Source organism: Lagenorhynchus albirostris, chromosome 9, assembly GCF_949774975.1.
Source record: "Lagenorhynchus albirostris chromosome 9, mLagAlb1.1, whole genome shotgun sequence".
Taxonomy (NCBI): domain Eukaryota; kingdom Metazoa; phylum Chordata; class Mammalia; order Artiodactyla; family Delphinidae; genus Lagenorhynchus; species Lagenorhynchus albirostris.
In genome coordinates, this window is record NC_083103.1 from 12,267,688 (window position 1) to 12,556,045 (window position 288,358).

Consider the following 288,358-nt stretch of genomic DNA (forward strand, 5'->3'; position numbering starts at 1 on the left):
AGTTCTGGATCGGCTGTGACACTAATGCTAGATTGTAAGCTCCATGAAGGGAGAAGTCATGTCTGTCTCGCTCATTTTTATGTCCCCACTCAACACAGAATCAGACACAGAGTGTCCATTCCAAAAACATTTGTTGAAGAAATGAATTTCTGAAAATTGATTAGGGAATGTCAAGTCAGATTGAAAGTTGAGTTGGGATGATTAAGTAAGATTTCTGTAATATAGTCATAGACATGAGTTGAAAAGGAATGTTAAAAATCAGAGGTGCAACGAGCTGTAGTGGAAAGAAAATAGAATAATACAAAAACCCCTAAATGTCCATCTTTGCTTGAGTTTTCCTGACTGAGGGATTTGGAAAGCCGTTTGACTAACCTAAGAATCATTTTCTTCAACAACACAGGGTGAATTCATAGAGTTGCTGTGAGGGTCAGACAAGATGGTGTATGTAAAATCCTTTGCACAGTTTTGGACACTGTACATATCTCTGGTGCAGAAATTAGGGAAAGGAAATGGTAATTCTAATGTGAGTTGAAGGAGAGCATTTGACGTGGAAACTAGCCAAGTAGAGGGCCCTTCCCTGATCAGCCGACTCTAATTTATTGGGAAATCTTAAGGTCTTATCTGGTACATTCACCAGTTGATGTCACAGGATCTTCTATATTGATGATAAGAGTTTTAAGGGGCATTGGTGGTAGGGGGTGCTTATAAAAAGCTTCTGGAACTATCTGGGTGTGTGTGGGGGAAAGGGGCCCTGGAAAAAGAGGAAGCTTACAAATTCCATTTCTGAAGTCTTAGTTTAATCTTAAAAAAGTAATTCTCAAGCTCTGGAGACTAAATAGGGGTGCTGTAAAAGATTTCAGTGACTCATAAAGGACAGAGGACATGACGGATGTTTCTGGAGTTTTATATAATTTTGAACTTCTGTGACACAGGGATAGATATGGGCTGCAGCATAGTTTAGTTGATAAGATCTAAACTTTGGAGTCTAACATACTCCTGTATTAGATTCAAATACAGCTTACATCTCTGTCAGTGCAATCCTAGGTGTCTCTGAAGATCAGTTTTTTCATCTGTAAAATGGGCATGTATATTAGCTTTTGGTTATTAAACACATACCATGTGCCAGGATTTGTGGGAGGCTCTTTACATACATATCAGATTTAACCGAAAGTATCAACTTATACAGTGGTACTGAGATCAAGTAAAACCATGCACATAAAGTACATATTCCAGGCACGTAGTAACTATTCAGTAAATGGTTGTTATAATTATCATCATTATTGGTTATTATTACACAATTTTAGATTTCAGGTTTGGTGTTATTGTAGGTTGTGGTTAAGCTTGAAACTGAACTTTTTATAATAACAATCTCTTACCTTCTTAAAATCCTCGTTATGCTTGTCAGACCCCTGAGAATGTATTGGGGCTCAGTTCTCTGAGTCTTCAGTCTGGATTTGTTAATCAGAGCCCACTTCTTTCTGAAGGACATGAGAGGCATCCTGGCCAGGAGAAGATGCAATTCCAATAATCTGGAATGTCATGACAGGTCCAATTGCCACACAGAGACTCATCTACCAAAAAAGGAAGAGGGAATAAAGGATTAATCTGGATTTGCTTTAGACTAGATGTTTATAAGATTCTCAGTGTCCTGAAGAGTTGAGCAGCCTTGCCTCTAGATGATGCTATGGGTTGAATTATGTTCCCCCTCAGACTTCATGTGTTGAAGTCCTAACCCCCAGTACATCAGAATGTGACCTGATTTGGAGATAAGGTCTTCAAAGAGACTTTAATCAAATTAAAATGAGGTCATTAAGGTGGGTCCTAATTCAATATGATTGGTGTTCTTATAAAAAGGGGAGATTTGGAGACAGACACATACACAGAGAAAACACCATGTGAACATGAGGACAGCCATATTTGAGGCAAGGAGAGAAGCCTGGGACAAATCTTTCTCTCACAACTTAGAAGGAACCAATCCTGCCAACATCTTGATTTCAGACTCTAGCCTCCAGAACTGTGAGACAATAAATTTCTGTTGTTTAAGCTACTCAATTTATGATAGTTGTTACAGCAACCCTATCAAACGAATACAGTTAGGAATATATTGGCTCTTTGATGGTCATTGGTAGTATCCTGATGGGGTGAAATGGTCAGGGAAAGGTGATGCATAGGTACGACCAGACATTCTTGAAAAAGAAGTGGATCACACCTGGAATTCACTTCCACTCTTTGGGTAAACATAAGCTGGGATTCCAGAAAGTGTTTACAAGGTTCACTTCCCTTAGGCGAGGGAGAAAGCTGACTCATATTATGGTAGTAAATAATGACAGTAATGCGTGTTTTCAAGGACCAGGAATTCACCAAAATAAGTAGATTCTGTGAAACAGCCAGCCTGAATCATCGGATACTTTTTAAAGAAATAAAGACATTTAGCACCCACAATAACTGGAGCAGGGTAGATAGCATGCTTCCTAGTAGAATCCGTTAAATCACTTGTGTTTATTTTTTTTTTACATCTTTACTGGAGTATAATTGCTTTACAATGATGTGTTAGTTTCTGCTGAATAACAAAATGAATCAGCTATACATATAAATATATCCCCATATATCCTCCCTCTTGCATCTCCCTCTCACCCCTCTAGGTAATCACAAAGCACCGAGCTGATCTCTGAGTGCTATGTGGCTGCTTCCCACTAGCTATCTATTTTACATTTGGTAGTATATATATATGTCCCTGCCAATCTCTCAATTAGTCCCAGTTTACCCTTCCCCCTCCCCATGTCCTCAAGTCCATTCTCTACGTCTGTGTCTTTACTCCTGTCCTGCCCCTAGGTTCTTCAGAACCTTTGGGGTTTTTTTTAGATTCCATATATATCTGTTAGCATACGGTATTTGTTTTTCGCTTTCTTACTTACTTCACTCTGTATAACAGACTCTAGGTCCATCCACCTCACTACAAATAACTCAATTTCCTATCTTTTTATGGTTGAGTAATATTCCATTGTATATATGTGCCACATCTTCTTTATCCATTCATCTGTCAATGGACATTTAGGTTGCTTCCATGTCCTGGTTATTGTAAATAGTGCTGCAATAAACATTGTGGTACACGTCTCTTTTTGAATTATAGTTTTCTCAGGGTATATGCCCAGTAGTGGGATTGCTGGGTTGTATGGTAGTTCTACTTGTAGATTTTTAAGGAACCTCCATACTGTTCTCCATAGTGGTTGTAACAATTTACATTCCCACCAACAGTGCAAGAGGGTTCCCTTTTCTCCACACCCTCTCCAGCATTTATTGTTTGTAGATTTTTTTGATGATGGCCATTCTGACTGGTGTGAGGTGATACCTCATTGTAGTTTTGATTTGCATTTCTCTAATGATTAGTGATGTTGAGCATCCTTTCATGTGTTTGTTGGCAATCTGTATATCTTCTATGGAGAAATGTCTATTTAGGTGTTCTGCCCATTTTTGGATTGGGTTGTTTGTTTTTTTGTTATTGAGCTGCATGAGCTGCTTGTAAATTTTGGAGATTAATCCTTTGTCAGTTGCTTCATTTGCAAATATTTTCTTCCATTCTGAGGGTTGTCTTTTGGTCTTGTTTATGGTTCCCTTTGCTGTGCAAAAGATTTGAAGTTTCATTAGGTCCCATTTGTTTATTTTTGTTTTTATTTCCATTTCTCTAGGAGGTGGGTCAAAAAGGATCTTGCTGTGATTTATGTCATAGAGTGTTCTGCTTATGTTTTCCTCTAAGAGTTTGATCGTTTCTGGCCTTACATTTAGGTCTTTAATCCATTTTGAGCTTATTTTTGTGTATGGTATTAGGGGTGATCTAATCTCATACTTTTACATGTACCTGTCCAGTTTTCCCAGCACCACTTATTGAAGAGGCTGTCCTTTCTCCACTGTACATTCCTGTCTCCTTTATCAAAGATAAGGTGACCATATGTGCGTGGGTTTACCTCTGGGCTTTCTATCCTGTTCCATTGATCTATATTTCTGTTTTTGTGCCAGTACCATATTGTCTTATTACTGTAGCTTTGTAGTATAGTCTGAAGTCAGGGAGCCTGATTCCTCCAGCTCCATTTTTCATTCTCAAGATTGCTTTGGCTATTTGGGCTCTTTTGTGTTTCCGTACATGGGTTCGTGCCACAGTGCGGGAAGATCCTGCATGCCGCAGAGCAGCTGGGCCTGTGAGCCATGGCCGCTGGGCCTGCACATCCGGAGCCTGTGCTCCACAACGGGAGAGGCCACAACAGTGTGAGGCCCGCGTACTGCAAAAAAAAAGGAAAAAAAAAAGACAGTAGGCCACAGTTGGTTTGCAGGTCACAGTTTGTCAAACCATGCAGTAGAATGTATTTCTTGATTGTTCAAGGTCCAAAAATATCTCTAGAGCAGTAGGCAGGTGTCCTCTGAATGGTGGTGCAGGGACCTAGCCTTCTTCCAAATTGTGCCTTATAATAATGTGATTATTCTCATGTAATTATAATGTAGTGGGAGAAATAATAATTTGCTTTAAGCAATACTGCACTTTTCTGCATTGTCACTGTGCATAACATTTTTTGTTTTGTTTATTTATTTTTCTTTAAGCTTTTTTCAAGTGTATTAAGAGTGCTCTTCACATGTTGAGATACTTGAATAACAACCAAGATATTTCCTGGTTAACAAAATCACAATAGGATTTTGAACTTTTAGTTGAACTATAATGTTAAGTTAGAATTGAAGGGATAAGAAAGAAAACCAAAAGACATTTTAAGCAGAGAAGACATTCTGAGCCAAGGTAAGAATTTGAATGTTCAAGTTTTTATCAGTTAGAAGTAGAGTTTATGCAGGTACCGGTACAGGATAAGATCGGAGGACAAGAGGATCCAAACTGTGTAAAGAATGCAATTAGGTTTAGTGCTGGTTGTTGACCTTGTAATAGAGCTCCATGACAACAGGACAAGTATGTAATAATAAAGAGGTTATGGTTGTAAAAAGTTGTAGACATTAGGAATGAAACTGATTCGGTTTTAATATTATACTCATGGCATTCAATTAGGTTCCATTAGTAGCTGATGTAAACAGAAAGAAGTAACTTCCATTTTCATTTTAGTTCAGAAGCGAGCATTATGTTCTTGACAGCATCTCACTGCAGGTAAATCAATGATTCCCAGTAACTATTAATAATTGTATAGGCACCTGCAATGTGAAGTAATTAACAGTGAGATGTATATATGGGAACTAGAGCATCTAATAAACCAATCAAGGATGTGAAGATTTCTGGAATACAGAAGAAAAACAAAAGGAGACTCTTACCAGTGTTTTCAAATATCTAAAGGCTAAAATGTGAAAGAAACACTGGCCTCTTTTCTGTATCTTCAAGAGAGAAATTTAACTTTAAATGAATTAATTTACAAACCACAGGAAAACCAGTTTCAGAACAACAACCACCAAAAAGGACTTTCTCTCCGGAGTGTCCAGAAACAGAATAGTATGAATGACTCAGAGTCTCTGGGTTGTTTAGTTTCACTAAAAGGATGTAAGAAGGGGCTATAGAGATATAAACTTTAATGTAAATGAAGGGAAGGGGGTGGTTCTTCAGGAAGAATGCAGACAAAAAATAAAACTTTACAATGTCTCTCTGCATTTCCCATATTCTGTGTCTAGTTGTTACATTTGTCTAAAGATTTCACTAAGATCACTTTATGTTTGGTGTTCTCAAAATACTCTATTGTTTTTAAATTATAGGTACAATTCTCAAAACCCATAATTTATACATATCTAACATGTTGGTTTAACTGCCCATCTAATAAAATACCTATTACAGTAATTAAATAGTATACTCTAACCATCTTAACAAATAAGGATTCAGTTCAATGCAAGCTTTATGAATCCTTGCCTATAATTGAGGAGACCATTCCTGTAAGCATATGTAAATACAGCATACTTTAAAAAAATAAGAAATTCAATTCAAAATAGCCTCTCAAATCCAGTATTATGCATAAATACATAGTTATAGATAGATACGGGTATTTAGATATAGATACTTCTGAGAATGGAAAGTATGAAGTGTAGCCCATTATTAGGACTCTGGTTTCTAGGATAACTCAGTGTGATTACAGGCAATTTTCTTTATCTTTCTTTGATCTAATCTGGGTCTCCAGTCTGACACATATTTCAGAAAAGATTAAAGAGTTAAGGTAAATATGCTAATGAGTCTCTTAAATCTATGTCCAGTATTATTTCCTATTACGCAAGAAGCAATTTCTTTCTTTTTTTTCCTTAAGTTTATCCTAGCTTGACATAATGAGAAAGAAATGTTGGTTTTCCCCCAACATTCCCAATCTGACTCTCTGTTGTCTATTTTTGATCTCATTCTCAGCAAAAGTACATAGTAATTGGTAGAATTTTTTTCACAGGGTCTAGTAGTATAAAATCCCTCTGCAAATGTAGCAGAGTATGAACCTGTCTTTCCCTTACAAGTGATAAAATAGAATATCCACTAGATGGCAGGGTGATACCATAATTTAAATCAAGGCACGAATAATGTACATTAATTGCTTTAGAGAGAGTAACAGAAACAAACAGAAAACAAGATGTTCATGGTTTAAATACAACGTTGAATATTTTTTCTTCTGTGAAGGAAAAACGTTACCTGTCATATCAACAAACAAAGGATGCTGAGGCCATCAAGCCATCAGCCACTATCCGGGCACCCCTACCTCCCACCCGGGACAGGGGAGCTCTGAAGGAACTCAGGCTGGAGACAAACGTTGCACCCTGAGGGGACTCAGGATGGAAAAGTACAGGATACTGGCTCCAGTTAAGGCGCATATCAAAGGAATGATTTCAAGGAGCCCAGACTCTTGCGTCTTCCCATACACAGAAAAGCGTTAAATTCATTAACTTGAGCTATCTGGTTTTCTATAATTAATGGTAATCTTCTGATGCTCCAACTACCTGGTTTTTGTTGCAAAATGCATATATATCCTGGCTTCTCCCTGCGTCTGCAGAGCAGTCTCTTAGAACTATCTGACAGGCTGTCTTCCAGGTTGAAGTCCATAGAATAAAAAATAATTCTCAACTTTTAGGTTGTGCTTTTTTTTTTTTTTTTTAGTTGACAATTTCATCTCTCAGGAATAAGGAAACACATGCTCAAAGATGGGAAATCCCTCGACCACATTCAAGCATCAACTCACCTTTGATTTTTATCTTTGTTTTTCTAATTTTCAGTTCTGAACTAGGAGTGATGTGTTGGCTTTTGGTCACTTACACAATCACACAGTTCGAGTAATAAATAGTATTAGCAGTTCTTTTCAATTCATTTTATAATAAGTAAAAACACAAATAAAAAGGTGATTAATAACATGTACAGATATTAGTATAAATATTAAAATCCTTACAGAAATGCAAACCTTCCTAAAAGTAAAGAGCAAACAAAACAAAATGGTGACAAGATATTTATCTATTAATGCACACACACATATATACATATGTATGAATGTATATGATGTAAAATATCATGTATATGACATAAAATATTACAGAACTGAACCAGAACATATTGATTATATTAATAGATTTAATGACAAAGTTAAACCCAACACTATCCTATATACATGAGAAACTCATAGACAAAGAGATTCAGTAAAATTAAAACTAAAGAATGAGTTAGCAATTCCTAAATTAATTTCATTTTCGTGAACAGAAACTATTCTGAATGATTTGAGTCCTTTGAATTTGCTGTGGCTTGCTTTATGATCCAGCAGATAATCAAATGTGGTATATTTCTAATGTGCAGTGAAAAACACATATATGCTACGTTTGTTGGTAGTCATATTCTATCAATATTAACTAGGTTAAATATGTTAATTACGTCATTTAAAACTTCTACAACCTTAGACGTTGTATTGCTTGTTTACTCATCAATTGAAAACATAGGTTACATACGGTCTCCTATGATGATACAGGACTTGTCTATTTCTTTTGTATCTCTGGGATTTTTCCTTACGTATTCTGAAGATCCAAATGTGCATTGACATTTGAATTGTAACCTCTTCTTAGAAGGTGAACATGTATGTCATTATGAAATTATCTTCAGTAATTTTATTTTATTTTAAACCTATAATGTCTCATATTGTTATAGATGCACGGGCTTTCATTAGAAAGACTTTGTAATATATTTTTATTTTTACAATGTCTAAAGTAGATGAGCACATGCCTAACTTACTACTGAGAAATTTTACCCAGGTCTATACCTCACAGAAACATTTATTTACATTCACCAAAATATAACAAGAGTCTTCAAAATGCCGCTATTCATAATTTTTACTGAAAAGTAAAAAAATAAATAAACAAAAAGAAACTTAGAAAACCATCAACATTTTATGTATAAAATTTGGGGTATATTGATACAGTGAAACTATACAGCAAAGAAATTTACAAGCAACAAGATGAATAAATGTTATACATATGATGATCAAAAGAAGCCAGATACCAAAAAAATGCTATGTATAGTTTTATTCATATAAAGTTACAAACAGGTAAAACATTAGCATTACAAGTTTAAATAGTGTCAACAAAAAATTAATCAGTGGATCTAAGAATTGGAAAATTTTATGTGAGCCAAATTTGAGGATTATAACCCAGGAAGAGCATCTCAGAAAGCTCTGAGAACTGTTCCACCAGTTAGAAATCAAGGCACAGTTATGTAAGTTTTTTAAGACAGATTGCTGTACATCAAATAACGTATTATTTACAGTTTACATAATCTAGATCTAAGCATCATCATGGTGGGTCATGTGACCCCTTACAAGCTCAAGAAAGAATGCTGTCTTTTAAGGAGTTGTTTTGCTGATGCTGGGAGAATGTTTCTCTTTATGGTTGAGCATGTATTCCTGCTGATAGGGGGAGGTTTAATCGATGCATAATGCAGATACACAATGCACAGTGGGGAAGAGAGAAGGCCAAAGGCCAGAGAAGGATTTTCTTATGTTTAAATTTTTCTTGTCTTGCCATAAGATATGAATTTCATTTCATAATAGTAATCTCTTGGTCTCCAAGCTCATTAAAAGGTGTGCTTACTTTGTGAAAACTTGCGGTGCTGTTCATGCACTTTCCTGTATGCATATTAAAGCATATATATAGTTTGCATATTAAAACATATATACATATATATAAAGATACATATATACCTTTATCATATATATGCTGAAATCATGACATGTTATAAAGGAGAATGAAGACCATAGAGCTTTAAATGTATTAAAAGAAACAAATACTATATTACAAAAAAACAGGAATCCATAATGAAGTTATAAGTTATTAATATGCATATATCCAATGACAAAGCAACAATATCCATAAGCCATATACTATAGGAGATGAGAGGAGAAAAAACAAAGACTCTCAATTCAAAGTAAAAAGCAACAACAACAAACATTTAGTAATTAAAGCTGTAATCCCAAATATCACAATCGCATGTATATCCCAGAACTCTACTAGTAAGGAATAGAATTTGTTTCAATTGTTCCTAAGCAGTTTTAAAAATTGACTATATTTTAACCCATGAGTAAAACACAACAAATTTATCAATAATAAAAATAATAAAAACGTAAATATCATCTATTGGTCACTAATAAATATAAGTATAAATAAGGCAGTCCATTTAAAAATGTAAAAGCATGCCATTAAAATATTACAAAGGAATAATATAGCCCACAATAGCAGAATTACTATATGAGATATACTCTAGGTGATTGTCAAAATAAATTATATGGTATTGCATATTGATATCAATAAAATGAAAATAGATAAAACATTCCACTTGAAAGATCTAGAAAAAGGCCTTTATATAGTGATAGCACCTAAAATTTTATCTTCCCACCCAACTTCCCTGAAACTTTTCAGACCAGGGAAATCAAATGAATAGCCCACACTTTTTGCATCACTGTGAAAAAGACAACCCCTTGAAGTGAAATTTGCCTGTAAGTAGATAAATATTCACCAGAAGGAAAAAGGACTATCTCTGGGCCTCAAATTACCATAATTCTATGTTTGTATAGTGAAGAAATCTGAAGAAACAGTTTAGAAAAGAGAAAAGAAACTTTTTATTTTCAGGATTCTTCAGAATTATTTGCACAGTGAGACTTATTACTACATATTCATTGAATTTACTGGTTAATTCTAAGTATGGTACTGTGGAACATTACATGTACCTTAGATTTAAGCCAAATATCTGGTGAGTTGGACACGAGTTTTCTTTAATTAACCCACAATTAATCACTGTCCTTAGGTCAATAAGAAATATATTTTTAGAATTTATTATTAAAATATTAATTTAATGACCATTTCCCCCTTGGCTAATGTTTGTTAGAAAACTTTAACCATATTTTATATACAGTCAGCATTTGAAACTATCTACTTGGTAATATAGAGCATCTTTTGTGGCTACATATGTTTTATAGAATTCATATATGATAACTTACACTTTCTATGCCAATTGTATAAAATAATTAAAAACATGACAATGATGAATATTTTTCATAACTTGGGGAATGTTAAGGGGAAACAAAGCAGAAAGTTAGTGATTTATATTCAGTGAAGGATATAGAAAATCTGAAAAGGAAAAACTCCAGAAGTACAGAGTATGTCAAATCACTCTATTCCTACTTCCTATCAATTGTCTGAATGTGTCATATTTATAGTTGGAGTTTCTCATTCCTGTATTTAAACACCACTTATTCTATTACAATTCAACCAAAACTGAGCTGTTTATTAAAATAGGAAGTTAATGAAGATGATCTAAATAATCCCTCAGAATGAGTGAAAGGGTGGAGAATAAAGCCTAGTCAGGTTTAGTTCTGTACATCTTGGAGACCATCCAGGTTGGAGACCACCACGGTTTTAGGGAAAGTGACCGAGTTTTAACATAAAAGCCTGCTCTCAAGAGTCTAGTCTCCAAGTACACCAGGGGAGTAAGAAATGCGGGAAGGTTACAGGGATGGGTTTATGTGACCTCCAAATGATTTTTGCTAACAGGATACTAGTCAAAATTAGAAGAACCATTCTAAGCGGATCTTTCTGTGTCTCTATCATTCTGAAGTAAATTTGATTATAAACATCTCTTAAATACATGACAAAACAATTATAATGATAACGACATATAATTAAAATGAATTTCCATTTCATTCTATCAAACATTTAAATTACATTTATTCATTAATTTGGCAAATACATACTGAATACTTAAAACAATCAACGTATAAGGTGGGGATATAATGAGGAAAGGAATAGAATTAATAATTTAATTCATGATGAGACAAAGTGCCGTCTGATTGATTAAATTATGAATGCATCATCTAATTCATTGAATCTTTCATAATTCATCATTTCATTATCCAGTCACAATCTTACTACGGGAGAACTCGGTAACTATCTCACTAAATGAGAATTTCAGTAAAGCCTACCTTGGTAATTTTAGTCTTTCTCCCACCTAGCACAATTTCTGGCACATAGTAATTAATAATTTAGAACTTTCCCCACATCAACAGGAGATGAGTTTTATTTTCCTTTCTTTAAAGATTAAACAAGTGAGGTGGCTAAAAAGTTCACATAATCTGTCCCAGAGTCAGGCATCCACTATTCTACATAGATCTGAATGGCATAAATTTTAATTTTTTTTTTTATTATGTCCAGGTCAGGGAGAAAATGAGGCACTGGCCCTAACTCTCACCAAGATAAGATTTCCTTAGAGAGATAAGCTAAAGCATTTAACAGTATCTGGCAATAATTAGAAAAAAAATATGAAGCAAGGTAGATAGTTCTAAGAACCAAAAGACTTAGAATATTTGAGTATTCATTGCTTGGTGGGCTATAGTGAAATCTACCCGGAAGTAGTAGGAGTTTAAGACACTCTGATAGGATTGAACAAGGATTGATTGGGAACAAGTCCGGCTCCACTGCTGCAGGGAATCTTGAGGAATTCCAGGAAAGGATATGTAAGTTTGAACTACAGATGCTGGAGATTTCTATATACCTGGATTGCACAAAGGGAATTTAAAATAGCAGGCTATAAACGATCCAAAGAAAGGGATAGCTCCAGGAGTTTCTGCTTCTTTCTGGGGAAAAGACCAACTTTGTTGTGATTCTGAGACTGGATCAGATAATCTTAAAGGAGATAACAGAGACAATAATCTGAAGGTGAGTTGTAAATTTATTTTGACGTGTTTAGAAAATAAGTAAATAGTTATCAACACCCAGCTGCTAACACCTCCTAATTTGTGTCAGAACCATGGACAGTTCAGGTCCAGAGGCGGTCCTTAAAGATCTAGTTTAACTCCCACAGCTAGCTTACTTATGGTTAAACTGAAGTATAAAAAAGGGATGCAGCAATATGATAAATCAAAGTTAGGAAATAGTACAACAAGATGAAGGAGACAATATTTTGTTTCGTTTTCCAAATAGTCCAGTATTTTAAAGAATATCTTCTAAGTTGATATTATTTATTTTTTAAAATATGAAAATATAAAATGATTCTTATAGATATATTAGTCATACTTTCTTATTTTCTATAGGAATAATTAAAAATAGGGAAATTACTTTCAAGTTATTCAGAAATATAGATTATAGTTTTTGAGTCATGCATTATATAGATTTTGTATTTTAAAAAGTAAATTAATTGATAGGTCTTTTCTCATATTTTCCCCTCTTTCTAATATACTAGACTGAGTGCATTTATATGATTACAATTTTTAAAAGAGTTTTGTGTTTTGTATGAAATATCCAAGTATTGGTAAACAAAATAATCTGCATTTTAAAATCCTTTGTTTATTTTCTTGATAATTCATAATCATTTCATTGATTTTCCACTTTCAGCCTGCAAACACACTTTTCTCAAAATGGCATTTACATTGTCTTTTTCAAATATGATTTGACCTGTTATCTGATAAAGAATCTCACAGAGGCAGGATTTTGGAAAACCTGTGAGGGAAAAAAAGGCTGAGAAAAGTTAATTGATCAGTTCATGCAGCAAGTGTGAAATAAAGAATAAGCTGTGGCTGAATATTTAATTTACAATGCTTCCCACCAAATCAGAAGAATATAATTTAAGGGAGGAGTTAGAGTAGAGCACTGCATTCTTTTAAATGATTGGGAATAATTTTAAAAGCCTAAAATGTAAATGTTAGTTGAATGAGATGGCTTATTTGACCACTACGAATATCCCCTCTTCATTATTCAGTATGAAGCATATCAAAATGTCATTTTGTGGTCATTGATGATACACAATCTCATACACTAGATTGATTTATGGTTTTTTCTCTTCAAAATCCTACTTTATGTACACAAATTTGAATGGTAATTACACTGAAAGGAAAAAAAGGAGGGAAGTGTTACAGCTTTGAAAATAAATTGTGAATATATTGGCTCTGAAGTTATGAGTAAACAAAATAAAATAATTTAAATACTAAGGTCCAGTGTTTTATATAGCTGAAGTAGAGAATTTATGGTGTGATTTAGTGGAATGATTGTATCTCAGTAGTTCTTCCTTAGCCTATGATTCTTGAACTTCTACCAGTAGAAAAGTTTTGATTATCCTAAGGTATAATAGTTATTAACACATTATTAGAGCTGGTCTTACTTTACAGCAATGTGTGGAGGAGGAGAAGGTAGAAATAACAGGAATGAAAGTAAGAAAAGCCAGCCTGAAATACTAAGATGGATGATGTAGGGACAGAAAGGAGCATGCATTTTCAGGATGGCTGATTATTAAGATGAGTTGAAGAGTTTGTGTACATCAATTAGAAAGAAGCCAATTTATGCAAGTGAGTAAGCCATCGTATGAGACTAAAATTCAAACAAAACTTTTTATTATCCTTGAATGCCTTGCTGAATGTCAAAAACAAATATTTTAAAAGTCTGAGATGATAAATGTTTTCAAAAATAGAGATCATTATACTTTGCTTGTTATCCTTTTGGTTGACTATAAAATATAATATTTTATTTGTAAATTAAGCATATTTGTAAATTAAGCACAAGAGAAATATAGTTGATTTTGGCCATGTGTATATGCCTCATGATTCCAAATTTGCTGATTTTTTTCTATTTATCCCCTTTCCACCTAGGAGAGAGAGCAGGAAATTTCTCACATATAACGTTATCCACATAATATACTTCATATATTTGCACTATTTGTATTTTCACTCGATATTTCATTTCTGTGTGTATTTTCTAATAATAAACAGTGAGAACAGGAAAGAGATATCTGATTTTTTTTTCTACAGTACTATTTCTTGAATTCTACCAGGGCATGATATCCAGTTATGTTTGATAATACATGCCAATAGAATGGTTACGTAAATATACTTCATTCTACAACGTTAGCCTTCATCTCAGGTACCTAAGATTTTAACCAGTAATTAACGTCTTCAAGAAAGGGAAAAAAAGAACTCCAGGAAAGACTTCCTAAATAAAAATCAAATCATTTTCTTCAACTTTTGAACCCTTTCCATTATGATCTGCCCCATGATATGCATCACTATATTTAAATATTTATAAGAATTGATAATTATCTAATTTCAGCTGGCTACAAACTGCTCTGAGTCATGGAAAATAATAATAACATCACAGAATTTATTCTCTTAGGACTTTCTCAGAAAAAGGAAATTGAAGTCCTCTTTTTTTTACTGTTCTTGCTTTGTTACATTGCAATTTTGATCGGAAACCTACTTGTCATGATTTCTATCACCTGCAGTCAACTTATTAACCAGCCTCTGTATTTCTTCCTGAGTTACCTCTCTCTCTCAGACCTTTGCTATACCTCCACTGTGACCCCCCAAGTTGATCACTGACTTGCTGGCAGTAAAGAAGACCATTTCCTACAATGGCTGCATGACACAGCTCTTTACCATGCACTTCTTTGGGGGGATCGAGGTCTTCATCCTCACAGGGATGGCCTATGACCGCTATGTGGCCATCTGCAAGCCCCTGCATTACACTGTCACCATGACCAGACAGAAGTGTGATGCCATGATCGCTGCTTCCTGTGCTGGGGGATTCCTGCATTCCTTTGGTCAGTTTCTCCTGGCCATCTCTTTACCCTACTGTGGCCCCAAAGAAATAGATCATTACTTCTGTGATGTGTATCCTTTGCTGAAACTGGCCTGCACTGACACCAGCAGAATCGGTCTCCTGGTCATTGCCAATTCGGGCCTGATGAGCCTGGTGATTTTTGTGGTCTTGTTGATATCTTACGCTCTGATCTTATATACTGTCAGGTCCTACTCTGTAAAGAATCTCCGCAAAGCTCTCTCCACCTGCAGTTCCCACATCACTGTGGTGGCCCTCTTTTTTGCTCCTTTATTCTTTATTTATATTCGACCAGCAACTACTTTACCAGAAGACAAAGTGTTCGCTCTTTTTTATACTAGCATTGCTCCCATGCTCAACCCTCAAATCTACACACTGAGAAACATGGAGATGAAGAAAAGCCATAAAGAAACTATGGTGCCATGTTACAGGAAGAAAGGAAACGAACTGAAAGATATCCCTGATTTTCACCACTGAGCTTGTTGAATATAAGACTTCTCTACCCTGAAAACTTTAAAATGCATAATGTTTGTCTATGTATTTGTGTCTAGCAACATGTATAGGCTCAAATATGAGCGAAATTTACAATTCCGAGGATTTGTCCAGGCACTCTGCTATGTCTCTTCTAGCTTTATTATTTATATCTCTTTTGCCCCATTGATGGTTTGGCTGTGTAACCAGTTTGCATATTTAGCAGCAGACTATCAAAGCCACCATGCAATAAAATCAACACTGAGAGCCCATATAGCTCATTCTTATATGTGACCATATTCAAGGAAGCTAATTCCAGCCACCAAACAATGATTTAAAAGATAATTCCAGGGCTTCCCTGGTGGCGCAGTGGTTGGGAGTCCTCCTGCTGATGCAGGGGACGCGGGTTCGTGCCCCGGTCCGGGAAGATCCCACATGCCGCGGAGCGGCTGGGCCCGTGAGCCATGGCTGCTGAGCCTGCGCGTCCAGAGCCTGGGCTCCGCAACAGGAGAGGCCACAGCAGTGAGAGGCCCGCGTACAGCAAAAAAAAAAAAAAAAAAAAAAAAGATAATTCCAATCTTTCACTTGCATCACATAGAGAATCTTATAAAAGATCAAATTTATGACCTGCCACAATATTTCTTAAAAAAATCATCTTCTACTCTGATCATTTGTAGCCAGTGGCGACCTGGAACTTCTCACATGCCTAAGCCCCTCATTAAACTCTTTTCTTTTGTTCTAATGAGCTTTTTTTCCAGCTCTGTTCATGTACAAGCGAACTGCAGCTCTCTGATTCTAGCACCTTATAGTGTATTTGTTAAGGGCATGAGTTCTGGACTCAGAATTGCTTACTAATTATGAGGAGTGGGACATATAGCCAACAAAGCCTCTATTAATGATAATAATAGCCCAACAGTCACAGTCTTGTGACGATATGTGAAGGGCTGCAACACTGCCTGTCACACAGTAAGTGCTCAATAAGCATGAGCTATTTTTATTGCCCAACCCCGTTATGCATCAGAAAAGTAACCATTCTGACAATAAGTTTCCTCCGGAGCAGTGGGAGTATAAGCATGGGAAAAAGTTAAGGAACACATATTAATATCATGTTCCTGTTACTGGTGAAATTAAATTTTTCTTAGAGTGGGCAAGTAGAAAATATCAGTTAAACTCAATGGGTACATTTTTTTGGCACTGTACAAGTTAAAGGCAGCTTTTTCAGCAGGAATTGAAAGTCACCCAACATCAGAAATGGCTAGGAGCAAAATTAGGCCGGTGGACAATTGGTTAGGAATGGGGAGAATCTCAGAGGTCTTTAAAAACTTCACTGACATGGGGGCTTCCCTGGTGGTGCAGTGGTTGGGAGTCCGCCTGCCGATGCAGGGGACGCGGGTTCGTGTCCCGGTCCGGGAGGATCCCACGTGCCGCGGAGCGGCTAGGCCCGTGAGCCATGGCCGCTGAGCCTGCGCGTCCGGAGCCTGTGCTCCGCAACGGGAGAGGCCACAGCGGTGAGAGGCCCGCGTACCGCAAAAAAAAAAACCCAAAAACTTCACTGACATAACATACTTGCATGAGAATCTGTTTTCAAATTGTATAGAAAGCCATACTAAATAAAAATGAGTTACTGTTGTTAAGGGTTCCTAAAATGGGTGCATAATATAAAGAGAAAAATAGCATAGTTGTGTTACTCAGTTTAAAATGCCCAGCAAATAAACCTGAAAATATTATGTGCTAGAAATTCTACAGAAATATCGTAACATACTTCTGGTTGTTGTTGCTTTAAATCTAAGTCTTGACCGCTATCCCAAAACTCCTGAGTAGGGCTCACACAGTATACATGTCAGAGAATATATCAGAGCGGGAAAATGAAAGATCACTTTCTGGTGTGAAATTAGCAGGGTCTCTCATAAAAAGACCCGCCAAGCCTCGAAGTTCCCCTCTGTTTCAGAAGCCCTATCCTCCAGCCAACCAGACTTGTATTATTGAAAAGTAAAACTTCAAAAATTAATACAAATGTTTCTGTTTTATTTTTATCCTTGGAATAAAAGTTTTGAATAGGGATAATTAAAGCACTTGGAGCTTGCAGCAACATGGATGGACTGAGAGATTATCATACTAAGTGATGTAAGTCAGAAAGAGAAAGACATATACCATATGCTATCACTTACTTGTGGAATCTAAAAAAAAATGATACAAAGGACTTATTTACAAAACATATATATATATACACACATATACATATATGAACTGAGTCACATGGCTGTGTAACAGGGAAGAGCTAAATCGGACTCCATGTTCAATCTGTTTCTTTAACTTCAAAACCTTTGCTTTTCATTGCTTTTGTTATTATAATCACACATAATGGCCTGTCTTAGGGAACCCTGCCCCTCTGCTTGAATGTTAAACTAAAATGCCTCTGTTCAGCTTACAGGGAGGTATCTGACCCTGTTCACCTGTGGATGGCTGCAAGAAAGAAGAAATTAACACATCTTCTCACCAAGGCTGACCATTCCAGGGGATATTTACAAAACTTATGGCCTTTTGATTTTACTTCCTCATCTCCTTCCCCCCTCCCTGTGCTATAAAAGAAACTGGCATCCAAACCCCGATAAGATGGTTTTTCAGAGACACTAGTCTGCCATCTTCTTGGTCTGCCAGCTTTCTGAATATAGTCGTATTCCCTGCCTCAACACCTCGTCTCCGAGTCATTGGCCTGTCATGCGGCGAGCAGAACGAGCTTGGACTCGGTAAGAGCTGTACACCTGAAACTAACACAACATTGTAAATAAACTATACTTCAACAAATAAATAAATAAACAAACAAATACTTGGAGCAAAAAGACGTTGGTAATACCAATCATTAAGCAGGGAATTCTAATTTAATTCCTTCACTTTTGCCCTTCGATCTCCTCCCTTCTCAGCTTCTCAAGAACATCACTTCATTGATTCTCCCACCTTTCTCTGCATCAGCCATTTTTCTCTCTCCAGCTGGATCGTTAATATTGCATATAACTATAGGGAAAGCAGGATGAGATTCTTTGCAATTTAGTGACCTTACTAGCTCTTGCATTCAGTTCATCCACCTTTCATTACCTTTGGCTAAGTATTTTACAACTCAAAAATATAGAAGTTGACTCATAGAAAATAATAACAATGCCAACATCTCCTGGCCATAGAAATACAAATTTGTTCGGTGAAATGCAATTGATTATAGCCCTGTGGGTATTGGGCGAGTTTTGCATCCACTTATAAATTCATTTCAGCACTCCTTACTGACTATAAATGTGTGGTACACTGTTTTTGTCTGAAACAATGGTAACACCTTACTGGTTTCTGCATTAAATTCTAAGTTAAATAAACTTAAAACCAGTTTCTTACTGGTTTCTGCATTAAATTCTAAGTTAAATAAAATCTTTGACATGTTCATTCATTATTTGTATAAAAACCACTTTTACATCCTCTTTTAAAATTTATCCTTTGACAATGATAAACTTTAAAATATTGCTGAAATTAGAAAGAAGCTATAAAAATAGATCCATTCACAGATACCTGCTGTTTAAAAAAATTCAGTGATCAATGAAAGATCTGACAAGCCTTCAGACAAACAATAAAGACAAAGTAAATTTTTTAAAAGATGAATTCAATCATGTGATTTCAGCATTTGGACAAATATAGAGACTACATTTTCAGGTACAAAAAGGATGAGAAAATACAATTGTCCTACAGAATTATGTAAAGTAAAATTCAGGAGACAACCAAGTAATAAATATCTGTATAACATAAAAATGTCAAATATTTACAATTGAGTAAAGCTTCTGTAAATTAAAAAGACTAACAGCTTCCTAGTCTTTTCTTTAAAAAATACTATTGTAGTTATACATTTGTTTGTTTTCTTGTTTGTTTCATTGTCTGTCTCCTCCTTTGGTCTCCAGCCTCACTGAGGGCAAAGACTTCCTGGTTTGTCTGTCACTACAGTTATATGCATTCTCTATCCTGAGTTGGATCCAACTTAGACTTTTTAGAGATAGGTGACAGTAAATATTTTTATATGGATGAATTTATGAGACCATTTTGTGTTTTGCTATAGTTCTCTATACTTTTTTAGATTTTCTACAATATACGTATACGAAATTCAGTCAGAAAAAGCATACATTTTTAGAAAGGGGTTTGCCGTACAGAGATAAATCTAGAAGCTATCTGAGAACCTGGCAAGAGAACTCATGGGGGCATGTGGGGTTCCCAAAAGAACTGTTTTAAAGAATAGGAGCCTTTTCTAGGAATTAACTAGAAATTCCAATGCCCTAACAAGATTTTTTTTTTTTTCCTCAGAAAAAAAAATCATAAATCCTGGGTCTACTTGCTGTACTTTTAATTCTGGCCATAGTGTTCTCATGTATTTCCCGTTGCAGCTCACCTCAGCCTCCCTCAGCTACCTAATTCTGCCCTGTCCTGAAAAATGAGCATTACATACACATTTCTTCATAGTCCCCGTGTCCCGTGTCTAACCTCAGCGCTTTGGATCCTGATGCAATAGGAAAATATAATTATGAACTTTGGCATAACTATTTATTAGGGAGAAATTGAAGCTATGGTTTATATCTATGGCAAAGTATACTGATGGGAAATTTCTAAACCCTCAGAGATATTGAGACCTAGTCTACATATGTGATGTGAAGTTTAACTATAATGTTTGAAACCGAACTTTTCTCATGGCATTTTTCATTTCTGAATTCCTCAGTGTATAGATTAAGGGATTGAACATAGGAGCGATGATGGTGTAAGATAGTGCAAATATTTTATCCTCAGGGAAAGTGGTGGGTGGTCTAAGATAGGTAAATATTGAAGGACCAAAAAATAAAACTATATCACAGTGACATGAGACCCACAAGTAGAGAGGGCTTTGCGTTTTCCTTCAGCTGAGCGATTTCTTAAAGTGAATAATATAATTACATAAGAAAAAAATAAAATCACGAATGTCCTTAAGGTCACCATTCTTGAATTGACAAGCATAATGACACCAGTGATGTAGGTATCAGTACAGGCAACTTTTAGCAAAGGAAAAATGTCACAAAAATAGTGATCAATTTTATTAGCACCACAGAAGGGTAACTGGATTATCACAGAAAACTGAGGAAAGGAGTGAACTGCCCCACAAACCCAAGCAGCTAAGACTAGGAGGTTGTACCTTGTCCTGTTCGTGATAATCACGTAGTGGAGAAGCTTTCGGATGGCAACATAGTGATCAAAGGCCATGACTGTAAGAATTAAGACTTCAGTCATTCCAAACAAGTGCTTGGAAAAGACCTGTAACATGCAATTACCGTAGGAAGTGTTTTTTCTTTCCACTAGCAGCTCACCAATTATTTGGGTGTAATGCCGGAGGTATAGCAGATGTCCATGCAGGATAAGTGGCTGAGGAAATAGTACATTGGTTGGTGAAAAAGAGAACTGTGCCGAATGGAGATTAGGATCAGAAGGCTTCCTACCAACAAGGCAATATAACAGAATAAAAAGAGCACAAAGCAAAATGTTTTTATGTTCTGGTCATAAGAAAGCCCCAAAAGAATGAATTCTGAGACGTTGCTCTGGCTCTCCTTATACTTCAGATTGACATATATTATAAACAGATGGTTCAAATATCTGACAAGAAAAATCATGAATCTGTATTTTAAAATAGCAGCATAATAATAATATTAAATTTACCCAAAAATAACATCCCATATTAATTATTCCTTATAGATAGGTCACACCACAAGTTGTCAGGTGAAGCTACTTTCCAGGACCTTCTTGAACAGATAAGCAGAAATTATTGCATTTAGTTACAGAGAGTGAGGCGTTCAAGGAGAATAGATTATATTGGAGTTTCGAGGGGTAAAGAATCTCAGAACAACCTATTTACCTGTGATGTATTAGTTTTTATTCCTGGATTTGATTTACTAACGTTTTGTTAAAGATTTTTATGTTTATGTTCAGGAGACATAAGTCTTTAGTTTTCATTTCTTGCAGTTCTTTTGTCTGATTTTCGTACTGGGGTAATGCTGACCTCATAAAATGAGTTGGGAAATGTTCCTTTTACAATTAAAGAAAATGTATAGAATTAGCATTATTTTTAAATTATTTATTTATTTTTTCCTACGTCAGATCTTAGTTGCAGCACACAGGATCTTCGTCGAGGGACACGGGATATTTCGCTGTGGTGCATTGCAGCGTGCGGGCTTCTCTCTAGTTGTGGCATGTGGGTTTTCTCTCTCTAGTTGTGGCACATGGGCTCCAGGGAGCATGGTCTCTGTAGTTTGTGGCACACAGCCTCTCTAGTTGAGGTGTGTGAGCTCAGTAGTTGTGGTGCGTAGGCTTATTTGCCCCGCGGCATGTGGGGTCTTAGTTCCCTGACTAGGGATCGAATCAGCCTCCCCTGCATTGTAAGTCAGATTCTTTACCACTGGACCACCAGGGAAGTCCCAGAATTAGTATTATTGTTTGCTTAAATGTTTGGTAGAATTCAGCAGTGAAACTATCTGGCCAGGAGTTTTCTTTTTCACACTGTTTTAAATACAAATTCAATTTATTTGTTGGATATAAAGCTATTAGATTATACATTTCTTTTGTGAGTTCGGCACTATGTGTATTTCAAGGAATTTGTCTTTTATGGCATGAAGTTGTTTACAGTATCCCCTTATTATCCTTTTATGTCTTCAGGATGAGGGGTGACGTCCCCTCTCATTTGTGATGCTGGCAAAATGTGTCTTCTCTCTTTTATTCTTGGTTAGCCTGGATAGAGACTTATCGATTTTGTTGTTCTTTTCAAAGAACCAGCTTTTAATTTTTTTTTGATATTTTGTATTGCTTTTCTATTTACAGTTTACTTGATTTCCCTTCTATTTTCTTTTCTTCCTTTACCTTGATTTGGGTTTCACTTGTTCTTCTTACTCTAACTTCCTAAGATGGAAATGAAAATTATTGATTTTAGATTTTTTAATGTATATCTTCAGTACTTTAAATTTCCTAGAAGCATGGATTTAACTTACTCTCACTAATTTTAGTGTGATGTATTTTTCTTTACTTCTGATTTTTAAAATTTCCTACAGACTTCCACTTTGACCCATGGGTTACTTATAAATTTATTGTTTAAATATAGAGATTTTCCATAAAACTTTCTGTTGTTGATTTCTACTTTAATCCTAGTATAACTTCCATTAATTTAAATTTGTTAAGTAAGGATTGTTTTATGTCCCAGAATATAGTATATTTTGGTGAATGTTCCACGTACACTTAAGAAAAATGCATGTTCTGCTTTTTTTGGATGAAATGTTTTGTTTTTGTTTTTTTTTTTTGCTGTACGCGGGCCTCTCACTGTTGTGGCTTCTCCTGCTGTGGAGCACAGGCTCCGGACGCGCAGGCTCAGCGGCCATGGCTCACGGGCCCAGCGGCTCTGCGGCACGTGGGATCTTCGCGGACCGGGGCACGAACCCGTGTCCCCTGCATCGGCAGGCGGACTCTCAACCACTGCGCCGCCAGGGAAGCCCTAAAATGTTTTGGTGGATGTCAATTAGGTCAAATTGTTTAATAGTGCTGTTTTCAAGGACTCTCTAGCCTTAGTGATTTCCTGCCTACTTTCTAACAATTACTGAGGGAAGTGTGGTGAAATCTCCAACTGTAATTGTGTATTTCTCTATTGTTCTATAAGATCTATCAGTTTTGAAACTCTGTTTTTAGAAGAATACACGGTAGAATGGTTCTGTCTTCTCAGAAATTGGATCCCTTTATCATTAAGTAATGTTCCCCTTTACCCCTGCTTCTTTACTTTCTGGAAGTCTACTTTATCTGAAATTAGTATCTTTTTCAGCTTTCTTTTAATTCTTGCTTTCACTGTGTATCATTCTCCACCCTTACTTTAATGTTTTCTATATCTCTGTCTTTTAACTAACATTTTTATATCACTCTCTCATAAAATAATTTTTGATATATTTGAATTAAAGTCTACCATCTTGCTAGCTCTATTTGATGTATTTCTTCTTTGCCCCTTGTTTTCTCTTAACATGGTTTTTCTGGTTTTCAATGAGTACTTGTTTATAATTACTTTTTATTTTCCTTATTGAATCATTATACCTCTTCTGAAAACTTAGTGGTTTACATAGAGTTTACAATATACTTTTAAGTTATATAACTTCAGATCTATCCCTCCATCTTCAAATAATGTAATTTAGCTTCCAGTGTAGTAAAAGAACTTTTTAACAGAATATTCCCAGTTTCTCCCTCTAGTTGCTGTGTCCCTATGGTCATACCTTTTAGGTTTCCATACACTATAAACAGCTAATGCTTTATTGCTGTTATTGTTTCAGTCAGTTATCTTTACAGCAATTAAAAATTTTTTAATGTTTGGATAGTGTGTGGTAGAAATGATGGCTAGAAAGAACCCTGTGGTACCAGTTTTGACACAGAGATACACACAGATTTTAGTATAAATTAATTTTTTAGCTTAATACACATACATACACAGGTGGATAGTACAGACCAACTGTAGATATATGTGTACAAAAAGCTAATAGACATGCCAATATTACCTAGTTTTGCCTGCTGGGAGGCACAGACATAATGACATCCCAGGTGCAATAAGCATACGCAGCAAATCCACTGCCAGTATCTTGGTTTCTAAATATTATTCTCTAATAAAAAGGAAACAGGACTCAGGAAAAATGGCTGATTCTAGGTTTGAGGCAGAGAAAATAGAAGATAACTCTTGAGTATCTTTCAATGCTATAAAGTCAATAACTGTTCAAAGAAACAACAGAATATGGTCACGTCGAGGAGAAACATGGACAGAAATGAAAGTGCCCCCCAAGTGCAAAGATGGAATAAAGTGAACAAAATAAATAATGCAGCAGTGGATTAAAATCTAAAGCATAAAACAAATATAGATATGTCTAAAGTGGCATCAATAAATAAATGAATAAATAAATGCAAGAGCAGAAATAAATCTTTTTTACATAAAAAACTCCACATATGTGGAAATACTAACACCTTAGGAGGTGAAACTTTATTTCCTCACGTTTCCCTTGAGGGCAAACTAGATTTAGTATCTCACTTCCAAAGAATAGATTAGGAGAGGAAAAGATAGCAGTTTTACTATGGAGAAACATGGCAAACACTACCTTAAGCAAGTACTCCACAATTGACGCATAGGAAATACTTAGTCAATATTTCTGGACATTCAGTTTAAAATAGGATAATAAAATAATATGCTGAATATTTCAAAATCATGTTTAAAGTTTTAATTGTATAGTGAGGATTCAAGTTATACATTTGTTTCCAAATTATACAGTCCGTTCTAATAGAATTTTAATAGCAACAACAAAATAAATTACTAAGATAATATTGATAGCTTTGATTATTTTATGATGGCAAAGTAACATGCAGTCTAAAGGATTTAGTTTTACATTTTTCTTGAACTAAACTTATAATTGTGTTTCACCATCTAAACAATTTAATTTTTGTGCTTTGGATGTCAAAAACATTGCAAGGGGGAATGATTATTTTCATGAGTGTATGTGTGTGTGGTATGTGGGCATGTGAATGGTAACAGGAAGATGGCAGAAAGAAGCAACAGAGCAACAGTGTCAAAACTAATTATATATACATCTAAGCACTCAAAAGAAGAAGAAGCAATTTTATGTGAGATGCCAAATGTCCAGGATGATTCGATGTATACCACCGTGGACGTTGAAGCCAGAAAATGTGAACTTGAATACAAGATGTGACTTTGGGAAAGATACTTCTCTCACTGAGATTCAGATTCTTCACTTATAAATACGATAAGAATATATATTTATTTTATTATACATAAGTAATATGTATTTTCTATTATTGTTATTAGTATTATTGCTATTATTTTATTATTAGAAACTTCTGATGCAATTTCCAAAGAAATTAGTATAGGGAACTGGGAAATATTTAAAAGACAAAACATTCAGCTCACAATCTTAAGACTGAAGAAAATGATATATAAAGAGGAAACATGACAATAGCTCACTATGAAAAACTATGTGAAATTGAAATTTCAGTTCTCTGCTTGAGGCAGAGAATGAGATTTACATGCTCATGCCTGGAGACAATTTGTATAATGGAATTGATTATGTAAGATATTCGATGACAGGGACTTCCCTGGAGGCCCAGTGGAACATAAAATTTCCTGCCCTAGCTCCTGGGACTGTGAATATGATAATATATCACATCTATGTTAAATTACATGTCATAAGGGATTTCAAAAATTTAATTAAGTGTATTAATCAGTTGATTTTGAGTTCTATTTGAACTCTACGTAATCCCATAAACTGCTTAAAAACAAAGAATTTTTCCTGGCTGGTAACAGAAGAGGAAGTTACAAAAATTCAGAGTACACTCAGGAAGAATTAAATGCACCATTGCTGGCTTTGAAGACAGAGGGGCCACATGCAAGAAATTCTAGGAGCTCATGGGCTTCCCTGGTGGTGCAGTGGTTGAGAGTCCACCTGCCGATGCAGGGGACATGGGTTTGTGCCCCAGTCCGGGAAGATCCCACATGCCGCGGAGCGGCTGGGTCCGTGAGCCATGGCCGCTGAGCCTGCGTGTCCGGAGCCTGTGCTCTGCAACGGGAGAGGCCACAGCAGTGAGAGGCCCGCGTACCACAAAAAAAAAAAAAAAGAAATTCTAGGAGCTCAGAGTGACCCCCAGCTGACAGCAAGCAAGGAAATCAGGGCCTCAGTCCTCCAATCAGAGGAACTGAATTCTGCCAACCATCTGAATGAGCCTGGAAGCAATTCTTCCCCAGAACCTCCAGAAAAGAGCCCAGCCCAGTAGATCCTTGATGGTAACCTTATCAATGACAGAAACCAGCTTATTCAAACTCCTGACAAGAAGCACTGAGAGAGTAAATGGGTGTTGTTCCAGGCTATTGCTTTTGTGGTAGCTTGTTACACAGCCATAGAAATATAAAACAATCAGAACAATAGCTTAATTTCTAGCTTTATTATCTAGAAGTTTAGCTTAGTTTCTTATCTAAATTTAGTTTAGTTTAAACTTAGCGTCAAGAATTGTTATCAATATACCTTAACTGTAGCAAAGAATCCTAGGTTAAAGGTGATAGAAATTCCATTACAGTTTTCTTTAAAATAGCTGAAGGCTTTTAGAAGAAAAAAGATTTGTTTTTATATACAGTCTACACACAAACACACACACATAGATAAGCCAAGTGTATCAATGTAATATGCTGGTAAAAATATGATAAGTTCAACATTGAGCCTTGAATAAGCAACCTACATGTGTAAAAGACACAGTTGATGGTACTAAAATATAAAGCAAAACAGTGAGTCAAATGATGTAACAATAACAAGAAAAATTGTCAGTGACATTTATCAATAAGTTAAAACGTATTTGATAAGACATTGTCAGAATGGCAAGTAAATGTAGATTTTAAGATATACAAAGAGTGGATCAGAGACTATTAGAATTCTTGAAATGCCAGGACAGTTCTCTATATAAACTAGTGTGGGAAGGTTACATAACAAAATTCAGTTGTTTTATGTGTATTTCCCTCCCTCTCTTTTCTATCACTGGTAACTTGAATACGTTTTCTCCCTCTTTCAGCTCTTGCAAAAGAAAAAAAAATACTTTAAAGAAACTAACCTACATATCAGAGTATGATTCCCTGATGTCAGATTTTCCTTTCCTCCAGCTTAAATGAGACTGGGTCTATGGGAAAGGGAGACAGAGGGCTTAATGGAAGATGAAGAAGAAACATTATTGTAACAGGTGTGATAGAGAAGATCACTTGAAGTGAGAGCTTGTAAGGAGATTCTTAAACACTAGCACTAAGGAATGACACAGAAGAAAACTGAGGTGACACAGTCTCTTTTTATGCAGACTAGCCCACCTCCATTAACCTATCACATTTACTGAAATTTAACTGTTCTAAAATAGTGTAAGCCTTCCTATAGGAAGGGTTAAAAGAGACAAGTGTTTGTGAGGGTGTGAAGAAAAGGGAAGCCTTTTGCACTGTTGGTGGGAATGTAAATCAATGTAGCCACTATGGAAAATAGTATGGAGGTTCTTCAAAAAATTACAAATAGAACTACCATATAATTCAGCAATCCCACTTCTGGGTATATATCCAAGGAAAAGAAAACACTATCTTAAAAAGATATTTTTACCCCCATATGCATTACAGCATTGTTCACAACAGCCAAATATGGATACAACCTAAGTGCCTGTCAAAGGAAAAATGGATAAAGAAGATGTGGTGTTTATATGCAATGGAATATTATTAAGCAATATAAATGAAGGAAACTGTACCTTCTGCAACAACACGGCTGGAACTTGAGGGCATTATGCTAAGTGAAATAAGTCAGACAGCAAAAGACAAGCTGCATGTTCTCACTTACACGCAGAATCTGAAAGAGCTGAACTCATAGAAATAGTAGAATAGTGGTTTCCAGGGGCTGGGGTATAGGGGAAATGGGGAGGTATTAGTCAAAGAAAACAAACTCTCACCTAAAAAATGAATAAGTTCTGGGGATCTAACGTGTAACATGGTGACTGTAGTTAACATACTGTATGATATACTGGAAAGTTATTAAGAGAGTAGATCTTAACTATTATCACCACACATATACACACACAAAGTAATTATATTAGGGATGGAGACATTAAATAAGCTTATTGTGGTACTCATTTCCCAGTATACACTTGTATAGAATCATCACAAATCTTACATATGTTATATGTAAATAGTCTCTCAACAAAACTAGGGAAAAAAAAACCAAAAAGAAAATAAGTGAAATTTACCTAAAATGTCTGGGTAAATTTTTGATTAGATACTATATTTTCCTCATTTTTCTCATCGTGCTTGGCTAACAGTCCATATTATACAAATGTGATAAGTTGCCACATTTTTGTTCTCCGATTACCCTTTTCCCTCCTATCTCTAAATCATAGCAGACTGTACCAGGGATGACACCTGACTTGGGGAGTCACTCCATGGATTGGTCAGTGACCTGAGTTTAGTCTATTCAACTCAACTACAAAAATAAGTTTACTCAGATTTCCTCTCTGGAATTCTGAATAGGGAACCTGAAAGGCTGGAGGGAAATGGGAGACTATTTATTGTAAGATACATGGAGAAAGAATTTGTGTCTGAAAATATAGACCCAGAACTCCTGCTTGATCTTACCATAAGTAGAGAGAGACTGATAGAAAATAGAGAGAGCACAAAAGAAAGCCAAGACATCAGACAGAAGAGACCCATTCTTATAATGTTTTCAACTGTAGAATTCATCCATCTCTAAACAATTTTACCTTCTCTTATTTTATTTATTTTATATTATTGCTTTCTTACACTTATGTAAATAATAAAATGAATCCTAGTAAACTTACTACCAACTCAAGAACTAAAATATTACCAATAATTAAATTTTTTTAACCTCCTCCCTTTTCTGTCCCTTTCCTCACCCTAAAAGTAACGAATATTTTAATTTTATCCTAAAAATAGGGACTTCCCTGGCCATCCAGTTGTTAAGACTCTGCACTCCAAATGCAGTGGGCACAGGTTCAATCCCTGGTCAGGGAACTAAGATCCCTCATGCTGCACAGCGTGGCAAAGAAAAACAAAACAAACAAAAAAACCAGTACTATCCTAAAATATAAAATATTTTTATCTATATGTATTTTTTTCCTGGCTTTGAATTTTAGAGGACTTAGCATCCTATATGCAGACTTCTAAGAATTTCTTTTATTTTTTCATCCAACACTACTTAGTTTTATGTTGGTTGTTGAATATCGTTGTAGACTCATTTTCACTGCTATATCACACTCCATTGTGTGATCATTTTAAAATGTGTTTATTCATTTTCCAGCCAATGAATAGACTACTATGAACAGTAACTATGAACATTTTTAAATATGTCTCCTAGGAGTATAATCGATAGGTTGCAGGATGTGGCAATATTCAGCTTTACAAAATAATATCATAAATTTCCACAAGGGATGAGGAGATGCATTCTAGCTATGTGCCAAAAAAGAAGAAGAGAACTAGAATATTTGTGAACAGATCTAGTAACTTTCATACGATTAGCAAAGGATTACTTAGAAGAATGTTCTATTTTGTGGTTGTTGTTTTAAGTAAGAACATGGATAAAATTATCATCCTCAAAACAACCTGCGTTCATATTTTTCAATGTCAGTTTAAAAATGTCAATTCTTAGCCACTTTTATTGTCACTTGTAATACAGTTCTTTGAATAGTAAGATAAGCCAGTGTCCTGTGAAGGGAAGAGTGTTTCTTTGAGACAGAAAGACTTGCCTTTATTTATTACATATTGTTAAAATATGTGATCTATAAAGTTACAATTGAGGTGTATGTTTATACTTTTATTAATGAGAGACATATTTATTTTAAAAATTCCACCTACTCTTACATACCTACATTAATTAAAGAAGACATGCAGAGTTTAGGGGAGGTATCATAATGAAGGCTCTTAGTGTATTGCATGATATCACAGTTCCCTGTCCCCTAGAATATTGCCCGGATTCAAAAGCCTAGCCAAGTAGAATAATATCTTCTGTTGGTAAAATGATAACGAAAAGTATCAACTTTGCTCTCTCATTGACTTGTTAAAGAGCTCTATAAATAGATGAACTTCCAGGACCTTGAGTCCTAAGTAAACCTGGTACCTTCTAATGGCAAGCATATTCTGCAAGTACTTTAACCTATGACAAGTTCATTATATTGAGTGAAGCACTCAAGAAGATGGCCTAATTCAAGATAGATGTACCTTTATCTTATTTCATAATTTAAAAATTCAGTATGGGGCTTCCCTGGTGGCGCAGTGGTTGAGAGTCCACCTGCCGATGCAGGGGACACGGGTTCGTGCCCTGGTCCGGGAAGATCCCACATGCCACGGAGCGGCTGGGCCTGTGAGCCATGGCCGCTGGGCCTGCGCGTCCAGAGCAAAAATTCAGTATGAATTGGTAGGAGGAAGATGAATAGGTGAAGTACAGAGGATTTTTAGGGCAGTGAAAACACTCTGTGTGGTACTGTAATGATAGATGCACGCCATTATACATTTCTCCAAATTCATGGAATGTACAACATCAGGAGAGAACCCAAAGGTAGACTGTGCACTTTGGGTTATTATGTGCTAATATAAGTTCATCAACTGGAAAAAATGTATAGCTCTGGTAGCGGAGGCTGATAATGTGGGAGGCTCTGCCTGTGTAGGGGGCAGGGGTATGTGGGGCATCTCCGTACCTTCCTCTCAGTTTTACTGTGAACCTAAAGTTGCTCCTGAAAATTAAAGTCTTTAATAGAAATGAATCCAATTTATTTACTTGCTGATGTATAGACTTCTACATGTAAATGCCAAGTGTTTCTCTAGAGTGTAATGTCTTGGGTAATGTGGTACATTGAGGCAATGATTATGATGTATATTTTAGATCGGCCTTACTTAGAGATGGCTTGGAACTCCAGTCCCTGCCTTGGGCTCATGAAGCAGGGAAGGAAAAAGTGCATTCCCTGAGGTATATGGCAAACTTCAGTCACTGTCTCCTTCCAGTGCGGTCTCTTGGTCTCCAAGGCTGATGCAATGCTTTAATTATTCAGAACGTTTGGTGCCAAAACTACTTCCACACTAACAGGCACTTTTGTTTATCAAATCCCCAGCGATAACTTATTTTTGCAACCAATGGTTTCTTGGCAAGAAGCTTTGGAGCAGAATAATACTATTAAGGTACTGAAAATGGCTCCTACTAGCAGGCCCCAATTCCCCCAACATAATAAAAGATTCTCTGAAGACATTACAACAGCCACTTTGAACGGTGCCTCTGTCTCCAGTGCCCTGCCCAGTAAAGAACAGAGACGAAGGCCCCTTTCCTTTCTCCCCATCCGTGAATTCATGCCAACTCTCTGCTTTTACCCGGAACATCTTCCTAACATCACTCTTCTCCCCCTTCCTGTCACTCAGAGCATGGGCACAGTGCCATATTCACATTCAAGGCTGTGTGTCCCTTTGAAGTTCCATTTGTTTATATACATGACACCTATGCATACCTTTTAATTTTATTTTATTTTTATTTATTTATTTATTTTTTGCGGTACGCAGGCCTCTCACTGCTGTGGCCTCTCCCGTTGCGGAGCACAGGCTCCGGACGCGCAGGCTCAGCGGCCATGGCTCACGGGCCCAGCCGCTCCGCGGCATGTGGGATCTTCCCGGACCAGGGCACGAACCCATGTCCGCTGCATCGGCAGGCAGACTCTCAACCACTGCGCCACCAGGGAAGCCAATAATATTTTTTAATTTTAATAACTTTATTTTTTTATTCTATTTTTTGCCTTTCTTTCCTTCTTTTTTTTCCTCCCTTTTCTTCTAAGCCATGTGGCTGACAGGGTCTTGGTGTTCTGGCCAGGTGTCACGCCCAAGCCTCTGAGGTGAGAGAGCCAAGTTCAGGACATTAGACCACCAGAGACCTCCCGGCCCCATGTAATATAAATTGGCGAGAGTTCTCCCAGATATCTTTGTCTCAACGCTAAGACCCAGCTCCACTCAACAACCAGCAAGCTCCAGTGCTGGACACTCCATGGCAAACAACTAGAAAGACAGGAACACACCCCCACCCATTAGCAGACAGGTTGCCTAAAATCATACTAAGTTCACAGACACCCCAAAACACAATGCAGTCCTGCCCACCAGAAAGACAAGATCCAGCTTTATCCAACAGAACACAAGAACCTGTTCCCTCCACCAGGAAGCCTACACAACCCACTAAACCAACCACACCCACTGGGGGTAGACCCCAAAAACCACAGGAACTATGAACCTGCAGTCTGCGAAAAGGAGTCCCCAAACAGAGTAAGATAAGCAAAATAAGAAGACAGAGAAATACACAGCAGATAAAGGAGCAAAGTAAAGGCCCACCAGATCCAACAAATGAAGAGGAAATAGGCAGTCTACCTGAAAAAGAACTCAGAGTAATGATAGTAAAGATGATCCAAAATCTTAGAAATAGAATAGAGAAAATACAAGAAACGTTTAACAAAGACCTAGAAGAACTAAAGCGCAAACAAACAGTGATGAACAGCATAATAAATGAAAATAAAAATTCTCTAGAAGTAAATCAATAGCAAAATAACTGAGGCAGAAGAACGGATACGTGACATGGAAGATAAAATAGTGGAAATAACTACTGCAGAACAGAATAAAGAAAAAAAAGAATGAAGACAGTCTCAGAGACCTCTGGGACAACACTAAACACACCAAGATTCGAACTCTAGGGATCCCAGAAGAAGAAGAGGAAAAGAAAGGGACTGAGAAAATATTTGAAGAGATTATAGTTGAAAACTTCCCTATTATGGGAAAGGAAAGAGTCAATCAAGTCCAAGAAGCACAAAGGGTCCCATACAGGATAAATCCAAGGAGAAACACACCAAGACATATATTAATCAAACTATCAAAAATTAAATAGAAAAAAATATTGAAAGCAGCAAGGGAAAAGCAACAAATAACATACAAGGGAATCCCCATAAGGTTAACAGCTGAACTTTCAGCAGAAACTCTACAAGCCAGAAAGGAGTGGAAGGACATATTGAAAGGGATGAAAGGGGAAAACCTACAACCAAGATTACTCTACCCAGCAAGGATCTCATTCAGATTTGAAGGAGCATTTAAAACCTTTACAGACAAGCAAAAGCTAAGAGAATTCAGCACCACAAGACCAGCTTTACAACAAATTCCAAAGGAACTTCTCTAGGCAGGAAACACAAAAGAAGGAAAAGACCTACAATAACAAACCCAAAACAATTAAGAAAATGGTAATAAGAACATACATATTGATAATTACCTTAAATGTAAAAGGATTAATTGCTCCAACCAAAAGACATAGACTGGCTGAATGGATACAGAAACAAGACCTGTATATATGCTGTCTACAAGGAAATATACAGACTGAAAGTGAGGGATGGAAAAAGATATTCCATGCAAATGGAAATCAAAAGAAAGCTGAATTAGCAATTCTCATATCAGACAAAGTAGACATTAAAATAAAGACTATTACAAGAGACAAAGAAGGACACTACATAATGATCAATAGTTCAATCCAAGAAGAAGATATAACAATTGTAAATATTTATGCACCCAACATAGGAGCACCTCAATACATAAGGCAAATACTAACAGCCATAACAGGGGAAATCGACAGTAACACAATCATAGTAGGGGACTTTAACACCCCACTTTCACCAATGGAAAGATCATCCAAAATGAAAGTAAATAAGGAAACACAAACATTAAATGATACATTAAACAAGATGGACTTAACTGATATTTATACAACATTCCATCCAAAAACAACAGAATACACTTTCTTCTCAAGTGCACATGGAACATTCTCCAACATAGATCATATCCGGGGCCACAAATCAAGCCTTGGTAAATTTAAGAAAATTGAAGTCATATCAAGTATCTTTTCCAACCACAACGCTATGAGACTAGATATCAATTACAGGAAAAAAACTGTAAAATATAGAAACACATGGAGGCTAAACACTATGCTACTAAATAACCAAGAGATCAATGAAGAAATCAAAGAGGAAATCAAAAATTACCTAGAAACAAATGACAATGAAAACACGACAACCCAAAACCTATGGGATGTAGCAAAAGCAGTTCTAAGAGGGAAGTTTATAGTAATACAATCCTACCTCAAGAAACAAGAAACATCTCAAATAAACAGCCTAATCTTACACCTAAGGCAATTACAGAAAGAAGAACAAAAAACTCCCAAAGTTCGCAGAAGGAAAGAAATCATAAAGATCAGATCAGAAATAAATGAAAAAGAAATGAAGGAAACGATAGCAAAGATCAATAAAACTAAAAGCTGGTTCTTTGAGAAGATAAACAGAACTGATAAACCATTAGCCAGACTCATCAAGGAAAAAAGGGAGAAGACTCAGATCAATAGAATTAGAAATGAAAAAGGAGAAGTAACAACTGCAGAAATACAAAGGATCATGAGAGATTACTACAAGCAACTCTATGCCAATAAAATGGACAACGTGGAAGAAATGGATAAATTCTTAGAAAGGCACAATCTACTGAGCCTGAGCCAGGAAGAAATAGAAAATATAAACAGACCAATCACAAGCACTGAAATTGAGACTGTGATTAAATATCTTCCAACAAACAAAGCCCAGGACCAGATGGCTTCACAGGTGAATTCTTTCAAACATTTAGAGAAGAGCTTACACCTATCCTTCTCAAACTCTTCCAAAATATTGCAGAGGGAGGAACACTCCCAAACTCATTCTACGAGGCCACAACCACCCTGATACCAAAACCAGACAAAGATGCCACAAAAAAAGAAAACTACAGGCCAATATCACTGATTAACATAGATGCAAAAATCCTCAACATAAAACTAGCAAACAGAATCCAACAGCACATTAAAAGGATCATACACTATGATCAAGTGTGGTTTATCCCAGGAATGCAAGGATTCTTCAATATATGTAAATCAATCAATGTGATACACCACATTAACAAATTGAAGGAGAAAAACCATATGATCATCTCAATAGATGCAGAAAAAGCTTTTGACAAAATTCAACACCCATTTATGATAAAAACCCTCCAGAAAGTAGGCATAGAGGGAATTTACCTCAACATAATAACATATATGACATATGACATATATGACAAACCCACAGCCAACATCATTCTCAGTGGTGAAAAGCTGAAACCATTTCCACTAAGATCAGGAGCAAGACAAGGTTGCCCACTCTCACCACTATTATCAACATACTTTTGGAAGTTTTAGCTGCAGCAATCAGAGAAGAAAAAGAAATAAAAGGAATCCAAATCAGAAAAGAAGAAGTAAAGCTGTCACTGTTTGCAGATGACATGATACTATACATAGAGAATCCTAAAGATGCTACCAGAAAACTACTAGAGCTAATCAATGAATTGGTAAAGTAGCAGGATACAAAATTAATGCACAGAAATCTCTGGCATTCCTATACACTAATGATGAAAAATCTGAAAACGCTCCCATTTACCATTGCAACAAAAAGAATAAAATACCTAGGAATAAACCTACCTAAGGAGAAAAATGACCTGTATACAGAAAATTATAAGACATTGATGAAAGAAATTAAAGATGATACAAACAGATGGAGAGATATACCATGTTCTTGGATTGGAAGAATCAACATTGTGAAAATGACTATACTACCCAAAACAATCCACAGATTCAATGCAATCCCTATCAAACTACCAATGGCATTTTTCACAGAACTAGAACAATAAATCTCACAATTTGTATGGAAACACAAAAGACTCTGAATAGTCAAAGCAATCTTGAGAAAGAAAAACAGAGCTGGAGGAATCAGGCTCCCTGACTTCAGACTATACTACAAAGCTATAGTAATCAAGGCAGTATGATACTGGCACAAAAACAGAAATATAGATCAATGGAACAGCATAGAAAGCCCAGAGTTAAACCCACGCACATATGGACACCTTATCTTTGAAAAAGGAAGCAAGAATATACAGTGGAGAAAAGACAGCCTCTTCAATAATTGGTCCTGGGAAAATTGGACAGCTACATGTAAAAGAATGAAATTAGAACACTCCCTAACACCATACACAAAAATAAACTCAAATGGATTAAAGACCTAAATGTAAGGCCAGACACTATCAAACCCTTAGAGGAACACATAGGCAGAACACTCTATGACATAAATCACAGCAAGATCCTTTTTGACCCACCTCTTAGAGAAATGGAAAAAAAACAAAAATAAATAAATGGGACCTAATGAAACTTAAAAGTTTTTGCACAACGAAGGAAACCATAAACAAGAGGAAAAGACAACCCTCAGAATGGGAGAAAATATTTGCAAATGAAGAAACTGACAAAGGATTAATCTCCAAAATTTACAAGCAGCTTATGCAGCTCAGTATCAAAAAAACAAATAACCCAATCCAAAAATGGGCAGAAGACCTCAATAGACATTTCTCCCAAGAAGGTATACAGATTGCAAACAAACACGTGAAAGGATGCTCAACATCACTAATCATTAGAGAAATGCAAATCAAAACTACAGTGAGGTATCACCTCACACCAGTCAGAATGGCCATCATCAAAAAATCTACAAACAGGGCTTCCCTGGTGGCGCAGTGGTTGAGAGTCCGCCTGCCGATGCAGGGGACGTGGGTTCGTGCCCCGGTCTGGGAGGATCCCGCGTGCTGCGGAGCGGCTGGGCCCGTGAGCCATGGCCGTTGGGCCTGCGCGTCCGGAGCCTGTGCTCCGCAGCAGGAGAGGCCGCAGCAGTGAGAGACCCGCGTACCGAAAAAAAAAAAAATCTACAAACATTAAGTGCTGGAGAGGGTGTGGAGAAAAAGGAAGCCTCCTACACTGTTTGGGAATGTAAATTGATACAGCCACTATGGAGAACAGTATGGAGTTTCCTTAAAAAACTAAAACCAGAACTATCATGTGACTCAGCAATCCCACTACTGGGCATATACCCTGAGAAAACCATAATCCAAAAGAGTCATGTACCACAATGTTCATTGCAGCTCTATTTACAATAGCCAGGTCATGGAAGCAAACTAAGTGTCCATTGACAGATGAATGAATAAAGATGTGGCACATATATACAATGGAATATTACTCAGCCATAAAAAGATACAAAATTGAGTTATTTGTAGTGAGGTGGATGGACCTAGAGTCTGTCAATCAGAGTGAAGTAAGTCAGAAAGAGAAAAACAAATACCGTGTGCTAACACACATATATGGAAACTAAAGAAAAAAAAAAAGGTTCTGAAGAAACTAGGGGCAAGACAGGAGTAAAGACACAGACGTAGAGAATGGACTTAAGGACACAGGGAGGGGGAAGGGTAATTGGGACGAAGTGAGAGAGTGGCATTGACATATATACGCTACCAAATGTAAAATAGATAGCTAGTGGGAAGCAGCTGCATAGCACAGGGAGATCAGCTCGGTGCTTTGTGTCCACCTAGAGGGGTGGGATAGAGAGGGTGGGAGGCAGAAGCAAGAGGGAGGGGATATGGAAATATAAGTATACCTATAGCTGATTCACTTTGTTATATAGCAGCAGCTAACACAACAGTGTAAAGCAATTATACTCCAATAAAGATGTTAAAAAAATTTTTTTATGTTTGTTAGAGCCTCCAAGTTTGGGGCAAGATGAGATGTGAAGATGTCAGAAAATTCAAGAAAACTTCTATTTTGTAAAACTCAAAAGGATTTGATAAGAATATGAATTGTCAGTTTTGCTCATCTCTCAGTTCTAAAAATCTATACTCCAAAGCTTTCATGTCTGTCTTATCCCTCACTAGCATCAAACATAATAAAATCAAAATAAACTTCTGATAAAAATCAGGTTTCAAAATTTTTATAAAAGGGGGGGTGTGTACCCTGGAAGAACAACTGAGCAGGAGAGATGAAGCAAGATGGGGATCCCTTACTGGTGCAGGGAAATGGAAACAAGGAAGGCATCGAAAACAACCCAAAGAGGCTGTGAAATAGTCTGGTGGCCTAAAAGAAACTGAAGCATGTGGTTACCTGATGTTCACTGTTTTCACTGTCAACCCGACAACCAAAACAGCAGATACTGCTGTGCTGTATTCAGTGTCTACTGTGTGCTAAAAACATGTTATAGTCCTCTCCTCATTTAATTCTTCCTGTAACACTTTGAGGTAGTGAACTGATAGATGAGGAAACTGTGACTCAGAGAGGTTAAGTTACTTACCCAAAGAAACACAATTTGTGAGTGGTTGAGTCAAGACTGAAACTCAGGCCAATCTAGAAAGGGAGGAAGAGCCTCCCTCAACATGAGTATGGGCTGAGCCTGAGAAAGGAGAGCCAATAAGGAAAGAGCATAATACGTGAATGACATTTTTCTAGTGAAGATCAAAGTCCTACAGTACCCTCCCTCATGCGGCTCAGGAAAAACCTAGCCTTAGCTATTGGTTCAGTCTCTCGTGCCACAATATACTTATGAGTGCCTGACCCTTGGGTGAAGAGGTATGTCTATATTCCTCACAGTCCAGAATAGACATCAGAGTCTTGGTGTAGCGAACACTAAAACAGGACAAAGGTAGTCCAAAAAGGCATGGGTCTATTCCACTCCATTTTCTTCTGGTATTCAACAAAGTTGGAGGAAGAGATAGGAAGGCAATATCAACTCCTCAGGGGGAATTCCTGGAGCCTCCTATTCGTGGGCAATGGAATAAATAGTAAAGTAACTAACATCAAATGTCTTAATTGCCCCCAGAGGTAAAAAGCAACACCCAGGTTTCATACAGAGTGACGCAGTCCCATGTGCCTTGTATGTCTATTTACCTAGTCCAAGCTACCGCTATCTCATGGCTGGATTACTACAATATGTTCTTAACTGTTCTCCCTGCTCCCACTTTCTCTCCTCAAGTTTATTCTCCAGATAGCAGTCAGCAAGATCCTCTTAAAAGATCAGTCAGATTGTGTCTCACACTCACATCCTCAAAAAAGGAGAAAAAAAAAGAATCCCTACCAATGTCTTCCCTGGCTCCCACAGAAAAAAATAAAAAGCTGCAGAGTCCCTCCCATGGTCTATGTGATGTGGCCCTTGCTCTTTCCCTGGCCACTTATCCCACCTCTCTTCCATTGTCTTGGTGTTTCTCAGCTGCAGAATGTAGGACACTGTAGGGACCGTCAGGAATCATTCTAGGGTCCTGACCCACACGGCATAGGATAGAACTGTCAATAAACTACAGCTAAAAGTGATCAATTTCTTGTTAAAATGTTTGGCTTGATATGGACATAGAATCTATGCCATTATGATCTTTTACTGGAGGGAATAGTTTCAGGTTCATGGACCTCTGAAGAACTGAGGAAAACAAAATACTGTAAGGACACCTAGTTGAGCTGACTCACTCTCCTCCCAGATGGGTCTGGATTAGTGGTTATAAAAGCGAGCAGCGCAGTTAGCAGCCAGTTCTTAGCTCTGTCGCTACATATCATAGGTCCTTGGGAACAGGTTTTCTTATTTTCTTAGAATGGGGTAACAATTCATATTTGGCATAGTTGTTGCAACAGTTAGATACAAGATAAAATATATAAAGCACTTAACACGGTTCCCTGGCAAATAGGAAGCTCTCAAAAAATAGGAGCTATTATTATTAGCTCAGACTTCCTGGTATTTATTTACATTTCTCTCTTTCTCTTTCCCTCTTGCTCAAGAGAAACACAGTTAGTTGGTAACCTCTTCTTCCCTCTAGCACCTCTCCAAATAAAACCCTTACCATGGGATCAAGGATTACAAGATAATCCATGGGTTGCATGTAAAACCCTAGACAGGTAAATGATGGTCTAGACCTTAACTAGGTAGAATTTTCTCCTCTAACATAAAGCACCAATGAGAAAAATCTAACAAGGACATGAGAGTAAAATGATAGAGGGCCTGGAAGATATATTACTATGAGCTCAAATCACAACACGAGGGCCTCCTTCCCACAATTCACTTTGGACCCCCAACTGGTACTTCGTGGAATCCCTGAATGTGAATGCCAAAAAAAAAACTGTAGAAAACATCCTGTTTAGTCCTCTCCTTTTTTTTTTTTTTTTTTTTGCTGTACGCGGGCCTCTCACTGCCGTGGCCTCTCCCGTTGCGGAGCACAGGCTCCGGACGCGCAGGCTCAGAGGCCATGGCTCACGAGCCCAGCCGCTCCGCGGCGTGTGGGATCTTCCCGGACCGAGGCACGAACCCCTATCCCCTGCATCGGCAGGCGGACTCTCAACCACTGCACCACCAGGGAAGCCCTAGTCCTCTCCTTTTTATAGAAGGAGAAACTGAGGCTCAGGGAGGAAGAGTGACTCACGCTAGATCACACAGTGATTTGGAGCCTCTCACTCACACTCGGTCAACCTGTGAAAGTCTCTGGGTATGGCATTACCTACCTGGTTTGGGTATTGTTCAGTCTCAGAGCTTGAGCTTGAAGGTTTTTCTCCTTAGGCACAGGAAATATTTCTCCTTCTGTTGCAAGGACTCTTCACTCACACGGATGTCCTGGGCTGAGGAGACCGAAGGGGTGTATGCTGGAACGCAGAAGGGTCTCTTCACAACAAAACTCTTCCACTGGGCTTCTTCCTCTGCATCAGAGGCCCCCAGTAAGCTAAGCCACTTAATCTCAGCTAAGGTACCAGGTGAAACCAAAGAAACTTTAGAGCTGAAAAGAAATTTGTAGATGATTAATCCAATCTCCTTAGTTTACCCGTGAAGCAACTGAGATGAGAGCCAGAGAGTTTAACTGACGTCTCAGAGTCACACAGCTGCTTATTGGTCAGGTTGCTGAGGCACTGTTTCCGGGATTGTTTCTAGTGATTTTGATTTTGTGATTGTTGTTGCCAATTAACAGTGTCAATTTTGCTACCATACAACAAAACCCCATAGATCTTGTGATCTTTTAGAAAATGAACAGCCTATGTTGATGTGGATAAATTAGAAAGAGAGAGATTCAGGAAATCAGTCCATGGCCAACCTTTAGATCAACTATTCAGAAACAGAAAAATAGCTACAGAAAACAGCTAACCAGTAAGTTTTAGGTTCTGCTATTGGTTTAGGAAAGCTACTTGCTCTCTAGAAAACCAAAGGTTGTTTTTCAATATTGATATGCTTGAACTATTTAAAATAAATTGAACCCCATGCTGTGATCAAGGGACCAAATTCCTCATGGTTTTTTGTCTCTAGGGTGAAACTTTCCCAAGAAACAGACTTAGGAAAAAGTTCAAAATGTGTGCCAATTAATTTAGAGAACTTCTAGAAGTTAACAAACATCCAGTAATTATGCTCTGAAAGAGGGAAGATAAAAACATGACATTAAGAGGGTTTTTCACCCCAATTTCCTGAGTTACCATGAGAGTATGAGTCCGAAAGGAGAAGAGAAAAAAGGACTGGCCCAGGGGAAGGGGCTGCAAGCTGGATGACTTTAGGCAAGTTCCTTCATCTCTATGGTTTGCAGTTCTACAGACATAAGATGACCGAACCAGACTAGATTATCTTTCATGTCCCTTCTCACTCTCACAGTCTATGCTTCAAGGTCACTTAGACTTCAGTACCACACAAGCCATGATGGTGATCATGATCACAGTAATGATAATTGCCATTTATTGAGTACCTACCATGCGCCACGCACTATACCAGACATTTTGTAGCCATTGTCTCTAAGAGTCACAACAATCCTACAGGGCAAATTTTCTTTTTGAGCCTTTTTTGTTTCCTCCCCAGCATCTATTTTCCTCTAGTCATGTCAAAACTACCCAGATTTTGCTTTGGAGAAACCACACCACCCCCATCCCAGCCATGTAATTTCGATGATGTTGATCACCTAGAGGCAGGTTTTGATTGATTTAAGCAGATGTACATAAACCACCCCTTGACTACAATATTAGTTCGGGGGTGGAGGGGGGTCACAGGAAAGAAGTGTACTCTATCTTGGGCAGAACATATCAGAAGAGACAGAAACATTTGCCTTAAATAGTTTTGAGTGGGTGTGTTTGTGAGGTCTAGAACTGCAGCAGCAACTTTGTGACAAAGAGGCATCATGAGCTTTCATGGGTGGTAGTAATATCTGAGCCACTGTATCAAGACTCACTTGGAGCCTACCTTGCCTCTGGATGTTTTCAGTTACATGAGATAATGAATTCCATTACTTTTTTAAATACATGGAATAGGATTTTCTGTCGGTTGAATCATAAAGTGTTATAACTAGTACAATAGTATTATTTTCCTCTTACTGTTGGAATTCTGAGTCTGAGAGAAGCCTACTACTTATGTAAGGTTACCCAATGCTATCCTACCTATAAGTCCCCCCAGAAAATGTTGTGACAAAACTGAGGCCAGGGAAATGAAAATACCAAAGTCCAAAAGTGAAGATGTATTTAAACTCAATTAATATACTCATAAACAGTATTCCTGTTTATCTCTGTGAATTGTGTTATGTGTGTTTAGAATTCTTTATTATTGGTAGCTTCCAAATGTTTCTGAAATATCTATAATATTTATATGAAAAAATCTTTTTTAAAAATAAATTATTCCTAAGATTCAGGAAACTCTCTACAAAATCAAATAAAAACGGCTGTGGGAAAAAGGAAACAGAGAAATTTGTGACTCCCAGAGACATCGTAAATATAAACTCCAGATTTGAAGACTATACTGTGCAAACTCAGGAAGGAAACAGGTTAAAATCTCATAGGATTCTTCATTATAAGTTCACACGACTGACAGTTTCCTACTACCCATACCTGTTTCTGGTAATTGCAGACTGGTAATAATATCAACCCCAATAGTCTCATGAATTCTCTGAGCTGCATCATTCTCTAACTTTAATTACACATTGAAAAGTAGATGCCAGTTCTTGCAGAAATATTGCAGATGCCATATGGGATGCCTGCCATACCCATGAGGAAAGGAAACTTCTGGAAAAAATTAATAGCACTGAGACACTATATTGCCATGACTAAAAATAAGCTTCAAAACATGTTGAGTTTTAAAAGAAAACATAGCATAAGAAAAATTAAAAATAAAAGAAAACATAGAATAATGGAGAGACTGCATCAGGAAAAAGTAATCGTTTCAGATTCTATTTCTACCACTTAGTAGCTTTGTAACTTTAGACAACTTAGTTAACAGCTTTTTGTCTCAGTTTCTCATCTGTTGAATGGAGATAATACTACATACCTTCAAGATTGTTAGAATGTGGAATGGAATAACCTGTGTTAACATGTTTATCTAGGGGCTTCCCTGGTGGCACAGTGGTTGAGAGTCTGCCTGCCGATGCAGGGGACGTGGGTTCATGCCCCGGTCTGGGAGGATCCCACATGCCACAGAGCGGCTGGGTCCGTGAGCCATGGCCACTGGGCCTGCGCATCTGGAGCCTCTGCTCTGCAGCGGGAGAGGCCACAGCAATGAGAGGCCCACGTACCGCGCAAAAAAAAAAAATGTTTATCTAACACAATGCTTGATACATGGTAAGTGTCCCATTAATGTTAATTCGGATTTTTGAATTATGTAGTAGGACTATTACCCAGTTTAATGTATAGGTCTTTGTGTCAAATTTTATAGGGGGAGTAACACTAAATAAAAAATCAAATCATATGATCACTTATATGTGGAATCTAAAAAAAAATGGTACAAATGAACTTATTTACAAGACATAAATAGAGTCACAGATGTAGAAAACAAACTTATGGTTACCAGGGGGAAAAGGGAGGAGGGATAAATTGGGAGATTGGGACTGACATATACACACTACTCTATATAAAATAGATAACTAATAAGGACCTACTGTATAGCACAGGGAACTCTACTCAGTACTCTGACCTATATGGGAAAAGAATCTAAAAAAGAGTGGATATTTGTATATGTATAACTGATTCACTTTGCTGTACACCTGAAACTAACACGACATTGTAAATCAACTCCACTCCAATACAAATTATTTTAAAAAATCAAATCAGTAGCACCAAAAATAATTACAAATATTTCTTTTATGAAACAAAGTGATAAAAACATTTCTTCCTCCTTTTTGGTGACAGATACTCCTAATACTTTATTTCCTTTACTCCTTTCTAATCCTGCCCAGAGGAAAATAGTCACTTTCCCAGACTCCCTTGCAGCTAGACGTGGCCATATGATCCAAGTCTGGTCAATAAAATGTAAGCAAAGGTAACTTTTGGAAATTTCTTTAAAGAACTCAAACTCAATTGGTGAGCGCAATTAGCACCTCGCTCATCACCCTTTACTCTTCTCCCTTCCTTCTTTCTGCCTACAGTGTAAACATGCAACTAGAAGAGCAGGAGCTGTAACACTCTTGCAATCAACCCATGTCCACGGAATTAATAGGAATAGAAGAAAAAAACTATATCTAAACAAAAGTACCATAAGAAATCTGAAAATGTGAATCAAAGTACTTCTGCTGATGAAAATGCCAAAAATTCTCCATTAAGAGTGCAACCCCAGGGGCTTCCCTGGTGGCGCAGTGGTTGAGAGTCCGCCTGCCATTGCAGGGGACACGGGTTCGTGCCCCGGTCCGGGAAGATCCCACATGCCTCTGAGCGGCTGGGCCCGTGATCCGTGGCCGCTGAGCCTGCGCGTCCGGAGCCTGTGCTCCGCAAGGGGAGAGGCCACAACAGTGAGAGGCCCGTGAACCGCAAAAAAAAAAAAAAAAAAAAGTGCAACCCCAAAGTGAAAGATATCTGCAACATAGTACTCAAAGCCAAACTAAATATACTCAAACAGTTATGGGTATGAAAATAAAACACTGAATCAGAAATACAAAAACTAAGATCAGAAAAAGATTTTTTAAGTGAGTGGGTGTAATGAGAGTTGATTAAACTCAGGAAAAAAATAAAAGGACAAAATGTTGTCAGTAATGAAAATTAAAGTACAAAAAGTAGAATATTCAAATGAAAATAGAATAAAAGACATGAGAGTAAATCAGATAATCAACCAAAGGAAAAAAAAACAAGATTTAAAGAAGAAGAAAAAGTGTCAGAGAGGAGGTAGAAATAAAAGTTAGACCAAGAAAGAGGTAGAAATGGAAGTTAGACCAAGGAAGCCCAACATATATTATTGATGTCCCTAAATAAATAAGATTAAAACAATGGAATAGAACCAATATTTAAAACTATAATCCAGGGAATTCCCTGGTGGCCCAGTGATTAGGACTCTGCACTCTTACTGCCGAGGTCCCCAGTTCATTCCTTGGCTGGGGAACTAAGATCCCACAAGCCATGTGGCATGGCCCAAAAAACCCCTATAATCCAAAAATACTCCATAAGGGCTTAAGGTGGTTAAGGATCCGCCTGCCAATGCAGGGCACACAGGTTCGAGCCCTGGTCCAGAAAGGTCCCACATGCCACGGAGCAACTAAGCCCATGCGCCACAACTCCTGAGCCCACGTGCCACAACTACTGAAGCCCATGCGGCTAGAGCCCATGCCCCACAACAAGAGAAGCCACTGCACTGAGAAGCCCGTGCACTGCAACGAAGTGTAGCCCCCGCTCACCACAACTAGAGAAAGCCTGTGGGCAGCAACAAAGACCCAACACAGCCAAAATTAATTAATTAAATTAAAAAAAAATACTCCATAAGTTCTTAAAATACCTGAATGTACACATTAAAAGGATACACTGGATACCAGGAAAAAATGACATAGAACAATCAATCCCAAGTCATACTCTAGTAAAACTATGAGATATTAAAGATAAAGAAAGAAATTTTCAAGAATTCTAGGCAAAATGATGAAATAACTTACAAAAGCAGGAGAATTCCAGGGGTACTCAACTTCCCAAAAACAGCATGCAGAGCGAGGCAACGGTGTAGCAACATTTTAAAGAAAATCAAGAAAGTATAAACCAGAATCTTACACCCAGCCAAGTAGTTCTTCAATAAACAAAACTATAAAAACAGTTTTAATCATGCAATAACTCAGTAAATACTGTACATAAGTACCCTTTACGAGGAATCTACTACATGATAAGCTTCATCCAAACAAAAGATGACTGCACCAGGATGATGACAAGCCCCCGCAAGATCTATATTTTTTTTGTGGTACGCGGGCCTCTCACTGTTGCAACCTTTCCCGTTGCGGAGCACAGGCTCCGGACGCGCAGGCTCAGCGGCCATGGCTCACGAGCTCAGCTGCTCCGCGGCATGTGAGATTCTCCCAGACCGGGGCACGAACCCGCATCCCCCGCATCGGCAGGCGGACTCTCAAACACTGCGCCACCAGGGAAGCCCAAGATCTGGTTTTGAAGCCCAGTGGGGATTAATTTCAGGAGAGCCAGAGGGCTATAGGAAACAGAGACTTCACTTCTTAAAGGGTGAACACAAAATCTCACATGATCCAAGACCCAGGGCATAAGCAGTAATTTGGAAGAAGCCTGGATCAAAGCCACCTGCTGATCTTGGAGAACCTCCCAGAGGGGCAGAGGGAACTGGAGCTCACCCTGGGGAGACAGGCACTAGCAGCAGCCATGTCAGTGAGCCTGTTCTACCACGAGGACACTGGTGCTGGCAAGTGCCATTTTGGAATCCTTCCTCTAGCCCGCAGAGCAACTAAGCCCGTGTGCCACAACTACTGAGCCCGTGCGCCACAACTACTGAGCCCGTGTGCCACAACTACTGAGCCCGTGTGCCACAACTACTGAAACCCACGCCCCTAGAGCCCATGCTCCACAACAAGAGAAACCACCACAATGAGAAGCCCATGCACCACAATAAAGAGTAGCCCCTGCTCACCGCACCTAGAGAAAGTCTGAGCGCAGCAACGGAGACCCAACACAGCCAGAAATAAATAAAGAAATAAAGAAACTTATTTATTTATTTATTTATTTTAAAGGCAGCAAGAGAAAAACAACTTCTTATGTACAAGGGAGCCCCAATAAGACTATCAGCAGAGTTTTCAGCAGAAACTTTGCAGGCCTAAAGGAAACGACATCATATATTCAAAGTGCCAAAGGAAAAAAAATGCCACCCAAGAATACCCTACCCAGCAAAGTTGTCTTACACAACAGAAGGAGAGATGAAGAATTTTCCAGAAAAGCAAAAGTTGAAGGAATTTATCACCACTAGACCAGCCCTATAAGAAATGTTAAAGGGAATTCTTCAAGCTCAAGTGAAAGGACTCTAATTAGTACCAGCAAAGCATATGAAAATATAAATCTCACTGATAAAGGTAAATATATAGTTAAATTCAGAATACTCCAATGTTGTAACAGTAGTGAGTAAATCACTTATAACTCTAGTATGATGGCTCAAAAATAAAAGTATTAAAAATAACTATAACTACAATAATTTGTTAACAGACACACATGGTAAAAAGATGTAACTTGTGATATCAAAAACATAAATGGAGGGGAGTAGTAAAAATGTAGAGCTTTAGTATGCATTTGAACTTAAGTTGTTATCAGCTTAAAATAGACTATTATATATATATGTTTTATGTACGCTTCAAGGTAAACACAAAGCAAAAAGCTATAGTAGATATACAAAAGATAAAAAAGAATGGAATCTAGGCATACCACTACAGAAAATCATCAAATCACAAAGGAAGAGAGCAAGAGAAGAAGAAAGAAACAAAGGAATTATAAACAGCCAGAAAATAATTATCAAAATGGCAATAGTAAGTCCACACCAATTAATAATTACTTTAAATGTGAATGAATGAAATTCTCCAATCAAAGGACATAGAGTGGCTCAGTGAATTAAAAAAACAAGACCCAACTATATGCAACCTGTATTCTTCAAGTTTAAGGCATAGACTGAAAGTGAAGGGATGGAAATAGATATTCCAGGCAAATGGAAACCAAAAGAGGAGCAGGGGTTGCTATTCTTATATCAGAAAAAAATAGACTTTAAGTCAAAGAATGTAACAAGAGAAAAAACACATCATGATATAGGAATAAAGAGGTTAATATGTGGAATCTAAAATAAAAGGTCAGAAACAGTGTAGAAAAGCTGTTTCCAGGCATTGGAGGTGGGGAGGGGAATAGGGAGAGGTTGGTAAAAGGGTACAAACTTTTAGCTATACGATGAATAAGGTCCGAGGATTTAATGTATAGCATGGTGATTATTGTTGACAACATCGTATTGTATAATTGACATTCACTAAGAGAGTAGGACTTAAATGTTCTCACCAAAAAGAAAAAAAAAAAAAGATAAATATGTGAGTTTGCAGGGGGATGGATGTGTCAATTAACTAGATGGGGGAATCCTTTTATAATGTATATGTATGTCAAATCACCACCATGTACACTTTAATTATCTTACAATTTCATTTGTCAATCATATCTCAGTAAAGCTGAAATAAAAAATAAAATAAAAAACAGAAAATAAAGGGCTACCCTGGTGGCACAGTGGTTGAGAGTCCCGCCTGCCGATGTAGGGAACGCAGGTTCGTGCCCTGGTCCGGGAAGATCCCACATGCCACGGAGCGCCTGGGCCCGTGAGCCATGGCCGCTGAGCCTGCGCGTCCGGAGCCTGTGCTCCGCAACGGGAGAGGCCAAAACAGTGAGAGGCCCGCGTACCACAAAAAAAAAAAAGAGAAAAAATAGAATGGTGCTATGGACTGAATTTTGTCTGCCAAAATTTCATATGTTGAAGCCCTAATCCCTAATGTAATGGTATTTTGAGATGGAGCCTTTGGGAGGTAATTAGAGTTAGAGGAGGTCATAAGGGTAGAATCCTCATGATGGGATTAGCAGCTTTATAAGAAGAAAAATAGCGCGCTCTCTCTCTCTCTCTCTCTCTCTCTCTTTCAGAGAAGGAGAGAGAGAGAAACTCTCTCAGAGAGGTTGCCAGAAGGCAACCTCTGAAAGCCAGGAAAAGTGACCTCACCGGGGAACCAAATCCACCAGCACCTTGATCTTGGCCTTCTAGCCTCCAGAACTATGAGAAATAAATTCCTGTTGTTTAAGCCACCCACTCTGATATTTTGCTATGGCAACTAGACCTAACACAGATGAGTACATCTACCTACACTGATACTGAAAGAGCTCCAAAATATTTAATTTTTTTTAAAAGTTGAAAAACAGTATGTGTAATATAATAGCATAGATGTAAAAAAAAAAAAGTGTTGATCAAATTCATGTATTCTCAACTCTTTCCGCTAACGCTCCACAACTCCTATGCTGGCCTCTTCACATTTAATAGGAAAAGTTCTCTGCTGCTACAATGATCATCAAAGGAAGAAAAAGAGCCAATTATTTTTCTGTTCTTTGAGTTGGATGATCAGTCAGTCCTCCACTTTCTGGAGGCCACGCTCCAGCTTTATGGCACGATGACACCGCAGGTGACTAATTATGCCCTCAGGAGCTGAGGCAAAGAGTTAGGAAAAGTTTGCAAAGCAGCAAATTAGTGTCATCCCTTGAGGGTTCTTCAGAGCTAAGAATTTCTTTCACCTCGATTCCCCAGGAGCTTCAGGTAAGTAATTAAAGGCAGGACTGGATGCTACAAGAACACATCCCCACTCAATGCGCAAGTCGCTAATGAGCTCACAGTTCCCAACTCCTGTAACCATACTGTGGACCAAACCCAGGACACAGCATCTGTGGACACAGGTCCACAAAACCGTATATTTTAAAAGCAGCTGGGTCACCATGCCAATGCAGGAGGACAGAAGCCATTTCTTTCCCGTCTACCCCTTCCCCAGACAGGTGGCTCTGGAAGGAAGGAGGAGACCACCATTTATGGAATACCTACTAGGTGCCAGGCGCTGGGCTGAGCACTTTACCCATTGGTCAGACCAAGGTGGCACCGAACGCCAGTGCCCACCAAGATCCACAGCTCTCTTCTGCCAGGGTACACGGCCAAATGCTATTCCCCCACCAACGGAAGGTGGGTGAAAGTGGTATATGTCACTTACAAACCTGGCCTGCAGAAACCTCCCACCCACTGTCTTCCACTCTCTCTTCCTCGTCTGCTACCTGGCACTCTGGATGACCTTGACAGGCTTGGGTTAAAGGTGGTGAAGCCTGTGCTAGCCTAGGTCCTTGAAGTGTGGCAGCCACATTAAACTGTCATAGGTATTAAACCACTGAGATCTGGGAGTTGTTTGTTATAAGACCAGTTAGCTTACCCAACCCAGCCAATCTATTTCACCACCTGGAAAATACAAATTAAATCCTATCTTTTATTTTACCCAAAGAATGGCTCGAGGCTACCTCTGCCTTAATAGCAGAAGTCCTTTATCTCTCGCATAATGCTGGACCCCACCTCAAACCAAAGTGTCCAGGAACACTCAGGCCAAAGGACTCCTGCTTCCACAGGCCAGGCAGGGAGGAAGAACTAAAACTCTGACCAGGCGCTGTCTTTGGTAATAGCCATGTAACTGGTCCTGCATAATCTGATGGGTGTGTGCTGACTGCTGCATTGCGGCTGCAGGTCTGGAACCCCGCCATGCCATAGTGTGACTCCATCCTTCAGCTCCAAGGTCATAGTTATCTTTGCCCACTGCCACATACTCAGCTAGTACTCCCCAAAACACAATGGACTAGAATGGCTGGACCGAGAGGGGCTTCCAGCCCCAGGCACGTGCTGCACAAAACCAAGCCTGCTACCCAAACCCCAGTGCTGAACCTACTTCACCAACACAGGTCCCCCTTCCCCTCATGGTGGGCTCCCTCTCGGTGCTTTTAATATTCTTTTATGCTTACGGATTATGGTCAATGTCACCCCGAACGACCAAAACAGATTTCCTTAATTGCAAATCTCCGAGACCAAAAGTTGGGGGAGGGGCCAACCCTTTCCTTCCCAGAAAGCCCCTTGAGCAATTTGTATGAAAATTGTGCAAACCAAGGGGAGAAGCAGGTTTTGCTTTCCCTCAGGAAAAATGTAATAATAATAAGTGCCTATACACACTACATCTGCGTACTTAATCAGGGCACTCAATTAACTTAGAACAAAGACACCTACTCCAAGGAAACCTTCTGCCTCTGCCTACATAAAGAAGCAGCATGTTGAATTCTGCACTCATTATGTTACTTGAAGCTGTGAGTAAATACTACTCTTCTCATTTTACAGATGAAGAGGTTCAAAGATGTGGAGTGGCTTGTCTGCAGTATCACAACTAGTAGGTGGTCAGCTAGGACACAAATCAGGTCCATCTGACTCCAAAGCCTAAAACAGTGTCTCAGGATCAGGAAGCTGGGAGTGGCTTAGCTGGGTAGTTCTGGCTCAAGGTCTCCCAGGAGATTGCAGACAAGCTGTTGGCTTGGGGCTGCAGTCATCTGAGGACTGACTGTGGTTGGAGACTGCTTCCAAGATCACTCGGCTGCTGGCAGGAGGTTCAGTTCCTCACTACGTGGGCCTCTTGTAGGGTTGGTTGTTCATGAGAGACAGAGACGGACAGACAGACAGACAGACAGAGAAGCTGCAGAGTCTTTTACAACCTAATCTTGGAAGTAACATACCATCACTTCTGCCGAATTCTATTGATCACACAGACCACAATGTGGGAGAGGAAAACGGTGGGTTGGATACCAAGTGGCATTGGGGGCCATCTTGTTGGTGGGAAGACCACATGGGATTTTTTTTTCCTTCTTTTTTCATATCTAAATTTCCTAAATTTTTTTTACCATAAACATATATGCTAAATTATAAGGGAAAAAGCTACTGGCTGCTGGAAGGGGCACTTCCTTAGCCCTGCTGTTGAGTTTTAAGCATCTCCTATCAACCTCTGCGTTCCTTTTCTTTGTTTTTTATCATCATCCTCAGTAACTTTTATTTGTTTTTAAATTATGTCAGTTGACAAACTACATATTGGGGAAATCTACCTTTGGTCATGACTGAAAGATAAAGACCAAAAGATACTAGGAAATATCCAGTTAAACTATATCTTCTTTCCACCAAAGCTCCTCTTTGACATTGCCAAAATGACCTTTTCAACCAACTTTGTCACAAATTTCACAAGGATATATTAACAATAATTACAAGACTGTAAAGAAAGACCACCTGGAGGGGTGGGATAGGGACGGTGGGAGGGAGGGAGATGCAAGAGGGAAGAGATATGGGAACATATGTATATGTATAACTGATTCACTTTGTTATAAAGCAGAAACTAACACACCATTGTAAAGCAATTATACTCCAATAAAGATGTAAAAATAAATAAATAAATAAATAAAAATAAATTTAAAAAAAGAAAGATTGATATGGAGTTGGGTATGGGAAGTGATCAGGTCGGGACCCATGCCTTAGCAGGGGGACACAGAAGAGGAGGGGGATATCACAGTCTTGCAGACCCTCCCTGGGGAGTGAGGGTTCCACCCACATATTGGGCACAGAAGATGAGTGCCCTTAGCTGATTTTCTTTTTAACATCTTTATTGGAGTATAATTGCTTTACAATGGTGTGTTACTTTCTGCTGTATAGTAAAGTGAATCAGTTATACATATACATATGTTCCCATATCTCTTCCCTCTTGCGTCTCCCTCCCTCCCTCCCCCCCATCCCACCCCTCTAGGTGGTCACAAAGCACCGAGCTGATCTCCCTGTGCTATGCGGCTGCTTCCCGCTAGCCATCTGTTTTACGTTTGGTAGTGTATATATGTCCATGACACTCTCTCACTTTGTCCCAGTTTACCCTTCCCCCTCCCCATATCCTCAAGTCCATTCTCTAGTGGGTCTGAGTCTTTATTCCTGTCTTACCCCTAGGTTCTTCATGACATTTTTTTTTTCTTAGATTCCATATATATGTGTTAGGTGATTTTAAAACCAGTGGGACTTACAGGAGGGCTGTAGGAAACCGAGACTTCATTCGTAAAGAGCGTGCACAGATGCTTGCTTACTCCTGGGAACAGCACAGAGAAAGCAGACTGAAAACTGCCTGGGGCTCTGGCTGGTCTCTCACGACTGCTCCAGCATGCACCCCAACACGCATAGGAGGCCACTGTAGCCACTCTCGCTCCACGTGCTGTTTTTCACTAGGGTGGAAGTGCCACGGCCAAGGAGCGCGCGCTCACTTGGAATGGAACCAGCTCAGACCTGATCCTCAGGGTTTCTGCTCCAACCCCTTGGGCCCTACCAGCACCCCGGATAGAGCGCGACTGCCAGTGAGCACCCGACAACTCCTGCCTCACACCTGGCTCTGACTCTAGCTCCTCCACCTCCAGCCCAGCTTCCCACCAAGGTGGTAGCTGCTAGCACACCCTCGGGGACAACATGACCCATGCTCGCTTCAGATCCAGCTCTCTGATTTCCTTTTCTAATCTTCTTTTCCTCCATTGCCCTCTCACAGCCTGACCAAGGGTTGCTTTCTCCGCACAGTCCTCTGGCGCCATCTACTGGTGGCATTCAGAATCACTGCTGTCCGCTGACAGCCGCGAACGCGTGAGTCCAAAGGCCTCAGCTGCCTGCAGGAAAGCGAGATAGGACGTAACAATCGTTTTCGGGGGTAAAGCCTAGGGTCTCGTGTTTTTCTTCAGAGGGCCCAGGGATCCTCCACATTCATCCGCGAAGGGAGCTGTGGGATCCCAGAAGGGATGGAAGGGCTGTAAGAACTTTGAGGACCAGGGCTAATCCTCTTTTCTCCCTGCTTCCTCCTTTTGTTTCCCCAGATGCCGAGCAGGCCTTCCACCCTGGCAGAGCGACGCTCAGCCAGGAGCAACAAGGTAGGCCCCTGTTTCCTCCAGCTGAACGGCTCAGAATCTAATATCCAGAAACTTACTTTCACTTTTAACAAACTGCAGCTGAAAGGCACTCCAAAAAGCCTTGTGCTCATTTTAAAGAACTTTGTAAAGCTGAACAAATATATTTTGAAATATGTTGTAGCTTATTATTATTATTTTTTTTTGTAGCTTATTTTTTTGAGTCAAGAAGAAAAATGCTGAAGTTTTAATTAGTCTCAACAAGTACTCCATACTCATTGGGGAAAATTAGAAAGTTTAGGAAAGTGAAGATAAAAGCCACTCAGGACCCCACGGTTACGTTATTCTGGAGTTGTCGTTCTTGTCTTCTTATGTGCTTACCTAATTGTTTACTAGAATTGTTTTCTTATAGCTCTATAAATTGTTTTTCTCACTTCAGCTTTACATGTTATAACAGCCCAGGTGATTGCTTGATTTTTCCCCCCATTGTAGCTGAGCAGGACCCTATGGAGTCTTCCTAGGTCAGACCTCCCCCACTCCCCCCGCACCCACCCATGTCCTCTGCCTGCCTCTTGTCTGTAGAAGAACTTTACCCAAAGAATAAATTTAATCAGAAAAGTGAGAAAATGCAGAAGCAAAGAACAACAGCCAAACAAGACAAAATAATGATAGTTTAGCCATTAAACAAAGTCAAGGACATTTAGCTCCTCCTCAAGGGATGTAGAGAATATTCTGAGCCATATTCTTTGAGTTGTTTTGCAGATATTAAAACCCCCACCTGGTAAACGAAGTTAACTACATGATGCCCAGACTGTAGCCATGACATAAGAGCTCCATCTGCACAACCCTGAGAACTGGCCTCAAGGAAATGGAAACAAACCAGCCCTGGAACTGGAGATTAACTGTATTTAAAACAATCAAGATGACATTGATCAAACTGCCATATGACCAATGTCAAGACGATTGTCAGAGCTGACTGTGCTGTTCTGCACGTAGGCCCCCCATCCCCTGCCTATACACCCTGGAAACTCCCCCTTAAAAGCTCTTGCCCCCAGTCGGCAACAGGGAGTTGGTTCTTTGGGACACGAGTCCACCTTCTACCCAGCATTGCCAGCTTCCTCAATAAAACTGTCTTTCCTTTTACCCAGCACCTATTTCTCAGTATTGGATTCTTGAGGGATGAGCAGCTGAACCTGAGTTCAGTAACGCCATGATACCTCAGTTTCTAGGCTACACCTGGGTATTCTTTATCAAATTAAGTGCTAGAAGAAGGCAACACTTGAATGCTGGCCCGTTTTGCAGTTTAGCCTGGTTTTTGAACAGTATCCAGTTAACAACAGGCCACTGATAGAATGTGAAGGTTGCTTGTACCTTCCTGCCTGGACCAAACCAATAGTATATGCATAAAGTTCTGGGACAAGTTTGGCCTGAATTAAAGCATGAAGAATGTGGATTTGTTCCCCCAGCCCAGAAAGAAGCCTAGCAGAGGGCTTTCCCTGGTGGTACAGTGGTTAAGACTCCACGCTTCCACTGCAGGGGGCACGGGTTTGATCCCTGGTCAGGGAACTAAGATCCTGCGTGCCACGTGGTGTGGCCAAAAAAAAAAAAAAAAAAAGCCCAGCGTAACTAAATATAACATAATCTTTAGTGAAGACCTCTAGGATAGAGACGTAGGCAGATCCTTACTGTTTTCTCTCACATGTCAGATACCTCCAGGTTCTGTTCCTAATTGCCTGTGCTAAGAAACTGACTACATTTTAAACGAAATCATCTACTGTTGAAAGAGATGGCTAAGAACCAAACTTTGGAGTTGATTCAAATTCCAGTTCTGCCTATTACTAGTTATGGGGCTGTGTTTTAGTTAGTAATTGCCACAAAAATGCCACATAACAAATGACCCCAAAGTCATAGATTCTCATGGAATAAATTATCCTCATGGATCACTTAGGAGCCAGCTGACCTAGACAGGCCTAGGCCCTGTAGCTCTGCTCCAAGGTAGAGTCCTGGCGGGCTTGGCTGGGCAGCTCTATTCATTCTGGGGCCCAGGCTCGTGGAGCAGCTGCCCAGGGGAGGTCATTTTCATGGCAATGAAGAGGGAAAACAAAATCAAGCAAAATCTCATATGGACTAGATTTGGAATGAGTACTTCTGTTCACATCTATGGGCCAAAGCAAATTGCAGGGCGGCCTTGTCTTAAGTCCAAAACAAAGGAGAGGGAATGCATCAGGCCACCATCATCACATGTCTCAGATCCACCCATCTCTCCAAATTCACTGCCACTTCCCTCACAAGTGGCCATCAACTATTTCCAAAACCATCCCTAAGGCAGAGCCTCTAACAGGCTCCCCTGCTTCCAGGCTCCCCTCCTACAACCCGTTCTCCATGCAGTGACCGGCACATCAGCACACTCTATTGTGGAAACTCTGATGGCCTCCCACGGCTTGTAGGCTAACTTCCCATCTCCCAACGCGGCTCACGCAGCCCGACTCACTCCCGACTGACTCCGGCTTCATATTGTGCCCTTAGCTTCCTCACCAGCGAGGCCCTAAAGACCACAGCCTTCTCACTGCTCTTCAGAAGTGCAGCTTCATTCCTGCCTCAGGGTCTTGGCTGCCCCTCCTGCCCACTCCCTCCGGGGCTGGCCTCTCACTCCAGCCGCACCGTGACGATAGATACGGGTTTGATTCCTTCTTAATTTCCTGTCTCTCCCATAGGCCCTTAAATTCCACAAGGACAGGGATCATGCCTGTTTTGTTCACAAACGTACACACCGAGGGCCCACTGCCAGCCTGTAGGACATGATCAATACAAATTTAAGTCGATAAATAAATAGCTACACTTACTGGGTGTTTAATATATCCCAGGCAATACGTTGAGTGTCTCAGCATGTTACAGCATCAAAAGTATAACCACACTCCTACCTGCCATCTTCTTTCTTCCTGAACTTACCCTCAAGGCCCCTCTCTGCTGGGACATGAAGATGGGCCCTTCCCAGTTGAACTTGTAATGGTCAGATGACCATTCAAAACACTTGTGGGAAGATGCCCTCCTAAGAAACTGAGTCTCTTAAACTTCCTCAGCTTTAACTAGAAGACATCCACCAGCACCCAACTCCTCTCGGGCACTCAGGGCTGTGTATTCAACAAGCCACAGATGCTGCATTCCAGACACCTCGGGCAAACTTCAGCTCTCTGTCATCTACTGCTCATCATTTTTTTTGTTTTGTTCTTTTAAGAGAACGAACATATGGTGACCAGGGGGGAAGGGCGGGGGGGAAGATAGTTAGGGAGTTTGGGATTGACATGTACCCACTGCTATATTTTAAATGCATAACCAACAAGGACCTATTGTATAGCACAGGGAACTCTGCTCAATCCCTAAATGGGAAAAGAATTTGAAAAAGAATAGATACTTATATATGTAAAACTGAATCCCTTTGCTGTACACCTGAAACTAACACGACATTGTTAATCAACTATACTCCAATATAAAATAAAAAGTTTGTTTTTTAAAGATGCTTATCAAAAGTAGAAAAGTTCTGTGATTTCCACTGAGTCAGTTTGGGCAAGGGGAGAACTAAAGCTCAGGCCTCCAAGCTTCTGGACCCGAACCATCCTTCCTACCACCATAGATCTGGAGCATCTCTTTAAAAGCAAAATATTTTCTGTCCTCAATGAGGCAAGTAATCATGTCTGGAATAATTCCATTGTCGTATGCTCCAGATCTGTGCTTTTTGCCTAATCAGGAAAGTAATTACAGCAAGGGATCTCGGGCAGACCTGGACATACTATGGGAATCCATGCCTGGAAAACTGACCTGATTTCGCCCAGTATTTCAAATAAACAACTCAGGAATGTGCTGGAATTGTCAGTAGTTATTTTGACTTGGCAAGCAGGCCAGCATTTAGCTGTAGTCTCCAGATGGTTGGGACAGGCAAGGAGGATGAGAAATGAGGAAGAAAGGGAAGAGGTGGGGAAAGAGAGAAAGGGATTGAGAGGGTGCGATCAGCAAAAAGGGAAATGAAAGATCTGACAGGACCCCGTGTGCCCTGCCCGATGGCAATGACCACTGAGGACCTAGTGGGACCTGGAGGCCCGGGCAAACGTGTCTCCCACTGAACGTGCCACAGTGTGGCCTGTTCTGTGCAAGAAAGTATACCCTTTACTCCCACTAACCAGTCAAGGGTCTGGTGGTGTCCTTCCTTCCATCCTATTGTGGTCACTCACCCTTGCGACCACTGTGCAGTTTCCATGCAAAGAAAATAGAGAAGGCAAGATTGTGTGTATATATGTCTGTGTGTAAGTTTACTTACGTATACACACACACACACACACACACACACGTCTTAAAGGTGAGACGGTTTTAATCAACCACGCTTACAATCCTAGGGCTCTTCCCTGCCAGGGTCATCAGGCACAACCTCAGCTCACCTCACCTCACCCCTCCCTGCACGCCCTCATCCTGAAGCCCTCACCATCCTCCAAGAGGGCACATTCACCCCCTGCCTCCCCCCTTATATCCTCCAGCTAAAATCCTGCTTAAGACTTGCCTCACATGCCACTCCCCCTTATGCTCCTGGGACCCCTGTCACCTGTTCCTTTATCACCTCCAGTATTTCGTGGGGTTTGTTGTGCGTTTGCATCACACGTGCCCCTGGCCACTCCCTCTAGACTGTCCACTTCTTACGGGCAGGACTTGTGCTGCGTCCACCCTTTGTGTCCCTGATGGACCCGAGGAGTGGGCACTGCCGCCGACCAAACAGTAAGTCAGTCAGGGGTTGGGTGGAGAGCGTGTTGCGACACTTTCTCCTTGACACGATGTGGCTGTGCTGCCTTGTGTGTGAAAGCCAGTTGGTGCGTCTGGGTGTGAAATGCTATTTTTCTCCTTATTTTCATCATCTAACAAACTAAAGATTTTATTTACATATGTTGTTTGTCTGCCTCCTCTTATCAGGATGTAAGTTCCATGAGGGCAGAGATTTCTGTCCATTTTGTTCACAGTAGAACCCTCAGCCGCCAAGGTATAGTGGCGGGTGTGTAGCAGGTACTCAGTACATCACTGTCGAATAGATTAATTTGTTTCGGACAAGAGGAATAAGAGAGATCTTAGAATCATCTCCGTCTACTTAGAGTTTGCATCAGGCATAAGGGAGCGAGATGAAAGAAAACGTACCCAAACTGCCACAGTCTCCCAGCAATTCTGAGATTCCCCAAATCCATCAACCAGAAAACCCTCTAAAAGTTCCGGAGGCTTGCCTAAGGCATATGAGCCACCCCCGAGTGGGTGTGCGTCCACCTGCAGAGCCACATCCGACCCTCTGTGAGCACACACCTGAGCTGCACGCTCATTTCCCCCAGGTCTCCACTTCCTCACCCTCCATGTGTGTTTTGGGCTGAATTACGTGCCCCCAAAGTTCATATGTTAAAGTCCTAACACCCAGTGCCTCTGAATGCAACTGTATTTGGAGACAGACTCTTTCAAGAGGTAAGTAAGGTAAAATGAGGTCATTAGAGTGCGCTGTAATCTATTGTGACTGCTGTCCTTATAAGAAGAGATTAGGACACACAGAGGGACGACCATGTGAAGACAAAGGGGGAGATGGTCGTCCACCAGCCAAGGAGAGAGGCCTCGGAGGAAACCAACCTGCTGACACCTCGATCTCAGACTTCTAACCTCCAGAACTGTGAGATGATACATTTCTGTTGTTTAAGCCCCCCAGTCTGTTGTACTTTGTTACAGCAGCCCTGGCAAACGGAAACGATGTGGGAAAATCCCAAGGGAAACGTGTTTTTGTTAAGGATGCCCCAGCTGAATGCAGGAAACTAAACGGCTCGGTGAGTGAAATGATGTGGACATAAAGCAAGGAGGGGGAGAGTCAAACAGAGGCATGATGTGTTGACATTTTTTATATTTGGTAATTATGTCTTTTAAAAAAATTTTTTTTCAGGCCATTTTTTTCCTTAAAAAACAAACCAAAATAAAAGCAACCAACAGCAATACTCTGTACAAGTATAACAAACATTAGAAATATGCATCATTCCAAAATTGTTACAAGAAAATTACAGTTTTAGAGTCCACATCAACATCTCCTATTCATAGGTGTCCCCAAGGGAAAAAAAAGCTACAGTATGTTAAATACTCGACTGCTACACATAGTCTGAAAACTCAGAACTTGGACTTTGGAGGCAAATCGACATCAGTCACCAAGACTCGTTTATTCGCTCAGCAAGTGCAATCGAGCATTTCAAAAGAAAACCAGGCTTTTTCATCCCAGAATCATCTGCATGGCTGGCCCCAACCCCAGGAGCCTGTGACTTGGTGATGCCCGAATCCAGCGGAGTCAGTTATGCCAAAATCTAATGGTTGTTACATGGCCACAGGGAACAGACCCAAATGTCACTTCCTACTGGGGCCAATCATCATGAGGTTTAACTTTGCAGACAAAACGTCCTTGCTCTTGGGAGAAGATATCAATGGCCCAAAATCCCCCCAACTAACTCATCCCATCCTGGCTGGCTTTCTGTATGCAACTGTCAAATACTAAGCAAGGGCGATCACACCATCCCCACGATTCCACTGGACTCCTCAAAGTCTGGTTCATTGTTCACTGTTCCATTGCTCCTGGAAGGGCTGGGGGCAGGAACTCAAAAGTACTTTCTCTTTTCTGGGACCAACCCCCAGCCCGGGTGTCCTTTATATTTACACATGAATCTTCCCTTTTCACTGTGCTATAAATACCCTCACCAACCCCCCCCACCCTTGGCCCATCGCCAGGTCTCTTCAGGATGCAGAGAAGCGTCCTGACCTTCGTGTGACCTGCGCACTTGGAATCCAGGCCTCCCCACCACAAGCCTTCCTCCCAGGATTGGGAATGACGTCTGAGTGGCTGCTGCCCATTTCCCAAGATCATCCCAGGCGGAAGGCAGGAAGATTTCCGGGTTTTGCATTTTGACGCAATATGATTATGATTATTGTTGCTTTCATCTGTTAAAGGAACTTTTCGAGTTAAGTCCTTCCCTCCGACTTCTCCACGGCAGCGGCGGTGATGTGGGCAGGGCGCACGCCCACATGGGATTTGGTACACTGGCACCCATCACCGTGGTCTCCTGACAAATTGGAGTGGGAAGGGGTGTGACCCACAGAACTGCTGCCTGAACAGGGACCACTGAAGAAGTTACGGAACCCTCCAAGATCTGCGTGCAAGGGGCAGCCTTCCAAGTGTGAAGGCTTGGAAGCAATCGCCCAAACCCAGCTTTACTCAACACCCCGGGACAGCACGGCTTCCCTGATGCAGACCTTCAGAGCCGAAGAGGAGGACCCAGCCTGGCCTGGCCTGGCCTGGCCAGCCCACTCCTCAAAGGGCCTGATACTGAACAAACTGCTTTCTACCAAAGAGAGCAAACGATTCAGCAAAAAGTGCAATTTCCATTTGGGAAGTAAGGTTCCCCCAAAACACGACACCATTACCACTTCTCCTTTATTTCTTTCAGTACCTCAAAGGGAGAGGGAGACAAAAGACGTGCAGCACCCGACCTCTGAACCGAATCAAGGGCTTTCTGTACACGGTGGTTCCCCCTTCGTGACCCTAAGATACCCAACTGTCCAGTCAGTGATCAAAGTGCCGGTGAGTTAAGGAGCATGGCAGGGTCAGGAGACAGGATCCCACAGATCCACGGTGACCAGGGCACGCCGCTCCCATTTTCAATAGGACACATCGTCCTATGTTTACAGCAGGATTTATGACTGTGGGAAATGGCCACAGGACTCCAGGGACTTGGTCATTCCTTCATAAGACCTTGTACACTTCATTGCCTATTGGAGGAGAAACTCAACACATCTTCAAAATATAACCTGAGCCACAATATAAAATAAAAAGAAACAAACCCTTTCATGTTAATGCCTTGAGAAGTTTACAGATTATGTACCAATAAAATAAATCCACATAGATTCTGAAATTCTCGGTGGATACACATACCTGAAAGCCAAAAACAACAACAACAAAAATCAACCTACACTTTAAAAAAATCAAAGTAATTACAGCAGCAGTATAGTGAAAAGAAGTTTTAAAAATAATAATTACATCTTTGATACAAATTTGAACTTTGTACACCTCAGTTCCAAGGAATGACTGTTTTAAGAGTTTAGTATATATATATACAGCAGATACGGGTATGTGTCACTGCAGGTACAGACTAAAGCCAGTAGACTCTACGGAAGGAGGGATTCATCTGACACTGTTTTCACACGGAAGTGTTCGCAGATTGCCACGCTTTTAAAAACACACACACACATACACGGACACACAGAGACACATAAAATGCCAACCTGAGTAAAACGTTACTAAAAACCTAGAGCATCATGAATCACTAAGTCACATATTGCACCTTTAAATAATCCTTCTTACCACATACAGAAATGAGAAAAAAGATCAAATGGGGACAATAAAAGATTATTGTGTCACTGAAGGGTCCCTCTGCTTCCCCCCGACCTTCCCCCACCCCGAAATTCTCACGGTGATAATTTAGTTTCCACTCTTGCCCAACCAATGGGCAGAAAATGTGGCCATCAGAAGTGTCTTTGGGGAAAAAGAGGAGGGGAAAAGGGAAGAAAGAATAGAGCACAAAACGGGGGATGGAGGAAGTTGGGGAGGATCTCCTCTAATCAAATGAGAACAGGAATGTTACTAAGAAGGCTGAACCTCTGATACTAAACTACTGTTTAAATATTCCACATAGTCCAATTATGAGATTCAATACAAAAATAGAGATCTACTGAGTTTTACCTGTGGAAGCATAATTCAGAAAAGGCACATGTTCAAATAGAAAACCCAGGCAGGAGAGGTACCACGTAGCCCTCCCTACATGATAATCATCCACTATTATGTATTTTCCATCAGCTAGATTCCAAGATACAGTAGGTAAAAATAGACCTCTGATACTTAAAATATATTCAACCTAACACAATCCTGGCTTTAGCATGTGAATCATATAAAATAGTCTTTTTAAAAAAGAACGTCTTGTAAAAGAAAAAAAAATCATAGCTCACTTTTCCTGGTGTTCTGTAATTCTCAAGAAAAAAAAAAAGGGAACTCATCCCACTGATCATCAGAAACATAGTTGATTTGCTCACTACCCATCCACAGCCCCTGACAGCCCCAACTTCTCACTTGTCATGTTTCACATGTGCAGCTTCACACTCTCAAATTAGTTCTAACAAAACGGAACAAAGAATTAGGATACTAGACATATAAAAACATGTCAACATCGGGGCATTTTCCTCTGCTGTGGGTGTGACGGTCTGGTTAACTCCAGAAAGGTTTTCCTTTGGAATTTAGGCAATGTAACCATTTGTCTTTCCGAACGCGGTCACTGGTGCAAGGTTTTCGTAGATTGTCATTGCAGTTGTGTTCTGGTAGATGAGATCTACTTTCGAGTCCTTCTGGGATCTGATAATATCCAAAACACACTGATTGAGGAAAACATACTGGTCCTGTTAGAAAAAGAAAGAGAGAAAACAAATGAGCACAGGTCCTGAAGGTGCGCACCCAAGGTTTTTTTCAAACAGATTACCGCCCTCCAACCCCACCCACCCCACAGTGAACACTCCAAGTTCACGTAGGTCAAGGGGTAATAACATAGTGGTGAAATCTGAAACCACGGACAGCAAGGTTCTCATCATTAATGGGTCTCAATGAGAGTGGCACACTCCCCGCACCTCCCTGCACCAAGGAAAAGTACCAGAATCTTGGGGAAGGGCAAAGAAAGAACGTGGAGGAAATAATGCACTAAAAAGTCCAGCAGGGTTTTCTTGGCTAGGGGGGATGTGGAGAATGAATAAGCTGTGATTCTCAACAGAGGGGGTGGGTTAAAGGGGGATGATCAGGACCGAGTTGGGGGTCCCCATCCTGAAGGGGGTGTAGAGACAGGGGTAGTGATTGGGGTAGACCTGAAGGTCCCCATGCTTCAGGCAAGCACATCAGAATCTGCAGGTAGCCATTAAAAAGAGGAAGAAAGGCCCTGGTGGTGCAGTGGTTGAGAGTCCGCCTGCCGATGTAGGAAACGTGGGTTCGTGCCCCGGTCCGGGAAGATCCCACATGGCGCAGAGCGGCTGGGCCCGTGAGCCATGGCCGCTGAGGCTGCGCATCTGGAGCCTGTGCTCCGCAACGGGAGAGGCCGCAACAGTGAGAGGCCCACGTACCGCAAAAAAAAAAAGAGGAAGAAAGGGTATATGCTGAAAGATATCCATAATGCTGTTAGAGGAGAAAAACATCACAGGGCAGCATTACCTACAAAATAAGATCCAATTTTTAAAATATGCTCTGTGTGTGTGTGTGTGTGTGTGTGTATATTTTTTTTTAACAGAGGTACATAAAGAAGCCTGTAAAGATACATGCAAGCTGTAAACACTAGCTACCTCTAGGGAGTGGAACTGGGGAAGAAAAAGTAAAAGAGAAAAACGTCCTCTGTATAATCCTGTACTGTTAAATTTTTTTGATATGAACAAATTTATATTATTTTCAAAATATTTTAAAAAGGGATGAGAACATTTGTAAGCAGGTATAAGATTTCTGTGTTTCTCAGAAGCGGATAAAAGATTGATAACTACGACTCTATATATTAATTACAGCAGAAAACAGGAGATCTCTGTCCCCACCAACGCAGGAGGTGACTTCCGCTCTTCCCACCACAGCCACGCTGCGCCACCCCAAAGCACACAACGCACCCAGGCCTCCAGAACATTTCCTGCTGGACTCAGAAACACAACACATACTCATAGAGTTCTGAATTGGTTCAGGGTGACGGCCTGACACAAGGTTAATATTCTGCTCTATCCTGGCCGGGAGCATTCATCCCGACAGCTTTGAGGAAGGCTATTTCCCAATACACGTGTTGAGAACATGCCTTGAACACATAGTTTATCAGGAACATTTCAGGGAAAGCCAAACCCAACAGTTTTACATAAACGACACTGTAGATATTAAGCATGCATGTTCCCAATTGGTCACCATCCTCCCGCAGCCATGATGATTGATGTTCTTTAACATTTACAAGGCAGGGTGAGGATATATTGCTGTGTTAAAGCTTAAAGCGGCATTATCCTATTTCGTATCATTAATATTTGATGAGTCCATTTCATTAGCTTATTTTAAGAATGGTCAGATCTTCTTAGAAATCAAGAGTTGAAAAGACCAGTTTCATGAGTTTAAAACCCGGAAGCCAAAGTTCAGAGACTTGCTAAGATTATTTGGTGAGTCAGTGGCAGCAAGGTGAGGAATCCTGATACTGTCTCGGTTTGTAGCTCCATTGCTGCTATCAGGACAACTATGTCACTGCATCGGGTATCGTGGGGTAGTTCAATCCCACATCACTTTAAGGTCTTGAAAGAAATCCACCTCACAGCCAAGAGCCAGAAAGATCTGGAAGGGTGGAATATTTTAACACAAGTGTGTGACATGATGCCATCTTTTAAACACAGAAGGGAAGGGGGAATTGTCAGACACAGACATTGGGCTCACCTCTGTCTGCACCATTAAAGGCCTGTGCATTCGAAGGTCATACACAATCCCGTACACATCCACAGTGTTCTCGTCCTCCATCTGATAGATAAGACGATCGATGGCAATGAAAGTGCCCGTCCTTCCCACCCCAGCACTGAAAAAAAGGGGAAATGAGCATGTCAGCATGGGTTACCTCTACTGTAAAACTCTCCCATTTCCCCATTTATACATATATCTTACTCTCCTCCACTATCAGGCTTTGAGGGTCAAGCCCAGGACCATTACCAATTGGTTCAATTGAAACCTTTCAAGTCAGACTGTACTAGCTTAGAACTGGGGCCCAAGTCTTAAAGTGACTTTCATGTCAAATGCCACAAATAAAACACCTTGCTAGAGCATCTTGAATCTCAGTCCCATTGAAGTCGCCAATGTATCTAGGTTGGCAAGTTCCATCAATTTATTCCCCAGAGGGCAACAAAGTCCCTCCCTTCTTCTGTCCTAAAATCAATTCCTTCAGCTTCAAAGCTAATTTCCTATTGTTCTGGAGGAGAGGGTGGCAAACTTTTCCTGTTAAGGGCCAGAGAGTAAATATCTTCAGCTTCTCAGACTTTGCAAATCAACTCTTTCTGCCACTATAGCATAAAAGTAACTATAGACAATATGTAACCAAATGGACATGGCTGTGTTCCAATAATACTGTATTTACAAAAACAGACAGCCAAATAGACTGTGGTGATGGTTTCACAGGGGTATACTCATCTCCAAACTCATCACTGTTGTATTCATTATGTTGTATTCATTAATTTACATGCAGTTTTTACATGTGGAAAAAATATTTTTAAATAAATAAAATGAACCAGAGTTATGTGTTTCAACATTGTTAAATAGCAAACCAAAATGCTAAACAAAACAGGTTGCAGAATGATGTGTACATTATAAAATCTGGTAAAAGTTTAAAGTATATAAAACCATAGAGTTATGTACATATGTAATAAAATATAAAAGCACAGAAGGGAATGATACAGATCAACTTTAGGACCACATTCACCTATGTAAGAAGGCGAATGGGATAGGAGACTAGTAAGCAGAGACTTTAATTATATCTGTAATGTATTATTAACAAAAAGAAACATATATGGCATCATGTTGTGCCTGATTAAATTGTTATTATTCTCCATACTTTTGTAAGGTTGAAATATTTCAAAACAAAATATTATAAATAAGAAAGAAATTTAAATATGATTTTTTTTTTAAATACAGGCAGGTGACCAGATCTGACCCACAGGCTATAGTTTGCCAACCCCCATTCTAAAGTCGAAGGCTTAGGGAAAAAGCCCTAACTCCTTATTGGTCCCTTATCCAAACCTTTCTTGAATTTGTAAATACCTATTGCATTCCCTCTTAGGGTTTTTTTTTTTTTTCAAAAGTGTCCATATTTATAAGTACGTTTGAAATCTGTCACACATGGACAGCCATTTGCATACCTGCAGTGCACCAGAATCGGTGACTCAGGAGGACTCTGCTTCATGTAGTCACGAACAAGGTACCGGAAGTTGATGAGCAGGTCAGTGGTGTCGGGAACACCATGGTCAGGCCAGGAGGTGAAATGGAACTGACGCAGAGTGTGACTCTCACTTGTCTGGATCTAAAAGCCAAGAAAAGTTGTAAGATCCAGAGAGAAAGGCAAGCTAGATCAAGCAGTACCTGAAGACTGAACTGCATGGCTCAGCTGAAAGGCAGCTCAGCAGAAGTGGTTATGACCACAAATTAGAATGGTACATTGGTACAACAGCTGATAAAGTGTTCATCAAATCCTCATAACATGCCAAGCAGGAGGGTTTATGATCCCCCTTAAAAAAGGAGGAGGAAGGTTCCAAGAAGTGAAACAACTTCTCTTAACACTCAGCTCAGAGGCAGAAGTCTCTCATCCTTCGATTTTGAATTCAGAATCTTCCCCTTCCAATCCAGCCTCCTGCCAGTAATGTGCTCACATTCTTACACCTACACCTCCTTAGAGATTCATAAACCCCACCCCTTGAGCCCACCTGGAAATGTCACTGACCAAAAATAAATTTATACAAATACAACTACGATAGTCAGTGCCTTCGGGGCAAGAAATGCCTCATAATTCACGTCTTACAAAGAATTTAATAAAGTGATAGGCAACCGGCAAGCACCAAGTAAATACTTAGAGCTGTAGGGCTTTGAGAAAGGGCATCTATTTCGACTTCAGATAGACAATAGAAAGTGAAGCTTATTATAACAGAGTTAGTTATTATGCAGACTGGTTTCCTACATGGACCAAAGCACATACCTTTAATTATCAGAACTCCACCCAGGCTGGGCCATTCCCATTCCTGATTCAACTGTACTCATTATGCCTACACCTGGGCACTGGCCTCACCTGTGTGTAGCTATATCTGGACTGCTGGCATTTCCATCTTCTTTATGACAGCTACCCTTTGAAGCTTCTTTTGTTGTTGTTAATGTATATACATTATAAAAGCAGTACATTCACATTATTCAAAATGTGGAAGACAGTAAGAAAAAAGGGCAGTGAGGGAAGAGGGTACTGTGAAATCCCGTCACGCAGGAACATAACATTCACAGATTTAATTATAAGTACTCATCCAAAGAAAGAAACCAGCCATGAGAGAAAAGAGGGGAGAAGGAGAGAGCTGAGGGGAAGGTCAGACTTTCAGTATTATCTCCACAGAAGAGCAAAGAGGCTCAGGTTAGAGGTGGCAGGCAAAGGACACTTTCAGCCCTATCAGTTATGTTCCCACTTTTTAAAGGGAAAATATATTCATGCATTTTGTACAATTAAAAATAATATTTTATTAAATGCCATGTGGTATCCTAGATTGGATCCTGAACTGGAAAGGGCTTTAGTGGAAAACTATGAAATTAGAAGAAAGTCTGGAGTTTAGTTAATAAAAATAATAATAGTAGTAAATTTTTAATGATGTGGACAATTCTACCCACAATTCCCCTCCACAAGGGCAAACTCCAAGCAGTGAAAGCAACCAAGGATAAGCCAGTCTGTTTAAAATGGGTGAAATCTATAGAAATAAGTATGACATTTTAAGGGATTCTCAGCTATGGTGAACTGCATTATTTATGTGACCCATTCAATACATGATTAACTGCTTTGACGGCATCTCCAGGAGAGGAATTGAAATAAGTATTAATGGAGGCCAGAGCCTCTGAGACACGGCAATTAGCAAAGAGTTAATATACCACAACAGTGGAGCATGAAATGACTTATGAAATCTTCAAGGATAATTCTCATAAACTGGAAACCAGCCCACCAGCCCCTCATAAACGCAACTCTACTAAATCTACTGCCAGGTTTTTCTTTTAGGCACTATTCATAATGTGCATAAAATTTTGTCTCCTAGTATATTTCCCTTAATTACACTCTAACTTCTCCTCATGGTAATTATGCAGTTTCCATAGCCATCATTTCTAATAGCTGAATAATGATACAGTGACTAGATAACCTATAGTTTCATTACCTATACTCCAAAAGCTAGATATTTGCATGGTTTCCAAATTTTCCCCCCCATTATAAATAATACTCATATACATCTTTATGAATAATAAGCCTTCTCCTATATTTCAGATTATTTCTTTAGGGCAGATTCTCAAACTTGGAACCACCAGATCAAAGGGGGACAGACATTTTTATGCCTTTGATATAAACTGCAGAGGGTTATATTGATTTATGCAGCCATCAAAAGATATCAATGTTGCTCATGACACTGATTCTATTTTTAAACATCCTTTACAAAATTAAAAGGACACATAAACTGACCTCCTAGAATGCCTACACAATTTAACTGCATTTGTTTTCATAACATTTTGGGGGAAGGGAGGCCATGTGTATATGTCCTGGAATCCTATTATTGTAACTGTCATTATAAACTATTCCAACAGCAAATGGCCACTCCTGATGTCATACTTCCAACCAAATAATCCAAAACGGCCTTGATTTGTAACAAAAATTCTATGAGCAGGTCACGTGGAAGTGGAAGGAAAGGAGTACAGATACTGAGCCATGCTCTTAAGATTCACTTTATTTAAGAACAACTTAGGAAATTCTCTTCAAGAAAGCAAAGCCGAAGGGTTGCCTTAGAGTATATGCAGATATGGGTTGTTTTATTCTGTAAAGAAAAAAGCAAAAATATAATTCTGATGCATAAAAAAATTGGTTAATACCAACCTAAAAAGTATCAACCCAAGGTTTATATATGTTAATGTTATATGAGACTTGTCCTTCTTGACCTCTTACTTACATTTTGCACTGTGAAGTCTCTGATGGTCCATTCTGGTAGAACAATTTCTGACGTCATTGCCACCATTATGTCCCCGTAGTCCTGAGCCTGCTTGGAGGGCCAGTACTCCTCACATTTGGTCTAGAATAAAATGTGTTTTTATACAAAGACTCAGATCAAACCACCTACCATCACGAAAGCCTCACAAGGAGACCAGATATTGAAAACTAGCACCGCCCGGGGTCTGAATCCATCCCTTAGGTGGGTTCTGTCTGACCCTTGGAATTTTGGGTTTTTTTAAATTTACGATTCCTACCAACTTTTTTAAATTTGGGAGTTTTCCCATAAAAATCCAGATTTCTTGCTTCTCTTGAAAAATCAGAAGATCTAGCCAACACTGAGCCCCCATTTCTGCACAAAAACTGACTCAGAGCTAAGCAGCAGCTGTTCCTTCACAGGGGACACCATGCCCACCCAGCTCCCCCAGGCCTACAGCAGCCATTCCACTAACTGCTCCCTGAACTAAACTTCTCTGACTGACCTATAACCCTAAGCAGCAGAAGAAATGAGAACTTTCCCCAATACTTTTAGATACACACTAATTGCAATACAAATATGGACACCAATAAAGAGAATCAGATTAAATAATTTGGGGGTCTTTGATTTTTATAAAGTCAATGGGCAGATGTGAACAGAAATAAAAATCAGGAAACAACTGCTCTCTGAGACTACCTCAATCCCCATTTAGTAACTGACTGAAAACACACACACACACATATATACACACACTCTCTCTCTAAACTTTCCAAAGTGTGCTCTCCTGCAATGGTTTCTAACCCTGACTGATATCTGACTCACCTCGGAGGTTTGTTTTGCTTTAAAAACAGATGCCTGCTTCCCACCTCCAGAGATGCTGACTCTGACCCAGGGATCTGTATTTTTTAAAAGATCCCGGCTTCTGGACCACTGCTCCAAGAAAGAACACAGGACTGGGACACACACTGACATGGAGTTTTTGCCCAGGTTGCCTCTTACCCGCTGGATTTATGTTACTACCTTGTGGGCAAGTAAACTCTAAGCTTCAGTTTCCCCATCTATAAAATAATAACACCTCACAGGGTTGTTATAGGAAAAAATAACATATATGGAGAATCTAGTGCAGAAAATACACTGGCTCTCTTCCCCTGTCACCCAGGGTCAGTAACATCCACTTCTCTCCCGCCTGATGATGAACAAGGACCCGTTAAATTCATCTTCTTGTTCTTCGTTAATTTAACTATGTCGATTTCATTTATCTAACAGATATTTAGGAGAATGTCCCATGTGTGAGGCCCTGGGCTCAACAGCACCATAAAGTTTATTTGCATTCATAAGCAATGGCCTTTCGTTTGCATAATAACCTGTTCTAATGCGAGAAATGGGTGCAGAACCCAACCTTCTGTGTCACACATAATATGAAGGGAACCACCTCTTAACTGTTCTTTGTTACCTTTCCTTCCTCCAACCCCAGCCCCTAACACAGGACCTTACACATACTTGGGGCTGGATAAACATCTGCTAAATTAAAGTGAAAGAACAGAACATTAAAAGAAATGATGCCCAGGGACTTCCCTGGTGGCACAGTGGTTAAGAATCCATCTGCCAATGCAGGGGACATGGGTTCGAGCCCTGGTCCGGGAAGATCTCACATGCCACGGAGCAACTATGCCCGTGCGTCACAACTATTGAGCCTGGGCTCTAGAGCTCGCTCGCCACAACTAGAGAAAGCCTGAGTGCAGCAACGAAGACCCAAGGCAGCCAAAAATTAAATAAATAAATAAAAGCTCTACTATTAAAAAAAGAAAGAAGAAAAAAAAGAAATGATGCCTGACAGGTTGGCACTATCTCCGGGATAGTGTTACTCAAAGCACGCACCCTGGAGCGGCAGCAGCGGGAATTGTCAGAAATGCAACTCGGAGGTCCAGCACAGTCCCTCTGAATTAGAAACTCTGGAGGCGGAGCCACCCTGCAGGTGACTCTGATGCACGTTAAAGTTTCAGAACCACTGGCTTAGGGACTTGACTCCTTGGGACTTCCCTGGTGGTCCAGTGGTTAAGATTCTGCCCTTCCAATGCAGGGGGGCATGGGTTCGATCTCCTGGTTGGGGAACTAGCATGGCCCAAAAAGAAAAGGGACTTGACTCCTATCCTATTCTTTAAGTAACAAACCTACATGAAAAAATTCACAAAGCACATTAGGTCCTATTCCTCAGGCACAGACTTTCTGAATTTAGCCCATGTTTTTCAATTCTCCTTGGTCCACTTATGGAAAGATGGGATTTTATTACTAGAAGAAATCTTATCTTTGATGGAAGTGGCTGGGAGGATTCCAGGCCATCACAAGGGAGAGGGAACTGCTGAGACTTCTCTGGGGATACATCAGAAATTTTGCATAAAGAAAGGGCCCCAATGCTATAGACTAAGTTTGAAAATCACTGAGTTGGTCAAATTGGTCATGTCACAGGTAGAGCTGGTTGCTCGGAGGCAGGTCGGGCTTGCACTCATCCACAGAGCTGATGAACAACGGAGCTGCACATGACTTCTTCCGCCTCACTAACCCAACCCCTGCTGTTCATTAACGCCAGCAGCAGTGACTTAATGAATAGAAAACATTGCTCTCTGTCCACAAAGGAAGGTAATGATAACATAGAATTTTTTAACGTTTTTCTAAAACTTTTCTCTTAGAGGAGAAAAAGTCAGAAAACACACTTCTAAGAACAGAGGTGCTAATATTTGGGGGAGTGTTTTTTTAAAAAAAGACAAATCATTTTTAAGATACCCTCCCACCACAGTAAATATGAATGAATGAATTGAACTGAATAATAATAAAAATAAAAGATACTTACCCTTCCCTGCTCAACACATTTGGTCAACATGACAATGGCATAGACATTTTTCTCCCAAACCATACGCCAAAAATCTTTCAAAGTGTTGGGTAAAGGTCCTTGTGTGGCAATAAATTCTTTCTTGGAATGGTAGCCCTAAAAATGGAAAGCAGTACATATTCAACCTCAAAGAGACAGCAAAGGACAGCAGGAGGATCTCCTCCTAACCAGCCAGCACTATGGGCCCCACTCTCCACTTACAGGCATGTAGTTGGCATTGATGTAGTCGTCAGTTGAATGGGCATGGACTGAAAGTTTGACACGGGAAATATCGTCTGTCACATTCAAAGAAAAAAGTTCCATGTTAGAACAGAAGCAAAGGTGTGAGGTGAGTTGAATACAAGAGAAAAAACTGTCGATTTCATTTATCTAACAGATATTTAGGAGAATGTTCCATGTGTGAGGCCCTGGGCTCAACAGCACCATAAAGTTTATTTGCATTCATAAGCAATGGCCTTTCGTTTGCATCATAACCTGTTCTAATGCGAGAAATGGGTGCAGAGCCCAACCTTGTGTGTGGCAACCCAACCCTGTGTGGCAACGCAGGGGCTCCATCACACCTTGAAGCTGCATGGCTTGGCGTTTTACATCCACGACCTTATTTCATTCCCACAGTCACCAGATGTGACTGTGGCACAGACAAGTTACATGATCACCTGGGCAGAGCTAGTCAGTGGCAGAGCCACAGTTAGAACCCGGGCAGCCTGGCAACAGGTCCCAAGGTCTTAACCACTCCAGACCGCCTTCTCAGGCAAAACCAACTATTACCATTCTTGGGTGAGTGCCATGAGCCAGGGAAGGCCCTCAGCAATGTTATTTATCCCTTATAACCACACTACAAGCTTCTGCGCCCATTTTAAAGAGGAGGAAACTGAGGGTCAGAGAGATTAAGTGATTTTTCCAAGCACTTTCATCTGGTGAATGGCAGTCAGAATTCAAATCCAGTGCCCTTTCCAGTATAGCAGGGTAGATACTCAGTTAAGACTTTCACACTTTCTCTATTCTCATAAAAAAAAGTTGTTATAAAAAGTCCCAAATGCAAGAATAAACTGAATGTATAAGACTATTATAAGTGGTATATGTGGAATCTAAGATATGACACAAATGAACTTATTTACAAAACTGAAACAGACTCACAGGCATAGAAAACAAACATATAGTTATCAAAGGGGAAAGGGAGTGAGGGGATAAATTAGGAGTTTGGGATTAGCAGATTTAAACAGATAAACAACATGGTTCTGTATAACACAGTTATACTGAACTATATTCAATATCCTATAATAAACCATAATGGAAAAGAATATGAAAAAATGTGTATATATATATATATATATATAAAATGGAATCACTTTGCTGTACAGCAGAAATTAACACAACATTGTAAATCAACTATACTTCAATTTTTTAAAAAAAGACTACTATAAGTGGAAGGACGTAAAGCATAAAATTCTCATGTTTCCTATATACTGTCATCTCAAAAAACACACACGCAAAATTGTCCAACTCCAGAAATGAAATAATATCCTTAAAATCTCAACTATCAGCCTGAGCTATAAGCAGCAGCTCCTATGTTTCCCTGTCTTTGACTATCCACTATCTCACCCTCCCCTGAACAAAATAACAATTCTAAACCCAGTTACCAACATGAGTGTCAGCCTAAAATCTTCCCAATAAAAACAACAGCCAAACTCTGGATCTGAAAATCTCCACAGACATGCACAAGAACGGGCCAATAATCCTGTGTTAACCCTCAAAGCGCAGAGCTGAGGCAGATCCCGACAGCCTAGTTTTAAAAGCGTTTCTCTCAGCACACGCATGAGTCAATGTCTGCTGTCAATGTAAGTGCTGGAGGGGCGGCGAGGAATGAAGAGAACGAAGGGAGGAGCTAGAAAATCCTGAATCTAAACAGAAGTTAACATTTCAGGCCAGGAAAGAAAAACACAACTTCAAGTAAAACAGACAATTTAAAAAAACAACAAAAAAAGACAGGAATGAACCCAAATGTAATTCATATTTAGCCGTGGAATGTACTCAGCCAACCAGAGACGTGTCTGGACAAACAGAAAGCATTACTCCCTGCCTGCCCTCGCCCTGCTCCCTTTCATTCCAGGACTATACTAACTGAAATAAAAGAGCTGTGGGAATAAAGGGGTTCAAAGCACAGACTCTGGCCTTTTCCCTGAATGAATCTGACAGACTCGGTCCAAGTCTGGTCCCACCATGACTATCTGTGTGACTCTGGACAAATCACCTAGCCACTCTGTGCCTCATTTTCCTCATCTACTACCTATTTCATAAGGCTATTGTGAGGACTGAATTCAATGGCATATGCCTGAACACCATGCTCAGCACACAGAAGGTGACTAAGGAATGGCTATGGAAGTGGTTAGTTCGTATCTGGATTCTTCTCCCCTCTACTGTTAGAGATGTGATGCCAGTGATGGAAAAAAGGGAAAGGAATGTGGAAAAAACAACTTACAGGGTAGAACATTATTATAGCGATTCTTTCCTCTATTCTCAGCCAGTTCAGCTGCGTACTTAGGTAGACTAATTCCAACAAGCTTCAGATCCTAAAAACAGAACATATGAGTTGTTCATTTATTCAGTGTTCAAATGTTAGTTATACTACTCAGAGAGTACGACAGAACAAAGTGGGAATGCAGAGATGTTATGGGTAACATTGTGTCCCTCAAATAGATATGCAGAAGTTCTAACCTCTGGTACCTGTGAATGAAATCTGAGTTGAAAATACAGCTTTTGCAGATGTACTCAAGATAAGACGAGGTCATACTGCAGTAGGGCAGGGCCCTTAGTGCAATATCACTGGTGTCTTTATAAGAGGAGAAAAGACACTGAGATACAGACACACAAGGGAGACATGTGAAGATGGATGTTATATGGCCACAAGTCAAGAATGCTTGGGGCTTCCAGAAGCTGGATGAAACAAGGAAGGATCCTCCCCAAGAGGTTTCAGAGGTTTCCCCCAGGGGACATGCAAGAGCTTCTCTCTCCCCTCAAAGAGGGCTGCCTCTCACCCAAAGCTTCACCATAAAACGGAAACAGGCAGTTTTCCAACTTTCAGGAAAAACGTAGAGCAATTAAAAACACAACATCTACAGCCACATACTTCATATTCTTCTGCAAATCCACAGTTGGAGTCAGCTTGCTGTTTCTTAAAGTAGGCCTCAAAATTCTCCACTTTGATTAACTTGGATCTAGGAAAACAAAACAGGATTTTTTGCATTCAACCAAGTTCACACTCAAAATAGAAAAATACAAGTTATTTTTTTAAAAAGTGGAGAGTTTACTCACTTTTTAGGTCTTCATCATAGAAAAGGAAAGAAATAAAATAAGCAGTTAGAAAAAAATGACTCAACCATGACTCTGGAGATGATAGTAAACATCTTCCCAAAGAAAACCTGTAGTACAAGAGGCGGGCGGGCGGGCGGTGGCAGGTGGTGGCACTATAATGTTATTTACAAAACAATGAAATATGAATCAGGAAATCTGACTTCTAGACCCTGTTATAGAACTGATTGGTTTTGTGACTTTGAGCAAGTTCTCTCCTCCTAGATCTTCATAACCTTTTTTGAATCACAAAATATATATTTGTTGATAGACTATATGGCAAAAGTATGGTTCCCCTTGCCATTGTACAACACGGCAAGGAAGCTAGCTTCAGGAGACTAGGAAACATAGGTTCCGTGCAGAATAACAAGGCTAATAAGGACTTCCGGAGGATTAGGTCCAAACCTGTCGAAAAGTGGCAGCAGTTTCCATCAAAAAACAAACAAACAAACAAACAAAAACCTCAAAATAGGCACTGAACAGATTGAGGGGTTAAATGTATGAAGGTGCACAACTCTGGAGACTTACTTAATTTGAGAAAAGGACACGTCATTGTTCTTGGCATCTTTCCTGTTTTGAAAGAAAAAGAAAGACCCATTAGATCAAAACGGCTTAATTCTGTGCTTCGTCCCCTTTGTGTATCTACAAAATGCCTTTTCGCTGAGCATTAGTTCATACACAGCATTACTTCGTGCTCACAAATAACTAGACTTAACGGTCTAAGCAGCAAATGCTGAGTATAAGCCTGTGAAGTTACTCTCTCTTTTTTTTTTTTTTTTTGCGGTACGCGGGCCTCTCACCGCTGTGGCCTCTCCCGTTGCGGAGCACAGGCTCCCGACGCGCAGGCTCAGCGGCCATGGCTCACGGGCCCAGCCGCTCCGCGGCATGTGGGATCTTCCCAGACGGGGGCACGAACCCATGTCCCCTGCATCGGCAGGCGGACCCTCAACCATTGCGCCACCAGGGAAGCCCAAGTTACTCTCTTTTATACCATCTTAAAGTATTGAAGAATCTTACTGAAGCAATGTGTAGGAGTTCCTCTGGGTACATACCGGCAGCACCACCCTAGCGTAAAGCCACACTCGTTCTTTAGTGCTCTGGTTTTTGTTTTCTTGGTTTGTTATTCGTTTGGCTTTGGTTTTGGTTTTGGCGTTGAGAAAGCCTTTCTGATAAAGTTAATGTAATAAACCAGAAAATACACCCAGTGTCGGCAAGGTGGTCGGGCACCTGGCCCTCTTCTGTACTGCTGGCTAAACCCCATGCTGGCGTTAAAAGAAAAAAACTTTCTGGAAGGCAATTTCGCAGCATGTATCAAAATTGATAACATGCATACCCCCTGACCCAGCAATTTCCCAGCTTGGAATTTAGCCTAAGGGAGTAATCATGAATGTGCCCAGATTTACACACAAGGATAAGCAACTGTGGCAAACAAACAAACTAACAAAATACCTGAAAACATCAGGAATTTGGTGAATAATTTCTATACAGCTGAATACTCAACAACCACTTAAAATGAAGAAGATCTGAAGCCGTCCACAATGTCTTGTGAACAAAGCAGGCCAGAAAATGATATGTATAATATGATTCTGTTTGTGGGGATGTGTGTGTGTATTTGTGTGAGTTTTGTAATCACATCGATGTTGAGTAGTTTTGTATGGGTGTGATTATGGCTTATTTCTTTTCTTTGCCCTTCTTTTCTGTTTTTTAACTCTTTGCCGTAAATATGTAAAACTTTTCTTTTAATAAGAAACAATAAAGCTGTTTTTGACCCCTCCCTCGAAAAAAAAATCAGAATCTAATGCAAAAAGATGTAATACGGGCACTGCCTCTCAACCCACGAGAGCAAGGCGGTGGCAGAAGACCAGGTGTAGGATGCATTAGAAACCCTGGGCCAGGATGAAATCCCCTGGCTGGCAGCATCCGATAACAGTGACTAAATCCCAGCTGATACACAGGCTTCACACCCTGCATGGTCAGGCAGGAGGGTGTGCAATGAAAAGCAAAGACCAGGTCCAAGTCCATTTCCACACTTCCTACACTCAGCTTCTGCATCCTTGCAATGGGGCTTGGGAGACCTGCCTCATAGGGCCTCATGTATGAGAGAATTCATGAAAAGCACAAGTCCAGGCACACAGTAAGTGCTCAAGACAGAGTTGCTATTTTTACTATTTAACTACCCCAAAGAGTAACTGTACAGATAAAATAATAATAGCATAAGAGGTATAAGATACTGTCAAAGCACTTTTTTTAATTTAATGCTCCTAGGCGGCACGAGTTAGGCACTGTTATCATCCCTGTATCATACATTATCCAAGACCTTAAATCCAAGCTCCCTAACCACCAGTCAGAGACAGAGCGTGTGTTCAAACTTAGCTGACTCTAAAACGCCATCTCTTAACAGTCTGGTTTGTGAACTAGAATGCCTGTTTGAAAGCAGCCCCTTCTGTTGCAGTGTTTACCATGACCTAATGCTTTAAAACCCTCCAGCTCACAGGGACTTCCCAAGTGGTCCAGTGGTTAAGACTCTGAGCTCCCAATGCAGGGGGCCTGGGTTCAACTCCCGGTCAGGAAACTAGATCCCACATGCATGCCACAACTAAGGTGCCCTGAAGCCACAACTAAGGAGCCCGCCTGCCACAACTAAGACCCGGTGCAACCAAATAAATAAATATATTAAAAAAAATAATAAATGCTTAAAAAATTTTTTTTAATAAATAAATAAATAAAAGAAAACCCTCCAGCTCAGAGACTGAGATGAAATAAGACGGGCCGGACAGTGAAGACTCTGGATGATGGGGACCTGGGGGCTCACTATACTATCCCTTCCATCTGTGTGACTGTCTGGTTACCCACAATACAAAAGGTCCCTTTAAAAGTTGGATATTATTGGGCTTCCCTGGTGGCTCAGTGGTTGAGAGTCAGCCTGCCAATGCAGGGGACACGGGTTCATGCCCCGGTCCGGGAAGATCCCACATGCCACGGAGTGGCTGGGCCCGTGAACCATGGCCACTGAGACTGCGCGTCTGGAGCCTGTGCTCCGCAATGGGAGAGGCCACAACGGTGAGAGGCCCACGTACTGCAAAAAAAAAAAACAAAAAAAACAAAAACAAAACTAAAAAAAAAAAAGTAGGATATTATTGTTAACATAAGCAATAGTCACCTTTTCTTTCTCCAGAAGAGGAAGCCTCCTACAGCCACAATAACCAAGGCACCAAAGATACATCCAAACACTGCTCCACAGATGACACCTGGGAAAAGTCCAAATGGGAACCACTTCAAGAGGTGTTCACAGACAACTAGAGAAGATCATACTAAAGTGAAGTCAGTCAGAAAGAGGAAGACATGCCATATGATATCACTTTTATGTGGAATCGAAAATATGACAAAAATGAACCTATCTACGAAATAGAAACAGACTCACAGACTCAGAGAACAGACTTGTGGTTGCCAACGGGGAGGGAGGGTGGGGGAGGGAAGGACTGGGAGTTTGGGATTAGCAGATGAAAACTATTACATATAGGATGGATAAACAACAAGGTCCTACTGTAGAGCACAGGGAACTATATTCAATACCCTGTGATAAACCATAATGGAAAAGAATATGAAAAAGAATATATATGTGTATAACTGAATCACTTGGCTGTGTACCAGAAACTAACACAACATTGTAAATCAACTGTATTTCAATAAATTTTTTTTGAATTTTATTTTATTTATTTTTTTACACAGCAGGCTCTTATTAGTCATCAATTTTACACACATCAGTGTATACATGTCAATCCCAATCGCCCAATTCATCACACCACCACCACCACCATCCCCCCACCGCTTTCCCCGCTTGGTGTCCATACATTTGTTCTCTACATCTATGTCTCATTTTCTGCCCTGCAAACTGGTTCATCTGTACCATTTTTCTAGGTTCCACATATATGTGTTAATATACGATATTTGTTTTTCTCTTTTTGACTTACTTCACTCTGTATGACAGTCTCTAGATCCATCCACGTCTCAACAAATGACCCAATATCGTTCCTTTTTATGGCTGAGTAATATTCCATTGTATATATGTACCACATCTTCTTTATTCATTCGTCTGTCGGTGGACATTTAGGTTGCATCCATGACCTGGCTATTGTGAATAGTGCTGCAATGAACATTGGGGTGCATGTGTCATTTTCAATTATGGTTTTCTCTGGGTATATGCCCAATAGTGGGATTGCTGGGTCAAACGGTAATTCTATTTTTAGTTTTTAAAGGAACCTCCATACTGTTCTCCATAGTGGCTGTATCAATTTACATTCCCATCAACAGTGCAAGAGGGTTCCCTTTTCTCCACACCTTCTCCAGCATTTGCTGTTTGTAGATTTTCTGATGATGCCCATTCTAACTGGTGTGAGGTGATACCTCATTGTAGCTTTGATTTGCATTTCTCTAATTAGTGATGTTGAGCAGCTTTTCATGTGCTTCTTGCCCATCTGTATGTCTTCTTTGGTGAAATGTCTATTTAGTTCTTCTGCCCATTTTTGGATTGGGTTGTTTGTTTCTTTAATATTGAGCTGCTTGAGCTGTTTATATATTTTGGATTGGGTTGTTGGATTTTGGATTGGGTTGTTTGTTTCTTTAATATTGAGCTGCTTGAGCTGTTTATATATTTTGGAGATTAATCCTTTGTCCGTTGATTCATTTGCAAATATTTTCTCCCATTCTGAGGGTTGTCTTTCCGTCTTGTTTATGGTTTCCTTTGCTGTGCAAAAGCGTTTAAGTTTCATTAGGGCCCATTTGTTTATTTTTGTTTTTATTTCCATTACTCTAGGAGGTGGATCAAAAAAGATCTTGCTGTGATTCATGTCAAAGAGTGTTCTTCCTATGTTTTCCTCTAAGAGTTTTATAGTGTCCGGTCTTACATTTAGGTCTCTAATCCATTTTGAGTTTATTTTTGTGTATGGTGTTAGGAAGTGTTCTAATTTCATTCTTTTACACGTAGCTGTCCAGTTTTCCCAGCACCACTTATTGAAGAGACTGTCTTTTCTCCATTGTATATCCTCTTTTCTCCATTGTATATCCTTGCCTCCTTTGTCATAGATTAGTTGACCATAGGTGCGTGGGTTTACCTCTGGGCTTTCTATCTTGTTCCATTGATTTATGTTTCTGTTTTTGTGCCAGTACCATATTGTCTTGATTACTGTAGCTTTGTAGTATAGTCTGAAGTCAGGGAGTCTGATTCCTCCAGCTCCGTTTTTTTCCCTCAAGACTGCTTTGGCTATTCGGGGTCTTTTGTGTCTCCATACAAATTTAAAATTTTTTGTTCTAGTTCCATAAAAAATGCCATTGGTAATCTGATAGGGATTGCATTGAATCTGTAGATTGCTTTGGGTAGTATAGTAAAATCATTTTCACAATACTGATTCTTCCAATCCAAGAACATGGTATGTCTCTCCATCTGTTGGTATCATCTTTAATTTCTTTCATCAGTGTCTTATAGTTTCCTGCATACAGGTCTTTTGTCTCCCTAGGTAGGTTTATCCCTAGGTTATTTTATTCTTTTTGTTGCAATGGTAAATGGCAGTGTTTTCTTAATTTCACTTTCAGATTTTTCATCATTAGTGTATAGGAATGCAAGAGATTTCTGTGCATCAATTTTGTATCCTGCAACTTTACCAAATTCATTGATTAGATCTAGTAGTTTTCTGGTGGCATCTTTAGGATTCTTTATGTATAGTATCATGTCATCTGCAAACAGTGACAGTTTTACTTCTTTTCCAATTTGGATTCCTTTTATTTCTTTTTCTTCTCTGATTGCTGTGGCTAGGACTTCCAAAACTATGTTGAATAATAGTGGTGAGAGTGGACATCCCTTTCTTCTTCCTGATCTTAGAGGAAATGCTTTCAGTTTTTCACCATTGAGAACGATGTTTGCTGTGGGTTTGTCATATATGGCCTCTATTATGTTGAGGTAGGCTCCCTCTATGCCCACTTTCTGGAGAGGTTTTATCATAAATCGGTGTTGAATTTTGCCAAAAGCTTTCTCTGCATCTATTGAGATGATCATATGGTTTTTATTCTTCAATTTGTTGATATGGTGTATCACATTGCTTGATTTGCGTATACTGAAGAATCCTTGCATCCCTGGGATAAATCCCACTTCATCATGGTGTATGATCCTTTTAATGTGTTGTTGGATTCTGTTTGCTAGTATTTTGTTGAGGGTTTTTGCATCTATATTCATCAGTGATGTTGGTCTGTAATTTTCTTTTTTTGTAGTATCTTGGTCTCGTTTTGGTATCAGGGTGATGGTGGCCTCATAGAATGAGTTTAGGAGTGTTCCTTCCTCTGCAATATTTTGGAAGAGTTTGAGAAGGATGGGTGTTAGGTCTTCTCTAAATGTTTGATAGAATTCACCTGTGAAGCCATCTGGTCCTGGGCTTTTGTTTGTTGGAAGATTTTTAATCACAGTTTCAATTTCAGTGCTTGTGATTGGTCTGTCCATATTTTGTATTTCTTCCTGGTTCAGTCTTGGAAGTTTATACCTTTCTAAGAATTTGTCCATTTCTTCCAGGTTGTCCATTTTATTGGCATGGAGTTGCTTGTAGTAGTCTCTTAGGATGCTTTGTATTTCTACGGTGTCCGTTGTAACTTCTCCTTTTTCATTTCTAATTTTATTGATTTGAGTCCTCTCCCTCTTTTTCTTGATGAGTCTGGCTAATGGTTTATCAATTTTTTTATCTTCTCAAAGAAGCAGCTTTTAGTTTTACTGATCTTTGCTACTGTTTTCTTTGTTTCTATTTCATTTATTTCTGCTCTGATCTTTATGATTTCTTTCCTTCTGCTAACTTTGGGTTTTGTTTGTTCTTCTTTCTCTAGTTCCTTTAGGTGTAAGGTTAGATTGTTTATTTGAGATTTTTCTTGTTTCTTGAGGTAGGCTTGTATAGCTATAAACTTCTCTCTTAGAACTGCTTTTGCTGCATCCCATAGGTTTCGGATCGTCGTGTTCTCATTGTCATTTGTCTCTAGGTATTTTTTGATTTCCTCTTTGATTTCTTCAGTGATCTCTTGGTTATTTAGTAACGTATTGTTTAGCCTCCATGTGTTTGTGTTTTTTATGTTTTTTCCCTGTAATTCATTTCTAATCTCATAGCGTGTGGTCAGAAAAGATGCTTGATATGATTTCAATTTTTGTAAATTTACTGAGGCTTAATTTGTGACCCAAGATGTGATCTATCCTAGAGAATATTCCATGCACACTTGAGAAGAAAGTGTAATCTGCTGTTTTGGGATGGAATGTCCTATAAATATCAATTAAGTCTATCAGGTCTATTGTGTCATTTTAAGCTTCTGTTTCCTTATTTATTTTCATTTTGGATGATCTGTCTATTGGTGTTAAGTGAGGTGTTAAAGTCCCCCACTATTATTGTGTTACTGTCAATTTCCTCTTTTATAGCTGTTAGCAGTTGCCTTATGTATTGAGGTGTTCCTATGTTGGCTGCATATATATTTATAATTGTTATATCTTCTTCTTGGATTGATCCCTTGATCATTATGTAGTGTCCTTCCTTGTCTCTTGTAACATTCTTTATTTTAAAGTCTATTTTATCTGATATGAGTATTGCTACTCCAGCTTTCTTCTGATTTCCATTTGCATGGAATATCTTTTTCCATTCCCTCACTTTCAGTCTGAATGTGTCCCTAGGTCTGAAGTGGGTCTCTTGTAGACAGCATATATATGGGTCTTGTTTTTGTATCCATTCAGCAAGCCTGTGTCTTTTGGTTGGAGCATTTAACACATTCATGTTTAAGGTAATTATCAATATGAATGTTCCTATGACCATTTTCTCAATTGTTTTCGGTTTGTTTTTATAGGTCCTTTTCTTCTCTTCTGTCTCCCACTTAGAGAAGTTCCTTTAGCATTTGTTGTAGAGCTGGTCTTGTGGTGCTGAATTCTCTTAGCTTTTGCTTGTCTGTAAAGCTTTTGATTTCTCCATTGAATCTGAATGAGATCCTTACTGGGTAGAGTAATCTTGGTTGTAGGTTCTTCCCTTTCATCACTTTATCATGCCACACCCTTCTGGCTTGTAGAGTTTCTGCTGACAAATCAGCTGCTAACCTTATGGGAGTTCCCTTGTATGTTATTTGTCGTTTTTCCCTTGCTGCTTTCAATATTTTTCTTTGTCTTTAATTTTTGCCAATTTGATTACTATGTGTCTTGGCATGTTTCCCCTTGGGTTTATCCTGTATGGGACTCTGCGCTTCCTGGACTTGGGTGGCTATTTCCTTTCCCATGTTAGGGAAGTTTCCGACGATAATCTCTTCAAATATTTTCTCTGGTCCTTTTTCTCTCTCTTCTCCTTCTGGGACCCCTATAATGCGAATGTTGTTGCATTTAATGTTGTCCCAGAGGTCCCTTAGGCTGTCTTCATTTCTTTTCATTCTTTTTTCTTTATTCTGTTCTGCAGCAGTGAATTCCACCATTCTGTCTTCCAGGTCACTTATCTGTTCTTCTGCCTCAGTTATTCTGCTATTGATTCCTTCTAGTGTAGTTTTCATTTCAGTTATTGTATTGTTCATGTCTGTTTGTTTGTTCTTTAATTCTTCTAGGTCTTTGTTAAACATTTCTTGCATCTTCTCGATCTTTGCCTCCATTCTTTTTCCGAGGTCCTGGATCATCTTCACTATCATTATTCTGAGTTCTTTTTCTGGAAGGTTGCCTATCTCCACTTCATTTAGTTGTTTTTATGGGGTTTTATCTTGTTCCATCATCTGGTACATAGCCCTCTGCCTTTTCATCTTGTCTCTCTTTCTGTGAATGTGGTTTTTGTTCCACAGGCTGTGGGATTGTAGATCTTCTTGCTTCCGCTGTCTGCTCTCTCTCAATCAACTTTTTAAAAATAAAATAAAATAAAATGGGAGTTGGACAAGATGATTCCCATGGCTCCTTCTGATCCTAATATTCAAGGGTTCCATACCCTAAAAGTCACATGTGTGCCTGGTACATGGGCACACAAATGACTACACTGAGAAAAAAGGACCAAACAGTGTTTGCCGATTGGAAGTGTAACTGGATTTCAGAGAAGGGAGTGTGGTGGGCGAGGCCTGTGGGGACCTCAGAAGAGGAAGCTGAGCTGGGTCCTGATGGCCCAGTGACATCTCAGCTTCTGAGAGGACAGACCAGGCTCTCCTACCCTCCTGGGGGCCCCAGGGAGGTGTGTAGACCCCCATGCTCCTGTGGATACTGGAAGCAAAAAGTCAATGCATTGCTAAGATGCTCTTCTACCTGGATCCTGGGGCAAGAAAACAGCATCTGAGTAGCGACTGAAGGACACGTAGCTCTCAGCCCCATCTATGAGTCCATCACTGTGAGGGTTGAAGGTAATATTGGTGAAGCCAGCCACAGAAGCCCTGTGGGGTGACAAGAGGAAAGAGGGGTGGCTGAGAAGTGTCTGATGGCCCAGGCACATATAGTTTTGCACTCAGAGGCCCAGCCCCCAAAGGGCAAAAACCACAAGGCATTACCGATAGGAACCCAGAGGTTCCAGCTTCCCGTTGTAATAGCCGTGCGTGGTGGACTCATTCCCAACATTGATTTCGTATTTCAAGACTTCAGATAAGCCCTGAGAACAGCTCTTTTCTTCTGTTGTTATGAGGTATGTCACATAGGTATCCGAGGCCCCCTTTTTGAAATCTTCGTACGTATATCTCAATACATCTGCTGACGGATGAACAGCTAAGAAAGGCACACGGAAGGAAAGCCATAAGAAAGTGATTGCAGAGATTTAAGTCTCCCTCGTTTCTAAATAATGACCAGGGTGATGGTGGTGACAGCTGCCATCTCTCACGTATGCTCTCTCTGCCAGGTTTTCCTTATATTAAGTTCTAAGGGCTTTACTTACATTAACTCATTTAATCCCCACAATAATCTCATCGCATAGGCTTACCACCCCCACTTTACAGGTGGGAAAATGAGACACAGAAAGGTAAAAAGACCTGGGCCCCAAGCTGCACTGCCTACGTGGTAAAGTCGTATTTCTAACCCAGACCACCTGACGCGGAGGGTGTGATCTCATCCATCACAGGCTGGTACTGGTCAGGCTGGTCAGTGTGCAATATCATCTCCCCTGTTCAGCAAAGGTCTGAGCTTGGGATTTGCTGAATACCTTCACAGCAAAATGACTAGGTGTTTGAAACAGATCCAAAACAAAAGATAGAAAGAGAGAGAGAGAGAGAGAGAGATCTCAATGTCTCTTTTTGAGATTTAGCTGCAGGTTTTCAACACCAGCAAATCCCTTGTCTTCCTGGATTCCCGCAGCCCTGACAGTGTGTTTGAGCTCTGTCTTCTTTGGGGAGATGAGGACAGCATCACAGGCTGTGAGACTGGGCAAGGGGGCACTGCATAATTCAGAGTTAAAGAATCACCAAGAACAGCAAAACTCTGCACTTTTTTATTGTTTTGGCCACACCGCACGGCTCGCGGGATCTTATTTCCCCGACCGGGGATTGAACCCGGGCCCCTAGTATTGAAAGCACCGAGTCCTAACCACTGGACTGCCAGGGAATTTCCAAAACTCACCGCTTTAAACCCAGACCTTGGGCAAAGCACCCACACACAGCTAACAAAGACACCCTCAAATCATTCCCGTCTTACTTCCAGGGAACGTAATGGAGTCCTTTAAGGAAAAGCAGCATTTAATCCACCTCCTCTCTCAGCTATGACAATGCTCTTTGCAAGTTCCCACTACAAATGCAAATCTTTTCCTTTTTTCTTCCAAGAGAAAGTCACCCTTTGAGGATGATTTGTGCGTGCGTGTTCATATGTGTGTGTGTGTGTGTGTGTGTGACAAACTGGGTTAAAACTAATATTCTGCCACCTAAAAGACCCTGTGCTGCAAAAGAGATGAAAAATGTAGATCAGAGGTAAGAAAGTCATGGCCATGGGCCAAATCCAGCCAGCCACCCCTTTTGGTAAATACTAGAACAGTCATACTGACTCTTTCTGTATCTTCTATGGCTGCTCTCACACTACAACGGCGAAGTTGAATAGCTGAGAAGGAGACTGTAGGAACTGCAAAACTTAGAATGTTTGCCATCTGGCCCTTTACACTAAGTCTGTCAACCTCTGACCTAGCTCATCAGGCAAATGGCTTACACCCACCCACCCCGGGGCGAGTGCCAAAGCGTGGGTCGCAGTATAAAACCAGACGTGTGTTTGTCTCATGAATGCGTTTCAGTGGGCACAAAAATGGTACCCAGTCACGCCATCACCCACTGGCTGTTTAACCCATAATGACCCCTCCTTACCGTCCCCAGTGGTGAGAATGAGCGCGTAGGCTTTGATGGGTCCGTGGCTGGCTTCAAACCCACTGAATTTGACCTTCACAGAATTGTGACTGACAGATGTAATATTAGGGGATCCATCTGGAGAAGGAGGGTCTGAAACAGAACAAAAGAAAACATGATCACCCAACATTTAAAACCACAGGAGCAACAAAATTATGAAGGAGAGGATTTGCTGCAGTGCCCCACTCAAGTTCTGCCCTTGCTCTGGAAGCTGTGTGCTGGGCTCATGCAAAGCAAATCTAGAAGCAAAGGGCAGGGATGGGAACTGGTGGGGAACAAAGATGGCAAGTCCTTGGGGAGCCTGCCTGGCTGACAATGACCCCTTCACTGGGTCCAGCCACATTGCCAGGGTGGCCTCCTGGCAGCCTTGTTTGTAGAAGATAACGTGCCTTTTCTATCTTCCCCCAGTCCCTCCTGACCCAGAGAGCCCAGATTCCTTATTTTGAGAATGGGGGCAGAAGCAGGAGAACAAGACAGAGACTGTGTGGGTAGAACTCCAAGGTGAGAACTTGGGAGCTGAAAGCAGACATCTGTCAGCACATGGACTTGGCCCCAGGACTGGCTGGTCAGAGAGCAATGATGAAGCAGACAGTTACCCAGAAGGAAGCAAAGATGACATGGAGAGAACATACTTTGTCCTGACACCTGGCTGCATGCCGGCTCTGCACCCTTCACACCAAAGTCCTTGATTTTTGCTGGGGTAGGTTTAAAACTCTGCCTAGAGAAATCCAACTGACCCTCTTCCCGGAAACCAGAAAAGCCCACACGGGAACATTCCGTGAGTGGCCTTCATGATCCTGTGCCTCGCCTTTCCCAAGCTAAGTTTGTGAAGCCACTCTCTAAATTAACACGAAAGGAAGGAAAAGGTGAATTCAAGATGATCTCTCTCCACACTCTCTCTACCTAAATTGGTCTCCTACATACAGTTTGAGTGTTTCTGTTATTATAACCAAGATGCAGGGAGACTGAGAAAACTGAACTCCAAAAAAAAAAAAAGACCATAACACAATTTTCCAAATGTACGCTGTCCAATATGGCAGCCACTAACCACATGTACCCACTGAGCGCTTGAAAGGTGACAGGCCCAAGGTTGGACATAAAGTATCTCATTAATAACTCACTTTATACAAATTACATTTTGGAATGATAACATTTTTAATATACTGAGTTAAATAAAATGTGATCAAAACTCAGATCAAAACTCATTTCAGCTCCTCCTTTTTTTTTTTCCTGGCCATGCCAGCCAGCTTATGGGATCTTAGTTCCCCGACCAGGGATCGAACCCGGGCCCCCAGAAGTGAAAGCAGAGTTCTAACCACTGAACCACCAGGGAATTTCCAGCTGCTCCTTTTTACAGTTTCTTAATGTGGCTCCTAGAAAAGTTTTTATTATACAGGAGGCTCACATGATTTTCTATTGGAAGGCACAGCTCTAAACCATCCTTCAGCAACCTCTCAAGTAACTGACCGCAGTGGCCACTTGGAGGCGCTGTCCATCGTCTAAGTGTCAGCTGCCTCAACAGACACTTCCTAGCACCAGCTCCCACCCCGTCCACAGCTCTATGCCTTTTAGCGGGCCAGCAAGGAGTCCCCAGCTCCCTGCCCCACGACAGCTCCACCCACCTCAAAGCCTGGAAATCCTTTCCTTCTCACTGCTTATCTCAGTCCTACACTAGAGGGACCTTGCCGGCCACGCTCACCATAGTGTCCCTTACCCAGGCACACAGTAAGCACTCAACAGGTGTTGGCTAAAAGACCATCGCTCCAACTCTCCCCGGTTTACCCATCCCACCAGCACTTCCTGCCTCTCTCAGAGAAAATGCAGCTCCACTTTTATGTTAAATAAAAAAGTATCAAAGTTGTACATTTAAAAAGCTTGCTAAATTTGTACACAAAAATTCATCTGAGGAACGGGAGCTACAGATTAAAAAGTGAGAGGATCACTGGACTAAATGCTGAGTGGTCATTATCTAACCCTACCACGCACTGCTCAGCTTCAGAAACAACTAACTCTAACAAGCTCCTTCCCTTCACTAGGTACTGTGCTCAGCCCTGGAGATACCGGATCAGATATGGTTTATGTTCCTCAGTGGCTTATACCCACTGAGATGACATCATAAAACAGAGAACTACAAAAAAGTACCCAACAAGGTTCACTGTTTCTATTACACTGTAGAGTGCTGCAGAAACACAAAGGATTGTGACCCAGGGCCATCCTATATAGCTGTGTACTACACAGCTCCAAGGAGTCCCACGCGCACAGTAGACTATATGAATGGTGTCCCATGGAACTATGCAGTGCACAACTTGACTAGCCATACATGGCAGCTCTGAAGTGATCTTCCACCTACACTACCTCATCTAATTTGTATTAACAGTCCTGGAAGGTAGGTATTATTTCCCCTTTTTTACAACTAAGAAAAACAAGGCTCAGAGAGGTTAAGCTTTTCTGAGATCACACAGCTGGTAAAAGGTAGACTTTACAATCAAACCCAGGTCTGCCTAAGTCCAAGGCTCTGTCAGTAGAATCCCTCAGCCATTTTCCAAGTCAGTGTCCCTGAAGTAAGAAGCCTTTTCTTCTTACTATTTCAACCACCAATTCTTTAGAAATTGTTTGGAAACATTCTGATACCCTAAAGGAAATAGTATATCCAGGATTCAAAAAGCACAAAGCAAAACCAACTCCACCAGGTTGACCTAAGACATAATTTTGGCAAAGACACAGGGAGCGAAAGACAGATAAAAATGAAACAAAGAATGAATATAACAAAACAGATACAGACTCATAGATAAAGAAAACAAACTGGTGGTTACCAGTGGGGAGAGGGGAGTGGGGAAGGGCAAGACAGGGGTAGGGGTTAAGAGGTACAAACTACTATGTATGAAATAAATAAGTGACGAAGATATACTGTACAGTACAGGGAATACAGCCAATATCGTATAAAAACTTTAAATGCAGTATATCTATAAAAATCATGAATCACTATGTTGTACACCTGAAACTAATATAATATTGTAAATCAACCATATCTCAATTAAAAAAAAAAAGGAAAGAAGTAATTTTTTCCAAGTTCAAAATAAAAGGTGGTCATGAAAAGATTAACTAGGGGGGTCTCTTGTGAATGATCCCATTTCCCAAAACAGCTGGGGAGCTTATTAATACAGATTCTAGGGAAATATGAATCTTGACTGAATATCTATCTGATAATAGTAAAAAAAAAAAAAAAAAAGAAAAAAAAAAGGATTGTTGGGAGTGCCCTGGTGGCCTAGTAGTTAGGATTCCGGGCTTTCAATCCTGTGGCCCAGGTTCAATCCCTGGTCAGGGAACTGAGATCTTGCAAGCCATGCAGCATGGCCAAAAAAAAAAAGTATTGTTAAATTTTTAAGGGTAATGTCAATAGTAATGTGGTTATGTTTGAAAGAAAGGGAAAAGGAGTCCCTGTCTTTCAGCAATACATACTGAAAAACTTACAAATAAAACTATAGAATAACCAGGACTGGTCTCAAAGAAGTCCAATAAGGGAGGAGGGGATATAAATGAAAAAGATTGGTCAAGTGCTCACAAATGTTCAACTGAGTGCTGATGGGTACGTGGATCCCACTATGCTGTCCTTTGCTTTTGTGTATATTTGAACATTTTAGGGGAACTTACTTAAAAGAAAAGGTGGCAACAAATTATTCTGTAAAACGAAGGAAACTTTTGGAATGTAAAATATTCCCTCTCACTAGATTTCTATAGATTATACAGATTCTATAGAATATATAGACTAGATTTCTGTAGAATTGGGTTAACAGTCCGTGCCAACAAAAACAAATATTTTTGGATAAATTTTTTTTAGAAACAGGTTTCTAGGCCACACTTGCAGAGCCTCTGGGTCAGCTTTCCAAGGTGACCACAATGTCACCTGGCCACCCTGCCCTCCCTGAAGCCCACCTGTGATGCCAGTGAGGCAGGTGTTTTGGGTGGGCGATGCCATCTTGTTACAGGACCGGGCAGTGATGGTGATGTTGTACAAGGTAGAAAAATTCAAATATGTGACTTCCGTCCTGTACTCAGAGCCGTTCTCCGAGGAGCAGCTCTCCAGGTTCGTCATATTCTCCCAGTCTCCGTGGCTGACCTCCAGCTCGAAGCCTGTGTTGATGCCAAAAGGGCAGGCCCACTTGAGGACCAAGGTTGGCTCTTTGGGGACCACTTCACAGTGGAAGGAGGTTACTGGTGCAGGGTCTGCAAGGCAAGAACAACACATCATGAGATTCTTGGACTTTTTTTTGTTTTTTTTGCTGTACGCGGGCCTCTCACTGTTGTGGTCTCTCCCATTGCAGAGCACAGGCTCCGGACGTGCAGGCTCAGCGGCCATGGCTCACAGGCCCAGGCGCTCCGCGGCATGTGGGATCTTCCCAGACCAGGGCACGAACCCGCGTCCCCTGCATCGGCAGGCGGACTCTCAACCGCTGCGCCACCAGGGAAGCCCAATTCTTGGACTTTTGCCTTTGCAAATACTGAAACTTGGGGAGCAGGAGGTTCCTGGCCCGTTGGTGATAAGGAGACAGCCATGGAGCATGACAGAAGAGGCAGAGGCTGACCTTGAATAGGGCCTTACTGAACTGTGTGACCTTGGGTCAGTCCCCCAACCGTTCTGAGCCTCAACTGCAGGGCTGTCTCAGGATTAAATGAAACAGTGGCTGTCAGGGTCCAGGCTGGAAGAGCACAGAGCTCCATGAGAGGTAGCGACAATACAGTGGAGGCGGTAGCAACTTCTTCGCCTGCGTCACCTCATCTTGGGGCCCACTTGATAATCCTTCTGGAAGAGGCAGGGTTAATATTGTCCTATTTTGCAGATGAATCAACTGAGGCTTAGAGAGATTAAGCAATTTGCTAAAGATGACATGGCTGGTCAGTGGCGAAGCCAAAACTGGATCTCAGGTTTTCTAAATCCAAGTCCAGCGTGTTTTCTACACATACAACAGGCTAAATAATCAATGGTAAACGGTATCGGTTTCTTCATCTCTAAAATGTGGTGTTTTTTGTCTCTACCTATCTGACGGCCAATAGCGTTTTATTGAGGGCCAACAAAAAACTGATGTAAATGGGAAACTCTGTATTTATGTACCGGGGGTGGGAGGAGTATTATCATGACTTTAATGTTGCAGTGTTTTAAAGCAGGAGAAGGTTGTAAAGAGTCCCCTAGTGCAACGCCCACATTCTCCACCTGAGGCCTGGAAAGGTAACCTGCCCAATGCATACCTACTCCCCCTGTTCCTGTTCCACCCAGCCCCACTCATAAAGGCTCATAGATATCCTTCTTTTGCTATAGGCTACAATAATTGTAGCTAAGATAAACATTAGCAATGGAAGCCACCCAAATACCAAAGATCAGAGTCTAGACCTGGTGAATGAAGCTTGAGTTAGCAGAAGGGACTCAAAGCTGCAGGGATCCCTTTAGCCACTCCATGTGAAAACTCAGAGGTCATCAAGGTTCCAGCTCCTACACTACCAGGGAGGCTGATCCGATGAGACCCCTGTTCCCCTTCCAAATCAGCTTAAACACATTTGAATGGCTTGGTCTAAGGAAGGGAGGAAGCAGGTGCAAAGAGGGTAGGGAGTAGGGTGCTACACAGACACAGAGGTGATAAAGGCCCCACGATCGGGCTTCCCTGGTGGTGCAGTGGTTGAGAGTCTGCCTGCGATGCAGGGGACACGGGTTCGTGCCCCGGTCCGGGAAGATCCCACGTGCTGCGGAGCGGCTGGGCCCGTGAGCCATGGCCGCTGAGCCTGCGCATCTGGAGCCTGTGCTCCGCAACGGGAGAGGCCACAACAGTGAGAGGCCCGCGTACCGCAAAAAACCACAAACAAACAAACAAAAAAAATAAAGGCCCCACGATCAAAACTGTCAGCAGAAGTACTCACAGTCGTCCACAAAACACTCCCCGGATTACTCTCTGAAAGTTCCCTCAGTTAAACACAGGGCTCTTCTTCCCTTTAAAAGATCACACCTTTTGCATCGAGACATTCAGGATCAAGAAAGGCAAAAAAGCTGGGCATCCATTTTAACAATATCCTTTCCGCCTTCTTCAGCGTAAAAGCCAAACTATGAGCTACAGGCCCGGACGTCATCCATGCCCTGGCCCATCACCTCTTGCATCTTGGGCCTCAACTCCTCCCCCTCCCCCTCTTGCTCCCATGGATCCACCTCTGCCACCCTGACCTCCTGCTCTTTCTTCACTACAGCAGGCGCGCTCCAGGCTCGGCACCCCAGCACTGGCTGCCCCTCTGCCTGTAATGCTCTACGTCCCAACATTCACATGGCCTGCTTTACACCCTTCAAGTCTTTGCTCAAAAGTCACCTTTTCAATGAAGCCTTCCCAAGATAAACATCTCATTTCCCCCGTCCTTGTTTATTCCCCCCTCCTTAGTAATCATCAACTGATAACCTATTTATCTTGTTTATTATGTCTTCCCTACCAGAATAAAAGTTCCAGAAAGGCAGGGACTTGTCTGTGTCCTTTAACAGTGCCTGGCGTATAGTAAATGCTCAATACATATCTGTTGAATGAATAAATGATGCGGGCAGCAAGATAGCACTAATAAGCTAATAGGATGCTCAGAGAGCTTGGGGTCTGTTATCACACACCACACAAAAGCTAATCAACTAGAGTTTATTTCAAGAACCTATGTGCAAGGCCAACATCACACAAGAAGGAGTCCAAGAGGCACGTGGGACTACTCACCTGTACAGAATGACTGCCAGCCAGGTGCCAGTGACTCGGTGACATTCCCCACCTGTGTGAAGATCTCTACGGTGTATGAGGAGCCAGGTGTCAACTCGGTGACTGTAGCGCAGGTGATGCCGACGCCTGTGACTATTTGTGTGGCCTTGCTGGCATTTCCATCCTGCTCCATAAGAAGGCGGTAGGTGTACCTGGAAGAGGCTTCATCAAAGTTCTGCCAGTTTAAGGTTGCTGCTGTGGTGTTGGTCCTTACTTCAATGTTGGACACATTGCTGGGCCCTTCGTTTTTTTTTAAAAAAAAAAAAAAAAAAGCACAGATTAGCTTGAACCATTTTATTATTTGCATGTAAAAATAGCCAGAAAATTAATTAAATTTAATTTAATAAAAATAGCCTGGCTCCTTTTGGGAAAGAATAAATTAAGCTAATGTTTGCTGGACTCGAAAGATGGAACGCTTCCCAAAAGAGACATTCAGAAAATAATTATACAGATTAAATCTCAAAAGAATGAAAGTTTTTCAGGCTTCTTTTAATAATTTATCTGAAATATATTTTCAAGATATAATTTCTATCTGTTTTTGAAATATGATTAACGAAAGAGAAAAACAGATGAAAAAGGCATTATGAACTACCATTTCTACCATATATTTAGGTCAAATATTACCAAAGTACTTCCCTCACTTTTGCATGCAAAGCGCCTCATTTGGGCTGCATCTTCCAATGCCAACATGACAGGGTGACCCTCCTCTAGTCTGTATTCCAGACTAGAGAATGAATAGTCATGTTTTCCATGCTTATGGGATCCCTTTCTGCTTCAGAAGACAATTCCAAGTTCACATGGCTCAGCGCCAAGTGCTCCAAGAGCACAGAAGAACATTTGCTGAGGCCGATGTTTTCAGCTTACACAGTTTCACATTCTACCTGGAGCCCAGAAACACAAGAGCCTCTTATTCCATCATTTAACCAATGCTTACTTCCCATCCTCCAAGTGAAAGGGAGAATACTCCCTTAGGAGGGTGTTCTAAGACACTTACGTGTGTACTGTGCAGTGGAGTTGGGGTTCCCCTGGGAATTGTTCATTTTTGGGAAGATTGTGATGTTATATAAGGTGCCCGGGATCAGGCCCCCGAGAGTGATTGCTTCATGAGAACTATTTGTCTGGTTAGAGCTGTGCTCAGACTGTATCACTACACAGTAGATGTACCCAGTAACATTGTCTGTATTCCGCCACTCCAACTGCATGTCGGTTGTGGTGACATTAACCACACGGATATCAAACACTGCACTGTCGTCTGGTCAGAGGAAAGGAAGAAAAAAGGAAGTCTATTAATGACCATCATAACGTCCAGCTTTATTCCAAAGAGTCTGACAAGAGAACTTGCTCTTTTGCCATCAAACCCTCAAATGAGTTCACACAGGGCAAACTCTAAAACTTAGATGAGGAACACACACACTCAGTTCTTTCCAGAATTTTGGCTCTTCTGTAACACAGATGAACTTACCAGCTTATCCTATCATTTTCTGGTCTTTTGCTTTTGTCATAGAGATGCCCCCTTCGGGGGTCTTCTGGGGTGGAAATCATGGCCAGTTTCTTGATCTGAGTGCTAGTGACCAGATGGGTGTTGTTTGTGAAGATTCATCAAACTACGCACTTAGGATGTGTGTGCTTTTCAGTATGTGTACTAGATCTCAATAAGTAGGGTTTTTTTAAATCACTCCCTCAAAAGCAAACATCTTTCTATAACATAGACAGGCATACTGAAGAGCAAAACTGAAACAGAGTTGCCACTAAGTGGGAGCATTTGAGGCTGGAGTGACGAAGGGAAAAAGCACACATGCCCTCCACGCTCAGAGCTGGGAGTCAGAAGTGATATCACCCAATGAGTCCTCTGGGTTCTGTACTCGGATCATCTCACCTCTACACACTGAACCAGCTGCAATATGAATGCACAGATCCCAGAAACAACTGGATAACAGGACCTCTTTTCTGCCCTTGCTTACAAAACTTTTCTCTCTTTACCCAGTAACCAAGGTCACCTCTGAAGAGGCCAGTTGAGTAGATAGGGGACAAAGGAGGGGAACATTTTCACTGTAAAACCCTTTGTACTTTTAAAATTTTTGTACCACATGCATGTACTATCTGCTCAAAAATTAATTTTTAAGTAGGTTCTCCTTAAAGGGAGGTAACTGAGAATCTTCTTTCCCTACCACTGGATTCCTGATGTTAAAGGGATTCCACAGACAGAAGGCCATGAAAGGCAGCAGTTTTCTATAAACATAAAAATAGTAGAAATAACCTAAATATTCCATAAAAAGGGAAGGGCTATATATACATTGTGATCTGGCTATAAAATGAAATAGTCTGCAGCCACTAAAAACATGAAAACCATAACAACTACAGGAGGGAAGTTATGATATATATGGAGTTAAAAGAAAAAGTTCAAATACAAAATAAAATAATTCATATAATAATTACAGTGATATAAACTAAATATATGACCATGGACACAGATAGAAAAGGAATTCAGTTGGGTTAGAAGAGTGGAGTTATTTTTGTTTCCCTGCCTTTTTGTGATAGTAAAATACACACAACATAATATTTATCATTTTAACCATTTGTAAGTGTACAACTCAGTAGCATTAAATACATTCACAATGTTGTGTCACCATCACCATCATCTGTACCCAAAACATTTCATCATCCCCAACACGAACTCTGTTCCCATGAAACAACAACCCTCATTCTTCCCTCCTCCCAGCCCCTCTCTTCTACCGTCTGTCTCTGTGAACATGCCTATTCTAGGCATCTCATATAAGTGGATTCATACGGTAGTTGTCCTTCTATGTCCAGCTTTCTTCACTTAGCAGAATGTTTTCAAGATTTATCCACACTCTAGCATGTCTCAGTACTTCGTTCCTTTTTATGGCTAAATAATATTCTATCATATGGATATACCACATCTTGTCTATCCATTCCTCTGTTGATGGACACTTGGTTGCCTCCACCTTTTAGCTATCGTGAATCGTGCTCCTATGAACATTGGTGTAGAGATAACTGTTCAAGGCCCTGCTTTCAATTCCTTTGGAAATATATATACATGTAGGAGTGGAATTGCTGGGTCATATGGTATTTGTTTCCCTTTTTCAAAATTGCCTTTAATGCTGTTACATTTATTCTCCCCAATAATAATGAACATTGGTCAAGAATAGAATGGTAATGCCCTAAGAGTCTAGTGCCTTATTACAACTCTTCTTGATTTCCATTCAACTGGACAATTACAGGCAATAGTACAAGAGATGCCTTCTCCTTATGAATAGGCTTAAATTACTTTTGCAGCTGCACCATATCGAAGTGCAGTCCACACTCTGGTTAAGACCTCAGTCTTCAAAGTCAGACAGAGGCCAGTTCACTACCTTGCCACCCTGGGCCAGTTACTTAAGTTCACAGAGTCCCCATTTCCTACTCTATAAAATAGAGATGATAATAGTCCCTACCTCATGGAGTTGTGTTCAAAATGTTTAAATACAGGATGACAGCCCAGCCATTTGTAGACCCCTAGTACATTATGTTATTATTACATTAAATTCTGGCCGTTGGCAAGTCATACAATATCAAAGGGACCCCACAATGGTGATGCCTTTACCATTAGCAACATTCTCAAAAAGAAAGAAAAAAATATATGTTGATACTACGACCCTACCTCAAAAGTCTAATCTGAAATTCAGACTTGAAAAGGAATTACTGCACTTCATCTGAGGGATGCATTTTAGCAGTCCCCATATTTTGGAAGTAGACCTTCCTAGTAGCTATCAGTGCCTAACCCAACCAACAGAGTTGAAGAAACCTACACAAGGAGAATCTCAAGAGTCCAAATGACTTCACACGTGGCTCAAGGAATATCAGTCTCATTTCTTTATTCCTCCCTTCTGTGGAAAATATTTCAATTCCCTGGCAATCAAAGATCAGGGAATACTGTATGTTTTCCAAGCTTTCCCAAAAATTTCATTTCAAATTTTAAAAACAATAATGAGCAATAGTTTTCACGAAATATTTTTATCAATATCAATAGGCCTCATAGAACTAACAAAACTACTGTATCACAATGTTGTTTATGAAAGACTATAAATAACCTACCTGTCCAACAATAGGGGAGTAGTTAAATATTTATAAACTTTAGGGTTTCAGGACCCCTTTATCTTCTTAAAACTTATTAAGGCTCTCAGAGAATTTTTATTTATTTAGGTTACATTTATGTATGCTGTAATAGAAAATTTTTAATGGGGAAAATATTTAAAACATAAGAATACACAAGCATGCATTCCATTAGCCAACAGAAAAATGATCTCATCCCATGTCATAGAGCATCTAGAAAACTCCACTGTACACTCATCATGAGAGAATGAGAGTGAAGAAGCCAAATAGCATTCCAATATTATTATGATAATAATACCTCACAGGGCTTCCCTGGCGGTTCAGTGGTTAAGAATCTGCCTCCCAGTGCAGGCGACACAGGTTCGAGCCCTGGTCCGGGAAGATCCCACATGCCACGGAGCAACTAAGCCCGTGTGCCACAACTACTGAGCCTGCGCTCTAGAGCCCGAGAGCCACAACTACTGAAGCCCATGTGCCTAGAGTCCGTGCTCCGCAACAAGAGAAGCCACTGCAATGAGAAGCCCGCACACCGCAACAAAGAGTAGCCCCTGCTCACCACAACTAGAGAAAGCCCGCAAGCAGCAACAGAGACCCCACGCAGCCAAAAATAAATAAATAAAATAAATAAATTCTTAAAAATAATAATACCTTACAGACCCCCTTGAAAGAATCTAGGGGACTCCCAGAGATCCCTGGACCACACTTTGAGAACCACTGATCTAACCAAGGGGTCAGCGAACTTTTTCCATATGGACCACAGAGTAAATATTTTAGGTTTTGCAGGCCATTTATTCTCTGTGGCAACTACTCATTTCTAGCACAAAAGAAGCCATAGACTTTATATAAAGAAATGAGCATGGTTGTGTTCCAATAAAACTTAATTCTCTATAAAAAAACAGGCAGTGGGCCAGATTTGGCCCATGGGCCATTTTTATCTGCTGACTCCTGATTTAGACAATGGAATGTCAGGCAGGTATTAAAATTATCCTGCAGAGAAGGAAAGAAATCATAAAGATCAAATCAGAAATAAATGAAAAAGAAATTAAGGAAACGATGGCAAAGATCAATAAAACTAAAAGCTGGTTCTTTGAGAAGATAAACAAAATTGATAAACCATTAGCCAGACTCATCAAGAAAAGAAGGGAGAAGACACAAATCAATAGAATTAGAAATGAAAAAGGAGAAGTAACAACTGACACTGCAGAAATACAAAGGATCATGAGAGATTACTACAAGCAGCTATATGCCAATAAAATGGACAACCTGGAAGAAATGGACAAATTCTTAGAAATGCACAACCTTCCGAGACTGAACCAGGAAGAAACAGAAAATATGAACAGACCAATCACAAGCACTGAAATTCAAACTGTGATTAAAAATCTTCCAACAAACAAAAGCCCAGGACCAGATGGCTTCACAGGCGAATGCCATTAAACATTTAGAGAAGAGCTAACACCTATCCTTCTCAAACTCTTCCAAAATATAGCAGAGGGAGGAACACTCCCAAACCCATTCTACGAGGCCACCATCACCCTGATACCAAAACCAGACAAGGATGTCACAAAGAAAGAAAACTACAGGCCAATATCCCTGATGAACATAGATGCAAAAATCCTCAACAAAATACTAGCAAAAGAGTCCAACAGCACATTAAAAGGATCATACAACATGTTCAAGTGGGGTTTATTCCAGGAATGCAAGGATTCTTCAATATACACAAATCAGTCAACGTGATACACCATAATAACAACTGAAGGAGAAAACCCATATGATCATCTCAATAGATGCAGAGAAAGCTTTCGACAAAATTCAACACCCATTTATGATAAAAACCCTGCAGAAAGTAGGCATAGAGGGAACCTTCCTCAACATAATAAAGGCGATATATGACAAACCCACAGCCAACATTGTCCTCAATGGTGAAAAACTGAAAGCATTTCCACTAAGATCAGGAACAAGACTAGGTTGCCCACTCTCACCACTCTTATTCAACATAGTTTTGGAAGTCCTAGCCACAGCAATCAGAGAAGAAAAAGAAATAAAAGGAATTCAAATCAGAAAAGAAGAAGTAAAGCTGTCACTGTCTGCAGATGACATGATACTATACATAGAGAATCCTAAAGATGCTACCAGAAAACTACTAGAGCTAATCAATGAATTGGTAAAGTAGCAGGATACAAAATTAATGCACAGAAATCTCTTGCATTCCTATGCACTAATGATGAAAAATCTGAAAGTGAAATTACAAATAGATGGAGAGATATACCATGTTCTTGGATTGGAAGAATCAACATTGTGAAAATGACTACTACCCAAAGCAATCTACAGATTCAACGCAATCCCTATCAAACTACCAATGGCATTTTTCACAGAACTAGAACAAAATATTTCACAATTTGTATGGAAATACAAAAGACCCCAAATAGCCAAAGCAATCTTGAGAAAGAAAAACGGAGCTGGAGGAATCAGGCTCCCTGACTTCAGACAAGGCAACAGTAATCAAGACAGTATGGTACTGGCACAAAAACAGAAACATAGATCAATGGAACAGGATAGAAAGCCCAGAGCTAAACCCACGCACATATGGTCGCCTTATCTTTGATAAAGGAGGCAAGAATATACAGTGGAGAAAAGACAGCCTCTTCAATAAGTGGTGCTGGGAAAACTGGACAGCTACATGTAAAAGAATGAAATTAGAACACTCCCTAACACCATACACAAAAATAAACTCAAAATGGATTAAAGACCTAAATGTAAGGCCAGACACTATCAAACTCTTAGAGGAAAACGTAGGCAGAACACTCTATGACACAAATCACAGCAAGATCCTTTTTGACCCACCTCTTAGAGAAATGGAAATAAAAACAAAAATAAATAAATGGGACCTAATGAAACTTAAAAGGTTTTACACAGACAAGGAAACCATAAACAAGGAGAGAAGACAACCCTCAGAATGGAAGAAAATATTTGCAAATGAAGCAACTGACAAAGGATTAATCTCCAAAAGTTACAAGCAGCTCATGCAGCTCAGTATCAAAAAAACACACAACCCAATCCAAAAATGGGCAGAAGACCTGAATAGACATTTCTCCAAAGAAGATATACAGATTGTCAACAAACACACGAAAGAATGCTCAACATCATTAATCTTTAGAGAAATGCAAATCAAAACTACAGTGAGATATCACCTCACACCAGTCAGAATGGCCATCATCAAAAAATCTACAGACAATAATTGCTGGAGAGGGTGTGGAGAAAAGGGAACCCTCTTGCACCGTTGCTGGGAATGTAAATTGATACAGCCACTATGGAGAACAGTATGTAGGTTCCTTAAAAAACTAAAAATGGAACTACCATATGATCCAGCAATCCCACTACTGGGCATGTACCCTGAGAAAACCATAATTCAAGAAGAGTCAGGTACCAAAATGTTCATTGCAGCTCTATGTACAATAGCCAGGACATGGAAGCAACCTAAGTGTCCATCAACAGATGAATGGATAAAGAAGATGTGGCACGTATATACAATGGAATATTACTCATCCATAAAAAGAAACAAAATTGAGTTATTTGTAGTGAGGTGGATAGACCTAGTGTCTGTCATACAGAGTGAAGTAAGTCAGAAAGAGAAAAACAAATACCGTATGCTAACACATATATATGAAATCTAAAAAAAAAAAAAAAAAATGGTCATGAAGAACCTAGGGGCAAGATGGGAACAACGACACAGACCTACAGAGAATGGACTTGAGGATACGGGGTGGGGGAAGGGTAACCTGGGACAAAGTGAGAGAGTGGCATGGACATATATACCCTACCAAATGTAAAACAGATAGCTAGTGGGAAACAGCCACATAGCACAGGGAGATCAGCTCGGTGCTTTGTGACCATCTAGAGGGGTGGGATAGGGAGGGTGGGAGGGAGGGAGACACAAGAGGGAAGAGATATGGGGACATATGTATAACTGATTCACTTTGTTATAAAGCAAAATTAACACACCATTGTAAAGCAATTATACTCCAATGAAGATGTTTAATAAAGAAAAAAAAAATTACCCTGCAGAAATATTCATGCTAATAGGGAAGAATAGTCATAATAAACTCGAAATGAAAAAAAGCAGATAACACATGTACAGGATTTTAATATTTGTTAAAATATATATACACATACACACCTTTCTATACCTTAAAATTCTAAAACATCACGCATCAAAAGCTATTAGTTATTATCTTTGGTTGTTGGTTTACATGTGATTTTTCTTTTTGCTTGTCTGTATTTTATATAATGAATATGCATTGCTGTCATTATAAACTTGTTAAAAAGTTTTTCTTAGATAATTAAAAGAAAAGCAATATTTGGAAAATTTGACATTTATAAATTATACTGATTTCCCTTAAGAAACATGACTGTTTCTCAGAAAATACAACCTATTTGCTTACCAGTTGTACCGTAAACTGTTTGGGAATCCCCTTTAGTCCCATCTGGTCCTTGTGGAAATATGTCAAAACGATACTTGGTTCCAGGGGATAAGCCATCAATGACAATACTTTGTTTGGTGGTTGTTTGAATTACTCCAACTTCATCCCGTGTGATATGTATCTCAAAGGAATTAGAGTCATTGCTATTCCATGCTAAGCCAATTTCCCTTGTGCTGACACTTGTCACTCGAAAGTCAGAAACTGGACAGGGGGCTGTGGGTAGAAAGTAAATGACTAGATTAAGAATCTATTTCTCCAGAAGACAAGGGTGACTGAACCTCACAAAATATTTACAATGAGATTAAACGTACACTTGGGACACCCAACCTCTCTTTTTCTCTTTTTTGTATTATCACCTACAACACAAGCCCCTCAGAAACTCATGTTTCTAACCAACAAGAGAACACTTGGCCACAGGAGTGCAGAAACTGGTGTTTAAGTTGTACAAAGTCATTCAAAGGAAATGAGAAGAGGCGTAAATTCTCATGGGTCAAGGGCTCAGGCACTGGAGGACCTTGGCCACTGCTGGCTGCCTATGTTGTATACATTACTTAGCCTTCCAGAGTCTCTGTTTAAGGAAGTGCAGCAGAGGCTGCTGTTGACCCCCAAAATCCATTCCCCCCTCCGTTTTCCTTAATCATACACCCCCAGATTCATAGCAGTGTACATGGCTATTGGAAAGAAAAACTACATTTCCCAGCCTCCTTTGCTACTAGGCTAAGTTCTGGCCAATGGGATGTGAGTATAAGGACCATATGGCTCCCAAGAAGCATCCTTAAAGGACGGAGCGTTACCTTTTATCCTTCCTCCTTCTTGTAGCTGGAATGTGGATGTGATGCCTGCAGCTCAGGCTGCCTGGCTATAGGACCAACAATGTGGCAGTGGCTGCAGCTTCCTGATGCCAGGATGGCAGCTCAGTACATTCCTGGAGCCAACAACTACAGCCAGGGCTGCTGACAGTGACACAGTTGGGGACTCCCTGGATGGGGAGTTCTGCACCCTTAGGCTGGGAGTCATTTCTGGATCCCAGCCTAGAGCTGCACCCCACATGTTATGAGTTGAATTGTGTCCCCCCAAAATTCATATGTTGAAGTCCTAACCATCAGTACCTCAGAATCTGACTATATTTGGAGGTAGGATTTTTAAAGAGGTGATTAAGGTAAAATGAGGCCATTAAGGTGGGCCCTAATCCAATCCATTATGACTAGTATCCTTATTAGATTAGAGGGAACTATATTCAATATCCTGTGATAAACCATAATGGAAAAGAATATGAAAAAGAATATATTTATGTATAACTAAATCACTTTGCTGTACAGCAGAAATTAAACACAACACTGTAAATCAACTATACTTCAATAAAATTTTAAAAAAAGAGAGATTAGGACACAGACATGCACAGACCAAAGGAGAATCATGTGAAGACACAGGGAGAAGCCGGCCATTACAAAGCCAGGAAGGGAGGTCTCAGAAGAAACCAAGCCTGAATCACCTGATCTCAGACTTCTTGCCTCCAGAACTGTGAGACAGTCGATTTCTATTGTTTAAGCCTCCCAATCTGCCGTACTTTTATGGCAGTCCTAGCAAACTAACACACCAGCACTTCCAATGATTCTATAAACGCTCAGTTCCCAAGGTAAGATCCTCTTCAGCTTAACATAGCTCATGGTTTCTGTTTCTTGCAACTGAGCGGTAGCTAACCATCCCATCCTACCTAGCATTGGGCTTCTTTTATAATGAGAGAGAAATAAACTCCTGTCTTGGATACTTGGGGAATTTGTTACTCACAATGAACCTGATCCTAACTAACAGAGAGATTAAACAGTAAAAAAAAAAGTAAAAGGTGAAGAAATGAAAAGCAGATTTCATTTACTCCAAAGACCCAGTCAGAAGACGTCTGTAAGAATGCCTAAGGTGTGCTTCTTGGAAAGCAACAGACACTCGAATAAAGTATTCCGGTGGGATGAGCCCTGGATCCAGAGCCAGGCACCCCTGGGTCCAAGTCCCTGCCCTGCTGCTTACCAGCTCTGTGGTCTTGGGCAAACACTTCAGCTGTGCTGAGCTATAGTCTTTTCATCTGTAAGACAGGGATCCTAACACCTACCGTGAAGACCACTACAATACATGTAAAGCTCGTGGCACAGTGCAATACCGATATTACTATATTATTACATCACGACTCTACTGACACATCATTATTGTTTTAATTATTGGACCGTCCTTGGAACAGAATGGTTTTTATCTGCTGCCTAACATCTTGTCTTTAAGAGACAGCTGGATCAGAAGAAAGAAAAGACAAGACATAGCTGTGTCCTATTTCCTTATAACGTCAGCATCCAAAGGACAAAGGGACATGAATAACCAGGTTCTTTTTGTCTCCATGTATCAACTTGCTCCCTGTCGCTAGCACACTAGAATGGCTGTCACCAGCACAGGCTGGAGCTGAGACAGCCCAGCTGTCTGATCCCACCTCTGACACTCACAAGGTTTGACACCTGTCCATAGCATCTCTCTTGGCCTTGGCTTCCTCATCCATAAAATGAGGCCAGTGCCATGTCACAGATTTGTGAACATTAAATGAGACCGTGCAAGGAAAGCCCGTCACGCGATGCTGGGCGTGTGGGCAGGGTCAATCAGTGGTCACCGTCATAAGATCACACATCCTGAAGGTGGTAAGAGTCCCTGTGGACCCACAAGGTGAGCTGTGCTTTCCTCAAGGGCAGGAACACAATTTGTCTTGTATCTGCGCCTGGTGCATAGCAGGCAGGCAAGAAAGGTTAGCAAAGCAATGAGTGGACTCACGGGTGTACACCTGGAGAAAGCCCGGTATGCCCGCAGAACCGTTGTCAGGGAAAGGCCACACTGTGATGTTGTATAACGTGCTCGAGTTGAGTGGGGTGATGACGGCACGAGTCTCATGGACAGTGAGATTGAAGGGATCTGTCTCGCCAGCAACTTGTATCTTGTAGGTATAGACAGAAGATGGCTCATTCTCATTGATTTTCCAGGTCAGGGTCAAGCTTGTGGCACTGATGTTCACAGCTTCGATGTCAAACACCTGACTGGAATCTGCAAAGACACAAGAGGAGTTAACAACCACCAGAATGGCCAAGGCAGACAGAAAGAGACAGAGAGAGGGAGAGATGCTGTCATCAAGGAACGTCATCTAATCTAAGAAACACTCTTGGCGATTCTTCCTTCCTACTCTACAGCATTTAACGCAACATACCTGAGTGTAGGGCGGTCCCAGCAAAAGTCAGGCAGCATCTTCAGTGAAGAAAACAACCTGGCCAATCGCAACTGCAGAGTTACTCTACACTCTTCTTGTGAGCTGACGCTTAGAGATGCGACAGACTCCTCAAACAACAACGTGGACTCTACACATGCCCCCCCTAGGTGCTGGGTGACCCCAAAAGGTCTCAAGGATGCACCCATCCAAGAATGAACACTATACTCTACATGATCAAGTAAAGATCACAGACTTTCACGTGAGGCAGGTCTGGGTTCCAAGGTCAGCTCTACTTGAATAGGCAGGTGGATCTTAGGAAAATCACCGAGCTCAGTTTCCTCATCTATAAAGTCAGGATAATAATCCTAACTCAACAAAAGGTAACACAAGAGTGCTAGTTATTCACCACTTGCCCACCCCACTGTCCCAATCCACCCTCTGTCCTTCTCCTGCCTGCTCTGTGCCCCGGGGAGGCTGAGCCCTGTACCTTGCGTCACTGGGGCACGGGTTGGGGGTAGAGACTCTGCCAGGTGGCCTGGGACCAGGTTCCACCAGTGAGCGATAGGGGCAGGCTACTGGGGGGCTGGAGGAGAAAGCAGCTGGGAGTCTTTCTCCTCACTGCCTCCTGCTCTGGGTCACCTGTTCTGACACAGCTGTGTCCTCCACTGCCCCAGCCCTCGCTCGGCTCCAGAAACACCATCTCCTCCCCCTTACTCTTCAGCTTTGGACGTAATTTCCTATCATGACTAGTCTCAGGCGTCTCAACATCCTCTGATGGTGCCCTTAACTCCATCTCACCTAATTAGTCACTTGAAAAGTGCCTGGTACCATACATGTGTGTGTATCTGTGTGTATGTGTGTGTGTGTGTACACATGAGTATACACACACATATACATACACACACAACATAGAGAGGGTTAAGGCTATAATATAATTATTATGGTAGTATATATTATATAATATTATTATTATTTATTAAGCACTAGGACAGTCAACACCAACCAGACTTTGTGTATATCCACATGACCAAAAGCCAAAAATGCAATCACTATTACTTTAATTCCACTCAAATCACTTTAAAAAGCAGGGAACCCCAGGTCCACACTAATCCACAGGCCGCTTTTAGCAGGATCAGGCAAAAAGGCCCTCCTCTGGATGGCTCTGCCCCGGGGTGTGTGGCTTGGTGAAAGACCCAGAGACTAGATCCCAGCCCCACTCACCTCCCTGTACAAGCATCTTGTATGTAGGACAGCCCGACCACTGTCAATGGCACCCCTGGAGGAGTCCCTTCCCCCCACTCCTCCCCCAGCCAAAAATTGCCCCCAGGTGTCCTATAGCACATCCTCCCAGCCCCTCCAAAAGAGAGAGCAGCTCTCAAAACACACATATACCATCTCTCTAGGAAATGAATCAACCCCTCCAGCATCATCAGAGTCCCTGAGATGTTACCTAGTCCCAGTGCCTCTCCACTTTTGTACCTCAGCGTCCATCATCTGCACTTTCACTCATGACGTTGCCTCAGCTGACACATCCTCCGCTTCCTCTCCATTTATCCAAATCCTATCCTCCCTTCAAAGAAAGTTCAGATCCTCCCTGTAGAAGAGGCCTTCCTTTGGGATTTAATATTAAAATCAGGCTCCAGCCTTCCCATGTCCACAGCACTTAGTGGGCAACTATAGTGCACAGTGACCGTGGGCTGCCTATGCAGCACCCAAGTCCCTCTTCCCCTTGTAGGGAGGAAGTGCCTATCACCCATGTGGAAGCTGGAGGGACAGCGGCTCCCTTCCCCAGCACAGCCATCTAGAAAGCAACAGGACACCCTCTCCACCCTAGGATCCTGTCACCAGCTCCAGCATGGACCAGCCCCCCAGAGTTCCCTGGATGCTCGACTGTTTTCTGTCCTTGGTCCTCCAGCCTCCATCCTTACTCCCTCCATTCTATGGATCTATGACAGCCTTTCAGAACAGATATATTTTGGGGGTTTGTTTGTTTGTTTGTTTTAATTTTTATTGGAGTATATCTGACTTACAAATATGATGGTGGTGTTAGCTTCTACTGTACAGAAAAGAGACTGTCATATATAGAATAGAGATATCGTTGGATAAGATAACCCGCGTCAGTCTGTGTTGCCTGCAAGCAAGCCCCCAACAGCTGCAAGGCTACAGCGTTTGTTCCTGAACCCACAGAGCCTGACCGTGTGCTTTCCCATATATGTTTGCCTTGATTCCCCATCTATACTGCAATTCCCTGAGGGCAGGAACCATTCTTTACCCCCTCATCAGCACCAAACCAAAAAGTCTCTAAAACTGTTCAATTTACAGAGTGGCAGTGCGGACAAATCATAGGTAGAAAGAAGCAACGTGCATGTCAACAAGTATCATAGGAAGGTCAGTATGCCTTCCAAGTTCAGGCCAAAAAAGGAAACTCATTTTCTTCTCTCAAGGGGAAAATACTTAACCAACATGGACAAAATGAATATCAAGTTACAAGAGAAAAACATCATGCCAGTTTGTCTCGTTGGCCAGTATGCAGAGCTATGAAAGAAAGAATGAGGTAGCCCCTGGCATCTGCACACGGTAGCTGTGCGAGGAAATGAGCAGCTACGCTGTAATGAGCTCAAGGAAAGAAGGGTCTTGGCCACAGAGTTAAGAAGAAACTCACTGGATCTGCTCTGTCCAAAACCTCTTCCAGAAAACTCTCTCCCGCAACAAAACTACTTATGAAGCAAGAGATAACTCGGAACCAGAATCACAGAAGACAAACATTGTGCTAGAAAACTCTGGCTGAAGCCACTCTACAAAATTCAACATACTTGTTTTAAACTCTGTGGCGCGGGGCTGTCCTTCGGCACCATTCGCTGCTCGAGGATAAACAGTGGCCTTGTACTGTGTGTCAGACTTTAACCCAAAAAGCAGGACTTCCGTGGTGTCTTGGGGCAGAGAAGGGTCAGAGAACGGGCGTGCAGGTTCAAGTCCGTATTTGTACCCAGGGGCAGTGGGGCTCCCGGGTGACTGCAGAAAGCGGTCTGTGTTGCTGGCATCTGTTTCAAACACAAAAGGCAAAGACATTACCTGCGACAGAAGTGCATCCCTGTCTTCCGTCAGCGCCAGTGCCCTCCCCACCGTAAGACGACACATCAGACAGTACCCACAGCTGGGACTCCACAAACACCTGTTGCCTTCCTCCCCCAGAGATACACATGCTCCTGAAAGGGCCCTGATTTGGGGGTTTGGTGAGGTTTTTTGCCTTTTCTTTTTTTTAATTGGGGTATCGTTGTTTTACAGTGTTGTGTTAGTTTCTGCTGTACTACAAAGTGAAACAGCTATATGTATACATGCATCCCCTCCCTCTTGGGCCTCCCTCCCACCCCCCCTCATCCCACCCATCTATGTCACCACAGAGCACGGAGCTGAGTCCTCTGCGCCAAACAGCAGGTTCCCACTAGCTATCTGTTTTACACATGGTAGTGTATATATGTCAATCCCAATCTCCCAATTCATCCCACCCCCTCTTCCCCTCCACCGTGTCCGCACGTTCGTTCTCTGTGAAAGGGTCCTGATTTGGGGCAGGTATTGCACTTTGCACTTTTAGCCCAGGTAGCACCGCAGATATCTGTGCTTCCCTCTCCAACTCAGCGATTTGCATCTCTTCCCAGCTTCCTTCAAGAAACCATCGTCTCCCACCCAACTCCAAACACGGATTTCCAGGACAACCTCATGATTCACACTTGGCTAAGCAGAGCCCACTCAAGGAATTCTTTCCCTGGTCCAGTCCCCTGCTGAGAGAGGGTGAAACAAGCAGAACCGCTGAAACCAGGGGAAAGCTGGTAAAAAGAAAGAAGCAGGAAAGAGAGACAAGAGTCATCTCCTCTCCTCCTTCAAGGCCTTGCTGCCCCTGGTGGGGAAATATACACGAGCCAAGCAGTTGCTCTTGTAGTCTAAGCTATTTCAAGTCTGATTCTGTCACCTGCCATCAAGAATTCTGACACCTACTCTGTACATCTGTTTCCTTATGTGTAAAATGGGGATTGAGTACTTGTTCTCAATTCACAGGGTTACCCCTGAAAATTCTATGAAGTCTGCAAATGACTACTCCACTGTCAATGCAGAAGAACCTGCTAGATCTGCCTGATAAGCAGCCCTTTTCTCAATGGATGCGGTTAAGTTCCTCCGGCGGGCCTACTTGGGTTAACACATCTGTTGTCTATCCAACCGAAAGTCTGTTTGTTTGTTTGTTTGTTTTTGCGGTACGCGGGCCTCTCACTGTCGTGGCCTCTCCCGTTGCGGAGCACAGGCTCTGGACGCGCAGGCTCAGCGGCCATGGCTCACGGGCCCAGCCGCTCTGTGGCATGTGGGATCTTCCCGGACCGGGGCACGAACCCGCGTCCCCTGCATCGGCAGGCGGACTCTCAGCCACTGCGCCACCAGGGAAACCCCCCCACCGAAAGTTTAAGAAGCTAAAGGGCCCAGCTACTTTCCTGGATGCCAGGCTCCAAAAAGTTTCAACACCCACTGTGCTGACCTGTAAAATAAGAACATTTTCCCCTCCTTCCTCACACACTCGTGGAGGTCAAACTAAAATGTGGAGAAGACCTCTATAAATTCTAAACTCCGTACAAATTATAAGAACAATTTTTCTTAACTATAAGTTACTGAAAGTCAAAACCAGCAAGGCAGATCAGAAGCCCACTTCCGTAACTCACCTAAGCTATTTTCTGTAACCAGAGGGTCACTCTGTGACTTATTTGAAAGATACAGGGTGACCTTTTTTTGAACCCCTGGCTTCAGGTCTGAAATATTGAGTGCTAAGTTTTGAGTCGACTCCTGGCTTCCTTCAAGGAACATCCGGCAGGTGTCAGTGATGTTATCATTCTTCCAGGCAAGAGCCACGTGCGTCACACCCACGAAGACAACACGAAGACCAGAAACTGGATGAGGCTCTATTTTAAAAACACACAGTGGGCACTGATGGAATAAGATACTTGTAGTCACCTTTCATTAAGAATGACTGGGGACATTGATGTTTCAATGTGACCCACTCAAAATACTTCCATTATATCAGAGTCCAGTGCAGCTCCATCATTTCACAGCAGGGAGAAAACTTATCATTATGCAGAAAAAAAAGGAGAAAAGCATAAACCTTAAGGCCATAATTTTTTAGGAGCTGAACTGTTCTCCATGACAGTTAATTCCAACAGTGATCTGATACTCTTTTAAATTGCCCTTTTAAACAGCAGCATTTAATATTTGTCTTAGGTATCAGGAATAAGCATCAAAAAAGTGATCATTTGCTACATCTAAAGGTCTCAATTCCAGATAATACAAATAATATTTCACAGTATCAAGACATTTCAACGAAGACCCTCTTCCCTGTATTCCAACCCCAAGGGAAATTTTCAGAACATTTCCAGTCTCTATTATCCCCCCTCCGTTCTTTCTATCACTTTATTTGACTGGTTGTGACATAAACCAAACCATTTTGGCCAAGATGACATCCACTCCCTTCAATCTTGAGATAAGAACATGGAGATTCAGAACAGCAGGGTGACTTGCTCAAGAATGCACACTACTTGTAGCATCAGGGAAACTAGAGCCCAGGGCTCCAGCTTTAAGCATATATTGATACAAGCACAGGCAGCACTGCAGACAGTTCCACAACCCTGCTTGAGGTGGCTGAACTCAAAGACACTGGCCTGGACGACTGCAAGGCACCATCCAGCTCTGAGGCGAGCTGGTCCATTCTGCAATTCTGTTCTTCACATCAAATGTTTCTGATGCAAAGATTTCTACATCGGGTCACACGTTTCTTTAAAAAAGACACGTGCAGGGGCTTCCCTGGTGGCGCAGTGGTTGAGAGTCCGCCGGCCGATGCAGGGGACACGGGTTCGTGCCCCGGTCCGGGAAGATCCCACATGCCGCGGAGCGGCTGGGCCCGTGAGCCATGGCCGCTGAGCCTGCACGTCCGGAGCCCGTGCTCCGCAACGGGAGAGGCCACAGCAGTGAGAGGCCCGCGTACCGCAAAAAAAAAAAAAAAAAAAAAAAAAACACGCGCAACACAAATAAAGCAGCCATCTCAATGATCTGGGTAACTGTTATGAACACCACTGTACCACAGCGCTCTGGAATCAGGCTGCTGGGTTCCCACTACATGATGGCTCAATAACTCTGGGAGCTCAGAAGAAACTTAACTTCTCAGCATTACCATTTCTTCCACTGTAGCCCTCAGGGTTACTGTGAGGACACCCTGATGTATTAAGGACAGCTAAGCACATGGTATGTGCTCAGTAAACAGTAGCTGATAAACACAGCCTTGACCTTGGGGGCTTTAAGGTGGAGTGAGGATCCTTGGTTCCTGGGCTGCGGGCTTCTGGCCACTGTCCACCTCCCCTTTCCTATAGTCACCAATTCTGTATCACATTGTCCCATCAGCATTTCTAAATTCTGTCTTCTTCTTCCTCCTTAATTCTCTTCTATCTCCTCTCTGCCCTCTCCTTCTTTTCCTCTCTCTCTCACAATACAGCAAATCTTTACTGTGGGTTTCTGTTTTCTCTAAAACTGTGCTGAGAACCTCCAGGAGGTTTTTGAAGGTACCTGTGACACTGCATCCCTGTAGCTCCTCTCTCTTCAGTTCTTTTTACTTACTGGGCATCTGGGCAAGATTTTATTTAAGGAAATAGTTTCCAGGCTTAAAAAAAAAAATGTTGAAAACCACTGGTTTAGCGCTGGCCTGCTCCATGTGCAGAAGGCGCTGTGCCAGGTGGTCACTTCACACCATGGGCTCAGGAGGTCAGCTTTCCACAGCCTTCACCAGCCAATGAGAGCACACCCGACACAGGGTGTGATCAGAAAACCAACACAGGACCTCTTTTTTAAATTGTGTATTCTTCTCAGCTTAAAAAGAGTGTCTCATCTGTTTTTTATATTTTTGGTTCTTTTCAGCTTAAAAAAAAAAAAGCTAAATTTGCAGCTGTAACAGGTGGCTCAGGGTACTGACATCTAAACTAAAGAAAAATCTAAGCTTAATAAGAGTCCCTGGACTCTTATTTCATTTGAAGCACATACTCCTCTATAAAGTATATCAAACTTTCATGCCCAACAGAAGCTCCCAGGAATATAAGTATAGCATCAACTTCCCTGGGGAGATTAAAAGAAGCCTAGTAATTACCAACACCATCAAGACACATTTCTTTTTCTTTTTTTTTCAATTAATTAATTAATTAATTAATGGCTGTGTTGGGTCTTCATTGCTGTGCGCAGGCTTTCTTTAGTTGCAGCAAGCGGGGGCTACTCTTCGTTGCGGTGTGCGAGCTTCAGTAGTTGTGGCGTGCGGGCTCTAGAGCACAGGCTCAGCAGTTGTGGCACACGGGCTTAGTTGCTCCGCGGCATGTGGGAACTTCCCAGACCAGGGCTCAAACCCGTGTCCCCTGCCTTCGCAGGCAGATTCTTAACCACCGCGCCACCGGGGAAGCCCAAGACACATTTCTAACAGGTCTCCGTTCCCAAGTCCTAGCAGAAAAGTAAGTATTAATCAATAATAATGAAAACAATTTTAAACCAAACAGTTGGAAGTAGCTAAAATATCCCAAAACACACAGGACCTTAATACTGAGTGATCCTGTCACCTGAACTCCTGGGCTGGAAACAATACAGAATCTTTTCTCGTCTTCCACAGTTAATGAAAATCAATCTCTTTCCAGCAGGCAACTTGAATGGGCAAGGCTCTAGGATACAGGACAAGAAGGATGGTTCATGATCGTTCCTGGGAGCTACTCATCTTACCTAATGTGGTATCTCCTGAAGTCCCATCACTTCCTGGACTTGAGTATGTGCTGTTACCACCTGTTTGATTTGCAAGACTCATCTGCCCATTTTCCATCGTACTCGTTACTCCAGCTGTGTCGTTTTTCCAGGTTAGGGTCACACTGGTTGGACTGATGGTAACGGCTTCTGTAGGACTGGGTTCTATTTTAATATTGTTTCCCAAAAAAAGGAAAGAAAAAAATTATATTTCGAAAAGAAATGTAAGAGTAGGGACTGCTCTGTATGTCTACTTTCCAGAAGTGAATTTTGCAACCGTAGAATTTCATTTCTCTTTATTTGCCTCCTGGACTTCCCTCCAACAAAATACATTTAGATTCCCATATATACATGTATGCATGTGTGTTAGTGAAACAGAAGGCTGTAAAACAAAGATAAAAATAACAGAGGGTGGCCTTGTTGGCCATGACTTGAACAGGGAGCTAAATCTGTACAGAAGCTGACATAAAAGAGACCTGTGACGCAAAATGAGTCTATCTCCTGATTCTCAGAAAACACTGCTTCTGGAGAGGCATATACAGAGCAGAAGCATATGATAACTTTTTTTCCAGACCCAGATATTAGGAGGAAGCTCCACAGTTCTCTGGCCTAAAGATGGCATAGGACAGAATGGCATAAAGAGAAAAGAGCTGGTCTTGGAATCCAGACCTGGATGTAAGGCACTGCTCTGCCCCTTAGCTGTGTGACCTGGAATTAGTCCCTTAAAACATCGCAGTCTCAGGTTCCTCTGCTGACAGCTCTTAAACACAAAGGATTATTATTAAGGCACCCTGAAATTGTAAACAAAGTCATTGGACTTGGACATTCACAAATCAGGGCTCAGAGTCCAATCCCGCTGGCCACTAGCATGTGATTGTACTCGAAGTCATCTCACTGCTCTGAACCTCACTTCATCATCTGTCAAATTGTAGATGTACAGGATCTTAACACAATGGAAGCCATGATGGTGATTAACAGTAACTAAAACTTCAAAATGGATGCATCCTAATTACAGTCTAGATGGACGAGTAACAACTAGAAACAGAAGTTACCCTTATTGCATAGGCAATAAGGCCCTTCTCAAGGACCCAGGGCCTTATCCCAGAAGAATAAAGGTGGTACAGGTAACACCACTTCAGCATGCATGTGGCCTTCAAATGACAGCATGGAGAGTGTGCCTGACCTGGAACCTGGGAGATGCAAACATTAACCCAATCAAAGAAGAAGGGCAGGAGAGGAAACAAGAGAAAAGAAAAGGGACCAGGCACAGAAGAATCTGGTGGCCCACAATTCAATAAACTTCATGCCAGAAAGCCCCTCAGACTTGAACCTCCTCTTTATAAAGTAACCGGTTCACAGTGTCAGAGTAGCATTTTGGCAGGTCATCATTGTGGTACCATTTGCAATCAGCAGTGATGATGGTGGTGAGGATAATGATAAAACAATAGGCACAGTCACAGCGTGAGGGCAGCAAGAAGCAGCAGCAGTCCTCTTCTGGGTGCTGGCTGGGTCCCAGGCACTGCGCCAGGCGCTGTGCACACATTTTCTCATTTATGCTTCACAATAACTTCCTGAAGAAGGCTATGGCGCCATTTTAAAGAAAGAGAAATACGTCAAGAACGAAATTTTGTTGATTCATACAGGGATTCTGTTTCTACAGGGAAAGATTTTTAAAAAGCAGGGGGTTTTTTGTTTGTTTTTGTGCGTACCACACGGCTTGCAGGACCTTAGTTCCCCAACCAGGGATTGAACCTGCACCCTCAGCAATGAAAGCGTGGAGTCCTAACCACTGGACCACCAGGGAATTCCCTAGAAAAGGAAGTTCTTAACTTTCAATAGTTCAGCAAAGTACATCTTAAAATATCTTTTAAAACTATGTGTGTGTGTATATGTATGTATTTTTGGTAATAAAGAGGAAGAAACTGAGGTCTAAGAGGACCAAGGACTAGCCCCAGGTCATACAGTGAAACACTGACAGACCCAGGAAGTGAACCTGGGACCCTGATTCTCGGTCTGCGCTTTTAACCACTACGCCATCGCAGTACTGCTCAAACGTGAAGACACTGACATTCTCTAAAACCCACAATCCATCCCCAAAAGAAAAGCCTCACTCACGTATCTGCACTTCTTGGCAGCAGGTACTGGAGCCATTTGAAAAGGTGAAAAGATAGTGCATCCCAGGAACCAGCCCTGAAAATGAAGTCTTCCCATCACTGTCTGCTCGGAGAAACTGCTGACTCTGGCCACTCAAATCCGTTATGTTTATCACTGAAAAGTTTCCTGCTGCCTTGATAGATGATTGAATCTCACTGGCTGTAGATGTGAATTCAAGCAGATTGCAGCGGGAGCCTAGAACACAGGAAAGAAGAATGAAACACAAGCTAATAAAATGGCATCTCCCACCGTACACCAGCCATACAACAGACATTTTTATTATAATTTTCAAAACGCATCATAGTTCCCTCATCTCCCTTTCCCCACTTTACAGTATCACCTCTACACACAGATGTTTTCTTCTCTTGCACCAGTGATTCAAGCCTGCACAAGGAACCTTCCAGCTTACTTACCAAACTGATTAACAGGGAAGAAAAAGCAATTGTAGACCTCTTTCTATTGTTTGCACAGGCTTTGCATAATGACTGTTATTAACTGAGCTTTTCTTTATTAGAAGGTTTCAGCACGGTCTGCCCCCTTTGTATGGCACTGTGAGAACATTCTAATTATTTTATCTCTATGGTTCACAGACTTTGAGGTTTTACCAACCAGGAAAAAAAAAACAGTCCTTGAATTTTGAGGACAGACAAAAGCTACCAGTTTTTATTTTTTCAAAAACGTACATTAAAAAATTACCATATACTCTTAATTTTATTTCTTATAGAAATAAATAATTTTATTTCTTAAAGAAGCGAATTATGATCCAAAAAATTGGTAAGGACATAATCCCAGAATAAACAGTGATTTCAACTGAATATATTTAGTTTCATAAAAGACTTCTTATACTGTCCCTATTTTTCTCATTTTACTATAGACCTGGGAGGACCTCAGTGGACCAGCAACTGGGATTCAGCCCTCCACGTGGAAGCAAAGTATCCAGGAGGCTACGTCTGGTTTTCCAAAGGTTATGCAAAGCCTGTACACCATTTTAAAAATCACGTGGTAATGTAGCAACACAAGAAAATAATTATGGGATAACAGTACATGAAATAAATATAAATGATACTGCATTATGAAAACTAAGTGGGTTTTTTTTGATTACCTACAGATGTAGGCTAGAAAAAAAATCACAGAAAAATTATTTTTTTATTTGTCAGGATTGCACAAATAAAAAATTTTTTCTTTCACTTGCTGTTTTCACCCTCACCCCACTTCTAAAGAAAAACTGGAAACTAAGCAAGTTTTAGCAAATTAGCATTTTCTGTGATTTTCACGTTGCTGTTAATGTTGCTGTGTCCATCGGGGGGCAGTAGCGAACAACTAAAGAGTGGAATGGGAAGTGGTACTTACAGTCACCTGTACACACGATCTGTAACAGAAAAAGAAAACGGAAGTCAGTAGATTCATTCAGCCACGGCAAATGCAAATCAGAAATAAAGCAGTTGGGAATTTAATAACTGGGGCGGGGTGTTAAATATATTAGGCAAAGGCCTGTTGGCCAGGGTTAGGATGTAGGGCCACTGAATAGGGGAATTCAGTGTAACCGCGGGTCAACTACAAACAATGGAGACCAGACAACTGTTGGCAGTGTTTTTTCCCACTGAAACATCCAACAAGAGCAACTCCCCAGGTCAGCACTCCTTCCTGTCGCTACATTGTGCACTGAGGCAGAAGAACATCGAAACAAGAGTTGAGATTCTCTGGGTCAGAAAGAAAGGAAAGCAGGACCATCGCCCCATCACCCCTTCCTCAGAGCCACTTCAGGTCGAGAAATGGAGGGTATAAAGCCAGATGCGTGACAGAAGAAATCCACCGGGTTTGAGATTTTCATTGTGCAAAAATTCATCTTCTATCAGTAGGTGGCAGTCATCTTTTTTTTTTAATCACATGGCAATCAGCTTTGAGAAGAATAAATGTTTGAAACAGAGGGACCTTAAAGGTTGTCTAGTTGACCGTATCTCAATCTGCCATCTTTAGATCCCTGGGGATCCTCAAAGATATTTATCACGAGCCATACATTATTTCCCCACACTTTAAAAACCTAAAATATTTCAAGATTGCTCATTCTGTTGTTTAGTTAACACACCTTTTTGGATATTTCAAAGTATGGTCCTCATAAAGTAGAAAATAATCAAAAGGGACTCCAGTGGAAAAAAGCGTCCTCCAACCTCCCATCACACTTAGAATAAAATGCAACCTCTTAACTACAGCCTGTGTGGCCTCTCTGATCTCATAGCCTCTCACACCCTTTACAATGTTCTTGAAGCTGATTCTCCCTTGGACCCTTTACGTATTGATTCCCTTCTCCAAAAACACTCTGCCCCCAGACCTTCCCAGACTGTGGCCTCAGATGCCACCTCTTCACGGAGTCCGTGTCCAACCAACCAATGGAAATTAGCCCCACTCACTGTCCACCACATCACTGGTGAGTTTTCTCCCGGCATTCACCTCAGTTACTGTCAGTCTCCTTCAACTGAAATGTACACTCCACGAGAACAGAAACCGCGTCTATGTCCGTGCCTAGAATATCACACACAGTAGGCACTCAATAAATGCCACGGAAGGAAAGAATGAGCCTCTCATTTTGGAGAGGAGGCAACCCCTAAGGCCCAGAGAAGGGAAAAACTTGTCCAAGGTCCCACAGCAAGGCTAAGGCCAAGGCCAGTCAGGTCCCAGGAGCCTGATTTACCCAGGCCAGTATTCCTTCCGCTTATCCTGAAAATTTGCATTTATCAAATGGAGAAGATAAGAACAACATTAATTTTCATCTCATGAGATAGGTGGACAGAAGGGGGGTGCGGGAGAGGGGTCTGGCCCCTGTCCTGTCTCCCAGTGACCCAGGCACTAGTACTCAAAGGAATCCAGTACTCTTCCTCTCCTCACTCCCTGCAAGCCGGCGGGGGGGGGGGGGGAGACGGGAAGCCCTGTTGATATACTTGCCTACTCACCCCCTCTCTTAAACTTTCCATTCCCACCACTGCACTGTACCCTCAATTCCTCCTCATCTCAGGCCTAAACTTTTCCAGCTCTTCTTCCTCCCTCCAGGCCCTGCCCCTCAATCTATGCTATGCATCAATCCACGTCATCCAGGATGGACCACAAGAGAGGGAGAAAAAGGAGGAGTCAGTTGCTAGTTAAGCAGCACAGGGCAGCAAACTTTTTTTTTGCCCATTAGTTGGAAAACATTAAACTACATAACCTCATGACCCTAGGATGGCATGTCCTGGCCCTTTGCAATGTTATTATCTCTCTGCCTGGGCATCTATATGTTGTGGCCTCACCTGGAATCCATTCAATCATCCAACCATCCAACCAAATGTTGCCTAAGACATGAAAGATCTGGGTCCTGTCCTCAAACTGTTTACAGGAAAGTAAGGGAAATAAGACATGTCTGTAAAAAAGTACTTCAAGGCAGAAAGTACTGACAACTCATTAACAAGCGATTCCCGCACACCTGCATGTGTCAAGCGCTGTGCTAAAGCCCGAGAGCTAAAGAAGACAGGCTCCGAGTCCCAGGAGGCCATGGCAGAGGGAGAGAGGAGGACAGATGGAGGATGCCCTCGGGTAGGTACCACTCACTGAGGGCATACATGAAGGTGAAGAGTGTCTGTGCGTCTCCATCTGTGTCCTTTACAGTCCTAGACTCAGCAAACATTGAGTGGCTGATAGTCACTACACAGGACAACGTGTCAAAGGACTCTGAGTTCTACAGGTGAGAGTTCGAGAATCACGGTCATGGCAAAGAGTCACGTTTCCAAAGATTAAAATCATATGCCCAGAGCACTGACTCTGCCAGGCACTGTCCCAAGTGCTTTCAGATATTAACTCACTTAATCCTCCAAACATTACTAAAAGGGAGGCACAGGTCCCTACTGGGCTGGTGAGCTATAGCACCTGGATCTGAACCCAGGCAGTCTGACTCCAGAGTCTGTGTCCTAAACCACTAGCTACACTACCTTCCAGGGTAAAGCAACTGGCGAGAAATGTACCAGCACTTAGGGAAGGTTTAAAAATTAATTTCAAGCGATATTATCAGTGTGCTTCTTTGACAAATCCAGGTACAGTTTCTCCTGGCAACCCTCCCAAAGAAGGCCCTATGTGCCAGGCATACACACCAGCTGGTATCTTTTCAAGGTTCATCATGAAATCGTAGCCAGAGGGATAACACACTACATCACATGGCTTCATGTCTTTTTGGCCTCACTCCCCCTTCTGTTCCCTCATCGTGACCTCACTAGGCCTTGACTTCCCAAATAAAGCATTAGCAGTTTAATCCTTGCCTTAGGACCCAGGGGACCTAAAGGATGCAGACTAAAACGAAGGACAAGAGCACCTAAGAGAAGTTTGCAAGGGGTCTCTTGGGGAAGAGCTTCCTCACTAATAAAAAGGAATCAGACGGAAGGAAACACCATCCTGCTTCGCTGGACTTCAGCAGATCTACCCATGATGCCTGGAGCCACTGCAGCCACTATGTGACAAGGAGGGAAGAACTCACCCACCTGCTGAGGATGGCTGATGAGGGGAATGAGAGAAAACACCTGGATCCCCGCACTGCCAAGTCAAGCAATCTTAGACTCCTTCTACCTCCAGACTTCTTGCCTGGGGAGATGCAATACCCCTTATTATTTAATTACTCTTGTTTGGGTTGTCTAAGATTTGCAACCAAAAGAACACTACAGCAACCACAAAGCAAGGTGACTCATTTTCACATTTTTATAGATTAAAAAAAAAGTGAAAGGTCAGTGATCTGTCATCAAGGGTTACAGAGCTGGTCAGTGAGAGGTAAAGCCAGGAGGCAAGTCCTGGTCTGCCAGGCCCCCAAACTCTTCCAGTGACCACAGGAAAAAAAAAAAAGACCCTTGCAAACAACATCCTACAAGTTAACTGGCATGGAGGATGCCTCATAAGTACTTTTTAAAAGAATACAATCAACAGAAAGCTCATCTTCCTGAAGTTAGCTCAGAGCCTAGTTGGGCCTGGGGGTGAAATGGGAGAAAATTTCCACAGATTCATACACTGAGCATCAGAGTTAACTAACTGCAGAAAAGGGAAGTTGGGGACAACTTTTCAGCAGTGACAGCTAAACATGGTGATGAGAATTATCTCAGCTTCTTCCCCTTCTAAGAGGACCCCAAAAGGCACTGGTAGTTGTTAATCGAGAAGGATTCCACAAAAATCGTCCTTCCTCCAAGTGCCTTCCCTCAACTGGTCCCTCACCCAGAACTCCAAATCCAGGTAGGGAAAGAAGCAAGCATTCCGCAGGTTCCAACCCATTTAATCCTCACAACTCTGTGAAACAAGAACGATCATCCCCATTTTACAGATGAGGATGCTGAGGTCAGAGTAGACCTTAGGTCACAGAGCTAAGAAATTTCCCAACTGGTTATTATGAACTTGTCCCAGGCACAGGAGGGAGAAGTACTTCAGGGTGGAGAAAAACCAGCACTTTCCACTCTCTACTTCCCTCTAGGCAGAAATTAAACCAGATAAAGTATGCAGAGCCAGGCCCAAGAGCTAGGGGCACATCTAGCTCCCAGCCTTCTCCCTCTTGGTTTCAACAGACCCAGCAATCAGAGGTTATGAATGAGCTCACCCTGTCTAGGCCTCAGGGGACACCAAAAGCCACAGCCCCTGTGCCCAAACTGCAACAGGGGACAGTGATTGCATAAAAGATGGTGGAGGTCAACTGAAGCACTATTGGCAATGGCTAAAAGGTGGAAACAACCTAACAGCAGATTAACAGAATGTGGTATACACACACAATGGAATACTATTCAGCCATAAGAAGGAGTGAAACTCTGATACATGCTACAGTGTAGATGAACCGTAAAACCATTATGCTAAATGAAAGAAGCAGACACAGAAGCACACATATTGTCATCCCATTTATATGAAATGTCCAGAATAAGGAAATCTATAGAAACAGAAGGCAGACTAGTGGTTGCCAGGGGCTAGGAAGAGGGGGAAGGGAGAGTGACTGTTAACGGGTACTGGATTTTCTTTGGGGTGATGAAAATGTTCTGAAACTAGAGAGAGGTGGTGGTTACACAACATTGTGAATGTACTAAATGCTACTGAACTGTACACTTTAAAATGGTTAATTTTATGTTATGTGAATTCCACTTCAATTTTTTTTAAAAAAACGATAGTAAGTAGGTGACTGTTTATTATCAAGCTCCGCCATTGGGAGGGAGGAGGGAAAGGAAGCTTCCGGAAGGAAGAGGTTGGGGTGGGAGGGTAGGGAGGAGAAGAGGAAGGTAATATATAGAGAGGTTTTGAAAGGTGGATTTGACAGCCGAAGAAGGGGCAATGAACCCCCACCCCGAACTGGACATTAGAAAACATGGGGTGGGCAGAACAGCCTTACCAGAAGCACTGTGGGGACCTCCATTTCCGAATGCATTCTGAGGATAAAAAGGAAGGAACTCAAGTTTACTAAGCACCTACTGTGTGCCAGGCACTGAGCTGGGCTTTCTACAGACCTTGTCTGAGCACAGACTCATGGGATCTTGGGCTCTGGGACTAGACCACCTGGGGGAAACCATTCAGTGCCACCATTTACTTGCTGTGTGACTTTGGGCAGGTAGCTTAACCTCTCTGTCCCTCGGTGCCTACATCTATAAACAATCATACCTGCTTTGTTACAGTGAATATGAAATTAAATGATCTATTTAAGCTATTACGACCATCATCACCTTTGAATCTTCACAGCAACTCTGCAAGGTATTTTTATCTCTATTTTACAGACGACAACACCAAAGCTCAGATCCTACTGATAAAACCAATGGGCAATCTGAAACTCATACTTTACAACTGTATAAATGGTTGAACAATAACTCAGTTACAGAGGTGGGCACTGAGGCACAGACAGTAAGTGGCTTACCCAAGGACATAGAGCCAGCAAGGAAGCACCAGAAACAGAATCCAGGTCTTGACCTCTATCTTGACCTCAACCATTCTAGCCAAGATTCCCCAAAGCCTTCTCTCCTGGGATGCAAACCCAGATGGAGTACTCATAGCTTACCCATCTTCTCACTACCACCCTGCAAAGTCACCCACACAGGTGGCCCAAGGCTTCTGCAGGCCCCATAACTGGGCAAAAGGAGCAAACACTGAGAAGAGAGATTAAGCTCACTGTCTTAGGAGGAAGACATGCCAACATACGAAAAAAGAATATAATACTGTCTTCAGTTCTGCCAAGGACTTCCCGTTACCTAGATACCCCAGGCACAGCAGACAATGGTCCACCCATTGGTCGACCAGATGGCCAGGCATTAACTATGCCCAAGATCACCCAACACTGTACAGCAGTTTTCTTCTTTTCTAAGGAGCAGAGACCCTCACTGTCAAGACTTCCAGCCTTGTTTATCACTCCCCTCCCCCAGGGATGTGTTTCTGTTTCACAACCTCCTTTGGTTATGCTGATGAGCCAAAGCTCTCCCTCCCCCTCTTTGGGAACCACCCCCATTCCTGAGACTGTGTCTCCAGTCACAAGAATCGTCCTCCAGGCCCAAAGAAGAGAAAACTGCTAACACTGCCCTCAATGCCATCCCAGCTCAGCCAAAGCTACAGTCATTACATCAGTGGTCCACTTTGAACACTACTCCTAGATGCGCACCAAAACAGACTTGTACATATTCTCTTCCCAAGTACCTCTGTGACTGCCCCGTTACACGTGTTTCCCAGTCCATAAACTCTGGAATAACCTGACTCCTCCCTTCCTTCACCCTTGGTGGGTACACTCAGTGGTCACGTCCTAAAGATGCTTCGCTGTACAATGCACTTGGACTTCCCTCTTCTGTCGTGTGGCCACCCTAAAGCAAGACCTCATACCCTCAGCCCTAACTAACAGAAAACAGCCTCGTTGTTGGGCTGATACAGACGGACCATTTCCATTTTTATATCTTGAAGCTCTTAATACACACACCAAAAAGAAGTAAGGGGACTTCCCAGGCGGTCCAGTGGTTAGGACTCCGTGCTTCCACTGCAGGGGGCCCAGGTTCGATCCCTGGTGAGGGAACTAAGATTCCACAAGCTGCATGGCGTGGCCGGAAAAAAAAATTTTTTTTTAAATTACTAGCATGTGATAATTCAAAAAAAAAAAGATTTTTTTTAAATTAAGAAGAGCCAGAAGAGGGTTATATCTGCTGCAGTATATCTTTGTCTCAGTCCTGTCAAAGTACTGCTGCAACTCTACCTAAAATTCCTCATTTGAATATAAAAGGCCAAAAGCTAAGTTGACGCCCTTTGTGAAGAGCAGGTCCTATTCCTTCGTCCACATACCTGGTTGCCTCTCTTCTAGTCTCTCCCTTCAATGCACAGTGGAAAATTAAAATAGAACTGCTAGATTACTCTTTCTAAAACGTGCTAGTATTCGTCAGGATCCTGGCAGGGACAGATGACACACTCTACCACTGTAACTGAGGAGAATTTTTAAAGGGTCTGTTTACAAGGGTGTGGGTAGGGCTAAGGGAAATGGGCAAGAGCTGGGCAAGAACCCTAGAGGCAGGAGCAGTGGGACAGGACAAGGGAACAGGCTGAGTGGCTGCCTCCCCCATCTCCACTGGGGGCTTCCTGCTGCTGGACTGGCCCAGTGGGAAGCTGCAGGTCAAGGGCACCTGCTGGTGTAGACCGCAGAGGGCAGCTTCCTCCCAGTGGGCAGAGCAGGGTGGAGGTGGGGGGCAGGGGTCTGCAGGGGCACATGGAAGAGCCACAGCACAGAGCTCATGTCACATCACTGCAGAGCCTGTGAATCCGGTAGGCACGGCCCAACAGGGTAATCCAGAGGGTTAGGTTCCACTTCCCCTGATGCTTGAGAGCTCAGGGACTTGGATCTCACCAAGCCATCCATTTCATCAAGTATAAAATGGCGGAAGGATATATGCAATACAGACCCCGCGTCTGAGTTTTCTTGGGGCTCTAACAAAACAAGGTTCCTATGTTCCCAGCCTCACAGCCTTCCTCCTGCCTCACTGAACCTCTTAAGTGGCCACCCGTCAGCTCACCTGATGACCTTCTGCAACCACTCCAGCCCCAGGAGCTCTCCAGGCTCTGAAGCCCTTTCAGTCCAAGCTACTCGTGCCATCTCCTGCGGTCCTGCACTGCGCCAGGCCCTGGGCTGGATGCCAAAGATGCCAGGGCACATAAGGTGGTTCTGACACCGAGAGCCAGGGGCGAGAGCGGTACCAAAGACAATGACAGCGCAGTGCAGAGATGGAGGCAGGAGCCAGCCAGCTGGAGAAGCAGGGGGTGCCAAGCACCCCGTGAGTTTGGGGGACAGAGAGGGAGGGGCACGGGTGGTTTGAGAGTGATCCTGTGCGGGTACTTAATGCTAATGGATTCTACTTGTAATAATATTGATTGAGCCCTTAACTATGGGCCAATCACTGCACTACAGGTGTTCTATTCATCAACTCCTTTAGGCCTTACGACAAGGACCCGCGAGGCAGGAACTGTGTTGATCCCTATTTTACAGATGAAGAAACTAATAAGCCTTGGAAAAGTTAAATTCCTGACCCAGAATCCTACAGCTAGGAAGTCTACGCTTCCGGCCCAGGTCTGCCTGACTGAAGCTCTTGAGGAGCGCTAAGGAGCGCTAAGGAGCGCTAAGCTGGCTCGGATGCTGGACAAACTTCAGCTGAGACCACGGAACCCAAAGGCACTTCCGGGGCTGCCCATCACAAACCCCTGCCTGACGTGGGCCCTGGGGACAGGTTCCATCCACCCATTAAAACTGACCGAATTAAGGAGGCTTCTGCACTATTCTCAAAGGAAGCGGAGTTTGAGGATTTTAGCACAGAGCCTAGATCTCAGCAAGTGACAAAGCTTAAGGTTTTCTATTATACACGTTTGGTTTTTAGGGTTGGGTAATAAGCGACTGAATAACACAATGGGTAAACAATAGATTCTTTATCCTTCCAAAACCAAGCCCACACACCATATGACAATCGTTATTTTTACCCACTGACATAATTAAACAAAACGTGAACCGCTTCAAGAGATTTTTAAAATCAAAGAGCATTTTATGAGATTCGGTGCATGCACAAATTTCAATTCTGAAAGGCCATCATTCTTCCTTCCATTTATCTCCTATGTGAAAATTACCCAACAGCTCCCTTTAAAACTGGTATAAAAAGGTAAATCATTGATCACGAAAATGGTAGAAAGGCTGGGCGCTCCCTCTGAACCCAGAAGCCAGGCACTAAACATCTTTATGGGAAACTTTCCAGAAGACAGGTGCGGCATTGTGGGGCAGCCTGAATGCCTGGTATCCATTTCCACCCTAGAGTCCACAGGCAGGGAATAGGCAGACCAATAGGCAGCATGGCAAGCAGTACCTACAGCATGAGACGTTGGGCCAAGCAAGGTGAGAATGGGCTGGCTGACTCTGCCTCATTTGCGGAGTCATATATGCTATGACTCTCTGAACTTGACACTGTCATCAAAAGGGACTGCGGAGAAGGGTCAGCATAATCCCTAATTTTGTGCCCCCCAAAAGCCAGGTGAGGCTTTGACAGAAGGAATGAGCAACAATTACCCTAAAAAGACCAGCTGGCTCATCTCTTGCCTCTTGGGGCAGTTGAAGGCATGATGAACATTTCCCTTTCAAATGCACAGAGGAAAAAGTAACCGGAGGGACTATTTTGGTGAGGCTATGTGAACTTTGAGATGCAGAGTTGAGGATGACCTTGGAAATCCCAGGCCAGAAGTTTCCATGGGTATTTTTAGCAGCAGAACTATTTTTTTCAAAAAGAGTCTTATAAGAACTATATGCATAGAGTTCCACATATCATAGATATCTACGTAGGTATGTCTATGTGCATATATGTACACTTGAATAAAAGCAATCTTTTCATTATACATTTAAAGTTCAACTTACCTTGTTCTTATTTTCAATATAATAGATGCATAAACAAGTTAAGACACTGGTGTTCTCCAATGTATTAAAACTTGGTGTAACACCTATTTGGGCAAGTGTTTTCATTACAATTGCACACAGCCAAATTGGAAGGGGTTGGAGAGGGGGTGTGTTTTCTATGAAACTCACAGGAAACACTTAAGAAACCCCCAAGGCACCTCAAGGAACGCAGTTTGTAAAATAGTGATCGACCTCCCCTTTGACTTCATGGAGGAAGAAAGTCAGGCCCAGAGTGGTTCAGCAACTCAACCCAGATCACCCAGCCCGGAGACTAAAGCACCAATGCATGGGGTCCCCAGCAGGACTCACCTCCCATCGCATGAGAGAATCAGAGCCGGCAGAACCCAGGCCCCTCTCTGAACCTTTTCTCCACATCATACAATAAATCTGAAGGTCCTAAACTGAAGCTCCACTGTCCAAATCTAGCCCACTGACATGTTTTATTTATTCCACAGTGTTGTTTTTTTTAATATACCTCCATTAGAACACTGTCCTATTTTCCCCATTGTATTTTTTCCAACTTTATTGAGATATAACTGACAAATAAAGAGTGTATATATTTATAGTATAAAACATGATGCTTTGCCACAGTGTTTCTTAAAATCTTAAGCAAATATTTTTAAATTAGGAGACAGCATCTTGTAAATCCTGATTTTCAGCTTCCCAGAAAAAAGCAGGGGGCTTCCCTGGTGGCGCACTGGTTGAGAGTCCGCCTGCCGATGCAGGGGACACGGGTTCGTGCCAAGTCCGGGAAGATCCCACATGCCGCGGAGCGGCTGGGCCCGTGAGCCATGGCCGCTGAGCCTGCGCGTCCGGAGCCTGTGCTCCGCAACGGGAGAGGCCACAACAGTGAGAGGCCCGCATACCTCAAAAAAAAAAAAAAAGAAAAAAGAAAAAAGCAGAAGAAGAGGAGGAGGAAGGAGGGGGAGGGGAGGGGAGCGGAGGGGAGGGGAGGGGAAGGGGAGGACCTGGAGACATTTAAGCAACGAGTTGGATCTGAGCATCAGCTCCCCCTTTCCACGGGTAAGTGCTTAGAGTTTACCACTACTCCCTAGTATTGTCACCTCAACACAGAGGAAAAATGGCAGTTGCCAAGCAACATGGCACCCACACTGTTCATTTTCTCAATCAAACATGAGCATATAAAAGATCGAGAGGCACTGTGACTTCATTATTTGGCCTATTCCATTTATTTATGTTCCCAACACACGCTGACACCATTTGAGTTTCTGACCATTGACTTAAGTGCAGTTTGCAAAATTTGTGGGTTGCAATTATTAACGAATGTTTACTTTCTAAGCGTCTCTCTTAGGAAGAGACCTCCCGCCAACGTCAGATGTGAATACTGTACACAATGTGAATATAAAGTGGACCATTTTGCCTGTCCCTGAATTCTCCGCTCATCCCCTGACCTGCTCCCCCATGCTACCACCACCCCCAAAAAGGAGCAAAACCAGGGTAGAGAGCTCTGATCTTTCAGTTGATTGTGAAAGTCAAGATTTTCATTTCCGACTCTTGAATCTGAATAAAACCACTCCATAAATCCCACCAAGTCCCTCCTGCACCGCCCATCCACCTTAGAGTACGGATAAAAACAGCTAAGAGCCACCATTTACCAAGTGCCTTCTAGGTTCAGGGCCAGCTGGTCACAGAATCCTCCCCTTCCCCACCCCACCCCCAGCTGGGTGCATCCACAGCCCATGCCTTCCCATCTCCCCAGTCCCCCACCCCTCTCCCCCTTCCTCCCGGAGGAGGACTGAACATCAGGACTCGAGGTACCAGCTTTGCGAGCTCTGCCTTCAACTGACCACAAAAGCTAAAGGATCTCTCATTAGCTATGAACGCCTGCCAAAAGGTCAACGGTAGATTCTATCTCTGAGGCCACAAGGGCCAGCAGTGATTGCAGCAGAAGCTCTCCACGCCCGCTGAGAAATCATCCTGGAGTAACCTTATGTTCTTCCAAGGTTTGAAGACAGAGGTTCCCACAAGCGAAACCACCACCCCACTGATGCCCACTGCACTGAGGAAGACAGGAGGACAGAGAACGGGCTGGGGTAGAAAATGGGCAGGGCCTCAGCTCTGGATCTGCATCCTAGTACTGCCACTAATTAGCAAGGAGTCTGGAGGCCAGTGACCTCACTTCTTGAGCTCTTTCACCTGTAAGTTATCATCTACTCTGTAGGCCTGATGCGGGGATTAAGTGGCACATAGTAGGTGCTCTATAAACAGCAGCGAACATCAGTTGTCAGGTGGGAGGGCACAGGGGTGAAGACACTCTGGAGTCCAGCCCTACCAACTGCACCACCTGAGCCAGCTTCTCATCCCCTTTCAGCAGCTACAATAACTACCTACCTGGGCAAGGGTGGGGCAAAAGAGGGCTAAGTACGGAACCTGAGAGAGGGGTACCTGGGGTTCATCTGTGTGCGTTTGATAACTCTCATAACTTAAAAAATAAATGGTTTAAACAGGATTTACCTCACAGGATTCCTGTGACAAGTCTTAAATGACATAATCCATGCGAAGCACTTAACATACAGGGGGTGCACAATAAATATTAGCTAGTATTACCGTTATCACCACTAGCAAGAGCTGGGACAGGAGGGTTCAAGAGGTGAAGCATGGGGAGGGGTGAGCTGTCACAACAAAGACTCAGAAAAAGCAGAACCAGGAGGTGCTTCTGCTAACACAGAAGCAAGAACAGCAGAGAAAGGCAAGACAGCATCTTGGATTCTGCTGCATGTTAAGAGGAACTTGAGCTGAAATTCTCAGACTGGCTGCATTCTCGTCTCTTGTGACCCATCACGGCCAGAGCTGCCCTGAGGCCATCCTGCATCCACCAGAGGAGAAAGATGCTCTCAGCAAACCCACCATCAACCCCACTCCCCTCACTGCCAGCAAGATGAGAGCTCAGGACCCTCCCCACATGCCAGGACAGTCTCAGGGTGGCCTCAACAACCAGTGGTAGTAGTAACAGGTCAGTTCTTATACAGATTTTTCCGCCTACGATCTTCTCTTTCGATTAAAAAGTGCATCCCTGGGACATCCAGACAACTGTTCTCCAATCAGCTTTTAACAATAACCTAAATACAACCACCACCAAAAAAAAAAAAAAAATTTTTTTTCTTTCAAGGCAAGGTCATACCATCGTCCTCTCTAAGAGACAGACCTTGGATACAGCGGCACCTGGGTAAATCACCCAGGGCAGGTACTATTAAGCCAGTGATGTCACAAAGTAAACACTTTTATTTGATATCCAAGCAATGAAAAGAGAATGCAGAATCATAAAATTATCAGCAGAGCCTGTCCACGATGGGTGAGGACAGCAATGCAAGGCAACAGGCGATTTTCAACATCTCCTAAAGCCTAATGAATGCCCTAAAGGAGAGGTTGGCAAACTATTTCTGTAAAAGGCCAGACAGTATATATTTTAGGTTTTGCAGGTCTTACAGCTCTGCTGTTGTAATTTGAAATCAGCCACAGACAATGAGTACACTAACGACTATAGCTGTGTTCCAATAAAACTTTATTTATGAGCATTAAATTTGTATTTCATATAATTTTTGCGTGTCATAAAACATTATTCTTCTCTTGATTTTTTTGCTTTTGAACCACTTAAAAATGTAAGAAACCAGTCTTGGCTCATAAGCCACCCCCAAACAAGTGGCTGGATTTGGCCCAGGGGACCGTAGTTTGCCTAATGCTGCCCTAAATCACATATTTACCCTGGACGGGCCACAGGCACAGGCCTACAGCAAGTCAGAGCATGAGCCTGTGGTCTGGGTCTGGTTCTGTGTCCTGGTTCTGACAATTACTAGCTTGAGTACGAAGCTGAAGTTTAATCGTCTCCTCTGACAGCAGAGATTACAACAGTCCCCTCCTAAACACTTATGATAATTAAATGAAATAATGTCTGGCACAAGGCAAATGTTCAAGAGAGGACAATTCTATCATTATTGCCATTGTTTCTTTGCTTTTGGCTAGAATTCAATCAACTCAGTTTAAGAACACAGGATCTCTCAATGCTGGTCTGAAATTCCAATTGGCCGATAAGACATGGGAAGAAACAAAATTTTCTTAATGAATCCAGGGTATTTGAGAGATAAAATACCTTGCAATATGGGTCCATTGGTGACAGAGGATGGTGCCTGGTGGTCAAAAGACACTGGCTATAGAACTGCTCAGAGCAGCCCCTCTCATACCCTGTACATTTGCAAGTCTGATCCTGTCCTTTGGCACTTAGCATAAGCCAATTTATCTTTCCACATATTTACCTTACCTATAAACTCTCTCTTAAGGTAAGGAGAGTCACACACTTACATCTGCTCGTGCCCAGCACATGGCCTCCCCTATGACATGCTCATTCAGCACTGGCTGATTGGTGGATTTTAATTGGATCTCCAGGGCCTGGAACAGAGCTGGCCGGGCTGTTAGTTAGTGGGTACATGCGTGTGAACTTCAGGGCCTCAAAAGCAAGCAACTGGGATATAGGTGATCAGTCACAATGTAAGATAAAATCTTTACTTAGAGTTAAGGAAGCAGAGGCCCAGAGAGGTAAAGGGACTTGCCCAAAGTTCCTGGGTCTGAAACTCATTCATTCGCCCACTGATCACTAATTGCATTCTCTATGCCAGGCCCCACGATCATTCTAGGGACACAGAGATGAACGTCCCCTAGTCTCAAGTTGCTTAGAGACTAGCAAGGGAGACAAAGAAATAAACAACTGGTTTTGGGTTTTTTTGTTTTTCTTCCTCCCTTTAGGTGGAACCGTCTAATTTGGTGAGGATTTCAACATTTTACATTCTACCACTTTACGTCTTCTGAACTTTTCAACACACACATTTTTTTTTTTTTTTACAATGTAACTGATGCCTTCTGTAAAGGAAAGAATGAGTCACAAAAGCAGGATTCACACTTCATGTACATTTTCCCACGTATCGACGTACCTCAAATCCCCGGAATCATCTGTGCTGTCATCCCCTACTTTGACTTGTGCTGGTCCTACAACCTAGAAGACAAGAGCTGTCTCACTCCCTCCTTTGCCCAACTCATTCCTGCTCCTTCTTGTACCAGGTTGCCAAACTCCGTTCCCCAGCATAGCTGGTGCTTTCCTCTGTGGGATGCTCAGCACCTTGCGTCTCCTCTTACTGTTATTGTAACTCTTTGGCTGGAAACGCCTTGACATTGGGGACTCAAACTCACACCTAGCACAGTGCCCGAGCTGGCTGACCACTGGACATTTGGATGGTAAGAAGTTTAGCAGCTGACAGATAAACAACAAGGATCTACTGTATAGCACAGGGAACTATATTCAGTATCCTGTAATAATGTACAATGGAAAAGAATCTGAAAAAGAATATAGATATGTATAACTGAATCACTTTGCTGTACACCCAAAACTAACACAACATTGTAAATCAACTATACTTAAATTTAAAAAAAAAAAACCCGGCTTCCCTGGTGGCACAGTGGTTGAGAGTCTGCCTGCTAATGCAGGGAACACGGGTTCGAGCCCTGGTCTGGGAGGATCCCACATGCCGTGGAGCAGCTAGGCCCGTGCGCCACAACTACTGAGCCTGCGCATCTGGAGCCTGTGCTCCGCAACAAGAGAGGCTGCGATACTGACAGGCCCACGCACCACGATGAAGAGTGGCCCCCGCTCACCGCAACTAGAGAAAGCCCTCGCACAGAAACGAAGACCCAACACAGCAAAAATAAATTAATTAATTTTAAAAAAAGAAACATAGTAGCTGAAAGGATGACAGTGGGGAGAGGGTCTAGACATGAAAATTAGATTTGATTTGGACAGCAGAAAAGAACAGAAGAGAGCGTTCAAGCCAAGAATAGTGTGAGGAAAAAATACAATGGCAAGAAAACACATGGAAGTGATTCTCACACTGTGGTATCAGGACCATCCGGGGAACTTAGTGAAAATACAGAGGGCCCAGTTCCGTCCTGCTTCAACCAGCCCGGGCCTCTGTGTTCTTTATCAGCTCTCTAGGTGACTCCTTTGAGAACCACCGGCTTAAGGTATTTTAAAGGGACAGTGAGAAGAGATGATGTAGCCCAGAGGGTCCCCTCTGGTCTGAAGTAGCCACAGTCCATAAGCTCCCAGGAAAACCCTGAAAAACTCACTCCAGGGTGGGAGTTGGCTCAGTTTGAGGAAAATTCAATCCAGAACAAACTGCAGACATCTTCTAATGGTCTTTAAGCAAGAAAGGAGCCAGGTCTTCTGGAATCCAGGCTGAGTTTGCCCCGTAGGTTCTAGCTGGGCTAAAACCAGACTATACTTGGTGGAGAAGGCGGATCAAAGGGACAGTTGTTCTCAGATGCACTGCAAGCTTCTGGTAGCTTCCTCCAGTTCTCCCTTTAACGAATTCAGCAATCCCAACACATCGTAGAGGGCAATCCCATCAGCCTATGTAGGAATTTGGACTAAGAGTGATTTTCCTCACTGACCAAGAACTTGAACTGTTTTCATACCAAGGTCAGGAAGACCCATGCTCTATCACTCAGCACTCAGTAAGTCCTTTTCCTGCCTCTGTTCACACAACACATCACTGGTCACATTCGTGGATCCCTTGCTTTTCCTTGTGTGCTTTCAGGAAACAAGATTCAACACTTAAGAGACGTGATGGGGCTTCCCTGGTGGCGCAGTGGTTGAGAGTCCGCCTGCCGATGCAGGTGACATGGGTTCGTGCCCCGGTCCGGGAAGATCCCACATGCCGCGGAGCGGCTGGGCCCGTGAGCCATGGCTGCTGAGCCTGCGCGTCCGGAGCCTGTGCTCCGCAACGGGAGAGGCCACAACAGTGAGAGGCCCGCGTACCGCAAAAAGACAAAACAAACAAAAAAAAGAGACGTGATGGATGTAAACATATTCTGTAAACCGCAATGAGCTGTGCCGGGTTCCAGCCAGACCTAAAGTGAATGAGTCAGCCTCTTACAGAAGCGCAAGAATGGTTGTGGAAGCCATAGGCAGGTTCAACTCCCCACCCCACGACCTACTAGGTGTACGATACTGGGTGAGGCACCAATTCTCTTGAAGTTCTAGTTTCCACATATTCAGGTGGGAAATAATGTTGCCTGACTCCCACAGCTGTGGCAAGCAGGAACTGCCATAAGGTCTTGGACAAAATAGATGCGTAATAAATGTTAGCTGGTTACATCCCTGAGGTACACTCATCTTCAGAAGTAGAAATATTTAGCTTTAAACAAAAGATACACGACACACACGCACACATACGCACACTGGTATTTTACCCAGTGGAAGATAATTATTAACTGTTCGCGATAATTACCACATTGTACAAATAAATTGCATTATATAAAGAGTCACTCTCTCCAAAAGTTTGCATTAACAAAGAAAAAGCCCAAATTCTCAAAGTCTCATAAGTCTAGTCCATCTTTCTTTGCCATCTAATAAAACACTTTTTATTTCCTTTCATGGGCTTAAACTTCACTAAAAGGCAAATTGTCTGAAGGCATGCCTCTGAGACAACAGGACTCTGTGTGTGCTCAAATAATCCCCTGTTCCAGTTGACTGTTTTCTATTTTTCTGAATAGACACTGTACAGAATCAGGAATCAGAAACGGTCCTGTGATCTCCCTAATTGCTTCCACAGACAAGTCCAAAATGGGTAAATTTTTTCAAAGACACAACTGACTCAAGCCCCAAACGCTCCTCTAGGAGCCCTCAGCCTTCTCTCCCACAATGGCCTGGACAACCCCCCCACGCCCCACCAGCCCTCACCCCAGGGCTCAGCAAGAACTCAAACGGCAGAAAGAGCTCCCCCTCCAGTCAAGACCCATCTCCGCCCAGGAAAGGCCAGCACTGAGAAGAGGAAGACCACTTGGAAGGCGAAGACAACGTGCTCTCGGGCATCCGTCCTCTCGCTACCCTGAAGTTATTAACCCCAAGTCTGATCCAGAATCTATCATGTGGGGAGCTGTTGCGCTACCAAGAACTTCTACACCCCCAAAGTCATCCTCAATAGCCAAATACAGACTTCAGATCCACACATCCATCACAGTAGACGCTGAAAGCCAGCCCACGTGACCTCAGATTTGACAAATCCCAGTGGAGATCAGTGTCTCAGTCTTCCTGGCATTTTACTGGGGTTCCCCAGATTCTTTATATAAGATATTTAAGGGAACAGCCGGGTCCTGTTCATCAAAAAGTTGAAATAATGCCATTTTCAGTAACAGGGATGGACCTAGAGATTATCATACTAACTGAAGTAAGTCAGACAAAGACAAATATATGATATTGCTTATATGTGGAATCTAGAAAAATGATACATATGAACTTTTTAATAAAACTGAAATAGACTCACAGGCATAGAAAACAAACTTATGGTTACCAAAGGGGAAAGGGGTGGGGGTGAGGGACAAATTAGGAGTTTGGGATTAAAATATACGCACTACTGTACATAAAATAGATAACCAACAAGGACCTACTGTATAGCACAGGGAACTATATTCAATATCTTGTAATAACCTATAAGGGAAAAGAATCTAAAAAAGAATAGATAGATAGGTATAACTGAATCAATTTGCTGTATACCTGAAACTAACACAACATTGTAAATCAACTATATTTCAATTAAAAAAAAATTTTAAGTCAAAAACGTGGTAATTATGTGATGGGACTAAGTATTAGCTAATGTTATGGTTGGAATCATTTTGTATCAAATTAACATGTTGTACAGTTTAAACCTGTACACTGTTATAGTATCAATTATATTTCAATAAAGCTGGGAAGAAAGAAGGAAAAAAAACACGCTGGGCCAACAAGCCCAAGCAGAGGTTAAAGTCTTATCAGTAATGAGTTAAAAGATCCAAATTCCCAACAGGTTTGACATCAGAAAGACAACACTTGTCTGTCAACTTCTGTCAAAGTTATTAAGTAAATTTAATATGCCAGGAATATCTTATTATGATACTTGGCAAGCTTGATAAAATGACTTTATTGCCATTTTTTTTAATGAAGATAATAAGAAACTCCAGGAAGGTCTTTTTGGCAAGATCTTTTGGGGGCATTTATTTGGGATCTAAGCGGGAATATTCCACTCTTACGTGTTTTAACAAATGAAATATCGGGAAAACAATTTTACTTGGTCCTCGCTATTCAAAGAAAAATTTCCCTGCCTGTATTGTGGCTTCTGACATCCTGCCAAGTTTCAGACACTGAAATATGAATGGATTAAAAATGATTAAGACAGAGTAAATGCTATTAACAGCTCTTCTATTGCATGCATCTATCTTACTCAGGAGCCAATGACCCACCAGGGAAAAAGAAGGGCTGAGAGGGAACTGAGCTCATTCAACACCTGCTCACTTGGGATGGCAAGGTCAGCAGTTAATGCTGGGCTCTCTCCAGCCACAGTCTGTGTCTGTCAAAGATTTGCTCCATTCATCTTGACACATAATCAAAGAACACTTCATCAAGGACTGTCAGCACTGCAGGAGTCATTAGCAATCAGTGGCTTCTCTTTTTATTATTTTAGAACAGCAAAATCCTCTCGACAAATTAAATCTTATGGGAAACCCAAATAAAACCAGATAAGATGGGTAACATTATTAGTAAGCCTTAATTTTTTTTTTTTAGTAAGCCTTAATTTTTAAAGTTCACATTTATATCATTTACTTATTATGGAACATCAATCTATTTTTATTTTTAAACGGCAACTTGGGCAAACACAAAAAATCTGAAATCATGTGTTACATCTCATCCATTTCTGGGTTTCATTCAGTTGCACAAAAATCAATAAAATTCTGATTTACAGAGCTGTGTAGCTGCAAATAGTGAAAGTTTAACAATTCATCTCAATTAAACAAAGAGCAGAGGTTTTACTCCTAAGGGCATCATAAAAAAAAAAGTTAAGCTGGCAGTACAAAGGAGCACAAGTAGCCTCCAATGTTGAAAGTTTTTCATTTTTTCCCAGCTTTATTGAGATATAATTGACATATAGCATTGTGTAACTTTAAGGTGTACAACGTGGTGCTTTGACATATGTACATATTGCAAAAACATTACCACATTAAGGTAAGTTAATAATACATCGATTACCTCACATAGTTACTTTGGTGGGGAGGGGTAAGAACACTTGAGATCTACTCTCTTAGCAACTTTCAAGTATAAAATACAGGGGCTTCCCTGGTGGCGCAGTGGTTGAGAGTCCGCCTGCCGATGCAGGGGATGCGGGTTCGTGCCCCGGCCCGGGAAGATCCCATATGCCGCAGAGCGGCTGGGCCCGTGAGCCATGGCCGCTGAGCCTGTGCGTCCGAAGCCTGTGCTCCGCAACGGGGAGAGGCCACAACAGGAGAGGCCTGCATACTGCAAAAAAAAAAAGTTAAAATACAGTATTGTGTTAAATAATAAAAAATAATCTTTTTTAATTTGAACCAAACATTTAACAGAACTTCTGAAACATTTCACAAAATGTTTCCTTGGGAGAGTTTTAAATTATTCATCTATATTCTAATCTTATACAAACTCTACTAAAGGATTTAAAGAAAGAAAAAAAAAAAGAAGGAACATTCCCTGATTCTCTGAAGCCAATGTAATCTTGATACTAAGGCAGACAAGGACAAAATGAGAAAGGAAAATTACAGGCCAAAGTTATACATGCACATAGATGCAAAAAATCCCGAACAAAATATTAGTAAAGATGAATCCAGCAATGTATCACAACCAAGTTGATTTAGTCCAGAAATGCAACAGTGGTTTAGAAATAGAAAATATATGTCATTTATTACAGTATCAAGTTAAAAAAAAAAGTTTATCTCAATAGATACAGAAAAAGCATGTGATAATATTCAACACTCATACAAGAAAAGTTCTTAGCAAATTCAGACTAGAAAGGAACTTTCTTAACTCAATAGTGGCAGGCATCATTCTGAACCCAGGTGAAACTGAGGAGGATTCTCTTTAAAACAAAGACCAAGACATGAATTGTCAGCTATACCTCAATAAACCTAGGGGGTGGGGGGAATCAAGCCTAAGACCGAGGATGCTCACTGTTACTGCTTCAGTTTATATAAGAGATAAGAAAATAAAATAATTAGATAAGGGACTTCCCTGGTGGCGCAGTGGTTAAGAATACGCCTGCCAATGCAGGGGACACAGGTTCGAGTCCTGGTCTGGGAAGATCCCACGTGCCGCGGAACAACGAAGCCCGTGCACCACAACTACTGAGCCCGCGCGCCACAACTACTGAAGCCCGAGCGCCTAGAGCCCGTGCTCCACAACAAGAAGCCACCGCAGTGAGAAGCCTGTGCACTGCAACGAGGAGTAGCTCCCGCTCGCCACAACTAGAGAAAGCCCGCGCACAGCAACAAAGACCCAACTTGGCCAAACATAAATAAATAAATAAATAAATAAAATAAATAGATAAGAACTGGAAAAGAAGAAATAAAACACTCATTCCTTACAGAAAATGAGATAATAAGATTGGTTGTATATTTAAATCCACAGACACATTATTAGAAATAATCAGAGAATTTAATTTAGCAGTTACTAAATCAAATGTGTTTCCATATAAAGCCAGAAAGAGAAGAGGTGATTTTTTTAATTAGCATTTACAATAACAATAAAAACCTGAGGAATCTAGGACTGCATCTAATAAAAGATATGGAAGCTCTGTATGGAGATAATTATCAAACTTTATTAAAAGACTTCAAAGAGGACAGGTACACCATGTTCTTGAAGAAGACTCAACTGAAGACTCAATATTGGAAGATGTCAATTCTTATCAAGTTGATTCTTTTTTTTTTTTTGCGGTATGCGGGCCTCTCACTGCCGTGGCCTCTCGTTGCGGAGCACAGGCTCCGGACGCACAGGCTCAGCGGCCATGGCTCACGGGCCCAGCTGCTCCGTGGCATGTGGGATCTTCCTGGACCGGGGCACGAACCCATGTCCCCTGCATCGTCAGGCAGGCTCTCAACCACTGCGCCACCAAGTTGATTCTTGATTCAATGCAGTCCCAACCAAAATTCCAATGACGTGGCTTTTTTCACAAAGATGGTCCCAAAACTTACGTGGAAGTGCAAAAAGCCAGGAACTGCCAAGATCTCCTGAAGAATTAGGGGGCGTGGCTTTCTCTACCACCTGTCAAGACTCAGTGTGACACTAATAGTAATTAACACAGTGTGGTGCTGGGACAGAAACAGACACACTGACCAATGAAACAGAGTAAAGAACCCAGGGACAAACCCACCCACCTATGGAACCTTGTTATACGGCTCACGTGGCCGTGAAGATCATTGACCAGAAGGAAGAATTCATCAAATGGAGCTGGAAAATTTGGTGTCTACATGGAAAACTGTGGAACTGGATCTCTACCATCATACCATACACCAAAATCACTTCTAAACAGATTAGAGATGTAACTGGGAGGGGCAAAACCCTGAAACTTTTAGAATAAAATAGGAGAATATCTTTATAACTGTATGATAAGGAAATATTTCCTAAACAAAACCCAAAAGCATAACCATAAAAAAGTGACTGATTATAAATCTGACACTGTTAAAACTGAGAACTTCGGTTCCTGAAAAGATATCTTAAAGGAAGTGAAGACAGCCACAAACTAAGAGAAGATACAATGCATACAGCCAACAGAGTTGATCCTCAGAATACACGAAGAGCTCCAGTAAATCAAGAAGATAAAGCAAATAACCCAACAGAAAGAAATGACTGGATGACCTGAACAACATTTCACAGAAGAAATACAAGTGACCAACAAAGACAGAAATAGCTGCTCAGATCGACACCACAAAAGTACATCATTTACACACACTGGATCTGCAAAAATTAAGAACTCTGAGAGTATCCAGTGATAGAGATGCCATGGAGCAACAGGACCACTTATACTGTGCTGACGGGAGAGGACATTGAACATAATCACCCCGAAAAACAATTTGGCAGTTCTGTGAAGTCAAACGTCATCACGGTAATTCCACGTATAGGAATGAGCAGTGTTCTTTAAGACCCAGCAGTTCCGTGCAGAGGAATGAGCCACACGGAAATCCTCGCTGCACGTGAAGCAGGAGGCATGAGCAGGAATGTTCACAGCAATGTCATGCGCAATAACCCAAAAGGGTGGGAAAAGCCAAATACTCATCATTCAGGAGAATGGATAAATAATTATAGAATAACACATCGATCAACAGTTTATGCCTATAAAACTGAATTAACCGCAACAAACACACTATGGATGGACATTAGAAAGACAATACTGAGTGAAAAAGCAAGTCGTAGAAAACTGTGTGAGATAGACCATTAACAAGCAAAACTAAAAAATATTGCTTAGGTATATGCATGTATATGTTTAATTTTTTTTTTTAATGCTGAAAAGTGATCAACATAATTCAGGATAGTGGTGACCTGGTTGTGGTGTAGGCCCGTGATGGGCTCAAAAGGAACACAGGTAAATGAAATAACTGGGTGGTGGATTCACAGGTGTACACTTTATTCTTATACTTGTAACTCAACTATACTCTTTGAAATTATCAAATATTACATGATAACAATGATTAAACTACTGACACAATTCACGGTCACCATCATCCATGATGCTGACAGCAGCCAACATTTATCAGGCGATCACTAGAGGCCAGGCATTGCTCCAGTTACACAGATGAAGAACTAGAGAAGTAGCACTGCCAGGTGGGAGGCCAGAACCGGAAGACAAACCCAGACCTCTTCACCCTTGGCCAGAGTCCTTTCCACCGTGCTCAAGGCCTCACTTCGCCACCAGCCTGTGGGTATCCGGTGTTTGCCTCATTTCCCCAACCACAGTGTAAGTTAAGGAACGCACCTTGTCAGTTCCTTTGCTCCCCTCTGAGTGCCTAGCGCACATCAAGTGCCCAGTAAATACCTCCAGGCTGGAAACGTAAGCGAAGTATACCAAGGTCTGTATGACCAGAGTAACGCGCTCGGCCGTTTAACGCTGATCATCATAAATTGACCCATGCACATCCACGGACACTTTAGAACCAATGGCTTTATCCGACTGGCAGCTAACCATCAGCTTCTGGGAGAGAGGTTCTCAGTTGACAAGGTGGCAACAGAAAGGTGGGTGGCCCTCCATCGTGAGAAATACTGCCCATGATTTGTTACTAAGAAGTATACAAATGGTTGATATCTTGTCGAAGCAGAGAAAATCTAAAACTTTCTCCTAACAGCCACCATCTGCAAGGTTTAACAGGTCTTCCTAACTAGGAGTTAAAGGGACAAGTTTTGGGACTTCCCTGGTGGCGCAGTGGTTAAGGATCCGCCTGCCAGTGCAGGGGACATGGGTTCGAGCCCTGGTCTGGGAAGATCCCACATGCCTCGGAGCAGCTAAGTCCGTGCGCCACAACTACTGAGCCTGCGCTCTAGAGCCCGCGAGCCACAGCTACTGAGCCCACGTGCTGCAACTACTGAAGCCCGCACGCCTAGAGCCCCTGCTCTGCAGCAAGAGAAGCCACCGCAGTGAGAAGCCTGCACACCACAACGAAGAGTAGCCCCCGCTCTCAACAACTAGAGAAAGCCCGCACGCAGCAACAAAGACCCAACGCAGCCAAAAGTAAATAAATAAATTTATTTAAAAATTAAATAAGTAAATAAATAAAAATTAAGGGGCGAGTTTATAGCCAGGGTAGGGCCTCAGCCTGTGTGCAGGGTTGGGGTGGGGAGGTCCTGAGGACCATCATTGGCCTTGAAGGAAAGAGAGAGAAAGGGAGAAAGAGTGATAGAAAGGGACATGAGAAAGGAAGGAGAGTGAGCGAGAAGGGGAGGGAGGAGAGAAAGAGGATCAGGGGAGTCAGGAGCTGGCTGGAGGTGGCTAGCTGGCTAGTTGGTTAGATCAAGTGGCTGCCTGATGAGATCACAGCGGGATATTGCAGGAGGCTGCTGGGAACAGACCACAGCAGAGGCCACCCTCCCACCCCAGAACTGATCGAAAGGAAAGGGGAAACTATTTCTGTAGGTCTGGAGTCCTGGATCTAACTACCTATTCCATCCCTGGAGTCAAGACACCTCACCTTGTTTGGGCCTCTGTTCCTTTGTCCATAAAATGATACTGTCACGGGTGGGATAGGGAAGGTTGGGAGGGAGGGAGACACAAGAGGGAAGAGATATGGGAACATATGTATATGTATAACTGATTCACTTTGTTATAAAGCAGAAACTAACACACCATTGTAAAGCAATTATATTCCAATAAAGATGTAAAAAAAAAAATGATATTGCCACCCCTGCCTTCCAACTTCACAGAATTGTTCAAAGATCCAATGAGATGGCATATACCTGCCCTTGGCAGACTTCAGAGTTTTCCTGTCTGCAAAAGTACACATTTAAGACAGTTTTTCAGACCTTAGCGGCCACTCTGATCACTTTGGCAACGACCTCTGTCTCCCTCAGCAGTGGCTAGAAGCACCTGCATTTCCGAACAGCACCCAGGGGAATCCAGAAATAACGCTGTTGGCTGCCAAACACTACAATCTACACATTTCACACAGGAGACTCAATGCTACCCCACAGACCAGCAGCAGTTCAGGTTCCACTCCAACCCTCAGCAACCTCTGCCCACCCTGAGCACCAGAAAACAAGCTTTGCCCTTTCTCGTGACTGGGGGAGGGGACATCACCCTTTGATTGAAAAAACAACCCTGAGCAAACGGCGGGGGCTCTCGGAGCACACTTCACCTGGCTGGCTCACTTAGCCTTGCCTTGACACCAATCCTAAGGAAGCAGGTGTCTTTCAGAAATTTTTCAATGACCTGAAGGAATGAAAGGTCAAACCTGGAGCAGAAAGGGAAAAGAAAGTCACGTGAACAACTACGTTTTTCGCTTAGAGGAGGCCAGCGGAGACCTGCCTTTAAGACGTGAATGGGGTCTGTGGCTTTCCCCTCATCACCAAACACTGCTGCGGAGTCACCAAAACAAGCCCCATCCTGCCCTGAGGTTTAGAAAGAGTTTTATTTTGTAGCCTAACCTTTTAAATACACACACACTGAACTCCTCATGCGGAAGTCATAGAAATGCAAATTTATGATAATGACAATAATATTATGGCAACAGCAGTCATCTACTGAGTTCTCCCTATATGCCAGGAAACTTTCCCACGTCACAAGTCATCCTAGTAACGCTCCTATGAGATAAGGTATGCTCTTATCTCCATTTTACATATTGGGAAATTGAGGTTCAAACACAGAAAGGGAATTGTCCAAGACCATACGATTAGCCTGCAGCCTGTGGGATACTTTCTCCAGGCCCTCTTTCCTCCTCCAGGCATGACCAGTCCACTCAGAGCCCACATCCTCCCACTTTATATCAAGGAGGATTTTGTTTAACTGCAGGTTGAAAAAATCCTCCAAGGCAAACAGGTAAATGCTCTCCCCTGAGTCCTTCGTGTCAGCTTTCAGACTGTGGTCTCACAAGCAGCCTCTGGCTGGGGAAGCACTTCACCATTCACCACGGCCCACACACACTCACCCTCGAGGGTGGGGCAGACTGGGCGGGTTCCCTCAAGTGCTGGAAGACCTGGGGAGAATGCATCAGCAAAGACAGAGACTTCACTCAAAACACAAAGCACCAACCACACACCCACAGCCAGGACGTGGGCACCAGAGGAAACCCAGCCGGGCAAGCTGAGCCCCAGACCATGCCGCGTGGAGCAACCCTGGCCACGGGAACTGACTTCCGGACACCACCATGTGATGGATCAGAAGCAATGGCAACACTCTGGTCCTCAGGAAAACCACCCGCCAGGCCGGGGTGGGTCTGGGTGCCAGTGCGCACCGCTCGTGCTCAGCGAGGACATGGGGGTTCACAAGGCCACCCCAGAGGCTCAGGCCTGTCTCCGCGGAGGCCGCTGTGCCGGCTCCGGTCAGGGACAAGACACCGAAGCCTTCTCCTGATGGGGGACCTGAGGAGACAAGGCCAAAGTAAAAGCCAGCCGGCCCGTCTCTGATTAGGCGCCAGGAGCTTCAAGAAGGGAAGCCAGTGTGGGCCGGGGTTTGGGAAGGAGAGACCACCTTCACTTCCTCCCTGAGCCTGGGTAACGAGTGGATGGAGGAGACGAAAGGGCGTGTCAGGAAGAAGAGGAAGATGCAGCGCATCCGAGGCTGTGAGCCTCCGTTCATTAGCTAAAGACAGACGGCCCAGGTACGCCCGGGTCCAGGTCGCGGCGGGCGGGGGGGGGGGGGGGGGGGGGGGGCGGGATACAGAGGTAGTGATTCGTTGTGTCTGCCCTCAGGGCAGCTCCCAGCTGACACTGGGCTGTTCAACTGGCTGCGAATTCAAGAGTCTCCTTGACCCACTAAGACCAGGTGAGTACAGAGGAGGGGATCGAACACCTACTTTGTTGAAAAACGTGTTTTCCCACATTTCTCTTGAATAATAACAGCCAGTATTTATTGTGGGCCGGCTGTAAGGCAGCACTGCTCCAAGGATCTAATATGTGATATCTGGGGGTACACTATGCTTAGCCCCATTTCCCAGATGGGGAGATGAAGCTGCTGTACTCCAGCGGCTGGAACGAGGCCTGAGAGCTAGGATGTGACAGAACCAGGCCTGGAGCCCCTCTGTTCAACGTCCCCTATGAAAATTCCTTTCATTTACTGAAGATGGCTAGATGCCAGGCCTGTGCTAAGCATTTCACATTTGTTATCTAATTAAACCCTCACAATAGCCCTCTGAATTAAATGTATCATCTCTGTTTAAGAATTTATATGTGCACAGTATGACACCAACTAAAGTATCCTATTGCATTAAAAAAAAAAAAATACTGAGAAGACACACACCAAATCACCCACAGTGGTTCCTCAGGTAGTCAGTTACAGGCAACTTTTTTTTCAATACGTTTCTGCACTTGACATCATTTCCACACAGGGCATGGCTTCCTTTTATCAATACATTTTTTTTTTAAAAAGGGATTTTAATTCCATGTAACACACAGTTGGGGATAATAACAACCAAAATGAAAATGTTCAAAATGGTCTCAAACGTAGGCGACAGCCCTCCTGGCCGCACAACACACTGATCAGGGACGACAAACAGAGCAGCACCTAAATTAAGAGACACTGTGCGTTACCTGAATAAATAATAGATGATAAACCCTTCATAAAGTTACTAAAGCAAAGCACATCGGCTGATGTGGCTGACGCCAACACACATAAATTTTCTTAATGTGACACACCAGGATGGAAACTGCGTCACCCCAAGCCAAGCATAACAACCCTTAGTATAGAAGCCACATGTGATTCCTGCCCTTGTGCACAGATGGGCCTGTCACAGGCATCTAATTCATCCACCCTGAAGGACACAAGTGACTTAAGACCACGACGCTCAAATGACGTGTAGAGAGAAGACCTCAGGACTGTCTAGATCAGGAGTCCCGGCTGTGATGACCACGGCCTATGGGGGACCCACTGAACACCAAGAGCAAAGGTGGGCCTTTTTCAAACATCCCTTGGCCCAGGTCTCTAGGAGGAGCCTGAGGCAGCAAGCCAGGGGCACATGGGGCCATTTGCCAAGTCACCATGCTTCCTTCATCTGTGAACATATGGAGTCACTAAACTGTCACTAGGAGAGCATGGTACAGCGCGGCTGAGGCCAGGGCCATTCCATTCCCACAGATAATTTATCTCAGTTATTACAAGGCTGCAGGAAGGAGCATGGGATGTTCTCTGGTCTTTAAATCTGACAGAATGTCATGAGAATTTCTGCATGCTTGCGACTCTGTGGTATCTCTATTAAAAGGCTGCCTTGCAGTGCCCCAGATGAGACAGAAAATGTTCGTCAATGATCTTAGAAGAGGGAGGCAGGTCCTCTCAAGAAAGGAATGAGTGCCCAAGCGGCGTGGGAACCCTGGGCAAACTGTTTTTATCCCATCCTCCTAGGACTTGTGCCTGGGACTGGGGGCAGGGGGCTCCAATCAGATCTTTGAAATCGTTCCACAGTTGAAGAGAAAGGTCATCAAGAGAGGTGTGAGACCATCCCAAGGAGCAGTTGATACTACTTAGAATCACAAGTAGCAAATGCAGGAACCATGCTAAAAACAAAACTCTGACTAATGTCACTCACTGACATTTCAAAAGAACCTGTTTACTAATGAGGGGAGGGGAGGCAAAGAGAAGAGGGTTTCCTTTGCTTTCGACCCAAGAATCTCTCCTAAACCCAATCATCTCATTAAATCTGCGTGTTAACTCCTTGGGTAGATATCCCAATTTCACAGATAAGAGATCAGCTCATAAGTGGCAGAGGCAGAATTTGAAGACAGATGTGGTTATTAACTCAAAACCGGTATTCCTAGCCATCCTCACTGGGTTTTAGCCCTGACTCACCTCAGATTTGCTGTGTGACCTTGGGCAAGTCACATGCTTTCTCTGAGTCTCAGGTTCCTTACTTGTAAAATGAGGAGAACATTCCTTGCCTGGTTTCTAAGGTCCCTTCTAGCGCTGACACTTTATGGATTTAGCTCCCAGAGTTTGGGATTTCAAAGATCAATGCAGTTTCAAACATTAAACACATGAAACATTAAGGGTCAACCCAAGAGTCACAACTTTTTACTTTGCCAAAGGATATTTACCACCTAGTGTCAATCTTATCTCACAAAAGGAAATACTTTAATCTTAGGGCATAAAATTAATTGCTTTGTCTGGCAAGCTGGAAGAACTCAATGCATTTTAGTTGCTGAATAAACTGATATAACGTGAGCTGCAGAAGTCAATTACCAAGATTGCTAAAAGAGTACTGACCATAATAATGTATTACTTTAATTTTATTGTTGCTGTTGTTGAGGCAGGCAAGATGTCTGGTGCTTTGCATGCATTGGTTCATTTAATTCTCCATATCCAATTTTTGCCCATTTTCTATCAAGGTGTGCAGTTCTCCAGGGGCACAATGATAAGGAAATATTTTCAGATTGAACAAAACATATTTCAACGTATTTCATGGCTCAACATGGAGAAACGCACACACAGCCTCTTTTAAAAAGCACTGTTGCCCTGAGAAGAGCAGCAGGAAGTTATAGAGGAGCAATTAAAATACACACACACGTTCAGCGTCTTCCTGAACACTAGCTGGCCAGTCGAGGAGGCCAGGTGGTCCCAGGCCACTGACCTCAGTTGCTCTATAAATCCCAGGAAAGGCCCCAGGTGAGGTCGTGAAGTGAAGAGGACAAAATACTCCAGGCTACAGGTTGGAGACAGGCTGGAGCCCAGAATCAAAGTAACTGAACATCCACCCAGGTAACGTGACTCAGGTCTCGAACAGAAAGCCTGTTTGCCCATCTGGAGGAAGCAACAGTCCCGTCTGAAGCCTTCCCTGTCTCACAGGCAAAGCTTGCTCAGCTTTAAGTCTCCTCTTTTCCCTGAAACCGTCTCTCCCTGTTTCAATTCCCACGCATCTCTTTGACAGGGATGGGCAGAGCTAACACAAAGAAAAAGCTGAAGGAGGCCCAACCCGGTATCTTCTACCTGCCCCCAGCCCCCAGGCCCAGTTTTCAACAAAGGAGAAAAGCAAGGCCCAGAGAGACAAACTTCCCCAAAGCCATCCTGCTGGAAGGCAAACATATCATTCAGAGAGGCACCCCTGCCATAGGGGATGCTCGATAAACCCCAATCGTCCACCTGGACAAGCATCTCTGTATGAGCTACAGGTTCAGCACAGTCCCTTCCATGGACCACGGGGGCTCCGTCTGGACCAGTGCTTCTTCAACTGTTTGGTCTCAGGATGGCTTTATGCTTTTAAGAATTATTAATGACCCCAAAGAGATTTTGTTTATAATAAATCTATTACCTGTTTAAAAAAAAATAACATCTTTATGGAAACGGTATTTTCCAATACAAAACATAAAAATTCGTGAGGAGTGGGCTTATTTTAGATTTTCACAAGTCTCTTTCACGTCTTGGCTGCATTAGAGGACCTGGATTCTCATGTGTGCTTCTGCATTCACTCCATTACAATATGGTTTTGGGGGCTGAAGTACAGGAAGAAATCCTGGCCTCACACAAACATATAGTTGGGAAAGACAGTGTTTTCTTGGCCTTTTCAGTAACTGTGGAATTTTTCTTTGATACTACACCAAAACTGGATCAGTGGTAGGTAGTTTTCTAAAAGTCAGCTGCAATGCGGAACCTGAAACTATGTCAGTGCCTTTTCATATTCTGTTACATGAAAATCCATTGTTCTTTGTATTCATTGCACTTTGCACGGCTCTTCTTAGCCTGCGTGGCTTTTGTGCATTGGTTACTTGCAAAGTACTGGTTCGCTCAGATTGGTACTCAGGAGAGAATGAGTGAGAAGACAACAGTTTCCTATTATTCTGGAAACAGTTTTGACCTTGCAGATCCACTGTAAGGGTCTCAGGAACGCCCAGCATTCCCAGGACCACTCTTTGAGAAACACTGGTAAAGAAGCTTACACCCAATGAATATATGTATTCATTCATTCATTCCACAAATATTTACTGGGCACCCACTACATCTGTTCCAGGTGCTGGGAATTCCGCAGTGAGCAAAGCCCTGCCCTAGTGCAGCTCACATTCTCATGGGGAAGGCAGACCGTACACAAATAAATAAGTAAATGCACGCAATAATGTCAGGTAATGGTAAGTGCTAGTGGAAGAATGAAGCACTGTACCAGACATGTGCACATGGGCATGTGGTTGCCCTGGGAAGCCTAAATCAGCGAACCCCGGGATTTGCTAATTTAAGGGTTTCACAATAAAATATGGGTTGTTTCTCTTTTTTTAATACCAAAATACTTGCGGACATGGGCGGGGGCGGGGGGCGGGGGGCGGGGAGTGGTGCTGCCCTGCCTTAGAAGAGTTGAGAGCTCACCGTTGAAGCTGGATTCCTTTGCAATTGCTCTAGGAGGGGTAAACCTCAGAAGTCACCTCACTTAGAGGCTTCCGTCCCTCCTACGGGCTGACCACGCCCTCCCTGCTTACACACATATCCCTCTGGCCACCCCTTGACTGTACGGCACACTCACTGTCTTGCGTGAGCCTCACGTGACTCCCTGAGAGGTGACCTGGGGTGGGTATTATTCACCTCTTTATCAGATGAGGAAACTGAGCCTGGGAGAAGTTAATAAGTAACATGCTTATTACATAACAAACTCAGAACTTGAACCTATGTCCCCTGACTCCTCTGCACAGTTCATTTTACTATACAGACTGTTGCCATTTCCTTAACCTCTGATATTCCTTCGTGTAAGGAAGAGAAAATGGATGAGCCATTTAAAACAAAGACAGAAGCTTAGCTTCTTCCTCCAAAAATGTCCTGGCTTGTCATAATCCCCCTTCTCAAACAGCAAGTTGAACCTATAAAGAAGACAGAGAGATGGAGCCTGGCACTTAGTAGGCACCCATATTTGGAGCCATTAGCTCTACAAACATTCATGGCGACCTACTGTGCGCCAGGCCCAGTTCTAAGCAGTGGGGGTACAGAGATGAAGAAGAAAGACCAAGGCCCTGCCCTTCTGAAGCTTCTGTTCTAGACGACTGTCATCAGCACAATACCGACTAAAAGGGTTAACTCCAAAATTCAAGCTTCCTGAGCCTTCACCAATTGCATCAGATTAACAACAGAGCCCTGTGTTCAATCTTGGCCATAAAACATCCCTTTTAGGAGAAGAAACAAGCTTTATTACTCTGCCCCTTCACCCCACACATTTTACAGATGGAAAAGCAGGCCCAGGACCCAGAAGCCACTCCTCTGAATCTCACAATGAGTCAAAGGGGCCAAAGCCAGCTCTCTTGTCTTCCCGCGAAGCCCTGGCTGCAGCCCGGCCCAATTCTCTCTTTTTAACATCCCAGGAGGCCCCCTTGAATAACAGCCACACATTTGTGGCAGCCAACCAACACATAACCCAGCCGGGGAAGTGACTATTTCAAGAGGAAAGGGACATATATAGCAGTGGCCCTCGGCGGCCACCCAAAGTACAGCCAGCCCTGCAAAGTCGGCCAACCCCAAGCCCCACATCGGGCGTCCTCTCCCCCCAGTCTGCCTTGCCAGCACGGTTCCCACCAAGGTTTAAAAAAGAAATAGAAGCTCCCTGCTGCCTGACTGGCCGGCACGCTCCCCTGACTCAGACTGTTCTGCGCACCACGGAGAAGACACTGTTCATTTTCCCTGGGCTGAGAACTGGCCCACATCCGGACCTGTCACTGGCAGGAGAGGGCTCTTGGCATCTCAGCAAAATCAAATGAATGGCGTGCTATTTTTAGCGTTCGGTTCCTTTCTTCCAGAAGGCTCAGCACCTGCGCCAGAGTTGCTCCAGGCGTGTCTTGCAGACCACCCGCGTCTGGAACACCTGGTGCTTCAGGGAAATTCAGAATCTGGGTTCCCTCCACACACCTAGCAGTCATCACCGGGGGGGAGAACTCAGGAGTGTGAATCTTCCACAAGCTCCTCAAGTGATTCTTTTGCAAAACAAAGTTTGAGCCTGGTCCGTATTCATTCACAGACTCAACATTTGCCAAGGGCCCGTGACTAGGAATACAAAGACAAGTGCACATGCTCCTAATCTGAGCTTCCAAGGGAGTCACAATAGAGTGTGATGTGCTGAAGACAGAGCATGAAGAGGGAGCTCACGGCTTCCCTGGTGGCACAGTGGTTAGGGGTCCGCCTGCCAATGCAGGGGACACGGGTTCGTGCCCCGGTCCGGGAAGATCCCACATGCCGCGGAGCAACTGGGCCCGTGCGCCACAGCTACTGAGTCTGAGCTCTGGAGCCCGTGAGCCACAAGTGCTGAGCCCGCTGTGCCGCAACTGCTGAGGCCCGTGCACTTGGAGCCCGTGCTCCACGGCAGGGGGGCCGCCGCGGTAAGGGGCCCGCGCGCCGCAGCGAGGACGCAACACAGCCAAAAATAACTAAATTAATAAATAAATTTTTTTTTTAAAAAAGAGGGAGCTCAAAGGTGGGAGAAATCAACTCTGCTTGGGGGGGTCACAGGCAGCTTCACAGAAGACGGGATCTTTGGCTAGCCTTTGGCATTCCCATTGGCTTGACCAAAACCAAGACGGGGCCTCCACCTGTCCTCACGTAGCCCAGTACCCTCCCGACTTCTCCAGGGAACTCAGTACACCTTGATGAATGAAGAGAAATAAAGGATGGATTGAACACTAGGGAAACAGGAAGCTGCTCAGCCTGTGGAGTGAGACTGACTAGGGTCCGATTACCATTTCTAGTTACTGGGTGGTAGGCAATGAGCCCTTCGAAGCCTCGCTTTCCTCATCTGTAAAACAGGCACAAGAGCTACTCCCCAAGGTTGCAGTGAAGAGTAAGTGTACATGTGGAGCCCCTGGCACGTGGTACAGGCTCAAAATGGTTAAGAATTGTTTAGTAATAATAATAACAAAAGGCCTGCAATTAAACCCAAGTACCGGGGGGCTTCCCTGGTGGCGCAGTGGTTGGGAATCTGCCTGCCAATGCAGGGAACACGGGTTCGAGCCCTGGTCCGGGAGGATCCCACATGCCGCAGAGCGGCTGGGCCCGTGAGCCACAACTACTGACCCTGCGCGTCTGGAGCCTGCGCTCTGCAACGGGAGAGGCCGTGACAGTGAGAGACCCGCGCACCGCGATGAAGAGTGGCCCCCACTTGCCGCAACTGGAGAAAGCCCTCGCACAGAAACGAAGACCCAACACAGCTAAAAATAAATAAATAAATTAATTAATTCTTAAAAACCCAAGTACCATCACTAACCAGCGTTGGTAAATACACCCATCTCAGGCTCAAGTTTCTCACCTGCCAAACAAGAGGCTTAGATCAGACCCTAACATCTCTTCTAACAATAAGACTCCATTTTTCTAACAGTGGTAAGTCCCCAGGGTCTGTCCTGCGCTGATGTGCATGTCGCCTCTGACTCATGGCTTCTGAGATGCCCATTCCGCACTCCTAAGGCTGGGTGAAAGTCATGCCTTTTCCCTGCTGAGGGACATGCCTCGGGATGTTTTGCTTTCCCCTTGAGCCTCCCTTTTCACCCAGGCTTCTTTGTATATTTCATACTCAAGGAGCTCTGAGGGTGCCCCTCCCTGCAAGCAGGCAGGCGGGCACGGGACAGTAGGGAAGTTGACCTCCCCGCCTTCGCCTCACTCAGAGCTAAAGGGAGTCATCAGCTTCCTCTCTCATCCCCAAAGGCAGGGAAAAGAAGCGTCAACACCAGCCAGAAAAAAAGAGCTGCCACTGCTTAGGTCACAGACAAACACACCTTTGAGGAGCTGCAGCTGGGAGGAAGGCAGTCTCCTGACGGCAGCTCACCCTCCAACGCTCCTCCTGCCCTCGTGGAAGAACTGTTACGCGAGAAGCCCTCAAGCAGTCAGGTGCGGGCCTCTCAGCTTCACTCTTCCCCACGAGCAGCCGGTAAGCTGTCCTTGGTCTAAGCTTGAGGAACCCACATTGGACTCGGAGCCACTCAGGTGGTCTGGGTTTACTCTAAGACTAACCCAGGCCCCCCACTGTGAAAGCACAACCCCTGTACCTTTCCATGCCCTCTGCTCCCTGCCCTAGCAATGCCACATCTAGTGCACCCCCACCAAGACATAAAGTTACACAGAAGGGGGGAAGAGCAACTACTTAGAGAAACTCTCCTACGATGCATCTCCCTCTACAATGTCCCTTGATCCTGCCCATCCCTTACTTTCCATTCATAGTCTCACTCACCCTGGTTGTTCTACTCCAGGGGTCGGCAAGCTTAGTCTGTGAAGGGCTGGATAGTAACTATTTTAGCCATTGCAGGTCATACGATCTCTGCCGCAGCTACTCAAGGCTGACATGCTTGTGTGAAAGCAGCCACAGAAAATATGCAAATGAATACGGCTGGCTGTGTTCCAACAACACTTTACTGATGGATACTGACATCTGAATTTCATATAACTTCCCCATGTCACAGCATATTTTCTTAACCCTCTGGCCATGCAAAAACAGGTGGCAGGCCTGGTCTAAACCCTTGTCACCTCATTCCCAGACCTCACCAACGTTCCCCTTACCTGGCCTTCCTGGAACATCTTTTTTTTTTTTTTTTTTAATTTATTTACTTTATTGAAGTAAAGTTGATTTGCAATGTTGTGTTAATTTCTACTGTACAGCAAAGTGATTCAGTTATACATATATATACATTCTTTTTCATATTCTTTGTTTTGGAATTTTTGAGTTTTATTTTTTTATACAGCAGGTTCTTATTAGTCATCCATTTTACACACATCAGTGCATACATGTCAATCCCAATCTCCCAATTTATCACACCCCCCCACCCCCCACCCCCGCTGCTTTCCCCCTTGGTGTCCATACGTTTGTTCTCTACATCTGTGTCTCAATTTCTGCCCCCTGGCACATCTTACTACCCCTTAAATGCATCCTGCTTACTCCTACCCAGGCAGATCTTCCAACAAATTCCATCTTAGTCATCTCATTCCCCTTCTGAAAATGGCCAGACATCTTGACCGGCATACGAGGCCCGGCTCATTTAGGCTCCCAGACACCTTTCACCTTGTCTCCTCATAGCCTAACTGCCTAAGTCCATCCTCTCCAATTTGGCAAATAAATTGTATCCATCTTTATAGATTTGACTCCAAGATCATCCTTAAAACCTTCGCTGATCACCTAACCTCAACTGAGCCTCCATTCCTATAGCACTTGTTTATGCCATTCACCTAGCCCCCAAAGGGCTTATAATTAGCAGGGATAAGAGTGTAAATAGATAATTACCAAAGAATAAAATGAACATTCTAATTGATGTTTGCAAGGTCACAGTGGAGAACAAAGCAACCAGCTGAGGGGAAACTGGAAGATTTAACACTTAATGAGGTCTTGAAGGGTAAGCAAGGTGAGCAAGCCATAAGACATGAGGGTTTGGGAGTGGGGAAAGAAGCATTCCAGGATGGAAAGTCATGCAAAAGCAGGGGTAGAGCGGGGGTGTATGACTGGGCAGGGGGGAAATGTCAGCTCACAGAGAGCTTCTTGACCCAGGAACACCCTCACTAAGGCTGGAGAGGCTCGGCATGGTGCGGACTCACAGCAGGCCTTTAGTAAATATATTTGGGGACCACCATAGAAACTGGGAGGTTCCTTTTCTCATTCCTGGAAGAGTCAGTCACTGCAAGCCTCGAAAAGTCAACAAACAAGAGCATCAAGGGGTTGATGGCGGGAGATCCCTGGTCTCTAATCTCCTTCTCTTCTCATCCAGCCTACACCCACAGTTCCAAGCAGAACTGAGTGTGAGGTCTCGCCAGGCCCAAGCCCTGTTTTCTGCTCTGGAGCCTGCAACGCCACTGGGCCATCTTGGAAAATGTTGCACTTAAGACTCTATTTCCGTCCTCAGCTCTTATAACTAGGACAAAACAGCAAAAGTAATTTTTTAAAGAAAAAGATTTGTTTTTTCCACCAATTGTAAAATAGCTTTCTTTTTTTTTTAAGATATCTTAACTTTTTTCGGAATCACACTGGCTTGTGTTTGATTTTTTTTTTAAGAAGCAGATGTTTCTGAAACCCTCCCCCCTTCCTCTTTAAAGGATTATAAAAATAGAAGTCCCGAAAAACTCTCAAATGCAACCAGCACAAGGTCTTCCATTGACGACAATTCCTATAGGCTTCAGTGGCGAGCAATTCTAGGCCAAGAGGCCTTTGAAGTCAACTCTTTGAAGTGAGCCTGGCACGTCCTCAGTACTAAAGAAGTAAAAATGGAAGCTAAAAGATGGGGAGAAGACAGAAATACCAGGATGAAAAGGGAGAAGAAGGCCCTTTTGAACACAAGCGCTCTCCACTTTTCTCCCTTAACTGGAATAACTCCAGACCAACTTGATTCTATGGAAACTGGCAACAAAACACCTATTTATGTAAAAGTATTGTGCTAGGCACTGTTGGGGAAACAAAGAAAAGATAGTCTTCTCTCATAAGATTACAACTTATTAAAGCAACGTTAAGACAGAAACAAAACTCTAACACAACAGCTAACGTAAAAGCCATTAGGGCAACACAAGAGGTGAGACACCAGTGCTTGGAGAAAACCTATGTTAGGTGCTCCAGCTGTACTGTCTCATGGAAGTTAGGTATTCTAAGGCTCTGAGAACATGAACTGACCCACCCAAGAACATTCCCCAGGTTAACACCCAGGCAGTAATTTGAACATAGGTCAAGCCGCAAAGTTCTTCCCAGAGTAGTCCCAAGAAAAGGAAAAGTATGCCAGGTTGGGGTAAGGAAAGACCGTGGGAGACTTTATGAACAAGGGGCCTTCAAGATGGAAACCAGATGACCAGGACTTTAGTACACACAGGTGGGAAAGGCACATTCCACGCAGAAGGTCCAACACTTGGCATTTAGAGAGAAAACAACAAGCAGGCTAGTTGAACTAGAACCTGGCCTCTGTCTTGGAGAGGCAAGGCTGGAACAAGGGCTTCAGAGCAGGTAAGGGACAGGTTCATACATCAAAATATTCTCCTCAAGTTCTCTGGAAGAGGTGGAAGAGGCTAGAACACAGCTGCAGGTTATAAGCAAAAACCATAGAATCTTGGAGATTCAAAAAGTCTCAAGTATTCTATATGTTTTCCTTAAGCTAATGCCTCGTCTGATACGCTCCCACTAACTTCTCTGCAAAGAAAACCCCGGTCTGAGAGCAATCACTGTTGCCCTCGCTGGGCCTTTACTGTGCTTCCTTAATGTGCAAAACCTGCATAAAATATATGGAAGGCAAGATTCTCCCAAGTTGAGAGCACTGACTCCTAGCCCTAATGTGGTGAAATTCCATATTCTCATCAATTATCCCAGTAAGTGCTCCAGTATTATCAAAAGTACCTAAAAACTATGCCACACTGCATTTTAGAGAACACCAAACAAGAGGGTCAAAAATACTTTGAAGCAGGCTTCCCTGGTGGCACAGTGGTTGAGAGTCCGCCTGCCGATGCAGGGGACACGGGTTCGTGCCCCGGTCCGGGAGGATCCCACATGCCGCGGAGCGGCTGGGGCCGTGAGCCATGGCCGCTGAGCCTGCACATCCGGAGCCTGTGCCCCGCAACGGGAGAGGCCACAACAGTGAGAGGCCCACGTACCACAAAAAAAAAAAAAAAAAAAAAAATACTTTGAAGCACTGACCTAAGTACTAAGGTTCAAAGTCTCCATGACTGCCATGTTAACACTGGACTTTGGTTTCGCCCAAATTGCATTGTGAGTTACAAGGTGAAAGGGTTTAATTATCCCATTTGATAAGTAAGGAAACTGAGGCTCAGAAAGGTTACATACCTTGCCCAAGTTTACAGAACAGGCGGGAAGAGATTCTGCCACGACCTAAGTGATCCCAGTTTATTTAGGCATTGTTGTTACTTAGGCATTGTTGCCTAGAATCTAAATACCGTATGTTAATTCGGGTCCCATGCTGGGTAATTACAAACTCAGGCATGATATACGTGATTCTTATCAAGTAAAAGGCTCCAAATATACTCATGCACGAATTAGTCCAATGCTCCAACATGCTAATTCTACAGGCCGCTGAAATAATTACTGCTGCAAAAATAAACTGGGAACACAGAACAGTGAAGATACTTGAAGTTCTTAAGTTTAAAGTGCTTTACACACTTTTTCCCTACTTTTTAAAATTTAGAAAGTTTTTTCCTCTGTGGTTTAAAAAGAGTTAAATATGTTGTATGCATAATTTTGTTCTGTAAAGTATACATAAAATGCTGCAAGTTGTCTCAAATATAACACCCTAGAGACTTACAAAGTGAATGGGTCAACTGAAAACACAAGACACACCTTTTGGACGCTTGCAGCTTCATTGGTTTATTCTACATAACATGCACGTAACATTTTTTAAAATAATAACGTCAACCATCACCTAGAAAAAAGGAGAAGAGAGAAACCGAACTCGAAAGTGAAAAGATGTTAAACATCCTTTTTATTTCTTTTTTTTGAAAGTAAAAACTGCTAAAGGAAATCGGGAAGGGGTCCTTTCACCATGAGGCCAAAAGTCTCAAATCTATAAGTTTTCAGGTTACAGTTAACTCGTTCATATTGAAGAAGGCATAATCAGAGACAGTGACCCATGAGCAGCAAAGAAGTGACTTGACAGTAGCGGCAGTAGTCTGTGTATAGTTAAGCACTGTGCCAAGCACTTTACGTGTTATCTCTCCATTTTACAGATGAGAAAGCTGAGGTGAGAGGTTCATGAGAAAAACATCAAGAGGTGGGGCGGGCTGACAGGTAGGAGGTCAGACTGTCCTCGAGCATCTGCTAAAGAAGGTCTCCATCATAGAAGCAGGATTTCCAGAAATCCCAGGAGGTGATCTGACCTCATGTGGGACACCCACATTTAAGAACAAATGCTATCCTGGGGCAGGAATGACCACGGCACACGGGGATGCAGATGGCTGGGGATGCTTAACCCAGAGAAGAAAATACCAAAGGGAGTGAGAAAAGTGTATGCAGGTTCCTTGTGTGGGGCTCCAGGGGAACCAGACAGAACTAGTAGGCAAAAGGTGCAGGCCCAGAGACCCCCCCCCCACCACTGTAAGAACTTTCTGACCAGCAGAACCACATTCACAATGGAACAGCATCTAACGGGCAAATGCATCACTGATATTACTTCACTCGTTCAACTACCGTCACCATCGATTTTGTCATAGTCACAAACCACCCACATTTTTATCTATTTAATCTTATTCTGTGAATTGATCTACAGATTTTACTGAAATAAATGTAGCTTCATCCTATGTCACGCAATTTTTTAATATAAATTTATTTTATTTATTTATTTTGGCTGCATTGGGTCTTCGTTGCTGTGCGCGGGCTTTCTCTAGTTGCCGCGAGCAGGGGCTACTCTTCATTGCGGTGCGTGGGCTTCCCATTGCGGTGGTTTCTCTTGTTGCGGAGCACGGGTTCTAGGCACACGGGCTTCAGTAGTTGTGGCACGTGGACTCAGTAGTTGTGGCTCACGGACTCTAGAGCACAGGCTCAGGAGTGTGGCGCACGGGCTTAGTTCCTCCGCAGCATGTGGGATCTTCCCGGACCAGGGCTTGAACCCGTGTCCCCTGCATTGGCAGGCGGATTCTTTGTGTGTGTGTGTGTGTGTGTGTGTGTGTGTGTGTGTGTGTGTGTGTGTGTGTGTGTGTGTGAGTGTTGGGTCTTCGTTTCTGTGCAAGGGCCTTCTCTATTGCAGCAGGTGGGGGCCACTCTTCATCACGGTGCGCAGGCCTCTCACTGTCGTGGCCTCTCTTGTTGCGGAGCACAAGCTCCAGACGCGCAGGCTCAGTAGCTGTGGCTCACGGGCCCAGTTGCTCCGCGGCATGTGGGATCTTCCCGGACCGGGGCACGAACCCGTGTTCCCTGCATTGGCAGGCAGACTCTCAACCACTGTGCCACCAGGGAAGCCCGACCATTGGCTTTTGAATTAGATAATTTTAGGTTAAAACTCCTGACTCTGTGTATTTCCTCACCTGCAAACGGGTATGACATAGTGTTATTTCCATTAGGGTGGTTGTTGGGATTGTTGAAAAAATACACCCAGTACTAAGCAGAGTGCCAAAGCCATAGTAGTTTGATACTTCTTACCACTTCCACTGGTACTTTTTAACATTGTTGTACTTTTCACATTGTTTTGCAAAAGAGCTCCACTGCGCTCTACTCATTGATATTTTGACCTATTTTGTCTATTCAGAACCTTGTAGAAGGTTCCCTGCACTGGAAGGAGAGTGAACTAGATGGTCTGTAACCCTTCTTTTAACATATCTGCAGTTCTAGTGAACCAATAATTATGCAAGCCCAGGAAAACCAAGTCCCTCTGCCCTGAGAAAACAGGTAATAATTTACCTCTATGGCAATGAGCACAATCGTGTGACATTCAGACCAGCCCTCATAAAACACTAAATCAGCAAAGCTCCCTCTACAGTTGTAAATGTCAAAGCCACTTTTTTTTTCTTTTTAAAAAAATTTTTATTGAAGTATAGTTGATTTACAATGTTGTGTTAATTTCTGCTGTACAGCAAAGTGATTCAGTTATACATATATATATCTTCTTTAAAATATTCTTTTCCATTATGGTTTATCACAGAATATTCAATACAGTTCTCTGTGCTATGCAGCAAGACCTTATTGTTTATCCATTCTCTATATAATAGCCAAAGCCACTTTTGACTGAAAAATACAAAAATAGTCTGCTCCTCTGAACAATAATAATGAATGATATTTCCTGCTATTGGTAAATTGCCAAGGGATAAACAATGAAGTATACATTAAGAAATTCTCCACAGAGAATACTACAAAAAACAAAAACTCTTAGCAATGACGTATTCATATTTAAAATCAGATCACCAGCAGTAGCGAGAACAAAAAGCCTATGTTGATGTCCCATCACATAAGAATATTACTTGGGTGAATTAAACTATATCTGCTGAAAGGGAGAAGTAAAAGAGAAGTAATTTAAATGGCACCAGCTATTCCACCCACACTCCACCGTAGCCTCAGCGAGTCCCAATTCCCATGCACCACTTCTCACCATCCTCATAGTGATTTAACACTTAAGGATATAAATTTTCCATTCCACGTGGCCCCTAAATATAATATTTTATCTGATGCTCAACCACAGATGGTACCTTTTTCAACCATGAGGAATAACTAGATGAGGGGCGCTTACTAAGAGATGGCATGTGTCCCCAGCGTGGCAGATAAATACCACTCTGGGCATTGTATTTTGGGACAACTCAAGGAATGATTTTCATTTCCTAACCAAACAGCATGTCTGCCACAGCACTGACTTTCCATCAAGAACCCATGCTCCAACTGAGATGCGATTCTACTTGGCATCACCAATGGTGACCTTGGTCCAAAACCAAAGTATGGTACAGTCAAGTTGCCTTGTTCCCACCGTCATCAGGCAACACCACCTGATAAACAAATTAACTGTACTTTTTATCACAGCCATTCAGAATTATTCTCAACTGGTGTTACCTCCTTTGTACCTACTAGGGGGGCTTCAAGATTGGATTCAAAGATCACTCCCTCTCCAAAGCTGTCCTGGAACGCCCCCCGAGGCAGATTTCGATTGTGAAGGAGAATAAAATAAGAAGAACAGCAGCTATCAGGCTATGCCAGGCTGTCTGCAAAGGTAGTTTCCATGGCTTTTCTCATTTAATCTTCACAGGAGACCTCTGAGGGTAGAACTTTCATAGTCTTCATGCCATACATGAGCAAAGTGAGGATTAGGAAGGAGAGGGACCCAGCCACTCCACAAGGCAAGCGGCAGGGCCAGCTTCAATGCCTGGCTCAACCGGGCTCTCCGGCCACCTCAACACTGATCACAGGGCTCTCACAAGGCCACTAAAGCACAAACTCCCTGTTGACAAGGCGTGGCTTTTCACCTACCTATTCCCAGCAACCTGAACACTTCTCGACCTGTATCAGCTGACTGATCAAGGTTGACTCAGTGTTCTTGCTGTCTAGAGCAGGCTTCCCTGGTGGTGCAGTGGTTAAGAATCCGCCTGCCAATGCAGGGGACACGGGTTCCAGCCCTGGTCCGGGAAGATCCCATATGCCGCAGAGCAACTAAGCCTGTGCGCCACAACTGCTGAGCCTGAGCTCTAGAGCCCGCGAGCCACAAGTACTGAACCCGAGTGCCACAGCTGCTGAGGCCCGTGTGCCTAGAGCCCGTACTCCATAGCAAGAGAAGCCGCCACAATGAGAAGCCCGCGCACCACAACGAAGAGTGGACCCCACTCTCTGCAACTAGAGAAGAGCCCGTGCGCAGCAATGAAGACCCAATGCAGCGAAAAATAAAAAAATAAATTTAAAAGAATCTATAAACCCTTTAAAAAAAAATTGTAGTTAACGGTAGTCAACTACCATCACTCACATGTCTATTTCAACCATTCTGCCTCTCCAAACAAAGAATAAAGAAAGGATGGAAGTCTGTCTGTATCACAACTTTTTTTTTTTTTTTTTTTTTTTTTTTGGCCAAACCGTGCGCCTTGTGGGATCTCAGTTCTCTGACCAGGGATTGAACACGGGTCACAGCAGTGAAAGCGTCGAATCCTAACCACTGAACTCCCCACGTTGCCTTCTTAAACCAAGTACTCTGAGTTTAATAATATTACCCTGGTCGTCACTTCATCTTTTGAGGACGGCCAGTCATTTTATCAGCAGCCTGTACCTACCGTGCTGGATTAATACTCGCCAGGACGGTTGAGATACAGGCCTTCTACACTCTCACTAGAAACCAAGCACCTAAGGGTCTCCAGGGGCTGCAGAGGTGTTTAAGCATCCACTTCTCCTTTTCCCAGTTTCTCCCATCTCCACCCTGGAGATACTCTGTAGTCTTCTCCTATTCCTTCCAATTTTCTGCTTATCTGCTGTGGGATAGGGAAACCAGAAGAACTACCCTTATTGGACCAGTCTTTAAAAAGTGAATAAAAAACTCTCCTCTGAGAAAAACATTAATGCATAGTTTCACTGCTTGTTCAGATTTCTTTTTCCTGTGGTTTGCCTCTTGGTGCAGAGCTGTGGTTTGGATAATTGCTGTTGCCTGACCAGTCCAATCCAGAAAAAGAGAGAGGTTTCCTAGGATAAGGTTCCCTTCCCTTTCAAATTTCCATATGAATTCACAGCCAGAGGGCCCTCCCTACAGTCCGAAACTTTCTTTCCTGGACAATAGGATGTGGAGAGTGAAAGCAAATTCTATATGGTCCTACCAGGGGACCTCCCAGTAGGGATTTTCTAAGCACAAGCCTGAGTCTTGCATTGAGGAAGTCATCTGCACCATTGGCAAACGCATTGCTTTCCTTTCCTTCCCCCCATTGTTTGCAGAATGGTATCTCCTCCAGGCTGGTGAGGATGCTTCCAGGGTTCCAGGCCAGAGGCTCCATAATTGCGCTGGGGGAGGGGAAGGGGCTGGTTTTATCACAGGAAAGGACTCTCCTAGACTCTTTTCCAGGAGGCCTTCCTAATCCCTTCTTTCTAGAAGACAGAAAGAAGGGAGAGAGAAAAAGAGAATCGTCCTACTTCCTTATTTTCTATATCGCCACCACAAGTTTCAGATTTTCTGAACCGAAACTGAAGATTTGCATTTTACTGTCTTTGCCTGAAGCTCAATTCGTGTAAAACCAGCCCCTGAGGCAGGTTACAGTGGAGAGGGGATCGGGTTCAAACCCAGACTCTTCCTCAGAGCTGTGTGCCCTGGAGTAGACTCAACACCTGAGCCTCCTTCCCACCACCGGCAGGATGATGGCGCGGGCCCATTAGTGGGATTATATACGTTATACTTAATGTATAAAATTCATAAGGATTCCAAATGTATAGTCTGTGAGGACATCATCCCCTGCCAGCGGTTTGGTCGATCTCAACAGCACCGGCAGGTGGGCGAGCTCTCACTTTCTGCTTTTACGCATCATTTAAGTTGTTCCTGCGGTCTTACTTTTGAATCTTTTAAGAAAAGCAGTTTTCATTTTTGAGAAATAAGAACGGTAAGTCCTAATCCTGCTGGCTAATGTGAAGGATGGTATGGTGTAGTGGTTAAACACCAGGATTCTGGAGCTCACCTGCCTGGGTTCAAATCCAAACTCTCCATTTGGGAAGTGTGTGGCTGCCAGAGTATCATTTAATCTCTCTCTAGCTTATTCCTCCCCTTATATAACAGGGCTGATGACAGCACAATGGGTGGTGTTAGGGTAAGTTAGCAGATCCAAAGGTCTTAGAACAGTGCCTGGCTCACAGGAAGCACTGTGGCCGTGTCCACCATTGCCACTATTTATAAGTAAGATAAGGCACGGCAGAGCTTTGTGACCTGTGCTATACAAATAGGGCAAAGCACACAGAAAGACACGTACTTTTTTTTTTTTTTTTTTTTTTTTTTTTGCGGTACGCGGGCCTCTCACTGTTGTGGCCTCTCCCGTTGTGGAGCACAGGCTCCGGACGCGCAGGCTCAGCGGCCATGGCTCACGGGCCCAGGCGCTCCGCGGCATGTGGGATCTTCCCGGACCGGGGCACGAACCCGTGTCCCCTGCATCGGCAGGCGGACTCTCAACCACTGCGCCACCAGGGAAGCCCAAGACACGTACTTTTAAAAGTTAGAAAATCTACCAGAAGACATACAATTTTACAAACATGAAGAAAGACTTGCAGATGTTTCCAGAACTTATAATGCAAATCTGTGTAATGGGGAAAATCTGATGGGCACCACAGGAAGAAAGAATGAAGACAAGAAGAGTCCAGTGTAGGGCACGGGCTCCTGGGAGGGACACCACCCCCCAGGAGGGGGCTTGGAGGACTGGGCTGGGCTAAGTGACCAAGCCCCCCAGGAGACGCAGGCCTAAGCCCTAGCAGGGTGGGGAGAACCCCTTCCCAAAGTTCTTCTCTTAGCTGACTCTTGGGTTTGATTCTCCTCCACCCTGCTCAGAAGGAAACCATTCTGAGGATCCTGGAGGGGCAGGAAGGGATTGGGCAGCTGCGCTGGACCAGGACATGCCTGGGGAGCCGCCTGAGCCACCGCAGGTAACCCTGCAGCCAAAACTGCCTCGGGGCTGCTGCCCAGGCTCTGCCCCGTTCAGCCCCTACAATAACCCCCCCTCCACAAAAGTTCCAAAGCTTCCCATTTTCTGAACTAACCCAGCCCTGAGGGAAAGAGACCTCTGGTTCCGCAGGGTGCAACAACACCAGGGTTCAGGGGACTCACTACCTCCCCCCCCAAAAAATTATACATTCATTTGTCTCACGGTCATTAAAAACAAAACAGGGGTGGAGGGGAAGGGAGATGAGCCTGTGTACTTTGAGAGACACTGTCCCACCAATCAACTAAGAAAAGAAGAAACACAAGCTGGGAGCAGCCCTTAGAAGGTCTCGGAAAATGGTTTTGAAGTCACCTCTAAAACTGAAAGGGAACTTCAGGCGCCCACTTAAGAGCTGGCCTTCCAAGGAGCAGAAAACTCAACTAAGGCAGCAAAAAAGTCACTAAGAATCAAAACTAAGACCAAAACTTGAGCTCTTTAAAAAAAAAAAAAAAAAAAATCATACATAAGCTGAGAACTTTCTACAACAAATGCCAGAGTTTAGCTTGGGAGAAAAACAGAAGCCTTTGGGTAAAATAAACAGAAGGGGGAAAAAGTTCCCCTCGCATAAACCAAGGGGAACCTCCTTCCTGCAGATCAAGTTCTGACCTTCATGTGAACTCGAAATAACTAGCTCATGATTTCGCAAAGCAGGAGGAATGGCAAGCATTTTGAATGATGCTAAAAATCTTAGTTCTTCTCTGGCTTTTTGTTAGGCAGCCAAGTGTATCAGTCAGAGCAAAAGTAGCTTAAAAATGTGCAATTCCCTCCGTCGGGAAAGACTGGTAAGGCGATCACAAAAAGCCACCCTCCGGCAGTCTGTCCGTGACACCGCCCTTTATGTGAAAACTGAATTTTCAGTGAGAACTGTACAAGGAAGGCCAATTCCTCTCATTACTCATTCAACAAATATGTATTGAGCACCTATCCTCCACGCCAGCTGCTACTTTAGAGCAGTGGACAAAATGGACAAAAACCTCTCTCCCTGGGGCGCTAACTCCTCCAAACGTGGATTTTCAAATAAAGAAATCCATTCTCTGTCTTTTACAACAGAAACAACATCTAAGATGCTTCCCCACAACTTCATTCCTGCCTGTAAATCCGCTCTTACCTGTCTCCTATTTCTGCTTCGCAGCCTGGAAGTTGTGCCCACCTGCTGCCCCTGCATCCGTCCAAGTGTAGACACAGACAACCTGCCCAGGAACACTGCTCAGCCCCAGGCTGGTGAGGGAGAGTTCTATCTAGGGATGTGCTCGTGGGCAAACTTGGCAGGCAGGAGGCGATTAAATGGGAAAATATATGAGAAAGTGCTTCAGAAACAAAGGTGTCCAAGAGCCAGGTGGTCTTATTGTTCAGTACTTAGCTCTCTTTCTCGATGATTCTCCAGCCCTCATAGGCTATTTCTGTCTCCCTATCGCTGAGCTTGGTATAGAGTAGATCAGTAGTTGTTGAATTCACTGCCGGTGTTGTTGATGACAATGATATAACCATAACAATGGCGCATGAGTACATGCCAGGCACTATCCTAAAGAACTTATGAGTCGGGCTTCCCCGGTGGCGCAGTGGTTGAGAGTCCGCCTGCCGATGCAGGGGACACGGGTTCGTGCCCTGGTCCGGGAAGATCCCACATGCCGCGGAGCAGCTGGGCCCGTGAGCCATGGCCGCTGAGCCTGCGCGTCCGGAGCCTGTGATCCGCAACGGGAGAGGCCACGGCAGTGAGAGGCCCACGTACCGCAAAAAAAAATAAAAAGAACTTATGAGTTGGCACCATTGTTATCTCCATTTTACAGATGAAAAGACTGAGACCAAGAAAGGTGAAGGAATATGTCCAAAGTCACACAACGTGGAGCGTTTCCATCAATTCTGTAAAGCACCAGCCCTTGGTAACAAGGGATTTATTTTTCTCAAATAACAGATGCTCCAGAAGCAGGCAGCCCAGGCCACTTGCAGCTGCTCAAGGCGATTACCTGCTCCCGTCCTCAGGACAGGGCTTGCACCTTTGTGAGAGGCAGCATATCGGGCAGGTGACATACAAATTCTGGTGCCAGGGTCCCAGCTCTGCCACTGACTCAGTCTGAGGCCCGGGGTGGAGAAATATTGTCCTTCCTCAGTCTCAGTTTCCTCATCTATCCCATGGAGATCTTCCTCAGTCTCAGTTTCCTCATCCGTCCCATGGAGACCACATTGCCTATCTTAAACAAGTTAATAAAAGGGGCTCAGAAAAGTGCTCGGCACACAGACTCGCTGTATTAGTATTTATTATTATTGTCAGAAGCGGCAGCATCACTGCTGTACCTCCAAACACAGAATCCACACCCCAGTCGGAAGGGCACCGCCGAAGAGCAAACCAGAGTCAATCCCCACTCAGGGCTTTCCCGGAAGCCCTACCCAGTGACCCAACGAGCAACCATTTCCCAGGACAGGGTCACGGGACCGCCTCTATGTGCCAGTGAGACTGGGAGAAGCGGCTTCCATTCGGTAGCAGAGAGAATGCCTGAGAATTGAGTAAGAGACCAGCAGTGTCCACTATGGGGATGGAGCCAGGACGGACCCCAGGCAGCCCACAGTACACACCCCACAGAGGACAGCTCCTGGGGCAGGCCTGAGCGGGGAGCAGCCCTCACCCTGGCCCCCAACTTCTTAAGCTCCCTACGAAAGCCTTAGTCACATAGGACACAAAAGCTTCTTTGCCACACATTGTTCCGGCAAAGTGGGGATGAGGAAGTGAGGCAGGGTAGAAACTTTCCTCCCTGTTAAGGGGCTGCGGCTCCCAGTTGCTCAAGGAACATGGAGCCCAAGAAGCCCCAAGTATCTCTACAATAATACTTTTTCTGACAAATCTGTTGAGGTGGTGGTTCTAATAAAAACATTAAAAGCTTAAGAGCTTCTTCCAGACTTACTAAAATGAACAGGGGCCCCGAAAACAATCTGGCGCTAACTCCCTGGCTTCTGACTTCTCCTGCAGTGCTGCATCTTTCCAAGTTTGTGGGTGGGTGAAGCAAATGTTTGTTCTTGGCACATACTGGTTTATTTTGTTGTTTGTGTGGCAACACGAGTTGGATCCTTTTTTAAAAAATCGCTTCTATAACTTATGAAAAAGCAGCTCCCAGGAGCTCAATCTTTGTTTACAGTACACCACACACACTTTAATGGAAAAGAGAGTTTCACGAAGCCTGCTTCCTGGTTATAAACAGGGCTTCTCAAAAATGTTTTTCAAAAGATAAAGTCGCATTCAAATGTTGTTTCGTTAATCTACCTCTTGAATTCTCAGTAACCCTAGGTCTCAGTCATTTTTAATTTTATTCATCGCAAAAATCTACTTCCAGACCTAGAGAAAAAGATAAAATAGCGTGTCTACACTTTTGAGAGCCTGAGGTATTACAGTTAACAGAAAAGTGAAGCTAACTGGGGGGCAATTATTCTGTTTACCAGGGGCATCTTCGCTTTGCAAAACATCCCTTCCACGGAGAAGGCTTCCCAGAACCCCTTGACCCTCGAGCACCCCATTCACCATGTGCAAAGCTTCCCTACAGCCTCGATCAGAACTGGGTTTGGGGGTTCTTGCTGAGACCCGGGTTTGTGTTAGCGGTGGCAGATGGTACGGTGTTGAGACACAGACTGTCAGAGCTGATGCCAAGGGCTAAAGGTGGCTTCTCTGCATGCCAGATGTATCACCTCAGGGAAGTTACCTATCCTTTCTTTGCCTTGCTTTTCTCACCTGTAAAATGGAGGTTTTAACAGTAGCTGCCTTGTCGGGCGGCTGCGAGGAAGCACTGAGTGGCATGTGGGGCATACAGCAAGGGCTCTGGAAAAGCACGCTATCGTTACCTGCTCTATCCCGAGCGTACACAGCAAAATCTCCAGTATCTGTTACAGGGCCAAGTTCTGGACCTACTCTGCACCAGGCACTGCCCTGGTGGCTGGAGATGAATCCGTCAACAAAACGGATCAGAATCCTCCTGGAGCCTACATGGTAATTGCAAGAGGAACAATGCAGTCTGCTGGAGATGGTAAGCGCAAAGCTCGTGACCCGACTTCAAGTCTTAAAAAGGATCCTTGTGGCTGCCTCACTGAGAACAGACTGAAAACAGACGCAGGTGGAAGCGGGGAGACCAGTGAGGAGGCCCCCGACGGTGGCTTGGATTCTGCATCTGCAGACCCGCAGGGGGCACTGATTCAGGGTGTGAGGGAGCAGTCACGGATGACTCAAGGGCTTTGGGTGTGAGCAAGTGGAGGAATGAGCAGCCATGAACCGTGCTGGAGGAAAATGGGCAGAACCGTGAGCGCCGCTGGTTTTCTGGTTACTGGGTTTTTCTGCAAGGGGAGAAGGAGAATATTTCTTTAAATAGTAATCGTAGCCAGTATGCTTCTTCCCTACTTCTGGTTTCCAAAAAGAAAGATTTTCCTTCAAAACTCCTGGCTTGGGCTTCCCTGGTGGCGCAGTGGTTGAGAATCTGCCTGCTAATGCGGGGGACACGGGTTCGAGCCCTGGTCTGGGAGGATCCCACATGCTGCGGAGCAACTAGGCCCGTGAGCCACAACTACTGAGCCTGCGCGTCTGGAGCCCGTGCTCCGCAACAAGAGAGGCCGCGATAGCGAGAGGCCCGTGCACTGAGATGAAGAGTGGCCCCCGCTTGCCACAACTAGAGAAAGCCCTCGCACAGAAACGAAGACCCAACACAGCAAAAATTAATTAATTCATTAATAAACTCCTACCCCCAGCATCTTCTTTAAAAAAAATAAAAACTCCTGGCTTTCATCAGCCTCTCCCCCAAGGTCCCCCCCCAACCCCCAAGCAGACATGACTTACCCCGCCCTGGCGGCCCACGCCTCCACCCAGTTGCTGCTGCTACCACTGGCACCTCGCCACCCCCCGGAGGAGGCCTCTGGGGGCTCAAAGCTGGCTGTGACTGGGTGGGTACATCTGTCTAATATTGGGTTCCCACCAGGAAGCTCATGCTGTCCCACACCTAAGCCACATCCTCCAACCAAGCCTTTATCAGTCAGAAAGCTGATAGTTTGATCTTTATTTTTTTACTCTGTGCCTCTCTCTTAAGTGGTTCAGCAACCTGAAAAACAGGGGTGCTGTTTAAACCCCAGCAATAAGCACCCAGGGGCATTTAAAATAACAGCGAACTTTGTCCCAAGTTTTACAGCTCATTGGAACCTCGTAATAACCCCCTCCCGTCTTCAGTTAATCAGCAAATGACTCCTCAGAACCTATTACTAAGCACTCCCAATCAAGCACCGCGCTAGGTGATAAAGGGTGGGGAGGCGAAGGACGTCTGATTCATGAGCACCTTTTTACAGCTGAGAAGGCAACTCAGAGAGGTAAGCACTTTGCAAAAGGCCACACCATTAGGAGATGACACACAGGCATGTGCCAAAGTCTTCTGATTCTTAAGTCCATGCTCTTTTCATATTTATAAGCGGTGACTTTGGGCACGTTACTTAACCTGTCTGTGCCTGAGTTATATATCATCTATAAAACAGAGATCATAACAGCACCTACCTCATTGGGTTATTGGGAGAATTAAATGAGTTACTTGATGCAAAGTACTTGGAAGAATAACTGACACGCAGTAAGCACTCAATGACTATCATCATCAGCATTCTTGTTCTTATTCTTACCCTTATCATCGTCATACCAAGCTGCCTTATAATTAGGATAATAACTACCATTACTAAATACTTACTCTGAGCCAAGAATTGTACACTAAGTGCTTTACGTGCAGTAACGCACTGAAACCTTACAAGAGTCTCCGAGTTTTGTCCCCTTTTTACACTCAGGAATCTGAAATTCAGAGAGTGAGGTTAAGCATACGGGTTAGAGCTCACATAACCACTAAGTGTCAAAGTCAGAAACTGAACTCAGGTCTTACAAGTAACATGCCAGAAACATATTTACTGCATAAAAGGGAGCAATGAGTGTGCTTCTAACTTCTATACAAATGCTTAAAATACACGTAGAATCCAGGGCACCTCCCCGACACACAAAGCTCCTTTTGAGAAGCCTTAGCCCAAAAGTACAAAAGGAAAAAAAGTTCCACAATTCATGTTAACTTCATCCACAGTGTGATTCTCATCACCCCAGACCACATCCTATACCCACTACAACCTAAAAACCCACTTCCCCGCCGAGAACACATCCCAGGCAGCAAAAGTCAACATCCAGCTCCAGCTTCTCCGAGAACACCTTGTATATTGACCTACGCATGCCAGCAAGTAACTGAGCTGCAAAAACATTCTCTCAACGCCTGGAAAGGGATCAGAGTGACTTGGACTGAAATGCCTCGCGTCTTCAACGCTGCTTACTATTCCCAGTACTAGCCGAGCTGAGCCAAGCAAGCTAGCAGCATCCTGCTGGATCCTGAGATCAGCACCACAGACCAAGACACGCTGGCCCCAGTGGCCTTTTCCAAACCTGACTTCGAGGACCTACCTTCATCCACTGACCCTGAGGCCTAGCGGTGGAATGGGACCCTCGTGCCCACAGCCTGTGCATGAAATAACAGAAGGGCATCTGTCAGCAGGCCTTGGACGTTAACCTGCCTTGAAGTATGGAGCCTAGGGGCCTGACCGAGGATATGGGGTGCGGGTGACACTGTCCTTCACATGTTGGTCACGAGACCAGCCCTCTAGCCTCCCAAGGCTAGAATTCATCAGAAACATTCTAGAGAAGATGTAACTGTCACACTGGTGGGAGGAGGAGGTGGAGAGAACAGAGGCCAGGAAACAAAGGGAGGAGGTTGACTATGTGTTAACCCCAGAGATACAGTGGGAGATCTAGGGGCCCTCAGACTCCAAGAATCACTGTCAGAAGCTCCATGCTTGCAGGCAGCCGGTCAGGCAAGAATGCAGTCCACTGAGACGGAAAGAAGCCACAGTCTATATATATATATATATATATATTTTTTTTTTTTTTTTTTTTTTGCAGTACACGGGCCTCTCACTGCTATGGCCTCTCCCGTTGCAGAGCACAGGCTCCGGACGCGCAGGCTCAGTGGCCATGGCTCACGGGCCCAGCTGCTCCGTGGCATGTGGGATCTTCCCGGACCGGGGCACGAACCTGTGTCCCCTGCATCGGCAGGCGGACTCTCAACCACTGCGCCACCAGGGAAGCCCAAGAATCCACAGTCTATAAACGACAGGTCCGGAGCACCCTGGAGGGGCATCTGCTGAGTACCCACCATGCGCCAGGCACCATGCTAGAGGGTTTCAAAAAATGAATATCTCCCATAAAAATAGAATTTCCTGCTTTTCTTGGGGGAGAAAAGCAGAAGATCTACTAACACTGGGCCGCATTCTTGCATAACAACAAAGGTTAGGGCTGTTGGCCCTAACCGCCACCAGGGTGGCGGCCTCCTGCGGGGCTTGACCCCTCCAACTCAACGCCAGTGCCGCCAGCCCACTTCCCTCATTTATGTGGCTGCCAGGTCACTGTAGGCTGGTGGCCCAGCATTGCTAAAGTAAGCAAGCATTGCATAAAGTCAGGTGTTGTGAGATGGCAGAGCTGCTAGACCTTTACTAGTTTCTACAGTTCTGCCGAGTCTTCATCACACTGTAAGATTTGGGGTACCACTTCCCCGTTACCTGGGGGATCCATGAAGGACATTTCATTGATGACATTGGGCAAGCATGCTCCATACTCCCCCAGGCTCTTCTCCACATCCTGGATCCATGTGTCCCACCCTTTAAGATCTGGGCTCCACCCGATTAAATCACTCCCACCAGAAGCATCAATGAAGGGATGCAGACACGTGAGATCCCCAGCCTCGCCTGGCCTCAGAAGCTCCTCTACCACCTGGGCGTGGGGGACAGGGGGCATAAGCCTTTGTCGAGCAGGGCAGAGGTGCGGGGGGCGGGGGGACCTTGCCGGCACAACTATGGCACTGACCCAAGGGCTGGAATGGTGAGCACCTCCATTCCAGGCTGAAGCCAGGAGTAAGGCCAACCATGGGCTCCAGAGGATGGCCAGCATCTCCTGAAGTCCTGGCAGGGAAAAGAGAAAGGCAAGCGCCTGTCCCAAGGGAACCACATTCCCACATTTCAAGAACCTGAAGATCGTGCACACTGACAGCTGAATCACGACTCCATTATCTTGTAGACGGAGAATAAACACTAAGTCTCCATCACTTGGGATGCCCTATGTCTTGTCTTTCTAAACTCAGCCCCACCCTGATGGGATCCAGAGGCGAACCTATAGGCAATTCTAGACACTAGAGAGAGAGCACAGGACAAGACAAAACCCTGCCCCCAGGAAGAGACACTTCACTTTCAGACTTGGCCAAGTACCACTTTCACCATTGTTGCTGTTATCGAGGTACTAACATTCCCTGTGTTCACAATGTCTCAGCTGGTATGTTATGCATTTCACTCTCATTATCACATTTTGGTATGACTATTACCTGCCTATTTAACAAATGAGAAAATTGAGGCTTAGCAAAGTTAGAGTAACTTGCTCAAAGTCACAGAAGGAACTAGAATTCAAACCCAGGAAGTCTGACTCCCGAACCCATGCTGGAAATGCCAAACATCATTTCCTGATTTTCATATGAGGAAGCTGAGCCTCAAGAAGTTTGTGTAATTTGTCTAAGACGATAAAACTGGGAAGAGGGCTCCCTCCCAAGCCCACTTTCTTCCACCCGCTCCTGGCTGCCCCCCCGCCCAGAAGCCTGTGTTTTCTTCACTCCCCCCACCCTATCACAGGAGGGCCTCTCGGCACCCACACTGCTGGCATCTGGGGCTGGACAGTTCATCAACGGGGGAGCCGTCCTGTGCATGTGGGGTCCTTACCAGCATGCCTGAACTCTATCCATTAGATGCCAGCAGCAAATTCAGAATCCTCTGCCCCAAGTCATGACATCAAAAAGTCTCCTGGGGCCTCCCTGGTGGCGCAGTGGTTGAGAGTCCGCCTGCTGATGCAGGGGACGTGGGTTCGTGCCCCGGTCCGGGAAGATCCCACATGCCGCAGAGCGGCTGGGCCCATGAGCCACGGCTGCTGAGCCTGTGCATCCGGAGCCTGTGCTCCACAACGGGAGGGGCCACAATAGTGAGAGGCACGTGTACCGCAAAAAAAAAAAAAAGTCTCCTGATCTTGCCAAACGTCCCCTGGGAGGAAAAATCTCCCCCCAGTTATGACCCACACAGGAGATACCAAGGCACAGCCCAGGACAGAAGAGGCTCAAACTGGCAGAGGAGCCCTGGGTTTGAGCTTGGCCTTAAATCCCAGCTCTGCCCCTGAGCACATGCCTCGGTCTCCTCCTTTGTAAGACCGGAGTGGCACTGTGTCTCCCTCTCGGGGGCTGATGTGAACAGTAAATGAAACTGGTTATGCAAAACAGCTGGGCCAGCGGCTGGCTCACAACCGGTGCTTGACTGCGCTTAGCTGTCAGCGGAATGAGTCTGGTCGTCCAGTTGAGGACCCACCTCGCAGTGACCTGGAAAACCTCTCTGAAAACCAGGAGCAGGTTTTTCCACATCTACGGAGAAACACAGTCATCAGAAACACCATTTTCCTTATGCCATGGGAGGGGGAAAATATGACCAAGTGACTTCCTCTAAACCAAAAGGAAGAATGAAAGAAAACCACAAGCAGCTTGGCTTGGAAGTCAAATATAAGAATCTTCCAGCTCGAGCCTGGAACCCAATGGCCTATCACACAGCCTTCACATGTGCACAAATTTGCACACACACACACACACACACACACACTGACGTCCCCAACATCAGAGCAGCGTTGCAGTGATAGCCCTTTAGGATAATGAAACATCATAAAAACTAAACGCTCAATAATACAAAAGTTAAATAAAATACAAGAGACGCTAGAATATTATGCAGTTACCAAATGATGCTTTAAAAAGAACAACTATCAACATGAGAAAGTGCTCAGAATAAGACACAAAGTGAGGCCGATGAGATACAAAGCATACACGCAGTATGATCAGTGCTGTAACATATGTGTTCTGGGGGAGAAAGTCATAAGGAAACAGTAAAGTGTTAACAATGTCGACCTCAAGATAGCAGACTAAGGGATTTCTATTTCTTCTTTAAACTTTCCTTGTTTCCCCAGTTCTGTATCTACAGTGACCATCAGAGGCGGGAAAGCCCTGAGGGCAAGTGCGGGTTGGAATCCCAGCTCTACCGTTCACCTGCCACCTGACCCTGTGCCAGGTAGTTAACTTTTCCCAGTTAATAACACTACTAATAATAGCAGGACTCCAAACGGTAGCTATTATTATGACTTATCCTATTGGAGGAGGGAGTTAAGCCCTGGGAATAAAAATAATGGGATACTATGGGTAAAAAGATGTCATCAGTTAATTAGATATCACTCCTGGGGGCATTATATTAGTACTGCAATAAGATAGAAATGTTCACCAGGCTTTGCAAAATTCCTCTGAGTCACCGAGACTGACAAGAGAACCCTTTCCTGAAAATCAGCCACTCTCGTGAGCTGTACTAAACATAAGACTTCTAGTATGTCCCCGGGAGGTTGCCCGCTACAGCGCAGGGGCACACTACACCCGGCTTACATGTGTGTTTCTGGGAAAGCGCATGTAAATGGGTGTTGCGAATGGAACCCTATTTATGACATAACAGGAGGGAGCTCTGTTCCACAGAATCCAAGAAATGGATTTATAATCTGACTGTATCATCTGAAAAAAAAGAAACCTTCCCAAATTTTACTGTTCTATTTGAGGTTTTTATAAATTGGATTTTCTCAGTACAAGGCATCCCAGCAAACCATGTGCTCTCATGTTTACTGAACTCTCCAAATAAATGCTCTGAGGCTTCAGGTACAGCCTGGCACACTGTTGGCTTGGAACCTCTGAGGACGGATGTGTGAACCAACAGGAATGACACACGGAGGAAAAGAAATCACGTCTGACAAAACGTAACAGGTTTGCCAGCCACGTGTGTGAAAACAAACTCACCCGGGCTTGGGTACACACACCACAAAACAGACGTTGCTCAAACCACCTGACTGGGAGCCTATGAAACCTGCAGGGTGGGTTCGGCAAGGGCGTAGAGAGAGCACAGGAACGCTCTGCTCCGTGTATGTTCTCCACGTGTCCGAGGGCTCAAGGGAGGCCCTTCTCATTTTCACCTGGCTCTTTTCAGCAAAATGTGCCTTGAACCACAAAACCTCATTAAGTCTAAGACTACAATTTTTCCCCACAAGTTATCAGTGAATAAAGACAAAATATTTTAAGGAGGCTCCATAACGGGGCCTCCGAGAGTGTAATACAGCGTAATTTACATGTCAACGTGAAAGGTTATCCCCACGTAAAGCCCGCCATCAGTCTGTCTTCCTACATCGAAGGCTGTAGTTAAAGCAGTAGTTTCAAGTTCTCTAAGACAGTCCTGATTTTAAATGTTCTACTTTTCTCCATCTCCATATAATGTACATCCTGGTTTAGGGTTTGAAATGGTCACTATAGGGACTTTCCTGGTGGCGCAGTGGTTAAGAATCCACCTGCCAATGCAGGGGACACGGGTTAGATCCCTGGTCAGGGAAGATCACACATGCCGCGGAGCAACTAAGCCTGTGCACCACAACTACTGATCCTGCGATCTGGAGCCCGTGAGCCACAACTACTGAGCCCACGTGCCACAACTACTGAAGCCCCAGAGCCTGTGCTCCGCAACAAGAGAAGCCACCACAACGAGAAGCCTGTGCACCGCAACAAACAGTAGCCCCCGCTCGCCGCAACTAGAGAAAGCCGGCGTGCAGCAACGAGGACCCAACGCAGCCAAAAATAAATAAAATAAAATAAATTTATTTTTTTTAAAAGAAATGGTCAGTGGTTCTCACTGGGTGCAATTTCACCCCCCTCAGGGGACATCTGACATCTGGAGACACTTTTGGTGGTCACAACTGGACGCGGCAAGGTGGGGTACTGGGCGGGGCAGGGGTGCTTCTGGCATCTAGTGGGTAGAGGCCAGAGATGCTCCCACGACAAAGAATGATCTGCCCCCAAACGTCAGGCGTGCCAAGGTTCAGAGGCCCTACCGTAACTAGAAGGCTTCGGTGGGAAAAGCTGAAGGCACCTTAAAATAAAACTCCTGCCTCAGGACTGCAAGGGAAGTTTATTCCTAAGCGGAACTGTGCTCCTACGGGGAGACGCAGCCCTCCATCGCTGGCTATGTGAGCTGGGATAGTGATTTACAACGTCCAAGCCTCTGTTTCTTCAGCTATATGGTGGGGACAATACTAATACCTGCCTCCCAAGATTCTGGTGAGAACAACGTGAGGTTATGCACACAAAGGGTTCACAGCACTGCAGTGCCCTGCACGTTGCAAACACAAACTACACGAGAGGCTAATCAGCAAAGCTGAGATGTCTTCTGGATGGTAACAGCCATCACTGCCGTAAGCTGTGGAGCAGCCAGGCTGCAGAAGGCCTGGCAGAGATGAGTCTTCCCAGAAGCAGGGCAGAGCCACTTGGGACACTGAGCAAGGTGAGGTAGCTCAGGGTTCTCTGAGCAGAGTTTCTTGGGGTCATCTGTATCCCCAAAGATGTCCTGGATGGGAGCAATGACTTAGCAAAGGCGAGAGGGAGGAGGAGCTAGGACCAGACCAGTCCCAGGTCAGCATTTGGTAGCAGAGGGCAAAAAACTATCCAAGAAAAGGATTAGCCAGGGTTCTTCTGTAGACCCCCAAAAGAAAGAAGAGCAGACTAAAGCGCAAACCACCCCCCTCAATTTGCCCCTTAACGTGACAAAAACTGAGGACGCAATGTCTGGAGGCCTCAAACAACCAGAATCAAATAAAGTTGGTCATAACCAACTCGGGAGAGTCAGGGCCCCATAAAAGGCTCCTAAGACGTGAGAACTGCACGTGCCCAGGAACTTCTGTTTCTGAAGAGAACCACCAAGGCGTGTGCCCCGATCCCGTGGCACACTCATGCTCACGTGTGCCAGGAGGTCACTGGTGGCTCAGCGCGGAATTTCCAGACTTCTGTTTTCTAAACGTTTGAGCAGGGTTTAAATATGAACATAGTTTAATGTTGGCAACAAACATGAGGGCTTTATTTGAAGAGGTTTTTTACCCTGACCCTAACTGGAACACGACTGTGAGACACGGCCAAGCCCATGTCTTCAGACAGACAGCCCCTCTGCCCCTCAGACCACAGACAGCCCACATCCCTGAGTCCGGATTACAAGATGAGACACGGGGCTTCACCTTTGCGTAGGCGCAACTTTGAATTTAATGTATCTGAGAGTTCACCCAAATGCTAACGGAACGGTTATTCTTCTGCAAACTGATTATTTATTTTTATGAAAACACATTATTCACAGGTAGACAGAGTAAGATGACAAAACTCAACCTAGAGTCTCTTCAAGATTCCAGCTCATCTACTGTGCAACCTCAGACAAGCTACCGAGCCTCTCTGAGCCTAGGTTTACACATATGTAAACTGTGCTAATAATCCATATTAGGGGAGAAGGGAGGATACGCAGGGAGAAGGCCAGTAACATGAAGTAATATGAAGCATTTGAGTAAAATGGGCTAAAATCCTAACTCTCTCCCCCCAGCCCCCAATCCCTGCTCACTGCTCCCCACCCACAAACCTCTATAAGGGATCCCCATCCCAAGATTCCCAGCTCTACGAGAACAGGGAATCTGTGGGTCTTACGCACCAAGGCCAAGTTTAGGGCAGAGCTCAGCACACAGCAGACACTCAATAAATACAGATTGAATGAATAATGAAAGCAACCCCGAGCAAAGGGCTCTAACTGTCCCTTTCCTTCTATATAAGATATAAGAGATATTCCCCCCTGCATAACTGCGAGGGTTAAACAAGCTCATGGATGGGAAGGTGCCCAGGGCAGGGCCTCCACATGGGTGCTATTAAGTGGCAATCCACCCCCACATGCAGCTCAGATGAGACCACAAACAGAACGAGGCTGTGAAACGGTCACATACATGCACATGATCAGGTGGCATTCTCATTCTCTCCTCGATACACAAGAACACAGGGAGAGCCGCACTGGTAAGCCCCAGGTGGCCAGCCCCTCGGCCCTCCAGGGAGAGGCAGGGCGGGGTGTGGCCTGCAGACTCAGACCAGAGGCCAATCAAGCTGGACCACTACCACGCACACCCACCCCGGGGGCCTGGCCATCAGCTCCACACGCAAATATTCCACCAGTTTCCCTCCACCTATCTCCGCCCAGGGAAGATAAGGTGGGTCGAGAAAAGGGAGGCAGAGGGAAGGGAAGAAAACCAAACTCTCAAAAGAAAAATATCTGAGAGCTCCTGACCTGAGAGCTGCAAGAACCTTGCGCAGATGGTCCAGAGTTTCTACTTGGAGACACCCCACCGTCCTTCTCCACTAAAGAGAAGTTCTACCGCTCAGCCCCAAGCTGCAGAAACCAGAGAGACTTAAATCTCAAAAGACATCTAAGATGACCCGCTGGGATTTGGGGCAAAAGGGACTAGTGCAGAGAAAGCACTGCAGTGAAAGTGCAAGTTCAAGCCCAGCTCTGACCCTACTCACTGGAAAGCCCCAGGGAGGTTCCCAAACCTCCCTGGGACCCACTCACCCCAGTTGACAAAATAAAGTTACAAGAACACCATTCCAGATCAAAAGTGGTCTATGGGCATCAGAAGCCAGCTACAAAATCCACAGCTCAAGTTCACGCACTGAGCCTAAAAGTTCTCTCTCCTAGTCCCAAATCCCATAATTTGTGGGGGAAAAGCTGGATGGAAATCTCATAGACCATCCCACTGCTGTGATAAGATGCATTACCCAGGGAGGAAAGAATTGGAGGGTCACAGAGGGAAGGGGAACATTCTGAAAGGTACAGAGCAAGTAATCAATCATCCCCCAAGTCTAAGGAATTCCTCCACGGTCCCAGCAACGACTTACTAAGAACCCACTTCAGCCAGGCTCTCTCAGGCACTAGGGACACAGCAGTGATGGCTTCTACTCTGTCTTTGGTCACTGCTAAGTCCACCTGGCCATTTCCTCCAGTGTAGCTTTGGTTGTTAAAGGCCTGACTTGGCCTGTGTCCTCACCCTGGTTTTGACAGGGTAGTGGAACGAATACCAGCCTTGCGAGAGTAGCTGAGTTCCAACTACTTTCTGATCTTTATATCCCGTCTCCATTTTCTCATGTCTGAAATGGGGTAGAAAACTACCTGACCTGACCTCCTTACCTTTCAGGTTCCTGTAATACGTACCAAAATCCCACTGAAGCATATGAAAGCATTATGCCAAAGAGTTATTCCTTTGTCCATCGTCACTAGCGAGCCAGCCAGTTTTGGAGATCCCTTAGCACGTGCTGAAAAGCACAGGCAACCATCTACCCCAGCCTGGTCCCTGGGCAATCCACTTCCTCTTAGGCCCCCACTAGCCATCATGCCTGACAGCAGAGCAGCTGTGAACCTGCAGCCCTCACTGGAGATTACACCTCCCACCCCCCAGGTGGGACCCACTGAGGAAGTCAACCATACGTCCAGCTGGCCGAGGAACCAGTTCAACCCCACTCAAGCAAGAAGTGTGTATGCCTCAAAACAAACACGAGTGAAAAGACCAAGTGTGGACTTCCTTAGCCAAGAGAAGGCTTTATGGGCCAAGGCCAATGCCTCCCCCAGCCCAGCACATCGGATTTCCCCTCCTTTCCCACATGGCCAGTCCCCCATGTAGGAGGAAAGCAGCCCAGCACTGGGGAGCCCTCCGAGCAAGCTGATCTCTTGGATCTGGAATTTCCCAGAGCATCAAAGCAAGACTGAAGGATTCAGCTTCCCTTCAGAGGGAGGAGAGAGGTGCTGCACAAGTGCCATTCTAAATACATCCAAGGTTTCTCCCACCTGCCCACCAGCATGGAATTGAAAGCCACTTACTAGCCAAGAGACCCTGGGGACACACCCTTCTCGCTAAGCTCCCACTTTCTCAACCCACAGGATGGTTATGAGGACGAAGCATGGGGCTGGCACAGGGCAGCTCTCATGAAAGCAGCCAGGAGTCAACCATGGCTGAGCCCCTTCCCTGAGCCCACCCTCACCGATCTCAAGATCCATTTCACTGGACCTTGCCAATTGTGAAATATCCCTCTTAACAGGGAGGAAAGGAAAAAAACCTCAAGAAAGGAAAAAAGAAAAACAGAATTATTCAACCATTTCCTTCCCTATTCCGCTTTGACCTTCCGCAGTGTCATACAGGTGGTACTCGTTCTAGTCAACTGAATACTGAACTTTTTCTAAAGACAAGAAACTGCTTTTCCCTGCACTTGTCTGCCTCAGCTCCCACAGTCCTCCAGCCACCTCCCCGGGGCTCTGTCTGGGTCTTCCTGGTCTGACGGGTGTGGTTCTGTTCTTCCTGGAAAAGAAAAAGACCTCAGACTAAACGTGACCCCATTTATGAATATGAGGCTGGTAGAAAAGGTTCCGTCTAAAAGGGAGCTGGTCAAAGACTGAAGACCATCGTCGGCACGTGTACCAGGTTCTGGACCTCATAGGGCAATGCCCACCCTGTAGCGGGTTAGTCTTTTTCATAAAGCAGTCTACCAGCCACATTTTCACAGTTTTATAAGACTTTTCATATTACCATATTCACAAATCATAAGAAAAACTTTTACCTGAACTTGAGCCTGATTCAAGGGCTGGAAATCATGGTCCCTATGATGTCTCTCTGGGTCCCAGGTTTTAGGAAGTCCTGTTCTACTCCATGCAGCTGCCTCCTCCTCCTAGTCAATCAATCAATCTCCCTCTTTTTCTCTCTCCCCCCCCCCCCACACACACGATAAAAGAATCAGAGCCCAGGGCCATAGATGTATTTTTGCAAATGTCTCCAACGTTCTAAACTGCTGTCCTCTGGATCTGAATACCCCTGAGTTCCAGTCCCCAGCACTGTCTGACAGAATGGAGGAGAAGAAGGAATTTCCGATCATTGGCGGAACATTAATTTCTAGTAAATATGCTAAGATTAGTCATGCAACTCAAAATATACTTTTTCAAACACAAGGACAGAAGGGAAAGAGAGAAGAAAAGAGGTGCTTTCCTTGCCACACAGGAGCACCAGAAAAATCTTTACCTGGATTGCCCCAAAATGAAAAACCCTACTGGTTCAAACATTAGGAAAATACACCACGTGCTGGACCCAGTGGAGCAATAGTTCAGGACACAGAGTGTTCTATTCATGAGAAAAACATAAGAGAGATGTTTTCTTTGACTATTCAGAGCCTCAGTCATGTCCTACTAGGCAAACAAAATTCATATGACCAAGACAACACTGAAGAGACCCCTTATAAGATAAGCCCCCAGCTCTGCAACGCCGCATCCAGCAGCCCTGTGTCTCTCACAAAGAGGAACTCAGGGTAACAGGGCTATCAGATTCTGAATTATTCAAAGAGATAGTATCTTTATTGATTTAATAAACAAATCCAATTTGGCCTTCATGTAAATGCAAACTATCTGAAAAAGAAAACCCTCTCTCCATCTCTTTCTCTCTCTCCTCTCTCTCTCTCTCTCTCTCTCTCTCTCTCCCTTTACACTCAGGAGTTTGGCAACTGGCAACATCTCGGGGCCCAAGCCCCTAAAATTCTCTTTCAAATATTGTCACAATATTGTCACAATATCCCTGAGCCTCAGTGGTGATGTCTTTCAGCTTTAAATTCAGAAAGTGCCTTGACGTGACATGCCCAGAAGCCATGGTCTACTGACTTCTCATGTGAGAAACAGAGCCCCAGCTTCTTCACTTTTGTGATGGGGTCAGTAATAATACTATAATACTACATTCATGGGTACAACGAGGGTAACAATAAACTATACAAAACACCTGGAATGCACACAGTAGGCATTTGATAATCAGTAGTGTGTATTATCATTATCACGCAAATCTGGGAAAGCTCAAGGAACAAGAAATGCTCAAATTTCCCACCTCCCTGCATTTTCACAGGAGATAAACTCATGTGACTAATCCTCCACTCAACGGTTACTGAGCTCCGAGTGTGTGCCAGGTACAGAGATGAAGAAGGCAAGATGTGAATGGTCTAGTTGAGGGAGAAACAGAAATGAAACAGAGCCCAGTGAGCTGAGTGACGCCACAGGGCAGACCAGGGATGGATCTGATTGGGCATAGACTTCCGGGAGCTGCCAACAGGAATCAGCCAGGTGGAGAAGAGTGACATGTACAGAAGGTGCAGCCAGCCGGGAAGCCTTAGAGAAGAGAGAGAAAACCACATACACGCAGGAGCAACCTCGAATACACCCTGGCTGGAGCAAACTTACAGGAAAAACATAAAAGAAGCTGGAAAGGTGGGCAGCCAACAGGCCAATCACCCTGAGGGCACCAGGGGGTGCAAAGAAGGACTTTTAGCTGTTCTGTATTTTGGAAACACTCTCCTGCTGGTGGTAGCAGTGTGGAGAATAATTTGTGGAGGCTACAAAAACGTAATGATGAACAAAACATATGGAATCACCACCAAAGCTGTATACATAAGGAGACTATTCAAATTTCAGCTCTGGGGAAAGAATGTCTTTTATTCCTTGTAAATGTTTACACCTCACTAGGCGCGTGCACACACACACACGCGCGCGAGCACGCACACACGCACATGCATACATACAGCATCTCGGGGGGCTGGTGATAGTTCCTGGTGCTGGGTTGTTTAGCAAGGCCTGTGCTGTCTGGGAACTTCCAGAAGAAGCAACACCTACCTGCAGTTTGTATCCAAAGAGAGCAAATCTGAGAACTTGGAAAGGCTCGAAGACAGGAGGTATCAGTGATGCCAAGAAAGGGCAAACGGCAGATCAGGGGAGACACATAACTATTAATGACAAACTTAACACTGGGAGCCCTTTAGCCTCCCTTCAGCCAGTTTCTCAATAAAGCTCCGAAAATCAGAGAGGTGAGGGGAAAAGTAGAATTAAGAAAACTGGATAAATTAGCCACATTTAAATCCACAGATACCATGCCCAGGAGAGAAGAAGAAATGGTCTTATTCACAAAGAGAAAGAGGACAGAGAAGGGGAGGGAGGGTTCCAGGAGAAATTCAATAAAACAATAAATGCCACAGTATTTGTTGCATCTGGAGAAAGGCAATACAGTTATGTGGGGTAAGGACTCTGGAGACAGACCCGAGTTTCATTCCCAGCACTGCCATTTACTATATGACCTTGCCTGAGCCCATTTTTCAACCTCTCTGGGCCACAATTTTTGACATTGCCTGATAAACAAACCCTAACTCACTGGGTAGACAGAAGGATTATAGAGATAATGTGCATAAAGCAGTTAGCACCTAGGACGTGCTCAAAAAACCGAAGCCTATTATCAGTAGTCTTAGAGACGAAACCTTCATGTAACTGATCAGAAAAAAAAGAAAAAAATCAGAAGCTGTGCTCCCATCAATTCTGAACGGAGGAGAAGGCAGATTCTGCGTCTCATACAGTGATGTGCTTTTTGAGGTCAGCATAGAAATTGCTGTGGGCACGTGCCGCAACTAAGGAGCTGGAGAGCTGCAACTAAGGAGCCGGAGAGCCGCAACTAACGAGTCTGCCTGCCACAACTAAGGAGCCCACATGCTGCAACTAAGGAGCCCGCCTGCCACAACTAAGACCCGGCGCGACCAAATAAATAAATTTTTTTTTTTAAAAAAAAAGGAATTGCTGTGGGGACATCTCCAATGTCACCACTGTTGTCAGGCCCTCCCGCCATGGAAACATTAACTGACACTACAAACATCCATTCAGCAGGCATTTACTGAGCACTTACTACGTGCAAGGCAATATGACAGTCCATACTGTAGCCATGACAGAAAGACCGGTCTTACCTTCAAGGCAATGAATCAATCAAAGAGACATGGACACAAATAAGTGTAAGACCAGATAGGAAATCATGCCATACGGCAGGTACAGAGAACAGCTGCAAGGATGCAGGAGGCCCAGAGGTGAATTGTACGGAGAATGTATAAGGATAAAGCAAAAAAAGGAGGATCTGAACCGGGTCTTGCAAAGGGGGTTGAACTTGACCATGTGGAAATAGGGTTGAACTTGGCCATGCGGAGATAAGAGGAAGGGCACTGCAGAGACAATGGTGTATGCAGACCCACAGAAGCCAGAAAGGACAGGAAATGAAAAGGCAACAGCAGGTACGGGGGCTGAAAAGCTGGGACTCTGGACTTTAACCCTTAGCTCAGCATCGTTCCAGATGCTGCTTCTGCCACAGGATATCAACAGGTGTCCTGGGGGACAAAGTGGCTTCCACAGAGCGAAACAGGCTTCCCGACTGCAGTGTGCCCGAGCCTCCAAGAGTCTGAAGGGCTTCGGGAATCTCTTTAGAGCGGAGCTTTTCCCCAGCTTGTTTGACCAAAGGCCCCTTTGCCACCCCCCACCCCCCACCCGTATTCTCTCCAGGTTCTGAGGGAATGCACAGTGTGGGAAAGACAGTTGTTTCAGTCCGGGCTGTGCTTCAGAAAGCCTATTTTATATATTATAAATATAGAAAATATGTTACTACACTGACTGAAAAAATTGAGAACTGATGTTTCCAAACAGGAACGACAGGGCACTCAGTAGGGGGTCTGCATTGGGAGGATTAAATCACACCCAATACGGTCACCAAACTATCTTCTACTCTTTCAACTGCCGTTGTTAACGAAGTGCTATTCTTTCACGTGTGCTGTCGGCACACGCTGTGCAGGACAGGACCCGGTACTGCTCCAGAGAACGGTTCACCACCGTCAAACTGAAAAGACAGGAGGAAGAAAAAAGAACTCCAGAGCTCGCTCCCTCTGGACCATCCAGGTGAGAAGTGGGTCACTCAGGGAGAGCAGTATGTGCCTGGCTCCTCTGGGCAGGCTCTGGAGTTCTGGCAGGTAAAAGACAGGAGAACTAAAATCAGCAGAAGGGACACTGGATCCGGAGGCAGACAGATCTGGGTTTAAATGCTTTCTCTACTTTTAAGTTCATAGTCTCAGTACACTCATTTCTAGGAACAGGTCCTAGGCTAGTTGCCAATATAGTGTGACTTACAACAGCAAAAGAAAGAAAAAAAAGATGCACCCTAAACATCCAAAAGTGGTGAAGTGGTGGGAGTTCCCTGGCAGTCCAGTGGTTAGGACTCGGTGCTTTCACTGCCATGGGCCTGGGTTCGAGCCCTGGTCAGGGAACGAAGATCCCACAAGCAGCGCAGCCAAAACAAAACAAACAAACAACAAAAAGTGGTGAAGTGGTTAAATAAGTCATGATACGTACATATGATAGAGTAGGAGGCCAGGGCTTCCCTGGTGGCGCAGTGGTTGAGAGTCTGCCTGCCGATGCAGGGGACACGGGTTCGTGCCCCGGTCCAGGAAGATCCCACATGCCGCGGAGGGGCTGGGCCCGTGAGTCATGGCCGCTGAGCCTGCGCGTCCGGAGCCTGTGCTCCGCAACGGGAGAGGCCACGGCAGTGGGAGGCCCACGTACCGCAAAAAAAAAAAAAAAAAAGTAGGAGGCCACTGCTACAAACCACTTTTCAAAGATTTTTTTTATAACCATTATATTCACAGCCCATGTAACATATTAAAGGGAGCGGGGGAACGTGGCTTCAGAAGCCATGCGAGCAATATGAAATTTATAGACAAAAGGAACGCGCGAGAGGAATGCAGGAAGTTTACAATCAGGAACCACTCAAGAAGAGCGAAGCTCTGCAATCCAAGCACGCAGAGAGAAGTGGATGGCAGGAAACCCGAGAGGGCCTGCCTCAGCCCGCAGACGGATTCCCTCGCAGGTTGCATCAGGAATGCCAAGAAGGGGCAGAACAGAGATAGAGGCTTCTATCTGTTCCAGCCGAGATGTAGGTCAGTGTGTCATTTCTTCAGAGGTGAGTCGGGATCAGAGCAGCCGGTAATTCAAAGGCAGAAGAGCCGAGAGCTAAAATGTAAAGGGCCTCTCTGGAGGGTCCCTCAGGCCCCTAAGACTTCCATCATTTTTACCCAGCAAGTGACTAAGAAGGCACTGTGAAGCAGATCATTTCTCCCCCTCTTCGACTGTCCTATAAATTGGTCCTGTGTTTCCCAGCACCAGAAGGGGTAGTAACTCACGCAGAGCAAAATGCCAGTAAGTACAAATTTAGAACATGGGTTAAACAATACTCTGATCAAACCTCCAGCAACAACCCTGGAGAGACAGAGGGGGGAGAAAGCAAGAGCCCGGCTCTCCCTACAACTTAATTCTATGCTCTAATTCAGAGCAGTATAATTAACCCCGAGTTTCACTGCTAACACTGAACTTTCTCAGCCTGATGAGAATATCATTTAGAATCCTGCAATCGCCAATAATAGCAATATGACACAATGGTGCCTATTGAGGCCCTAATCAGGGCGCACAGTCATTTACATAGAACATTTTCTGTGACTCTCTGTAATACAATGCCACAAAGACTCAATTGAGACACAAGTCTCCCTTTCCCATAAACGAAAAAAGAAAAAAGGAAAGAAAGAAACCACAATTTCCTTTACAGGACAGCACAGATGGTCCCCACCTTTCCCGAGGGCTCTCCAGGCCCAGGCAGTTCACTAGACACTGCTCATCATGACGCTGACCAGAAACGAGATGCTTACGCGTTACTGGCTGTGTGTGTTGGCCTAATCTCATCACACAGGAAAAGGAGATCTGTGGCGCTTTAGGAAAACCCTGAGCTTAATAAAACAGAGCAAGGGATGTGGAGGAACCCGGCTGGATTAACAGCTTTCAAATCCCAGCTCCGACTTCCCCGGCCTCCCTGGGTGGCTCACGTGGCCTTGGATTCAGACCTGGAGAAACACAGTCCACTGTCCCATCCTGTGGCCCAACCGGTGCCATGGGCCACAGAGTGAGTCTGAAAGGAGGTGACCGGGTGCCGTGAGTCACCAGCGAAGGAGTATCGCGTGCATGGTGCAGGACAGCCATTGTACTGAGAAAACAGCAGGATTCGGAAGCCAGACTGACCAGAGTTGGCATCCTGGCGCCATTCCTTAGACTTTGAGCAGTTATTTACCTGCTCGGAGCCTTTGTTTCCTCCTCTGAAAAACGGGCTTTGAAGACTGGGCAGGGACGGAGAGTCCTACTCAGCATCTGAAATACACGACACGGTGCACAGCGTAAAAAGAACAACGATTATGGGTATGGCCATCGTCATTATTCTCGAGTAAAGATTTGTGGAAAAACCAATAGGCCTTGGAGCATAATGTTTAAAAGCCTGGCGCCAGAGCCAGGCTCCCTTGATTCAAATCCTAGCTCTACCACTTCCTGGTTGGGTGACCTTACTTAACCTCTGTATCTATTTCCTCATCTGTAAAATAAGCAAACTAATGGCACCTACCTCCCAGGGCTGATATGTGGATTAAATGAGTTAATATACGCACAGCATTTACACAGTACATACATAGGTACCAGGCACTAGTCTAAGGATTTGTTATATAAATAAATATAAGATGAATCAATAGGGATCTGGGGAAAGGGGTGTCCTTTAAGGCAACAGCAGCAGTTACTAATATCTATAGTATACCTTCATATTCATAACCACTACGTTATTTAAGGCTTTCACTGAAACCAAAAAAAAAAAAATCCTATGATGTGAAATCGGGGCCTAAGTTCTAAGGATGGCCTGGGAGGGAATCTTCCTTTCTTGAAGGTTTCCTTTAAGAAAGAAGGAAAAACAAACAAACAAAAAAGACCCTGGTTAATGGGAAGCACGGAATGAATGACCATTTGTTCCTTTTCTAGCTCAAGTCTTTGCCTGTACAGCCAAGTTCTTCCCAGCAGATCACATCCTTCTCACGTGCCATCTTGTGGGAATGGCCAACAGGAAGGTCCAAGCCAGTGTCTAGCACCAGGACAGGCTGGGCTGAAGGAGAGGAAAAGGGAGTCTTGGGCCAAGTCTGTATGTTACTTTCTGACCAAGGCGAAGGGCTCCACTTGGCGACTGTTAACAGTGTCAGCACTTCAGAGTTCAGACTAAGAAGTCCTCCCAAGTCCCTGCTCCATACATGCCCCACTTTGCCTTGGAGAGAAGCCTCGTAGTAAATAAAGTATTTGTTGATACTCAGCTGGCTAGTATGGGTCCAATGCTCTGTTTCTGCTGACCAACCCGGGTAGGGCCACCATCAGTGGTACCACCCACCGAACGGCTATCGAGGCCAGACCTCAAGGACAAACTCCCCAGTGACTATCTTCTCCTCTGTACTTGTCTCATCATTCTGAGGGATTTCCACACCAGCTTGGGAGCAACACAGGGACTGGTCCTCGGTCACTCTGCCCAGATGCAAATCCAAGGCCAATGAGGTGGACAGGCACATGTATCTCTTGAACATCCACCAAGACTGGATGCGTGCACCCCCTGGCCAGCACGACCGATCCAACATGACGGTGATCTCATCCAGTCCCACAGCATCGCATAGCTGATGCCTCTCAAATTTATCATTCCAGCCTCAATGTCTGCTCTGGACTCCAGGCGCCTGTTACTAACACCTTGCTCAACAACTCCACATAAAAGCATCTCAAGCTCAAAAGTCTAAAACCCACACTCCCTGCCCAGTTCATTCCACTCCCCGCAGAGCTGCCTCCTTGCCATTCCACAAAGGAGCCAATCGGTCTTACCTCAGGGCATTTGCACTTGCTGTTCCCTATGCCCCCTTGGGGAGGCTTTCCCTGACCACCATATGTAAATTAGCACCCGCCCCCCCCCCATCACCCTATTTTACTTCTCTTCGCAGTCTGAAGTCTACCTGTCTTCCCCAGCAGATGTAAGCTCCGTGAGGGAGGCGGCATGGTTTGTTTCGGGTACGTCAATATCCCCAGCACATACACAGGGTTTGGCACAGAGCAGGCAGTGACTAAACTGCGTGTGAATGAAGGAATGAATCCTTTAATTGGTTAATTAATTAGAAGCCAAGGTAGACAAAGAGAGGGTCAAAAACCAAAATCGTTATCTGGGGCTTAACTTAAAGTTTTTAAGATGTACTTGAAGGCCAGCCAAGGAGTCCCGTGGAGGCCCTCAGCAGCCAGAGGTAGGCTGGGCTGCTCAGCTTCCCTCTTCTCCCTTCTCCCCTCTACATTTTATTTTATAATGTTTTGAAACTGATGGCACATGAACGTCCAGAGCTGAGGGATGAGAATGTCACCCAAAAAAAAGGAACCAAGTCGGGGGAACATCCCGGCGGGGGGCAGGAAGAGGCGCTGGGGGACTGAGTCACCCTCTGCCACCTGGCCTGCTCTGGCCAGCTGGACGCGGCAACAGTCACTCCCTGAGCCTTGACCAAGCGCCAAGCACCTAGTTGCACGCTCATCCTCATGACAACCCTACGATACAGTCACAGGGATGCTGCCTCTAACATGGGGCTAGGTTCTAATGTCACCAGGGAGTGGGGGCAGGACCGGGCCTAAGCATAATAACCCTTGAAATGTACCAACCTAGGCATTTGTTGGAGAAGGACACACTGTCCCCTGAGTTCCAGCACTGGACAGGTGACGTAATGGGCTCGCGGCTTGCATGTAGGAGCCACACTGTATGAAAAGTATGCCTTGTAATCCCCAGAACCACACTCACAAGGCAGGATAACTACACTGTGAGAGGCACCAGGACACCAACAAGGAAGATCAGATGCGTGTTTCCAATCCCGCATGCCCTGCAGGCCAAGTATGGGCATACAGCTGGTAAAGAGCAGAGTCTGACCCCGTCCCACCAGCACGTTGTGCCAGACTCAGGCTGGACCTCTTCTATGTTGCCCTTGACCCCACGGCACCTTCCACACTGTGGATGCTTCCCACGCGCCCGCTGGAAGCGCTTCAGCCTAGCAGAGGATTAATCACGTGCATCACGCCTTCGAATCTACTAGGGCTTCTGCAGGCTTCGGCAGCTCCACAAGGTGTTGGGACTTCTCGTCTTACCGATGGGAAGAGCTCAAGAGGTCAGAGACTTGACTGTTCGGAGAGGTAAGAGGAGGTGCAGAGTTGACCCAGGTCTTCTGACACCAGGGCCCGGGCTCTTTCCACAGCTCAACACATTTACCTTCCGTCTCTGTGTTGTGACTTTACCTTTGGCCCTCCTACTTTTACAGGCTCCCTGCAACCTCATCCCACCACTTACAAAGAGGAAGAGTCGGCTTGGTGTCTGTGCCCCTAGACTCCAATAGGCGATGGTCACTGTGCAAAACAATTAGGCGGTTCTTTGCTTAAGTAGGAAGGAGGTCAGTTCACAGAGTTCTGCAATTATTAAAGTCCTTGAAAACACTGCTTACTGCCCACATCCATAACCTCCAGTCTCCTCCTCCTCAGTAAAGGACCTTTTTTTGTGTGTGTGGTATGCGGGCCTCTCACTGTTGTGGCCTCTCCCGTTGCGGAGCACAGGCTCCAACGCGCAGGCTCAGCGGCCATGGCTCATGGACCTAGCCGCTCCGCGGCATGTGGGATCTTCCCGGACCGGGGCACGAACCCATGTCCCCTGCATCGGCAGGCGGACTCTCAACCACTGCGCCGCCAGGGAAGCCCAAAGGACCCTTATTTTTAACTTTACATATTGCACTGTGGACTAAAAGGCTACACTTCCCAGCCTCCCTGACAGCTTAACTGTGTGTATGCGACCAAGTCACAACCAGTGAGACGTAAGCAGAAATGTTCCGTGGGGCTTCCAGAAAAGAGCTGAGAGAGAGCTGATTCAGCAGAGAAGGTGCCTCCTTTGAGGGCTGTGCCTTTCTTCCTTCTGCAGCGTACGGCTCAGGCACAAGAGCTGGAGTTCCAGGAACACCCTGGGCTGTGAGATGACCTGAGGATGGACACGGGGGTCCCAGATGACACCATGGGGCTCTAAGGGCTCCGAACTGCTACCTCCAACTTATTTTTATGTGAGACACAAAACTTTACATCACTGAAGCATCTTGTAAATTACTGTGAATCTGGAGGTTTTCGGGGGTTTGGATTTTGTTGTAGGCAGCTAAAGCGGATCCTAACTAATACGACCTCAAAGCAAAGCGAAAACACCAACAAAACCCTGCCCCCACCTTTATTCCCAACCAGCTCCATAAAAAGCAAAACATCTGTCTAGATAAAAATCCAACATTCCTACAAATTAAGCTGTTTTACATTTGAACGTCCAGAACTTCTTACACTATCATCTCTATCACTGGCTCCGAAGGGCAGACAATGAAGATTCTATGTCCTTTTCTAATTGAAAGAACAATTTCCTCCAGTCTTACTGAGAGGCACTCATCAGAGGTCTTCATGAGTCTAGGGGATGAAAGGGTAGGGAAAGCAATTTTAAGCTCCCACATGGGAAGAAGGACAGAACAGGACTTCAAGTTGAAAACAGTCCTGCCCGCCTTTAATATTTTTATTCTTTCTCTTATACAGCTAAACATGTATGTTTATCAAGGACAAACTGTGTAGTGATTACAAATGGGATTGCCAAAGAAATCCTCAACACACGAAAAAGAAAAAAAAAAATCTGTGTGCTTAGGATTCGGGGGATTTCATATCACCTCATTTAATCCACGCTAAAGAATAAATAATACAATGAGCTAGGTTTTAATATTATCCCATAACATATATGGAAATTGTGCTTGGAGAGGTTAGAGGATTTGTCTGAGGTCACATAACTAGTCAGACAGTTTTCTTATTCAAATAATTGGGAGAGGAAGAGAGGAAAGGGCAAAGAATAATTTTCCTTCTTTATATCTTTCTGTATAATCTGAATTTTATACAACTAGGTACATGCGTTCTTTGACTTTTTGCCTTTTAAAAAAATTAAGTTATTTTTCATGGCTCTGGAAAGGGAAAAGTACATGGACCAATCTGCATGCGGTCACAAGGGCTAAACGATGCACACAGGTGTGAGGCTCAACGGACCCAAGAAGACCAGCCCACACCCCCGAGGCAGGGGGAGGGATGTCCAGTGAGGCTGGACGTGTCCACTGTGCTCACTGCAGCACCTGCAGCTCTCAGCACATGGCCTGGCACACACACAGCAAGCCCACCGCCAGGGTACTGCTCAAAGCCTGCAGGGACAAACCTGTGTCATACAGCACTACAACGTGGTATGAAATCATACATTCGTCATTGCAAACCTTTTTTGCTTTAGATTCACTTCCAAGCTACCCTTCAGTTGCAGGAGTTCTAACTTGTAGCTTTAACTTCCCTCTCCACTATGGGTCCAAGCGAAAAGTCAAGAATGGGAGGGCTAGTGGCTGAATCACATTCACAGATGTCTGGTTCATCCTCATTATGTTTTGAAACAAATCTAGCTTTAACAATTAAGAGATGTCATATTAAAAGCCCAGATTTCTAGTTTTTCACGAAGAACTGGGTGATGTGGAAACACCAGGTCCACTTTCTTGGGCTGAGGAGAGAGGACAGACGGCAAAAAGGAGGCATGGAGGGATTCCCCAAGCTGCTCCCGGCATCACCGCTGCTGAGGCCAGAGCCCATCTTCAAGCCTATTTCTCCACCATCAGAGGAACATTTCTTGGTGTCCATGCCTCTATCAAAAGCACAAAATGGAAAGATAAACCAAGAAGACCTTGTGTTTCCAGAAAGGTGAGAGAGCATATGACTTAGCAGCAGGGAAGACCTCTGCTCTCTGTCTAAAACACAAGCCAAGCACAACTGTGAAGAAGGACTATTAACTTACGATGCTTTTTCTTTCAGCTGGGGAGCCCCTCTCATTTCCACTCACTGCCTGGACCCTGCATGCATGTGAGCTTGGAACCCAGGAGCTCTCTGAAGAGGAGCTTCGGGGAAGAAAAAGTAACAAACCTGACAATACTGCAGACAGCCCCTGCGCTGAAGTCCAAGAAGACCATTAGACGGCACCACACCCTCTGTCCAGCCACCTGCCCCCTTTTCCACGCCCCCTATAGACCTGAAGCAGCTTCTTCGTGAGGATCAGCTCTCCATACCCCAACAAGAAGTGTCTAATTCAATAAAGCCCTGTTGGCTGTGGTCCTGAGCCAGACGCCAGGGGGACAGAGTGATGAGTAAGACTGGAGCCATCCCACAAAGACTTTATCATCTACCACAGCAGACAGACCACTGAACAGCTGCGAGCCAAGGACAGGGTAGAGATGGCGGGAAAGCGCCACAGAAGCTGAGAGAAACACGCAATGTATTCCAACTTTACAAAGTGGGGAGGGCAGCGGACTTCAGGGAGCAGAGCCTTTTGAAGGATGAGTGGGAAGTAGGGTTCCCATAAACTGGAGGGACAAGCATTCCAGGAAGAGGGAACAGCATGAGTAAAACCAGGAGGGAAGGGCTTCCCTGGTGGCGCAGTGGTTGGGAGTCCGCCTGCCGATGCAGGGGACATGGGTTCGTGCCCCGGTCCGGGAAGATCCCACATGCCGCGGAGCGGCTGGGCCCGTGAGCCATGGCCGCTGAGCCTGCGCGTCCGGAGCCTGTGCTCCGCCACAGGAGAGGCCACAACAGTGAGAGGCCTGCGTACCACAAAAAACAAAAAAAAAACCAGGAGGGAAGAAACCATGGGCACAGACTGAGGCTGCTGCAGCCTAGGAAGTCTGGAAGGAACCAGGGAGATAAAACTGGTGTGTAAGAAAGTTGAGGCCACACTCTGGGGCGGAGGCACCGTTTATAGTTACACTGCACAAGGAAGGCCTTGAATGCCAAACTGGAAAATTCAGACTTACATTACGGGAAGCAGGGAGGTGCCCTTGAAGGCGTGGGGGAGGGGAGGAGACCAGGAACAGAAGGTTTTCTGGTGGGTGAAGAACTCGGCTTTTGTCGTCAATGTCTCCTTGATGCCAACTCTGGGCATCTGCTCCGCCCGCCCTGCGTCCACGCATGTCCGTTTCCGTGGCAATCCCGGTACGCGACCATCTGCATAGTGACTAACACCCGCCTAAACCGACCCTATGGCGTGTGTGTATCCCCTGGTGACCTCTGGCATTCTCCAGCCTCGCCTTCCGCTCAGAGGCCAGCAGGCACGATCCTGCAGCTGAACTGGTGGCCAACATTTGAGGATTAGGAGACATCACATTAAAAAATCTAAATTTTTCTAGGACGATACTTCTACACGGCGACAAAGAAGCCGACTGGCAGCTGCCCCCTTTAGGCAGAGCACGCAGTCACCGGTTTTCCATACCGTCACCTCTTCTGAATCTCCAAGACTGAGGCTGTCCACCGTCCACTTACCTTTTACCAGGCCACCTACCACATACCCAAAGGCCTCTGAGTTTGCAGACACATTTATGCTAGATTTATGGGCCTAGCAGATTCCTGATCCCTCCAGCCCCAGGTACTAATCCCTCCTCCAGAGCCCACAGCTGACCCACAAGACCCACACCTCCCTCCTTCTCATACTCTCAGGCCCTGGCAGATGGCACTGATGAAAGAAATCGAAAAGCCCCTCGAGAGAGCTAGGCAACAAGCTTCAAAGAAATTCAATATACCTTTATTTTCCCCTTCTATTACCAACTCAACTCTTCCTGATTACCCACTGTGTGTCAGGCCTTCTAAGCAGTGCTCAAGAAATACGGCTGAATAAGATGGGATCCCTGCCTTTGCCAGGTCTGGGGAACCTGGAAAAACTCCAGGTGGACCTGGCTTAGATGCCACTCAGAATGAATGAAATAACAACACAGCTCAGGCGTGAAACACAGCAATCCATGTACATTCTACAAGCAAACGTTCAACACTCACTAGCTAGTAAATAAGGCAGCAGGTACAGCCTTTCAGAACAGGGGATGTTTGGTCCCCAATACTTATTCTCATCAGAAACTGGGCAAGGAAATTTACTCTGCTGCTTTGATCTTAGATACAGAGTGAGAGAGAGAAAAGGTTGGTCATGGCAGCAAAACAGAAAAGAAATGTCAGTACGAGTCCTGTCTTCAGTAAGGAAACAGCCTAGTTAAGGATCAAAACACCGAACCCTACAGATTAACCACGTCGCTACTATGGAAGGAATGTGAACACGGGCTGGGGTCCGGGTGGGAGGCCTGCTGGATGAGGTATGCCAGGGCTGGGTTTTGAAAGATTTTTTAATTGAAGAAGTAGCCTAGGGGGGCACAGATAATCTGAATTCTGTTTGATTAATCATCAGGACCTCCCTCTGAAAAAAAATGTTGGATCTACGATATTATTGAAGAAATAATAGGAAACGTTAAATCCCACTTGAGTAAGAATGAAGTTCAAAACCCCATGGAAAACTCTGGTTCAAGAAAGCCACGGGGGCTTCCCTGGTGGCGCAGTGGTTGAGAGTCCGCCTGCCGATGCAGGGGACGCGGGTTCGTGCCCCGGTCCGGGAGGATCCCACGTGCCGCGGAGCGGCTGGGCCCGTGAGCCATGGCCGCTGAGCCTGCGCGTCCAGAGCCTGTGCTCCGCAACGGGAGAGGCCAAAACAGTGAGAGACCCGCGTACCGAAGAAGAAAAAAAAAAAAGAAAAAGAAAGCCACGGATTTAGCCTGTGAATGGGTTTTCCACTTGGCAAGACAGCCCCTCATCACTGAGTGATAATACAAAGGAATGAATGGACATTCGTATCAGGGAAATTCCTAGTGATTATTAGAATGGAAAGGAAAGAAAAGAGGGAGGAGGAAGCAAGAGTACTAACAACCGGCAGGCACCCTCCGCTTTAAATTCTTGTTTTGTTCAAGTTGGGATGACCTCCAGCAAGAATTAGTAAAAGCTATAACAAAAGTGAATTTCTACACTCTTCAAAGTCATTTTTCTTGGTTGTCTTGCTCTTAATTTCTCCTCCAAACAATGGTCACGTTATAACATGCAGCCATTTGTACCTGCCAAATAAGTAAATCAGCCCAGACCACTGGGACAAAAATGACGACAGCATTTCCCCGCTGCTCTGTATTTAGTCCCGTCTTGTGCCACGTGACCTCAGGCCGTCAAACCCCTCTCCCCAGGCTCCATTACAGCCATCAGGCCCACCTCTACCAACTTCCCCTTGGCTAGCCCTCTCCCCCTGCATCTTCCCCCAGGAAGGGTCCTTGGGTTCAGCCACTTCCATACTTCTTTCTCTCTCTCTCTCTCTCTCTCTCACGCGCGCGCGCGCACACACACACACACACACACACACACACGCACACACACACACACGCGCAAATGAACCCTTTCTTTGCCATGAACCAAAATCCATAAATGAAAGGAACCCAAGCTGCTCCAGCTGAAGCAGGACGGAGGTCTACAAGCCTCTGTCACTCAGTCTTGAGGCTGCCCCTACCTCTACCCCTTACCACAGAGTCCCAGAAAAGCACTATTGAAGCCAAACGTCTTCATCTTACAGGTGCAAAGTCAGAACCCCAGAGAGGAAAAGTGCCAGGCCCAAGGACACGCACGCAGTCTGTTAGAAATCAGGCCGGAAGCCAGGTTTCTCGACTCACCCGACCAGCGCTCTTTCCACCGCCCACACTGCATCTTAATTCCTATAACCAACGCTCACACAAAATCAACCACGTGCCCAGCATTTGTCTAAGGCCCTCTCCACAGGTTAACATATTTAATCGCCACGACAGTCTTAGGACGTAGGTTCTCTTCTCCCCATTTCACAGAGTAGGAAACTGAGACCCAGAGGGATTAAGGAACTTGGCCAAGGTCACAGAGCTGGTGAGTGGCAGAGCGAGGGGTTTGAGCCCAGGCAGCCCCACTCCAGAACCATGGTTCTTAAGCCGTTTGCCAGAAGGAATCACTTGTTGCCTTTAGGCAGAAAAGGGAATACTGTGTTATTAGCCATCTGACAAATAGACCCAGAGTTTTCCTTAAAAAGCAAAAGACCCACAAGAATGAAAAATTAAAACAACAGCAACGATGCTGAAGACTGCAGTGGAAACCTGAATGGGCTAGACCCCCCTCAAAGGCTTCGGTCAGCTTTCTGGCTTTCTCTTTCAGGGTGCTGCCTGCGTGGGGTCGGGGTGGGGTGGTGTGATCCCATGTGAACGTACACAGTAGCCCAAAGTCTTCGGTCTGCTCGCAATGCATTTGTCCTTTGCACACACACATCTTGGCTTCTTTCCTACCCCTGATGCCCCAAACCCTGGGGCTTCTGTACAAAACTCACCCTCCTGTGAAGGGTTCTGGGCAGCCTACCCTTCTACCACAGACAAGTAAAATGCTCCGCCCTTTCTTTAAAAAATAAAAAACCATCAGTGGCTAGCCTGCCCTTTGGGGATCTTTCTCTGTATCTGGGGATATTTCTTCACCCAACTCTGGCATGTGCCCTTCAAAATCAAGTCAGATAATACAGAGGTGAACTGTCTAAACCCCCTGCTTCTTCACTGCTTCATGCACTTGCCCACAGCCTGTGCGTAGCTCATGGGCGCTTCCGCACCTATGGTACCTCCAGAAGCTCCAAGCTCACGGCTGGCAACGGCAGAACCAACACACAGCTTGATTTTCAGAGGGTTTTGAAACCTCTGCTTGCTCAGCTGCTGACCCATCTCGGGCACCTGCGCTGTGCCGGCTGTAGTCACCAAGCGTTTGCTCTGCACCCGGACTGCACCAAGCCCAGTTATGAGACGTCCAAACGTGAGCTTAGTGGGGGACAGACGTGGACAAGGTTCTCACGACCCAGGGAACTCCAGATGTCCTAAGAAGGAAAGGGGACCACACCAAATGAAGGGTTGGGAGAGACAAGAGACATTCCCACAGCAGCAAGGAACAAAGAGCATCTTTACTTTCTGTGCTAACGCCCTCCAACACCGCCACCAAAAATTAGGGTATTTCATGCCGCCAGCCAAGGTGACTGCCTCAAATCCGGCCACTTTCTACATTTGCATAATGGGTCCTGACATCTGGCTACCATTTTACGGTCACCAAATCAGACACAAGGTGGAAACCTCCCCACAAAGCAATATTTATTGTCTTTGGATCATCATTGGCTAAAACCTCCTGAAATTTCACCAATCTCAGCTCTGTAAAACAGAAAAAGATGCCACTATAAATCACAATCGAACCAGGATCTCAGGACAAGCCCATACTTTGTATTTTCTAATTTTCAGATAAATATGGGAACAGTACAGAAACGGGGTGATCTCAGAAACTGTGCCATTTTTACACCCACATGACAGAACCCAACCATTTATCTCACTTTAGTCTACTTACCTCAAATACACAGTTCCCTTTAACAAAAAATATCCCTCTTTTAAACAATATGGGATATGAAGCAAAAAGAACAGGGCACCAAAACAAATTCTTTCCTACAAAATTTATGCTTCCTTTTCTGTCAGCGGTTACACACATAACTACCACCCAGGTCTGCTGCTATGTACACAACACAGGCTATGAATTTTAAAGAACTGCATCAATCTCTCATCTGTGTGCAGTGTGATGGCGCATGCTTGGGTGCTGATTTTTAAAAGCCAATCAACCTTTCTCAAATAATCTATTAAGGTAAAGAATTAGGAAGGAAAAGCTGACAGCATTCAACACCATTGCGGGGGGGGACCCTAAATGCTCCTACGTGTCAGGGTGATGCCTTGGGAGCGGGAACACACTGTTGGTACCCTGGCAAGATGTCCATCACAACATTTTTTCCACCCCTTCACCTGGGTCAGCAAATTTTACTTTCACACTTGGGCAAATGAGTTTGCTCAATGGTCAGCGTAGGGAGTCGGGCCCCTTCCTGAAGGCTCCCAGGCCCACTCAACACTATTTACTCCTCTTAGGCTCAGAAAAAAGAAGTGGATGTTGGTTTTGGCTGGGGGGGGAGGGGGCCCTCAAAAAAAAGAATGTTTAATTTCTGATATATTTAATATTTTTGCAAATCTTTAATTTAGCTTTTAAAAAATTTCAAGGAGCTCATTTCACAACAGACAGCTACCAGATACCTACAAATATGTACGATCTTCTCTGAGTCCAAAGATGTTTCTCCAAAGTAACATTCTTTAGGGTCACTACCTTATGTCAGAATCAGTTAACATGAGAGTGCCAAGTCCCCCCTGGTTTTCAAGTTTCTTTGCTATGGTCCCTGATTTTTGCTTTCAGGGGGGATTTTTTTAAGGGGCAGGATTCTACGCTGGTGAAGCAAGAGGTCTCAAGTCCAAACAGGCTTGCCCCCGCGCACCTGTCCAGCGGGGTCAGGCAGAAGAGGGTGAACCAGGAAGGACGCTTCCTTTCCACTGAGAGTCCTTCTCCACTGCTCTTGTCAAGGCCAAGTGCCCGCCTCACCCCTGCCACCTCCACGTTCCTGAACAGAGGTCGTCCCAAAGTCAGGAGAAGAACAGGGAGATTGGGAGATGGGGAACCGACGGCCTGACCCCAAAGGCCTGCTGGGATGGGGCCTCCCCTCCCCCACCCCACCCCCTCCCTGCCAGGAAGCTGGGAGAGGGGGAAACTCGACTCCGGTGAGACAGAGAAAAGGAAGGCCTCGGCTTTATTCTCGAAGGTATCTAGCCATCCCCCTAGGGCAGCTTCCAGCTGCCATTCGCATGCATGAAGACTGTGGTCAATTTGTACCTGGGAGAGAACAAAGCAGGAAATAAAAAGGCTGTCTGTCACTTACTCAAAGCCGGAGCTCATCAAGCTTAACGAAAGGGAGCCCAGTCTCCCCCCCTTCAGAAGGTGGGATTTGCTCTCCAGCCCCTCCCCTCACTGGCCCTTACAAAGGGATCTTGTTCCCACTTAACCTGTTTCTCCTGTGCCCGTTTCTAGTCTCCAAGGGGACTGCGTTTGTATTTTTAATTAGCTGCTTTTCACATAACTTTTGAAAGTTTTGTTATTACTTGTACATGGGAAGAAAAATAGATCTAAACAATGAAAAGAGAATTCTCCCTCCCACCTCAGATCCCTGGGACCCCACTGCCTCATCCCAGGGGCTTCACTTCTAAGATTCCTCCCAATGCTCCCAAGGCAGGCCCAGGGCTTCGTGCCACTCACAGCGCCCCCCAGCCACATCCCTGGTGTGTGTAATTCGTGCCTGGCACTTTGCTAGGACTTTGCAAAATGGATTCTCGACAAAACGTTTGAACAAAGAATCTGCAGACTGGGGGTGATCGAGCCATCTCAGCAAGGAGGATGAATTTAAGAGACAGAGGGGGCCATTACAATTAATTTACATCTGCTCTCCATGTCGTTCACATATCACAAACATTTTTAGAGCAAGGCACAAGCATCCACGCGTCCCCTATTTCATTTAGCACCATGAGGCACATTTTTATCTCCCCATCTTACAGGTGAGAAACGTGAAGCTCAGAGACGAGCTCGGTTGCCCAGGGCTGTTACCCAGCTGAGTCCCAGGTTCCACTGCCCCTCCAGGGACCACCCACACCAACTTCCTACCCCAGGTGGTCCTTACTGCCCCTATGACACTGATGTGCATTAATACCACTACCCAAAAAGGTCTCAGGCTTCTGCCTTTTGCTATGATAGTGGTAATAGTAAGTTCAGCTGTAGGGTTGGCTGCCTGGGTTCAAATTTTGGCCCTACCACTTAAGATCTCTGGGGCCTTGAGCAAATTACTTAATCTTTTTTAAGCAAATTACTTAATATTTTCCACCTGCAAAAAGGGGCTATCGTCGTCCCCACTCATCTGTATGCTTTGTGCATTCATTAAGAAAATGTATGTAAAGTTTACCAAAGTGATGGGTACAGGAGTCAATGTTCCTATGATGTTCACCGTCTAGCACCATGCAGACAGGGCACTGCAAACGGGCACAGTACATGACACCAGACAAGTGCTTCCATGCTCACCTGCTTCATTTTCCCACGACAATCCAGTGAGGCTGGCAGGGCAGGAATTAGGGGACCCATTTTAGAGATGAGGCTTCTGAGGCTCAGAGTTGTGGCCATGGGATCCAAATCCCCAATACTAAGCTCTTCCCCGCTCCCAAGCTGCCTTCTCTACAGAGTTGCCATGAGGATAATGAAGGAGACGTAGCTGCAAAGAGCATTACAGTGCTCATCTGTCTGTCCAAGGGGGGTCTGCCCCGCTGGGAACCCTCAGAACCACAAGCAGGAAGGGAAGGCTGAGCAGCCCTCACCAAGGAGGATCCACAGCTCAAACCACGCGTGTGACATGCAGGTCAATTCAAGCCACTCAAGACCTCCAGTTCTGCCAGCCCAGCTTCCTTTGAAACCCACAAAACGGTGGCTGCAAAGGCAAACAGAGCTGTCTCTCGGTGGGTCCTCATCCAGAGAGGTACGTCACGTGGTGGACAAAGGTGGAGCCGCCTCCCTGCAAACCAGCTGGGGGGTCTTACACAAGTCACCTTACCAGTATTTTTAAAATTCAGTTATACTCAGCCCCATCTGCCAGGTACTTCACAGTGGCTTCGAATAATACAAACAACACAAAAGAATAAAATAAACGGCCAAGGGAATCGGGATAAGAGAAAAGTAAACGTAAGGCAAATAATAAAGCCAGGGGTAAGACCAGCACGTAGAAAAATATACCACATGGTCAGTTCCCTTCTGCAGAAGTGTCAAGACGGGTCACACACCTAGCTCTCAGGTGCTTAGTAACCAAAGCCAAAGGGAAACACGATCAGCCACGAGATTCTCAGCGCCCAGAAAAAGAAAACAAACCAGTTGTTCTGGAGAAGCACATCTCTCCCTGCCTGATTCAGAGCCTCAGAAAAGTTTCTCCATCAGACCTTCCTAAAGGGTCACAATGGTATAGCAAAAGGTTCCCCACCACAGACCCTAATGTCCCTGCCAGGCAGTTCCTTACTTCCCCAGCTCCTCTTGCAATTCAAAGGCATAATCCAAAAAGGACAATTCAGCCGAAATGGGGAGGTCACTCTACCCCTGGCCTCAGTTACCTAATCTATAAAATGATCCCCCTATCCGACCAGACTGTTGTGAGGGTTAAACGGGATAACAGGTGATAGCTCACATGCCCGACACGCAGCAGGTCCTCTGTAAAGGTCAGTTCCTAGCTTCTACAAGAAGGTAAGTTCCTCCAGGGTAGGCTCTTGGGCGGAATTGGTCATTGATTTATCCCAAGCATCTAGAATGGCCCCTGGTACATAGTAATTACTCAACAAATCTTTGTTGAATTAACCTTCTGCGGCAGTTTCCTGAAAACACTAGTCTCGTGAGATATTTCTAAAAATAGAGATAAACAGATACGAGGTAAAACAAAAATCTGGGAAAAATAAGGGTTTTATATTCGCCTCCCTGTCAGTGTCATAAGCACATGGAACGTTCTTAGAAGTCTTGCAAGAAAGACATCTGTTTGATTTTGTTTAGCCCAGAGTTCTCTAAACTTGCTTGACCACAAACCCCCTCTTTTTCCCCCATAGAATGGGAAAGTGACCCACAAGTGTTCTCGTGACCCTAGGGGACTCTAACTGATCCTAAGAAGGAAAGGGGGCCACCCCAGAGATCAGAGGTGGTCCCATGATAGCCGAGGAACGAAGAGCACCCCCACTCTCCAAGCCAACCCCTTCTACCACCACCACCTATGAACTCTGGAACACGTGGCATTTTTTTAAAAATCAAATGGATCCTTCGGACCTAACCAGCTCCCTCTGTCTGGACACATGGACACTCTGGCTGTCCCTGAACATTCCAGAACCCACTTGTTCAGCAAGACCAACTCCCAGTCTCCTGGCTCAGGGTCACCTGCCTGCCGAGAAACACCCAAGTCAAAGCAAAGCACAGAGTCTGGGTCGGGGAAAAGGTCCTTAACACCCCCAGGGAGCTTTCTTGGAAGAGGGTACAGGAGGCAGGAGGACCTGGGTATGTGTCCATCCAGGAGTCCCTGGGTGGCAGGCCGCAGGGTGCATCACATGTTTCTGTTTAGCTCACTAAGCTGAGAGGCCGCCTGGCAACAGGTACCCCTGGCTGACGCTCTAGCCGCCCGCCCCCGCAGGTGCCATCCCCCAGCTCCCAGAGAGCCAGGCGGGCAGAAGGCCAGGCCATCCGAATGACCAGCACCCCCTCCCCCATGCAAACCACGGCTCTCTCAGGCACCCACAGGGCTTGCCAGACAGGAAATGATTAACGAGTGTTTACTGAGCCCTTCCGGGCAGCAGAGGGTTGCTCCCAGCCTCGGATACGCCCCGGCAGGTCCTGGCACCCATTCACTCATTCGTGAAACAGTTGTTAAGTGTCTGCCTAGTACTGAGCACCAAGCACCGGCCCAGGCTTCTACATGAACCTGGCCTTGCCCTCAGACCCCTCTGTGCTGCCGGACTGCCTTGGCCTGCCGTCCACCTACACAGCCACGAGATTCACGTTCCTCCTACTTCTAGGCACCTAGTCCGTGTGTTTGAAAGAAATTAAAATGGCCTGTAGGTGACCGTGGGCCCAACTGTTGTTTAGCATCACTTGTCATCCACCTTCTGCCCCCTGGGGCTTGACATCTTGAATGCAACCCTGAACTACATTCTCAGCAGCCCTGTGTGCCGGGGACTGGAAGGTGGCTGGGACCCGTGAGTCCTCTGCTCCCAAAGCCCCTACAAGGCGTCTCTCCAACCCCACCTCCCCCAACTGCCCATGTTGTTCTTGCCGCCCGGAAGGTCCTCCCTGACAGCTGCATCTGCTGTTACGGCAGCAGAGCGGTGGCTCCTCCTTTCCTGCACTAGATCACGAGGTCCTTGACTGCAGGGACATCACCCTCCATTCTCGTTCTCCTGGGACTCAGCACAGGCCTTGGCACAGAGCAGCTTCAGGGGACCATGCTGAACAAAGAGGAGTGGAAATCAACACCGTGCTTGGTAGACTTTCCAACAGAGCCTCATAGATGCCAACCTTGAAAACACCACCTTGAGGCTGTGGCTAATTCAATTAGCACCACTTAGAGCGAGGAGGCGACTCCAAACAAGCTGATTTGCAAGGCTGTTGCTAGCAAAGCATTCACAAAAGGAGATAAGAGGGGAAACTGGGGCAATGGCCAGCAATGGCCAGCACGGCACTCACCCCAGTAACGCCCACTTCAACGCTCCCCACCCCACGTCCCCAAGCTGCTGCAGACCTGGACTCATGTGACCCCCAAGAAACCACCTAAACACAAGCGAGGGAAACTGCCACAGCTCTCAGTCACTTCCACAGAGTGAACCCAAGTCTTCCTGACTGTACTTTTCAGTGCTCTCCCCTGAAGCAGATATATTTTTTAAAACTGAAAATCGGTTGATTACTACCTTCCCACGTAGAGGAAAGAAGTGTGGGCTTTCGCACTCTCTCAGATTCAAGTTCAAATCCCGGCTTTGCCACTCCCTCCCCTTGGGATCTTGGCAAGTCACTAGACCTCTCTGAGTCTCAGTTTCCACCTCCGTAAAATAAGACACTCCACCACGGCCTTGGGACTGTTGTGAGGGTTAAATGAAATAAAGTGACAGAAGGTGCCTAGCAAAGTGTCTGGCCCCAGTCTGGGCTTAATAGATGCTCAGCGCTTCCCCTTCCCTGGTAATTCTTCAGAATTGAGCCCAAACAAAGGCAATAAGCACAGTGGACAGAGCCCCACTCTGGAGCCCACTGCCCAGGTTCTAATCCTGACTCCACCCTCCCAGCTGTGTGACCTCAGAAGAGGTACCTGACCTCTCTGTGCCTCATCTGCAAAAGGAGGGTAACAATACCCCGACCCATGGAGGGCTCTCGTGAGAATGAAAGTACTGAGAACTCGGCTTGACACAGAAGCACTCAATATGCATATTAGCTACTCTTACTAACTCCAAGTTAGACTTATTGCTCCTCATAGGTTACAAAAGATTTTCGCTTACATTATCTCCCTGGATCCTCCCAACTCCTCCTGGGGGCAGGTGAGGTGGGGATGAGTTACTGGGAGAACTATGCCCAGCCTATAGCAGTGAGGCTGTCATCTGGCCCTAATGGTGTTTTGTTTGGTTAATTTGAGTCAATATTTTTTAAAGGCAGGTGTTTCAACATTTAAAACTATTTTCAGCTTTTCTTGGGGAAAAAAAAAAAAAGAATCAGAGTAACTGACAACTCTGGTTTCCCTAGGGTTAGAATCCCAGCTCCAACACTGACCAGTTGTGTGGTCTTTGGGCAAGTTACTTGACCCATCCGTGTCTCAGATTCCTCAATTCTCAAACGAGGATTAAAAATTGGAGATACCTCGGATTTCCCTGGCGGTCCAGTGGTTAAGACTCTGTGCTTCCACTGGAGGTGGCGTGGGTTTGACTGGTAAGGATTAAGTGAGGTGGTATTTATTTATTTATTTTAACGTTTTATTTTATATCGGAACATAGTTGATTAACAATGTTGTGTTAGTTTCAGGTGTACAGCAAAGTGATTCAGTTATACATACACATGTATCTACTTTTTCAAATTCTTTTCCCATTTAGGTTGTTACATAATATTTAGCAGAGTTCCCTGTGCTATACAGTAGTAGGTCCTTGTTGCTTATGCATTTTAAATATAGCAGGTGCTGTTTATAAAGCACAAAATACAGCACCTGAATGGACAGTGGTGATAAGCGCACAACACTGTGAGTGTACACAATGCCACTGAACTATACACTTAAAAATGGCTAAAATGTACAAAATAAAAAAGTTTTAAAAAATGTTTTTAATTTTTAAAACTGGCTAAAATGCTAAATTTTGTTATATATATTTTACTACAATTTAAAAAAACAACAAACACACTGTCTGACACATTTTAATATGTTATTTAAAAGTGGGGAGGCACTCGCCTTCAAACAGGGCATCTTCTCTGAGTTGACCAAAGTCCCCACTACTCCCTACTGCCTCATTAACACCACTCACATTCTGAGCTGCACCCCTGCCATAAGAGCTAGATGAGAATACTGTGTGTAAAGGCACTTGGAACACTCTGGTAAGCATTGCTTTCTTTCCTTAAGTCACTCCACTCAAGATAGATGATCTAGTAAGTGGTAAGACCAGACACAGAACCCAGGCTACCTTCGCCCCCAAGTCCAGCTCTTGTCTCACCATCAGCACGTTGCTGGCAGCCTCAGTACATACACGACCACCACACAGGCTTGGTCTTATGGGTCTCTCTTATGAGAAAGCGCACACAGCCCCAATCTACAAAAGGTAGCAAAACTGATCAAGCCCGATAGATTAAATGTCTTACAAAGTGTGCTGATGCTCGTGTGACACTGAACGCTAAAAGGCAGGCTGTGCCTATGTCAATCTCTGGTGTGCCCAGCGGGTCTGGTCCCTGAACAGGCGGTAGTGACCGCCACTGCCCTCTGCCCTGCCTGCCTCCTAGAATGAGGCTTCTGCCTTGATCACCAAGCCCCACTTCTTACTTAAAGGCCCAATTCAAGTCCCACCTCTTCAATTCATTTGACAAACACTGACTGCGCACCTCCTGGATACCTGGCCCTGTGACATGGTGCCCTGGGGGAACCCAGTCTACTTAGACAGACAAAGACACAAGGATGTCTTTCAGGATGTGTGCAGACCTGGTGGAAAGGGCATGGCACATTGGAGGAAACTGCAAGAAATGTGAGCCCACACAGTGTGTAGGTCCAGGATCCAGAAGGTACTGGGAGCTCTGATGGGCTTGAAGCAGCAGATAATTCGGTCTGGTCTGATCTCTCAACCACAGCGCAATGACTCAAGGTCCAAGGCCAGGCAAGCCCTATCTCTGAAGGCCCAGACAGCTCACTGAATTCTTACAACAACCCACAGGCAAGGTACTTCTTCCAAATTACAGATGGGAAGCTGAGACTGGAAGGTCCAGTGACTTGCCCAAGGGCACGCAGCAATTATGGGACTTGGCCTAGGGCTGCCTAACCTGCTTTTCTTTAAACACCACACTATAGTGCACTCCTGTATCCCTGCAAAACATGTTTTTGAGTTGGAAGTCTAGTTGAATGTTTTACCGAACTGGGTTTCCACTTTACCTTATTTTGTAGCCCACATCTTTAAATGTCTTGCGTTACAAACATCTTCCTGTGTCATTAAGCATTCTTTCAAAGCATTTGTGATGACTGCGTAGTAGTCCACGGTTTCCGCAATTCCCCCACTGCTTAACATTTCGGTTGTTTCCAACCCATGGCTTCTTGTTTTTAACAGACCAGCCCACACAAAGTTCATCTCACTGTGTTCTCACAGGGGGGAACTCTGCACCCCAGATACCACCCATTGTGTGACTTATCTCGGATGAGGATGAGTAAGACAGTGACTTTCAACGTTATATCAGCAAGTTTTATTCTAAAAGGAACACTACTCTTTTTCTTCCCCAACTCACCTCCCAAACTCAGCCTCCCAGTTTGGGTTACTCTATTAGATGTAAATGCAATAAATGGGGGTAGCAGGCGAGGACCATCTGTCAGCCAACACCTTCAGGATCCAAGCATGCTCAACCTCCCCTCAGGTGGCCAAACACTGCAGAGATGCCAGACTCCAGCAGACACCTTCAACGCTTCCCCGAAAAGAATGCATTTCCCCTCAGCAGATTACCAAGCACACCACAGAATTCAACCCCAGAAAACCAATTCCACGTCCACTGGAGAAACGGGTCAAAGATAGGTATGTTCCCTGAATGCCTTGTATGCTCACGATTAGGAACGTTACTGTCCGGAAGAACAGGGTAGTGGAGCCAGGAAGCTGGGCTCACACTATGACTAGCTGTGTGGTCTTGGGCAAGTGGCTTCCCTTCTCTGGACCTCAGTTTCAGTATCTGCAAAGGGCAAGGTTTGGATTAGGTGATCCTTAAGGTCCCTTCCTGCTCCAAAGGGCCTGGGCCTGACCAATTATATAAATGAAGAGTGACTGGACTTCATGATGCGAACTGATAAGTACAGCCCCGGACCGACAGCAGTTGCCTGGAGGCAAGAGGGCAGAAACACACAGAGGAAGGATCACAGACCTAGGCCCCCTATGTCCTCATAGGTCAGGATAAGAGGGAACACATTAGGGCTTCCCTGGTGGCGCAGTGGTTGAGAGTCCGCCTGCCGATGCAGGGGACACAGGTTCGTGCCCCGGTCCGGGAAGATCCCACATGCCGCGGAGCGGCTGGGCCCGTGAGCCATGGCCGCTGAGTCTGCGCGTCCGGAGCCTGTGCTCCGCAACGGGAGAGGCCACAGCAGTGAGAGGCCCGCGTACCACAAAAAAAAAAAAGAGAGAACACATTAGATCACTCTCTGATAGGGGCAGGATTCTGACTTAGTCTAAGAAAAAATCACCTAACTTGCATCCCCTAAGCCTAGCTTCTCATAGTAAGACACATGTGCTCATCACACTTAAAAAACATTAAGTGCCTGATTCATAACAACCCAGCAAAATACTGCAGTCAGAACAAGAGCAAGTCATTGCGATGCCAGCACCAAAGGGGAGGTTTCTGTCTTTATTTTCTAAATGGCAACGACAGGCTTTTCACAAAACCCGGGCCAGCTGCAAGTCACTGATAAAGGGGACAGCCAGCTCTACCACTTGAACAGAGAGACAGGCCCAGATAGGAGAGGCCACCCGAGTGACCTCTAGGACCCAGGAAAGCCTCGCTGGCTTTCAGGTGACGTCCAGGCAGAACGAGGAAGGGACGTGCTGAAGGCAGCTGCCCATGCCGAGGGCAGGTCAGCACCAGACTCTTCCTGGAAACAAAGGCTCCAGTTCAACTACTAGGAAAAGTCAATAGTCTCAGGATTACAACCGGGGCTCAAAACTCCCCCAAATGGGCAGGGATGTACGTCCTCCCAGACCAGCGGGCGACCTCCTCCCAAACCTGCCTGCACCTGCTGCGTGTGTCCCTCCCTGCCTCCCAGACATGTTCTAGCAGGTTCTGGTGCCCCCACTTCCTTTCTCCTCTTCTCCTCCCTTCCTCCCCAACCCCCGCCCTTGTTCATTTCAGCCTTCAGGGAGGCAGGAGGCTGGGAGAAGAACACCAGGTTCCAGATGAGGAAGGTAATGTGCAAAGGAGACAAGATCAGCCCAAGGTCACAGAGGTCTCCTTCCAAGAATCCAACTCACTCTCATAACCCCAACTTGTGTTCCTTCTACTGTCACAGCTGCACACAGCAGGTCCTGCCGATGCCGCCTGTGAAACGTCTCCCCTCACTGCCCACCGCGCTCGCACCAGTGTACACATACACCCCGACTCCATCCAGCTCACTGTCACTCTACAGGACTGCTCAGCCTCTTGGCCCCTCCCAGGGAGGCCACTGCTATCACCTGGTCTCCCAGGAGCAGATGGCATGCCAGCCGGCTAAGAACTGGACAGAGCTGGGACCTACCATTTTCTAGCTGTGCAGCATACTTCATCTCACTGAACCCGAGTATCCTTATCTGTCAGAAGGGAGTAGTAACAGACCCTGCCTCATAGGGTCATTTAAAAGAAATGGAGCACATTAAGCTTGCCCTGGACTGGCCTGGTAAAGGCAGAGACACACACAGGTCTCCTCACAGCCCACCCTGCTCAAAGGCTCCAAACACCACTCCCCAGTTCAAAGTCCTCCCACGGTGAAAACATTTGTCCACATAAAAACCTGAGAAATGTTCACAGAAGCATTATTCGTAATAGGTAAAAAAGAGGAATTAACCCAAATGCCCACCAACTCGTGAAAGAAGAAATAACACATGGGATGGGCCCTGTGGTGAATATTATCTGGCCATGAAAAGGCATGAAGCACTGATATACTCCAATAAGGATGGACCTTGAGGGAATTCCCTGGCAATCCAGTGGTCAGCACTCTGCACTTCTAATGCAAGAGGCACGGGTTCGATCCCTGGTCAGGGAAACTAAGATCCCACAAGGCGTGCAGTGTGGCCAAAAAAAAAGATGGACCTTGAAAACATTATGCTGGGTGAAATAAGCCAGATACAAGAAGACAAACATTATATGATTCCTCTTATATGAAACACATAGAAAAGGCAAATCCTTAGAAACAGAAAGCAAACTGATGGTTGCCAGAAGCTGGGGGGAGGAAGGAATCAGGAGTGATTGCTAATGGGTGTGGGTTTCTTTGAGGGGTAATGAAAATATTCTGGAACTCGATAACAGTGATGATTGCCTCTGAATATACTAAAAACAACTGAGTTGGACACTTTAAAAGAATGAATCTTGTGGTATGTGAATTACATCTCAATACAGCTGTTATTTTTTAAATTACCATTAAAAAATATAACAACATAATACAATGGTTAATATATAAAACGTGAAAAGAAAATCCTCCTGTAATGCCTCATGCTCTACAAGACAGAGTCGAAATCGCTCAGACACCCGAAACCTCCAAGCCCGGCCCCAGCCTACCTTGCCACAAACATGGTGAACTTAGCAAGCGTGACCCATCACTGCCCCCAGGATGAGTCCTTCCCACTGCAGGCCTGGGCTCCCAACATTCACCCCCAAACAGCAACCAAGGTTACTCGTTTGGCCTTACTTCTGTCTCAGCTCCTGGCTGGTATTCTGAGGGCTGCCCCATCTGTGACTTGAAACTGACCCAGCAGCCCACCTCACCTCTCCCGCTAAACCAGAACCTCCCAAAGGAAAGAGATCTGGACCGGCCTGCTTCCCTCCTCTCTGTCCCCACCCCTCAGGCCACTGTTGTGTCAAAACCAAAAGTAGATCCCCATGGCTTCCTGTGTGCTAAATCCTTGATAGCAGGGTTATTGATCCTGACATCAGCGCTCCTTAGAACGGTCAGGCTGATTTACAGGTGAGGAAACAAAGGCAGGGTAGGGTAGTGAGAAGGAAGGGAGGAAGCAAAGGGCAAAGCTAGGGTCTGAACTCAACTTTCTCTGCCCTCTATGCTAGCACATGCTGCCGCTTTCGACATATAATCAAGAAGGCCCAGGGCTTCCCTGGTGGCGCAGTGGTTGAGAGTCCGCCTGCCGATGCAGGGGACGCGGGTTCGTGCCCCGGTCCGGGAAGATCCCACATGCCGTGGAGCGGCTGGGCCCGTGAGCCATGGCCGCTGAGCCTGCGCGTCCGGAGCCTGTGCTCCGCAACGGGAGAGGACACAGCAGTGAGAGGCCCGCGTACCGCAAAAAAAAAAAAAAAAAGGCCAGATATCTAATAAGCGCTCAACAATATTTCATTCTTCAGACATCCATCTGACCATCACATAATTCAAGTTTAAGGTTAGATACTGCAGAGCAGGCACCCCTAAAATTAGCTCTAAAAATGAAATGAATACACCTGATTACCTTTGCAATCAGCTAATACCCACCTAGGCCCATCTGGTTTCCGGCTGCACTTAGAATTTTTCTAGGTACCACAAGACAAGTGCAGACTGCAGCACAGAACACCAACAGTGACTTGACATCTTCCCGGCGCATTTTTTTAAATATATAATTAATTAATTAATGTTTAAAAAAGATCACACAGAACAGGCTCTACACAAGTCACACACGGTCCAAAAGCGGTGGAGGCAGCCACCACACAGCCCAGTTGGCATGTCTACAAATGCAAGTATTAAATTTAACATCTGTCTTTAAAAAACGATAACACCCAGTGCCGGTGTGGGCGTAATGAAACAGGCAGTCACATGCATGCTAATGGCAATGTAAACAAGGCACCCCTTTTGGAAAGTCATTTGGCAAGTGGTGTCAAAGAGTATAAAGATGCCTGGAAATTCATCTGGAAGAAATCATTTCTGTGTCACAGAAAAAGTGATAGCGTGAAGATATTCATCCCTGCATTACTTATAACAGTGAAAAACTGGCTGCCACCTAAAACTCTAAACAGGAAAAAAGTTAAGTGAATGACAGTACACCCAATCCGTGCAGCTATAAAAAAAATTATGGTTCTATCATCCATTTATCACCATGGAAAAAGTGTGCTCTTCATTTAGCCTTCTGCCATTAAAGGATCTGAAAGTGTCCCTGTCTGTGATGACAATTATTTTAAATAAGAAACAACCTGGAATAAGTCGTAGCTGTAACTCCTTTAAAATTACAATAGTTCTCCAATGAGGAGAGATACGTGGCTTTTTTTTCCTTTCTCTAGTTTCTTTTCTTTTTTTTTCAGTATATATCTATTTATTTATTTTGGCTGCGCCAGGTCTTAGTTGCAGCATGTTTAGTTGTAGCATGCAGACTCTTAGTTGGGGCATGCATGCGGGCCCAGGGATCAAACCCGGACCCCCCTGCATTGGGAGCATGGAGTCCTACCCACTGCACCACCAGGGAAGTCCCCGCCTTTCTCCAATTTCTAAATTTCTTTTAATATTGTTACACTACTCTTATATAAATAGGAAAAAATAAATTTAAAAAAAAAGACCAAACTCATTTTGAGGCCTTTCAGTCTCACATCAACCCTGAGCCTCCCCACCCCAGAATACAGCAGCCACTTGAAATGCAGCCGTGGCTGTTCACTCTTCCATTTATCTAAACAGGGCAGGGCTTCCCTGGTGGCGCAGTGGTTAAGAATCCGCCTGCCAGTGCGGGGGACACGGGTTCGAGCCCTGGTCTGGGAAGATCTCACATGCCGCGGAGCAACTAAGCCTGTGCACCACAACTACTGAGGCTGTGCTCTAGAGCCCGCGAGCCACAACTACTGAGCCTGTGTGCCCCAACTACCGAAGCCTGCGTGCCCAGAGCCCGTGCTCCAGAACGAGAGAAAACACCACAATGAGAAGCCCGCGCACCGCAACGACGAGTAGCCCCCGCTCACCACAACTAGAGAAAGCTCGCATGCAGCTACCAAGACCCCGTGCAGCCAAAAATAACATAAATTTAAAAAAAAAAAAACAGGGCAAATACTCCCAGAAAATGCCTCAGCAAGATGACACCGAATTCAGGCCCAGCACAGTCATAAATCCGCATCTCCAATTAAAACAGTCACAACCACAAAAAGTGCCCAGGTAACCGGGCATGGAAATAAAGGGCTGATGAGTTGGGGCGATAGGATTGAGAATTATTTTTTAATTTTTTTATTGGTCATAGTCACAATGCCTGGCACAAAGTAGGCACTTGATAAATATTTGAGGCAAAAGTTTTTTGTTGTTGTTTTGATGGGAAATGCACGCAATGCCCCACGCTCCCTGAGTACCAGGGCCCAACACCACGCACCCTTGGGGCCTCAGCGTTACCACCCATCTGGGGCCATCTGGACATGGTTTCATAAATTCATAACAACCTGACTCTAGAACCAAGGTGCCAAAGTTTGGTTCCTCACTTGATTTGCTGTGTGTGACTTCAGGCTGGTTGCTTAACTTCTCTGTATCTTGGTTTTCCTTTCCGGTAAAATGAAGGCAACAAGAGAACCACCTCCTTAGGTGATCATAAGGATTCACTCAGTCGAAACACATAAAGCACTTGGCACAGTGCCTGGCACATAGAATCAATGTCAAGTAATCATTAGTATTGACTGTGATTCCACTTTGCAGACAAGAAAAACTGGGCCTCAGAGAGGTTCAGTAATCTCCCAAGATCACACAGCTAGTAAGAGGCAGTGCTGGGATTCAAATTCAAGTCCAAAGGACTTCAAAATCTGTGCTCTTGGGCTTCCCTGGTGGCGCAGTGGTTAAGAGTCCGCCTGCTGATGCAGGGGACACAGGTTCGTGCCCCGGTCCGGGAAGATCCTACATGCCGCGAAGCGGCTGGGCCCGTGAGCCATGGCTGCTGAGCCTGAGCGTCCGGAGCCTGTGCTCCACAACGGGAGAGGCCACAACAGTGAGAGGCCCGCGTACCGCAAAAAAAAAAAAAAAAGAAAAAAAAAATCTGTGCTCTTTTTACTAGAGCGCATGCACACACACACACACATATACATATAGGGGTGCCATGGCAAAAGGTAAAAATATTATGAGATAATTGGAAATAATATGAGATTGAGAGGCAGTTAAATGGGATTCTAGTCGACTGTAACTTGGGGATACTACCAGCTCTGGGGGCTTCCCTGGTGGCATCTTTTTGAGGCAGGCTCCCTCCAAGGCATGAACAGAGACCCAGACAGGGTCCCTACCTCCTGAAGTTCATATTCCAGGGAATGGGGAAACAGAAACAGTAAACCAGTAAGATAGTTTCTGGTGGTGGTAAGGATGGAGGAAATGAAGCAGGACAGCAATAGAGGGGTCTGGACAAGACACTCGAGTTAAAGCCTGAGAAGGAACCAGAAGGATCTGGGGAAGAACACTGCAGCAAGTGTCCCCCACCCCTGCACCCCAAGGGAGAGAGGAGGGTGGGCGCCAGTGTCTGCTAAAACAGAAGCAGCATGAATGGAATCAGTGAAAAGGGGCGGGTGGACAGGGTGAAGTCAGAGAGGAAGGATGGGTCTGGTCATCCGGATCTAAGGTTTAGGGTCTTACAGGCCACCATTTGGGTTTATACCAAGTGCAACATGAAGCCACATGGGCTTAAGCAGTGGAATAACACACCTTTGGGGGACAAGAAGAGTCTCAGTGGGACTTCCCTGGTGGCACAGTGGTTAAGAATCCGTCTGCCAATGCAGGGGACACAGGTTCCAGCCCCGGTCCGGGAGGATGCCGCGGAGCAACTAAGCCCGTGCGCCACAACTACTGAGCCCGCGTGCCACAACTACTGAAGCCCACGTGCCTAGAGCCCGTGCTCCGCAACAAGAGAAGCCACTGCAATGAGAAGCCCTTGCACCACCATGAAGAGTAGCCCCCACTCGCCGCAACTAGAGAAAGCCCACGTGCAACAACAAAGACCTAACACAGCCAAAAATAAAAATTAATTAATTTTTTTAAAACAAGAGAAGAGTCTCAGCATGAAAGTAAAAGAACCTAGCACGTGGCTGGCACTCTATAAAGAAAGAAACCCTAGTTTCCTTCTCCTTGTGCCACTAACCCTATATAACCCTGGACAATCATACCCTTTCTGGGCCTCTGATTGCAAAAAAAGGTTTGGTCTCAGTGGTTCTCAACCCTGGCTACCCATTAATACCACATGAAGAGTCTGGAAAAATAAAAATAAGACAATGATGCCGGGGATGGTGTGTGCCCACACACACAGGTGCTCAAATCCCACTCGTCAGGAGTGGGAACCTCCAATCAGTATTTTCCCTCTCTTTTTTTCCCCCCCTCAGTCAGTATCTTCTAAAAGCCCCCCAGGTGCAGCCATGGTGGAGAAGAGCCCACCAAAAGTGTATTCTAAGGCCTTCTCCCCCTCTATGATGTAAGTACTACCCAGGAGAGGTGCCCAAGGACAGAACGAGCCACCTTTTGAGATAGCAAGTTCCTCCTAGCTAAAGATAGTCAAGCAAAAATCACTTTCTCAGAGATGAAACCTAAGAACTGGATACCCTTGAAAGATCCCTTCCAAAAGGGATTTTTGTGGTTTTTTGACTTGCTGGGTGACCCTTCAGTGAGCAAATCGTAGGTCTCATTGTCCCAGCTGAAACCAAAGAGAGCAAATAAAACAGCCTGTGTGCCACCCCTTGCCTTTCTTGTGGCCATGGCAGACATCACTAACTGATCCCAGCACTCTCTCCTGCTGAGCTAGGCCACTCCAAGTGGTCTAAGAATCCCTTCCATGCAGGGCTGGAGCAGCCACTATCAATCACTTGAAAATGGACATAAACTGGAACCCATTTGTCTTCCCTAGCCTAATGTCCCTCAGGTCCTTTCTCACTCTGACATTCTTTGAGGTGATAATCCTTTTTATCTTCCTATAAGCAATGATTAACTACCGAGTTGCCTGGCAATGAGCTCAGCTGGTTTGACTGGGAGATCACATGTTCTATCCCTGAGGGCAGGTTTTGCTTTATTTTGCTTTATTCTCTCAAGCTCAGTCTCTTTGTCCTCCCCAGGTGACATCTCTCCCCCGCTCCAAGTAGCTGCACCCCCAAACATTGACTGAACAGGGCCTAAGACAGACTCTATGATTAGATCAGGGCAAACCAGTCCCATTCCTGGAAAAGCTCATCAAAGCCGGTGCCCTATTGCTATTACTGATAGTTGAGACAATAATAATGAGGCCAGCTGGCATTTATGGAGCACTTTCTGTATGCCAGTCCCCATGCCTGGCTGGGGCACGCTGGGGGCTCCCCATGCATTTTCTCATGGAATCTCAATCACAGTCCTCTGAGGTATTTATTATCGCCATTTGGCGCAAGAGAAAATTCAAGCCTTGAAAGCTACTAAATTGTTGTTGATCACAAAGCAGCAGAAAGGAGATTACGGAACAATCCCATCCCTGGCTCTGCGCGAGTCCCTTCACCTCTCTGTGCCTCAGTGCTAAAATGGCCATAATTAAAAGGATGAAGAGGGAGCCCAGCACAGTGTGTGACGGTGCAGCGGACAGCTTGGAAGAACTTGCTGGACTCTGGGTAAAAGACTAGAGCCCCTAAAAAGAGTACGTCCTAACCAGGTGTGACCAACACTGAGAGAGGAGCCCTTTTTTTGGCTTCACAAAGTGATGTGTTCCCGAACAGCTGTGTGAATACCCAGCTTTCAGAAAGCCAACCTCCTCGCCCCGGGGCAGGCACCATGGGCACCAGGGTACCACCGTTTCAGTAGGTTTCCGGGGTTCTTCCTCCTGCCTCATTCCTGCCGGGCTCCCTGTCACTGGCTCTGAAGGCGTTATCTCCAGGCTTATGCCCTGGAGCCTCTAAACACTCTAAAGGCTGAAAATTGCTCCAGGGAGGTGGTGGGAGGGGGAACCTACCAGTGAATCCCTTTGTAATGGGATTTCCCTTTGACCAGGTCTATCTCTTGTGTGGAACTTGGCATATCTGGCCTCGCTCCTAATAAACGCTAAGCCTTTCCTTCAATTTCACATCCCCTGCAGTAGAGCTTAGCACCACACATATCATGTTAACACCGGCTTCCTGTCCCACCGGGCAGGGTGAGGAAAAGTGGAGCCTGGCACAGGAGTACCTATCACAGCATCCCTAAAGAGTACTCACTGAATGAGCAGAGGTGGAACATGAATCCTCTTCTGAGATCTAGCAATGTGGCTATTTGTCACATCTATAAATGCGCTTGTTAGTTTAGACCTACGGTCTCACAAGAGGAAGTCAGTGACGCAATCACCTGGGAATGGAAGGACAGCTGGGCCCCCTACTAACAAAGACAATGTTACCCCTCAGGGACGTTTGGCAATATCTGGAGACATTTTTTATTGTCACAAGTTGGGGGAGGTGGGTACTGGGATCTATCAGGCAGAGGCCAGGGATGCTGCTAAACGTCCTCCAGTGCACAGGACAGCCCCCAAACAAGGAATTATCAGGCCCCAAATGAGGTTGAGAGACGCTGCTCTAAAGGAAAAGAAGCTGTCCCCACTCACCCCAACCACACTGGGACACAACCTCAAAGCCAAAATGCCGGATTCCAGGGGACAGCAAAGGCTAAGCGCTACATGTGCCTCTTCCAAAGGAAATCAAAAGGCTGGTCACAAACTCTGTGGTCAGACGGAGGCTGAGGGTCTGAGCCTCACCCCCACCCAACACGTGGCCCTTTTTTTTTTGCAATGTTTACTGATACTTAATATGTGCTAAATACATACCATATCTTACGTACGCCCTATAACAGCCCTAGAGCTGAGTCATATACTCACCACTACTTTATAGATAAGCGAAATGAGGCACAGAGGTTAAACAACATGGGAAAACAAGGAATTCCCAGGCAGCCTTCTTCCTCGAGAGCCCTGGCTCTTAACCACGGCACGTACTGTCTCTCAGTCCCATGAACAAGCCTACAAGACTATCAACCGAAGTGACTTCAAGCTCTCTGATGTCCACCCTCACAGGGATGGACTCCCAGTAGCCAGATACAATGAGGCTACATTGGATGTTATGTCTGAGCCATGAAAACAATTTCAGCACCAGGTCTGAACTGTAATAAGGATGCAGGATCAGAGACGGTTTCGGGTAGAGTGGTTTGCAGGAGGAGGTGATCTTGAGGAACGGATTGAGGCATGAAGTTAGAAGATGGGTGCTTGATGATGAGGCCAAACTATATGGAGCAGAGGTAGGTATAGCAAACTAAGAAAGACAGGCTACCCAAGGCCTATCCCGAGGCCATGGGTGTGAGACACCCACGAGCTCGGGGCTTTGAGACCTACCCCTGACCAATCTGAGATCTTTGGATTATGGCATCTCCCCCACTCAGGGGCCCCAAGCTGTACCCCCCTCCCCAGCCTCTGAGAGCTGTCACCATCAAAGACCCAGAGACACTCTCTTCTGATTCCAGAAACCCGGTCCACCCATCCCAAGCTCTGACAGCCCTCCTGAACCACCAGAAGCCCCCTCCCCCTTTCAGGACTCACCCAGAGAACCTGTCCTTCAATCCGAAGGCCCTGGGACTGCTTCCACTACCCTGTGCTTTGAACCCAGATCTCTCAGCAGGAAACATCCCCCTAGACTACACTCCAGCTAGCAGCCCTCAGCTCCCTTCGAGGGCTCGGGGGCCCTCACATCCCATTCTGGTCTCAGAAGCACAGCAACCCACCAGGAGGTTTCTGTGGACTTTGAGCCTTTTTTCTCATTTCGAAGCTCTTCACTCTCCATCCTGTATAGAGACCTACATCCCGGAAGTCTGAGGGTTGAGCACCCTCCCCCAGTCTGAGGATGTATTTCATACCACCCACCACCCCAGCTCTAGCTCAGGCCCCTCCCTTCCTTGGCCCAGGCTTGGGGTTCAGCTCTTCTCTATCTCTCCCATCCCAGGCACAGGCGCACCCCTTTATAGCCTTAGTGCGGAGCTGACCCTCAGCCTTTCCCACTTGTGGCTCTGGTACCCTAATAGTCAGTCCTTGTCCCCAATCTCAAACTCTCAGCTCTTCACCCCGATCTGAGTTTCATCCCCCTGCCCAGGTCTTAGGCTCTCAATTCCTCCTACATCCGTCGCTTGCACTCAGTACCCACACTTCCACTCACTGGGTCAGGGTCCAGTGAGGAATCCATCCCTGGGATACGCCCAGCCCCCTTTCCTCTTAAGATGAGCTCTCTAGCCCTGCAAAACAGGCGCAGATGCGAAGCACCCCCCAACCATACTAGCAGATCCCCATGGGAGATCGTGGAGGAGGGAGTCCTGGGGGTGCAAAGTAGATGGTCTGGCCTCACCACCAGGGTCACCTGACCCATTGTGCCACAGAGCGGGGGAGCGGGAGGGGCTCTGAAGGGCTGGGAGCTGCTGGCCACATGCTCCTTCCCACCCATGTGACTCTCCTCCCTTGGAGATTCCTCGCCGCCACCTCTCCACCCCTGCCCCCCATATCCTTCTGGAAGAGGAAGGGACAAGCCCTCCTGTCCAGGGTCAGAGCCTCAGTGCCCTGCCTTCTCCATGATCCCAAAGCACAACTGGTGAGTGGGAGGGGCCGCCTCTCCCTGACTCCCCCCCACCCCGACCCCGCCGCGGGTCAGGCAGAATGGCTGGCCTGTGCTGCCTCTGCACACAGGAAGTCACCCTCCTTCAACGCATTGCCTTGAGGCCTGCCTTCCCACCCCACCCGGGAAATCTGGATCTCCCCTGGGCAGTTTTCTATAAAGCCTGCAATAATCTCAAAAAAAAAAAAGAAAAGAAAAAGAAAGTAAGACAGGCTAGGCTGGAGAGTACTAGATCTAAAAGAAGGGATTAGAGCTTGTTAAGTATTTTCTGCCTGAAGCAAGGATTTGACGGATCGGGATGGCCTCACCACAAGGAGAAAAGACAAACAGGACCATTACTCTCCTCCAGTCAAGGCTGGCTTATGGCTGGTTGTATGTTCTCTCTCTCTCTCTCATGATCTCCTGCTCTAGCTTAATTAACATTATTGTCTTTTAGAGATCGTTATGATTCAAAGTGAATATAGGCCCATATCTTCAGATGTGCCAACATGTCATCTTAAATAAGAGCTCCTGTCCTGCACCCTTACAATTTCTCTTCACACGGTAGGATCTGGTGACCACTCTAGACAACAATGCTCCCGGGCACTAAGGCAGAAGTTGTTTGAACACCTGCACAGCAAGTCTGCTCAGCCTTGGGCACGTAGCAGCTGCCGCCCCGGAGTCAGGAGGCACTGTGTTAATATGGGTGAGCTGGGAGCGGACACTTAAGCCACAATCCAGATTGGGTGCCTCACACACCTTCCCTCATTTAACCCTAGTAACACGTGGCCCAGCAATTACTACCCATTTTCCAGATGATGTAACAAGATCCAAGGCATGGCTGTAGAGAAGAACATAGACCTGGGTCCATGCTTCTGCTGACACCAAAGCCCATGCCCTTTTCCCTGCTTCTCTTCTTATGGGACACCCTAAAGGCATGTCATCCATGCCCAATTTCAAGCTCTATGAAATCCAAATTCATTCACAACAGGAAAGCCAAGACCCCAACATGATGCCATTATTTCATTCATTTGACCTGGGCCAAGGTCCCAAAGTTTCAGGCAGCCTTTACCACTTATGGCTCCAGGACCTAAAATCCACGGCAAAATCACTCTTAGCTTCTGTGGTTTGGGGAAGCATTTCATTCCTGCCATGTCATGGCACTTGAGCAGCAGGTATCAATGTGCCTCCCATCCCACAGGAAGAGACCCTCCCACCTGTGAGAATGGCCCTCAAGCCTGCTGTCCTTCCAGGAGACTCACACACACCCTGGCCCATGTAGGCAATCCTCCCAGATCTCCCCGTGTCCCCAAGGAAACCCACAACTAGCTGGTTGAGGTTCCGGCACAGTGTGTGGCCATGGACCAGATTATAAGTCTTTGGCCTCGGTTTCCTTCCCTGTACCTACAACATAGGAATACACGAGTTAATACATACAAAGTGCTGGCAACAATTCATAATAACTATTCAACCTATGGTAGCTACTATTTTTATCATCTTCACTTATCCTAAGGCAATCATCAGAGATGTGTTCAGAGATTTAATCACAAAGTCATCTGAATAGTCTTTATTACAGCAAAAAGTTTTGGAAACAAACCAGACAACAGGATGAATGAGATAAATTAAGGCACCTCCATATAATGCAATGGGATGCAACAGCCGAAAGTTAGAGAAGGGAAGAATATTTACTCTCAAGGGAAAAATGTTTGCAACATATTATCACTACTTTACGAAATGCCCCTGAGAAGAGCAGAGGAGAGTGAACTCACACCCCCAGAGGGTCTGCAGGGTACAGATTTGTTTGTTGTCTCCTGTATTTGCTGAAATTTTTCTAGATGCAACCATGTTTGTTTAAAGAAATAAAAATGTTTTTCAAAAGACTTTCTGAGTAACAGTGACCCTCCAGGAAGAAGCCTCATGTTTATGCTGTGACCTCCTGGGGTACCACCATCTAACCCAATAAAAAGAAAAGAAAAATATAAATTACAAAGCATGTGTAGGAAGGAATCCTATTTTAGGAGAAAGAGATAGATAGAACAAGCATAAAAAAAGACAAAGATCACCCGTCATAAAATGGTAGCAGGAGTTAATTTCAGGAAAGTGGAGATTACAGATAATTTTGCTTTCTTTTTTTTTATTTTATTTTATCTTTATTTATTTATTTTTGGCTGCATTGGGTCTTTCTTGCTGCGCGTGGGCTTTCTCTAGTTGCGGCGAGTGGGGCTACTCTGTTGTGGTGCGCGGGTTTCTCACTGCGGTGGCTTCTCTTGTTGCAGAGCACGGGCTCTAGGCGCGCGGGCTTCAGTAGTTGTGGCACGTGGGCTCAGTAGTTGTGGTCCGTGGGCTCTAGAGCGCAGGCTCAGTAGTTGTGGCGCTCGGGCTTAGTTGCTCCGCGGCATGTGGGATCTTCCCCGAGCGGGGCTCGAACCCGTGTCCCCTACATTGGCAGGCAGATTCTTAACTGCTGCGCCACCAGGGAAGTCCCTGCTTTCTTTTTTATTTATCTGTATTTTCAAATTTTTTATATTTAAAAAAAAGAAAAAAACAGAACTGACTCATAGGGGAATCAAATCAATCTCTGGATCAGGATCCTCCAGTCAACTGCACTAACAGCCCCCAGACAGAGATCCGCATGAGGCCAGTGCAGATCACCATGAGTGGAATGAGGGCAGCATGGCCTGGAGGTAAAAAAACAACAACAAAAAAAAAATCTAGGCCGTGAGTCTCAGTCCTCCACTGTCCACCAGATGGGTGAAGCCCTCAGAGCCTCAGCTCCCCAGAGACGTCCTAAGTTCTCAGTCAAAGTAGACCACACACTGGACGTGTGGTCCAGTGGTGGTCCAGTGGACGTGTGGTCCACAACTGTTAGCTCCCTAACAAACCCATCTACCAAAGAACGCAGAGCACGGCCAATAGCTTGTCCCACTGGGGTGGTCCCCCCGAATTATCCAGAAGGGCAACTACTAAAAGTCAGGCCTCCTCAGTTGCCAGTCAACACCCTCTCCTCCTAAGGGCCTTCCTGGACCAGCCACTGCATAATGGTTTTCAGTCATATATGGGGGCACTGATGACGCACATTCGGGGACTTTATACTAGTTTTCCACCGTCCCTGGAAACAGAAACCACCTGCATGCCCACCCCCACCCCACACCTTCCATCACTCCATTCCCTATAATAATGGCTTCCAGGGTTTTTGGCAATGATTGAAGCCATGATTAATTCAATTTATACTCAATTCAGTACATTCACACACACACACACACACACACACACACACATAACTGAAACAAGTTTCATAAAGGAATACTTACCCTTCCTACATACAGTAGATGCCAATATTTTCTCTTCTATCATTTTTTAATAGATAGAATATATTCTATCTATTAAAATCACTAAACTGATTTTATGATCCATGGTTTTAAATACACTGCTTTACAACATGCAAGTCTATGATTTGGTTTTCTAAACCACACTTTAAAAGAACATTTTCTGGGACATATTAGGTAGACTCATATACAACTACCGGTATCAAAGGACCAAAAACAGTAATTTCATATGGTTCAACCTAATAATTATGTATGAACCAAACTAGGGGACTCAACTGCCCCATTTGCCTCTTGAAAGCTAATTCTAAATTTGACTAATGTTAAAAACTGGGCTACACAATGAATGTACATTATTATTGTGCAAAAGACAGATGGCACCTGAAATGGACCGGACAAGACACTGAGAGATAGTCTGAGCCACACCTTAAATGGCAATAACAATGACAAACTCACAGGGATGCTATGAGAACTGAATGAGTTCACGTATGTTGAAGGCCTTGCAAACTATAAGGTAAAATTAATATTCTCGTTTTTGTAAGTAGTAAAGTATGCCAATGTCTTGGCAAAACAAGACCACAAGTGTGGTCCATGCTTAGTGGGGAAGGAATAACCGCCATGACACAAGGACATGAAAACGTGGTAGCCCCTCAGCCAGTAGCAGGAAATGCAGCATCACCTCGCTGCCATGGAAACAGGGTGGCATGGTCCACACAGACTCCCTCAACTTCCCATCTCCTGCAATTAGAGTCAAGGATTATGTCTTTAAACTTTCAGTTGGTGGCATAAAATAAGTCCTCTTGGTCCTACAGAAAATGTCCCCAGAGATAGGAGGTGGCCACAGCCAGAGCTGGCCAGGTCACAAGAGAAAGAGAGACACTCAAGGAAGACGCTGTTGCTTTAAAGGACATGGTCATTATTCCTGTGCTCTTTGGGGGCAAAGACCACACTGGCCATTCTTCAGTCATATCTTGTGTTCATCTGACCTATATTAATTCAATTATATTAACTTGTCAAAAGAGAAATATAATTTAAATTATGCTAGCCGAGAAGCCTACACTACTTCACATTATACATTTTAATATATATATAAACACATATACATATGTATGTATGTATACCATCCATTGTAGATTTAATCTCTTAAATCCAATTTAAAATTTTTTGTAACACAATGTTTACAATTCATAATTATGGCCTTTTGCCCTAACTTTAAAAACCTAATTCTTGAGAAAATGAAGTAATGTTCTTAAATTTCTATATCTATTTACAAGGAACTTTAATATAATGTGATCCCATTTAACTTATCCAACTACCCTGTGTGAAAGGTACCACTGCTATTATTAGCATTTTAGAAATGTGAACGTCAAGGATCAGAAAGGTTAAGGCACCTGCCCAAAGCACACAGCTAGTTAGATGGTGGAGCTAGGATTCCAACTTGGCAGGCTGGCTCTCAGGTCTATACTCTCTTCATCACCCAGGGGTCTTATTTATCTCTGAGTTCCTAAGGACAAGGGCTGCATCTAAAATAATTGGAAAATATATGTAATTGAAACACAAATTAGAGACAAAGGACTAACTTCCTCAGTTTCCAAAGCGCTTGTACAAATTGATAACAAAAAGACAATCTTTTTTTTTTTTAATGAACAGGGAGTTAAGCCCCGCCCCACCAAAAAAAAAGAAGGAATTAATGCAAATAGCCCAAAACAAGAAAAAAATGCTCAAAATTGAAGCTATAACTAAAAGTAACAGGATACAATTTTTCACCTCTCAGGCTGGCACACATTTACAAATTTAACAATCCTCAATTCAGCTGAGAGTATGGAGAAACAGACACTCTCCAAGCCTATGCATGCAGGTACAAAGTGGGGAAAATTTAACAGCCATCAAATTTTTAAATGCATGTACCGTCTAACCCAGCCATCCTAAAATTAGAATTTACCCTATGGAAATTCTTGTGAAGGTTACAAGAAATATGTATCAAAGACACTCTCTGAAGCATGATTCCTAAAAAGGGGGTCAGAGTGTCTAAAAACAACTTAACTGTCCATTGACAGGAGAATGGTGAAATAAACTATGGGAAAGTCACACATCAGATTAGGCAGTCATTTAAAGGAATGAGTTAAAACTATGGGCACAGATATGAAATAATCTCCAAGATAACTAAGTATTAAAAAATTAAAAGCCTAAGTAGAAAACAATGTATATATAATGTTTCCTTTAATGTAACTTTTTAAAAAGCTCAACACAGATACTTGTGTACATTACATAGAAACTTTTTTTTCCTGGGAGGAAACCAAGGTTACCCACAGGGTTATCTCTTTGAAGAGGACTGATACTTTTCTAAATGTTACAGTTTTAGATTGGAGGGTTTTCAACCTGGGCTTCATGGTCTATTTTAAGGAGTCTGTGAAACCCCTGAAATTGGATACTGAATTGTAAATGTGTGCATTTCTTTTAGGGAAAGGATTCTTCGCTTTTGCATACCCTGTAAGGGTCTTAAACCTCTCCCTCCCCTGAAAGATTAAGAACCACTGTGTTGGACCCGTATTGGTGCTGAGTTTTAATATTCACTCACTTCTTTGCTCAGAAGCCATGAAACACAGCATTGGATTGTGACCAGCACAGGCACTCAGAAAAACACCACCCCATCCCTGGCCTGAAGAAGGAGATAGTTTGTGGCATAATAATGACATTGTCTGCTCAAGCCTCAGAAATGGCAACAGGGGACAGCTTCCCTCTAACAGGAAGAAGGAAAAGTGGAACTGAAAATTATTTGCATGTTTAAAATTAGACCTTCTGTGGGAACTGACACTACTTCGCTTTCAAAGTGCCTCCCATCTGCTGTCTCATTGCCACCACCCGTCACCCAGGCGTCACCCAGGCATTTACATGCCGTGGAAATTCTGAGACAATAGGATGACTATTAAGGAATCCTATCACTGATAAGGAAGTAATAACAAATTTCTTACAGCTCCCGTCTTCCAAGAGGTCACCAGAAAAGCCACTGGAAGCCATACGGGGAGGTGACAAAATTGCTGTGGACTTCTCTGGTCTGAGAGACCTGCAGCTTCCAGGGATCTCCACTTAGACACTCTCTGCCCCTCTCATGACCACTCCTTCCCTGGCAAATCCAGTGCCAGCCCTTTCTCTGGAGGGGCAGCAAAGACGTCACATGCACAGCCTGTATCACACCTGTGACTGGTTAGCCGGGGGTGATCAGAATGATGTCAGCCCCACAGCCTGTAAGAGTCACGAGGCCACCTGCTTCCCTTGCTCATCACCAGGACCTCCATTCAGTGCCTGTCCCACATCCAGCACATCCCCAATTTAAGCAATTTATCACATTTACAAGTGTGCCGTAACCACAACATCTTTACATAATTCCGTACTCAATATTTTTCTTTAGCTTAACTTTTTATTAAGTTTAAACAAATTTATTTACCATGACCCTCATGGGTTGGACATCTCACTTATAAACTGTTTTACTAACGCTCCCCTAAAATAAATAATTATTAACATTTTTCTAAGATGTCCTGTGAGCCAAGTTCATTTTGCACACCACTAGGGTTATTCCGCACCACTGTGCGGGAGACACTTAATAAATATTTGTTACATGAATTAATGACTTGAAGCCCCACCTCCCCTCCGCAGATAACAGCAGCAGCCGCAACTAGCAACGGGGAGACTCGGAATTTACAGAGCAGTTCCTCTTCCATCTGACTTGATCCTCTCCGCCACCCAGTGAAGCAGGAAGTATTAGTCCCATTTTCCAGATAAGGAAATGAGGAGTCACAGAGGTTAAGCGTCTTGCCCAAGTCTAGGCAGCTACTAACTGGTTGAACGAGGACCTAAACCCAGGTCTTTCCATCCCAGATCCCATTCTGTCTCCACTAAAGCAGGCCTGCCTCACACACTCAGGCTCCCAAAGAAACATGAGCAGGAAAGGGGGCTCCTGGGCTGTCTGTGTTACAAATGGAGTAGATTCTACAGGGCTTAGAATGCAGACAACCCAAAATGACTCCCTGTCCCATCAGGGTTCAGGCCCCACAAGCCTGTCCTTCACCACAGGTCAGTCACCTCCTCTCTTTTTATTTCCCCCTCCTTTTTTTATTGAAATATAGTCGATTTACAATGTTGTGTTAATTTCTGCTGTACAGCAAAATGATTCATTTATACCTATATATACATTCTTTTTAAAATTCTTTTCCATGATGGTTTATCACAGGATATTGAATATAGTTCTCTGTGCTACACAGTAGGACCTTGCTGTTTATCCATTCTGTATATAATAGTTTGCACCTGCTAACCCCGAACTCCCAATCCATCACTCCCCTACCACCCACCCCTTGGCAACCACAAGTCTGCTCTCTATGTCTGTGAGTCTCTTTCTGTTTCATAGACAGGCTCATCTGTGTCACCTCCTCTCTTAGCTGCACACTGAAGACTTTTGTAAAACACATCAATTCTTCCAGCACAGGACAGTAAACTGGAGCGGCAGAGATGGCAAACCCACCTCTGCCATGTACTAGTTATGAATCTTTGGTAAGTTCTGAACCTCAGTTTTCTCCCAAATAAAACGGGATCAGGGAATTCCCTGGAGGTCCAGTGGTTAGGACTCAGTGCTTTCACTGCTGGGGCCCAGGTTCGATCCCTGGTCAGGGAAGTAAGATCCTACAAGCCACGTGGTGTGGCCAAAATTAAAAAAAAAAAAAAAACATTAAAATAAAATAAAATGGGACCATGAATAGCACCTACCTCTCAGTTATTTCTGCAATGGTCAAATGAGATAATGCATTAAAACCCTTAGTGCCTGCCACATATAAAGTTACCTATAAATTAATGTTGTCAGCAGCATTCTATTCGAAGGGAAAATTGCCTCTTACCCTACACTCTAAATAATTCCCTTGGCCAAGCAGTGAATGAACTAAGTAAGTAACTGCTGATGAAGTGCTGGCTAAACCCAGGCCTACAGTCATTCAGCAACTCTACCTGGGCCTCAACCCCAAGCAAAGATTACTTTTAGGAGCTAAATAACCTCTTTGCTGACCGAAATTGCTCGCTCAGGAGCCAGGATTCTCTCTGCTTAGGAAACCTTGGGTGTTCTGTGGTTATCTTCACCGTGTGGCTAAACTTGAAGTCGGCTCAAAGTCACAGTCTAACCATAAACCAATTTGCTCTGTTTTCTTAAACCGTCTGCAAACAAAACATAATCGTTTGGTTTTTCCGTTGTTGTTCTGAAGCAAAACAAAAATATTTAAAGTCACCCCTATGAGAATTTCAACAAGCAAGTTCAAGGGGAGTCAAAATAATTTTTTGTACCCTGGATGAAACAGGTAGGTAAGAGGGCTTAGGGATTAGCTACAGTAGACAATAAACACAAACAGCTATTATTCACCAGGAAACAAGAAAACAAAGGAAAAGCAAATCCAAAACACTATAAGACCAACAAAACAGCTATCACTCACCAGTTTGTTTGTTTGTTTTTCATTCTAAAGCAGCCCACTATCAAGCTGATTTTATAAAGAATCTGTCAGGACTGCTTTTCTCCAAAGAAGGAGGCAAGGGGGAAAAACTGCTTTGTCACATTGCCTAAAACATACACACAAACCAAAATTAGTGGGCAAAAATGCTACAAGAATGGGTGAAGTCACCGCACCCAGCAAAGTCCTCATGTTGGAATCATCTCTGGCCATCCTTCCTGTCTTGGAGAAGGGGGATGAGAAGCCATGTTAAAAAATTGCTTTTCCAGCCCTACTAAGCATTAAGTCTTCCAGCACCTCAGCTTCCTTGCTTCCGTACCCATTATCATTAATGCCCAAACAGAGCTTCATCTTTTCTACAACTTGGCCATTTTTTAAGCTGCTACAGTTGATTCCATTTAAAAACACACACCATCCAAGCCTTACAAAACCAACCAAGTGTTAGGGAGGCAGTCGGATAACTTCACCCACATTTCCTATATGTATTGTACAAGCTTCAGAAATCTCAAATATGACTTTCAATCTCAAATATGATTCGACTTTGAAAAACTCAATTTACACCCACAGTTTCAGGAGTACACAGTGAGGCAGGGCTGTGCCTATTGTAAAATTAAGAACAAAGAGAAAACATGGCCCAAAAAACAGCATCATGAAAATCTGAGGCACGGGCAAGTGACACAGGTTCCAGTCCCAGCTCCTCTACTGTCTTGCCAGGTGACCTCAGCCCAATCACTGTCTTCCCTGGGCCTCAATAGCCTTATCAAAAAAAAAAGAAAAGAAAAGAAAAAGAAAAGAAACAAGCAAAGGAACAAAGAAAAAGGACTTTGAGCTACCTTGAAGTCTGGTCCAGCTCAAAAACGCGCTGAATCCCTGAAATACCCAATATCAAAATAGACCGTCAAATGTGGATTTTGAAGATGCTTTTTCAGAGAGCCTTTTAGACTTCCTATTTTATAATGTATCCAAAAATGAGAAATAAAGAGCCCTCTTGAGTTTCTACAGGACAAATTAGAGAGGAAGGAAATACCTGAATAGGGGACAAGTGTAGCGTGGCAAGATGCTATTGAAACACAAGGAAGGATTGGGCAAGAAATAAATTTACCCAAGAAACGTTTCGCTCATTCAAAGCACAGCTAGCAACCATCAGGGCCCAAGCAAAACCATAAATAATATAATAAAATATATATGTACCAAAGTAAACTAAAAATAAATGAAGTATTTCTTTAGTATTAACTTTGGTACAAAAGATCTTCAATATGAGGCAATATTTTTTTAATCTCATATACTATTCTCCATGAATTTCCTTACAGGGTCAGGGAGAAGGCAGTCCATACACACTGTACCTTAATGTTAACCCCATCTGGACACACTTTTTTTTTTTTTTTTTTTTGCGGTACGCGGGCCTCTCACTGTTGTGGCCTCTCCCGTTGCAGAGCACAGGCTCCGGAGGCGCAGGCTCAGCGGCCATGGCTCACAGGCCCAGCCGCTCCGCGGCACGTGGGATCTTCCCAGACCGGGCACGAACCCGTGTCCCCTGCATTAGCAGGCGGACTCTGAACCACTGCGCCACCAGGGAAGCCCTGGACACACTTTAATGTTTACAAAGCTCTTTCAGACACTGGCCAGTGAAAGTCCCTCAAACAACACTATGGGGCAGGTGGTCCCATGCTACAAAAGCTATTAACTGAGGATGGAGGAGATGGAAGAGCAAGTCCAACCTGCACCCGGCCCTGGAGTTGGTCTTCTGACACCTAATCCAATATTCTCTGCAGGAGGTCACAGAGCCTTCCAGGCCTTCAGGACAGCCTGTTCAAAGCCTGCCGAGGAAAACTGTGAGGGGACACTAGCAACCAGAGCGTCCTTTGGGTGCTGAGAGTTGTGCAGCCCCCAGGCCCCAGCTGCCTTCTTGTCCTGCCTGCTGGGCTGCATTGCTGCCCCAAGGCTGACGTCTCTGCTCTCAGACAATCTTTTTATTTGTGCTTGAAAAGTTTTCCCTTGTAATAACCTACAATGGAAAAGAATCGAAAGTATATATAGAGAGATATACATATATATGTATAACCGAATCACTTTGCTGTACACCTGAAACTAATACAATATTGTAAATGAACTACATTTCAATTTAAAAGAAAGAAAGAAAAAGAAAGGAAGGGACCCGGAAAAAAAAAAAACAGTTTTCCCTGAAGCCAGGTTCCATACCCAGCCAGTAACTCACTTCCCAGGTTTTCAAACATCATGTCCTCAGAGCCGCTGTCTGTATAAAAGAAGCAAGGTTTTTCCTTTACAAAATGCACAACAGGGGTATCATCAGGGCCCTTTCCACTGCGAGTTCAAGACCCTAGCAGTCTCCTAGAAAGCTGTGAGGACGAACCCGCTGGCTCAGCTCCCGCCGCAGGGCTGGGTGATTCTGCTTTTTCACTTCCAGTTCCCTATCTGTGAAATGGGGACATCTCTCAGCTGCCCGGCCTCACCCCGTGGGAACACCGTGAAGGGGAAACGGCGCTTTCAGAAAGATCGTCACCAAAACGGCAGGCACAGCATTATCTGAAAAGCGAAGCTAGAAAACAGGGCGGGGGGGGGGGAGCCGGCGCCCACAAAGCACGAATTAAGCATCCAGGAAAGCAAGCAGCTTCTCCGGGAAGAGGACCGTCGCCCGGAGGCACGCCTGCGAGTGGCCACCTTCTCCCCAGGCTGGGAACTTTCCCCAGAAGCAGCGCCCTCTGCCCGGAGGCCCCGCGCCTCTCCCACTGCCCGCCGCCCGGCGCCCGACCCTGCCCCGGCTCCCCGCGGCCGCCGCCGCTGCCCTTCGGCCCGGCCCCTCGGGCCCCCGCAGGCCGGGTCGGAGGTCGGCTGCGGCTCGGCCAGGCCCGCCCGGCTCCGCGTCGGGAGCCCTCCACAAACACGCCCCCTCCGGCCGCCTCGGGCTGGCGAGCCGGGCCCGCGCCGGCCAGATGTGACCAGCTCGGGTCAGGGCCGGGCCAGAGACGGCCTGCAGCCCGCGCGGGGCCGGCCACGGGGAGGCTCCGGGCACCCGGGACCCCGAAGCCCACCACCCTCCCTCGCGTACGCGGCAGCCGGGGAAACGGCTCGGTCGCCGGCGCGCGAGGCCGGCCTCCAGCAGCGGGGGGCCCAGAGGACGCGGACCCCCCGCCACCTCCCCCGATCCCCGCAGGCAGGGCGCACCCGGGCAGGTGCAGGGGCTGCTAGTCCCGCCCCCACCCTCCTCGCGCCCCCCCACGGGCCCATCCATCTCACCTGGCCCAGGCGCAACAGCAGCAGCAGCGGCGGCAGCGCCCAGCGGAGCCGGGGCGAGCGCGGAGGCGGCCGCGCCTCCCGCGCCGCCTGCTTCATTCCCCGCGCGCCCTGGAACGTGCCCGGGACGCGCGAGTCGGGCCCCGCCGTGCTTCCGAGCCCCGGCGCCCTAGTCGCCGCCTCCAGCCGCCGCCTCCGCCTCCTCCTCCTCCAGCCGGTCCGCCTCGTCCCCGCTCCGCCCGCCCCGGGCTTCCCCGGGGACATGGCAGCAGCGGCGGCGGCAGCGGCCACACGGCGGAGCCTGGCGGGGCTGCAGCGGGGTGGACGCGTCCCTGGGCGCGCAGGGGCTTCGCAGGGCGGAGCGAGCGGCGCCCACCCCCCGCGCTCAGCGCCCTGATCCCGGCTCCGGCGGCTCCGGCTGCCTCCTCCGCGCGTCATGCGGATGGGGCTGCAGGGAGCCTCGGCGAGCGCTCAGCCCCCTCCCTCCCCCTCCCCCTCCCCCTCTGAATATTCATCGCTTCCTCCCACCCCGGCCGGCCGACCGGCTGCCGAGCACCGCGGCCCATCGCCGCCCTCCCGCTGCAGCCCCCGCCCCCGCCGGGCCGGCCGGGCGGCCGGGAGGGGGCGGCGGCGCTCCCCGCGCGCTCCCGGGCGGCTCCCCTCCGGCGGGCAGAGGAAGCTCCCCCGCCTTGCCCGCCCTCTCCTCCCAGCCCTCCCACATTCCTGGGACTCGGCACCCGGGACGCGGCTCTGCGGCTCTCGAGACGCGAGCCCGTACCCCTCGGCCCGGTTCCATGGCCCCGAGTTTGGGTCACCAGATGTTGACCGAGACCCCTGCCGAGGGTACAGCCAGGCCTGCGTTAAGACGGCAACCCAGGGAAGGCCTGGCTGACCTTCGCTGGGTTGCCGGCGAAGGCTTGGAGTGGCAGTGGAGGTGCATGAACCCCTAAATTGTAGGGGACGTGCAGTGTGTTCTCCCCGCCCCCATCCCCGGACCAGGGAGGCAGAGAGCAGGCATTGGAGCGGGTCCAGTGATTAGGATCCCCCGCTCTGCCATGTGGTAAACCTGGCTCTGCTAGTAGTACTAGCTGTGTGACCTCGGGAGAGGCATTTCACCTCTCTGGGCCTCCTTTCCTCATCTGTGAAGTGAGGATAATACTAGTACCTGGCTGGAGAGACTTGACCATTATATGAGATAATGAACGGAAAAGTCCTAAAACACCCGGCCTGACACCACACATAGTGGGCCTCAGTAAGCAGTAGCTCTTCCAGCAGCTTTCATCACATTTTCAAAGAAGTCCACAACCCGAAAGGGGTTAAAGATTACTGCAGATGTTACTGTTATGCCCATGCACGCAGGAGGGAACTGAGAATCAGATGCTCAGCCTGTTGCCCAAGGAAAAGTAATGAGAGAAAGGGCTAAACCAAGGAGTGCTGGGGAGGGAGAGATGAATTCCAACCAGGGGAGGAGGTGACACCTGAGCTGGGCTTTGAAGGATGGGTTGAATTTCACCAGGAAGATAGAGGGGGGCAGGGGCTCAAGAAGTGGGAGCAACTTGGCAAAAAATGGGAGGCGGATGCTTCAGGCTTGGCCCTTCTGAGAAGAAGCAAATGGGAGGTTGAGGGGTTCATATATAGAGACTCTGAAAGGCACAGTAATAAGTCTGGGCTGGATTCAATGTGCAGCAGATTGTAAACCACCAGGTGCCCAACACCACAACCAGACACCTCTTGTACCTCAGGTTCCCCATCTACGAGACAGGAACGCATCTTCGCTTAAAGGGTCTAAGCAGCTCCTACCAGGACTGCACACACAGAGAACAGAAGGTAAAGGAACCTCACCTGGTCACTCAAACACCCTGCCATTTTTGTTTAAACACGGTGTAATTATCGTAATTCACCAGGAATTCTGTTCCTTCCTGACTCCTCACCTTCTTGGGGCAGAGACAGGTGGTTTGAAAGGCATTCGTATCCGTGATGGCCAAAGAAAGCGTGACTTACTGCCAGTGCTACCAGGTCTTCAGGTTGCCCCAGATACTCATAGACCCTACCGACCCTAAGGATCCATCCAGGCCTCCACTGCTTCGTGACAGGTCTGCAAATAGCTCTGGGAACACCAGCGTGCGCTTGGGTTTTTCTCCTGGATGAAATACGTGCTCACGGTTGTGTTAGTTGGAACCGGATTTCCCCACAACCTGGTGATGAAAGAGAATAAACAGTATTTTCAGTAAAGGGAGTTACAACCTGAATAATAAACTACCTGTTCAGTCATAAACAGATCACACTGGATTAATGACCTATATGAGACATAAATTAATCCTGAGTACGTGTGGTATAAACTCCCTGAGGGCAGGGATCGGGCCTTTCTCCCCTTGGTTGCCCTGCAACACCTCACTCAGTGCCTTACCCATGGCAGGAAAAGCTCATTTTTCCACAAGGATAAATTAGGGAAGGGTCATTCTCTTTGCAAAAGGACTTGAGATTATGTTCCAGTGTACAGGAAGATCCTCAGATGCCACCTCCCCTAGAAATTCCCAGATGCCCCAACCCTGAGTTGGGTACCCTTCCCCCTCTGTGCTCTTGTAGCTCCCTGTGCTAACCTAACCTAACCACAGTGGACTGTAAGTCAGGCCCTTGAATTTTCCTTGTCACTGTATCCCCAGCACATAATAATCACTCATATAATATTTATTTAGCTGAATTGAATGCATTCCTTTGAATAGCAAACTAAGGTGTTAAATATATGTCTGTACACACACACACACACACACACACACACACACACACCCCAACTTCCACTTGCAAACAGCTTTTCAGGAATAAATCTGCTGTGCAAAGTTCAGAGCACATTCTCTCTGAGAATAAATAATGCTATCTGACCTTTTAATCATGTCCACCCTCAAGCAAAAGCTAAATCTCTACTGAATATGGGGCCAGGTGCCCAGAGAATGAAAGGGTCAAAGCAAAGAGAGGCTGGAGGGCAGCGTACCTGAATGTGTTCCAAAATTGCCAGGTAAGAATCACCCAGTGGCTTGTTATAATATACGTTCCCATGCCTTTCCTTAGACTGCAGAGGACTGTATCTGTACTTTTCACCAGCTCCTTGGTAATTCTTGCTGTGAAACAGGATTGGAAGGCACTATTGATCTTATGGCTGGCCTGCATTGCATCCCTACTAATAATAAAGACCACTGATCTGGTACTAACTAGGTGCCAGGCACTACTCTAGGTACTTTACATCCATTATTTCTGCTCCTAACTACAACCCTATAGAATGGGTATCATTATCAATATTTTAGGAACAAAGAAACTACATCTCAGAGAGGCTTAGTTACTTACACAAGATCACAGAGCTTCAGAGGGGCAAAACCAGAATCTGAAACCATACCTTTCTTGCCACTATGTCATGGTGCCCCTTCCCTTGACATTTGTAGATAACTTAATATAAAGTGTTTTCTGTGTTGGCTGTTGTTATTACTTTTATCATGACTCTCTTGGGCCTCAGTTTCCCCAATTTTAAAATAGGCAGTGACAGAAGGTACAAGACTTTCCACTTCATCCCCCAAGAACGGGGAACAGGCAAGGCAACCATGTTTCATGAGAGGTCCACCATCCCAGCAGGAAGCAAGCCCGCTGGGCACCAGCCTGGAACCAGGTCGCCGGCCCTGCAGGGAGTCAATTCAGCCTGGCAACCCTCAGTTTATTTTAAAAGCCACCATGAGCAAACCATTCTCCAAAGCCCTCCTAAGCGGAATGGAATGTTTCTTGGGAGTCTGATTAGCTAATGTTGCAGGCATGGCTGCCCTGAGACCTTCCTGCCTCACAGACTTGAACTGAATCAGAGTGGAAAGGAAGACTTTTCGAAAGTTCTTTAATAAAAAAAAAAAGTAGCACTTCATCTTTACAATAGTAACAGGCTGTTTCCTGTGGACTAATAACTGGGCTGTGGTTAGAACTCCATGTTTGTCCACCAGACCTCAGTTCCTCCTGAAACACGGCCTTAATCACCTGCCCCTGTACCAAACCAGGGAGTGTCTCGGCAAGGCCTTTTTTGTTCGTGACTTCAAGCACCTGCAACATTAAGCATGTTCATATTTCTGTGCGTGTGTGTGTGTGTATTATGTGTTGTGTGTTGTATATTGAGATAGGAAACAAAGTTTACTTACAAAGAAACAGTAGCACGTGACAGATTTTTCAGAGTGTAGAGAGCAGAAAGAGAGCCATTGCTCTCAAGAGTCCCCACCCTTTCCCAAATGTAGGCACCCACAGGGAGGAGCCCACGGGCTTCTGCACTTCCAACTGTTAGGTCCTGAGTCAAGCTCCCAGGGAGCCCAGTACCTTCAAGCTCCCAGGGAGTCCGGTACCAATCACACCGGGCTGGCAGAACGAACACAAGACCCAGGGTTTGGGGGTACCTGGGTACACAGGGAGTGTGTGGTAAGGAGACTTGGAGCCTAGGGGACAAGAGGCTTTTGTCCAGGGCTTGCGAACTACTTCCACACAAAGACCACAAGTGCCAGGTTGGGGGCAGGAGGGCAGTCAAGCCTGCAGCAGAAACATCACCTCCAACAAAGGAAGGGCTGAGAGGTGTAAAGACAAGAAGAGGGAGAGTAGGCGGGAGGCCCAGAGTCCCAGGGCTTCTTGGCAGCCGGGTCCTTCCTCGTTAAAAATAAATTAATTTTTTTCAGGTTTGAAAAGAAATGTTCTTTCTTCTTTTTTTTCTTTTTTTTCAGGTTGAAAAGAAAATCTTAATCACATTGGGCTGGATGTATACAACACCTGGGTCCCTGCAGTTAGGGTAAGTAATCAACTCGTGTGGGAACAATTGTATAGTGGAATCTTGCTAGTAGAGAAGAAAATACCCTGAAATCTAAATAAGCAAATAAAAATCATATATGGCACTATAGTTACATTATGTATATAAGTGATATATAAACATGTGCATGTATATATCATATTAGTATATATCATATTAGAGAGCTACAAGCATGAGCTTTGCTAGTGGCAATAAAGTCTAGTGGATATGAGTCTGGACTCTGGAGTCAGCTGCCTGGGTTCAAATCCTGGTCCTGCCATGTATTAGCTGTGTGACCCTGGATAAGTTACTCAAGTTCTCTGTGCCTCAACATCCTTATCTGTAAATGAGGATGTTCTTGATGATAATATCTACCTCATAGAATTTTTATAAGTATTACAGTAGTTAAAGCACCGATAATACTGCCTGGAATAAAGTAAATACCATGTAAGTGTTTGCCATTATTAAAATTTTTTTTGGAAGATCTGAAGCAGGGTGGTGTAATGGGGGAGGATATGTGCTTTGGATCAGATGGTCATAGGTTCAAGTCCTATGCTTGCTATGTAATTTTGGCCTCCATTTCCTCACGTAAAGAATGGGATGATAGAGACTTCCCCGGTGGTCCAGCGGCTAACACTCCATGCTCCCAGTGCAGGGGGCCCAGGTTCAATCCCTGGTCAGGGAACTAGATCCCATATGCCGCAAATAAGAGTTCGCATGCCGCAGGTTAAGATCCCACGTGCCGCAACTAAGACCCAGCACAGCCAAATAAATAAATAAAATTTTTTTAAAGGGATGATAATTGATCATTATGAAAATGAAAGGAAAAGTCACATGCAAAGTGCCTGGCACATATTCCAGAAGATACAAGTGGTAAAGGCATAGTAACTGATAGAAAAAAAAAAAAAAAAGGAGATTGGGAATGAATGGTACTAGTAAATGGTACTCATGACCATCACAGTGACAGAGCCTCTAAAACCTGGCAATTGAAAGTGTGGCCCACTGGGCAGCAGTATGACATCCCCTGGGAACTTGTTAGAGTTTCTGGCCCCACCCCAGACCTACTGAGATGGTTGATTTGATGAGTGGGGCCTTGGGATGCCCAGATATCTGGTTAAACACTATTTCTGGATGTGTCTGTAAGGGTGCTTCCGGAAGAGATTCACATTTGAATTAGTGAGCTGAGTAAAGCAGATGGCCCTCCCCAATGTGGGTGGGCTTCATCCAATCTGTTGAGGGCCTGAATAGAACAAAAAGGCGGAGGAGGGTTGAATTTTCTCTCTGCCTGACTGTTTGAGCTGGACAACGATCTTCTCCTGCCTGGCGTTCCGGGTTCTCAGACCGTCAGACTCAGACTGGAATCTACACCATTAGCTCTCTGGCTCTGTGGCTCTCAGGCCTTTGAACTACACCACCAGCTTTCCTGGGTCTCCAGCTTGCAGATGGTAGGTCATGGTCTTCTCAGCCGCCATAATCACATGAGCCACCAATACCTTATTTTATTTGTATATATTTTTTTAACACATATATATATATATTTTTTTTTTTTTTGTGGTACGCGGGCCTCTCACTGTAGTGGCCTCTCCCGTTGCGCCAGACGCACAGGCTCAGCGGCCATGGCTCACGGGCCCAGCCGTTCCGCGGCATGTGGGATCTTCCCGGACCGGGGCACGAACCCGTGTCCCCTGCATTGGCAGGCGGACCCTCAACCACTGCGCCACCAGGGAAGCCCCAACATATAAATTTTATATATTTTTTTCCTATTGTTTCCGATTCTCTGAAGAACGCTAACTAACGCACCTACTAAATCAGAATCTGCATTTGAACGAGATTGCCAGGAGATTCCTATATACCTTAAAGTTTGAGAAGCACTGACCTGGTCGGTTGGGTGGCAAGGCAGCATGCTCCTTAAGAGCTGGCTCTCAGGGACTTTCCTGGCAGTCCAGTGGTAAAGACTCCACGCTTCCACTGCAGGGGGGCCGGATTCCATCCTAAAAGAAAAAAAAAAAAAAAGGGACTTCCCTGGCAGCACAGTGGTTAGGAATCCGCCTGCCAATGCAGGGGACACGGGTTCGATCCCTGGTCCGGGAAGATCCCACATGCCGCGGAACAACAAAGCCCATGCGCCACAACTACTGATCCTGTGCTCTAGAGCCCGTGAGCCACAACTATTGAGCCCATGCACCACAACTACTGAAGCCCGTGCGCTTAGAGCCCAGGCTCTGCAACAAGAGAATCCACCGCAATGAGAAGTCCGCGCACCGCAACAGAGTAGCCCCGCTCGCCTCAACTAGAGAAAGCCCGCGCGCAGCAATGAAGACCCAACGCAGCCATAAATAAATAAATAAATATATTCCAAAAAATAAAATAAAAGAGCTGGCTCTCAGCCTTTATCAGTGATTTGGTTAACATGCTTATTTCTGGCCCCCCATCAGAAACTCTGAATTAGGGTTCTATCTCCGATTAGAATTGGAGCTCAGGACTCTGCACTAAGAAGCACACAGGTGACCCAGGTACCGTTAGCTTCCTCCAACCACTTTGGGAAAACACTCTCAAGTGTGTTCTGAGTCTATGTGATTTTTTTTTTCCTATGAAGCAAAAGAATTTTAAAAGGTCTAGACTACCACATATAAGCAGAATATGTTTAAAGAGTTTCCTTTTACTTACTTAGAAACTATAATCCAAGATCAAGAGACAGTAAACACCTAAGTAATAACATCCAGTTCCATTATTGGCAGCTAACTATGTACCAGGCTATGTGCAAGCTATTTTATACACTTTATCTCATTTAATCCTTCTTTATCTGTATATTTATACCCACAACCCTACCCCACAGGTGCTGTCATGATTCCCATTTTATGGTTAAGGAAATAACAGCACGTAGAGTTTAAGTAACTTGCTCAAGGACACACAGGTGGCGGAACAGGAGGCGGACAAAAAGCTGGCTGAAGCCAAACTTGTGTTAACCACTCTATGATTGCTTCCCAGGGCAGACATCCCTGGCCTAAGGAGGTCCTTCTGTAGAACTCTTTCCCTACCCTCAGTATCTCCCACATGGTCCTTTAATCTTCAGCGTCTTGCCAAGGGCAGCATGTTACAGATACCCCTGAATTCCCTGAACATACACAATAAATGCATGATTTCAAGATAAGAACATATAGACAAATTCCTCTTCTCCCTTGTTTCTTATTCATCTGCTGCTGTCATTTTCCTCTGTTGTTATTTTCATCAGGCTTTTTTTTCTGAGACTTGCATCCACTCTGTTGAAAGGTGCTGTTGCTGCTCTCAGGGCTTATCATTCTGAGACTTGGGCAATTGTAAAATATTACACACAAAGAACCTTGGAGGTCATCCAGTCCAACCCGCTCACTCAAGAAACAGATGAAGAAACTGAGGCTCAGGGAGGTTGAGTGACTTGTGAATGGTAACACATCTGGTCCATGTATCAGCAGTGCTTCAGCAGTAAGGCTCTGTTCTGCAATCTCTCTTGACGTGCTCCCTCTCCTCTATGTGACTCACAGGAAAGAAAGTAAGATCTCTCGCATTCTGGGCCTCCACCCTTCTCAAATAACCTCCATTAATCTCTGGGCTGTTAAGAAATGTCTATATGCTTGATTTAGCCGAGCCTTGAAATTTGCAGTCACCAAAGATGTACAGAACATGAAGCATTTTTGCCTTGAGCCTCTGGGCCCTGGGAAAGCAAGCTGGGCTGGGCTGATCCTGGGCCTGGTTCTGATTTGGCCATTGTCCGAAGCAAAGGAATCCAGCACAAAGAAGGAGTTTGTACACCAGCTGTAATCCCGGTGTAGGTAAGCCTGCAACCGGTGTCCTCAAGGTCTTGGCTTTTCTGGCAAAGCTAGATTTCCTTTACTCCGGTCCCTGCTGACACAGTGACAACCTGAAGACTCGTTAGGCCCGGAGCAAGACATCCGCAGAGAAGAAGCATAAACATAAACAGGGCAAAGCAGTGAAGGGATCCTGCCTGGCTCCCTAACTCGACCTGGCATTTGTTACCTGGGAGGATCCCTGGCTCCCGGCCTCCTGGCCTTCAGCACCAACCTGAGGCAGGTGTATTCTCTGCGCACCTGGATCATACCCAGGTGTTAGCCAGCCAGCTCGATCTTCCACTCCCAGGGCTAGAAGGGAGTTTAGAGGTCATGCATTCAACCCCTGATTTTACCAGTAACCAAACAAAGACCCCAAAGGAGGTCAATGATTGTCTAAAGCCATGGAGAAGTGCGTAGAGAAAAGTCAGAATGGCAACTGGGATAGGAGTGGAATAGAGAGAGAGGTATACACACATGTGCACATGCACACACACATACACACAGTGTTATGTCATTTTAAAGTTTACAGAATTCTTTCACATACAGTTAAGAATGATACTCAAGATAGTTTAACCTGTCAGGCCCACAGCCCTACAAACATTAATACATTCGGCCCTCTCCTGAGAAGTGGGCTCTGACCCTATTTCCATCTCACAGATGAGGAGAGGAAGCCTCAGAAGACTGACACTTAGCCCTGTTCACCATCGTAAGTTATATTTGTGTTTGCTTGTTTGCAGATTACAGAGATAGCTTAAGCAAAAAGGGGGGTTTTGTTCTAACACTGGAGTGTCACAGAGCACCTCCAAGGCAGGAATACCCAGGGCCTCCCCTAGCCTGGGATCAAGAACTGGAAAACCACCAAGAGCTCAGGACAGTTGTCTCTGCCTCTTGCTTCTCTCCTGCAGGCCACCCTTCAATGCATCTCCGTGCACTTCTTTCCAGTTTTTCTCACCTCTGTTTCATGTCCTTACAGTGACTCGTAGACCATATCAAATCCCAGTTCTCAGAAGGAATCTGATTAGCCCAGCTTGGATCCCATGCCCACCCCGGTCCAATCAATGTGGCTGAGGAGAGAGGGTCATATTACGTAACGATCGCGACCAAAGGCCACCTCACTGGTAGGTAAGATGCACAGATAGGGGTAGCAGTGAGCTGAGCAGACACCCCAAAAGTTGTCTACTATGGTCACACAGGACACACAGAGCCAGGGCTCAGACCCAAGTCTCCAGCCTGTCAGGACAGGATGCCTTTCCATAGGACCACTGACCCCTCTGTCCCCAGGGCCATGTCCAAATACATGGCTGCTCACTCTGCACTAATCTTTGGATGCCAAGGGATGTCCCTGTTGCCCTGGAAGGATTTAGGCCAAGGACTGAGATTCAATTCCAGCTATTCCTGCGCAGAGATCAAGGGAGATCACCTGATTGGCTCCTGAGTTTATTGATGAAATTAGACAGAGAAACAGAGGAAGGAGAAAACCTGTCATCAGCAGTGGAGTCCCAGAATCCTGCCTGCTTCTCATCCTCTGGTTGTCTGAACACTCTGTTTAGGGGCTAAGAGTGGTGCTGACTCTGTGGGGAGCACTGCATGGGGCCATGGCAGATGGAGGAAGTATCTGCAGGGAACCTAGAAATCAAAGGCCTGCTCAGAGGCTGGCAGGAAGCTACTAGGGTCATGGCGCTAGAAAAGGGAGACACAAAAGGCCTGAGCTGATACTGAAAGGGCAGGGGGTATGGCCAAGGAAAGAACCCCAGACAGGGGGAGAGCAGAGAACGGATGCCAGACACACTGCTGGACCCCTCCCCGCAGAGGCCGTCTGGAGCTGGCCCTGAAGGACCATGGTAGGATGGGGCCTGGGACATACATACTGCAGGTGGGAATGAAACCAATCCAGTCTCTCTGGAGGCACTTTGGCAATACGTATTAAAAGTCTTTAATGGGCTTCCCTGGTGGCGCAGTGGTTGAGAATCTGCCTGCTAATGCGGGGGACACGGGTTCGAGCCCTGGTCTGGGAGGATCCCACATGCCGCGGAGCAACTAGGCCCGTGAGCCACAACTACTGAGCCTGCGCGTCTGGAGCCTGTGCTCCGCAACAAGAGAGGTCACGATAGTGAGAGGCCCACGCACCGCGATGAAGAGTGGCCCCCACTTGCCGCAACTAGAGAAAGCCCTCGCACAGAGACGAAGACCCAACACAGCAAAAATAAATTAATTAATTAATAAACTCCTACCCTCAACGTCTTCTTAAAAAAAAAGTCTTTAATAATAATAAAAACAATAATAATAAAGGCATTTTTACCTCAGAAAACCCACTGTGGTTATTTCTCCACTGCCTAGAAAAGAGCCTGATTCACAGAAGGGACTCAATAAAAATTACTGAACGAACGACTAGATGATTGACATGTGCATAAAGAGAGATATAAGCAAGGATGTTCAATACAGTAGCAAATTGGAAACAACCTAAATGCCCACCAATAGGGGACTAGTTAAGTAAATTATGGTATAGCCTTATAAAAGAATACTTTACAAATATTTAAAATGATGGCATAGATGTATACCTATTGATTTGGAAGAATATTCTCAATATTTTGCTGGGGAAGAAAGCAGGATAAAAATAATGCCATTTTATAGAGAGAAAAACATTTTAATAACACATAAAGAAAAGTTAATAATGTATGAAAATGATAACAATGGGAAATAAGATTTCAGATCATTAATCCTTTCTCTTTTAGTTTATTTCTATCTTCTAAATTTTCTACCATGACCATGTGTTACTTGTATAATTAGAAATAATAGGAGAGGGAATTCCCCTGGTGGTCCAGTGGTTAGGACTCTGAGCTCTCACTGCCAAGGACCCGGATTCAATCCCTGGTCAGGGAACTAAGATCCCACAAGCTGCACGGCCAAAAAAAAAAAAGACAGAGAGAAAAGAAAGTAATACATGAAAATATTTCTCATCAGAAAAGTGTGAAGTGAGGCCAAGAGGGAGATGAATACAAGTGATCAATCAACAAATGATTTCAGAGCACTGGTTGCGTGTGGTGCTGAGTGCTTCAGCAACCATCAAGAAGTGTCAAGCAAAGTCCCTGCCCTCCAGGAGTCAACAGTGTGATGGTAGAAAATCACAGGGGAGGGTGGGAGACGGCTGCAGGTTGGCACTGAGACTATGGTGGGCACAAGGGCCACCGACAGTACTTTGCTTCCTGTGACCAAGGATAGACCAAGACAAGGCAGGGGAGGGCTATGGATGGGGGAACCTAGAAAGCCAGAGATGCAGCAAGAACCAGCAAAACAAAGACCGGCAATGATGAATAAGGGCCAACGACATCAGTGAGAATTAAGTTTAGCAGAAAAAAAAAAATTAAAATCCAACTGTGTGCTAGGTCCTGTGCTAGGGATACAGGTGCTAAGGATAATCAAAACGAGCAAGGTCCCTGTTTTCGTGGATTTACAGTTAAGTGGAGGAGGGAAGAAATTGACTGATGAGTCAATACATAAACATAGCAAGAAAAATACCTGACAGTAACAAGCATTATTCGTTTTTAAGCTGCATCCAAATACCCCCATTGTCTTACTTCAAACAGTAAATGTCATGGGGAAAAAAAATAATATAATGGACATCCTCATACCTATTACCAACATTTAATTGTTCTTAACATTTTGCCATGTTTGCTTCATCTATTTTTCTGTTGCTGCTTTTGTTGTTGATGTGTTTTAAAATACAAACATCATGACCTTTCACCCCTGAATACTTCAGTACACATCTCTAAAAATTAAAGACCACCGTATACCTAGCCACAACATGATTATCACACCCAACACAATTAATAATAATTCTTTAATAGAATCAAATACTCTGCCCATGCTCAAGTATATACAATTGTTCCTATAATATTTTTTTAATATTTATTTATTTTTGGCTGTGTTGGGTCTTAGTTGTGGCACGTGGGAGCTTTTGTTTCAGCACAGGCTCATCCCTGCGGTGAGCAGGCTCCAGAGCCCATGGGCTCTGTAGTTGCAGCGCGCCGGCTTAGTTGGCCCCCCACATGTGGGATCTTAGTTCTCTGACCAGGGATCGAACCCCCGTCCCCTGCGTTGGAAGGCGGATTCTTAACCACTGGACCACCAGGGAAGTCCTCCTATAATATTTTTTTTTATGCTGGTTTTTCAAACTAAGATCCAATCAGCAGCTACACATTGTGTTTGGTTGTTTTTACTTTTAAGTTTCCTTTTAATGTCTATATCTACAATCTCATTTACATCAACATCTGTGTAGATAGATCTCCATTGTCAATACCCTGGAGGTCCAGTGGTTAGGACTCCACGCTTTCACTGCCGAGGGCACGGGTTCAAGCCCTGGTCAGAGACCTAAGATCCCACAAGCCTCGAGGCACAGTCAAAAAAAAAAAAAAAAGATCGCTCCCAAAAATCATGTACCCAGTATAGCTAGATTCAGCCAAAAGAAACCCAGGCTATTAGTGGGTAGCAAACCCTGTAACTTGGTCCCCTCCCATCCACTAGTAAGAGGTGACTGACTACAGGTGAAATTGCTGGCCTTGGAAAAAACCCAACTATACCCTATAGGTGAATCAGCTCCATCTGACAAGGACTGTTGACTCCCTCCCCCCTTGCCTTTCTTGGATAGTTCAAAGAGGCAGGTGGGGGCTTCCCTGGTGGCGCAGTGGTTGGGAGTCCGCCTACCAATGCAGGGGACACGGGTTTGCGCCCCGGTCCGGGAGGATCCCACATGCCGCGGAGCAGCTGGGCCCGTGAGCCATGGCCGCTGAGCCTGCGTGTCCGGAGCCTGTGCTCCACAACGGGAGAGGCCACAACAGTGAGAGGCCCGCGTACCGCAAAAAAAAATAATAATAAGAGGCAGGTGGGTGTAATGGAAGAACATAGGGAGCGAGACCTCCAACTCTGGCTCCCTGACTGTGGAGCGATGTGGCCTTGAGCAAGTCATTTCATCTCTTTGAGCCTCAGTTTCTTTACCTGTAAAATGAAGATAGCAACCACCTGGGGGGTTGCTGTGAGGGTGAAATGAATTCACTTATAAGCATGCCCGTCACAGTGCTTGAATTTCCCACAAAGCCTGGAGCAGATATTGGTGCCTGATCACCAAACTCCTCTTCCTCCCGGTGACACAGCTAGAGGACATTTCCCAGCCTCCCTTGCAGTTAGATGTGGCCATAGGATCAAGATCTGACAGTGGAATGTGAGAAAAAGTGTGTTGTGCAAGCCACCTCCAGGCTCAGCCCACGAAACCTTCTATGTTACAGGCCCAGGGAAGCCCTTGAAATGATCTGTTGCAACACAAAATCTATGTATCTGGATCCCTGAATGACCACATGGAGTGAAGCCCTTGCTGCCAACGAGGAACACCTGATTTGGACTTTACACGAGCAAGAAATAAACCTTTAGAGTGTTAACCGATGTGGTTTTAGGGTTTAGCTTTTACAGCAGCCAGCATTGCTTTAACAAACGCAAAGCTTGTTGCTAAAGATGAAGCCATTACTTAGAAGGAAACCCGGGCTTCCCTGGTGGCGCAGTGGTTGAGAGTCCGCCTGCCGATGCAGGGGACACGGGTTCGTGCCCGGGCCCGCGAAGATCCTACGTGCCACGGAGCGGCTGGGCCCGTGAGCCATGGCCGCTGAGCCTGCACGTCCGGAGCCTGGGCTCCGCAACGGGAGAGGCCACAACAGTGAGAGGCCCGCGTACCGCAAAAAAAAAAAAAAAAAAAAAAGAAGGAAAACCTATATAGGTTTGATCTGAACCACGGTGGCTTTCGGAAAACCAAATAAGGAACCACATGACTGTTAGCGAGGACATTTAAATTTTAATATTGTATTCCATCAAACTTATGACACGTTTTTTTCATATTTTTACATCTCTGAAATAAGGCTGTATGTTGTAATCAACAGTATCTCAAATTGCAGGCAGCCAGGAGATAGTCATGATATAGTTGCAGCTGACTGCACGTGCACCAACTTGGTCACAGTTCTCCGTCTCGTCATCCTTTCCCTTGAGTTTTTTGCATTGTTAGCACCACAGGTGTTGGTTTAATCGCCACTAACAATGTCTTCAAAAAGATTCCACGCTGATTTGGCACTGAAATGAAAAGTTATTGTGTATTAAAAAGGCAAGGAAACAGAGCAGCTTGATACATGATAAAAATCTATGTCTAAATAAGACTTAAAAGAGCTCTTTCAATATGCATGAAATGGAAATTCTACGTGATAGGAAACCTTTGTGTCATGATTTTGTATTTCTTAGAAATGCATCAGTAATGGTGTGGGTTATGATTGACAGGTGCCTTCAATTTAGTGAAATTGTCAATACATCAAAACATCAGTGATTTCAACCAAGGAAGGCATCCAGTGTAAATAATGGTGATAATAATATAACAATTTACACTTGCCAAGAGCCATATGCCAGGAAGCTCTGTGCTTTACTCACATTATCTCATTTAATCATCATAACAACCCTGTGAGGTGGTTACAATTATACATGATTGCAAGTCGTCCTGAGTGTTATATGGGAAAGGAACATGGTGCTTGGAGAAGGAACATAATTCAGATTGGGTGGAGGTGGGGAGGGGAACCTCCCTGAGGCAGCAAAGAGACCTGAAAGAAAATACTAGGCAACATTTATTGAGCATTTACCATGTACCGGGTATGAGTCAAAGTTTATCGTGTTGGGACTTCCCTGGTGGTTCAATGGCTAAAACTCCGTGCTCCCAATGCAGGAGGCCCAGGTTTGATCCCTGGTCAGGGAACTAGATCCCACATGTTGCAATTAAAGAGCCTGCACGCGACAACGAAGATCCCACATGCCACAACTAAGACCCAGCACAGCCTAAATAAATTTTTTTTAAAAATCAATGGCCTTTAAAAAAAAAGTTTATTGTGTTAACTCACTCAATTCTCACAAAAAGCCTAAGAACATTATTATCAGCTCCATTTTACAAATGAAGAAATCAAGACAGTGATAGAGAAGTGAAATGATTTGCTCATAATAACTCAGCTAAGGAGTGATAAACCTGGGATCTGAACCAGGGCAGTGTGGCTCCAAAGCCCATGCATCTTACTTACCACTCTCCTAGTGACTGAAACAAATGAGTCTCCATTTTACCAAGAATGGCAGCAGTAAGTGACCCGGTTACAAGCAAAAGCTCTAGAGCCAGGCTCCCTGAGTTCAAAGCCAGGCTCTACAACTGACCAGCAAGGTATCTGACCTTCCGAAGCCTTAGTTTCTTCATTTGTTGTGAGGTTTAAATGAGTTGAGACATAGAGCTTAGATCAGAACTAGAATATAGTCAGCCCTCAAAAAATAGTACATAATATTGTCGTCGTACAACACTCACAGTAACTCAGAGAAAACTGAGACTCGGAGATTTAGCAATTTGTCAAAACCCACCCATTTCAAGAAAGGAGTCAGGATTCAAAGCTAAGTTGCTTCACTCGGAAGCCTTTGCTTTATGCATTACCCCATGGAGGTGCCTAGTAATGATGAGTCAGTGGTTTAGATCTTCATCCTGAAGGTTTCCAGGAAAGGAGATTCTCACTCCCAATGTGATATCTCATTTTAACATCCCAAATCCCACTCAGTAGTAAGGCTCTCTCATTGCCAATCTGGATTTCATCTGTTTTATTTTAAGGTCATTTCCTCTTTGAGAAGGAGAGAAGATGGAGACTCACCAGTTTCTTCGTTTTGTATCTTTCATATACTGTACGTTACATTTCCTCGCAAACATAGAGAAAGCAGGGAACATTTTAGACTCTGGCACTAAGTAGATGCTCAACAGAGAAATGTGTTGCGTGGAGAACAGATCGGTGCTGCCAGAGGTGGGGTGGGGGAGTTGGGGGTGGGCAAAATGGGTAAAGGGGATCAAAAGGTACAAACTTCCAGTTTAAAATAAGTAAGTCATAAAATGTAATGTGCAGCATGTTGGCTACAGTTAATAATACTGTTGTAGGGACTTCTCTGGTGGTCCAGTGGTTAGGATGCTGTGCTTCCACTGCCGGGGGCATGGGTTCAATCCCTGGTCAGGGAACTAAGATCCCATGTCTCGGCGTGGCCAAAAAAAAAAAAATAATAATAATACTATTGTATGTTTGAAAGTTGCTAAGAGAGTAGATCTTAAAAGGTCTCGTCACAAGGAGAAACAGATTTATAACTGTGTGATGATAGATTACTGTGGTGATCACTTCACAATATATACAAATAACAAATTATTATGTTGTACACCTGACACTAATGTTATATGTCAATTATATCTCAATTAACAATAAGAATAATAAATAAAGGCAAAAGGAATGTTTTATGAATGAACAAATGAGAGAACAGCTGCACAATCTCAAAATTCCCTCCCAGATCACATGGACCCCATGCACCCCACCCCTGCCCACCCAGCCCGCTTTTCTCTGACTCCCATTTCTTAACTGTAGTGTTTCTCAAACAAGGGTGTTGCAAGGGCATTCTGAGCACAATGTGGAGTTGAAGTGGCCTTAGTATGTGGTGACACCCTGGGTTTCCTCATTCCTCATTCCCTTGGGCCAGCTTTTACCAAGAGGGTAGAGATGGAGATATCTCTGTGTGTGTGTGTGTGTGTGTCTGTGTGTGTCTGTGTGTGTCTGTGTGTGTCTGTGTGTCTCTGTGTGTGTGTGTGTGTGTGTGTGTGTGTGTGTGTGTGTGTGCTGGGGAGGGGGTGCTGAGGTTGAGGGCGGGCAGGTGGATGACATGTGACTCACACACATCCTAACAGTCCATCAAGGTCACAGGTGTTACAGGCAGAGGAAGGTTGGGAGTCCTGTGGAACATTTATCATCAAGATGGGAGACCTGGACCTTTGGTTACAAATAATAGAAACCCATCTCAACACGCATAAGGAAAAAAGAAAGGCATGCATTGTTCACATAACTTGGAATTCCAGGGGTAGTTCTGCTTTCAGGTATGAATAAAGACATTCACATAAGACTTCAACTTTTCTCTCTTTCTCTCTCTCCCTGCTCTGATGCTTTTCTCTCTGTGTTTGATGGTACGCTGTCCTCGGAAAGCAGGCGTTCTCCAAATGATGGCTGCTGAGAACCCTCAGTGGACATCCTCCCAGCCTGCAGAGAGCTCTAGCCATCACGACTGTGTTTACCTTGGGGGCAGTGGGAAGGGTTTGTCATGGGGAAGAGGCTGTTTTCTTTTGTCAAAAAATTGAAAGCTTTCTCAGAAGCCCCAGAGCAGACTTCCCCTCGGGTCTTATAGGCAACAACTGGGTCACGTGGATACCCTAGCTGCAAGGGAGTCTAGAAAAGTGAGAAATAGGGATGTGATTGGCTTAGATGTATCATGATCCATGGCCTGGGGCTGGCCATGTGGTCAGCCTGAACAAAATTGGGGTTTCTTAAGCCAGGAAGGAAGGAGACTAGATTGGGTAGGTAACGAATGGCGTCTACCACAAGAAAGTGTTGTGAGGCAAACTGGCTAGATCGCAGAAGGAGCACAGGGAAGAGAAGCTTTGCAAAAGTAGTGGAAATGCCAGCTAGACAAAAAAAAACTTATGTGCACATTAGAATTGGGGAGGAGGGAGGTGAAGGCCAGGAAAAGATGTGAATCAGGGAAGGTGGGCATGGCCAGAGTGGAGAGGACCAGCCAGCTGTGGACAGCACATTCCTGGGAACATACAGCTCTTATCCAAGGATATTCTGCAGCAGAGGTTCAACAAATACAGAGGATGCTTGGTGAGCGAGGAGCTAGTGAGGGATCTCACCATGCAGACAGTATGAGTTCTTCCCACTGTGTTTGTTCAGTCTCCACTATTCATGCTCCAAAGTGACCCTAAACCAAAGCGACGAAGGTGTGATACCTCTGGGGCACCAAGAAGAAACATGATGGAACATCTTCAGTGGTTCCCTGCTACTATGAACTCAAGTCCAGACTTCATAGTCTGGTCTCACTGGTCCTCTCCAGCTTCATCCATCACTATCCTCCTCCCTCCTCCATCCTTTTGCTCCAGCTCCTTGGAGCTCTCTAAATCCAGGCTGTACTTTCTTTTTTTTTTTTTTTTTTTTTGGCTGCGTTGCGGAGCATGCAGGATCTTAGTTCCCTGACCAGGGATCAAACCCCGTTTTTTTTTTAAATTTATCTTTGGCTGTGTTGGGTCTTCATTGCTCTGCGTGGGCTTTCTAGTTGCAGTGAGCGGGGGCTACTCTCCATTTTGGTAAGTGGGCTTCTCATGGTGGTGCTTTCTCTTGTTGTGGAGCATGGGCTCTAGGCACTTGGGCTTCAGTAGTTGTGGCTGACGGGCTCAGTAGTTGTGGCTCATGGGCTCTAGAGCTCAGGTTCAGTAGTTGTGGCGCACGGGCTTAGTTGCTCCGCAGCATGTGGGATCCTCCCAGACCAGGGATCGAACCCACATCCCCTGCATTGGCAGGCAGGTTCTTAACCACTGCACCACCAGGGAAGCCCAGAAGCACGGAGTCTTAACCACCGGACTGCTAGGGAAGCCCAGGCTCGTACTTTCCTGACTCCAGGATTTTATTCCCACTGTCCTTCCTGCCCTTTCCTATGTGTGACCTCTCTGAGCCTCTGTTGTCTTTTCTGTACAATGGGAAGCACTTCCCTAACTAGGTGTTGTGAGAACTATGAAAATGAGATATACCATGGTTAGCACTTCAAAACCGCCAGGCACATAGTTAGTGCTCAGTCCCTGCTAGCTACTGTTATTCGTCAATCCCTGTTTTGAAATCATAACAAACTTGACATACTTGCCGTAGTACTTACGCATTTCTTCCTTGCTGTCTTCCTGAATGACTATGTCAAGAGAATGAGCCCCAGGGCAACGTGTGTGGCTGCCCTTTGCATCTTGCTCTCTGTAGTGGCATGGCAAGCACACAGCTGTTCTTGAAGAGTTCACCTGAGATGCAACACAGCCAGCCTGACGAGGGACAGAATGTGTCCATCCAGGACACGTTGGAGGATACAGAGCTAGGTTGGGCAGAAAGTCAACTTCTGGGAGTGTTCCCTCTTGCTGGCTGTGGGGCCACACCAGGAAATGGAGCCCACCCACGGTTCCACAACAGAGCTGTTAGGAAAGTCAGACGAACTTGTCCACCAACGATGTGTGGTTCGGGTCTGCCGCCAGGCATCTCCCCCAGAAGACAGGAATTTACCAGTGTGAGGAGGTGAAGCCTGAGTGCCACTCGACTCCTTTCATGGCCCCTCGGCAGTGACTCAGCGGGAAGCCAGCCAAGGTCTGAGTCACTCCCTCCCCTCCCACCACACCCAGGGTTTTCCTCCAGGGCTTGGAAGGCTGCTTATAGCTGGAGGTGTAAGTCTTCAGTACCTGGGTCTGATCTCTTCAACACAGCTTAGTATTTAAAAGCACAAGCTCTGGAGTTAGGCAGCTTGGGTTAGAAGCCTGGTTCCACCTCTTATCTAATCCACAGCAAGTTTCTTAGATTCTCCGGCCATAGTTTGCCCATCTGTAAATGGGAACAATAATGTTACCTCCCTCATAGAAGTGAAATATCTTAGAACAGTGCATGGTATGCTGACAGGGCTACTCTAAAACCCCAGGCCTGGTCCCCCCTCAGGACTTTTGCACTTGCTGCTTTCTCTGCCTGTTTTTGCCCCCAATGGCAGCTCCCTCACTTAATTCAGGTCTTTACTAAAGATTCATTTTCTCAGTGAAGCCCACGATGGCCGCCCTATCTAAGCCTTCCTCCTCCCAAACTTCTTACCTTCGTTCCCACTTTGTCTCCATAGTACTTATCACCGTCTAATACACCATGCGTTTCAATCATGTATCTTCTCTACTGTCTGTCTCCCTCCACCCACGCTGGAATTCAAGTTCCATTTTTGTCTGTTTTCTTCACTGCTGTACTCCCAAGACCTAGAAAAGTGCTGACACATAGCAGTTCTTAATAAACATGTGGAATGAATGGAAATGAATGTCAACTTATTCACCATTATTTATCACCAATTATTATTGTCATCAATAAAGATCACCAGTAAAGATCACCATTATTATCTCATTCCAGTGAGACTCAGAGAGAAGTTCAAAGCTTAAAACCATTACCAGATTCTGCACATCTGCCTTTGGTTCATTTATACTTGAATTAATAGACTCTCAAAACTTGGAGACATCCACTGTTAGGGTGGAAAACTCTGTTAGCCACAGGGCTGGGCAGACGGCCTGTAATGTAAATCCGATGGGGCCAGTAAGGAGTGGTGAGAACCCAGGAAGCTGGGAGTCCAATCCCCACCTAAAGGCATTTAAATTCAAATGAAAAAATAACCTCTACTAACCAAACACGTCTCTAAGCTGCATTTCCCTGATTCCAGACTCTAACTGTAAATTTATCTTACCACCCACTGGATCATCCTGATCTTAAACTATCCAAATACTGACACGACCCAGAGACCCCATTCTCCCACCACCCTGCCATCAAGACTCCAGGTGGGCTTCACAGGTCTAGCAGTCAGTTACAATCTTAGCTCTCCTATTTTGGGCTGCTTTGCTGCCCTTTTAACTCTCCCAAAGTTCAGCTGGTGGGTAACTCGCCAGTAAATTCCCAAAGCCTAGCAGAGCTTGGGTGAATTAATGAATGACTGGATGGCCCATACCAATCAGTCACAAGGGTCCGCAGTACCTTCCTCATCTCCATTATTCAATCTTCAAAAACCTCCCGAGGAGGCACCTCATGTCCAGTTGGAATCTCGCTCCAGGAAGATTATTTCTCCCCCATTCCTCAAGGGTGAAGGGTGGTTAAAAAGATAGATTCACATCATTCAAGAGAACTCAAGGCACTCCGCTCCATCTGCGTAGAGATTGGGGTGACCCCACCCCCTCCCCAAGGACAATGGGCGGGGACTTGCCTCATGTTTGTATAAAGGCCCATCCTGGTGAATTTCCCAAAGAGAGACAGCTCCAAAAGTATGGCGCCTTTACTCCTAGAAGCGGGAATTGCCAGAGCCCTTCCTCCCTCCCGCCTCCCTCCACCCTGCCCCCCACCCCCGCGGCATTTTCTCATTAAAATGGAAGAAGGAAACAAGCCCCCACGCACATATACACTCACATACCCAACATAAAATGGGGAAATGGAGCTTAGACAGACTAGAGTTCTAACCTTCACTGTCTATATGACCTTGAAGTTCCCTGAGCCTTCCTTTGCTTTCTCATCTGTGAACTGGGAAGAAAATTCAAGACACCTGACTGGGTGCTGGGACGAGCCCTCCTAACCCCTGTTTAGCTCCTCCCCCAAGCTTTAGCCCACACTCTGACCAGAGTTGTCCCCCCCCCCTGTTTTCACACACACACGCACGCACGCACGCACGCACGCACACACACACACACACCAGCTCCCCAGCCCCACCCCAGACATGCATACTCATTAAATGTTAGCTGTCGCAGTTATTACCGTTGCTCAGGTTCACCCCGTGAATGCGAATTTGGAACCAAGACCACCAGCGCACAGTCAGCTGGTAGCACCACCACACTGCCTCTGGAAGCAAAGCACTCTGAGGAGCAAGTCGGATGTGACAGGGGTCAGTCCATGCAGCGTAAGAGAGAGCCACGACTGTCTCCGCAGTGGCTGTAGCGTTAGCCCACCAGCTCATGGCTACTCCGTGTTATTGGCCCCAGACCTCCACCCACCCCGGCCATTCCCCTGTAGTAATCATTTTGAGAGAAGCCTTGAAAGATCACTGGTCTCTGGGCCTGACAGTTCTTCCTCTTTCTCTTTGTCATTGACTCTACAGTCTTTGACCTCTAAGCCTTAAGGGGCTCAGAGAGTAGTGAAAAGATGTAGACTTCCCGAGGCTGCCTTAGTCTATGAGCTTTGCTGCTAAACTGCTTTGTAAACCTCAGGGAAGTAACTTCTTTTCTCTAAACCGTTGGTTTCTAATCTGCAAAGACAGAAAACCAACATCCATTCACGGCTACCAGGTGTTTAGGCGCACGTTCGTATTGTTAACTCGTTTGCTCTGTGAAATGAAGGAGTTGGACTATGTAATTTCTGCGTCTCTTCTGGCAAAGGTTTCAGTAGTTGCTTTCAAAACCACTCCAGCTCTCAGCCCAGGGAAGGCGCTGTGACCTCACAGAGAGAACACAGGATAAAGACCCAGGCTGGCCTGGGTTTAAACCTCTGGTCTGTCATTTCTCAGCTATGTTGATATTGGGCAAGTCACACGGGTGCTCTGAACCTCAGTTTCCTCATCTACAAAATGGGAACAATAATATCTCCCTTGTAGGGCTGCCTGGAGGATCAAATGAGATGGGTGTGTAGGAGCCTAGCGCTGCACTTAGGAGAGAGTAGGGCTGCAATGTGGGTTCCTGCCTCCTTCCTCAATTACCCAGATTTGAGGATGTCTTTATGCTAATTATCCCTGCTAACCCCTTTAAGGTTTTTGCTCGGGTTTTGTTTGTGAGAAGGAAGCAGAAAGTTGCGTCTGATGGTCTAAGAGAATGCTGATGACACAGGTTTCATTTCTGCAGCCTATGCTCCGAGCCAGTGTCGGATGGTCATCACCACAGATCCGAGCAAAATCAGCCTTTCCCTTGAGACTCTGATGCCCAAGAACAAGTATACTCCTTTCCAAACTTTTTTATTTTAATTTTAAAAGTTCCCCTCCACTGTGCTAGGTGCAGCCCAGAATCTGGGTCACTTTCTCTGAGAGGCCCTCTTTGACACCCCTGTGTATAATTCTAGCCCCTCTCCCACCTCTGGCCACTCCCCATTCCCCTTCCTGCTTTGCTCTTCTCCATAGCACTTATCACCACACAACAAACACACCCACACACGCAGTTCCCTAGAATGTAAGTACTGGGAGGATTAGGGCTTGTAGGGGCTGTGTGTTCACTGCAGTGTCTCCAGTGCTGAGAAGAGGCATTAGTAGGCAATAAATAGTAAGCATTAGTAAGCTCTAAATAAAATGTGTTGGAAGAATGAATCTGAACCTGAGTCAAAGCCAAGCTGGCAGTTATGGCCAGATAATAATAAAATACCACACGAGCCCCTCATTTCACAGTTTGCAAAGCCTTCTCACAGTATCTATTTGATCCTGTGCAGAAGAACTTCTGCATTTTCTAGGTGAAGAAACTCAGACATGAAGCATCTCTGGAAAACAGAGGAAGCTCTCCTGGCCTCCTGGCCTTGAGCAAGTCACTTCCCTTCTCTAATCTCATTTTTTCCTTATGAGAAAATGACAAGATGTGGACTGGTTCCCTTCTGGGGCTCAGACTTTTAAATTCTTAAATCCTGTGACCTGATCATTAACCCTTTAAGGACTGACTCAAATGATGTTGCCCATAAACCATAATTGCAGAATCAGGACAAGTTGAAACCTCTGCCCGTCTGATTCCATTTCCAGTCTTCTTTCAGACTGCACTCGACTGGGGGACATTGCAGGTGGGTCTGCTGAGACACAGTAAGTTCTATATACCAATGAGTTGTGGTAGTTGTTTTTGTTATAGGGTCAAAGCAGACAATTTATTTAGTTTTTAAACTATTACTCTGCCTTTGGCTGCGTTTCCACTAGGCTTCTAACTCGACTGTCCATCTCCAAGCTCTCCTCTCCAATCCATCTTACACACTGCTTGGAAACTAAATGAACAAACCTTGCTTTCAGGAAATCAAAAACTTTCAGTGGCTCCCTACTGCCTACAGCATACACGTAGAGGGGTTAGCCTACCATTTGAGGCCTCCTCAATCTTCTCCTGACCCTTTCAAACATACTTTCCTACCCCACCCTGCTTTGTTGCACAAGAATTCCCTGCTCCAATCAATTCAACTCATTCATTCAATAACTATGTATTACATTTCCTACTATAAGCCAGACACTCACAGCTCTAGGCGCTACTGTGATGAACAAGTTCTGTCCTCAAGAAGAATATTTTCTAGAGGGGAAAATGTTGGGCAATAAGCAAGGAAACAAGTTAACAAGATTATTTCAGATAATGATAAGACGGCATTTGTGCTTTGGTAAGGGTAGCATATACAATAGCTCAAACAAAGCAGGATGCAGTGGTAGGAAGGTGGTGGCACGATCTTAGATCCTGTGATCAGGAAGGTCTCTTTGTGGGGCCACATTTAGGGAAGACTTGAGTGAGAAGAAAGGGACAGCCACGTGGAGACCTGGGAAGAGGGTTCCAGGCAAAAGCGAGAGCAAGTTGCAAAGGCCCTAAGGTGGCAACAAGCTTCACATGTGCTCAGGGTGGAACGAAGGCCAGTATGGCCAAATCAATGTGGACAAGGAAGAGATTGGTGGGAGATGAGGTCAAGGAGGTAGGCAGGGGTCAGCTCAAGCAGAGCCTGGTGAGGAGTCTGGATTTTATTCTAAGTATATGGGAAGCTGTTAGAAGATGTTCATAGGAGAGTGACATGATTGATACATATTTTAAAACATGACTCTGGCTGTCGTGTGGAGAGTGAGTTGTGGACAGTGCAAGAAGAGAAGCAAGGGGACCAGTTTGGAATCTTTCTTCACTTAATCTCTGGTTACTTGTGTGTGTATGTGTATCCATCGGTAAGTGCTGAGATTAATTTCTGTTTTGATGGCTGTGTTCTGCCTTCCCCTATTAGATGATTGATTCTTCAAGGATAGGGTAGGTACACCAGCAAAACTGTAGGACAGAATGGCATGTCAGCTATGAGCACCTCCAGAATCTCATTTATTAGTGACACCCATCAGATAAGTTACTGACTTCTGTGAGCCTCAGCTACATAACTGAAAAAAAAAAAAAAAAAAGAAGATGGGAGTGGAGGTGTGATTACCTAAATAATGCATGTAAAGTGCTTAGTACATACAGTTCCTGGCGTATAGTAAGCCTTCAATAAATCATAGCTGTGGTTATTATTTGCAAGGCGGTTGTGCTGCTGGTGGCTATGACTTTGGGCAAGTTTTTTCCCCCTCTTTGAGTCTCAGTTTGTGCATCTGTAAAATGGGTTGCAGACAGAATTCAGCTCTAAGATTCTCAATGCCTCTGTTCTATTTGTAAACACTTTAGAATCCACTTTAAGTTATGTTGCCCAAAACGCATGTGATGTGATTTATTCTTCATAATGTTGCACCGCCCTCTGTTGGACATACTCTGCCAGCATACTTGTTGGATCCTTAAATCAGCAGATGCTTAAACAGAAGCCCAGACCTCCCTCGCCTATATGCTGACAACTGTCTCTTCTTAAGTAAGATCTCTCTCCATATAGCTACGGATTATTTTTAAAACAACAAAAATAAGGTGTTTTTTGCATTTTTAAATTCTGTCCCTACTTTATTCCATTTTTAGGACTTTGTAAAAGTTTAGGATTTTAAAAATTTATCTATTTTAACACAATTTCAGACTTACAAAAAAGTTGGAAGAATAACACAAGAATTAACACTATATCTTCACCCAGATTCCCCAGATATTTACAATTGATCGCATTTGTTTTATTATTTTCTTTGTCTCTGCACACACAATACATGCACACATACATACATATGTAATACATACATATTTTTTCTGAATCATTTGAGAGTAAACTACAAACATGAAGCCCTTTTATCCCTAAATACTTTATTGATGATGATGTAATATTATAAAATCTTCAGACTTTATTCAGATTTCTCAAATTATCTCGTCTCTTTAGAGCAGAACAAAATCCTACATCCCATTTTACATTGGGTTGTGCTGTCTCTTTACTTTCCTTTACTCTGGAATAGTTTCAGATTTTTTCTTTATCTTTTTTTTTTTCAGTATTCTTGGCTCACTCTCTTTTTTTTATTATTTTTATTATTTTTTTGGCTGCATTGGGTCTTCATTGCCGCGCACAGGCTTTCTCTAGTTGTGGCGAGCCAGGGCTTCTCTTCATTGCAGTGTGCGGGCTTCTCATTGCAGTGGCTCCTCTTGTTGAGGAGCACAGGCTCTAGGCGCACAGGCTGCAGTAGTTGTGGCACTTGGGCTCCGTAGTTGTGGCTCACGGGCTCTAGAGCACAGGCTCAGTAGTTGTAGCTTAGTTGCTCCACGGCATGTGGGATCTTCCCAGACCAGGGCTTGAACCCGTGTCTCATTCATTAGCAGGTGGATTCTTAACCACTGTGCCACCAGGGAAGTCCCTCTGCGTCTTTCAAGACATTGACATTTTTGAAGACCACAGGCCAGATATTTGGTAGAATATGCCTCTATTTGGTTTCGTCGGATGTTTCCTAATAATTAGATTCAGGTCATGCATTTTTGGCCAACCCAATACCACAAAAGTTCGGGTGCTTTTTTGTTTGTTTGTTTGTTTATGTAGGATCTTAGTTACCCGACCAGGGATTGGACCAGCGCCCCCTGCAGTGGCAGCCCAGAGCCCTAAACACTGGACTGCCAGGGAATTCCCCGTGGCTGCAGGGAGTGGCTGTTGAGTTTAAAAACAAAAAACAGGGGCTTCCCTGGTGTTGCAGTCGTTGAGAATCCGCCTGCCAATGCAGTGGACACGGGTTTGATCCCTGGTCCAGGAAGATCCCACATGCCACGGAGCAACTAAGCCCATGTGCCACAACTACTGAGCCCGTGTGCCACAACTACTGAAGCCCGCATGCCTAGAGCCCGTGCTCTGCAACAAGAGAAGCCACCACAATGAAGAGTAGCCTCCACTTGCCGCAACTAGAGAAAGCCTGTGTGCAGCAACAAAGACCCAATGCAGCCAAAAATAAATAAATTTTTTTTTAAAGTATGTGCTTAGGAAGGGTATGCAATAATATACATTAGAAATTATTATAATCATGTATTTATTTGTTTATTTGCATAAACAAACACTTGGGCTCTTTTGAAAAGTACTGATGCCAAGACCCACACCTAGAAATTTTTATTAAATTGAGATATTGCTTGCATATTAGTATTTTCTTAAAGCTCTATAGGTGTTTCTAATAGGCAATCAGGATTGAGAGTCATTGATTTCTACTCTGCTAATTCAAAAAAGAATATTAGACAAATTACAGAGATTCATAAAAATACAGTAAGATAAGATGAATTGCAAGATGGGAGGGACATTCAATAGGAGAAGGACACACATCAAGTCTCATAGGCTTGCTTTGAATGGGCTATAAATTTGTTCTAACAAACAACATGAAGATAATGAAATAATGTTAAAGACAGAGACCCAATTTTAAAATGATATGTACAAGGTAAAACTACACTGCGTCTAGAAAAAGATGAGAAGAAATAAACTAAAAAAGGTGTCAGTGGTTGCGTCTGAATGGTGACATTATGAGTGATCTTAATTTTTTCCACATTTTTCTTTTAAATTTATTTATTTATTTTTGCTGTGTTGGGTCTTTGTTTCTGTGCAAGGGCTTTCTCTAGTTGCGGCAAGCGGGGGCCACTCTTCATTGCGGTGCGCGGGTCTCTCACTATCGCGGCCTCTCTAGTTGTGGAGCACAGGCTCCAGACGCACAGGCTCAGTAGTTGTGGCTCACGGGCCTAATTGCTCCGTGGCATGTGGGATCTTCCCAGACCAGGGCTCGAACCCGTGTCCCCTGCATTGGCAGGCAGATTCTCAACCACTGTGCCACCAGGGAAGCCCCACATTTTTCTTCAATGTCAAAATTTCCTTTAAAAAATCTGAGGTATTTTTAGTAATTAAAATGTTTTCAAAATATCAATATAATTAAAATAATTTTCTTTTGCACAGCACTTAATTTGCAAAGCTCACATTATCTCATAATAGTAATATGTAATAAGTAAGTGATAATAATGATTTATTGAATGCTTACTATGTGTCAAGTACTATACTATAAGCTTTACATAGATTCTCTTTTAATCCTTACAGATACTCTTTGAGGTCGATACTATTATGAACCCCATTTTATAAGATAGAGAAACAGACTCAGAACAGTTAATTCACTTGCCCAGTTTCAAACAGCTTCTCAGTGTCAGAGCAAGGATTTTCCTCTAAAGCTTTAACATCTAACCACTAAGTACACTATTGTCTAATTGCTAGGAAAAACAGGTACTCTTATGCAAACTCCACTAAATTTAGTTATTTTGCATGCTGTTTGTTAAAGGTTTTTTTCCATATCAGATGAATGTTTTATATGAAAAATGCTTTGGTATGCTTTGATTAGTAGCTTTGAAAATGAAATGAAAACTCTTGCTATTACTTTGGTTGGTAGCTTTCCACCAACATTCAGGCATGGGCTTTTTTTTAAAAAAGCAAAGTCACAAAATAAATGACAATCACTAGGCAATATTCAGTAATTTTTATTTATAATAAGGATTATAAACATGATGCGACATTTTAAAACATTTATAGAACAGTCGTTCAAAAGGAACTCAAAGGATGTCTTTAATTCTTTTCCCATGCATCAAGACCAAAAACTTTTACTGAGATCTGTCTAAAAGGCTTAGGGATAGAAAAACAAAATCTAAAAGTCTGGTTTGGTTTAGTGTAGTTGAGTTTTAATTGCTTTTGTTTTTAAGAAAAAGAATTGGAAAAATATGTGGGCTGTCCACTGTGAGTTATAGAATAAGCAGAAGGCTAGGGGGTCAGGAGTCCCGGGTTTTGGTTGCCACTTCCCCTCTCTGGGTTTTTACTTCCTTATTTGTAAAATGAAGGGATTGGAACAGACAATCTCTAAGGAACTTCTCAGCTCAAAAATTCATGATTTTACAACTGGATTGTCCTGCCTTGTTCTGTATTACCTGAATCTAAGGAACAGCAGAAGCGGCAGCCCTCTCCTAGTCCTGAGACGGTACCAGTGTGTTGTTGGACAGCAGAAGAGAAATGAATCAAGGCGGTTTCCTCCCTGTCAACCCTCTATCCACTGAGGCTGCTCTCAGCTCTAGCTAGAGAATGGAGGCCCCAGAAAGAAAAGAAAAACAGGGATGGAAGCTGAATAACTGGATTTGAAGAAGTAAGAGGAAGGAGAAAGCAGAGGAGCAGAAAGAAAATGAAGGGAAAAGATGTCCCTTTTTGTTAAGGATTTTCATAGATTTAAACATCCCAACATTTTGTAAGCAAATCAAAGTTTACATGATATATTCTGGTATTCCAAAATGGATATAGTAAGTTTAGATCTGTAAAGAGCCCATTAAAAGTACTGCATTTATTAAAAGCTTTATCTTCCCATCACTGGTAGTTTCTAGAGCTGCCCTGTCCAAAATGGTAGCTGCTAACTCCATGCGGCTGTTTAAAGGTAAATGTAAATTAATTAAAATGAAATAAAATGTAAAAGTCAGCTCTTCAGCCGTAATAACCACGTATCAAGTGCTCAATAGCTACGTGGGGCTAGTAGCTACCGTACTGGGCAGCACAGACATAGGGCATTTCAATTAGGGAAGAAAGTTCTACTGGACAGCACTATTCTTGAGGGTTTGATTAAAGGGAAATGGAGTTCAGAACATCTGAGAGAAGATTAATTAGACAACAGGAGAATGAAAATGATGCAAATAGGCAGTTGTTAATAATTATAATAGTTCCAGCTACTGGATTTCCCAATTTATATGCATTCTGTCACTCACTCCTAAAAATTTCCTCATGAGGTGAATACACACATTATCCCCATTTTACAAATGGTAAAACTGAGGCTTGAAGAGATGAAATTGCCTAAGGTCACATAGCAAACAAGTGCACCCAGTTTACACAGCACCAGGCTCTGTGCCTATTGCCTCCTTACCTCAAGTTTAAAGGGCAAGAACCGCTGGCTGGTTGCTGTAGATGTGATGCATGCTGTCCTAGGCACAGGGGACACGGTGTGACCAAGTCCCCACCCTCAGGGCAGGTGAGAAACAAAGAAGGAGTAAGCAAATAAAGGCATCATTTCAGCCAGCGACTGATGCAAAGAAGTTAATAAAATGGAGTTATATAGACATGGGGAAGGGGGTCCTGGAGGCTGTGTTGGGGGAGAGGCCTCTCTGAAGGGTGGCATTGGAGCTGAGACCTGAACGATGAGGAGGCACCAGCCCTAAGGAGAGCAAAGGCATTGACAGAGCCTGCTGCAGGACAGAGCTTGGTGAACCAGAAGACCAGCAAGGACGCCAGCCTGCGTGGCCGTCGCTGAGGACAGAGCGGAAAGCATGGGGGGTCTGCAAATGGAGAGTCAGCAGTCCCTGCCTCGAGCTTCCTCAGCTGTGGGGAGAGAAATAAACCCAAAGGGCCGCCCAGGCAACTCTCGTCACTCATCTCCACTCTGACCTCCCAGGTGGAGCCACCCTTCCCTTTCATCTTACCCTAATGGTGCTTAATCTTCTAACTGGTCTCCCCGCTTCCACCAACACCCCCTAGAGTCTGTTCTCTACTCAGCAGCCACAGTGATCCTGTTAAAATCTAAGTCGGTGCACCCTGCCTCAGCTCATAGCTCTCCGAAGTGCCCCATCTCACTCACAGCAAAACCCAAAGCCATTGTGATGGCCGACAAGGTCCTATGCGGTCTGCTCCCTGCTACTTTCCTGACCTCATCTCCTCCTATACTCTCCCCTGCGCACTCCATGCCAGCCACACTGGCCTCCTTGCTGTCCCCAAACATGTCAGGCCCCCTCCCGCCTCCATCCTGCTCTGCTGGAACGCTCCCTCCCAGACCTGCCAGTTCAGTCCCTCGCCTCCTTAAGTTTGGGCTCCAATGTCACCTTCTCCATGAAGCCTTCCCTGACCACCATATTTAAATTCAAACCCCTCTTACCTGCACTACTTTTCTCCCCGTCACTTATCCCCTTTGAACACGCTATGTTTTTTCTTATATTTCTTACATGCATTTAGACTGTGTGTTGTCTGTCTCCCATCTAGAGTTTACCCCTTCCCTGAGAGCAAGAATCTTTGCTTTGTTTCCTGCTGGATCCTTCGCCCCTAGAACATGCACAGAGTAAAGAGCTCAATGTTTGTATTTTTTGATAAATGTAGAATGAACAGTGAGCTCCACTCTCTTGGGAGTCCTCTTCCAGATTTGGGGTCTATCTCCTGGCACAGTAAATGTGGCAGAACCCCTTTCTCCCTGTGACCCCCTGATTTTTGTTATTGGTCACAGGTGATTCATATTAAAAATAGTTTTTTAAATATTTAAACCAGTGACACGTCTCAGTATAAAATTTGCTGGCCTCTCCCCAGTCTGAGGCACAGACACTCTCTAGAGCAGCACGGGCCAACAGAAATAGAATGCAAACCACATATGTAATTTTAAATTTACCAGTAGCCACAGTAAAAGAAGTAAAAAAGAAACAGGTTAAAAGAGTTTTGATAATGTATTTTATTTAACTCAATAACCTACATATTGTCATTTCAACATGTAATAATTATTTTTATAATTTTTAATTTCTTTCTTTATTTAAAATGTTTATTTATTTATTTATTTATTTATTTATTTATTTTGCAGGTCTGGGTTGCGGCTCGGGAACTCTTAGTTGCAGCATGCATGTGGGATCTAGTCCCCTGACCAGGGATCGAAACCAGGCCCCCTGCATTGGCAGCACGGAGTCTTACCCTCTGGGCCACCAGGGAGGTCCCCATCAACATGTAATCATTATTAATGAGATATTTTACGTTCTCTTTCCATACAAAGATTTTCACGTTCGGGGTGTATTTTACACCTACAGCACATCTCCACTTGGACCGACCACATTTCAAGCTCTCGAGAGCCACATGTGGCGAGTGGCTACAGCCAGCTCTGCGGTCTCTGGAGGAGAGGGTATGGGGTCCATGGTGCCAAAGCAAGAGCTTTGGGCCTCTCACCAAAAGTGTTGGTAAAAAAAAGCTCGCATAGGGCTTCCCTGGGGGCGCAGTGGTTGACAGTCCGTCCGCCTGCCGATGCAGGAGACACGGGTTCCTGCCCCGGTCCGGGAAGATCCCACATGCCGCGGGGCGGCTGGGCCCGTGAGCCATGGCCGCTGAGTCTGCGCGTCCGGAGCCTGTGCTCCGCAACGGGAGAGGCCACGGCAGTGAGAGGCCCGCGTACCGCAAAAAAATAATAATAATAATAAAGCTCGCATCAGCAAAAGCTCCAGAAGCAGGCAGGCCTCTTTCTTTCTCCTTCCCTCAACCCCTGCCCTCGGCCACTTTAGGCTCTGGGATCTCCCTTGGGTGCTGTGGGTTTCTGCCCCTTTCAGGGCTCTTCCACTTGGAGGCATCCCCTCACTCCGTGACACTCGTGTGACCCACTAGGGACCCAGACTCTCTGCGGTGGGGAATGTCCAAGGTCAGCCCCGTCCAGCAAGGGGAGGGACGCGGGAGAACAGACCCTCTCTCCCAGCAGCCCTGGGGACAGAATGCACGCATGGGTTCCTCTTCTTCAGGGAGAGCAACTGCGCACCCAGCCCAAGGAATGGGGGATGGGAGAGGGAAACAGGCCCGTCAGCTGGAATTTCTGTTCATGCTTCTCTCCAGGAAAAAAAACATTCTGGAGCAATTTTGGCTTTCCTCTCTTACAAGTCAGGACAGTTGCCGCGTTCCCAGGGTGAAGTTTTCTGGACTTCAGCCCCCCTTCCTATACAGCTCTTCCCCCAAAGGCTCTGCAACATGGTCCTGTTTTGCATCTGCAGCTTTGCTTCAGCTTGTGTCCAGGCTGCCTAGTCCCTAGGCCTCTCACTTGCTGACTGTATTTTTATCACCCTCCCCTCAACCCCACATGCTTATTTCTGCCTTTTCTTTCGCCCCTCCAGGCTCTGCTGTGGTTTTTGATGATTTCCCCTTTGTTTAATCATTCTGGTGAAATTGGACTCAAAATAGAAAGCAAGAGAGTGCTGACAGGGGTGGAAAATAGATCCTCTAGAACAACTTCAAGTAACATGCTAATCGCTGTCCCTTAAATATCGCCAGTCCACACACTTCTGGACATGGTGTCACCTCACAAGCCAGGGGCAGCCCTTTCACTCCTCGGACAGCACACGGGTATTAGGGTTCTACGAGGGACAAGGTTCTATTGCGCCAGGCTCTGGGGGAGACAGAAGTGGGTAGGCTGTCAAGGCTTCTGCCCCAAAGGACCTTGTACAGAATAAAGACGATGCCTGCCCCGAGCTCAAAGCTTTCAACTAAGCTGTAAGGAGGCAGGGGTCTCATGGAAGAGGGGCACTTGAACTGGGACTTGAAGGATAGAAGGATTTTAAGAGGCAGAAACAACAAGGAACTGCCTATTTTGCCACCAGAGGAAAGGAAGTGTAGAGGCAGGGAGTGGGAGAGACACACCCATTTGACAAAGCAACTGGCTTTTGCCTGATTGGTCTCTGCTGGTGCTGGACGGATGGCTCCAAGTTTTTGATATTCTCCCTGAATGGAAGGGATATGCCAACTTCCATGCCCAGGGCTCCTCCATGTTTCCAACACTAGGGCTTTATGGCTCTGAGAGCATCCGAATGAGACAGTTGAGGGAGGAAAGCCTGAAGAACAGAGAGGTGCCCTGGAATCCTCGCAGCCGAGCTGCCATCACCATGGGCGCTTCTGCAGCCTGTGGGCCACTTGGATGAGATGACAACCTTGAGCTCAGGTGGCTTGAATTACTGAGCTGAGGCCTCCCTGGAATTGTCCCAAGGCCACTGCCCCATGGTCTGTCCTCTTCAGTGTGAGGGGCAACCCTCCTTGTAGTGGATGGTGGAAGATTATTTTCTCTTTTACAAAAACAGAATTAGAGAGAGAGAGAGAAAAGAAGATGTCTCCAACCTCCCCACCTCAAGAAAGTAATTCCTGCTATTTAGGGAACCAATTGATGGGGAGAGTCTGAAAGAGCTTCACAAATCACACAAAGTCAGTGCTGGGTTTATTTTTACCTCTTCTGGAACCATCCCCCAAGCTCAACTCAGGCATCCAAGAGAGATCATGCCTGGTCCCCATTTTAGCGGTACCTGGCACATGCTCCGTCACACCACCTAGGTTTGACTCTTTTTTGTTTTTCCACAGCATTGATCACTATCTGAAATTCTCTTGTTCATTCGCTTGGATTCTAGTTGGTCGCTGGTCTCTTACCCCGCCCACAACCACACTGTGTCCGCAGAAGAGCAGGATCTGTCGTGGCACTGCAGTATCCCCCGTGTTTTGCAACAGTGTTAGCTTGAAGTGGGCACTCAATAAGTATTTGTGCAAGTCCACAGAGGGCCATATATTAGTATCCAACAAACTTACAAATGCACATGCCCTCAACTCACAGTGACTGAAAAATGAGATCAGGAGGGTGAATCTATTTTCCTTAAAGGAACCAAGAGAATCTCGACACCTCAATCATCAACATAATTCATTACACCACTGTTTAGAATAACAAAAGACTGGAAGAACCTAAATGTCTACTTGGTTATACAATAAGGATGCCACGCATACCTATGAAAGAACAAGGACGCTCTTTGTGAACTAATATAGAAAGATTTCCTGAATCTAATCTTTTTTTTTTAAATTATAGTTTGATTTACCATGTTGTGATAGTTTCAGGTGTACAGCAAAGTGATTCAGACATACATACATATATTCTTTTTCAGATTCTTTTCCATTATAGGTTATTACAGGATATTGAATATCATTCCCCGTGCAATACAGTAGGTCCTTGTTGTTTATCTATTTTATATATAGTAGTATGTATCTGTTAATCCCAAACTTCTAATTTATCCTTCCCCCTTCCTTTACCCTTTGGTAACCATAAGTTGTTTTCTATGTCTGTGAGTCTATTTCTGTTTTGTAAATAAGTTCATTTGTATCTTTTTTTGTATATTCCACATATATGCAATATGATATTTGTCTTTCTCTGTCTGAGTTACTTCACTTAGTATGATAATCTCTATGTCCATCCATGTTGCTGCAAATGGCATTGTTTCATTCCTCTTTATGGCTGAGTAATATTCAATTGTAAATATGTACCACATCTTCTTTATCCATTCATCTCTCGATGGACATTTATGTTGCTTCCACGTCCTGGCTATTGCAAATACAGCTGCTATGAACATTGGGGTACATGTATCTTTTCGAATTAGAGTTTTCATCTTTTCCTGGATCTACTCTTAAGTGAAAAAGCAAAGTACAGGACAGTGTTAAAGTATGCTGTTAATGGTGGGGGAAAAAAAAAAAGAGAGGCAGTGTATTTGTATTTGCTTGTTTATAAAACAACATTTCTACCAGTTATCAAAAAACTCTTCAATAGTTATAAGGACAATCTACAGGGAGGGGAACTGGATTACTTGGGAGCAGGGAAGTTTTTGTAACTTTTGAGTTTTGAACCGTAAGATTGTGTTACCTATTCAAAACTAAAATCCACAACCATATTTATTTAAAATATATATTGATTGAATAAATTGATGAATGTAGTTCAGTTTCTCTTAGTGGCTTTCAGGAAATGTAAGCCAGTGTCCCTCCCATTTTCATTCACAGGCACAACCCTGGGCCTGCCCTCACTCTTCCCCTCCATTCCTCTCCCCTCCACTAAAATAAAGCCAAATTCCTGAAGGCTGGGCCCCGTAGGAGCTGTCTCACTTACTCACTGGAGGTGTGTGAAGGACAGGTAAACAGTGGCATGTGGTGGCAACCGAAATTCCCTCCGTACCAGTGTGTTCGAGTAAACAGAATAAAAGAACGTCATCATGTTTACCTTCTAGGGAGTTTTACAAAAACAACTTTCCTGCTTCCTTAAACTACTAGATAAGAGCAAATAAACTTGGCTCTGCTCTGAGTCAACTGGCTTAGCTGAAACCATGGAGTCTGGGGGAAATTTGGGGTAGACAAGTGGCAGCAGCCTCTTGTATACCTGGTGTATCCTGGCTGCTGAGAGAGTCCTGTCTGGACTCTGTATCATTCTTGAGCTGATGGGAAAAGGGTCTCTTAGAAGCCACAGTATCCAGAAAGATCAGGGCCAGCTCAGACAGTCCAAACCAATCTCCTGGCCTGCCTCTGAAGGCAGCAAGCAAGGCCAGCTTCGTGGGTGTCCAACCCACGCTTAGAAGGAGCCCTGCACTTGGTTTAATATTCTGCTGTCACCATCTTGAAATTCTTACTAATTTTTTAACAAGCAGCCCACCTTTTCATCTTGTACTGGACCCCCCACATTATTTAGTCAGTCCTGCAGGAAGTGTCACAAAAACCCTTGTCATCTCAGGTGTTCTAGTTTATTGTTTGTTGTGAAATATATAGTGTCTGTTCTCATTTGTCTCATCTGGGTTTGTCAGATCCTTTCTTGAAAGCCATTTTAGGAGAGCTTGAGGGTCCAGGTACTTGCAAAGGTGGACATGCAGGAGGGGAAGGGCATGGTCAAGATCAAGGGACAGGTTAGGCCACTCCAACAACTTGAGTACAGCCAGACACTGCCAGCATTTCTTTTTATTCCTGGCTCTCACAGAGTACCTAGAATTACTGGTTCACAGTGTAGCTCATCTGAAGAAAATCTTCTGAAGAAGACACAGGGGCAAGGACTCTAATTTTTGTGTGTGTGTGTGTGGTAAGCGGGCCTCTCACTGCTGTGGCCTCTCCCGTTGCGGAGCACAGGCTCCGGACGCGCAGGCTCAGTGGCCATGGCTCATGGGTGCAGCCGCTCCGCGGCATGTGAGATCTTCCCGGACCAGGGCACAAACCCGTGTCCCCTGCATCGGCAGGCGGACTCTCAACCACTGTGCCACCAGGGAAGCCCAAGGCCTCTAATTTTTGCATTTGTCCTTTCATTCCAGAAATATTTATTGAGCAAATAGGTGCTGGACATACAATAGGAAGCCATTTTCCCTGCCCTCATGAGCTTACAGTGTAGTGGAGCCAGGCAATAAGCAACTAAATGAGCACAGTGATAAATATGAATTGCAGGAAGTGCAACAGAGGAAACATAATGCCAAGGGAGAATAACTGGTGGGAAATGAGGAGGGCTAAAGGGACTAGGACAGGGTCATTAGAAGAGGCCTCTCTGAAAATGTGACCCTTTGGCTGAGACCTGAAGGATGAACAGAAGCAGCTATGTGTGAAGAAAGGAGAAATGGCAGACCAGGCAGGGGAACAGCCTGGGAAAGGACATTGGGATATTGGCATGTGTGGGAACCTGGCCTGTTCATGAACTGGACAAAGGCCAGAGAACAAGGGGGAGAGTTCAGCGAGAGGGGGCTGGGGCACAGACCTGTTTCTGCAGGACTTGATAGAATCCACTGAGGATCTTGGCTTTCATTCCAAATGCAACAGGTAGTCTTTGAAGACTTGTAAGAGAGATAGTAATGCCATCAGATTTGCATTTTGGCAAGTTTACTCTGGCCTGATATATGTCCCCCTTCACTGGAATGAGTGTCTCAGGAGTGTTAGTGGTGAGAATGGGGGGAAAATCAGTGTAAATGAAGTATACTTTAAAGGGGGAATAGACAGGATTTGATGATGGATTTTGGGGGGGTGGGTAAAAGAGAAAGAGAGATGTCAAGGATCCTGACCCATAGGTATCTTGCATGAGAGACTCAATGGCCGCAAGTGACATTTACAGAATTAGGAGTAAACAGATTTTGGAGGTGAGGAACAAGATTAAGAAACCGATTCTGAACATATTAATTTAGATGACTGTGAGATATCAGAGTGGAAATGGCTAACTCCTCCCCACTAGACAAGTGAGAGGGAGGCTTCTGTCCAACGGCCCACTCGGAGGGACAGGATGGTCAGAAGAGAAAGATGGAGCCTGGCTTCCTACTCCCTGTGAGCCACTGGGTCCTGGTCCCCACCCTGAAACTCCAGGACAGACTCTCCCTGCAAGATTTGGAATCATCAGTGGCCTCTCCCTCCTACCCCCACTCCACCCTCCCAATTGCCTCAGTTTACCACCTGATATGGCACTCATGCACAGAATAACAAGGTTTAGGACAAATGCTCTGTAAGCAGCAGACGTGTGCCTTGTGGAGGGGTCATGCTCATTGAATGTGAGCACTAACTTTTTCTCAGAGCAGGGTCCCTGAATCACACTGGCCTGGGAGGCAGGAGCCCTGGGTGGGTAGGCCCTCCAACTACACAGTGCTTGAGGGCTTACAAAGCACTTTCACATCCACTGTCTTATTCTCTCAACAACCTTTGAGACCAGGTGGGGATTATCATTAACCCCACTTTATATTAGGAAGTTCAGAGAGGTTAATTAATTTGCCTAGGTCACACAGGTAATTGAGAAGTCAGTCTGTTTGAAGCCAAGATTGAGGCTCTTTCTAGAAAGCTGTGTCATTTCATGGCAGGGACTGCCCATGTTTAGAGAAAGCTGCCTTCATTTCTGAGATACTGAAAGGCACTGGGAGGGCCCCACTGCCTAAGACACTGCCCAGAACCACAGCCTATTAGAGTTGCAAGCACCCATAGGGATCCTATCCAGTCTCCTCATTTTACAGCTGACAGGAAAAGAGACTCGCAGAGGGAAGGAAATTCGTGGCAGAAGAGGACTAAAACCCAAATCTCTAGCCTAGATCTCTTTCCACTTCCCTCAAGGCTTCCAGGGTTTGGCACCCTTCCATCTACAGAAGAGTCAGCCCTTGTGCTAGGAGAACTTTGTGGGAAAGAAGAGTAACCAGAACTAAAAGGTAAAAGGTTGCTTGGCAACTAGAAATGTGGGCATGTGTGGCACCTGGCATCCATTTACCCTTCTTTCTTATGTCCTCATCCCCAGGCTTCCTCAAGGAGGACCACTCCCAACCCCTCTCCAGGTTCTGCACCTGGGTGGAATTCATTTCCAGGAGTCCATTTCACTTCCTGCTTTAGGAGTAGGCATGTGACTCAGGTCTGGCCAATCTGAGCATCACATTTCTCTGTCCACAGTGATTGGCTCAGGAATGAGCATGTGACCTAAGCTCAGCCACTCACACTCTCTCCCTCAGGACCCTCAGTCTTAAGAAGACTGCCTTATGGACAGGAGAAATGCGTGGAGTTATTTGTTTTTGCTGCTGCAGCCTGTGCTTTCTAACCTAAATCTTTTTTTTTTAATAAATAAATTTATTTGTTTATTTAATATTTGGCTGCATTGGGTCTTCGTTGCTGCACGCAGGCTTTCTCTAGTTGAGGCGAGCAGGGGCTACTCTTCATTGCGGTGCACAGGCTTCCCATTGCGGTGGCTTCTCTTCTTGCGGAGCATGGGCTTTAGGCGCACAGGCTTCGGTAGTTGTGGCACGCGGGCTCTAGAGCGCAGGCTCAGTAGTTGTGACACACGGGCTTAGTTGCTCCGTGGCATGTGGGATCTTCCGAGACCAGGGCTCAAACCTGTGTCCCCTGCATTGGCAGGCGGATTCTTAATCACTGCACTACCAGGGAAGTCCCTCTAACCTAAATCTTTTTCTTTTTTTAAAAAAAATATATTTATTTAATTTTTGGCTGCATTGGGTCTTTGTTACTACACGTGGGCTTTCTCTAGTTGCAGCGAGCGGGGGCTACTCTTCATTGTGGTGCACGGGCTTCTCATTGCAGTGGCTTCTCTTGTTGCGGAGCATGGGCTCTAGGCGCACGGGCTTCAAGTAGTTGTGGCACATGGGCTTAGTTGCTCACGGCATGTGGGATCTTCCCTGCCCAGGGCTTGAACCCGTGTCCCTTGCGTTGGCAGGCAGATTCTTAACCACTGCGCCACCAGGGAAGTCCCTAATCTAAATCTTTAACCTTCCTGACAGTTCATCCCAACTGAAGACCTCTCAGCAATTAGGAAATCAAGTGATAATATCATTTCTTGTATCTCCTGACAAGAGTGTTTTACTGAGATGTAGCAGCTTCGTTCCTGAGTATTTACTTGGAAAATGAGACTTAGTGCAAGAAAATTCAGCGAACACAAAACCTTTTAATGATTCCTTTAAGTCAGTGACTCTATATATGTGGTCCCCAGATCAGCATCATCAGCGTCACCTGGACACTTGCTAGAACTGCTGATCCACACGTCACACCCAGATTTACTGGATTAGGAACTCTGGGAGAGAGGCCAGCAGTCTGGGTTTTCAGAGGTTCTCTCTGATGCCCACTAGAGCTTGAGAACTACTGCTTTTAAACCATTGAGCTCAGTCCCATATGGGTTCACTAAAACATTCAGGTATGAAGAAAAAAGATGCTTTAAAGTTGTGTCTCATTTCAGACCAAACTTTACAGGTTCATTGTATGTTAATCTAAGGAGTTGGAGACATCAGACTTAAGTTCTAATCCTCTCTGAGCTATTTGCTGGTTGTGTGAATTTGGGCAAATGATGTCACCCCTTAAGCCTCAGTTTTCTCATCTGAAAAACTTGGAATAATAACATCTCCTTTATAGGTTACTGTGGACATTAAAGAAGGTAATTACTATAAAACTGCTAGCATATAACAAGCTCTGGATAAATTGCAGCTCATTGTTATCACGTGTATGGAATTAAGGCTACTAATTACTTCTTTAAAAGCACTGACTCCCTTTCACTATCCCATGGTGGCTGAGAACACATTTCCCATGTGTCTGAAACTGATGTCGAGCACACAGAATGGAACCAGAAGACCTATGTCTTAGGCCTGGCACTGCCAACGATTTACCATATGACATGCAGTGAGCCAGTTTCTATCTCTGAACCTCAGTTTCCCCATGTGTTAAATAAGTTGGTTGGGACTGGATGGGCTCTAAGGTCCTTCTGGGCTCAGACACTCTGAAATTCTAAGTCTGAAGCCTGGAACAGAGTTTTTTTCATTGGTCATAGGAAACATAGTCTTCAGAGCCAAAATGCATCTGGAAGCAGCTATTTCTTAGGATATGTGAAAAGAGAACCACCCCCTAAAAGTGGGCATTAGAGGGAGGCCAATCTTCCCACACAGCAAATGTCTCTATAGATTTGCCCACTTGTCTTGGGGAACCACCCCATCCCCTGGGCTGTACCACCAAGGAGCTACCTCCCCACTCAGCCGGGAGAAAGAGTTTCCCTTTCTCTGTCTACTGGTCATTGCTTCATTGCTTGGCTTGAGTTGAGTACTCAGAAACTCTGGCCAAAGTCCCTCCCAAAACAGAAAACAGAGTGACCACTAGCCCTTAAACCTGCCAACAAGAACAAGAAGTTCAATCTCTGCTGGGTTTTAAGCCAGGATCCAGTACATCTCACAAAGTCCCTGCTCTGCTGCAGCCAAAACGGCAGGGCATCAGATCACACCCATTTCATTTTCCTCTTTTTGCTTATCTACATTTTCTATGTTTGTCCCCTTGAGCTGGATGTTTACCATTTCTGTTTAATCCTCAAAGCAGTAACTTCACATGGAGACTCTCGTCAAGCCCAGTAAATGGTTCTTCTTGGTGATAACAGTACAGTGCCTGGGGGGACCCTATTCTAACACCAGGGCAGTGGATGAGTGGATGTCCTGGGAAAGTCACTCAGCATCCCAGGGTCTGCTTTTCCCTGTTGTAAAGTAAGGGGAAGTTGGACCAGTTCTTCACCTCCACTACTTCCCAAGGCTGTAACAAGCACCACTCAAGGTTTGGTAGCTGGTGAAAATACTGTGCAAAGTCCTGAGTCTGATCCTGCCCCCTCCACACTACAGGCCATCGCCTGGTTTGGGGCAGCTGTTTATGGATGTGAGTAAATAGGGAAAATGTGAATTGACTGGTGCAAATCCATTAACAGTACAACCCTGATGTCCTGCTAAGGGATGGGGCATGAATGGGGAGGTCTTGGAAGGCTTCACATACTTCCCCAGACTCCCAACTCATAAAGGACAAATTGGGAAGACAGTGGCAGAGCCCTGGATTCACCCATCTCCTCTATATTCCAGATAAGGACACTGAGGTCCAAACTGGAGAAGTGAGCCCTTAAGGCCACACAGAGAGTAGGTGACCAAATACTGAGCCAGCAACAGCCTCTGACTCTGCTTTTATGGTATGAAAGCTAGTGGGTCCAGGGAAATTGTTTTACTACTAAGTTGGTAGATTAGATGCACCCTTCAGCACGGCAGATTGGGGTGCTCGTCAAAGCTGAAGAACACCCTCTGGCACCCCTACCCGCTCAGAAGTAACAATAGAGGCCGTGCTGACCAGGGCTGCATTTTTCCCAGGCTGTCTCAGACAAAGGGCTGGCCTGGCCTGGCCTTGTTATCTCTTGGTCTTAATCAGCTCCACTCCATTTTCTGTCATGGTTTATCCACAAAAGACTCTTTGGCTGCCCAACAGGAAAGCCAAGCCAAGGTCCCAGAGTTAGTATGAAGGCCAAGCTGGGACTGGTTTGATGAGAGAAAAATACAATGAGTGTGCTAGGCCTGCAGCCCGCAGAACCTTCAGAAATCCGCATCTCTGCACAAAGAGGCAGCGCGGGGTAGTGAAAAGAGCCGGCAGACAGGCCTGGGTCCAGATTCCAGCTACTTCCCAGCAGCATGACTTTGAATTAGATACTCAGCCTTCTGAGCCTCACTTTCCTCATCTGTAAAATGGGGATGATACCACTGGCCCCACAAGTTGTTGGACTGTGTATGTAACATCTCTAGCTCTGGGCCTGGAAGAAGGGACTCTGAGTATGTTTTCCTGATGCTCAAATTATAGAGTTGTGCTAGTGAAGAATTAGAGGTTCAGCCCTGACCTGTGGGCGGGCATGGCGTGACTGGCAGAGCCCATGCATTGGGTTTGAGGATGACTCTGATGTTCAGCAGCTGCGGCAAATCCCTCCTCTTCTCTGAGATTCAATTTCCTAGTCTCTAAGTGGGAAGCTTAATGCCTTTCCTGCACCCAATTTATGAATGTGCTTCATCTACTATAAAAAATGCCAGTGTTGGGCTTCCCTGGTGGCGCAGTGGTTGAGAGTCCGCCTGCCAATGCAGGGGACGTGGGTTCGTGCCCCGGTCCGGGAGGATGCCACATGCCGCGGAGTGGCTGGGCCCGTGAGCCATGGCCGCTGAGCCTGCGCATCCGGAGCCTGTGCTCCGCAACGGGAGAGGCCACGACGGTGAGAGGCCTGCGTACCGCAAAAAAAAATAAATACCAGTGTTACCTCTTCTCATTAGCACATATTGGTATGTAATCAAATCCTCCTGAGACCTTGGGCAAGTCATTAAACCTCTCTGGGTATATCAGTCAGGGTCCCAGCAGGCAACAGATGGCACATCCAAACTGGGTGATTTTCTTAGAGCATAATAACAGGGCTATTTACAAAGACACGTGCACAAATGGATAGTGGGTATCTCAGGGCTAGTGACCTCAAGGAGTCTTTACTGCCGCTAGGCCATGAAGGAGCAAAGGAGAAGCAGTCACTAGGACCAGAGAGGGCAGCTGTATTGACAGGCCACCTGTTAGGATGCTGTGACCATCAGAGGAGGGACGCAGCCCATCCAGAGTGCCCTAGCAGGGGAGGGAGTTAAGGAAATAATACCCTTACCTTGATCTCCTCCTGCTGTCCGATCTCCTGTGTGGGCTTCCCTTTGGTCTGATCAAACTGGAGGCCAGAGAATAAGGGAACCCAGTGATACAGTACATCCAGGGTAGCCTCCCAGGATACAGCACAGAGTGGAAAAGGGTGAAGAGAAGGGCTGGAGGTGCATTTGGCAGGTATCCAGCACACTGGGCATCAATGTCTTTCACAGTTTTTTATTTTTATTTATTTATTTATTTTGGGCCACACCGTGCATCTTGTGGGATCTTAGTTCCCTGAGCAAGGATCAAAGCTGGGCCCTCATCAGTGAGAGCACAGAGCCCTAACTGCTGGATTGCCAGGGAATTCCCTTCTTCCACAGTTAAAGGAAGGTATTGAAGGAGATGACCTCTCCTTCTATCTCACCCTCTGATAGATTCTCAGCACTTTTTCTAAGCTTCAGATCCAGATCTAGAAGGGTTAGACCCTAGGAGGGAATCCAAGCCCTCTCCTAGGGAGATCTTTAGTCTTCCCAATTAATCAGGAGAAATGACATCCTTTTCCGGCAGCCCCAAATTTAAATTATGGCCTTTGAGGCCCATGCTCAAAGCAGAGGGCAAGCCAGCCACAGAGGGAGTCATTCTTTGGATGACTATGTTTTAATATTTATTTTTCTCTTTTAACCAAAGTGAGCCAGGTGCATGTCTCAAATACTAAACAGATGCCCTCTGCTTTCATTCACTGGAAAACATATAATGCAGTAAGGTGTCTTTAGGCCTTATCTTTAGAGATAATAAATTACATACAAGTGAACACACTGGAGCAATCTAATTTTTTTCCAGCACCTTCTAGCTGACAGTCAGTGTAGCTCCCAGGGGAGAAATCAAAGAGCTGAGTAATCTTGAAGAGACAACAGTTCCCAAATCCCCTTTTCACTCCATCCCATTCCAGATGGGTGACATAAATCATGTGCCTATAAAAGAAAAGATAAGAGAGATCTTCCCAGGGAATCTCAGCACAAGCAATCTGGGGCAATAGTTAAACCCCTGGGCTCTAGAATCCTCAAAGCTCAGATTCAAGTCCTTGCTCTGTCACTTACTACTTATCTTTGTGACCTTGGACAAGTGACCTAAGCTTCAGTCTCCTCATCAGTGTATTTGACAGATTACGCTCGTTTAGAACGATAATAATGCTTTATCTACCTCACAGGGTTATTTCAAGAATTGAACGAAATAATACAAACACTTAGCACACAGTAAGCATTCAATAAATAGTGGTGGAGGGGAAATGGGGAGCTGCTGACGGACCTATGATGCTGGATCCATAATAGTGGCTCTCCCCTGGTCATGGGACTTCGGCTATGCTTCTGCTGTGGCCCTAATCACTTTCCCTTGCATTTTAGCCATCCATATTATCCCCCTGCTCTAGAGGTGTCAATCACAGTGCTTGCCACACCCATAGCCCCTTGCCATGGAGCACCACGCTTCCCGCACTATTATAAATCAGAGACAGTTTTTAGCTCTTTGAGCAAATCATCCTAATAAAATACTGTATTTTATTTAGTCCACTGTTAGAGAATACAGGGCAAAGAAAAGCCATCCCAGTTCTGTAATCCAGATGGTACTAGAATCTACTGATTTAACCATAAAAGCTATAGGAAACCTATCAAACAAGCTGTGACGGTACAAATAGTACCTGTGGAAGGGCAGCCTGTAAACGCAAAGCATACCTAGAACAAAAGAAAAGGAGGGAGCACAAAAACATGTTTACCTTTTATTTGTTATTTTTAATATTTTTATTTATTTTACCTTTTATTTGTTAGGAACTGGCAAGGAGTTTTCCTATGAGATGGTGAGGTAGGACTACCAGGAAGAAGCTTTACCCTTCTTTTTTTTTTTTTTTTACAGTTAAGTAAACCTTGGACAGGGTGATTTACCAGGGTCACACAGCTAGAGAAAAATTTCAAATCTCAGCAAACTGATTTGTATGTTTTATGCCACCCCTTTCAAAAATATTTTGCTAGCACTGTCTATAAATATCTCCTGAAGTATGCTGGTGACCCAACTCCACAAGGTTTTTTGGTTTTTTTTTTTTGCTGTACGCGGGCCTCTCACTGTTGTGGCCTCTCCCGTTGCGGAGCACAGGCTCCGGACGCGCAGGCTCAGCGGACATGGCTCACGGGCCCAGCCGCTCCGCGGCATGTGGGGTCTTCCCGAACCGGGGCACGAACCCGTGTCCCCTAGCATCGGCAGGCGGACTCTCAACCACTGCACCACCAGGGAAGTCCCACAAGGTATTTTTCAATGTTGTAAAATTTTATCATGATCCATTTGCACTGTGACAAAAATCATACCTAAGGAGACCCTTCATCTAATCTGTTGTCTAATCTTTTACATCCATCTTTTATGGTGATAAACTACTGCCCTGGAGGAGCCATCCACAAAGTTTAGGAATGCGCTCTTCCAGCCTTGGCTTGTGTGTCGGCACCCTCCTTCGCTCACGCAGCCTTTAGAAAGTGACAAGATCTCACTCTGAACACTGGAATCCGTGTTCCTGTTTTTCTGCACCTTTCTCCTCTTTCCAGCCCCACTGCACCTGCTCTACTTCGACTCTTTCGATTATTACAATAAACTCTCAATGGTCTCCCCACCTGCAGCCCCTCTCCAATTCAATCTATCTTGCACACATTGCTGATTAATTCATCCACAACCCCACTCATATCACAGTAGCTTCCTATTGCCTATAGAAAGAAAAGAAGAGCCTCTTATCCCCCATTCAAGACCTCAGTGATCTCTTTCCAATCTTAACATCCCTGCTCCAGCGCTCCCAGTGAATTGGGTTTTTCACTATTGCCCTCTACTCCCCTTATGTTCCCAAAATGATGTGTCCAAGACCCAGTTCCTCTCTCTGTCTGTCTCTGTCTTTCTCACTTTCTCTCTTTCTATTTATCTATCTCTATCTCCCAGCTCTACTTCCTCAGTGAGTGTTCTGTTCTCAGAAGTCTCTCCCCTTGTTCCTGTAAGATAACTGCCAGTGGATTTGAAGAACACGTGCTTCCACGTCAAATTCAGTGGAGAAGAGGAACGCCTGTTTCCTGGTAGATCTCATTGTCTGTGACTGGCCTGACCTTTGTCATACCCCCATCCTTTAATCAATGCTTGTGGCCAGACGGTGGGATAAGTTCATTGTAGGAACTCCCTAAAGTTCCTAGTCATGAGGTTTGGGTCGGACTGACCCCTGCCTTCAAGTCCAGAGATGAGCCCTAACTGACTTGGTTGTGGATAAATTAATCAGCAATGTGTGCAAATAGAGTGAATTGGAGAGGGGCTGCAGGTGGGGAGACCATTGAGAGTTTATTGTAATAATCTAAAGAGTTGAACTAGATGCTCTGGAGGTCCTCTCTTCCATGGAGCCTTTCGCCTACTGCCCTAGCTAGAAAGCAGCTTCCTTCTCCTCTGAACTTGCAAAGCTCTTTATCCACATTTCTTTTATTGCAGTTACCATTGTCTACCTTGCATTCAAGCTCTCTGGCTTATCTCTATGTCCTGGGCATCAATCACGGTGCATATCACACCCACAGTCTCCTATGAGGAATGGCCCTGTCTACAGTCCCTGGCTAAGCAGCCAGCCCTGAGTTACTTTATGTGACCATGTCCACCCTGTCTCCCTGTTGGCCATGCTGATTGGACCTGGGGTGGGCAACTGACTGACAGGCAGGCAACCATAGGCTAGCCAGCAGCTTCTGAGGGTCTGAAGTGAACAGTTCTACCCAGAGACCTCAGTAATTAGCCTTACAGCCCTGAGTGAACTACAGTGATGTGCAGGCAGAATCTCTGTGTAAGCAGAAGCCAGAAAGCAGGGGAAAACCACAGCGAGTAGAGAATGAAGACTATAATCCTCAAGAATAAGGAAGTGGAGACTCAGAGAAGCAAACTAATCTGCCCAGCAAGTAGTCTAGTTCTAAAGCCTTCTCTCCCAACCAGTACACCACCCTCTCAAATTGCTACCCAAAGCAACTGCGTTATATTCAATGCAGACAAACCCTTATTATACAAGTTAATAGAGGCAAATGTTAAAAGGAAAAGAACAAAAGGGTCATTAGTGTTGGCTCTTTTCTCTGGAATGGTCACCCAGGGCCTCTTCCTGCCCATTAGTCTTTTGGTCACTTCTTTTAAGATTGTCCAGGAACCTTTCCCCCACATCATACCCTGATCAAGAATGTTTTTCATCTTCATTGACCTTACATATCATGGGCAGAAGGCAAAGCCCTGGAAGAAGTTCATTGTCATAGCTCCCTTCTGGGGAGGCTACCCAGCCGGCAAGAACCCCCAGTTCTCAGAATGTTTCTCCACTCCCACCCAAGACTGGTTCCCAGCAGCACTGCATTAGGTACTTTTATTTACATTGATCCGTCTTATTCTCACAATAACCTTGAGATGTAAAACTGAGATTAAGTAAACCATTCAAGGCCACGAATCTCTAACATGCTATCATCGTGATCTTAACGCAAGTCTGGCGGGCTCCAAAGCTCAAGCTCTTTCCACTGTTCACTGCTGCCTCCAAATTGGAAAGACAGTGGGGCTAGGATACAACCGTGACGTACGCGCATAAGGTTTTTGCTTCATTTTCTTTTTTTTTAATACTAGAATCATTGGTTCATTTATGGATTCACTCAGCACATTTATGTGAGTGCCAGGTGTGTTAAGTTTTTATCCCTGGAAATACGAAGGATTATCTCTTGATTTAAGACATTCACTAGGCACATATGTGAACATGTTAGAAGCAAACTGTGTCACATTTCCTTCAGGTTTACAATAGGAAGGAAAAACACACATGAACAAAATTGTTTCAACGGTTAAATTATGATCCTGATTCTTCCTATAAACCGCCTTTAGAAAGAACACTCTAATTCACTTGAAGTTGTTCACATTTCCCCTAACTTGATGAAACAACTTTTCTCTTTAGTGTGATCGTCTACAGCTGTAATGAATGAAGCCTCTCAATTTGACTGCTTGGTGGAAAAAGCAATGAAGGAAACATTGTTCATTTTCTTTTTATTGGCATCAGTAGTATTCATAACAGATTGTTATCTTGAGCATTTATTTTGGCAATGACATATTTGTAAAACACCAAACAGACCCCTGACTTGCTTAACAAGCTGGTATCCTGAGTCTGAGGAGTTTGTGCATGTGGTCATGTCCAGCCACGAGATACAAGTGTTGAAACTAGTGGCTGTCCCAGGGGTACTCAGTCGGGATTCTCTTGTGATGAGGATATTACTGATGAGAAATTTTTAAAGACCCGAGGGAAAACCCTCCCTCGATTATGGAACACTTCCAATATATCTGAGTGCAGTTGGAAATGTGTATGTAATATCCTGATGGGAGCTCTTCTCTACGTGTCCAAAGTTGTTTAGGCAAGTTCGTCCAGAAATACTCCCCAAATGTAGCTAAACTTCAAAATTTAAATGGCTCATGTCCTAGTTTCAAATTATTTCACTGTGGGCTTCTATTTGTCCAGTCTATTCGAATAATACCACACTGATTTGAAAGAAGGAAATATTTTATCTGTTTCATTTATAAAGTCAATAAATTTATTCTGAGTGCCAATATGTGGCAGGTACCAAAGACTCAATGATGGGTGAAAAAACACCACCTCCTCCATGAAGGAGCTTTAGTCTTTAAAGCAACAGGTGTTTCTGCAATTCTATACTAATACTAATAAGAGCTTCTTTCCGCTGATTCATTACAGTTTGTTTGAGCATCACAATAATGCTGGGGTAGGCGAAGCTGGTTTTACAATCTCCCTCTGACAAATGAGAAACGTGAAGATGAGAGAAGTTATGTGTTTTTTCCCAAAGTCCCACAACTTATAAATAATAGATCTGAGATTCAAGCTCACTTAGTCTAGGGGTCCCTTTTATAGAGTCAAAAGTGCTCTTTGACCATATTTTAGACTTGATATTTCTTGAAGACACACAATTTTCTGCTTGCGGTAGTCCAGAGTAAGGGTTAGCAAACTATGGTCTGTGGGCCAAACCTACCGCCACCTGTTTTCGGAAATAAAATTTCATTGGAACACAGCCACGCACATTCACTTGCTTTCATGCTACAACAGCAGAGCTGAGTAGTTGCAACAGAGGTTGTATAGCACAGGGGTCCCCAACGCCCGGGCCACAGACCAGTACAGAAGGAGGTGAGCGGCGGACGAGCAAGCGAAGCTTCAGCTGCCGCTCCCCATCACTCCCCACTGCTTGCCTTACTGCCTGAACCACTGCTCGCGTTACTGCCTGAACCACTGCTCACGTTACCACTGCTCGCATTACCACTGCTCGCATTACTGCCTGAACCACTGTTCCTATTACCACTGTTCACATTACTGCCTGAACCACTGCTCGCGTTACCACTGCTCGCATTACCGCCTGAACCATTCTCACCACCATTCCCCCCGTCCGTGGAAAAATTGTCTTCCATGAAACCAGTCCCTGGTGCCAAAAAGTTTGGGGACCACTGGTATAGCACACAAAGATTAACATACTATTTCTGGCCTTTTATAGAAGAAGTTTGCTGACCCCTGTCTGCAATATTAACTTAACTTCTCTTCCCTTGATTTTTTTAAATTAATTAATTAATTAATTGTTCTTGGCCACTCCACACAGACATGCGGGATCTTAATTCCCTGACCAAGGACTGAACCCTTGCCCCCTGCAGTAGAAGTGCAGAATCCTAACTACTGGACTGCCAGGGAAGTCCCCCTTCATGTTTATCTTTGCCCAGGTTCATGGGTCATTCTGACACCAGGATCAGGGTTCATCCTAGGGCTATCCAAGATGACAGTTCCACAAATTCTACCATTGATAAGGGTTTTCTCCATTTACTTGCCCTCAAATTTTGCCTCGTGGTAGACTTAGGGCCCCAGAAGAGCATATGACTTCATATCCAAAGGAGGAAATATTGTGCATAAACAAGGACTTGATTTGCTGAAAAACTGCCCTCATTAACTCTATCCTATAGCCATGGCACATCCTTTCTCTGTATGTAACGTCTAACTTGAGAAGAGGCTACCCAAGAATGCAGTTGGGTGCACTGGACTTGGTCCAAAAGTCAAAATGACTCTCTAAGACCAATCCTGTGCTTTCCCAACTGTGCCTGAATTTGAAACAAGTTCTCCTTATTTTGCAGTTCCAGCGGAAGACCAAGCAAATGTGTGTAATTAATGGTCAGGGTTTCCATTCACACTGCCCATGCTTCTCTGCCCAATGCACCCTTTTTGATGCCCTCACAGCAATTTGAATCCATCAGTGAGAGTCTCTATGCCTGGCACCTTCAGTGCCTATTAATTCAATAAACAGGTCCTATAGTATGCCTTAAGCTCTCTCTTTGACACTAGGCAAGTTGGGGAAAGAGATGAGAGCCAATTAATCCAGATCCCTACACTGACAAAAACCTCAGATGCACTTTTGGCATCATCTACAAAAGAACTTACACTTAGAGTCACTGTGCTACACTGAATTACACTGAATCACTGTAATCACTGAATTACACTGGGTTCTGGACTATGGCACTCAGAGTCTACTTTGAATTAATAATTGCTTTTTCTATTTCTGCAATAACTTGTGAATAACATTATAAAATTACATTTTTTGTGGTAAAAATATTAATTTGTTAAATGTAAACATTTTAAATATACCACAATATGTATCATACTGCTTTTTTAAATGAATTTATTTATTTAAATTTTTTTTTTAATTTTTGGCTGTGTTGGGTCTTCATTGCTGCACGTAGGTTTTCTCTAGTTGTGGTGAGCAGGGGCTACTCGTCGTTGCGGTGCGCAGGCTTCTCATTGCGGTGGCTTCTCTTGTTGCAGAGCACGGGCTCTAGGCATGTGGGCTTCAGTAGTTGTGGCATGTAGGCTTCAGTAGTTGTGGCATGTGGGCTCAATAGTTGTGGCTTGTGAGCTCTAGAGCACAGGCTCAGTAGTTGTAGCACACGGGCTTAGTTGCTCTGCGGCATGTGGGATCTTCCCGGACCAAGGATCTAACCAGTGTCCCCTGCATTGGCAGGAGGATTCTTAACCACTGCTCCACCAGGGAAGTCCTGTATCACACTGCTTTAGACCCTCTTCATATTTTCATTTATCAGGAGCTACAAAAACCAGAAGAATCCTGAGCTTCCATTGACTTCCAGAAGCCCATATGCCTCAGTCGGGTTAATCTAATAAATAAAGGTGCGCTGAAAGTAGACAATGAGCTTTCCTAACAACATCCCCGAGTTTGGCCATAATTGGGTATGTTTCACTTCCTACTATCATGTTCCACATTATTTGTACATCTCAGGATCCATGTAGATCAATGAGGAGGAACTCATGCAATTATGGAAGTCACCCGCCTCTTCTGCACCTCCCTCCTGGAAAAAGGGAGAAAGATTAGCCCAGGGCAGGGCTTATTTTTAAATCTCGGACATGGGACAACTCCAGAACTGTCTACTGCATCAATGAAACCAAAATGCAGACGTCCTGACACAGAGCTATAACCTGATACATACACTCAAATATCATTAGCATATGAGCAACCAGCAGAATTGTCTGCCAATCACCTCTTTAACTTGGCCCAGTGTAGCCCACAAAGCTGATGTTAATATACATGTGTATGTACACACATATACATTCATATATATAATATATATACATAGTCACACATATATATAATGAGTTGAATTAACACTAATTTTGCTCCCAGTTTCAGGTGATAGGGATGAAAGCTACTGTATCTTTACATGATGCAGTGAAACCCAGAGTCTAAAGGGCCACTTGGGGGTGGGGTTATTATTCATTTAATAAACCTTCATTATGATGTCTAGACACCCAGGATCTAGGAGCTGAATAAGGAGCCCATGCCTATGAGGCGCTCACTGGACAGTGGGATACACCAACTCCAATGTATGACCACAGAAAGCGCTGTTCTAGAGATATAAACTAGGTGCTGCTGTGTCTCCAAGGAGAAATGAATTGGGGCAATGAATTGAGGCTGGAGGAAGACTTCACCTAGAAGTGATATTCAGCAAGGCCTTGCAGAATGAGACGATTATGAGAGCCAGACATGAGGAAGAAGATTTTAATTCAATTTAACAAACACGACTTAATCACCTACTCTCTACGCAAAATACTAAACTCTGTGCCTTTCTTGGAATAGATGCTCAGTAAACACTAGCTTTTGTGTTGCTAGGTGCAGACAGGGCCTGCAATAGCCAATAGAGCACCTTTATTCAATTAGAAAAGGCATCCCTCCTCTAGACATTCAGAGGTCGATATCAGGGCTCATGACTTGGTGAGTCAGGCTAGATTTCAGAATCACTTACAGCTCCACTTACCCCTCACACTAAGCTCTCGTGCAGAGTGAACAACCTTCTCAACTGTAAGTGGTAACCCTGGGAACAGGAAACACAAAGATCAATAAGGCATGATCTCTGCCTTGAGGAGCTCATCTGGTAAAGGAAAACAAAAACACATATGATATCATATAAGTGACATAATAAAGGTATGTGCAAATATGGGAAGGAGCAGTGAAAGGGAGATGTGATCAAAGACTTTAAGACAGGAAACATGGGACCAGTTTAGGGAAGGCTGAATGCTCTTGGGCAGGTAGATTTATTTCTCTACCCCAATGGTTCCCTAGCCTAGAAGATCACCAGAATCACTTGAGGAACACTTAAGAAATGACAAACTCCTGCCCAGGGTAGGTCTCGGGTGGAGCCAGGAACCTTCATCGTCACAAGTTCCCCCAGGTGAGTGCTGGGTTAGGAACCACAGGTGTGAACCAAGCCCCCACTCAGCCTCTACTCTCCCAGCACCCAATTTCTCTTGGTGAAATAATAGTGTTCAGAACTTTCTCCCTATGATAAAAAGGAAATGAAAGTTCTGTGGTTGCTCAAGCTGACTGCCCAGGTGAAATTTCAGTTCTGCTTTAGAAAGAGAAAGGCCACCTGAGAAGTAAGATAACTGACACATCCAAGGGGTGGGCTATACAGGGTTGTATGAGCACTTTCGATCCACTAATACAGCTGCTACAGAGGATGCAGAGAGGGAAGGGGCAGCCTGACCCCAGGAGAGTGACCCATGGGCAGGAGTCCTGATGATGAACTCTCGGAGGAAACTGTTCTGGTGTCTCTGAACCTGACTATGATGCCCATACCCCCACTGTCAAGTCTTCCTTCCTGACATCCTTGATTATGACCTTGAGCTGTGTACTTGAGGAATTCAGTGCTTGGGTTACCGAGTTGGAAGATGAAGCATGCTCCTGGGTTACCAGCAAGGCAGGCTCACACACACACACACACACACACACACACACACACACAAACACACACGAAAAAAAAAAAGAATTTGACATATTTTTTTAAAAAACTCTGATGCCATCATAAGAAAAAATAATATTTCCCCTCAGGAAATATTATAATAATATTTATTAATATAATAAATATTAATAAATTATTTATTATAATTATAAAATATAATAAAATAATTATTTTATTATTAATTAATATTAAAAATAATATTTCCCCTGGGCTTCCCTGGAAGCCCAGGTTTGCTTATTATATGTTGTTCTTAGTTCAAATTACTTGTAGGAGTGGAGGTGGACCACGATTTTTTTTTTTTTGCTTTTTTTTAAATTAATAAACTTCACTTTTTAGAGCAGTTTTAGGTTCACGATTGAGTGGAAAGTACAGAGTTCCCATATGCCCCCTTGACCTCATACAAACACAAGCTGCCCACAATCAATATCCCTGCCAGACTTCCCTGGTGGTGCAGTGGTTAAGAATCTGCCTGCCAATGCAGGGGACACGGGTGCAAGCCCTGGTCTGGGAAGATCCCACATGCTGCGGAGCAGCTAAGCCCGTGCACCACAACTACTGAGCCTGCGCTCTAGAGTCCGTGAGCTGTGACTACCGAAGCCCGTGTGCCTAGAGCCCGTGCTCCGCAACGAGAAGCCACCGCAATGAGAAGCCCGCGCACCGCAACGAAGAGCAGCCCCCTCTCGCCGCAGCTAGAGAAAAGCCTGCGCACGGCAACGAAGACCCAATGCAGCCAAAAATAAACAATAAACATTTTTAAAACGTTAAAAAAAATATCCTCACCAGAGTGGTACATTTGTTACAATCAATGAACTTACATCGAATCAATGAACTTACACTGACACACCATTATCACTTAAAGTCCATAGTTTACATTAGGGTTCACTCTTGGTATTGTATGTTCTATGGGTTTGGGCACATACATAATGACATGTATCCACCACTGCAGTATTGTACAGAATAGTTTCACTCCCTTAAAAATCCTCTGTGCTCTGCCTATTCACCCCTTTTCCTTCCCCCAACCCCCGGCAACCATTAATCCTTTTACTGTCTCCATAGTTTTGCCTTTTTCAGAATGTCATATAGTTGGAATCATAACATGTAGCCTTTTCAGATTGGCTTCTTTCACTTATAATATGAATTTAAGGTTCCTCCATGTCTTTTCATGGTTTGATAGCTCATTTCTTTTTAGAGCTGAATAATATTCCATTGTCTAGATGTACCCAATATATCCATTCACATTCTGAAGGGTATCTTGGTTGCTTTCATGTTCTGACAATTATTTTTAAAGCTCCAAAGCTCTATTTACAATAGCCAGGACATGGAAGCAACTTAAGTGTCCATCGACAGATGAATGGATAGAGAAGATGTGGCACATATATACAATGGAATATTACTCAGCCATAAAAAGAAACGAAATTGAGTTATTTGTAGTGAGGTGGATGGACCTAGAGTCTGTCATACAGAGTGAAGTAAGTCAGAAAGAGAAAAACAAATACCGTATGCTAACACATATATATGGAATCTAAAAAAAAAAAAATGGTTCTGAAGAAACTAGGGGCAGGACAGGAATAAAGACGCAGATGTAGAGATTGGACTTGAGGACACAGGGAGGGGGAAGGGTAAGCTGGGACAAAGTGAGAGAGTGGCATGGACATATATACACTACCAAACGTAAAATAGATAGCTAGTGGGAAGCAACCGCATAGTACAGGAAGATCAGCTCGGTGCTTTGTGACCACCTAGAGGGGTGGGATAGAGAGGGTGGGAGGGAGATGCAAGAGGGAGCAGACATGGGGATACATGTATATGTATAGCTGATTCACCTTGTTATAAAGCAGAATCTAACACACCATTGTAAAGCAATTATACTCCAATAAAGATGTTTTAAAAGAAAAAGCTGCTATAAACATTCATGTGCAGTTTTTGTGTGGACATAAGTTTTCAACTCATTTGGGTAAATACTAAGGAGTATGACTGATGGATCATATATTAAGAATATGTTTAGCTTTGTAAGAAAATGCCAAACTGTCTTTCAAAATGACTGTACCATGTTTCATTCCCACCAGCAACGAATGAGAGTTCCTGTTGCTCCACATCCTTGCCAGCATTTTTGTTGTCAGTGTTTTGAATTTTGGCCATTCTGCTAGGTGTGTAGTTGTATCTCATCGTTGTTTTAATTTGCAATTTCCTTATAGCATATGTTACTGAACATCTTTTCATATGTTTACTTACCATCTGTATATCTTCTCTGGTGAAGTGTCTATTCTGGTCTTTTGACCATTTTTTAATTGGGTTGTTGAGTTTTAAGAGTTCCTTGTATGTTTTGGAATAAAACCCTTTATAATATATGTCTTTTGCAAATATTTTCTCCCAGGTTGTGGCTTGTTTTCTCATTCTCTTGACAGTGTCTTTTTCAGAGCAGAAGTTTTTAATTTAAGTAAAGTTCAGCTGATAAATTATTTCTCTAATAAAGCATGTCTTCAGTGTTATATCTAAAAAGTCATTGCCATACCCGAGGTCATCTAGGTTTTCTCCTGTGTTATCTTCTAGGAGTTTTATAGTGTTGCATTTTACATTTAGTTCTATAATCCATTTTTTTGTCTGCTTATTTTCCTTCTGATGAATTTTTAGTTTTTTAAATTAAAATACTGAATTGAGGGAAAACTCCACATCCCAGACAGACTGACTCCTAACATACACAAAAAAATAATGCTCTTAAGGGCTTCCCTGGTGGCGTAGTGGTTGAGAGTCCGCCTGCCGATGCAGGGGATACAGGTTCGTGCCCCGGTCCGGGAAGATCCCACATGCCGTGGAGCGGCTGGGCCCATGAGCCATGGCCACTGAGCCTGCGTGTCTGGAGCCTGTGCTCCGCAACGGGAGAGGCCACAACAGTGAGAGGCCCGTGTACCAAATAAATAAATAAATAAATAAATAAAAAATAATGCTCTTAAGTGTTACATGTCTGGCTATGGTGACGTTTTTATATTTCTTTTCTTTATGACCCATTTTGAGTTACTTTTTGTGAAGGGTGTAAGGTCTGTGTCTAGATTAATTTTATTGCCTGTGGATGTCCAGTTGTTCCAGAACCAGTTTTTGAAAAGACTATCTTTTCTCCATTGTATTGAATTTGCTCATTTATCAAAGATCAATTGACCATATTTACGTGGGTCTATATCTGGGCTCTCTCTTCTGTTCCAGTGATCTATTGGTCTATTCTTTCACCAATACCACACTGTATTGATTACTATAGCTTTATAGTAAGTCTTGAAATTGGGCACTGTCAGTTCTCCAATTTTGTTCCTCTTCAATATCAAGTTAGCTGTTCTGAGTCTTTTGCCTTTCCATATAAACTTTGGGATCAGTTTGTCTTTATCCACAAATAACTTGCTGGAATTTTGATTGGGCTTACACTGAATTGAGCTGGGAAGAACTGACATCTTGACAATATTGAGTCTTCCTATCCTTCCATGGAATATCTCTCCATTTATTTAGTTCTTCTGTGATATCTTTCATCAGAGTTTCATTGTTTTCCTCATATAAATTTTGTATGTATTTTGCTAGGTTTATGCCTAAGTATTTCAGTTTGGGGGTGCTCTATAAGTGATATTATCTTTTTAATTTCAAATTCGACTTGTTTATTGCCGGTATAGAGGAAAGCAATTGACTTCTTTATATTTACCTAATGTCTTGCAGTAATCAAGGTATTCACTTACTATAATCACTAACTAGTTCCATGAGATTTTTTGGTCAATTCTTTTAGATTTTCTACATAGACAATCATGTCATATGCTAAAAAAGACAGTTTTATTTCTTCCTTCCCAATCTGTATACCTTTTATTTCACTTTTTTTTTTTTTTGGTCTTACTGCATTAACTCGGACTTCCAGTATGATGTTGAAAAACAGTGGTGAGAGGGGACATCCCCATCTTATTCCTGATCTTAGTGGAAATGCTTCTAGTTTCTAACCATTAAGTATACTAGATGTAGGTTTTTGTAGATTTTCTTTATCAAGGACGTTCCCCTCTGTTCCTAGTTGCCAAAAGTTTTTATCATGAATGAATGCTGGATTTTGTCAAATGCTTTTTCTGCATCTATTCATGTAACAATGTGACTTTTTCTTCTTTATTCTGTTG

At 44.3% G+C, this 288,358-nt stretch overlaps 3 protein-coding genes across 3 annotated transcripts; 1 reads left to right on the forward strand and 2 right to left on the reverse strand.

Annotated features, from left to right (window-relative positions):
- The first annotated feature begins 14,582 nt into the window (after positions 1–14,582).
- Positions 14,583–15,520, forward strand: LOC132525167 (olfactory receptor 4P4-like). Its single transcript, XM_060157702.1, is given in 3 exon segments — positions 14,583–14,813; positions 14,815–15,465; positions 15,467–15,520. Coding segments are annotated over 3 exon segments (933 nt in total). The 5' UTR covers positions 14,583–14,585.
- A 4,701-nt stretch (positions 15,521–20,221) lies between these two features.
- LOC132526170 (olfactory receptor 4P4-like) lies at positions 20,222–21,197 on the reverse strand. Its single transcript, XM_060160064.1, is given in 3 exon segments — positions 20,222–20,404; positions 20,407–20,903; positions 20,906–21,197. Coding segments are annotated over 3 exon segments (972 nt in total).
- Positions 21,198–61,164: 39,967 nt separating this feature from the next.
- Positions 61,165–230,532, reverse strand: PTPRJ (protein tyrosine phosphatase receptor type J). The gene is made up of 24 exons (XM_060160071.1): positions 230,098–230,532; positions 116,967–116,985; positions 115,578–115,811; positions 113,445–113,627; positions 110,369–110,605; positions 108,479–108,706; positions 105,239–105,505; positions 102,398–102,649; positions 94,840–95,097; positions 93,807–94,085; positions 91,012–91,302; positions 87,040–87,171; positions 85,258–85,468; positions 85,019–85,143; positions 78,911–78,998; positions 76,279–76,320; positions 75,530–75,617; positions 74,882–74,972; positions 72,604–72,677; positions 72,364–72,498; positions 69,501–69,620; positions 66,687–66,847; positions 65,221–65,356; positions 61,165–63,194 (listed from the first exon to the last, which is right to left on the reverse strand). Exons 1-24 carry the CDS (start codon positions 230,530–230,532, stop codon positions 63,036–63,038), a joined length of 4,245 nt encoding a protein of 1,414 aa, XP_060016054.1. The 3' UTR covers positions 61,165–63,035.
- Between the last annotated feature and the right edge of the window lie 57,826 nt (positions 230,533–288,358).

Bases quoted from the DNA above. Each gene is read 5' to 3' on its own strand.
- PTPRJ (XM_060160071.1), bottom strand. From the start codon at position 230,532: ATGACGCGCGGAGGAGGCAGCCGGAGCCGCCGGAGCCGGGATCAGGGC. The intron at 85,469-87,039 runs GTAAGGAGGGGT...TGCCTTTCTTAG, and splicing joins CATTCTCACCACTGGGGACG to CTGTTCATCCGTCAGCAGAT. The intron at 72,678-74,881 runs GTAAGTTGTTTT...TGAATGTGACAG, and splicing joins CTATAATAATGTTCTACCCT to ACGATATTTCCCGTGTCAAA.